This window comes from Ambystoma mexicanum, chromosome 2p, assembly GCF_040938575.1.
Source record: "Ambystoma mexicanum isolate Mex_15411 chromosome 2p, UKY_AmexF1_1, whole genome shotgun sequence".
Taxonomy (NCBI): Eukaryota; Metazoa; Chordata; class Amphibia; order Caudata; family Ambystomatidae; genus Ambystoma; species Ambystoma mexicanum.
This window is the reverse complement of record NC_090923.1, coordinates 1364860107-1365148464: the sequence shown is the minus strand read 5'-3', so window position 1 is coordinate 1365148464 and position 288358 is coordinate 1364860107.

Here is a 288358-nt window from a genome sequence, read left to right as displayed (position 1 = left end):
GTACTAGTTTGTGCGGCCTGACATGCTGCCAACACTATTGGTCTTGGTTCTCTATTGCTCTGTTTTTGTTGTTGTAGGTAAATTAATATATATATATATAGCATCAAAGGAGCAAGTGCATACCTTTTTATTCTCGTTTATATTTTCTGTGGGCAAAATGTGCATAATGATCTTCCCAACATGTTTGGTCAATAAGATGCTTTAACTGTTGAAGTTAGAGAAGTGTAAATTACCTCCTTAGGGGGTTTTGCCCGCATCCGTGATCCCAGCTGTGTCTAAGATTGGCCAGCCACTCTCACAATGATTGTTTGTGGTGCTTATGACAGAAATGGAATGCATTTAAAAGTATGAAATGTGTTTAAAATTAGGTGGTAACTAAGCCCAGAGCAGGGATCTGCAACATATTGCCTTGCAGATCTTACTTATCTTACTACAACTCCCATGATTCCTCACTGTAATCAATGCGTGTCATGGTGGAATTATGGTGGAAGGATTTTGCAGCCCACAAGATCTGCAGTTTAAAAATGTGTACTCCCCTGGAACCCTTTGTAAAGACTGGTAGGGGGGTCTGTACTTCTGCTCTCTATATGGTAGAGGAGAGGCACAGAGGACCCCAGCCAAGATTCTCTATTATTGGTAAACGTGGTCGAGCAATCAAGGCCTAGCTTCTCAAGAGGTGATGCAGGCTGGTTCTTAAGTACAGTGTGCCCCAAGCCCCCACAAAGGAATGTCCACACACTGTTTTGGTTAGAACACATTCTTTATATAATCAATATTCAAGGTTATGTACACTTATCACAATAACTCACTTTGTACTCAGGAAAATCAACAATGGCAAATATATACAATTCTAAAGTGGTACCACCCTTTGTATTAGATCTCATTAAAGTGCATCAACAATACTGTAACAATGTCACACAGATCAATAAAAGTGAAACCAGCAATAGAGAGGAAGGAAAGCAAGATGGTTGAAACAATAGGAGGAATACTGGCCCCTAACACTAGACACAGTTCTGTGTGGAAATCCCCCCACCTGGGCAACCTGTAAAATAAAGATATAACACAAGCCCAGACCATATATTGTTTTATAAGTCTTATTTACTTCTATAATGTTTTTACCCCCCCCCCAATGTACCTGGTGGAGTAGAGTTCTTCGAAGAGGCATCGACAGATCCTGCTTGAGTGACTCCCTTTAAAGCAGGAGCCACGGATCGTTGAGAGGCGTCGAGAGGCGTAGAGGAACTCGGCGTTCGGCGTCAGGGAATCGACAGTCCGACAGTGAACGGGGTAGAACAGCGTAGATGAGGCAGCAGCTTCGATCCGAGCGGTGCTCGTCGACAACGGAGCGTTGGCGTGCTGCAAGGAAGAGGCATGCGGGGCACCTCGGTGACAATAGTTCTGGACCGCAAAGAGTGTGAAGAACTGTGGCCTAGCAAGGGCGTCGAGTCGTTCGAGTCTTTGTGGTCTTCGGGTGGCAGGAAACCCACCGGCGGATTTCTCCTCGGCGCGTTGGTCGTCCTCGACTTTCTCCGGCAGGATGAAGCGGTCGACGATGCGGACGAGGGAGTCCTTCGATTCAAATGTTCTTAGGCAAGGAGCGGGCGGCTTCTGTCGTCGGTGGCACAGCGTCAAGTGGTCCCCACGGCTGGGCTCTCCACCCAAAAGCTACGACCACCAAGGATGCCATTGTTATTGCTGCTGTGGTGGCTGAAGCATTTAGAGTAACTTTGGAGCGACAATCACTGTTGCCCTTGATGAATGAACATGGAGCATACACCCGGTTGCGCCCCTTTTCAGGCAAAAAACTGGTGACCAAAGGAGAAGAGGGTTATGAAGTGTGGGTTGACCTCACTCAACTTACGCTACATGATTGTACAGTGTCAGATCAAGAAAAAAGGAGGCGTGTGATAGAGGCATTGCGAGGACCTGCACTACAGACGGTTCAGTCCCTGCGCACACTCATCCGACTTCCCTGCAAGTAATGGATGCACTGGAAGGAGCGTTCAGCACTACTGAACCCGGGGAAGATATGATGACGAGGTACCATGCCACCTCACCGAAACAGGGAGAGAAATTATCTGAATTCCTGGTGAGGATTGAACATATTTTGCACCTGGCACACCATAGAGGAGGAATATAGACTTCCCAATTGAATCAGTGTCATTTGAAGCAGATACTAAAAGGGGACAAAGACGCTAACACACCCATCCTCCAACTAAGACTGCGTGTAAAACTGGACACACCTCCATCTTATGAAGATCTACTTAGGTCATTAAGAGCTTTGGAAGAAGAAACTGGCAATGTCAATGCCCAGAGTCATCCTGTCCAAATCAAGATCCCAGCTCCCAACTATGCCGTCTCTCAGCAGAAACAGATTGACGAGCTGCAACAACTGGTGAGGTAAATACAGACCCAGCTACTACCCAGGGAAAATCTGAATGTAACTCAACAGCGAGGCGGAGACCTTTTTCACTCATCACGTGAAAGAGAACACCAAGTATTTAGACAAGCTGAAGAGCCTCGAGAATATGTTACACAATCATCAGCCACTTTACCACCATGGAGATTTTGCTATCGATGTAGGGATGACAGCAACTCAACTCGTCTGTGCGACCAAGACTATGCCCGAGTAGCTGCTCGATTTACTGCATTTAAACCAACTCCATCACGAGCATTGCCGGGAAACGCACAGGTCGTTGTAGCCGAGGAGCAGCTAGAACCTCGAGTACAGGAGTAAGCCCCAATGGCAATAACTCCCATATATCAATACAGGCACAAAATTCTGACATTCTTTATATAATCAATATTCAAGGTTATGTACACTTATCACAATAACTCACTTTGTACTCAGGAAAATCAACAATGGCAAATATATACAATTCTAAAGTGGTACCACCCTTTGTATTAGATCTCATTAAAGTGCATCAACAATACTGTAACAATGTCACACAGATCAATAAAAGTGAAACCAGCAATAGAGAGGAAGGAAAGCAAGATGGTTGAAACAATAGGAGGAATACTGGCCCCTAACACTAGACACAGTTCTGTGTGGAAATCCCCCCACCTGGGCAACCTGTAAAATAAAGATATAACACAAGCCCAGACCATATATTGTTTTATAAGTCTTATTTACTTCTATAATGTTTTTACCCCCCCCCCAATGTACCTGGTGGAGTAGAGTTCTTCGAAGAGGCATCGACAGATCCTGCTTGAGTGACTCCCTTTAAAGCAGGAGCCACGGATCGTTGAGAGGCGTCGAGAGGCGTAGAGGAACTCGGCGTTCGGCGTCAGGGAATCGACAGTCCGACAGTGAACGGGGTAGAACAGCGTAGATGAGGCAGCAGCTTCGATCCGAGCGGTGCTCGTCGACAACGGAGCGTTGGCGTGCTGCAAGGAAGAGGCATGCGGGGCACCTCGGTGACAATAGTTCTGGACCGCAAAGAGTGTGAAGAACTGTGGCCTAGCAAGGGCGTCGAGTCGTTCGAGTCTTTGTGGTCTTCGGGTGGCAGGAAACCCACCGGCGGATTTCTCCTCGGCGCGTTGGTCGTCCTCGACTTTCTCCGGCAGGATGAAGCGGTCGACGATGCGGACGAGGGAGTCCTTCGATTCAAATGTTCTTAGGCAAGGAGCGGGCGGCTTCTGTCGTCGGTGGCACAGCGTCAAGTGGTCCCCACGGCTGGGCTCTCCACCCAAAAGCTACGACCACCAAGGATGCCATTGTTATTGCTGCTGTGGTGGCTGAAGCATTTAGAGTAACTTTGGAGCGACAATCACTGTTGCCCTTGATGAATGAACATGGAGCATACACCCGGTTCCCATTGCCGGGAAACGCACAGGTCGTTGTAGCCGAGGAGCAGCTAGAACCTCGAGTACAGGAGTAAGCCCCAATGGCAATAACTCCCATATATCAATACAGGCACAAAATTCTGACGTACTACAAAGCACCAAATTACGGCTCAGGAGGGTGCCACTCCTGACCATCTTCATTTAGTCCATGAGCTCTGCAACTCCAAGAAAATGTCACCAGCGACATGCAACAGACTACGAACTCAGGCCAATTTATCAAGAACCATTCCTGAGGGCTTGATTGGGCCACCCATGACAATCCCAGTTGAGATTGAAGGGCGAAGGACTACAGCACTACTGGACAGTGGCTCCCAGATCAATATTGTTTATGAGCCCTATTATCGCAAACATACGTCAGAACCGCTGTAGGGGTTAAATCTGATGGGAGTCAGCGATGCCGCTTGCCGATATCTGGGGTACATCTGCGTAAAGATCCATCTAAATCAAGAGGTGGCTGGAGTAAGCACCACGTTGACCACCCCAGCATTAGTATGCACCACCAAGAACCAGTATCCAGAGGTAAACCTGGTCATGGGGACCAACTCTGCCCTGTTTGGTACCTTAGCCAGAAAGTGTATGGAGATGGCAGGTCCGCAGTTCGCACATTCTCTGATAATGCACCCAGCATGCCAAGAAAAGCATGGAGAACGTGGTGCACCCTGACAGTCCTGTGGGAGAAGTGAACACCACTAACCACAGTCAGCTTGACATACCACCTGGTCAGACAATCATGGTGCCGTGCCGGTGATGGATGCTCCTGAAGGTGAAGAACTGCCTGGAGGCCTGATGGAGAACCAAGATGTGCAGCTGTGCATCGACTACCGGCGGCTACACAGCAGAAATGTGCCAGATCAATATATCACCCCCCGAGTGGATGAGGCCCTGGAGTGTCTGGTTGGGAGCAATTGGTTTTCTGTCTTAGATCTCCAGAGTGGGTATTACCAGATTCCCATGTTACCAAAAGGAGAAGACAGCCTTCATCTGCCCGTTAGGATTTTACCAGTTTACCCGAATGCCACAGGGGATATCGGGAGCGCCAGCCACATTTTCAACGCTTGATGGAACGAACAGTGAGGAGACATGAACTTGAGGTGCTGGTTTATCTAAACATTGTGATCGTGTTTGGGAGGACCCTGGAAAAACATCACCAAATGTTGCTGAAGGTTTTGGATCATCTTCAACAGCAAGGGCTAAAAGTATCCCTAGAAAAATGCCAGTTTTGCCACACCAGTGTGAAGTATATTAGCCTTGTGGTGTGCGCTGAGGAAGTGAGTGTGGACCCCACCAAGATGGAAGCCATCAAGACTTGGCCCCACCCACAGAAGCGGGCGAGAGATGAGAAGTTTCCTGGGATTCTGCAATTATTACCAAAGGTTCGTGCCTGGCTTCAACAACATAGCCCGACTGATCACGGAATTGACTAAGGGTTATCGAGCCCCACAGAAGAAGACGGCTAGCCGGGGAAAGCAGTCCATGTCCCTGTATCATCCTAAAGAGGAATTTGTTCTGCCCTGGAGTGAGAAGTGTGAACAAGCCTTTGCCCAGTTAAAAAAAGAAAACTCTCACTGAAGCACCGGTACTGGCAAACACTGATCTGCACCTGCCCTATATCGTACATGTGAAGCCAGTTCTTATGGCTTGGGTGCCATACTCTATCAAGAGCAACAGGGAACTGTCAGGCACGTGGCATTCGCCAGCCGCCGGCTGAACCCCTCTGAATTGAATTACCCCACCCATAGGCTGGAGTTTTTGGCCCTTAAGTGGGCTGTGTCTGAGAAACTGTAAGACTACCTGTATGGGGCTACTTTCACAGTAAGAACAGACAACAACCCACTCACATACATCCTCAAGTACGCCAAATTGGATGAGCAACTGAAGAAAAAGAGGTATGATAATAAGGTCTGGTTCCCCAACCTGCAACCCGGGGATCGGGTGCTCATCAGGAATTTAGGGAAGAGAGGGCAAAACAAACTGGGCAATCGCTGGGACTCGCAGCCTTATCTGATTGGGCAACAGCTGACATGGTTGCCTGTGTTCAGGGCCACCGAGGGATGTGAAGACCCTCCACAGAAATCATCTCCTGCCCATATGGGTATGGTGTGGAAATGGATCCGACTGTTGCTGAAGTTCCTTTTTCCCCAAGTGAGAGGAGCACCAGAAGTCTTCAACAGGAGCCACTGCATGGAGAAATCCTACAACCCGCATGCCCATGTATTGTACCGTCTGTAGCCTCCAAGTCAAGAGAGAAGAGAGATGCCGAAGATATAGAGCTTCCAACCACTGAAGTAGCCCCAAGGCCCTCAGACATTTCGGCCAGTACCAAACACAAGGAAGGGGATGAAAGTGCTGAAGGTGTAGCCTTGGGCTACTGGTATGGAAGCGAGGATACAAATACTGGTCCCGCCGAACAATCTGGGATAAGGAGAGAAATATCAGGGTTTGGGGATGCCGATGCAAGGCTCCCAAATCCAAGAGGAAAACCTGCCAAGGCCAGACTCGGTGACTAGGGATGGACCACCCGCATCCATAGATCCTCAAGAAACAGCACCTGAGGATCAACGAGAGGTTTGGTGTCCTAAGGTTGTACGCCCCTGAGCTAGGTAAACAGCTACCAGTATCGAGGGGACGCTAGCCTGACAGAATCAATTATTTGTTTACCAAAAGTGAATGCATTTGTTTCCAGGTGAGCCCAATGATAGAATTGATTATTTACTGAATGTGAATGTGTTTGTTCTCAGGTGACCCCACTGACAGAATGGATTATTTATTTACCAACTGTGAAGGCGCTTGTTCTCAGGTGATCCCACTGATCTAATTGAGTATTTATTTACCACATGTGTAAGCACTTGTTCTCAGGCGACCCCACTGACACAATTGAGTATTTATCTACCACATGTGCAAGCACTTTATTTACCAAATGTGAATGTTTGTTCTCAGGTGATCCTACTGATCTAATTGAAATAGCAAATAACATTGCAAGGAAACAAATGCTAATTTTAAGGTCAAAGGTCATATTTCCTACCACCCCATGCCCTACTTGACGCATAGAAGACTAAGTACATGACAACACCTCATGTGTAAACGTTCTACATCGTAGCCAAACAAAAACGTTTAGTTGAATGATTTAGAGGTCAAAGGTCAAATCCCAAAGCATCTCAAACTTCTGTACCTTTTTATACGAAAGAATGTACCATGGGTTTGAGATGACACCACATGTGTCTCTATCGAACCCAGTTCCAAAGCAACAGCAAAACACGCATTGAGAATAATTGTTCTAGGGGTCAAAGGTCAATGATAATTTCCACTTGACTTATGTATCCAATAGATGTGATAGTACATACAAATACGTTATTGTTGGCTTCACCCTTTTCTAAAACTGTTCAAAAATTGTCAAAACATAACAAATACATCATATTTACAATCCTTTTTTCTGAAGTGAAAGGTCAAACAAAAAGGCCACTTTGACTATCTCCCCCATTGATGAGTAGCACATACCATGTCCATTACAGTGATACCCGACACATCTAAATCAAATGAATGGTTGCTGAGAAATTAAAAACACTTTGGAAGTGCTCGTTCTAAGGTCAAAGGTCAATTGTCATACCGCCTACACTCCACTTGATGCCTCCAAGTCAAAGTACCCAACATGACTGTTCCAATAACACCTCTTTTATATAAATGTGCTAAATGGTAGCAGAGCAACAACAAAAAAACACTTTTGGGTGGGAGATTTTAAGGTCAAAGGTCAAATAACAAAACCAGAGGCCCTTTCTGATCCATAAATTAAAAAGCACAAATCAAGACTTTCGAAAAGACACCTGATTTGTCAAAATCGGTACCACGGTTGTATAACAATTAACAAAAAAAGCACTTTGCACTTGATTATTGTGAGGTCAAAGGTCAAATGTCATAACCTCTCTACATATTAGACAATGGATTATGGAGAACATGTCATTAACTTTCAAAAGACACCGCAATTAAGACAAACAGATCTAGGGTTACAAAGATATGATGACAAAAACATTGAATGTAGTGCATTTTAAGGTCAAAGGTCAGATACAAAGACTCTGTGAGCCATTGGCTCACATACAGATATAACACGTTCGAAAATTGTCTGCTGACTAAACATACATAACAGAACAAACCATTTACTAGACTTTATTGAGTTCCAGTTCTGAAATAGAGATTCTTGCAGGGAAAACAGCAAGGGAAATAAACAATGTCAGCCATTTTGAAATGTATGTAAGACTACCCAGAACCTCTGAGAATATTTATTTTCCTTTGCATCATATTGCTACTAAGTAAAACCTGATTTCCCTAATGATGCTTCTAAATTATTGGTCTTTTCCTTTCACTTTTTTCATTATATTTGTGGATTGGAAAAAAAGTTCACATTTGACACTCATGGGATGCTAAGCCCCAAAAAATAAATAAATAAAATAAAACATGAAACTTCAGTTTTTTGTCTGAGCAGCAAACATAATATACTTGAAATTTGCCCATCTACCTACTGAAAAAAATTGTTTTCTGAAAGTGCTACCTTTGTCGTCAGTGATATATACTCTTTACAGTGATATGTGTCCACCATATTGAATCATGTCATGTGACCTCAGGGTGTGACACAAACGTGTGCTTTTTGGCTCATTTCTTAGAGAAAAATATACTGAAACAAAAAATGTATGGTTATCCTATAGTATTATCGATTTCTAGTGAGCTACAGCAATTTGAGATGAAACAGCTAAGAATCAGAGAAAATAGCATGACACTGAGGGTTTTCCAATGGGCACTAATAGGGTTAAATATTCGTCCTTTAGACATTTTTCTTGAACACAATCATACAAGTCTGCCAATCCTTGCACTAGGTCACTCTTCTTGTTTTGGTCATATCTGGCCTCCACAGGAAAGCCTTGCATGGACAGAATTTAGGAAGTAATTCTGGAATTACTGACGTCACCCGCCCGGATTCTGTCACTCTGGAGATATTGCAAGGATTGGTGAGGAGTTTCAACAATGACGTGCTCCCCCTGGATGAGTGGATGGTAATTTTTCAACACCCACGCCGTTGCCAGTAGTGCCATCTCGCAGTCATTTAATTTTTTCTTCACAAAGGACAAAGTCTTGCTCGCATACAAAATGACTTTTCTGACCTTGTGATGCTTTTGGTACAACACTGCTGTTAGGCAAGTATCAAAGAACCCCATCTCCAAGAAGAACTCCTTGTTCGTTATCGGGTAAGCCAAACAAGGAGCCTGGGAAAGGTTCCTTTCAGTAGTTTAATTGCCTCGGCTGGTTCCGGATCTCACTCCCACTTGACTATGGCCTTTAATAAATGGACCAAGTGTCGAGTGACCACTGCGTAGTCTTCAACTAACTTTTGACCATAATTAGTGAGTCCAAGGAGGCTTCTTAATTCTCGCAGAGTAGTAGGGTCTTTTAATTCTATAGAGGAGGAGCCAAGTACCCCCACTCCAACTGCCCCACCTACATTACCTGAAACGTATGAGCCAAAATATGTGACGTATACTGAACAGATGAACCAGCAAAGAGAAGAGCGCGGGCTCTGTGGAGTACCCATAAGAATACCTATAACTAAGATAATATGGGAGGTAAAGTACCCATTGAGGAAACATACTTGCATCCAAGACAATATGATGGCCATTTGAATGAGATTCCTGAAGAAGTAAAGAAACTAAATGACCAGGATGAATGGCGACGTCATACAAAGTTGAATCGACACCCATACTGGACCAGAGAGGCAGACGATTTATAGAGAACAAAGAAGTACCAAGGATAAGTGACATCTTGGGATCAAGATAAAGAAACTTATGCCACAAACCTGATGAAGATACTTAGTTAGTTTAAACGTGTACAGATGCAGGGAAACGCAAGCAGCAAAGCAATCATGAAGCTAGCCACATGCTTTTAAATAGATTAGACTGTGGCAAGGGCCAACATATACATATACACCTCTATAGATACATATGTACAAGTAAAGGATGGATGTTTCCACTATGTATAAAGCAGTACTGAACAACGCAAGAAGGCCTGACTTCAGTGTTGCAGTTAAGAAAAGCAATTGAATTAGAAAGAATTGAAGTTCAGCTAAGGAGTTCACTGAGCCAAGAAAGCCAAGGTCTTATCAAACTGGAGTTGGCTGACATTAGATACAATTAACGTGAAAGAACAGAAGCTCCTGTTCAGAGAGGTCAAGCAAAAACAAAAGAAGTCAGAAGACTATTGAAAATAAAATCAAATAGATGAAAAGACTCAATTTCATGGTGTCCAGACACGTGATGGAAGAAAGTTGGACGAATGAGAAGATCACACCTACGCACCGAAGCCAGACAGTGCCCATACTCCTTAAAAGTTCTCAGAGACCAGTACAAACACAAGGCCAACTTCAAAGCATTAATTGACACTGGACCATTGAGGTGATGATGGATGATATTTTTAATTGGTGGGAAGCTGGTGTTAAGACGAGCTCACCCGCACCTGGTTGTTCAGTCTGCGTGCTGCGCACCTAGGTGGAAAAGTACTGACAGGGGTTAGGAGCCAACCAATTGTAGGGGACCACACAGTCGGGGGTCCTATAGTTTGTGTAGCCAATGGGACGTCGTACATTTAGTGACGTTCATAGTGGCCATTTTTAAGGGAGGGCTTAGTTGCCCCACCTGATGTTAACTATCCTATTACCTCTCTCCGTTACTCCATTCAGATATATAACCTATGCTTAGTTATTCACTTAGAACCAATCCCACTTCCCAATACGTTTTTGTAGTTTGCCATGTAGGATGATGTTGGTAATGACGCAGGTCAACACGTCGATTATGACCAGTTAAGGGTATAAGAACCCAGCTTTTTTATGAAGTAGTTAGAGTCACAGTATCGAGCGATTGCTGATGTTCATTGTACTCCCTGTTTTAAGATACTTGATATTAAAACAAACAAACTTTTGCCAAACTATTTATGATATCTTGATTATTGATGCATGAATAAAATCTGCACCCCATCTATCTCTAGAGTACCGCTACTCATCTTAAAGGTCTGGAAGCCTCCAGTTCAATTCCAATAAGGCTTCCACCTTCTTTGCCTGGGGATTAAGACCCTCAGCAGCGATCTCGTACCCTAAGAAATTCACTCGTGTCTTACACAAAGGTGCCTTCTGAAAGTACAGTTTTGCTCTGGCTTTCTGCAACTGCGTTAGAACATTGCGAATCTCTGCTATATGTTTCTCCACAGTTGAGCTCTTGATCAGAACATCATCTACATAGGCCAGGTTTCCCCTTTCACCCAAGTCGGGTATGGCCAAAGATGTTGAACTAATTGCTGGAGTTGATGTATCCAAAGGGGTTTGTGTCCACGTGTACTGCTGCCCCCTGAAGATAAAGGCAAGCTTGTACTGGTCTTCTCTATTCACAGGTACTGTCCAGTAGCCATTGGTCAGGTCAATGGCGGTTTACACCTTTGACCTTTGGATCTTTGCCAGCCCCTAATCGATGTAGGGAAGTAGGCATCTTGACATGTGGACCCGTTTGTTCAACTCCCTCAGTTATGCACATGGTCTCCATTAGCCGTTTGGATTGAGGGTCCTTCAATCATCCTAAGCAGCCTCTGTGCAATGTACATTGGAGCAGCCGCTACGAAATTCACTGCTCCCTGACCTTTCTGGCCCTGATGAAAGTGGTTCATTTAGATTTTACCACTGAAACCGGTAGGCCTTTCCTTGGCCTAGGAATTACCAAAAAACTGGACATAAGGCTGAGGAATTACCCTTTGATAACCAACTTCAAAAGGGATTTTTTGTAATCTTCTTGATACCTCATACGTTGCTAGACGTAGAGAACAAATTGAAACTCTGTACTCTGTGCTAGTACAAATAGGGGTTTCCAAAAAATCCGAGGACAGCTCGGCCATTTGCTAGCGGCACTCCTGATTAGAGAGAGGAAGTCCCAACAGCGCTTTTTTACTCACTAGACTATATGACATAGGAAATAATAAAGATTTCCAACTTCCACTTTTCATAATAGTATACACATGTGGTAATATTTTCAACATGCGTTTTTAAATCTCACTCTAATCCTTCTTGCACCAACCCAAGAAAACCTCAGTGAATGGGGAATTCTTTCTCGCTATAGCATACCACCCTTGTGTGCATGATACATTAACACACAATTGGGTACATGCAGCTACAAGGACCTTAAAGAATCCAACCAAGGGCTAATTTATTAAAACCATTGTTTTTTATTATTTTTGTTTGATTGCATTTCCTGAGTTTTTGATATGTGTGAAAACACTGAATAGGGTATATCTCAGGTTCAGTACTCAACTCGGTCCAATTGATATCTGTATACTAACAAATATGAGAGCCATCTCAGGATCCGTGGGTGTGGTGGTTGAATGAGTAGAGGTGTGTCGCATGAGTCCACTGAAAAGATATCTTGGAATTCTAGGAAGACCTGTTTCTACTTTTGTCTTTGCTCCTCTCACAGGCATCAGCAAGATTGATCCGTTTCTCAACCACCTGCTTGAAACCAGGTAAGACCACTTGCTTGGCAATTTCAGCACTATCCTCCAGTTTGGTGGAGAGATCTCTTTTGATGGTGTTGACCTGGGCAGCAGAGTCTAGAGATTCGAGGTAGTAGTCCTTGACTCTGAACACTACCTCCTGCCTCCTGATGTCACAGGTCACTTCTTCCACCCTGTAGGGGCAGGAAGTGCACACCAAGAAATTCTCCCCATGCCTGGTAAAAACCTTTTCTGAAGGAATACCGTCACTGATGCCTAAACAGGCGGCTGGGATTGGTCCCATGATTTCAATACCTAAATCGATAGATTAATGTTGGGCATCAACCGCCATTCCAATAAAGGTATCTGCACCCAAAGTGATACTTCCAGGGTCGCTGTTATCCACCAGTATTCGAATAGTGTTGTGTTCTAGGTCTACTAGAGGTGTCAGATTTAAATACAAACTTGTTGTTGGAGATGGGGATTTAAATTAATATAGGTGTCCTGATGTTTGAGGGGAATGGTAAATTGTCACACCTGTCCGGGGATGGTGACCTCTTCTCGCACTTGAACTTCAACTGCATAAAGCCGCATTTGAGCTGACCGGAATGCTTTTTCGGTGTTCCCAAAGCCCATGGGGTTTCCCCTCAGTCAAGACCAGGCTTTATTATTAATTAGGTCCAAATTGATTGCAAATCTGTAGAAGTGGCATGGGAACAATTATCAGTCTCCCCATCTACATGCAAGAGAAACTGGGCCCTAGAAATCCCCTGCAACAAGAACAGAAGACCCAGCCATAGAACAAAGTTCACTGTCTTTATTAACAATTTAATGACAGGGATTGCAGCATGAACAATGCAACATTCTCCAAACACTCTCGCTGATCTTGAGCCTGTCGTCCAGTTTTGCTTCCACATGACGTCACCAAATGGGGTTACATCCAAAAACAAAACCTAACAGTGGAGGGATTGGTAAATTAGGTGAACTATATACATATTCTATAAGGGGCTAGTGCGAATTCTGGGCAAGCCATATATGGTGGCTCCTCCTGAGACCACCTCTACATGATGCAAATACAAAGTTACAGGTTAGTGGAAGGTGATTGGCCAGTGCAACATAGTGTAAGCTTAGCATGGAATGTGGTTAGGGATTGGGCAGAAAGGGTATTTTCACCCTTGGAGCTTTGTGGGAATGGTCTGATCTTTTAGGAGTTTCCTTAACAATACTTTGCTGATGAAGCTCATTCCATTATTTAGGCAAACTCTGGCGAGCACAGGTTCCTCCCTGTAATTTATCTGAATGAGGAAAAGCAAGTGTTTGCCCTTGTTTTAATGTCTGTCAGACTTTGAGCAGGTTCTTCCTTGTCTGGTTACAACAGACTCAAGGTTTCTTCTGATTTTGGACTTGTGTAACATTTTCGGGTGTTCCATTCCAGTGAAGATTTCCACTTAAAATTGAGAGGAAGATTGATTTTCAAGAATGGAGAAGGGTTCCCACCACCAGTTAGTTCTCCCACAGAGATGACAGTGATGTCTGCGACTTGGTTATTCTTGAAATGGAATTCTACTTTCTCAGAAAGTCGATCAATTAAATGACAGGTACCACTCATGCTTATATAACTGGTGCTCATTTTTAATCTTATAGGCCGGTTAGTCTGGGTCCAGAGAGCCTTGTTGACTCAGTCGATCAGAGATGATAACCTCCTCAGGAGATCATTCCCCAGTAAACAAGGTGTGCCCTCTGGAGTCACGACTATCACCGGATGTTTTAATGGATGTCGCCCAATTTTGATTTCCAGATCTGCTGTCCCCTTGACGGAAATGTCATTCCTGTCAACATTTTTGGAGCTGTCTGGTAAGTGGTATGAGGGGAATTTGGTGACCCTCCCCCGTCCTGAGTTTTGTTGGTCAAAGGCCTTTTTGGACAGGAGGGTGGCTTGGGATCCAGTGTCCACCAGAGCTGATAATTCACACTGACCCTGCACCTTGACCGGTGCATAGAATCAGCCTTCTTTTTCATCCAGGGTGCTAAGAAAGTGTGAGTTATTTGCCAGCCCCGTAGTCATTTTCTTGATATTGAACTCTGACACTGTGTTATCTTGGGTGATTTTCTTTGTCAGAGCTTGGGAATCTGTAGAGAAAATGTTGCAACTAACAATTGGCAGATTTGGAGAATTACCTTTCTCCAATGATTCTTTGCTGTCCACCTTTACCTAGAGGCAGTTCTCAGAACCTGTTAAGGGAGGACACCTCCATTTCTATTCTGTCTGGCCCACATGTTTGGGGTAGAATAATTCCTGGGTCAGTCTCCACACTTACTCTGTCCCACTCTAGGTCATTTGGGACCAACTTTTCTTTGGGAGGGATGCCCCCGTTTCTGAAAGCGAAGGTCTGCTTACCTGAGTCCTCCAGGGACTCTTCTCTTTCAAAGGGGATAATCTTGAGCTCCTCCACAAAGTGGGTTCTTCTTTGGCCTCTCCTACTTACCGTTTGCTCTTTGGGTTCTAACTTTCCAGGGGTAGAAGAGTCACTTTCAGGCTGAGAGGTTTCTAGGGGTTCTGTTTGGATGAGACAGGAAGCTTCCTCTAGGGCTTGGCATCTCCCCTCCACCTGGGCCCACTCCTCAGGAACCTGTGGTTTGTCAGGCGTTCCCTCCTGTCATCCCGCCCTCCCCCAATGCATCAGCCCTGGGTGTTGGGGAATTCTGGGGAGCAGGGTTAGGTTGAGAGTTGGACTGAGCCCTCAACATGCGCCCCAGATCGTCGGTCAGTTGCTGGACCTGTCGCTCCAGCTGCAAGACCTTTTCTGGGTATTTGGGAGGTCTCGAGTCACACCTTTGCTCGTCCCGAAAAGGGCAACTGTCCCTTCTCCTGGTGTAGCTAAAGAACTGAAAACTTCTGTCATAATTTTCAATCCTGAAACTCCCGTCTCCTGGGTTCAGGGATCTATATTCCTGGAATTGGGAAGAGAGAAGAGGATTCTTTTGGAAGCTCTGGTTTGGGGAGTATCTGGGGAAAGAATTCAGGTTGGGAGGTGGAGTGATACTTCTCTGCTGAGGGAGGTTTGGAGGGAAGCTTCCTCGGGCAGTACTTAACTGATTGCCCCCCCCCCCAGGCCAGGGGAGTGTATTCATACCCCAGGATGGGCTTAGTACCCTTGTAGCTAGGGCTTACATAGGTGGCATGGTCCTTCGCAGCAACATGTGTGTTAGATGGCTTAGGAGTTTTGGGGGAGCTTTTATTCTTAGGGGGCTTCTGGACCTCATAGATCCCGGTGGTTTGTTCAATTACTCAATCGAATGTGCTATGCTCATGAAAGTTGCGCACGAGCTGAGTAATTATGTATTTGGGGAGTGCATGGAAATTAGATTTACACACTCCCTACTATGTGTGTTCACTCACCAAGATGTCTGAGCAAATACATGCTTTAGCTCCTGCACAAACTCCCTAGGTGCCTGATCCTCCCCACATTGCAAATTATATGCAGCCTTTTGGGCCTCTTGTGGGTTCCTATGTGTGGAAAAATGTTTCAAAATGGCCAACTCATAGGTGGACCATTTACAATGATCCTGGTCCTCCAGCCCTGAAAAGAAACTGGAGTACTTGTGGGAGAATTTCCATTTGGCAAATGCAATGGAATTCACATCATTTCTGATCTGAAATGATACCATTATCTCCTTGTAAAGTTCCAGGTGCTCCCATACTGAATACTTGGCATTCTTGTGGTATGGGGTCAGGAAGCTCTGGCCTTGATCTGTTTTATTGGGTCTTTACCAAAACCCTTGCTCTGTTTCCCAGTCTTTCTTCCTCTGCATCAGAGTCCATTCACCTTCTGACTCAGAGCCGCTACTGGTACTCCATTCCCTGTCTTCTAGGAGCGCCTTATCTCTATGTGACTGGACGTATCCCCCAGAACCATGGCATCTGGCCTCATCTTGCCTGTGCCTTCATGAATTCTCAGGGTCATTTCCCCTGTAGTCACCTTTTGGCACAGGATAGAATACTGTTTCATCATCCCTCCTTCCAGGACGTCTGGGGAATTCCCCTCTTTCCCTGAATGTACAGAGGTTTTTAGAATGCCCTCCCTAGGCTGATGGTCTGAATTTTCTCCTTCAGCGGAGCGGGCAAGGTGGTCTCTTTGTACTCACATCTTCAGCCAATCTAACTCCCTGACTTTCTCATCATACAAGTTTTCATGGTCTGAAGCACTTACAGTATTCCTTTTAGTCTCCCAGGACACTCTGGTCTGGCCCCCTTCCCTTCTGTATGGTAGAGGTGAATACACATCAGGATCAGACAATGATTGACCCTCTGGATCATTTGGACTAACCCTGGGTAGGTCCAGCTGCCTCATGTTCCTCTCTTCTTTATCGGTGGCATGCATGAGGTCAGTTCCCATTTGTAACTGGGAGGATGGAAATGACTGGCCTGAGGTACCAGATGGGAGGGGCACCTCACCATGACCAGTGGGCCTTGTCCCATATCCTGATTGATCAGGCTGTCTCAATGCCTGTTTATATTTCCTAATTTCCTAATTTGATATTTCATTCTGTCCAGATTTCATTCAGAAAGCTGGCTTTTCAATTCTGATACCAAGGCTTGGTTAGTCTCAAGCACCCTGCTCTGAGCTACCAACCGATCATTTGTTTGCTGCACCTCATGCTAAAGTGATTAATTCTCCCTCTGTGAGCCTTGTATGCTACGTGCATATTCAAGGCGCTTTTCCCTCAGACTGACGACTTCTTTCTCCCGAGCATCTCTATCATGGGCTGCCTGAAATAGGTCAGCGTCTGTGCACCTCAAACACTCTAGAAGTTCTGTATTTTCTTCTTTCACTTTGGTGAGTTCCTGAAACCCAGGCTCAACCTTTTCTGTATCCATCTTCAATTGGTTAACTTTTTGTAACAGGGCACTATTGTCCTGCCGTAAGCTTTATTTTTCGTTCACCAGTTGCATTTTCTGTTGTTTTAAAACCTTTAAATCTTGGTGCAACTGGTCAAATTCATTCTGGGAGTCAACCCCTTTTATAATTAATTGGTTTTTTTCTTATTTCAGTTCCTTGATGATTTGCTTGGAAGCCACTATTTCACCCAGCAGTGCACTGCTATAGACAGTCTGATCATTCAATTTACCTTTAACATGGTTTACAGTTTCTGCACACTCCATATAGGTGTCTTGGGGTGCAGCAAACTCTGTTTCTTGCTCTGCACTGGCTTGCAAATGAGTTTAAACTCATGTCTCAGTTGTTCCATAAGACTTTCATGTTTCACCTCCAAAATGTCGCTCTGTTGCCATTTCTCTTTCATTTCTTCCCATGAGTGCTGAGCCTTTTTTTTCTGACCTCAGTTTGACTCAAGACTCTGGTCTGTTTTATTTGCAACCGCTCTTCAGCTAATTGCAAATATAAATGTAAATGGGCCGTGAGTTGAGCCATTTCAATCTGTTCCTCCCACGTAGTTTAGGTCATGCAAAATGTTATGTAATGTTATGTTACTTTGCATTTATATAGTGCCTTATGTACCATTGGTATGGTCTGAAAGCGCTGGTAGGTTGAACGCCCTTGGGAACCGCAGTTCAAGTTAGTAGAGAGATTAGAGAGAGTCAAAGGTGCATGTGAGCACCAGATATGCGTGCAGCTGGTGTGGCATTCGTGTAATAGCTGCTTCTTAGCGGTAGGTGTAGTGGTTGAGAGATCAGGAGTATGTGTTCGTTCTGGCAGGATTCATCCAGACTGATTGTGGCTGCGTTAGGCCTGAGGAGAACGCATGGCTGGGGGGTGTGTAGCCAGCAGTGTTTAGTTAGAGTGATGTGGAGTATGAGGCAGATGTTGGTATGAGAACAGCTATACCGAATGGTGTCATAGTATCTCTGTGTTCTAGTTGAATGGTGGTGTAAAGAAGAGAGTAAGCGTGATAATGTGATATGATGGGTTACATGCTCTTTCAGATGTTCCATGCATTCCAAACCATTCCAGGTAAGACGTGCAGTTCTATGCGCTCCAATTCGCTCCACGCACTCCAGTGGCTCCACGCACTACAGTCTGCTACATGCATTCCAGTCCACTCCACGCACTCCAGTCTGCTCCACGCACTCCAGTCCGCTCCACGTACTCCAGTCCGCTCCATGCACTCCAGTCCATTCCACTCATTCCAATCCACTACACGCGCTCCAATCTGTTCCACGCGCTCCAAACCGTTCCACGCACTCCAATCCGTTCCACACACTCCAATCCATTCCACGCACTCCACTACACCAGTACCTTCCACATACTTCATCCGTTCCATCCACATATTTCACCCGTTCCATCCACATATTTCACAGCTCCATCCACATACGTCACCTGTTCCATCCAAATACGTCACCCGATCCATCCACATATGTCATCCGATCCATCCACATACGTCATCCGTTCCATCCACATACGTCACCCGTTCCATCCACATACTTCACCCGTTTCATCCGCTCTACACACTCATCCGCTCTACACACTCATTCGCTCTACGCACTCATTCGCTCTAGGCACTCATCTGCTCTAGGCACTCATCCCCTCTACATGCTCTACGCACTCATCCGCTCTACGCACTCATCTGCTCTATGCACTCATTCGCTCTACGCACTCATCTGCTCTACGCACTCATCCGTTCTACGCACTCATCTGCTCTACGCACTCATCCGCCCTATGCATTCATCCGCCATACGCAGTCATCTGCCCTACGCAGTCGACTGCTCTATGCACTCTTCCGCTCTAGGTACTTGTCCGCTTTATGCCCTTTCACGCTCTACTCACTCACCCGCTCTACGCACTCGTCTGCTCCATACACTCGTCTGTTCTACACACTCCTCCACTCTATGCACTCCTCCACTCTGCGCACTCTTCCGCTCTGCACACTCTTCCGCTCTGCACACTCTTCCGCTCTGCGCACTCATCCGCTCTGCGCACTCTTCCGCTCTGCACACTCTTCCACTCCGTGCTTCATCCGCTCCCCGCACTCATCCGCTCCCCGCACTCATCCGCTCTAGGCACTCATCCACTCTATGCACTCGTTCTTTCCACGCACTCATCTGCTATAGGCTCTCATCTGCTCTACAAAGTCATTTGCTCATACCCCTCATCCGCTCTATACACTCATCCGCTCTATACACTCCTCCGATCTTTACACTCATCCGTTTGGCACATTCACCTGTTCTATGCACTCCTGTGTTCTACACACTCCTCTGCACTTACACACTCATCCACTCTATACACTCGTCCGCTCTACACACTCATCCGCTCTACTCTCATCCCCTCTGCACATTCACCTGCTCTATGCACTCCTGCGTTCTACACACTCCTCCGGACTTATGCACTCATCCGACATACACACTCGTCTGCTCTACACACTCATCGGCTCTACACCCCATCCGCTCAACACACTCATCCGCTCAACATACTCATACGTTCTATACACTCATCCGATCTACACACTCATCTGCTCAACGCATTCATTTGCTCAGCACACTCATCCGTTCCACGCACTTCATCAGTTCTAACGATTTCATCCGCTCCATTCACTTCGTTCAGTCATCATGCATTATCGATTTCAGGCCATGTCACTTGTCATACGCACTGGATCCGTTCTGTGCTCTCTATCTGTTTCATGCACTACACTCGTCTCATGTACTTGAATCGTCTATTCTGTACTTTCCCTTTATGCCCTGCACTCATACAGTCGGTGTCATCTGTCTATATACTCATCAGTCTCTTGTATTCATCTTTCCATCCTCTTCTCTTTATTCATTTCACCCATTTTGTTCAATTTGTCCATTGCACTCATTACATCCATTTCATTAATTTAAACCTCATTAGTGTTTTCGTGCAATTTATTCTTTTTTTCCACTTCACTGCTTTGATCTACTTTACTCATTCTATTCTGTTTGTCCTTTTAGTTTACATTAGCGGTTGTTAGTTGTCGATTTCTCACATGGATCTTGATGTTGTATTGTTATTTGTCTTATTGTTATTCAAGATCTAGTAGTTTGTTGGGTTGGTGTCATTGAGATGCTGTTATTCAGTTTGGGTTAGTTTGCGTACGGGTTGGTTTTAGGGGAAGAGCCAGGTTTTCAGTAGTTTGCGGAAAGACATTAGATCTTCAGTTAGGCGGATGTGGGGTGGGAGTGTGTTCCACAGCGTGGGGGCCAAGGCTGAGAATGATGATCGCTTAACCTGACTGAGTTTGTTTTAGGTATGACTAGGAGGCCGGCTGAGCTTGATCTTAGAGTACGTGGAGGGTGATAGGGTTTTAGCTTGTCTTGAAGATATTGAGGTCCGGTTTTATGCATTGCTTGATGAGAAATGCATAAGGTTTGGAAGGTCACACTTCAGGCCACTGGAAGCCAGTGCAGAGTTTTAAGGGCTGGGGAGATGTGGTCTCTCGGGCCGAGCACTAGTAGCAGTTTGGCTGTGGCGTTTTGTGCTCTTTGAAGTTTATTCAGTTGGTAAGCGTGGACTCCGAGGTAGAGAGGGTTAGCGTAGTCCAGTCTTGATATAACAATTGATTGGACCGCAGAGACTCTGTTGGGAAAAGAGAGATATGGAAAGATGCACCTAAGAGTTTTAAGGTGATAGTGGCAGGACTTTGAGACGTTGTTGACTTCGCACGAGAGTGTTAGTTCAGAGTCAAGGGTGCAATCAAGGTTTTTTACTGAGTTAGAGGGAGTCGGTGAGTTGCCCATGGAAGATGGCCAGGGTAGTGGGTGTGGAAGAAGTTCGGAATTGCCACATACCATGATTTCAGTTTTGGAGGGGTTTAACAAGAGGTGGCTTTGGGTCATCCAGAGCTCTATGTCGAGGAGGCAGGAGGCGAGGTCAGGTCAGCAGTTGGGTTTTGAGTTCAAGAGTTTTAGAATTAGTTGAGTGTCATCAGCATAGTTGTAACACAGGATGTTGTGTGAACGAATTATTGGTGGGAGGGTGATCAAGTAGAGATTGAACAGGAGGGCAGATAGGCATGCTCCTTGTGGAACTCCTGTGTCGACTGGTCCGGATTGGGAGGAATAGGTGGAGAGTAGCGTTATTTGGTACCTATCTTTGAGGAATTAAGCTATCCATTTGAGAGCGGTTCCACAAATTCCTAGGGAGTGGAGGTGGTCAAGGAGGATTGAGTGATTGATTGTGTCGAAGGCGGCAGATAGGTCATGAAGGATTAATGCAGTGCATCCCGCGGAGTCTGCTGTGATTTTAAGGTCATCCCAGATTGAGGTTAGGGTGGATTCAGTTCTGTGTCAGGCACTGAAACCTGATTGTGCGGGGTCTAGGAGATTGTTGGCTTCGACAAAGGCATTTAGTTGGGAGTAGGCAGTTCGGTCAATGAGTTTGGCAAGGAACCTGGTGTTTGAGATGGGGCGGTAGTTTTTGGGTTTGAGACGGTCGAGGGAAGGTTTTTTTTATTAGAGGTTTGACATGAACCGTTTTGAATGCGTCGGGAAAAATACCTGAGGAAAGGGAGTCATTTATGATGGATCTTGCGTGTTCTCCTGCACAGGTAGAAGCAAAAATTTCTTTGAGGGTTCTGGCGGGCAAGGGTCTAGCGGAGAGCCGGATGGTTTGCGGGCAGAGAGAAGTTTGAGAAATTGGTCGGTGATATTGGACTAAAGGAGTCGAATGTTGGTTGCGCAGTGGTCGCAGGCGGTGGGTTGGCCGGTATGTGGGAGTGTTGCCGGTGGATGTAAGAGAGCCAGTTTGGTGGTTAGCGCATTTGTTCTTTCGAGAGCTGTGGCGTAAAAGTGGAGGGAGCGTGAGTCCCACATTGATTTTGAGGGGGTCGGTACGGTGGTACTGCATGCCGGTTTGGTGAATTCGGTGATGAATTTGTGAAGTTCTTTGCTGGGGTTTTTGCAGTTTAGGATTCTGGAGTTGTAGTGGGCTTTTTTTACTTTCCAGATTTCAGCCTTGTACTGATGAAGGTGTCGGGCCAAGGTGGCTCTGCTCTCTTGGGTTTTGTCTTTCTGCCATTTGCATTCTAGGTATTTATATAGTTGTTTAGTGGTCTTCAAATCAGGTGTGAACCATCTAGGGAACAGGCCACGGCGGGCTAATGGTTTGCAAGAGGGTGTGAGCTGCATTAGTCAGGTGTTGAGCCATGAGTCAAATACGTCGGGGGTTAGTTGTTTATTGAGTTGGCAGATAGGTGGAGGAGACTGGAGGAGTGCGTCGGCTACGTCAGGAACGATTATTAGTTTTTTGCAGCATTTGCGTAGATTCGGAGGTTCAGGTTCGAGTACGGGAAGCGGGTCGGGTGAGCGAATGGTGAAAGAAACAATGAGGTGATCGGACCAGATGATAGGGGTGGGGGGGTTTAGATGTATCCGGTTGTGGGAGCTAAAGATGGTATCAAGAGTGTCCTTTATAGTGAGTTGGGTCGTTTATGTGGGATAGGAGGATTATCGCGTCTAGACCGTCAACCAGAGAGTGTGTAATAGGGTTGGTGGGAATGTCGAGCCATATGTTGAAATCTCTAAGAAGGGTGAGGTTGGGATGGTTTAGTTGAAGGGTGGCAAAAGAGTCACAGAGGTTGTTTGAGAATTGTATATTGTAGCCAGGGGGTCTGTAGATTATTAGGAAGCTCTGTGAGAATGACGGGGAGAGGGATAGTTTAACGAGGAGTGATTCGCAGGAAGGAATGGAAGGTTGATTGTCGATGATTGAGGCGTGGAAGTGAGACTTGAAGACAAATGCTATTCCCCCCTCCTCTAGAGGGACGGTTCAATGGGATGAGGGAGTAGTCGGGGGGAAGGCTTCATTGGCGATTGGGGCGAAGTCGTCAAAGAACCAAGTTTCGGTGATGAAAACCAGGTCTGGTTTGTCAAAAGCGAGGAGGTCAAAGATGCTGTGTCTGTTTTTTGCTACGGATCGGGCATTCAATAGGATGCAATTCACTTTGTTAGGTGAGGTTGGTGTCGGAGCTGCAGCGGAGAGGGGTGGGGGAGAGAGGGTGGAAACTGGAGAGGGAGAGGGGTGGGGTGGTTGATGATCGATGGGAAAAGTGGGCGAGCAGAAAAGTTGGCGGGTTTCGGGTGGGAGTGGATGGATGCGTGTGTTAGGGTGATTGGGTTTTGCACAGGGATTTGAAGGTGGGGTGTCGGCGGTTAGGAGTTTCAGTTGCGGTCGGTGAGAAATTGAGGGAGAAGGGTTTTAGGAAGGGTGAAGCAAGGGGGGATGGTGGTGATTGGGGGAATGAGGTGGTGGGTCGAGACAGGGGAGGTGATGAGTGCTGAGAGATTGACGGGGTACGTTTCCTCTTTAGTGTCTTTGTTGAGATTGGTGTGTGCGAGAGGGTAGCGGAAGACAGAGGGGGAGAGGTATGAGGCTTCTGTTCTTGGTAGGGCTAGGCGTGCGGTTTTTAGGGAGGAGAAGGGGTGTGGTCGGGGGGGATGATGGTGGGCGTTAGTGGGAAATGCGGGGGGGGTGCATGATTGCAGGGCAGGGTGTGTCCGGTATGATAGTGAGATGAGCGGGCATGATCAACGTTGGCTGGTTGGTGGTGGGGTTCGGGGGAGCAGTGGTCTTAGGGTGGTTGGCTCGCCATCGTGCCCCTCTGGCTTGGTGTTTGGAAAGGGGATGGGTAGGGGATGTGAAGGAGGGTGGGATGGTCTGGGAAGGGGTGGACGGGAGGCAAGGCTGACCAGAGAGTGGAAGCGGTCAACGGTGGTCTTTTTCGGCCAATCCGGGTGGATTGGGTGCACTCATGGTTAGTACGTGCTGTTAGGTGTAGTTTCAGTCGCAACTTACACTTTATGTTGGACTTTATAATTTCGGCTATATCACTGGGTGAGATTAGTCTTGGTTTCTGCTTTCCACTAAGAAGGGTGATATTATTCACTTATTCTAGGTTTTAGTGTACTAATTGTAACTAGGCTGCAGATATTAGGCCGTTTTGAAGTGTAGCTACACCTTCGGATATGTTGTTAGGCGGTCTATTTAGTTGCAACTACAACACAGTTACGCTGTTGGGTAGACTTTCTTCTAGCAAGCTGGAATACAGGTAAGCTATTAGGGAGAAATTGAATGCCACAGGTATGCTTTTAGGTGGACTTTTAAGTGCAATTTAGGAGGACTTTCTAATTGTAGTTCTAATTTCAATCGGGGCACGCTATTAGGCACACTTCTAGATCCAAGCAAAGGGCACAATTAGGCCCACTTCTAAATTTGAGTTTTGTACAGATAGGATATTAGGGATGCTTCTATATTGAACTAACAACTCAACGCTAATGGGCACACTTTTGCACAGAGAGGGATATTATGTACACAGAGAGGATATTAGGTACACTTCCATATTAGGTACGCAGATAGGGATATTATGTACACAGAGAGGATATTAGGTACATATCCATATTAGGTACGCAGAGAGGTATATTATGTACAGAGAGAGGATATTAGGTACACATCCAAGTTCAATTTGCACAGAGAAGGTATTAAGGACACTTCTGAATTCAACTAGGGCATGTTATTAGGCACACTTCTAAATTCGGGCAAGGTGCACTATTAGGTCTACTTCTAAATTTAGCTTTGCACAGAGAGGATATTAGGGACACTTCTAAATTCAATTTTGCACAGAGGGGATATTAGATTATTAGGCACACTTCTAAATTCTACATTACACAGAGAGGCTATTAGGTATACTTTTAAATTCAACTTTGCACAGAGCGGAAATTAGGCACTGTTCTAAATTCAACCAGGGTGGACTATTGGGCGCCCTTCTAAATACAACTTTGTACAGAGAAGCAATTAGGGAATACTAGTCAGTTGAACTAGGGCACACTATTAGGTACGCTTCTAACTTCAACTTTACACAGAGAAGATATTAGGTACAATTCTAAATTCACCAGGGCACGCTATTGGGCACACTTCTAAATGCAAGCAAGGTACGCTGTTGGTCACACTTCTAGATTCAACGAGGGCACGCTATTGGGCACACTTCTAAAAGCAACAATGCCCAGAGGGAATATTTAGGCAGACTTCTAAATTCCACTATACACATAGAGGCTATTAGGCATACTTCTAAATGCGGGCAATGTGCGCTATTAGGTCCACTTCTAAATTAAGTTTTACACAGAGATGATATTAGGCACACTTGTTCGTTCAACTAGGGCAGGCTATTTAGGCATAATTCTAACTTCAGCTTTACACAGAGAGGATATTGGGCACCATTCTAAATTCAACCATGGCACGATATTGGGCACACTTCTAAATTCACCTTTACACAGAGAGGATAATAGGTACAATTCTAGATTCAACCACGGCACGCTATTGGGCACACTTCCAAAAGCAACTTTGCACCGAGGGGATATTTAGGCACAATTCTAAATTCAACTTTGTACAGAGAGGCTATTAGGTACACTTTTAAATTCTACCAGGTCACCCAAGGCTAACCCTTTGTGTAACCTCTTACCTTCAAGCCAAATGTAAATTGCTTCTGATGTAATCTCTTGCATCATTTTAGCTTGCCAGCTCCCCTCATCCACCTCTGTCCACTCTCCATGAATGGACAGCTTGGCGAGGAGATGTCTCTTGGCATCAAACTATAAAAGTCATTTTTTTAAATGGATTTTTGCAATGTTTTTGTACTTCCTCTGCACAGGGGGAAAGATCACCTCAGAATGCCCAATCAAAATCAATTCAGACTTTTTTTTCACCTATTCGCCTCCCTGGAACTCAGGGGTCAAGTCCTCACAGCACTTTAACAAAGCAAAGATGAGATTCCCTTCACCTTAATGCAATTACATCAAAATGAATAGTCTGTCACAATGCACTTGTCATGAGCCAATAATAGCTTGCCAAATCCCAGAATGAGAACCCAATTTGTAACCATTTATTGAGAGGCCACCCTCAACACGGGGAGTTCCTCCCCGCCACAATCAAGGTGTCACACAACAAACTGTTTAATGTCAATTCTTTGTTCAGCCCTATTTCAGATTCATCTCATGCCACTTTGTTCCCTCCCCCTGTGTCACAAATGAGCCAAGACCCAGGCCGGTGTACAGGAATATATTTATATTTATTTGAATGATGGGAAATGAAGATCACACTAAAACTCCACACACCACCTTCCTTGTGGCTCACAATTAAACTTCTTTTTTCATTATTAAATCACACAAGTTGGTTGGGAAAAACACAATTCACCATACTTTACTTTGTACCGAGTCAATTCAAGAACTAATCAACACTGATCAATGCAAAAAATCAATTTAGATATGCAGTGCTGTGCCATTTCGATTTTCCTGCCTACTTAAAAAGGCTAGCAGTTTGGTTTACAAGGTTGGATACATGAGGACTCACTTTTACAAGCACTTCTCCCCCAGCCCCAAAACCCAAGCATCACTTACATACAGCACCCTTCTATTCAAAGGGCAGGTCTAGGGATTGGGGACAGGTTCAGAAGTTTGTTTTCAGCCCCTCCCCTACAACCTCCCCCCCCCCCGCCTTGGTCTGTGTTGGGGAAGCTGGACAGAAACATTGGGAAGAGTTGAGGATTTAGGAATTTGGGATTTTCAGACCCCCTTCACTTAAAGGCGTGTGTTGGGGAAGTTGGAGAGTAAAAATTGGGATGATTTTGGAATTTTATATTGTCCAACCCCCTTCACTTAAAGGCCTGTGTTGGGGAAGGTGACAGTTTAGGGATTTCAATTTAGGGATAAGGACACCCCTCTTCCTAAATGAAGTCAGAGTTAACAGGAAAAATAGGATTACCCAATTACATTACAGGCTATGGTTTATAGCGTACACTGAGAATGAGCTTTGTTAATTTCAAACGTTAACAAACATCACCCCTTTGTGTTTTGCTAAGGGGGAGTTAATTATATTAATATTCAGCCAAATAGGCTAAGGATCTACACAGTTTGGCCCCCCACCCCCGTTTACTATAAAGGCGAAGGATTTAAGGCAAGCAGATTCCCCCACCTTTTGGTTTCAAATGGCTCAATTCTACTTACTTTTAAAACCTCTGTTTAAAGTTCAGGAAAACCAGCTGTATTTCAGGACCCTCTTTGGGTACAGAGCAGGGGTCTGGTCACACCACTCTCAAGGATGGTGTATATCTCTTCACCATAGGGCCCAGTGAGTTGTAGGCTTCCTCAGCAATAGACAGCTTCAGCACTCTTCCAAGCTCCGCCCAGAGGCAATTTCAGCAATTTTCCTTTGGTGTTTCCTTACAGCTGTCAGTTGGTCATTTTAAGCAGCTCTCTCCTTTGACAGGATACAATGGAGCTTCCTTTTTGCATTGCTGGAATGCATAGGATTTGGACAAGAGAAAAGACACTGGATGTCGTTACTATATACTGAGCCAACAGCATTGGTCAACACGAATGGCATGTTTTTAGGTACATTTGAACTGATGTGGGACACTAGGCAAGGTTGCCCGCTGTCACCCTTGCTTTTTGTTTTGGCAATGGAACCCCTAGCAGCGAGGATAGGATCAGATGAGAGAATAAAGGGTCTACAGGGAAGCATTACAGAAAGTATGACTCTACGCTGATGATATGCTGCTTGTGACAAAGGATCTAGATTCGTCATTGCCGGCAATGATGGAACAAATAGAGACCTTCACTTCATTCTCAGGTTACAAGATCAACTGGTCAAAGTCTGAGGTGATGCCAGTGTCTGCGTCGTGGATAAGTACGCATTTTGCCAGGTTTGGTTTCAGTTGGTGCCAAGAAAAGATGAGATACCTTGGAGTGTGGTTGACGAAGCAGGTGGGATCTATGATGAACGAAAACATGAGGCATTTGATGGTGAACATGAAATTGGATCTGGCAAGGTGGTCGGAGTTGAACCTGTCACTTTGGGGGAAAGTCAATGTTATCAAGATGACCTTGGCACCTCAAATCAATTATTTACTAAGTATGTTGCCTCTTCGTGTGAAGAATTCAAGCTTTTTGGAGATTGAGAGACAGTTGCAGAGTTTTTTATGGGAGCAGAAACAACCACGCCTGAAACTATGGAAACTACAACTGCCATGTGAACGTTGGGGCTTGGGAGTTCTGGACTTTGAAGTGTAGCACCTGGCTTTTTCAGCGCATCGTTTGATACAATTTATGGAGGAAGCACCTGGTTTTTGGCCGTGTGCCAAGTATGAGCACGCCGCTGGTCCCTGAGGCTCTTTTGACAACTGATAGTGCCAAGGGCAATGCCCACTCGCCTGCAACAGGCTTTCGCAGGAGGGACTGGTGCATGCTAGAGGGAATGTTCCGAGAGGAGCCAGGCTTGTTCCCTAGAACATCGATCTGGCAGAACAAGAGGCTGCGGATCAACAGGAAGACCCTTTCCCGGCATCACTGGTTTGTGGGTGGGGTGCAATGGCTTGGAGACCTATTCAAGGATAATGATTGGCTCGAGGATTGGATTGAGGCATGCTAGAGGGAATGTTCCGAGAGGAGCCAGGCTTGTTCCCTAGAACATCGATCTGGCAGAACAAGAGGCTGCGGATCAACAGGAAGACCCTTTCCCGGCATCACTGGTTTGTGGGTGGGGTGCAATGGCTTGGAGACCTATTCAAGGATAATGATTGGCTCGAGGATTGGATTGAGGCTTTCGAAGATGATGGGCCTCCACGACTGTACATATGGGAAATACAGAAAATTGAGGACCGCCATAGGAAATGTTGTGGTGAGTCGAGACACTCGGAAGGAACAGATATTGAACTTTGGTGGGAATAGACATTTTGCATTAAACATGTACAAGCTGTTGATGCGCACGAAGAAATCAAATGGACAGTTACTCAGGGCATGGTCAGATGCAGGTCAGAGAACCTAACCTCGTTGAATCTGGGGGAGAGAGTGCAGCAAATTTGGATCCTGAACAATATTTACTGAACGCCAAGCAGGTTCAGTGCGAGGGGCATGATTGATTCTGACACCTGTTGGGGGTGTGGTCATAGATCAGGCTAATTTGAGCACATGATGTGGGAATGTTGTAGAGTATATGTGTTCTGGAGTGGAGTCACAGAGACAATGAACAATGGTCTAAGTACAGAACGAGATTTTGATTTTGTGACTATTATCCTGTGGGAGGATGGGCTTTTGGAGGAACTGACTTTCCTGCAAAAGTGTCTCTCTCTCTCTGCAAATAAGATTGTTTTGAGGGACTGGAAGGGTACAACCTTCCCAACGTTGGTAGCAGGAGTTGAGGACCTGCGGAAGATGCGCTGTTTGAGCGGGTCATCCTGCACAGGCAGAAGAAGAGTTGCCTGTACGAGGAGATTTGGGGTAGATTTCTGGATCTGACATAGACACGTGTTGATTTAAGTTTGTCTGATCCTTTTTCCTGCATTTTATAGGAATGGTAAATGTTCAAATAAAAATGGGAGTACAAAAATAAAATCTTTGCTGTCTCTGTACCATCCGATCATCTGTTGGGAAGAAAACCAGCTACCCTCATAGACTCTTCTAGGCTCTATGGACAGGCTACCCTCAAGTCTACTGAGCATCCTAGAACATCATCTAGGTGAGACAGACAGGCCATCATAGGATCTAGGTTAATAGGATTCTCAAAACTCCATAGACACGTTACCTTTATGGTCTTACTAAATATCTTCCACGTTCTATAATCGCTACCAACAGGGATCTATTAAATGCAATATCAAGGATAGCTACGTATAACCACTGTGCGTTATAATTTGTATTTGTATTTGTATTTATTGATTTATTAAGCACTTTACGCCAAAGCGCTGTACAATTGAACAACAAATTACATAAACAACCAATAACAGTAGAAGCAAATACATTATGAATCAGTCGACTAAACAATGAAAAGAGCAATTAACTGAGGGAGTTAGGTTGGGAGGGGAGAGGGAGTGGATGGGAGGGGAGTGGTGAAAAATGGTAGGAGGAGGGATGGGGAGGGTGAGAGGGGGGATAGTTAGGGAAAGAATAGGGAGGAGAGGGGGGAAGCAGGAGGGGGGGAGGTGATTCAGGGAGTAGAATGGAGGAGGAGAGATTTAAGGGAAGTGCGGAAGGAGGTGAAGGTGGGGGTAGAGCGGATGGCAAGAGGAAGGGAGTTCCAGTGTAGAGGTGCTAGGAGTTGGAAGGAGCGGAAGCGAGAGGAGGAACAGGGGGAGGGAGGTACAGTGAGAAGGAAGTGGTCAGCTGAACGAAGGGAATGGGAGGGAGAGTAGAAGGAGAGAAGGGAGGAGAGATAAGGGGGAGCGAGACCATGGAGAGATTTAAAGACAAGGCAGAGAAATTGAAATTTAAGTTGGGAGTGGAAAGGAAGCCGGCCAAGGGAAGAGAGAGAGGTAGAGATGGAGTCACGGGTGGTAAGTAGACAGAGGGTTCGAACCGCAGAGTGGTAGATGGATTTAAGAGGGGCAAGGTGAGAAGTAGGAAGCCCAAAGAGAAGGGAGGAGCAGTAAAAGAGGCGGGAGAAGATGAGGGAGGAGATTAAGAGTTTAGTAGCATGGAAGGTGAGAGAAGAACAGATTTTGTGGATATTGAAGAGGTGGTAGCGACAGGTGCGGGAAGTGAGGGAAATATGTTGAGAGAAGGAGAGAGATGAGTCAAATAGAACCCCTAAATTACGAGCTTGAAGAGAGATAGGAAGATTGGAGGGAGGAAAGTGAATGAATGGGGGAGTGGAGGGTAACGTAAGGATCTATAAGTGCAATGGAGGCTAACTTAAGGATCTATAAGTGCAATGGAGGGTTACCAACATATATCTTTGTGTGAAATGGGCCTGCTACCATTATAAGGCACAACACAAGATGTCCACTCCCAGATTCATCTACTGTCACCCACTGCCCACCCTCCGATCCATCCAACTAATACAGTTCTTCTAGGTACAATACAAGTGCCAGCCTTCAAAGTTCTTCAAGTGCATTAGGTGTGCTAAATATACTGATTATTTAGGTAACAACTTTAAAAAGTAGCGTTATGGTTTGACCCACGTTCATTCTATGGACATTGTGGTATTAGGGCATCTAGCATATTTACAAACATTTTAGTGAGGCTCTCCAGCTGACGCTTTAATGTTAAACGCTGCCATAATGCTCTCCTTAACGTCTGAAACAAGACACTTGAGTACTACTGGGAATATGAGTTGTCTCCTGTGCCCTCCTAACCTCCCAATCTCTCTTGTGCCATACACGTTCATAAACTTAACCAAGGCCTGACTTCTTGGCATTATTTATTTATGATATGGTTTGATCTGTTTCACCACTAACGTGTGTGCCCTTCGTTTAAAAATAAGCTACCTGTGACTCAAGTTTGTTGTCTTGCAAGTAGGCACAGTTGTTCATTGTGCAGCTGTGTGCAGGGACTTGTAGTTGGAAATGTCATCACAGTTTCAATTGCATAAATATTTATGAACACTGAAATGTGATACATAAGTAATTGTCAGTCCTTTGTTAACTGTGCAGCCCCAGGCGCTGTGTTATCATCTGTGTCCTGTCCTATTCACGACAGCTCTGAAGGTGAGCGAGATCCAGTTATCAACGGGACAGAATTGTTTTTGCAGGGGTGGCTAAAAACCATTAGCCCAATGGCTGTTGGACCCATGCTCATAAAGGTCTATCGGTAATGAGGCCAGAGTTGATTGTGAGGGTCAGATAGTCTCAGCACACATTTGAAAGGGTGACACTTATATGAGACGGGCCAGTTTTGATGAGTAGGCAGGAACCTGCCATTTAGGCGGTGAGGGAATAGAGCGCCTCCTGCTGGTGCACAGTAGCTACTGCTGGGGTGATCCATTCACCAGTCAAGGAGTGTACGATGGCCCACCTCTGAAGCTTGTGTGTAAAACGTTATCTGCGTACGTCGTTGGGAGAAGACTGGGTGGCTGTTGTCTGTCTCTTGTTAAGAGGCATGTACCTTTAAGGTGAACTGGTCATGGCATTGATTGAATACATAGGGGTCACACCCATGAAGACACAACCATGTCTGCTATGTCTTGTCTGATACTGCCTCTATTATCCATCAGCCACCTCGGGTGTCCGATCACACCCCAGCACTCCACAACACTGGCGACGAGGTGGGGACCTTGATTCCTGGAAGCGAGGTGGAGCCCACGAAGCCTGTTATTCCTTGTGTGGATGACTGTAAAATCATTGCTACTGAAGGGCAGCACAGGGTCTAAGGCTAAAGTGAGGTGGTGCAGCATTGAGAAGTGGGCGGACCACAACGCCCTGTACACCGGTGGTGCACGCCACACCCTGGAAACATACAGGGGGTGGTTTCCTGTTCTTGGCACACAGAGGAGGTGAGACCAGAAGAAGTTAAGATCTTCACTGAGGTTGCGTCTCCTGGTGGGTGTGCTTGTGCACTTTGTGCTGGTAATGAAAACATACAGCACAACATTTTAAAAATGATATTGTGAACTGAACACCACCTACAACATAGACACTGGGTTATGGCCCTGATATCTGTGACAATTCAACTGACAGCAAAACTCTAGTTTTAAATTTGGCACATGTCCATGTCGTGGAACTCTGACATTAGACCATTCCGAGAGTGAACATTGTGACACCCTGCTAATATTTGGACTTTGTGCTTTGAGCGCATTCAAAGAGACACCAAATGTATCGCCATTGGTTGGGCTATAGTCCTAAGTTGAAGTGATGGCAAATAATGAAGGAGGTGACGACACACTGGTGTTTGCAAAGTCATAGGTTGAGCGCCTAGAACGGTTGGAGGAAGTCCTAGAGAGAATAAAGTCAGTGGGTTTGACGCTGCACAAAGAAAAATTAGTACTCTGTCAAAGGAAGTTAGAGTTGTTTGGTTATATTTTTTAAGAAGAAGCATATCTGCTACCCCGAAGAAAGTACAAGATATTCTTGAGACCCCAGCTCACACAAAAGTGTCAGAAGTCAGAAGCTTTCTTGGAATAATCTTCTATTGTGGCAGATTGATCAAGAACCTAGTGACCATGTCGGAGACTCTCAGGAATTTGACAAAAAAAGAAACACCTTGGCAATGGACCGCATTTCAGCAGATAAAAAATGTTCTCACCTCGGATGTTACCATGGTGTTCTCCCACCTGGAGAGATGCTCGGAGCCGGTGGTCCATGCAAGTCCTTTTGGTCTGGGGGCGGTTCTGTTACAAGCAGACCCGAGAGGTTCATGAGGCTGGTGGCTTATGTGAGCAAGGCTTTATCTGCCAGGGAACAACGCTACTAAAAGATTGAATGGGAAGCATTGACGGGTCTGTCAGGGTGTCAGCATTACCACCTCTGCATATATGAAAGGCCCATTGCATTAGGATGTATTAATGAAGACAGGAATAGGAACGTGGAAAACAGAGATAACAATTTTGCTGGGGAACTCAGCTGAAACGACTCCAAAGGAAATAGAAGGAATGGAATCCATTGATTTAGGAGGGAAACAAGAGCCAGGACAGGAGGAGGAAAGGGTGGGGGGTGGAACAAGGAATAAACTTACTCGATGGGTAAGGAAGTGTCTGTTGTACAGGGTAGCAGATTGTTAAGAAGCGAAATGCGGACCACAGAGGAGTCTCTTTACTTCCTAGTCATACAGAAATTGGTTGTGTTAAGCAGCGTGCTGACATCAGACGATGCAGCAGCGACGTCTGCGCAGGAAGGGCAGGCGCCTGGCAGCTGGAGCCCCCGGCCCTACCCAGGCCAAATGAGGGGACAAAATGATGTGCCACAAAGTTGGGGGGACAAACACCCTTGCCCCCCCCTAAAATTATGCCCATGCCTGTACACTACATTTGCACCGTAAACTGCTCCTTGACCCGGATACTGACATGTTTTACAGTTTTTTTTATTTATTAACTACTGCCAAGGTTTCTGGCCTTCTGGACTTAAAGGAGTTTTATTTTTCTAGCTACTGTACCTTTTTTTAATAATGTATGCTGAAGTCACGTTTGCTTTGTTTTGTTATGTTGTGTTATGTTATGTTATTAGGGTTTGTGCCCACTAACACACCACTGCCATTTCATGGTCTCCCAAGAGTAGAAGTTGGTTTGGTTATTTTGGAGGAGAGGGAAAGGCAAGATTGTAGTGCTTTTGTGTTGAGATTGCAGACCGGAAGTACCCTCTGTCATGTATCACTTAACTTCTTTGAAGTGGAGATTGTGACCGCACACCCACCTGGCCAGTAAAGCAAGCATTGGAAGGCACACTTAGCATTCTGTTCAGCAGAGCATTGCCCTTCCAAGATGGCAACCAACTTATTTCGAGACAACCTTTCCAATATGGCGAACTTAAGGTCCCAGGTCAATGGATGAACGAGGGCGGGTTCCTTCATTAGTGGAACTGCCACCAGATTCCTTGCGTCTCAACACTCTGGCTAGTGTACCTGACGCTGTTTGTGTGTTCTGTTTTTCCTGCCTTCCCCTTCTGCTTGTTCTGCATGCTCCTTGCCTTGCTTGCTCTGGTGGTTTTGGTTTTCTTCCTGTGACTTCCTTGTCTCCTGGATGCTTCGTGTACAGGTGTCATTCGGCTACGCTCCTGAGGGTTCATCTGTCTACTGACCTCGTCCTCTGTCCTGCATTAGATAAACTGTGAGAGCAGTTGCCATTGAGTTGTGTTTGCATCTGCATGGGGCTTTTTTTCTCCTCTCCCTTGGCTTAACTTCCTGGGGCCCCTTGTCAGAAGGAGTTGTTATCTACTGGCACGGTGGCTTCAGAAGAGGGCAGACCAACTTGAAGGAAATGTAGACAGGATCGCTCACAGGCAAGACCTGCACTTGTAACCCTGACCTCTGTGTTTATGCAAGCTTTCTAAGTATGAGGTGTTGGAGGTATAAAAGGCTTATGGCCTCATCACGAGTTGGGCGGTATTCCGGCGGTATTACTGCCGGGATACCGCCAGGGCTAATAGCATTACCGCCAAACCCCCATTCCCCATTGGACCCAATGGGGAATTTTCAGCGCAACTACCGTTGGTGGTAATACTGTACGGTAATTGCACTGAAAATCGGCAAATTTCTGGCGCATTTACCCCAAGCTTACAATGCAGCCAAACCTGTGATTTGGCTGACTCTTAAATGCAGCAGAAATAGTGTTACTGCCGCATTTAAGGGTGAACGCCAAACTCTTGATGAGTCCGCTTGTGTCCAGAGTGTAGGGGGGCTGTGGGCCTGTAGCATTGGCATATGTTGGCCAGGGGCTGAGCATGTCAGTTGTAGTCAGGGGTGCAGTTTTGTGATGTTTGAGGTATAGGGAGCAGGTCTGCGTGCAAGTTGCTGGTTTGCATATGTGTGTGGTGAGTAAGGTGGACAGAAATACAGGATTAGTCAAAAGGTGTGGGGTGTTCATGAGGTTCATATAGGGCTTTCAAATTATTGGTCTTGCTGTCGTTTGCATTATGAGGAGAGAGTGAATTATTTCAATGTTTCAACACCCTTTTACCATCAAGGTGCCTCCATGGAGTGACTAAACTGAATAAACACACTCATTCATTCAGCACATACATACATACATTCATACAATTAAATGCTGCCTTCACATAAGTAGCCCAGGCCCATACTTGGCCTAGTTCCCAAACTGCTGCAACGCTGCAGACTTTACAAGCCCCCCCGCCCCCCACTCCGTCACCCCTGCTCTATCCTTGCTCTGACACTATGATTATACCTCTACATTCACCCAAGCGTTTTAGAATTTGGTTATAAAGTTACCACCCATTATGGGACCATTATGGGACAAGCAACACAGTCCAAAATTCCTGGCTCTGATCTCTCCTAATTCTTCAAGAGAAGAGGCCTCCAGGAGCGGACACAATACTGCATGTTAGGCCCCGCCACTGGTAAAGCAAAGCCTGTTTCCACATCCGCCTTGCACTTCTGCTCCCCCTTTTCGCTCCGAGACCACGGTTGCGTTTCAGTGATGGATGGGTACGAAAAGGTCATAACTCGAGAATCTTAAAACTGCAAAACGCTTCAGGCATTTCCCGGCTTTATCGAGCACCGTCTGTCATTTCGTTGTTATGGTGGCGCCATTTTCTCTGCAGCGCGAGCCATAACAAGGTGTCAAGTTTACGTGGATTTCCAGGAATGCATTTCCGCCTGCTTGCCTTGTAATGCCGTGAGCCTGAAAAGGTGTGCTACAATTTCCCAGCACAGAGGCACGAAATACTGTACAAAAAAATCCAGAAAGGCTTGCCACCCTGACCTAGACAACCAGAACCAGTTGCGCGAGGACCACCCTATAACTACTCTGGGGAGGAATAACCGCACCTTAAGAGGTCATGCTATGGCAGTCGTGAGTTTCAGGCTTCATAAAAGCACCTATGGCGCGACAAAGGGTCCATGGGGGAAGCGTGACCCCCTCCTCTCCTCCTCCGACACCCCTTGAAGCGGCGCCTGCAGCCACCGCATGGACATCCTGGGCTGTGATTCACTGCCTGGAGAGGTGATGACGTGTCTCTGAGGTGGGGGCCGCTGCCGCACACGTGCCGCGGGTACTCGTATGCAGTAAAGAAGCAGCCCCCAGAGCACGTGGCCTGCTCCAGTCCACCCACGCCACTATGTCACAGGGGAAGACCACGGAATGAAATAAAAAAAAGCAGGTGGTTGTTAGGTCAGGTTAAAAGGGAAGAGGTTAGTACAGTAGGTGAAGGCCAAGAGGAATAAGGAATGGGGAAAAGGTTCAGGGATGATGCCCTTTCTGACATCGAGAATGGATACTTAATGATCTTGGACGGTAGAGAACAGCAGAGGTCGAAGTGGGCGGGACCTAAAGGGTACGACGTTCCTCTACTTTTGGTACAATCAGCCATTGCTCCCTTACTTTTTGTCATGCTAAGGACTGTTCCTGGATAGGGTGACCAGATTTAAAAAGAAGAAAACTGTGACAGGGCAACTAACATAATAGTAGGACTAACTCAACTCTTGAAAGTGGCTGTCAAGACACTACACTTCAGTAGTGGTTGGGGGAGAAGGAGGTGTAAGTGCTACATATTATAATTAAGTTATCACAAACTACCACTATCTTAATTGGTAAACTGCAGTGGTTCTTCTGTCTGAGAGCCAGCTATGAAGAACTAGCCTGGACCACTGCAATGTTCGATGGAAAAATAATGTTGAGAAAGGGGGGCAGAGCACCCAATACCAGGATAGACCTGGCAAAACCGTGACGTCTGGTCGCCTCACTGTTCCAGGACTTCAGGTGAAGGGCACCTTTATTTTTTGAGGCCTCTTTACTGGGAATTCGTAGCTCGGGCCCGCTGAATCAGCGCTAACGTCACACCCAGTTGCCCTGCCTTTCGGGTGCCGGCTGGCTTCCTTTTATTTCTTTCAGTTGCCTGCTTTGGGCATAAAGCCCATTTCCAAGCCCCCTCATAGTCCTGCTCCTGCAGTCAGCAGCTCTTGCCTTCTGCATTTAAGCAACTGACTAATGTGAAATTGCTGTAGGCACCGCTGTGTGGACATGTAATGGGCGGAAGGGTGGTTTTAGACTGTGGCATGTTCCTTTAGAGGTGTCAATGGTGGGTGATTAGAAAGGGGAGCATGTATAAAGCTGCATGCTGTGGGGGACAGTCACTGAGAGTAATGGTGGCTGTTCAAGATGCATTGGGCCTCATTATGAGGTTGCCGGTACCATTGTTACCAGACCGGCAAACTACAAGTTCTTCTCGCAGGTGCCTTTTCGCCCGCCAGGTCTGGCCTGGCGGCCGGACCGGCACCCGCGAGCAGACCATGTTGGATGCACCGGCACCATTCCTGAATGGTGCCGGTGCATCTGGCATCCCCATTCCCATTGAGCCCCATGGGGCTCAATGGGAATGAGGAGCATATTTTTTTCCGGCGCCTGGGAATGGGCAATTACCAGGTCCGCCGGGGCTCTAATGCCCCGGTAATTGCCCATTCCCGGGGGCTGGAATATAAATGACTCCGGCGGCAGCCGTGCTGGTAAAACCGCTGGAGTCATGATGAGGCCCATTGTCTTTTAGTGTGTGTCTTTCAGTCTTTGTAGAGCAGTTGTAAAACACAGTGGTGGGGTGGAGTGGAGGAAAGACAGGTATAGGGTTTGCTTTGAGGGGGTGCGTTGGTGTTGGAGTTTGGGAGTGGATCGAGAGTCGGCAGGCCAGCAGGAAACATGGTTTCACTACGTTTTTAGTACTCTTCGACCCCTGGAGGGTGGTATAGAAATTTCATGTAGGAGAAAATGCGTCCTTTTATTAGAACATAACAGTGTGTTTGTTTTTGGGGCACACATTCCAGCGTTCGAAATTGAGGGGATCTGGGAGCTATTTAGCTCCTGCTTGTAGCCCAGGCAAGCCTGGTTAGCTTGGCACCATGAATATGTTCGTAAAAAGTAGAAGAATGGTAAACAGAAAAAAGTAGTGGAACACCGCTCCCGACCATTCCCGCTCACTTCGATCACTGGCACCAACAGCAACCAGGAGCTATTTTTGCCTCTGCAGGCCAACTGATGCTGAGCCAACACACCGATGTGAAGTTCATTCTGTGCATTTAGCACAATCTATAAATAAACATTAGGACACATATATAAGACCTTTAAAGCATATGGGGTCCCAAATAACAGACAGCAGGATATATTTGCATCTTATGTGGAAGTTACATTTTTGGAGCGCTATATACTAGCTCCTCGTTCCCCAACATTAGCTCCTATTCACTGGTTAATGCTGGCTACCCAGGAGCTGCTTTTAGCTCCTGCTTATCCATTTTGATCTCCGCATTCCCACAAAGGGCGGCATAAACTGTACTTGCAAAGGAGCAGCCGGCACAATCAAAGTTTGGCACAATTGTGAGAGCACCCCGCAATTACCTGGTTCCCATTTGGGCTGCTTTATGCCTAAAGAAAGTTGATGGAACCTGTTCACCAGGGGCACCTTTAGGCCCGGCAACCAGGGAGACCGACCGGGGCACCACATTAACCTGCCTGCCACACTAGCTCGTGGGAGTCTTTCAAGGACTCCCCCAAGCTGGCGTGGTGGTTGAAGGCGCAGCAGGCGCCATATTGCAATTAAATGCCCCTGATCTCCTGCTGGCGCTGGGTGCGCCAGATGGAGAGCGGGGTGCTTTTTATTACAATAAGGTGCGGCTGTCAAACCAGCATGGGGCAGCCTGGCAGCGCCATGCTGGTTTGACAGCCGCGCTCTATTGAAGTGACTAACTCCCCGCTCCAGTTAAGCACTTAATTAAGTAGAGTGCCGCTTCTGGTTTTGCGGCAGTGCTCTATTTAGCAGAGCAACACAAAATGTGACGCTCCCTTCCCCCCTCCAGGGACCCGGGAGAGCGGAGGGTGCCGGGGTGCCATAGATTGTTGACTGACCCGGGCGCTGTCACCCACAGCTTGTGCAAATGGCTGTAATTGAGTGTTACTGGGGTACTTGCATAGATGGCATAGTGCAAAACAATGGGGTCACCTTTCAAAATGAGGTGAGGTACCCACAAGGTTGCTTACACTCAGACCTATGTGGGCCCCTGAAAGGTGTGGCTCCCCCTTCAATGCTGGTGCTTCAGGGGTGCATGTTACACTCCACTAACTTGCGAGTCTTGGGATGGCAACTTGCAGAATCTCCCATGGATACGTAAAGGATTATATTCAGCAAATATAGTGCAAATTCAGATGAGGTTTTTTTTAACATGTTATTTGTAACTGTTACCTTTAGATTTGTTTTACTGCTTCTGTGCTATGTATTTTGAATGTGCTTTAATACTAGGGTGACTAGACTTAATGAGTTTGGGGAGACAAACCCAGGTTTTAACACCATGGGCCTCATTACGAGTATGGTGGTAAGGGGAAAAAGTGGTGGTAATTCCGTTACCACCACTTTTACCACTCTGCCGAATCAAGCGTTCCAGAAAATGTGCACTAATTCCGCCAGCGGAATTAGCACTGGTGAAAATACCGCTGAAACACAGCAGAAATTCCGCCGACACTAAATCCACCGGCGAAATAGCGCCAGTAATAAAAATGGTAATTCCACTGCATTACAATAGGAAATACTGCAAATACCACCAGAAATAGGGAGTAATTCCACCCAAAAATGGGTGCAGTTACCTCCACCTAACAGGTGGAGGTAGATGCATCCAGGTGAAGAAAATGAAGCCACAGGTGTACCCAACTGACCGAGAGAGGGTATGCAAGGGACACGCCTTCCCCAAACTCACTTCCAAGCCCATGGCAGTTGCCAACTCTGATATCCTGGGACGCCTACTACATATTGACCTACAGAGGATAGCACATCTGCAGCAACAAAGGAACCCACCAGGGACAAGGTGGAGTAGACGTGTGGGAAGGAGGGCGCCTATACCCAGAGTCAGACCACCGCCCTGGACACTGAGAGATGCACAGTTGATAACACTGTATCTTATCAACCGCCAAATCATTGCAGACATCCTCACCCTTATCCAGCCTGGTATTAACAGTACCATCAATATACAAACAGCCATACCACTGCTGCTGAAGCTGGTGTTAGTCCTGCACTTCTGTACCACAGGCACATATTAGCGCACCATTGGCATGCTGCATCGCATGTCACATCCAACATTTTCGAAAGTGCAGGGACAAGTGCTGGATGCACTACTGAAACATGTGCACTGGCACGTCTCTTTGCCCAGCACCCCTGCAGAGATGCATGCCACGAAGGCCAGATTTTACACTACTGCCCAGTTCCCCAATGAAATAGAAGCTCTGGACTGCATGCATGTGGCATTGGCGGCACCCCAGCTATCAGAGCATTTGTTTCGAAACAGGAAACAGTACCATTCCCTGAATGTGCAATATACATGTGACGCAGACCTCACAAAATTCTCCTAAAAACTGTTTCACTTACTTATAAATCCCTTAACAACGCTGCCCCGATCTATTTGATCGACAGATTTCATAGACAGTCCTCCCTGAAACCCACAAGAACAGCTTACAAAGATTGCCTTTCTGTCCCCAACTTCAAACGTTCCACAATAGGGGGCAACAGTTACCTGGTAAAGGCAGCTAAACGTTGGAACTCCTTACCGCCAACTCTCAGAATGAACATGCCCTATCAAAATTTCCGATCCAAGGCTGTTTTATGGCTGAAAATGTAGCCCTCAATCACTTCCTTGGCGCCAAGTTTGTCCTGCTCTTGCTATTTGCACACACTGTACCCACCTGTGCCTACTTGTATATATGTATATATTTCTGTTACACACTGTTACTGTGCTTTGTATATGTCATGGTTGTTGTACCTAAGCTTCGGAAATTCATGTAAAGGCTGCGCCCTGTTACCTTAGGGTCTTCTTGCGCATTACAAATAATAAAACAAACAAACAAACTGTGACCCACTGCTGCACCCATTTCCCAAGTTCAAGTCATGACGCCATGGCTCTATGGAGCAGCACCCTAGGTTGGGAAGAAAGTCCTTGTGTGTGTGATGCTGCAAAAACTGTGCATCAAGAGGAATGTACCATTGCCTGCTGAGGAGGATGTGGAGCAGGCAGACTCAGAGGAGGAGGATGACAAGACATGGGCTGGCGGACCAGCACAGCATGGCTGTGCAGATGGAAGGGATGGGGGCATGCACCGTCAAGAATTGATAGACATCTTTTTGTGACATGAAATCCCTACACTACACAATGTAACTAGATAAATCTCTGTAGTAATACCTATGACACGACCCAAAGACCACCAGATCCTGTGATGCAAATTCGATTTATTGAGTCTATGAAAGCCATGCCCTCCCGCCCACCTCAATCCTAACTTCCATGCCCTCCCACCACCCTCATTCCCTAACACTAATGCCCTCCCACCTCCCTCAATCCCCTACACCCATACCCTTCAACCCTCCTAAATCCCACTGACATCTTGGAGTCGGGAAATTATTTGCTATGCCATTTTTTGTCTTTGCCAGAAGGTGCCTTTGGTGTGTGAGTGGCAGTGCGCAAGGATCTCCCACATGGATTCTGTGCTTGTGATTCTTCTGTGGAGGTAATGGAGGCTGAGCTGACTGACTACAGGCCATTCATGTGTTGCATCGTGAGGAGAAGTGGCCTCTGCATAGTCTCCTAGCCAGATGACAGTGCCTCTGTAAGCTCCTGCATCCTCTGGCCTATCACAGTATTTGCCACTGTAGCCTCAGATAGGTGCTGGCACTGACGTGCCATTTCCCTGGCGCCTCTCCTTGTGGCCCTGTGCATGGCATCCAGCATTGCCTCCTCATGCTGCAGGTGGAGTTCTGTGAGCTCTTCCATCCCCTTCTGCTGCTGCCCCATTCCTGTGAGCCTCTCTCAGGTGCAGATAAGGCATCACTGGGCAGGGCAGCATGTGGCCGAACAGGTGCAGTGGTGGCTGTGACATCCCTCTCATACATCGTCACCATCTGAAGCATCATCACCATGGTTCCATATGTTTATAATGAATAAATAAATAACGAAAACATTTTCAGTGAAGGATAAATAACGAAAACATGTACAATTATTTTCTCTTTTTTAGTATGCACCCTGTTTCACTAGCTTTATTACACCCCTAACCCCTCCCACCCCTTTTAAACCCTTACCCCACTCCCATATATCATTTCAACCAAAACGTCGACATTGCGGTGACTGTCAGTTATCTGGAGTGCATGGGTAGCAGAAGAGGTGCTTGGGGTTGCAGGCTCTACTGCTGTGTTGATGAGCATGGCCTGTGGAGGTGTTGCATCACTGCCACTGATGCCCTCACCCTGGCTCTCATGTGTAACTGCAATGAGAGGAAAGACCTCGATTCAGTTATGTTGTATACTGTGGCAGATACATGCACAGAACACAGGGAATGGTCGGGGCCTTGGTCTATCTACATATGTGGGTTCCATGTAATAATGTCCCCTAAAAAATATCGGCATGCAAAAAAATAGCCGAAAAAAGGCTGTTTATTGTGGGGACATTATTACATGGAACATGTGGGGAACACCCCCGCACCCGCCAAACACTTTTTTTTTTAAGGGGAGTGGGGGACACCCCCGCTCACCCTGTCCCTATGTATATGGTCACCTATCTAATGTTGCCATGACCTTTTCCCAGCGACATTATATACAGCGACAATATATATAGGAATATGATTACCTGATACCCATTTGTGGGTCTCATGCCTGTCCTGTGCACTGGGGTGTGGATTACCTATGCACCATCAACATTACTTTGCTGGACTATGACTGATACAGGGTGCATGTGTGTTACTGTCCTGGTGTGAGGGCTAGGGTGTGTCCCCTGGGTTGTTGGTGGAGGTGGATACAGCTCTAGGACTACATTTCTGGAGGGTGTCTGTCCAGCCCTTTGGCCTGTCATACCTTTTTTGATGCCCTGTGGTGCTTGTGTTGGCTTATGTGTGGGGACCTGGTAATAACAATCATCTGACATGGTGCATATGGCATGGCCAGCGGTATTTCTGGGTTGCTGGTCATGACATTGCGTATTTCTGGCTGTCAAAGGGGCCTGAGGTGGCTAGTCTGTTGATGTCTACTGTCATCACATTTGTTTTCATTCTTTGCCACATGGTGCAACTTCCAGGTGTACACGTGGAATGGGTTATCAAACCTATTCCTTTGGTCAGAGGCGTTTCTGGGGAGGGGGAGGTGGGCTAAGGGAGCCACAGCCCCAGGTCTTTTGGTTGCAGCCCAGATCGAAGCTCAGGGGCTACAACCAAAAGGCTAGCTAGCACCGAGTAACGACAGTACCGACATTAGCGCAGCCCCAGATCTTTTTCAGACCTAGCAACTCCCCTGTCTTTGGAGTTGTTGACGATGAGTCTAATCAGATGACCTCTGCTATGAAGGGTAAACGCAGGTCTAGTTACAACTGCAACTGGTGTGCAGAGAGTGACGGTGACAATCTCTTATTGCTCCAATAATCATGAGAGAGGAAAAGGTGAAATAGGATGGGGAGAAGTGATGTGATTGAATATGGGATGCTATTGAGATTTATTTTGTTTTAATTTACAAAATAATTAAGATTTATACCACACATTGCTGCCATACTGTGCTCTGTGTGCAGCTCTGTTTCTATGTGCTGTGACAAGACCAAAGGGGCATTTATGCACAGAGGAGACTCCTGCGTGTCCATAGGGCTAGTATGCATTGGCCAGGAATGTGATATGTAAGTTGATTCTGATGTTTGAGGCCTGTTGGGAGAGTTAGCCTAGCACCCCAAAGTTTCTGAGATGAATCTATGCCGATGACACCCAATTGGTGTTTCGGCTGGATTCCCCATCAACTGCTAAGCTTAGAAATTGCCTCTCTGCTATCGGCAAGTGGATGGCCGCCAACTGGCTCAAATTAAATGGGGGAAAAACAGAAGTGCTGATAGTTGGCTCCCAGGCCAATGCCGGTGTTTGGAGTTCTCAGTTCTGGCCAGACTCCCTGGGTCCTTGTCCGGTGCCCAGTATGTCGGTAAACAATCTTGGTGTGAAGCTTTTGCCTAATGGCTCTAGAGAGGCCCAGGTTACAGCAGTTTGCAGTGGCGGGTTTAACAAACTAAGGGTCCAGAAAAAGATCCTTCCACTGCTCTCACCAACTAGGCACACAGAGCACCTCAGCAATAATGGGCTTGCTGGACTACTGTAATGGAATCGATCTGGGGCAGCCCAAGCGCCAGATACAGCGGCTACAAATACTTCAGAATGCGGCAGCCAGGTTGGCCATGAATACCATTAGGCTGACAACCTTCTGCAGATCTGCTGCAGCAACTTCACTGGCTGCCGGTTGCCGCCAGAGTCGAGTTTAAGACACTCTGTGTCACTCACTGGGCTCTCTACGAGGGGGGGTGAGCCGCCTGAAAAGCAACTGCAGAGAGGTTTGTTGAGGGCCCGGTGGACAACTTACAACATCCATCCGTGATATAGCCATTGCGACATCTCGGAAAAGGTACCCCTTAGGCAACATCTCACTTATTGTGCTCTTGAGGAAGGTACTTGAGAGGATATGTCTTGAGGTACACTTAAGAGGGCTGGTATGTCTGGCTGTGGACAGTGGTCTTTGGCTCGTCATGAATGAGAGTGGGAGAACATGGGGACCAGTGGAAGATATAGAGAGCATGCAGCACTGGGTACCAAGTAGACAGTGTGTGAGCATAAGGTCTGAGTGGATATTTCTAAGCTGCCAGAGTGCCTGCAGGCACTATAGGAACACATCAGCATCCTAAGAGGCCTAGGTGCTGCATCTAGGAGCCAGTCATGTCAATTCCAATGGGCATCGAATAGCAAGACACGGATGTGGGTCTAATGCTCGATTATTTTTGATCTAATTGATTTAGGTCGAATTTGTTTGGCCAAAGATTTTCAGATAGAAATCAGGGGGAGATGCTCACAACCACCCCATTACCCCTGTCCAGCCGCAACCTTACCCATATTGCCTAACCCCAACCCACCAGCTACTTTTTGATGGTTGGCCCAACAAAAATGGAACTAAATCAATTCGACAGTTGTTGGTCGAGCAATAGAGCCACTTCCCAAGGAACATGGTGGGGCACTAATTGCATTGGGAACCAGGGGGCCAAATCGCAGTTCGACACCCATGAGCAAAACCTCAAAAAGGAGACAATTGTTGTGGCACATAAACAAGCAAAATTGCAGTGGGACACATGGGCTTTAATCCCAGCAGGCAAATTCACAGTAAGGCACCTTGGAGCAGTAAGTTATGAGCTAGAAAGTAGAATGTTGAGCAGGTTTGCAAGGGTCATAAACAATCAAGCCATGTGTAGCAAGCGACAACATGACATAGCAACGGATGGTAAGGGCATGACCAGGCATGACAAAGCAATAGAAATCATAGCAAAGCATGCAAAGGCCAGCATGACAAAGCAGCCTCGACTCCCCACAATCCTACCTGCTGGACTCTGCAGATAGCTGCCTATTTGCTATCTCACTTTTCCTCTGTCAATATGTCTCTCTCTTTCTCTCTCTCTCTGTCGCTCAAATAAAATAGATATATTGGGCACCTTGTACAACGACAATCTGAGAATTGGCAGATGAGGGCAGGGGGCAGTCTGGTGACTCTACTCATTACCATGAACAGAGTTCTAAGGGTTAATGGAGCTAGAAACGTTAGGCTCAGAGAACAGGCTGTCTGCGAGTTGGCAGGCTGAGTGCCATCTCAAACCTCACTCTAACTAGCTCAGGTGCTGCACTCAGTGGGCCTTGCTGAAATTATGCCAATGAAAAATTAGCAGCGTTTGTCCGATGATCTAGGCAGGAGCCAGAATCCCTTGTTGTTTTGGATCTATGTGATTACTGCACCGCCTACAATGGCGACTACGAGAATGTCAACCTCCATTACGGCACAGCGCAGTGATCACATAGATAACTTGTCGTCCGCATCCCCCTACCCACTGTCACGACCCGGCCAGGTTGGAAATTGCCTTGGCGATTATCCGAGCGCTATTCGGCAAGTAAAAGTCCCTGAGACTACAACTCCCACAACGCCTGCTATCATAGCCGCGTGAAGTACGCGTGACGTTGCGATGATTTCATTGGTTGGGAACGATATATAACTCCCATCTACCCGGAGATCGAGTGCTCCTAAACTGTTGTTAGTTGTGAGCTCCCGGACCCGTTTCTTGAATCCTTGACTAACCAGCGCCTGAATTAACTTATTGCCTTCGCCTTGTCCGTACCTGCTTCCCGACGCCAGCCTCCCTCGATTGTTCCCCTTGGATATCCTGAACCCGGCTTACTCATTCTCGACCTCCTAATTCTAAATCCTTAAACTTTGGTGACCCGATACCTCGAACATCTCCGTAAGGAAATTAGCGTGAAGTGAACGCTCACTTCCCATTTCAATTTTCCTTTTACTTCTGTTGCTTCGAACTATATTTTGGGACGCTTTGCTGTTAACTTTTGGATTGCTATGAACCTTTATTTGGGACGCTTTGCTGTTTACCTTTTGGATTGCTTTGAACCTTTATTTGGGACGCTTTGCTGTTTACCTTTTGGATTGCTTTGAACCTTTATTTGGGACGCTCTGCTGTTTATACTTTGGATTGCCTTGAACCTACTTGGGACGCTCTGCGGTCTTCGCCCTGGTGATCCTAAGATACTGGCAAACTTCCACTCCTCCCTCCCTACAATTCGATACTAGTAGGTTACTGGTATATTATTTCTACGGTGCAGGTAAGAGTGGGGATTGGGGGTGGTGTTGGCTGTTTGTTATCCAACACTACTTGGCTGCATTTTTCTGAACAACTGTTTTCTTTGTTTTGTTCTTTGTCCCTCTAGCTCTGACGATTCTGCTCCGGCCTTTTCGCTCAAGCCCCCAACCTGTCAGGTTTATTTATCCCTGAAGGCTGAGCTCTTGGGAGGGAAGTCTTGGGCGCATCTCCATAAAAGCCCAGGATTACTTGAGAAAAAGGAAATACTGCATACAACCAGAAAACAACCTCTGGGTTGTGACAGATTTAGGAGCCTAACATAACGCCTATTGGTTATGGAAGCCGCATCTGACCCGATGGCAGCTCTCATGCAGGCTTTTTCTGCCTTGCGTACCGATATGGCATCTGCCCATGCGACCTTACATCAACGCATGGATGTATTACAGAGCTTTGTGCAGCCATTACCCCATGATGAGGAATTCGGGGATGGCGCTGCAGCGGCACCTCCTCCTGTATTTCCCCCAACTCCAGCTCCGGTGGTTCTTCCTGGGCCATTTCCTTTGGCCCCACCCGAACGCTTTTTGGGGGATCCCAAGGCGTATCGGACTTTCGTGAATCAATGTCGCCTTCACTTTCTTTGTCGTCCTTTGGCGTTTCCAGATGCTACCACTAAGGCGGCCTTCGTTCTCTCCCATTTAGGCGGCACTGCCGCAGCATGGGCTAATCCTTTGTTGGAAGCTAATGATCCGGCTCTTTATGACTTTGATCGGCTAATTCAATCCATGAACAGCGTTTTTGATATGCGATACAAAGCACAAACCACGGATTTAGAATTTTTAGCTATAAATCAAGGCAAAACGGATCTGTTGACCTACCTGGCCCGTTTCAATCAGTTGGCGGCTGAAACCACTTGGCCAGAACAAAAGAAAGCGGCTGTTTTCTACAAAGGTTTGTCGGAGGACCTAAAGGACGCCTTGTCAGTGGTGCCCGCCCTTCCACCTGGTTTTCCTGAGTTACTCGACCTGGTTCTCCAAGTTGATGCTCGGATTCGGCAAAGACGGGGCGAACGTCGGTACCCTGATATTCGTACCTCTTCCCGGTCAGATAGCACTACTACGATTCCTCAAGGCGAGGTTGAACCCATGCAAATTGGGGCCATCAGGGGTCCATTGTCTAAGGCTGAACGAGAGAAACGGGCACTGAATAACCTATGTTTCTATTGTGGCCAGTCAGGACATTATATACGGCTATGTCCTAAAAGACCAACTAAACCGGCGGGAAACGCCAGGACTCGTCCATAAACCGGGCCTTTAGGATGAGTCAAACGTACCCGGGCTCGGATGCATGTTTTCCATCTCCACATGTATATCTCACTATGTGCTTCAAGGCCCCTGGTGTCAATTCTTTTTCCAACCCGGTAATGATAGACTCAGGGGCTAGCGGGAATTATATGGATTCCAACCTGGCTAAACATTATGGGCTACCTATAATTTCCAAAATACGACCTGAAGACATACATGCTGTTGACGGTTCCCGTTTGGTATCCGGACAAGTCACGGAACAAACCACTGCACTACAAATGTCCACATTACAGGGTCATTCGGAATACGTCACCTTTGACCTCATTACGGCCCCCCAGTTTGGTATGATTCTGGGTCTATCCTGGTTGCAAACCCATAACCCTGTAATCAATTGGGCTAAACAAACCGTGCTGTTCTCTTCCTCTTTTTGCAGTCAGAAATGTCTAGGGACTCAAGAGGCAGCAGTCTTCTCCCCTTGCCTGGCCCTGGTGGCAAGTGTACCTTCCATCAGTGCTTTATCCTCTATCCCAGTCCCTGTACTTCCAGAGGAATACCGAGAGTACTCGGATGTCTTCGACAAAGGCTTATCAGAAAAACTGCCTCCACACCGAGACTATGACTGCCCCATTGACCTTATACCTGGGGCGGTCATCCTACATGGTCGTATCTACTCCCTTGCTCGAAAGGAAGAAGAACACTTGCGACATTACATAGACAAAGCATTACGCTTGGGACACATACGTCCATCCCGTTCACCAGCGGCCTCCCCGATATTCTTCGTACAAAAAAAAGAAGGAGATTTACGTCCATGTGTCGATTATCGTTCCCTTAATAACGTCACAATCAAGAACCAATATCCTCTACCGCTCATTACGGAGCTTCTTGATAAAATGACCTCCTCTACCATCTTCACCAAGTTGGACTTACGGGGAGCATACAATTTGGTGAGGATGCGTGAGGGGGATGAATGGAAAACAGCATTCAAAACTAAATTCGGGCTTTACGAATACTGTGTAATGCCCTTCGGGCTTTGCAACGCCCCAGCGACGTTCCAACACTTTGTCAACGACATTTTCAGGGACCTGTTGGACTGTTACGTCGTAATATATTTGGACGACATCCTGATATATTCAGATACCTTGTCCCAACACATACACCATGTACGCTCTGTTCTCCTCCGTCTGAGAGAACACTCCCTCTTTGCAAAACTGGAGAAGTGTGTGTTTCATGCATCGTCTGTGGAGTTTTTGGGTTTTCAAATATCACAAAAGGGAGTGCTTATGTGCACCTCCAAGGTCCGGGCAGTACTGGATTGGCCTGTCCCGACTTCAGTAAAAGCCCTTCAATCATTCTTGGGCTTTTCCAACTTTTACAGACGTTTCATCGCCTCCTTTTCTGAAATAGTTGCGCCACTAACTCGGTTGACCAGCCCGAACGTCCATTTCATTTGGGATGAACAGGCGCACTCTGCATTTCAGAAATTGAAGGAAGCCTTTACCACAGCTCCAGTCCTGCAGCACCCTGATCCGACCCTTCCATTTATCGTGGAAGCCGATGCCTCTGTAATTGCTGTGGGGGCTATCCTGTTGCAAATTTGTCCAGCCACCCACCAACTACATCCTGTGGCTTTCCATTCTCGGAAACTTACGCCAGCCGAACGTAACTATACAATCATGGAAAGAGAACTACTGGCGATTAAGGTAGCGTTTAATGAGTGGAGACATCATCTCTTAGGTGCTAAACATCCCATTACTGTATATACGGATCATCGGAATCTCCAGGCATTATCCCATATAAAATGCACCAATGCTAGGCAAATACGGTGGCATTTATTTTTCACCATGTTTAATTTCACAGTGACATATCGCCCCGGTCCACTACATGGAAAGGCGGATGCATTGTCGCGTATCGGTACAGATATGGTAACTACGAAACAGTCAACCCCTGTATTATCCTCAGGGACTGTGGTGTGTATTTGTTCGGTTTCTCCGTCCATCTTAGATGGATTAAGGACGTGGGCTAAGGATCATGCTCCTATTCTTAAGGAGCTGGGCGCTGAACTCATCACCGGTCTTCCATATGTTAATGGTTTGCTATACTTACCTGATAACCGTATTCGACGAAAAGCTCTTGAATGGTCCCATGATCTCCCGTTGGCAGCTCACCCTGGTCGGGCTAAAACTTATGATCTTCTCCACCGATGGTGCTGGTGGCCTGGTATGAAGAACGACACCGAACAATATGTCTCCAAGTGTGCAGTATGTACACAGTGCAAGAGGCAACCGGGCAAGCCCGTCGGTCTTCTAATGAGTATGCCGTTACCCCCATATCCATGGCATACGGTTACCCTTGATTTCGTGGTGGAGCTCCCTTGTATCGGGGGTATGTCCACCATTCTTGTGGTTGTCGATGTCTTTACCAAAATGGCACGATTTATACCGTGCTCGGGTATACCTACTGCCTCTATGTTAGCGACTCTGTTTTTTGACCATGTGGTACGATTTTTTGGGCTTCCTACGGTTCTAATTTCTGATCGGGGGTCTCAATTCACCTCACGCTTCTGGCGCTCCCTTACTTCATCTTTGGGTATCGATGCCCGCTTGTCTTCGGCCTACCATCCTCAAACGGATGGTCAGACTGAACGTACCAATGGTACTATGGAACAGTTTCTTCGCTGTCTGTGTCTGCAGCATCAGTCCAACTGGTTCTCGCTACTAGGTGCTGCAGAATTTGCCTATAACAATTCTATGCATTCCTCAATTGGTTGCTCTCCGTTTTATGCTTTATATGGTCTGCACCCAAGGACTCTCCCACCTGTCTTGCCCTCCTTAAAGCAGTTTCCCGCCGCTAATGCTGTAAAAGACTCCTTGCTTGCCATCCGTAAATCGGTGTTGTCCCATCTGCAAACGGCGCAACGTCGTACCAAAATGCAAGCTGACAAACGGCGCACACCCGCCCCTTCGTATTCTTGTGGGGAACGTGTATGGCTCTCTACAAAACATCTGGCCATTAAAGGAAAAAGGAAACTATTGCCATGTTACCTAGGTCCTTATAGGATTCTACGGTGTCTTAACCCTGTCACCGTTTGCCTAGGGATTCCATCTCATTGGCGGGTACACCCTGTATTCCATGTTTCCTTGCTTCGCCCTTTTGTACCTGGCACGAGATTACCTACTGCCCCCACCCCAGTAAACGTCCATGGTGAAGACGAGTATGAGGTGCGTGCAATCTTGGACACTCGCCTATGTCGTGGGATTCGCTCCTACCTGATCGACTGGAAAGGGTATGGTCCAGAGGACAGGTCCTGGGAACCGGCCTCTAATCTAAACGCTCCCCGTTTACTACGTGCCTTTTGGTCACACCGCTTGCGTAGTCTCAGGAGAAAGCGTTCTTTGTGGGGGGGTACTGTCACGACCCGGCCAGGTTGGAAATTGCCTTGGCGATTATCCGAGCGCTATTCGGCAAGTAAAAGTCCCTGAGACTACAACTCCCACAACGCCTGCTATCATAGCCGCGTGAAGTACGCGTGACGTTGCGATGATTTCATTGGTTGGGAACGATATATAACTCCCATCTACCCGGAGATCGAGTGCTCCTAAACTGTTGTTAGTTGTGAGCTCCCGGACCCGTTTCTTGAATCCTTGACTAACCAGCGCCTGAATTAACTTATTGCCTTCGCCTTGTCCGTACCTGCTTCCCGACGCCAGCCTCCCTCGATTGTTCCCCTTGGATATCCTGAACCCGGCTTACTCATTCTCGACCTCCTAATTCTAAATCCTTAAACTTTGGTGACCCGATACCTCGAACATCTCCGTAAGGAAATTAGCGTGAAGTGAACGCTCACTTCCCATTTCAATTTTCCTTTTACTTCTGTTGCTTCGAACTATATTTTGGGACGCTTTGCTGTTAACTTTTGGATTGCTATGAACCTTTATTTGGGACGCTTTGCTGTTTACCTTTTGGATTGCTTTGAACCTTTATTTGGGACGCTTTGCTGTTTACCTTTTGGATTGCTTTGAACCTTTATTTGGGACGCTCTGCTGTTTATACTTTGGATTGCCTTGAACCTACTTGGGACGCTCTGCGGTCTTCGCCCTGGTGATCCTAAGATACTGGCAAACTTCCACTCCTCCCTCCCTACAATTCGATACTAGTAGGTTACTGGTATATTATTTCTACGGTGCAGGTAAGAGTGGGGATTGGGGGTGGTGTTGGCTGTTTGTTATCCAACACTACTTGGCTGCATTTTTCTGAACAACTGTTTTCTTTGTTTTGTTCTTTGTCCCTCTAGCTCTGACGATTCTGCTCCGGCCTTTTCGCTCAAGCCCCCAACCTGTCAGGTTTATTTATCCCTGAAGGCTGAGCTCTTGGGAGGGAAGTCTTGGGCGCATCTCCATAAAAGCCCAGGATTACTTGAGAAAAAGGAAATACTGCATACAACCAGAAAACAACCTCTGGGTTGTGACAGATTTAGGAGCCTAACATAACGCCTATTGGTTATGGAAGCCGCATCTGACCCGATGGCAGCTCTCATGCAGGCTTTTTCTGCCTTGCGTACCGATATGGCATCTGCCCATGCGACCTTACATCAACGCATGGATGTATTACAGAGCTTTGTGCAGCCATTACCCCATGATGAGGAATTCGGGGATGGCGCTGCAGCGGCACCTCCTCCTGTATTTCCCCCAACTCCAGCTCCGGTGGTTCTTCCTGGGCCATTTCCTTTGGCCCCACCCGAACGCTTTTTGGGGGATCCCAAGGCGTATCGGACTTTCGTGAATCAATGTCGCCTTCACTTTCTTTGTCGTCCTTTGGCGTTTCCAGATGCTACCACTAAGGCGGCCTTCGTTCTCTCCCATTTAGGCGGCACTGCCGCAGCATGGGCTAATCCTTTGTTGGAAGCTAATGATCCGGCTCTTTATGACTTTGATCGGCTAATTCAATCCATGAACAGCGTTTTTGATATGCGATACAAAGCACAAACCACGGATTTAGAATTTTTAGCTATAAATCAAGGCAAAACGGATCTGTTGACCTACCTGGCCCGTTTCAATCAGTTGGCGGCTGAAACCACTTGGCCAGAACAAAAGAAAGCGGCTGTTTTCTACAAAGGTTTGTCGGAGGACCTAAAGGACGCCTTGTCAGTGGTGCCCGCCCTTCCACCTGGTTTTCCTGAGTTACTCGACCTGGTTCTCCAAGTTGATGCTCGGATTCGGCAAAGACGGGGCGAACGTCGGTACCCTGATATTCGTACCTCTTCCCGGTCAGATAGCACTACTACGATTCCTCAAGGCGAGGTTGAACCCATGCAAATTGGGGCCATCAGGGGTCCATTGTCTAAGGCTGAACGAGAGAAACGGGCACTGAATAACCTATGTTTCTATTGTGGCCAGTCAGGACATTATATACGGCTATGTCCTAAAAGACCAACTAAACCGGCGGGAAACGCCAGGACTCGTCCATAAACCGGGCCTTTAGGATGAGTCAAACGTACCCGGGCTCGGATGCATGTTTTCCATCTCCACATGTATATCTCACTATTTGCTTCAAGGCCCCTGGTGTCAATTCTTTTTCCAACCCGGTAATGATAGACTCAGGGGCTAGCGGGAATTATATGGATTCCAACCTGGCTAAACATTATGGGCTACCTATAATTTCCAAAATACGACCTGAAGACATACATGCTGTTGACGGTTCCCGTTTGGTATCCGGACAAGTCACGGAACAAACCACTGCACTACAAATGTCCACATTACAGGGTCATTCGGAATACATCACCTTTGACCTCATTACGGCCCCCCAGTTTGGTATGATTCTGGGTCTATCCTGGTTGCAAACCCATAACCCTGTAATCAATTGGGCTAAACAAACCGTGCTGTTCTCTTCCTCTTTTTGCAGTCAGAAATGTCTAGGGACTCAAGAGGCAGCAGTCTTCTCCCCTTGCCTGGCCCTGGTGGCAAGTGTACCTTCCATCAGTGCTTTATCCTCTATCCCAGTCCCTGTACTTCCAGAGGAATACCGAGAGTACTCGGATGTCTTCGACAAAGGCTTATCAGAAAAACTGCCTCCACACCGAGACTATGACTGCCCCATTGACCTTATACCTGGGGCGGTCATCCCACATGGTCGTATCTACTCCCTTGCTCGAAAGGAAGAAGAACACTTGCGACATTACATAGACAAAGCATTACGCTTGGGACACATATGTCCATCCCGTTCACCAGCGGCCTCCCCGATATTCTTCGTACAAAAAAAAGAAGGAGATTTACGTCCATGTGTCGATTATCGTTCCCTTAATAACGTCACAATCAAGAACCAATATCCTCTACCGCTCATTACGGAGCTTCTTGATAAAATGACCTCCTCTACCATCTTCACCAAGTTGGACTTACGGGGAGCATACAATTTGGTGAGGATGCGTGAGGGGGATGAATGGAAAACAGCATTCAAAACTAAATTCGGGCTTTACGAATACTGTGTAATGCCCTTCGGGCTTTGCAACGCCCCAGCGACGTTCCAACACTTTGTCAACGACATTTTCAGGGACCTGTTGGACTGTTACGTCGTAATATATTTGGACGACATCCTGATATATTCAGATACCTTGTCCCAACACATACACCATGTACGCTCTGTTCTCCTCCGTCTGAGAGAACACTCCCTCTTTGCAAAACTGGAGAAGTGTGTGTTTCATGCATCGTCTGTGGAGTTTTTGGGTTTTCAAATATCACAAAAGGGAGTGCTTATGTGCACCTCCAAGGTCCGGGCAGTACTGGATTGGCCTGTCCCGACTTCAGTAAAAGCCCTTCAATCATTCTTGGGCTTTTCCAACTTTTACAGACGTTTCATCGCCTCCTTTTCTGAAATAGTTGCGCCACTAACTCGGTTGACCAGCCCGAACGTCCATTTCATTTGGGATGAACAGGCGCACTCTGCATTTCAGAAATTGAAGGAAGCCTTTACCACAGCTCCAGTCCTGCAGCACCCTGATCCGACCCTTCCATTTATCGTGGAAGCCGATGCCTCTGCAATTGCTGTGGGGGCTATCCTGTTGCAAATTTGTCCAGCCACCCACCAACTACATCCTGTGGCTTTCCATTCTCGGAAACTTACGCCAGCCGAACGTAACTATACAATCATGGAAAGAGAACTACTGGCGATTAAGGTAGCGTTTAATGAGTGGAGACATCATCTCTTAGGTGCTAAACATCCCATTACTGTATATACGGATCATCGGAATCTCCAGGCATTATCCCATATAAAATGCACCAATGCTAGGCAAATACGGTGGCATTTATTTTTCACCATGTTTAATTTCACAGTGACATATCGCCCCGGTCCACTACATGGAAAGGCGGATGCATTGTCGCGTATCGGTACAGATATGGTAACTACGAAACAGTCAACCCCTGTATTATCCTCAGGGACTGTGGTGTGTATTTGTTCGGTTTCTCCGTCCATCTTAGATGGATTAAGGACGTGGGCTAAGGATCATGCTCCTATTCTTAAGGAGCTGGGCGCTGAACTCATCACCGGTCTTCCATATGTTAATGGTTTGCTATACTTACCTGATAACCGTATTCGACGAAAAGCTCTTGAATGGTCCCATGATCTCCCGTTGGCAGCTCACCCTGGTCGGGCTAAAACTTATGATCTTCTCCACCGATGGTGCTGGTGGCCTGGTATGAAGAACGACACCGAACAATATGTCTCCAAGTGTGCAGTATGTACACAGTGCAAGAGGCAACCGGGCAAGCCCGTCGGTCTTCTAATGAGTATGCCGTTACCCCCATATCCATGGCATACGGTTACCCTTGATTTCGTGGTGGAGCTCCCTTGTATCGGGGGTATGTCCACCATTCTTGTGGTTGTCGATGTCTTTACCAAAATGGCACGATTTATACCGTGCTCGGGTATACCTACTGCCTCTATGTTAGCGACTCTGTTTTTTGACCATGTGGTACGATTTTTTGGGCTTCCTACGGTTCTAATTTCTGATCGGGGGTCTCAATTCACCTCACGCTTCTGGCGCTCCCTTACTTCATCTTTGGGTATCGATGCCCGCTTGTCTTCGGCCTACCATCCTCAAACGGATGGTCAGACTGAACGTACCAATGGTACTATGGAACAGTTTCTTCGCTGTCTGTGTCTGCAGCATCAGTCCAACTGGTTCTCGCTACTAGGTGCTGCAGAATTTGCCTATAACAATTCTATGCATTCCTCAATTGGTTGCTCTCCGTTTTATGCTTTATATGGTCTGCACCCAAGGACTCTCCCACCTGTCTTGCCCTCCTTAAAGCAGTTTCCCGCCGCTAATGCTGTAAAAGACTCCTTGCTTGCCATCCGTAAATCGGTGTTGTCCCATCTGCAAACGGCGCAACGTCGTACCAAAATGCAAGCTGACAAACGGCGCACACCCGCCCCTTCGTATTCTTGTGGGGAACGTGTATGGCTCTCTACAAAACATCTGGCCATTAAAGGAAAAAGGAAACTATTGCCATGTTACCTAGGTCCTTATAGGATTCTACGGTGTCTTAACCCTGTCACCGTTTGCCTAGGGATTCCATCTCATTGGCGGGTACACCCGGTATTCCATGTTTCCTTGCTTCGCCCTTTTGTACCTGGCACGAGATTACCTACTGCCCCCACCCCAGTAAACGTCCATGGTGAAGACGAGTATGAGGTGCGTGCAATCTTGGACACTCGCCTATGTCGTGGGATTCGCTCCTACCTGATCGACTGGAAAGGGTATGGTCCAGAGGACAGGTCCTGGGAACCGGCCTCTAATCTAAACGCTCCCCGTTTACTACGTGCCTTTTGGTCACACCGCTTGCGTAGTCTCAGGAGAAAGCGTTCTTTGTGGGGGGGTACTGTCACGACCCGGCCAGGTTGGAAATTGCCTTGGCGATTATCCGAGCGCTATTCGGCAAGTAAAAGTCCCTGAGACTACAACTCCCACAACGCCTGCTATCATAGCCGCGTGAAGTACGCGTGACGTTGCGATGATTTCATTGGTTGGGAACGATATATAACTCCCATCTACCCGGAGATCGAGTGCTCCTAAACTGTTGTTAGTTGTGAGCTCCCGGACCCGTTTCTTGAATCCTTGACTAACCAGCGCCTGAATTAACTTATTGCCTTCGCCTTGTCCGTACCTGCTTCCCGACGCCAGCCTCCCTCGATTGTTCCCCTTGGATATCCTGAACCCGGCTTACTCATTCTCGACCTCCTAATTCTAAATCCTTAAACTTTGGTGACCCGATACCTCGAACATCTCCGTAAGGAAATTAGCGTGAAGTGAACGCTCACTTCCCATTTCAATTTTCCTTTTACTTCTGTTGCTTCGAACTATATTTTGGGACGCTTTGCTGTTAACTTTTGGATTGCTTTGAACCTTTATTTGGGACGCTTTGCTGTTTACCTTTTGGATTGCTTTGAACCTTTATTTGGGACGCTTTGCTGTTTACCTTTTGGATTGCTTTGAACCTTTATTTGGGACGCTCTGCTGTTTATACTTTGGATTGCCTTGAACCTACTTGGGACGCTCTGCGGTCTTCGCCCTGGTGATCCTAAGATACTGGCAAACTTCCACTCCTCCCTCCCTACAATTCGATACTAGTAGGTTACTGGTATATTATTTCTACGGTGCAGGTAAGAGTGGGGATTGGGGGTGGTGTTGGCTGTTTGTTATCCAACACTACTTGGCTGCATTTTTCTGAACAACTGTTTTCTTTGTTTTGTTCTTTGTCCCTCTAGCTCTGACGATTCTGCTCCGGCCTTTTCGCTCAAGCCCCCAACCTGTCAGGTTTATTTATCCCTGAAGGCTGAGCTCTTGGGAGGGAAGTCTTGGGCGCATCTCCATAAAAGCCCAGGATTACTTGAGCAAAAGGAAATACTGCATACAACCAGAAAACAACCTCTGGGTTGTGACAGATTTAGGAGCCTAACATAACGCCTATTGGTTATGGAAGCCGCATCTGACCCGATGGCAGCTCTCATGCAGGCTTTTTCTGCCTTGCGTACCGATATGGCATCTGCCCATGCGACCTTACATCAACGCATGGATGTATTACAGAGCTTTGTGCAGCCATTACCCCATGATGAGGAATTCGGGGATGGCGCTGCAGCGGCACCTCCTCCTGTATTTCCCCCAACTCCAGCTCCGGTGTTTCTTCCTGGGCCATTTCCTTTGGCCCCACCCGAACGCTTTTTGGGGGATCCCAAGGCGTATCGGACTTTCGTGAATCAATGTCGCCTTCACTTTCTTTGTCGTCCTTTGGCGTTTCCAGATGCTACCACTAAGGCGGCCTTCGTTCTCTCCCATTTAGGCGGCACTGCCGCAGCATGGGCTAATCCTTTGTTGGAAGCTAATGATCCGGCTCTTTATGACTTTGATCGGCTAATTCAATCCATGAACAGCGTTTTTGATATGCGATACAAAGCACAAACCACGGATTTAGAATTTTTAGCTATAAATCAAGGCAAAACGGATCTGTTGACCTACCTGGCCCGTTTCAATCAGTTGGCGGCTGAAACCACTTGGCCAGAACAAAAGAAAGCGGCTGTTTTCTACAAAGGTTTGTCGGAGGACCTAAAGGACGCCTTGTCAGTGGTGCCCGCCCTTCCACCTGGTTTTCCTGAGTTACTCGACCTGGTTCTCCAAGTTGATGCTCGGATTCGGCAAAGACGGGGCGAACGTCGGTACCCTGATATTCGTACCTCTTCCCGGTCAGATAGCACTACTACGATTCCTCAAGGCGAGGTTGAACCCATGCAAATTGGGGCCATCAGGGGTCCATTGTCTAAGGCTGAACGAGAGAAACGGGCACTGAATAACCTATGTTTCTATTGTGGCCAGTCAGGACATTATATACGGCTATGTCCTAAAAGACCAACTAAACCGGCGGGAAACGCCAGGACTCGTCCATAAACCGGGCCTTTAGGATGAGTCAAACGTACCCGGGCTCGGATGCATGTTTTCCATCTCCACATGTATATCTCACTATGTGCTTCAAGGCCCCTGGTGTCAATTCTTTTTCCAACCCGGTAATGATAGACTCAGGGGCTAGCGGGAATTATATGGATTCCAACCTGGCTAAACATTATGGGCTACCTATAATTTCCAAAATACGACCTGAAGACATACATGCTGTTGACGGTTCCCGTTTGGTATCCGGACAAGTCGCGGAACAAACCACTGCACTACAAATGTCCACATTACAGGGTCATTCGGAATACATCACCTTTGACCTCATTACGGCCCCCCAGTTTGGTATGATTCTGGGTCTATCCTGGTTGCAAACCCATAACCCTGTAATCAATTGGGCTAAACAAACCGTGCTGTTCTCTTCCTCTTTTTGCAGTCAGAAATGTCTAGGGACTCAAGAGGCAGCAGTCTTCTCCCCTTGCCTGGCCCTGGTGGCAAGTGTACCTTCCATCAGTGCTTTATCCTCTATCCCAGTCCCTGTACTTCCAGAGGAATACCGAGAGTACTCGGATGTCTTCGACAAAGGCTTATCAGAAAAACTGCCTCCACACCGAGACTATGACTGCCCCATTGACCTTATACCTGGGGCGGTCATCCCACATGGTCGTATCTACTCCCTTGCTCGAAAGGAAGAAGAACACTTGCGACATTACATAGACAAAGCATTACGCTTGGGACACATACGTCCATCCCGTTCACCAGCGGCCTCCCCGATATTCTTCGTACAAAAAAAAGAAGGAGATTTACGTCCATGTGTCGATTATCGTTCCCTTAATAACGTCACAATCAAGAACCAATATCCTCTACCGCTCATTACGGAGCTTCTTGATAAAATGACCTCCTCTACCATCTTCACCAAGTTGGACTTACGGGGAGCATACAATTTGGTGAGGATGCGTGAGGGGGATGAATGGAAAACAGCATTCAAAACTAAATTCGGGCTTTACGAATACTGTGTAATGCCCTTCGGGCTTTGCAACGCCCCAGCGACGTTCCAACACTTTGTCAACGACATTTTCAGGGACCTGTTGGACTGTTACGTCGTAATATATTTGGACGACATCCTGATATATTCAGATACCTTGTCCCAACACATACACCATGTACGCTCTGTTCTCCTCCGTCTGAGAGAACACTCCCTCTTTGCAAAACTGGAGAAGTGTGTGTTTCATGCATCGTCTGTGGAGTTTTTGGGTTTTCAAATATCACAAAAGGGAGTGCTTATGTGCACCTCCAAGGTCCGGGCAGTACTGGATTGGCCTGTCCCGACTTCAGTAAAAGCCCTTCAATCATTCTTGGGCTTTTCCAACTTTTACAGACGTTTCATCGCCTCCTTTTCTGAAATAGTTGCGCCACTAACTTGGTTGACCAGCCCGAACGTCCATTTCATTTGGGATGAACAGGCGCACTCTGCATTTCAGAAATTGAAGGAAGCCTTTACCACAGCTCCAGTCCTGCAGCACCCTGATCCGACCCTTCCATTTATCGTGGAAGCCGATGCCTCTGCAATTGCTGTGGGGGCTATCCTGTTGCAAATTTGTCCAGCCACCCACCAACTACATCCTGTGGCTTTCCATTCTCGGAAACTTACGCCAGCCGAACGTAACTATACAATCATGGAAAGAGAACTACTGGCGATTAAGGTAGCGTTTAATGAGTGGAGACATCATCTCTTAGGTGCTAAACATCCCATTACTGTATTTACGGATCATCGGAATCTCCAGGCATTATCCCATATAAAATGCACCAATGCTAGGCAAATACGGTGGCATTTATTTTTCGCCATGTTTAATTTCACAGTGACATATCGCCCCGGTCCACTACATGGAAAGGCGGATGCATTGTCGCGTATCGGTACAGATATGGTAACTACGAAACAGTCAACCCCTGTATTATCCTCAGGGACTGTGGTGTGTATTTGTTCGGTTTCTCCGTCCATCTTAGATGGATTAAGGACGTGGGCTAAGGATCATGCTCCTATTCTTAAGGAGCTGGGCGCTGAACTCATCACCGGTCTTCCATATGTTAATGGTTTGCTATACTTACCTGATAACCGTATTCGACGAAAAGCTCTTGAATGGTCCCATGATCTCCCGTTGGCAGCTCACCCTGGTCGGGCTAAAACTTATGATCTTCTCCACCGATGGTGCTGGTGGCCTGGTATGAAGAACGACACCGAACAATATGTCTCCAAGTGTGCAGTATGTACACAGTGCAAGAGGCAACCGGGCAAGCCCGTCGGTCTTCTAATGAGTATGCCGTTACCCCCATATCCATGGCATACGGTTACCCTTGATTTCGTGGTGGAGCTCCCTTGTATCGGGGGTATGTCCACCATTCTTGTGGTTGTCGATGTCTTTACCAAAATGGCACGATTTATACCGTGCTCGGGTATACCTACTGCCTCTATGTTAGCGACTCTGTTTTTTGACCATGTGGTACGATTTTTTGGGCTTCCTACGGTTCTAATTTCTGATCGGGGGTCTCAATTCACCTCACGCTTCTGGCGCTCCCTTACTTCATCTTTGGGTATCGATGCCCGCTTGTCTTCGGCCTACCATCCTCAAACGGATGGTCAGACTGAACGTACCAATGGTACTATGGAACAGTTTCTTCGCTGTCTGTGTCTGCAGCATCAGTCCAACTGGTTCTCGCTACTAGGTGCTGCAGAATTTGCCTATAACAATTCTATGCATTCCTCAATTGGTTGCTCTCCGTTTTATGCTTTATATGGTCTGCACCCAAGGACTCTCCCACCTGTCTTGCCCTCCTTAAAGCAGTTTCCCGCCGCTAATGCTGTAAAAGACTCCTTGCTTGCCATCCGTAAATCGGTGTTGTCCCATCTGCAAACGGCGCAACGTCGTACCAAAATGCAAGCTGACAAACGGCGCACACCCGCCCCTTCGTATTCTTGTGGGGAACGTGTATGGCTCTCTACAAAACATCTGGCCATTAAAGGAAAAAGGAAACTATTGCCATGTTACCTAGGTCCTTATAGGATTCTACGGTGTCTTAACCCTGTCACCGTTTGCCTAGGGATTCCATCTCATTGGCGGGTACACCCGGTATTCCATGTTTCCTTGCTTCGCCCTTTTGTACCTGGCACGAGATTACCTACTGCCCCCACCCCAGTAAACGTCCATGGTGAAGACGAGTATGAGGTGCGTGCAATCTTGGACACTCGCCTATGTCGTGGGATTCGCTCCTACCTGATCGACTGGAAAGGGTATGGTCCAGAGGACAAGTCCTGGGAACCGGCCTCTAATCTAAACGCTCCCCGTTTACTACGTGCCTTTTGGTCACACCGCTTGCGTAGTCTCAGGAGAAAGCGTTCTTTGTGGGGGGGTACTGTCACGACCCGGCCAGGTTGGAAATTGCCTTGGCGATTATCCGAGCGCTATTCGGCAAGTAAAAGTCCCTGAGACTACAACTCCCACAACGCCTGCTATCATAGCCGCGTGAAGTACGCGTGACGTTGCGATGATTTCATTGGTTGGGAACGATATATAACTCCCATCTACCCGGAGATCGAGTGCTCCTAAACTGTTGTTAGTTGTGAGCTCCCGGACCCGTTTCTTGAATCCTTGACTAACCAGCGCCTGAATTAACTTATTGCCTTCGCCTTGTCCGTACCTGCTTCCCGACGCCAGCCTCCCTCGATTGTTCCCCTTGGATATCCTGAACCCGGCTTACTCATTCTCGACCTCCTAATTCTAAACCCTTAAACTTTGGTGACCCGATACCTCGAACATCTCCGTAAGGAAATTAGCGTGAAGTGAACGCTCACTTCCCATTTCAATTTTCCTTTTACTTCTGTTGCTTCGAACTATATTTTGGGACGCTTTGCTGTTAACTTTTGGATTGCTTTGAACCTTTATTTGGGACGCTTTGCTGTTTACCTTTTGGATTGCTTTGAACCTTTATTTGGGACGCTTTGCTGTTTACCTTTTGGATTGCTTTGAACCTTTATTTGGGACGCTCTGCTGTTTATACTTTGGATTGCCTTGAACCTACTTGGGACGCTCTGCGGTCTTCGCCCTGGTGATCCTAAGATACTGGCAAACTTCCACTCCTCCCTCCCTACAATTCGATACTAGTAGGTTACTGGTATATTATTTCTACGGTGCAGGTAAGAGTGGGGATTGGGGGTGGTGTTGGCTGTTTGTTATCCAACACTACTTGGCTGCATTTTTCTGAACAACTGTTTTCTTTGTTTTGTTCTTTGTCCCTCTAGCTCTGACGATTCTGCTCCGGCCTTTTCGCTCAAGCCCCCAACCTGTCAGGTTTATTTATCCCTGAAGGCTGAGCTCTTGGGAGGGAAGTCTTGGGCGCATCTCCATAAAAGCCCAGGATTACTTGAGCAAAAGGAAATACTGCATACAACCAGAAAACAACCTCTGGGTTGTGACACCCGCTCCCCCCAATGCACTTAAATTCTCGGTGGCAAGTCTATCCCCTGTGGCGTCAGTTCCCACCCGCTTACGTGGGTCGGAGCTGACGCAGCAGGGTCCTTTATTTTTGTCCACTTTTTTCTTCCTAAACTTTGTCCCCCGCTCTCCATCTAATGGACACCCCCGGAACCGCTGACCCTCGTTACAGTGAATAAGGTGAGAGGAGGACAGCCCTGCAAACCCTGCTCGCCTCAGTCATTGTAATGGGGGTCGGGATGTTATGTCGCCGCAATCGCTGTGACACTTTAGTATGATTCCATTGTTTCTCCCAGAAGTTTAACCCAATGGGCCTCATTACGAGTATGGAGGCAGCCATGCCCTTAATAAGGGCATGGCTGCCTCCATACCGGATCCCAGTACTGGGTTCCTTTAGTGAGGAATAACCGGGTCATTCCGACATTGGAGGACCCGGTAATTCCTCTTTGAAGGAACCCATCCCCATTCCCATTTGAGCCCCCAGAATGCGGAGGTAGCTAATAACGGTGCTGTTAATAACGGCCCGTTATTAGCTCCCTGTTCCCCTTGCGGGACCCACTAAGGATGCCTGGTTTTACCAGGCGTGCTTACCGGGTCCCACAAAGGGAACCTCCTAATAAGGCGTCCCGTAATGAAGGGTGCCGGTCCCGTACCGGCACCCTTCATTACGGGAGCGCCTAGGTTATAATGAGGCCATATGTCTCCAAAAGGCCTCAATCCCATCTCCCATCTCCCACAATGCAAGCAGGAACAGGCCAAAAAAGAATCTTCATACTCTCTTTTCTCCCCCTCCTCATGGGAAGGTGGCAAGATATAAGGTGGAGTGTGGAGTTCCTCAAAGTGCTACACGACGCTGGGTGCACCAATCCCTTTGACCGAGGGTGCAGAGGTTGCAGTAAATGGAAGAGAAGCATGCTGGCAGCGAAAAGGTGCAGATCGTTGGGTGGAGGGGGCAGGGCTGGGACGGCTATCATATTATAGTGCAGTCTTGTATGTGCAGTATCTGTGGCCCCTTGTTAGGTACTGATATCTGGCAGATCCCACTGGAAATCTCTGTGGACAAGCTAAAGCATGGACAAGGGCTAAAGGGCCCAGGAAAGAGGATTCCATCATAAACGAGAGCAGGATTTGTTAGCGGAACAACAATGAATATGACTGCCTGCATCAAGTGTCAGAGTATAGCAGGAGCTGTGGCCGGCGGATCATCCATGTGTGCCATGGTTCAGGGGGTATTTTCCCTCTGCCTAGAGGTCCCCAGTTCTAGTTATCAAGCAGGTATGCAGTATTTATTTAATGCCATGAGGCTGTCCTTTTGGGCATTACCCTCTGCACAAGGTGTTAACTGGCCTCACAGAGGATGTCTTGACGTCAGGTAGGAACCCCCTCAGCCAAGGACAACAGCTACTTATACTACAAAAAGGAGAGGAAGGGTCTGGCTTCCTGCAATAAGGCAGTGCACTGATTGTACATTTTCAGGCGAGGCTCGGCCATAATGGGCTATGGGGCATCGACCCACCGGCCCCCTTGCCCATTCTGGAGGAGCCGAGGAGCCAGCCCAGTAAAACACTGAGCGCTCCGTCAGCTGCTTTTGCTTTTTCCAGCTGAGGGAGCGCTCCTGGGCTGGCGAAAGTGTCAAAGGGAAATACGGTTTCCCTTTGACAGTTCTGTTCCCCAGCAGTGCATGCTCAATGAGCTGTGCAAGGCGGGGGTGTTTTGCATTCCCAGCCTTGCATAGCCCATTGGAAATGCTGGATGGGGAACTGCATGTATGTATGTGTGAGGGGGTGCTCCTGCGCCTCCAAGCACATACAGACAGAGCAGGCTGGAGCGGGGCGTTTTATCTCCCACACTCAGGCCCCTGCGAATGTGCAGGAATCAGGAAGCTTTTGCTTCTGGATAGCTGTTCATGCTATGCAGGAGCTGGAGTGCTGGGAGGAAACTAGAGGACTTGCGCAGAAGGTACATTTATGTTAATTTATTATTTACATATGTATATGGATGCGTGCATGCTAGTGTTATGAGTGAGTGTATGATGATGGGTGCTTGTGTGAATGAGTGAGTGCATGCTGTGTGAATTTTGTGTGAATGTGTGTGGGTGTTTGTGCTTGTCCATGGAGCTGCCTTCGGTGAGTGGCGGAGGGGGTTGTACAACAACAGCATTTTAAAAATGCCTTTGTTGCACAATCCCCCTCTGCACAAGCCAAAATCAGCTCACCTTCCTAGGCACTGTGGGGCCCAGGGGATTGGGATGGTCTTTTATTTTACTAGACATATATAATAGACATCTGTAATAGAGCTCTAGTAAAAAAATACCAGCCTTACCCCATGCCCCCTCAGCGCTGCCTATACACACATAATCATGTTAATTGTGTGCGTGTTTGAGGCACTGTGGGACCCAGTGGGGACAGGCATGGTATTTATTTCCTGGTCATCTCTAATAGATGTCTAGTAAAAAATACCATGCCTGCCACCTGGGCCTCCTAGTGCCTCCCACACACACATAATCACATTGTGTGCGTCTGTGAGGCGGTGTAAGGCCCTTGGGACAGGCATGGCATTTGTTTTACTGGACATCTATGATCGAGGTCTAGTAAAAATACCATGCCTGCACCGGCAGCGCCTCACATGCACAAATAATCACATTGTTTGGGTGCATGTGTGAGGAGCTCGGGGACCAGAGGTCAGGCATGTCATTTTTTTTACTGGGCATATATGATAGATTCCCAGTAAAACAATGGCATGTCTGGGCCACCCAGCACCTCACACCCACACAATTGATTGTGTGCCTGTGAGGTGCTGGGGGCATCCACCAGGAAACAGGCATGGCATATCTTACCAGGCATACACGCCCAGTAAAAAGGGCATGGCTGTCTTATTGGATCCCAGTGCCTCACACCCACACATAATCACGGTCATTTACTGGGCATCTGTGAAAAAGCAAACATGATAAGTGTTATTACGTGGCTGGACTGGCATGTTGGTGAAGCTAGTCCAGCCATTTCATACTGTGGCATGACAATTTGTATTGGTAAAGCAAGCATGATAAGTGTTATTATGTAGCTAGACTGGCATGTTAATGAATCCAGTATGGCTATTTCTTATTGTTTTATGACATTTTGTATTGGGCATCTTTGATAAAGCAAGCATGATAAGTGTTATTATGTAGCTAGACTAGCATTGTGGTGCAGCCAGTTTGGATATATGTTCTCACTGCGGCATGCATTTTGGTAAAGCCAACAGGAGTATGTTGTGGGTGTACTGGCATATATTGGCAGAACCAGCATGGACATACTTTCTTATAGTATGTTTACTGGCATTATGTGCAAAGCAAACATGCATATGTTCTTATATGGGAATACTGATATGTATTGGTGCAGCCAGTATGAAAATGTATGGGCACAGCCAGCGTGAAAATGTGTTTATGCTTGCACATATCGTGGGCAAAAGCATCATGAAAATATGTTTGTAGAAATGCTCTTGTGTACATTGGTGACTTGCATCTATTGGATTTTTTTCATGAGTTACCCCACAAAACAAATTTCAAACTGTTTGCCTTTTTACCCAATTTTTCAAAAAGGTGTACTTTAAAATGCATAATTTTAACCCATTATTTTAAATAAAATTCTCAGAGGCGAGAATCCCACGAACCTCCCTTAATTGGTTTGGGCTCCATTGCTACACACGGTCGCTACGACATATTTGGGGAAAATATTTACACCCCTTCATTAAAACAATTCACCAGCCGCCACTGTACATTTTACCCAACTGTTTAAATGTTTACACAATTTGGTATGATTTCCATCTAGTGTCGGACATGTATTTGCAAAGTTTGAAACTAGCCTCAATATCTATGAAATGGCATATGTTTTGACCATGCAAACTCTTTTGATTGGCTGGCAAAATGATTGTAAATGTGGGATCAGTCCCTGTTGGGGCGCTAGTGACCACTCTCGATTAGTTCCAAAACCAGCCTACAAAATTAGTTCTGATTATCCTGGCAGCAAAACAAATACTACCCCCTCAAACTTCCCACAAAGTTTGTATATAACATTGAAAATTAAGAATTAAGCTTCGGGGAGTGTCTTGCGCTCTAGGTCAGTCCTTTCAATGCGAAGAATATTTCAAACAGACGTGGCATATGTCCAAATCATGTGAAATTTTGAATGATGTTTATTTTCCAAAAGAACAACAGCCGACACGTGTTTCGACCTCTGGTCGTTGTCAAGGCTGTATACATCATATCTAAGACATAACATTGGTGACAATGTACATGACAGTAAAACTATCATTAGATAGATTAGATTTGCTTCTGCTTTCTCTCCCCCTCTCCCTTGCTAAATCACTGAAACTGTACTGAATCAGCAACCGGGCCACTCACCAATCTCGGTCCTTGGCCCAGCCACTCTCCCCTGCACTGCCTTCCTTGCAACCCCTGCACTGCGGGACTGTCTCTGTATCCCTACAGTCCCCCTTCCCAGCACTTGTATGCACTTATCTTGCACTTGCCACCAGCTGGCCCTCATTATTTATCTTGTTCATCACTAACCCTGTACTGCACTTTCCCCTCTCCCTTCCCCCTTGCACTTTTCCCATCCCCCCTACCCATGCACTTGCGCGATCTGAATGACACCTGGCCTAGTAGGATCGTTGTCTGTCTCCCCTTGTTCCCCCTCCCTGCCTCGTCGGGCCTTGAAACACTTGTGTATAGGCGCGTTACAAATGCCATATCATATCATATCATATCATAGAGTTACACAAAAAAACATTAAAAAACATGAAAAAAGAAATAAGTCATACCATATTATATCATGTACCAGGTCAGGATTTGATGGTTGGAGTCAGAGAAGGATAAGAGTTCAATACCAAATGATAAAAAGAAAATATAAAGTTGCAATAAGCAAATTGGCAATTGTTGTCCTCCCATTGTATTCAATATGCACTGATACATAGGGCCTCATTCCGAGTACGGCGCTAAACAATGGCGCTATTAACGCCTTGGTTGACGCCGTACCCGGACCGGCAGCGCCTTGGTTGATGGCGGAATTACCGCCCCATTCTAAGGTTTGCGGGGCGGTAATTCCCCATTCACCAACGCTCTTCCCCATTCCCAAATGAGCCCCCATAGGGCTCAATGGGAATGGGGAAGATGCAAATAACGGTGACCGTTCATTACGGTCACCGTTATTGGCTTGGAGGCCCCTTTGCGCCCTCGACTTTAACACCTGCTCAAAGCAGGCGTTAAGGGCGAGGGCACACAGGGAACTCGGAGTATGGCGGTAAGGGATCACCGCCACCGGTCTCGTTACCGGTGGCCGCTATCCCTTACCGCCATACTCGGAATGAGGCCCATAGTCTTAAGAAATTCACCCTTGATACATAAACACCTAGCTTATGCAGGGTTTGTGAGATATTCCATCAGTCAGTGCCCGATATGCCAAAATATAACAGGGATTTAGAAATCTAAATTATATATCCTGTGTGTACTGAAATGATTAGAATGAAGCCTACTCACCCTGAGGTTAGATCCAATGTCATTAACGACTAGTAGTTATAATTCTCTCATGGGACCACTTGGACATCAAACGTAGTTCCAGAAGAAATGGTTATTGGTACTTCTACAGTGAATGAACATATATGTATCAATCTATGATGAGCTATTTGGTGGCATGGACTGTAAAGTGATAATACAATAATTGTCTTACCTTATTATGGAATGGCGGATTTACAAGCAAACTGAGTTTCAATGGACCATTTCTGGCATGAGTATCATTATGTGGCCTGTGAAAAATATGTACATTTTTGTATGGTCATATGATATAGTCCTTAGATTTGAATCAATACCCATAAAGGTGATTTTTACTCGTAATATGTGTGTGCACAATGCTCCATTTAGCAAGAATAGTACTGTGTCCTTTACAGTAATGTCTTGTTGGTGAGAAATGGATGAGTGAAAGATAACATTGAAAATAATAAATTGAAATGTGGCCCCATATATCCATGAACAGCACCTAGTTACCCCAAGGAGACCCATCGAGATAAAAAACTCAATTCAAATAATTGCATCACAAAATTCTATACCTTCTATTTGTGGGGATAAATCCCTGGTTCCGGTCTGTGGAGCAGTCCCTTTCCACTCCTTCAGCAATGCTTTTCGGCCGCGATCGCGGCAAAAGCGCCACACAAAATGGCGCCCATAACGTGATGACGTCACGCGTATGCGTAACGCGTGACGTCATCAATGTAAACATGATGACGTGCATTTCCAGCGCAATATATCTGTTATTGGCAACAAAGGATGTATATGTCAATATTAGTGAATGGTAAACATGATTCCCTTGGTGGCTTCCACTCCTTATGTAGTAAAAGGTTTACTATATTATAGGAGAAAAAGGACTTGTTCACGTGTAATGGGGTCAAACAGTTACGTTAGTCTGTATGTTACGTTATGGAAAAATACCCATGCGTGTCTAATATTGGGTTACTGAAGAATGGCACCGCACAACCACTTAAAGATGGTTTTGTCACTAACCTATATATGGTTAAAGAAACACATGCATTTCATGGTCACAATTCAAACCCACTTGGGTGCATCTTAAGAAACATATTAGTTTGCACTCCTGTTGCCTCGATTTGAGCAGAACATTGCCTCCTCTTTTGCCTAACTTAGCCTTCATTAGTCCAATGAAACAAATATCATTGCTATTATGCATTTGGTGACATTCTCGCCAATGAATGGCTAACGGTGATTTGGGGTCATTGTTTCTTAAACTAGACAAATGTTCCCTAATCCGAACTTTCAGTTGTCTAATTGTGCTACCTACATACAGCTTGCCACAGACACAAATAATAGCGTACACAACATTAGTTGTGTGACAATTGATAAATTGGTTGATTTTAACCATATTCCCATTCATGTCTGTGAAAGATTGACAATTGCTGTGAGCATACTGGCATTGATTGCAATTACCACATTTGAAAAACCCAACATTTTTCTTCAACCAATGTTCTCCTGAATTGTTAACTTTGGTTTCTAGAAAAGACAGACTAAGCTTTTGTTTTATTGTCTGAGCTTGTGTATAAGTGAACTTAGGTTTATCAGAAAGATAGGGAGTCAAATTATTGTCCAATTTCAATATATTCCAATGTTTATCTACCAAGCGATAAAGAGTGGATGAGTCTTTTGAGAACTGAGTAATAATTGCAATGTGTTGCGATACGTGTTTTGCACTAGAACGCTCAGAAAGTAAATCTGACTGTTTGTATTTTTGGTATTTATTCTCTGCTTTGTAAATGCATGTTAGTTTATATCCTCTGCTCAAGAACCTAGATCTCAAAACTCTAGTTTCTTCTTCATAATCAGAGTCCCTACTGCAATTCCTTGTGGCCCTGTAAAATTCACTGGAAGGAATATTGTCAATTGTAGAGCTTTGATGGCTACTTTGTGCCTGGAGTACAGAATTGACTTCTGTTGGTTTGCGAAAAGTCTTGGTTTGGATACTGCCTTGTTCAATGAAAATATGCAGGTCTAAAAAATCAATTGCATCTGCTTCTGCAGAGCCAACAAAATTGAGCCCAAAATCATTCATGTTGACAAACTGTACAAAATTATCAAATGACTCACAATCTCCTTTCCAAACAATGAGTATATCGTCTATGAAACGTCGCCAAGCAATCAGATTGTTCTTGTATTCAGTATTGCTGTATATATGAATATCCTCAAATTGTGCCATGAAAAGGTTTGCTAAAGAAGGCGCAAACTTTGCCTCCATGGCAACACCGTTGGCTTAAACTTTGCCCCCATGGCAACACCTTTGGCTTGTTCATTGAATATAAACGCATTGTTATCAAGTGTAAATTTCAAAAAACTTTTCAGTAAATTGACATGGTCTAAATATGATGCAGAAAAATCACGAAAGATGTAGTCAATGGTACGTATTGCTAAATCATGATCAATGCTAGTATAAAGAGCTGATACATCCAATGTTGCTAGCAAATAATCGGACTCCCATTGTAATGATTTCAAAAATTGTAAAACATGAGTGCTATCTCGTACATATGATTTCATCGTGATCACATGGGGTTTGAGAACTTCATCCAAATACTGTGAGAGCCCTTCTGTGGCCCACCCTATACCACTCATTATTGGGCTTACAGATGGGAAATCAATATAGTCTTTATGAATCTTAGGTAGAAAATACAGGGTGGGCATCACTGGTTCTGTGTTGATCAAAAATTGTTTTTCATCTTCTGTCAAGAAACCCTTTTCATACCAAAATGTAATAAGTTCTGAGAGCTCAGCAACTACTTTTTTAGTTCGGTTGGATTTAAGGGGGATGTAGCATCCAGGTGTGTTAAGATGTAACATGGCCATACTGATGTAATCCAAAGTATTCATTACCACAATATTGCCCCCCTTAGCTGCTTCTTTGACAGTCATTGATTTGTCTCTTTCTAGGTCATCTAAAGCTTTGAACTCTTCTAGACTTAAGTTGGAACTGATTTTCCTCCCTTTGTGAAAATGTTGGTCTAAATAGTCATGAATGTCTTTGGTCACAGCTCTGTGAAAAGTCTCAATAATATTGCCTGATCCAAACTGTGGTGTAAATTTCGATTTAGGCTTAAATTCTTTGATCTCTATATGTGCAGGTCTGGTGATCCCTCTAAAAAAAACAATGCAGATGTTGGAAGCAATACTGCACTGAGCAACGTATATTCTTCTAAAAAATGTTTATCGTTTACTAAACAGTTTCTCATGAATGTAAATCAAAATAGAATACAATAAAACATGAATACACTTTTAAAAGCGTGGAGTTAGTAAAGGTGTATTCTTTACATCATTGGGGCAGATTTAGATGGTCTATGCATACTATATCTAACAAGGTAGGCTTCTAGGGAAAACAGTATTCAGTCCTTCTGTGTTCCAGTTTCGGGTGCAAACAGATGCCATTTGTTGTACACAGGAGGTTCTTCCAATGCATTAACCTGAGGGGTGTGCAAGGAATGTCTCTGTTACCCGCTCTGGGATGTTATCTATGGGATAATGACGACACAATGTGTTTCATCCCTTCCTGGGGCGATTTGCACATCCAAGCAATCACCTATTTAAGTAAGTGGGGGCCTTCATCAGGACGGAAAATAAAATGTGTTCATGGAACTGGTTCGGTAATCTAACCCTTTCACTTATGGATATCTGTAATGACACAAGACAAACAGAGAAAAGAGAGGGGCGTTCCTGTGGAGATGGGCACACTTACTCATTTGAGACCTAGCGAGAGGTAACTACTGACCTGAAGATAATTACAACACATGGGGAAACGGTTCAGGTTGTGGTTCGATGCCATTCTCCTGGACATACATTCCTGAATGGATGCTATCCTAAATTCTGGTTTGTGCCTGTAAAAAGAGCACTCTGTCTCAGTGAGTAATCTTAAACATACTTCTATTATGCAGTCCAGGCCACTTCTCAGGTAGTTAATTACTGACCTTAGGCCACGTTTTTTCCGGCTGAAGGCAGGGGATGTGAGTTGAGTTCACTTTAAGATCCTATTTCCTTCTGATATTCTTCTGATATCTTGTAAAGAGAAAGCATCTTTGCCAGTGTTGTGTTATTGCATATACACGTTCTATTAGTGCCTTAGATTGTTAGCTAATTGTGGGAATTCCTCCCAACATACATGCTGGTATATATTAAAAACTCACTACCCCAGAATGCATTATGAGGCTCTTTATCTCAGTTTATTGTGCCTACGCATGCAGAGGACCCACCACCGCTATTATTGTGCATTATGTTAATGTTAAAGGACATTTGTACCGTGCACTGTCACCACCGGAGTGGTCCCCTGGTGCACTGGCGGCTCTGAAAGAGGAAGGGAGGGTGAGTTAGTGGGAAGAAGCAGGAAAAGTGCAAGAGAGCAGTGATGTGCTGTTGACGACCACAGCCCGGTTTGTCCGTTGGCTGGGCCTGGGGTGTTTGCAGCTGGTAGTCGTCGTGTACTGTTGTAGAGGTATATGTGTGTTTTTGTTTTGTTGTTGCAGTGTAGTGAAGTTTGTGCAGTTTGTTGTGCTGCAGGTTTGTGGTTGTGTTTGGTTTGGAGTTTGAGAGGTGTGTGCAGAGACGGAAATTGTTAATAGAATTGGTTAGTTGGCATCTCTATCCTGAATTGAGGCGTCGGGCTTGTGAAGTCTCTCCTGATGCTCCTCTGTCCTGATCTGTGCCCATCTTGCACTAAGCACCCTTTCACATCTGGCCACCACCTCACCCATTAAACACAAAAAGGGGTGCCTGATTAAAGTCCCTGGTCCTCCAGGCGTAATATAACAATAAATCTAATATTGGACCAACGGAACAGGGAATAGCTAATCACAACAATTATTTATTTATCAATATCAATAAATGTACTGTTTGTTGATTTCTAAAAACCTTTATTTCCATATCAAAATATAAAATCAAACATTTTATCAAAAACAACTATCTGCATCATACATTCATAATGATTCACTCCTACCACTCTTTCAACTTCCTACTTTGTTATCACAACACATAAGTCTTGTTGTCTCATGGCCACCTTCCTGGATGGCCTCCAATTACTTATTTTACACAGTGATCAACAAAAGTCCTCTATCAAATTCTGTGATGGTTCTGCCTGTGTGTTCTTAATCACACAGACTTATGTCAATGCTCACCCAGCCTCCATCACAACCCCTCCTGTCCTCCTAACCTGCACTTGTGGCCAGTGCACCTGCCTATGTCCACCACTCAGCTAGTGTGGTGATTGCCAGTGTCTCTGCAATCCAATTGATATTTGGTACATGGTAGCAACTGAGGTGGAATGAAGAGGGGATTGGCTGGGATAGTTGACTGTCTCAATGGGTGTCACCTATGTTTTAGTCCATCCTGTGGCACCTGTCTGGCATTGCGGGAGCTTCCTTGTCGTTTCTAGGGATGTTAGTGTCCATTCCAGTTCCGTCATCCTTTTCCCTGTTGTTTCGATTTTCAGGTTGAGTCTGTGGTCTTGAAGAGCCAGGTTTTTAGTAATTTCCTGAATTCGTGGTGATCTTCGGTGTTTCTGATCTCTTTTGGAATGTTGTTCGAGGTTTTTGCGGCTAAGTGGTAGAAGGAGGTGCCTCCAGGTTTTTTCTTAAGGTATGGTTTTAGTTCCAGGCGGATTTCGTTGCTGGATCGGAGGGGCCTCTTTGGTTTGTAGATTGTGATTTTCTTTTGTAGGAATTCTGCTCCTTGTCCACTGATTGCCCTGTGTGTTTTACACATGGTTTTGAAGGTGATGCAATGTTTTACTGGGAGCCATTGTAGTGTTTTTAGGGCAGGAGTGATGTGGTCTCTTCTGGTTAGTTTGAGGAGTAGTCTGGCTGCAGTATTTTGGATCAGTTGTAGTTTCTTCAGGAGGTATTCTGGTATTCCGAGGTAGAGGCTGTTTGCATAGTCGATTCTTGACATGATGAGGGTGACGATAGTGAGTGTTTTGTGCGTGAAGGAGAGGAAAGGTAGGATTATTTTTGCTGTGCGGAGGAGGAAAAAGCATTTCTTCACTTTTGCATTTATTTGGGGTTCTAAGGTTAGGGTATTGTCCATCAGGACTCCCAGGTTTTTTACTACCTTAGATGAAGTTGGTGCGGTTCCTAATTCCGTTGGCCACGGGATGGCGGTTTTGTTCTCTTGGTCTTTGGATATGATCATGATTTCTGTCTTTCCTGGGTTGATTTTCAGGTTGTTGGCATTCATCCAGTTGAGGATTTCTTTCAGACAGTCGATTAGAGCTGAATCATCCGCTTCGGAATCTCTGATTTGGTAGATGATTTGAGTGTCATCTGCGTAGTTGTAGCAAGTAATGTTGTATTTTTTGAAGATTTTGATGACCGTGATATGATTTGATATGTTAAAGAAACGGAATTAGTGGTCAGAAAATAGCTTCTGAGCTCCTTTGATGTGAATAAATTACTGTATAGCATCCAAACGAATTTACACCCATGACCTGACCAGTAATTAGTTGGACAAACAGAAATGTGTAGTTTTTTAATAGGAGTGCAAGCCATGTACACGTGCTGTACAGATTAGGTCTGTCTACGCCTGAGTTTCTAAATTGGTATGTTTAAAGACGACATGAAAGCACAGGGCGAATTGATCGCCAAATCTGTAAGTGCATATTGCATGATACCATTGTCATGCGGGCCATATGCAACAACAACAGCGTTTCCAGGAAAATCTATAACAAAGGATTAAAAGACACAATAGCCACATGGCAGGAGTTGCACTTCGAGAAACTCTGTGACGAAGCATGTGGGTCACTGTGTTCGTCTAGGGAGATGGAAAGACCGCACTGGGTCTGTAACATTATCGTTGCCACGGCGACAGGGCTTAATCCTTTGTCTCTATTGCTGAGAGTATGGTGCTTGAGGAAAGTGGCGGCCATTTTGTAGTTTCTTATCTGTATGCCTACTACCATACAGGGAAAAAAACAGGGAAATAGATAAATGGATCCCGGGTGGCCATGTGGTGTGCGCACTGTCCTTTGTCTATATTACTGAGAGTGTGGTGCTTGAGGATAGTGGCAGCCATCTTCTAGTGTTTTGTCCATATGACTATTGACAAACATGGAAATAGATTAATAGGTCCAGGGTCACCCTATGATGTGTGCACTACTAGGGCATGACTAAAATCACCCTTTGCATTGTTCTAAGTGTGTCTTTGTGAAGTGTAGTTAAAATATTCACTAAGGTGTTTGGTTATATGTGTACCATGATCACATAGCTCATTTTTTGGACAAAACACGTCAGCCATTCGGTTCCATCTGTTGTGTTTCAAAAACACGATATACTTCTTTGTTAACATTTTCAGTATAACACTTGATTATACATGCAAATCTCTTAGGTCATAGATGTTTAACATATTCTTTTGGTTATTGTGTTGTCTTTCAGGTCAATTTCAGTGTTTTAACAAAACATTGTCAATGTTGAGTGGACAAACTCCATCTAGCATAGTGTACATTGATCAGTTAACATTATTTTAAAAACAGAGGATCACTCACTATCCGAGGATCTCTTCATACATACCATTCTCATTGTTTAATAGACACACTCTCTTTAGTGTATGATTTGGACTGGCAGCATGAGTGAACTGAACACCTTTCTGGGCTGGCTCAAAAGCTGTGACACATTTTAATAATTTACCATGACATATGATCTACAGGCAGTTCCATTCTTAGACCTCATGGTGATGAAAACAAACAAAGGAACCATTGAGACAACACTGTTTCATAAACAAACAGACAAAAACACTCTCCTGCACTACACCAGCTATCACCCGTCGAGCCTCAGAACAAACCTTCCGTATTGACAATTCCTAAGAATCAGAAGGAACTGCTCACAAAAAGAAGACGTTATGAGACATGCAGGGATTTTGGGAGAAAGACTGAAGGAACAGGGTTATTTTAGGACAATAATAAAATCAGCCAGAAAAAGAGCATGCCATACCCCCAGAGAATCCTGTTTGGCAACCCGCCAACGAGTACAAGAAAAAAGAATAACTTGCGTGTCAACATACAGCCCGCTCAGCAACGTATTGAAAAAAGTTATCTTAAAGAACTGGAACATACTACAAATACCAGACTTCATTCCTCCAAAACCACATTTTGCATTTAAGAAGTCACAGAACCTCAAACAAATGCTGGTACATACATACGAACAGAAATAACTTGGACAGGGATCTATCTTGAATGCATGGGGACTTCCCCCAGTGGTAGGCCAGAATAAATACGGAAATTGCTCTGCTTGTTCTGTGACTTGCAACATGAAAACGGTGGACTTGTACGGACTGACGTGGCAATACAAAGAACTGTACGATTGCAGAACCAAATGGGCCATCTATGCAATCAAATGCCCCAAATTTGCTGTATATTGGCAAAACGAAAAGAGAAGTTCGCCAAAGAATCTGTGAGCACAGATCCTGTTTGAAAAACAAGGTCCCGGATAAACCAATGGTGGAACATTTCCAGGCCAAACAACACAAGTTTGATGAATTTGGATGGTTTTTAATTCAAACAATCCCACCTCTATCATGTGGGGTGACCGAGACATACGGTCACGGAAACTAGTACAACTTTGGATTCAATGCCTTAGCACAAGCATTAAATGGAGTCTGTTACTTCATCCATGACAGGGTGTTTTACCACCAGAACATATGATAGTGTGCTCTATCATCTGATTGAATGACACTAGATAACGCAGGATATATACACCTCCAGAAATGACACATAGTCAATTTATTTATTTGGGTATTGTATCGCACACCCAACCCAGGGGTATCTGGGCACATTCATAATATCAAACGGTTACAGCAGTACAGAGTGAGTTAACAATCATTGTTGCAAAAGTAAGTTGTCACAAGGAAGTTAAAGTATACAGAGGGAACAGGAGTAAAATAAATGATGCATAAATAAATGATGGACAGACCTAATCCGTACAGCCCGCGTACATGGCTTTCACTCTTATTAAAGAACTACATATTTCTGTTTGTCCGCCTAATTACTGTTCAGGTCGTGGGTGTAGGCTTGTTTGGATGCTAAACAGTAAATTACTCACATCAAGGAGCTCAGAAGCTCTTTTCTGACCGCTGATTCTGTTTCTTTAACATAATGCACAATAATAACGGAAGCAGGTCCTCTGTATGCGTAGGCAAAATAAACTGAGATAGAGAGCCTCATTACGCATTCTGGGTAGTGAGTTTTTAATTTATACCAGCGTGTTTGTTGGGATAAATTCCCACAATTAGATAACATTCTAAGGCACTGATAGAATGTGTCTATGCAATAACACAACACTGGTAAAGATGCTTTCTCTTTACAACATATCGGAAGAATATCAGAAGGAAATAGGATCTTAAAGTGAACTCAACTCACATCCCCTGCCTTCAGCCGGAAAAAAACGTGGCCTAAGGTCAGTAATTAACTACCTGAGAAGTGGCCTGGAGTGCATAATAGAAGTATTTTAAAGATCACTCACTGAGACAAAGTGCTCCTTTTTACAGGAGCAAAGCAGAATTTAGGATTGCATCCATTCAGGAATGTATGTCCAGGAGAATGGCATGGACCCACAACCTGAGCCGTTTCCCATGTGTTGGAATTGTGTTCAGGTCAGAAGTTACCTCTCGCTGGGTCTCAAATGAATAACTGCACCAATGTCCACAGGAACGTCCCTCACTTGTCTCTATTTGTTTGTCTTGAATCATTACAGATATCCATAAGTGAAAGGGTTAGATTACCGAACCAGTTCCATGAACACATTTTATTTTCTGTCCTGATGAAGGCCCCACTTACTTAATAGGTGACCGCTTGGATGTGCGAATCGTCCCAGGGAGGGCTGAAACAAGTTGTGTCGACATTATCCCATAGATAACATCCCAGAGTGGGTAACAGAGCCATTCCTTGCACACCCTGCAGGCTAATGTGTTGGAAGAGCCCCTTGTGTACAACACATTTCATCTGTTTGCACCCAAAACTGGAACACAGAAGGACTGAATACTGTTTTTCCCTAGAAGCATACCTTGTTAGATATACTATGTATAAACCATCTAAATCTGTCCCACTGATGTAAAGAACACACCTTTACTAACCCGGCACTTTTTAAGGTGTATTTATGTTTTATTGTATTCTGTTTTGATTTACATTCATGACAAACTGTTTAATAAACGATTAAATATTTTTAGAAGAATATACGTTGCTCAGTGCAGTATTGCTTCCAACATCTGCATTGTTTTTTGAGAGGGATCACCAGTCCTGGACAGAAGAGGGAGGGGTATCTGTATATTTTATTCTTTAGTCGGTCTACTGAAATACCCTGTTTTAAGTACCAGCCCCCTATAAAAAAAAAAATGAGGGATCGCCCTTTATATTTGTGAAGCAATAGGAGGGATTAAGGACACCCATGGGATTTTGGTAAAGAACAGTTCCAGTGTGGATTAAAGAAAGATGCAGTCACGCACAATTCTGGCTCCTTGTTTATTTCTTGAAGTGTGGTGTGCTTTTATTTTATGTATGATATATGCAGTCAAGAGCCTGTCTATTGGCTACATAACATTGCAGACGAAGAGGAAGGGCTCAGTACCATGTTCCTTAAACATTGTCCTTGATGCTATTATCTGGTGCCTGGCGAGGAGTACCCTTAAGCAGGCACTGTGGAGGAAAAACACAAAATGTTCTCCCCCCAGACACATTGGAAAGCAAGGTATGTTGGCAAACAAGGTTTGTTGTTTCATCAGTGGGGCTTACAGCACATGAAGTCTGTGCTGAAAATAAAAGCCAGAAAAACAGCTATCTGGCTATCTGGCCACCACATAGTTGCAACCACAGATATAAATATATATATATATATATATATATATATGTTCAACTACTGCTGATTACAAAACAGGAGGGTGATTGCACTCTTTGAAGTTCCAGTGATGCCAAACAGGAGTCGGAGTCCGAGTAACAACAAAGTGCCTTTATTGGTGCATCCAAAATAAGCCATCAGTGTATGGCGTTCCCATAGAAATTAAAACCAAATGTTTGGCAGCATAACGCGTTTCTCAACTAGCGCATCGCTTGTTCACATAAACTCACATTATAGTGCAGTGCTCGCCACACTATAGTTGAGTTTTGAGATAGAAAACCTGAAAAAAGAATTGCTAATAACTTTTGACTCGCATGATGGATTTGGCTGAAATTTGCAAACAAAAAAGTTTGTCATGATGGGTAAACCCATACAGTAATTGTTAAAATATTTGACAGAGAAGGGGGTGCCCCCTGCTCCTTAAAACCTTTATATTGGCCTTGGTGTTTTTTTACAGCAGAGAGTCTGAGTGCGGCTAATAACTTTTGACTAGCTGGATGGATTTTGATGTCATTTTCCCAAAAAAATGTTTGTCAAAGCCCCACCACTAAACTGAACATTTTGGGAACAATTTGTTAGAAAATGAAAAAGTTATTAACAAACCATAAAAATGCTTTTTTCAGCCTACTCGCATTAATTTTCTCATAGAGAAAAAGTGCAGTTTTTTAACAGCCGTAGAGTGAAAACCGCTGGACAGATTTGCACTAAACAAGAAACAATACGGGCACAAAACATTGCCTTAATATCCTTGAATGGTTTGGGGTAAACCCATCCAGTAGTTTTTAAAATATTCGACAGAGCAAGGGTGGCCATTGTGCCTTAAAACCTTTATATTGGTTTTGGTGGTTTGCAGCAGAGATGCTGAGAGGGGCTTATAAAGTTTGATTTCACAGATGTATTTGGATGATATTTGGATGATATTTTCTAAACCAGTGGTTTGTGAAGTCCCCCCCTCCAAACTGGACATTTTGAAAACAAATGGTAAAAAAATGAAAAAGTTAGTAATACAACATAAAAAACGATGTTTTCAGCCTACTCGCATTCATTTTCCCATAGAGAATAAGTGCAGTTTTTGAATAGCCTTAGTGTGAAAACCGCTTGGCAGATTTGGACCAAGTAAGAAACAATATGGGCACAACGACTTAATTTCCTTGACTGGTTTGCGGTAAATCCATCCAGTAGTTTTGAAAATATTCGACAGAGCACAGGGTGCCCCTTGCGCCTTAAAACCTTTACTTGATGCTTTCCAACAGAGATGCTGACAGAGGATAACAACTGTTGACTTGATGGATGAATTTGGATGGCATTTTCTCAACCAGCAGTTTGTGAAGCCCCTTCCCCAAACTGGAAATGTTGGGAACAATTCATAAAAACATGAAACAGTTATTGAAAAAACAAAAAACGCTGTTTTCATCCTACTCTCATTAATGTTCCGATAGAGAAAAGGTGCAGTTTTTGAACAGCTGTAGCATGAAAACCACTTAGTAGATTTGGACCAAATAAGAAACAATTTGGGCACAAAGCATTGACTTCATTTTCATGACTGGTTTGGGGTAGATCCACCTAGTAGTTATTCAAATATATGACAGAGAAAGTGTTCTGCCCCCCTTCTCCTTAAAACATTGATACATATCGGCTTTGATGCATTGCAGCAGAGAGTGTGAGAGGCTTTTCAGAAATTAAAAGCAGCCTTTTTTTGTGCTCAATGCAAGTGATTCCCCGAAGAAGCCGCAAATGAAAGAACTCAAAATACTATTTGTAGGAAGAAAAAGGATAGTGTAGAGGAGGAGCCAAGTACCCCTACTCCAACCACCCCACCCTCATTACCTGTCTGTTGGAAACCAGAGTATAAGACATACATGGAGCAGTTGAACAAACAAAGACCAGAGCGTGGACTCTGTGCAGTACCAATAAGAGTACCAATACCTAAGAAAATCTGGGAGGCAAGGTACCCATTGAGAAAACCGTACTTGCATTCAAGACAATATGATGGCCATTTAAATGAGATTCCTGAAGAAGCAGAGCAGATCAATGGCAAAGGTGAATGGTGACATCACACAGAAAGAGATGACGCACACAGAAGAGATGCAGAGACCAGAGAATGCAGATATTTTATAAGGCATCAAGAAAGTACCAAGGATAAGTTACATCTTGGGATCAAGGTGAAGAAGCTTATGCCACCAGAGCAGATGAAGATATTTAACTAGTTTATACATGTACAGATGCAAAAGAAATGCAAGCAGCAAAGTAATCTTAAAAGCTAGCCTCAAGCTTTATAATAACTAGATTGCGGTAAGCGCCAATATATATAGATGCATATGAACAAATAAAGGATGGATGTTTCCACTATGCATAATGAGCAGTGCTGAACATTAAGCAAGAAGGCCTCATTTCAGTGTGTCACAGTTAAAAAGCAAATTGAATTACAAATGAATCTCAGCAGAAGGAGTTTGATGAGCCAAGAAGCCCAGGTCTTATCAAACTGGAATTGGCTGACATGCGATACAAATCGTGTGAAAGAACAGAGACTCCTAATCGGAAGGCTTGAGGAAAACAAAAGACGTCAGAGGACTATTAGAAAATAATATTAAATACACTAAAAGGCTCGATTCCATGGTCTCTAGTCAGGTGGAAGAATGAAGTTGGCCGATCGAGGTGGTCACACCTACACACGAGGGCAGGATGTGCCCACACTCCCTAAATTTCTCAGAGCACAGTGCAACTCAAGGCCAATCTTCAAAGCACTAATTGACACTGGACCATTGAGGTGATGATGGATTGATACATTAATTGGTGGAAAGCTAGTGTTAGGACGAGCCCACCAGCACCTGGATGTTCAGTCTGCATGCTGCTAGACGTAGGTGGAAAAGTACTAATGGGGGTTAGATGCCAACCAATTGTAGAGGACCACGTAATTAAGGGTCCTATAGTTTGTGTAGCCAATGGAAGGTTGTGTATTTAGTGATGTTCACAGTGGGCATTTTGAGGGGAGGGCTTAGTTGCCCCACCTCATGTTAAGTACCCTATCACTTTCTTCCACTGTTCTAAACTGATGTGGAACTTATACCTAGATATTCACTTAGGGCCTATCACTCCCTCCAATAGGTTTTGTAGTTTGCCACGCAGGATGATGTGGGTAAGTGACACAGGTCGGCACATCACTGATGATAATTTTGCATGATATAACATCAGTTTTTACTAAAATAAGTTGAGTAAGAGGATCGAGCGAGTGCTGATGTTCGTTTTACTCCCTGTTTTAGATATTTGACATTAAAACAGACTCCCTTTTTCCAAAGTACCTGAGTCGTCTTGATTATTGATGTATGAATAAAATCTGCATCCCCATCCACCTCCAGGGTATTGCTGCTCATCTTACAGGGCTGGGCAACCCAGTTCACTTGGTATCTGAGAGATGATGGTTTATTAAAAAATCCATCGACTGTCGGCATACGTAAACTTTAAGTCTCAGCAATATCGCACAACCTTTGCCATTTGGCTGACAGGACGTGAAGCTCCCCGTAGATAGTGGTTAGTGTAATTGAAAAAATCCTTGCAAGGAGGGTGTGACGGGTCCCCTTAGTTTCCATAAGAATCCCCTCCCACGTCTATTAGAAGCGGATCGGACAACAGTTTGAATAGGCAGTAAACAGAGGCGTACGATCCTGAGGGTCAGAAGAAGAAAATATGCGAACGGTGAGTAGAAACTGAGGAGTATGGCAAAGTGATGCATGCATAGTAAAATAAAGGAACAGAGGGAGACAGGATAAACATAACATAAGAGTAAGAGTGTAATATATATATATACGGGGAATGAGATATAGACTTAAGTGTGGCTGAGAAATATAAATAAGTAATATCGTGTGAGAGGCCACGATAAAGAGGATACACCCATACCTAAGTTTTAAAGAAGGTTAGAAGAAATTTGAACCCAGAGTCCCATATTGGAACACATAGAAAATGGATCTGATTAAAGGCGGATCTGAAGGGGTTAATTTACACTTGGTATGAAGTATTTAAGACGGCAAAACCAGTTTTAAAGAGAAGATTGTAGGAGATTTATGTGACCTGTCAAGTTTGTCTGTTTGTTTTATGTGGTTTTGAAAAAATGATAATGTCATAGTTACAGAAAAACTGATGATAATTAGAGAAGCGTAAAGTTGAATTATTTTTAAATAAATTGTATTTGATGGTTGATTTTTAACTAGATTAAAATAAAACTGTGATTAACGGGATTGGAACTTGCAACTGTTGGTGCTCGCTCATATTGTGTTATTTTCTTGAAACATATCCTTTATTTGTGAAATAAAGCAACAGAGTGTCAAACAAGTTAAGAGTAGACGAATCGAGAATGGAGGATGTTACTCCATTAGTGCATCTCTGCAAGCAATTACCAAAACATGCACCTAAGCTTAGACAGTAAATTGCAGAATGGGTAAAAGGAACCGCAGATAAAATGTTTATGCCCTGGCCACAAGGAGGGTCACTATCAAAGGCAGTTTTGCAGCATATGATGACATATTTGCATGCAGCATATACTGAGACGAAGCTAGACAAGCACCTAGTGAGCTTAGACCTCTGGAAAATGTACCTGGAGGAGCGAGATGAGCCTCCACCTTTAGATTGGATACTTAATGTATGCAAAGGGGGGGTGAAGAGCCCTCTGCTCCACCAGCCCCATCTGAAATAGAAGACGAGAGTAAGAAAGATGATGGGCTATACCCATTAAGGGAATTTAAAACAGCAGCAGGATATAGTAATCCGACATATGAGTCACCTACGCAAATTAGTGACGAGGGTCCAGAGAAAAATACTGAGAAAGATGTCATCTCTAAAGTCCAGAGGGACAAGGAGAGACACGATAAGGAAAGAAGCGATCGAGCAAGCACATCTCTAGATATAGGAAGAGAAATAAAGAGATGGAAAGGAGAAAGAGATAAAACTGATGAGATAGCGCTCTTACAGAACGAATGGGTGGGAGGTCAGATTTTGCTTAGACTCGATGGTAAAGGCATTGAGGACATAACACAAAGGGAAGACAAACAAGATAAAAAAGACAAAGAAAGGGAAGCATGATTGAAAGACAAAGGAGTGAGAAGGAAAGATAGACAAAGACGGGGGCAGTTACATCAAGAAGAGCAGTCAAGAAAACAAGAGAGAGCAGAAGAGCAAAGAAAACAAGATAACAGACAGAGAGCGATCAATGAGCAGGAGAGGTTAGAACAAAAAAGAATAGAAGCGGAGGAACAGAAGTTAAGGGATAAGAGAATACAAAGACGAAGGGATGAGGAGATACGCAGGGCAAACGAGAGAAGGGATATGAAGAAAAAAGAGGAAGTGAGAGAGGAAGCAAGGAGACGTACAGAATTTGACGATGATATGGAATTTAAAAAAAGGCAGAGAGCATGCAATCTTGATTACTTGGGAAAGGAAGTAAGAAATCTTGAACCAGAAGTAGCATGGGAGCATATAGAGGAATTTGTTGCAGAATACGAGTCATTACCAAGCCCATCTAGAGCAAATCTAGAAGACAGGTTTGACTGAAAAGCATTGGGGAAGCGAGTGATAAAGTATACCATGAAATGAGAGCTCAGAAAGAGTAAAAGGGGAATGGAAAAAATGATCGACTTGAGAGCACTCAGCTGTATGACACAGGGGAAGCCTCATGTAGTGCGAGACATAAGGAGCTGTCTTTAGACAGACTGACTCTGAATAGAAATGAAGAAGAGAGAAGTTGCACGAGTTGGGCACAGGAAAGATCGGACGAAGACAGGGAAGCCTTCCATGGGGAAGAGAGAGATGATGCATGTGGTCCTGAGGGATGCGTTCCTATGGATAAGGAAGTAAGATGGACGGATTTAAATGTGCCTGTATCTAAGGCGTCAGAGCCATTGATACAGTCAGACCGACCTAGGGGGCAACCCCATGGTGAGAGGGGGGAGTCGCCACCTTATGTAAGCAGGTTAAGATCATTGCCAGGTAGACGGCAATGTGGTAATATTACCCCTGCAGTAGATAGACAAATGATGAGAGATGAGAATGAGTTTGGGGCATCACAGTTTCCCTTGTTAGAGAAAGGAGGGGACAGACCACAGTATATACTGTGGCCACAGGTGGACAAGGATAATTTAAGGTATTAACTCCAGAATTTACCTTCTGGCGCTGGGAAATGGATACACGAGTTAGAGAAAATGACTGGAGGAAACACACTGGCTATAGGGGACATGAAGAGTTTCTTAATCACCATACTTGGTGAAAGAGCTGATGACGTGTGGACAAGAGCAGGATATACTGGTCTGACTAAAGTCAACACTGCTCATGACGGAGCACCATTCAATAACTGTAGGGCGGCAATCTGGAAAGCGTTTAGAGTACTGTATCCGGACAAGTCTGATATGGGAGCTATAATGACAAAAAAGATACAGGACGGAGATGATCCGCTTGTTTACATTCAGAATTTTAAAGAGGCATGGAACCTGGAGACACGCGAGGCTTGGGGAAAATCTATACCTGTGTTTTATCATATATTGTGCCATGGGCTACCAGAACCTGTACAGAAGCAGCTCAAGAAGTTAGTGGGTATAGAAGCTAAACCGTGGTCAGAGATTCAGCTGACCATTGCGCATTACTGTAGACTATTGCAGGAAAAGAATCGCAAAAGAGAATATATCCGAAAAGGCGAGGAAGCAAAGTTAGTGCAGAAAAAACTGTCCAAATATGCCATTGAAGGGGCAATGTTGACCAGTGTAGACGGATCGAATTCACAGCAGATAGGGAAAATGCTGCAGGTGAATAATCAAAGGCAGTTCAATCAAAACAATAATAGATATGCTCCACGAAGGAAGAGGATTTTCAAGGAAGGGGTTGGCAAGGTAATCAAGAGAATTGGCAGAATAATCAGGGAAACTCTCAGAATAACCAAAGTGGGTTTCAAAATATGCAGAATGGTAACCAGAGTATGCAAAATGGGCAGGTTGGGAGACCACTGCCTATATGCTGAACTTGTGGAATGAAAGGGCACTTTACTTGCACTTGTAGAAGTCAAGGGATGGTGCAAAATGGGCAGTTTTTAAGAGGGGGGATGCCAAATCCACCTGCATATTCGCAGCAGAATGGAGATGAATTTGAACAGAATCAAACAATGCTGCAGCAAGTGCCGAGAGTGCAGCAAGGCTTGCAACCACAGCAGGTGGCAGTTAATCCGCCACAAGGACAGTCGCAGCAATCACCTATGCAGCTTCAGCAAAACACAAACACAGGTCAGTTAACTGCCAAAGGAGGGAATCCGTTCACAAGTAATGGGATGAGGCTGTAACCACAACAGCACAGCTCCCTGGGAGACCTGATGTGTTTCATAGTATCCATGATGCCAAACCCTCATGAGGAACCAAAGGTGGGCGTCAGTATAGGGGGCAAAGATTTTTCATTTTTAGTAGACACGGTGTCAAGGAGTTCCCCTCTTCTCACCTGATTTCGATCTTTGAGGGATTTCTTGATCGATGTCTTCTTGCGGACTGATCGAATCTTGAATAAGGCTGCACGAGTCTCTTCCGACTCCAGCGTGCCCAACTAGCACACAAGTCCAGGAATCAAGAAAGGAAGGAAAGGGACTAGGAATGGGGTACGCTGGAAGAAGCAAGGGAAACAATACCGCGAACTACTGAGCACACGTCTGGTCGCTACTTCGCAATAGCATTGAGACGCGCGGAGCCGCGGGAGGCATGGTCTATGAATAGAACACGCTACGTCCAAGGTGTAGAGCGAGTAAGGTGTTTCACAGTGGACGGCCATGTTGGAAGTACAAGGGAGTGTAAGCCCCGTTGAGACAAGGACCAGGAAGTCCAAAAGGGGCGTGTTCTGTAGTTCATGACACACGGATGCAACATGCTCATGTATACGAGAGGGAAAGTTTTCAATGTCTGGTAATGCCATGAATACTCAGGGGTTCACAGGAGATAAAAGCAGAGTTCCTTTCACTGAAGAATTACCAGTTTCTATAGGAGAATGTGACATGAAGGTGCCACTGCTATATTCGAGGCAAACACCTGTCAATAAATTGGGACGAGATTTAATGACTAAGTTCAATATGACAATCTCGTTCACTGATGAAGGTATAGTGTGTTCAACACCATGAATGCATTATTTAAACGTGTGCAAAATGATTATGGCATTTGTAGGACAACTAGCTATGAGAGCGATTCCATTAGAACCAGAGGTTTTCCAGTATGGAGTACGCATTCTTTAATCGTGGCTATCAGGCATAGCAATGAGAACTCCAGATACAAGACCAAGAATACCTATGCTCGAAGAAAAGGGATGAGTTTTTCCCTTCAAGATACACGCAGCCATAGCGCGAGGGGAAATGGTTTTGCTTGATGGACATGATGATGAAGGAAAACAATGGCGCACAGTAATTGCCATAGGGGAGGGTTACAGATTGACCAATGTCACTGATGAAGATCTATTTGGGGATCATCCATCTTATGACAAAATAATATTTGAGATGTGCATTACTTATTGGGTAAGAGTAATTAAAAGAGAAGTTCCTCAGAAAATGATGATAGCACAAAAACGTCCCGAGTATTTTGATGATGACTTGGCGAAAGTGCCAGTTTCATTATGGACCACCGGCCCCTATGGCGTAGGTCTACTAAAGGGGGAGCACGACAATACCCTATGTCCCAATAGGCAAGTGATGGTATTTTTAAGACGATTTCTGTCATAATGGATCAGGGCATCTTAGTGACATCAAAGTCAAACATGTAATACGTCGGTGTACCCTGTGAAAAAAAGTAAGGGGGGGTTGTGGCATCTAGTGCAAGACCATCGCCCGATAAACCAGATTGTAGAGGCCAAGTCCCCTCTAGTTCCTAACCCGTCTACGATCCTATGTAATATACCTGTTGAAGCATGATATTTCACTGTGATTGACTTGAAAAATGCATTTTTCTCAATTCCATTGCAAAAAGACTCACAGGATCTGACGTCATTTACGTTCAGACAAATGCGCTTGAAAAGCACTCGTTTACCACAAGGGTATTGAGTCTCCATCGATTTTCAACAGAGTCCTTCAGATGGACTTAAGCAATATTGCTTTAGAAAGCGTTGTGTAGCAATATGTAGGCAACCTTTTAGTTTGCAGCCCCTCAGAGGAAGAGTGCAGATGTGATTCTGTCCAGCTGATGATTATACTCGCTGACAAAGGATATAAAATTGACAAAGAAAAGTTACAATATTGTCAACAAGAAGTGTTGTACATAGGCCAATTGATTTCACATGAGGGAAAAAAGGTTACCCCTGAAAGAGCTGAGGCTATTTTCAAAACTGCAAAACCACACAAAATAAAACAAATGCAGAGAGATTTTTGGGATTATGTATTTAGGTTAGAGCATGGGTTTTTGACTACAGCTCGTATATAAGGCCTTTATTGCAGGCTCTAAAGAAAGCACAGGCAGCACAGGAAAAAATTGTGTGGACTGAGGAAATGGAAGAAGGGTTTGACGAATTGAAAAAAGCAATTTGTACGGCTCCAGTTTTAGGGATTCCTAATTATGCTGAGGAATTTTTTTTGTTCTCATATACAGATGGCACTGTTATGACAGCAGTCCTTACGCAGAGAACCACGCTGGGGTACAATCCCCTTGCATATTACAGTGGAATCTTAGACCCAGTAATGAGAGGTCATTTTCCATGTGAACAACGTTTAGCAGCCGCCGCATTCGCCATAGTGAAGGCTGCAAGCATAGTGATGGGATGCTCCATGACGTTATTTGTTGAGCACGCACTATTTGCCATTTTAGAAAAACCAAAGGGCACATTGACTTCTCAAAGTGCTTCTGCCTATGAGGTAGGCATATCAAACCCAGGGATCAAAATACTTTGATGTAAAATAGGGAATCCTGCCATGTTTGTAGCTGAGCCAATGACAGAAGGAGAGCCCGTACACAATTGAGCAAACTATGAAGAGTTCTGCGATGAACTCCCTAGAATAAAAGAGAATTCATTAGTAGGAGGAGAGAATGTTTTTATTGACAGTTCCTCAAGGATTGAACAAAATGATGGGCAAAGGTATACATGTGCCACTGTGGTAAAGCACACGGCAAATGGGGAATTTTCGCATGCTTATTAGTACTTGATTGCCGTCCCCTTATTCAGCACAGGCTGCAGAAGTATTGGCTTTGATACTCGCGATCGAGAATCACGCAGACCAGGAAGTAACAGTGTACAGCGACTTCGCCTATGTAACATCAACGGATAACACAGGGTAGGCACGCTGGAAAGGAGGGGCTACCTCCGAGCGGACGGCACGCCAGTGCAGCACACCGCCTTATTGAATAGGCTTATTAAGGCACTACAACTACCAGTAGGCATTGCAGTCATTAAATGCACAGCCCACACTAAAGGGGCAGATTATATCTCATATGGAAATCAAGCAGCAGAAGCTGAGGCCAAGAGCATAGCGAGGAACAGATAAAGAGATGATGAATGTTGAGACTTCTGATGTGAATGAAAAAATGATTGTTATGATGACTGTGTCTGAAGGATACAACCACTTGTCAAAAACACAGTTAGTGGAGGTCCAGGGGGAAGCCCCTCAAGAGGAAAAGAATTTGTGGCGGCACAGAGGGTGTTCTTTAAACCCCTCTGAAGCATTGTGGTGACAGGACAGCACAGGTAAACCTGTGATGCCTATAGCCATATTAAGGGTGGCGTTCAAACAGCTACACTACCCCATGCATACAATTAGGGAGAATCTCGCTGCAACTATTGCTGAGGATTGGTTTGTTCCAAATTTAATGGAGCATGTTGCATTTCTTATGGTGAACTTTATGGTGTGTCAACAATTCACGGCTGGGCATACACTGCGCACATTTAGGGGAGTCATTCCGAGACCTAATGGCCCTTTTCAGCACTTGCATATCAACTATGTCGACATGATACAAGTATGTAATGGATATAGATACCTGATCGTAGTGGTGAGTCCTTTCTCGAGATGGATACAGGCAGGTCCATGTACACACCTAGATTCCACTTGTGCAGCTAAATTTCTAGTGCAGGAAGTATTTCCTAGATGGGGAGTATGTGAAGTTATGAGGTCAGATAATGGTCCTCATTTTGTGAATCAGATATTTGAGCAGATCAGCTTGTTGCTTGGTACAAGGCACATGTTTTCTTCAGCTTATTATCCACAAGGAAATGGGATCTGTGAGAGGCTGAACAGCTTGCTTAAAGAAAGAATAGCCAAGTTGAAGCTTACCTTGAAGAAAGGGTGGTTGCATTGCCTACCACTGGCATTAGATGCTTTAAGGAACCAACCGGGTTCTGACCACCATCTCACACCCCACTAAATAGTGACGGGAGGCGAATGAGAACACCTCTAATGCTTCCATCCAGAGTTAGAAGTGAGGCTCAGTCAACTGCAGATTTGTTTGGAATGGAACTGCGTGACTATTTGAATTGTATGACTTCCAGTATTTCTGTCATTTCAGGACAGCTGCAGCCACACGGGTGTAGGACAGTGCAGAACACAGAACGCCATCTTCTGTCAAAGTGCAGGGCAGGCGTGCTTGGATTTTCCTCGGATACATTAAAATCTTAGCTGGAGAAACTCCTCTGCCCGCGCCCCTACACGGAGCAAGTACAAGCATCGGGGAAGAACCACAGCATGTTCAGACGAGAGCTATGACGAGGAAGAGGGATGCAGAAGCTGACAAGTAGAAAGACAAAGGGTTCATTGGATTGTGGCCTCGTTCGGGACACTGCTTTTAAGTCATTTATAAAAGGGTTAAGGGAAGCAAATTCGAACACTCTGTGCATATCAGTTGCAGGGTCAAGGGAAGATCTGTATTTGTGAAGCCACAGTAGCTTATTGACTTTGGACTGAGGCATGCTTAAGCCTTGATACCCAGACTCGTTTAACACTGGGTTCCTGGTTGGAGTTACCTACAGTGTTAGCCAGTGATGACCTTTCTAGGCACGTTCTTACTTATTTCAAGTTGGTATTGTGCTCTTTCCCCTCGTTGGTGGGGAGAACTACTCGCATTCCAGCTTTCTTACAAAATCCTAAGAATGACAAAGTTATAAGACAATTGCTTTTAGTCATCACTGAACAATTCTTGCAGCTACCTGAGTACAGTGAGGCGTTATGCTCACCTGGTTCCCACGGGGGCATCGATCGAAATTGGACTGCTACGGTCTCCACCAGCGTTATTCGTAGTGCTGAGACGGCTGACTGGACCGGCCCTCCTAGCTTCGTTTGCTTGATTCGTAAAAGGAGTTTCCTAAAAGCAGGAGAAGGGAATTAGCCACCCAGTGGATGTGAGGAAACACTCACTTAATTCGTTCCCTCTAAGCACCTCTGATATTCCCTTTTGCTCCCTCACCTTATTGTTTGTAATGATGAGCTCTCCATCCTGCACCGAACGCAGGGGTGCATAGAATTCCAGTTGCTTCACTGCTTCGAACATTTTGGTCGAGTTCCAGACGTGTTGGACTCCTTGGCAAGTGGCAAGGAGCCATAAGTATAAAGTCTAAAGAGTTCAATTGTCTGTTATTCAATTGTTTTCCCCATTTGTCTTGCAGCTTGAACCGAGAGGAGTTCACCTGAAGTGCTGTAGGTTGCGCGCAGGTAAGAGTCTGTATTACCCAGCACTGTCTGGTAAAAAATAAATAAAATGTCTTTAACAAGTGTCTTTTCCTCCCACAGGTGCAGCGTTAAAGATGTTGCATGCCGATGAAAGATGACTAGGGCAGTAACTCTGGTGAGTATAATATGGTTGTCTTGATTGTCTTTGTTGGCACCCGGCTCACCTTGTTATCCTTTGTCTCGCCCAGGTGCCACGGATGCAGCGACGAAATTATGGCAGCAGCGCTGGACCGTGGAGATGAAGAACGGTAAGTATGGCGGGGCGCTACTGCTAGCGATGCAATGCTTTTATTTCTGAAGTCTTTTTCCCAGTTCGGAAGTGCAGCGAGTTCGGGAACAGATGAAGATTAGAAGGTAAGTTCTTGTACTTATCTTCCTTTCTTCTAGGATGATGTCCAGGTTCGAGGCAGGCGTGGCAGAAGACAGGATGCTGCAGGCACGTGAGCGTTACACTGCTGAAATGCAGAATAACGCAAAGCGTGTGTTGCTGGTCGGGCGTGGTTTAAATAGCCTCAAAAAGTAGTCCCAGGTAAGAAGTCCCTAGAACCACATCCGAGTAAAAAATAGTCCCTGTAGTAAAATAGTCCCCTCCAAGCTTCACGTTGGCCTGGATTCAATTGCAGCATGGTCTGCCTGAGGTAAGTAATGACTATGAGCCTGGCGCCTTAGGCGCAAGGACTGATTTCTATTATGAGCCTGGTGCCTAAGGCTCCAGGACTGAACCCAGATAGCCCCTAGCCGAGGCTGCTGAGGTTTTAATAAACGTCTGGATGCCTGCTTCCGGGGCTGATGGGCTAGGTCCAGATGCCCGGGGTTAGGCATCATGACATGAGGAGAGTACAAATGCCCCTATCAACTGATGCAGCTCATAGACTAGTCAGTGTCGTGTTCTTTCGTCTGATTGAGGAGTACCCGCATCTTGTTGGAAGGCATTATCATTCAAGTGAGCATCTATTCTGAGCGAAATCACAGGTCAGTGTAGAAATGTTCCTTCGAAGGACAGATCGAAAGTTGCTGAGGAAAAAAGACTCTCGATTCATGCTGAAAAAATTCAACATGTCGTCTGGGCTCAAGCAGATTGGAGGCATAGATTGGGAGATAATCTATGTCATTGAGATCGTTTAGGCTTACTGAGGTCATTTTTCTTCATACTAAAGAGGCATTTACAGTTCGGCTGGTGAAAGACTGGTTCCAGAGACAAAGAGAAAGTTGTTTTTGTCATCCAGTAAGCAGACAACTGATCGAGGACGAGTTGTTGAGTCAAGGCAGCAGCTTCCAGAAGCAGTTGACATTTCTGATGAATTAAAGTGTGAGTTTTTTCTCCCTTAGGTAATCAAGATGGGGAGTCTCAGTAGCAATATAATATTACCGCATGAAGAGAGACGCTCACGTTGTCCACAAAGTAAATGTTGAAGGGTGACATATCTCTGTGTCATCTACACTTGCATTGTGTTCATACTCATACTGCTTTCATTGACTGTACGAAAGGCGTTCTAAATTGGCGCAAATGGAGCTAAGACTCCTGTCCATGCTCCTGAACAGAAGGAAAATGTGCGCGTGGCAACTACTAGGCAGCCTAGATTCTATGTAGTCATTCCTGTTCCAAGGAAGGATGGCAAATTGCCTGAGCTTCAGATGGATGTCACTAACAATCGTACACATGCAAAGAGTGTCTTAGAACTTATTTTTGGACACTAGAGACAGGCTTGGCAAAACAGGCATGACAAGGGTTTGTTGGAGGTTGAGCCTACACAAGTAATGCATGCAAATACACCTGGTCCAGTGACAAATGACCCAAAAGCAGTTTCAAAAAGAAGATCCCAGATGGAGATTATGCGAGACATTTTCATGCCTAAATGAGCTGCTGAGCAGATGAGACGTTCTGAACTTTCTCCAACTCAAGGAGCACATGTAGGCGTAGCCCGTCCACTGATAGATCTTCCTGTGATTAATCCAGTCAGAAGAAGCTATGTTAGTACACTTCATGATATGATTATAGCAGCTCACATGAAAAGAATGAGACCTAAAAGAAGCACACAGGAAGATAATTATGAATTAAATGATTACCTGTACAGCACGGCACACTTGGGAAATAACATATGGTACCAACACATGAAGGAAGTTAGGGCAACACATGAAGGAAGTTAGGGGAAGAACTTCAAAGGAGGAGTGCTTCGTATGTGAACTCCTACCATACATCATGGGGAAATCGAAAATCTTCATAGCTGCTGAAATAGATGTCCTGACTGCACATTGCATAGTGCATCTAGCATTCTGTAGTACAAGAGGCCAATTCATGGGCCAAACAGCCTCTCTCAAATGGGCAACTGAATGGACAGATCCAGAGGAAGATGACTATGTTCAAGATATAAAGACAAGAAACAACGCCAAGACGAGAAATCTCGTGATCAGATATGAGAAACCTGGAGTAAAAGGAACTGGAATCAGATGAGAAGTGAATAAACGACTGAAAGTTCCAGGAAAGTCTGCAGAACACATTCGTAGATAGAAGACCAGAGGCCAGATGCAGATTTGGGGGAACTGTCCTATCACCAGATGGCTAGAAAGAAGGTGTGGTGATCTGCAGAGACTGGGTAATAATGGCTCATTACCGGCCAACGATTGAACATGCACAAATGTTGTGTAAGCCGCCAGGCTACTGACATGGGTCAAAGACAGAGGAGGACCCTTGCAGATAGTGCGTTAGAGAATGCAAAGCTATGCTTCTGAAATAATGGAACAAGAAGAATGAGAGACAACCAGAAATGTGGTCGAATATTTGAAGCACTAGGCATGAACATTGGAAGAGCAGTTATCATGGAACATTATTGGGCTTGTGGATCCAAAGCATACATGAAGCTACCTAAAGACTGGGGAGGAATCTGCACACTGGTGAATGTCCATGTTCCAGCATTAGTGATTCCAAAGAGTGATCTGAATCTCGACAGTTTTCCAAAAGCAGATGCTCACCTGAGAAAGAAGAGATCAGTGGAGCTAATAAAGAGGATGAAGAGAAAGAACTATTTTTCAGCAAAGTCAATAGAAGCTTTTGACTCTATCCCATATGAACACAGACTGTTCAGCCAGACTTCTTCAGTCTTCATGATGATCTTCATGCCAAGAATCCAGGCTGAAGCAAATACCAAGTGGCTTCAGATAACCAGATGGGAATTGCTGCATACAATTAACACTACTATAAAGGGATTCAATGCAATCAGAGTAGAAATGAGAGCCATAAGACTGATGACTCTCCAGAACAGATACGTCTTGGACATGATCACAGCTATGGATGGAGGTGTTTGTGCAAAAATCAGAGAACCATGTTGCATATTCATACCTTCTCATGATGACGAGAATGGAACCTTGACAGAGGCCATAGACATGCTGATGAAACTCCATGGCTAAATGATCGACGAAGTAGAAGACATTGCTGATGACAGCTGGTTTGGATCACTCTTTTCTTGGGTTCCACAATGGATGGCAGACATGTTTAAGTTTCTTGGAGCCCTGATAGTGATGATATTGCTTGGATTTTGTGTGGTCAAGATAATAATCTCACAGTGCAAGAAGACAGCAAAGAAAGCCATAGGGATGAAGATTATGCTTGATGTTGAACCAGGATGGAAGCCCAAGGACTTGACAGATGACGAATTCGGGGACTTTGTGAATGCCAGTATCCATGCACCTGAGGGAACAAAGTTCCTGTACCCAAATAATCATAATAAATGTGTGGGAAGATGGATCTATTGCAGTCCTAGTGGACAGTGCATGCTCATGGCATGGAACAAGGATGAGCATGTGAAATCAGCAGGATGCCAGATATGGATCCCAAAGAAACATTCCTTCAGACAAGGATGTCTAGATGGGAAGGATGATGAAAAAGTGGTCAATGAATCGCCCAGAGGGGGGAGTGTAGAGGAGGAGCCAAGTACCCCTACTCCAACTGCCCCGCCCTTATTAACTGTCTGTTGTAAACCAGAGTATGAGACATACACGGAGCAGTTGAACAATCAAATAGCAGAGCGTGGACTCTGTGCAGTACCAATAAGAGACCCAATACCTAAGAAAATCTGGGAGGCAAGGTACCCATTGAGAAAACCGTGCCTGCATACAAGACAATATGATGGCCATTTAAATGAGATTCCTGAAGAAGCAGAGCAGATGAATGGCCAAGGGCAATGGTGACGTCACACAGAAAGAGATGACGCACACAGAAGAGATGCAGAGACCAGAGAATGCAGATATTCTATAAGGCATCAAGAAAGTACCAAGGATAAGTGACATCTTGTGATCAAGGTAAAGAAGCTCATGCCACTAGAACAGATGAAGATATTAAACTAGTTCATACATGTACAGATGCAAAAGAAACCCAAGCAGCAAAGTAATCTTAAAAGCTAGCCTCAAGCTTTATAGTAAATAGATAGCGGTAAGCGCCAATATATATAGATGCATATGAACAAGAAAAGGATGGATTTTTCCACTACGCATTATGAGCAGTGCTGAACATTAAGCAAGAAGGCCTCATTTCAGTGTGTCGCAGTTAAAAAGCAAATTGAATTACAAATGAATCTCAGCAGAAGGAGTTGGATGAGCCAAGAAGCCAAGGTCTTATCAAACTGGAATTGGCTGACATTCGATACAAATCGTGTGAAAGAACAGAGACTCCTGTTCAACAGGCTTGAGAAAAACAAAAGACGTCAGAGGACTATTAGAAAATAATATTAAATACACTAAAAGGCTCGATTCCATGGTCTCCAGTCACGCGGAAGAATGAAGTTGGCCGATCGAGGTGGTCACACGTACGCACGAGGGCAGGATGTGCCCACACTCCCTAAATTTCTCAGAGGACAGTACAAACTCAAGGCCAATCTTCAAAGCACTTATTGACACTGGACCATTGAGGTGATGATGGATTGATACATTCATTGGTGGGAGGCTCGTTTTAGGACAAGCTCACCAGTACCTGGATGTTCAGTCTGCATGCTGCTAGATGGAGGTGGAAAAGTACTGACGGGGGTTATAAGCCAGCCAATTGCAGAGGACTGCATAATTAAGGGTCCTATAGTTTGTGTAGCCAATGGAACGTTGTGTATTTAGTGACGTTCATAGTGGCCATTTTGAGGGGGGGCTTAGTTGCCCCACCTCATGTTAAGTACCCTATCACTTTCCTCCACTGTTCTATACTGATATGGAACTTATACCTAGATATTCACTTAGTGGTTATCAATATACCATTCGATATGTTTAAACAGTGGAAATGACAAGGAGAGAATCCAGGGCGTACTCACCGGCAGGAAAGAGGACTAGGAACCACTTGAGATCGGAAATCAGGAATAGCGAAGCTGATGTGGATTCTACTGATCCCCTCCCCCCCCCGTGGCAAAGCCCCAGGGACGGAGAGAGAGTCCAGGGAAACCCTCAGGGGGAAGAAAACCCTGCGTGTCAGTCGATCGTCTGCTTCTGAATTCTCGTGAAAGAGGAATTTCCAGGTAAGGTTATCCACTACCGTAGGCTACAAGGAAAGTAGACAGAACACAATAAGTAATGGTGATTGGTAGTGTTAGGACAAGTAAGATAAGGAGGTATTGGTAAACACCTTGTTGCGAACCGGGAGATAGAGGTAAGTGATACCGGAGTCTCTGTTTCTTGGGAACCTCGGAAGACAGCACTGAGATGGAAGAAGAGGGTTAATTAAGATCAACAAGAAGAGATGGAGAAAGGGATAATATAAACAAGGAGTACCTGTGGTAAGAATTGTCTGCCCGCTTAACGGTGGTTTAGACGGAAGTTCCGTGGATTTACGGAAGCGTAAGACTGTCTGCTAAAGAGGGGGAAACAACGTCAGGATGATGTCTAAAGTGGAAGGGGAATAAGGAACAGTCAGTCCGGCCTTTGTACCTCAGATGAGGCCGAAGAACGACCGTGATAGAGCTTCCGAGGCGGTCCGGATGTTTCCCTTTGAAGAGAGAGGATACGAACAGCGAGCGGGAGCGTAACGGTAAGTGTACTGCAGATTGTGTTTCTCCTGGAGAATAGCGGGAGCTGGTACTGAAGGAGGCAGGAAGATAAATTAGAAATACAGAATGTGGCAAGGACAGGTAAGAATAAACCCTAGATCCGAACTCACGTAGCGTTGGTAGATAGGAGTAGCAACGCGTCTGTTTGTTGTGATTCGAGGTTGATATGCTGTGCTCGACCGGGAGGGTGGAGCCGAGTCACCATGTTGGAGCCAGGCAGCTAGACCGCAGCTGACAGTAGCAGCCGCCATCTTGGGTGTGAAAATGGCCGCCGTACTTCTCCGGATCCAATGGTGCCACAAAGACCAGTGGTTTCTGAGAGGCGTGACACTTAGAGCCTATCACTCCCTCCAATAGGTTTTTTAGTTTGCCACGCAGGATGACGTGGGCAAGTGACGCAGGTCAGCATGTCACTGATAATGATTTTGCATTGTATAACCTCTGTTTTTACTAAAATAAGTTGAGTAAGAGGATCGAGTGAGTGCTGATGATCGTTGTACTCCCTGTTTTATATATTTGACATTAAAACAGACTCCCTTTTGCCGAAGTACCTGAGTCGTCTTGATTATTGATGTATGAATAAAATATGCATCCCTATCCATCTCCAGGGTATTGCTGCTCATCTTAAAGGGCTGGGCAACCCAGTTCAATGACATCACTTTGGAATGAACTCCCCCATGATGTTACAGAGTCTAATAACGTTCTGGACTTCAGAAAGAGACTCAAAACTCTTCTGTTTATGCATTCACTCCTAGAACACTGATTGCTATGAACCACAGTAATTAAATGGCCTGGCATAGGCGCTATATAAATAGCAATAGCAATCACATCAGGCTAGAGGTTGGGAGTGGGAAAGAAGACACCATGTGAAGTTGGGGATTTAGGGGTGGGTTGGGGAGCCAGTTACGAGTAGAACATTTTTGGTTTATCAGGGGAATATCGTAGGAATCTGATGAGATTACAGCGGCAGCGCCGCAAGACGTGCTCAGAATTTCTTTGCATCACACAAAGCAATGATAGGCGGTAATGGGAGAGGGTTAGGTAGTGAATAATCAATTGAGCGGAATGACGGGTCCTGGAAAAAAGAAGGTGGACAAATGTTTTATGCCTTTGAGGACGTTGTAGACTTTTCAATTCTGAGCAATTTTTACTGGAGGAATTCCTGTTATTGGAAATGATAACTGTGAAATTATCGCAGGAATAAGGAGTTAGAAAAAAAAGATTTAACACCTGTAGTGCCTATATCTACTGGCCAGGGCAGATACTGGTGTTTGGTAGCAAATGAATGGTTTGACATGGCCAGTGGGCTCGAAAGAAAGATGTTGGTGCAACGCACACAGTGGTCACAGCCAAAGGCCATAGCTAGTGAGACCTGGACTTGAAGGGAGTTGGGGGAGTATGGCAAGAGGAGGGGGCACTGGTGAGTGCCTGGGAGGGCAAAGGAAGAATTTTAGTTTTTTTGTGTTTTACAGATAACCGCGGTTAATTCCAGGCATTTTTGTATAACCAGGTTTATTTGCAGTAGATTACTAATATAACCACGGTTATGGGAAACATGTTTTTAAAAACAAGATATTAAAAAAATGACATTAATACTAAAATAAGTGCCATTTTACAGCTACAGTGTGGAGGGAGGTAATAGATGTGGAAAGAGGACACAGCCGAAGGCCATGGCTGGTGGGTCTGTTTGGGAACCCTATTGGAGCAATATGTAGCGTGGCCACAGCTGAAGGCAGGGGCCGCCTAGTGGGTCCAAAAGAAACATATTGGGGAGACATGTACAGTGGGCACGGCTGAAGGCCATGGCTAGGGGCCTGGTAGTGTTTTAAAATATAGAGTGGGCACGGCCAAAGTCCCATTCTAGTGGGTCCAATAGACATGCACAGTGCCCACGGCGAAAGGTCGTTGCCATCAAGTGGGTCCAAAAGAAATATATTGGAAAAACATGTACAGTGGACACGGTCGAAGGCTGTGGCCAGTGGCCATAGCCAAAGTCCATACCATGGCTAGTGGCCCGGTAGTGTTTTAAAACATACAGTGGGCACGGCCAAAGGCCCTGGCTAGTGGGCCCAGGAGACATGTATTGTGACCACGGCCAAAGCACATGGCCACCTAGTGGGTCCAAGAGAAACATATTGGAGGAACATGTACAGTGGACACAGCCAAAGGCCATGGCTAGTGGGCCCGGTAGTATTTTAAAATATACAGTGGACTCGGCCAAGGGTCCTGGCTAGTGGGCTCGAAAGACATGTATAGTGAAGGCTGATGCCACCTAGTGGGTCCAAAAGACACATATTGGGGGAACATGTACAGTGGACATGGCGAAAGGCCAGGTTAAGCTTGTCATGACTTCACACATCCGCTGAATTTCAAGGGTGTTGTTGCGTTAAATGTGTGCAACTTAACTGAACCTTAACTAAGGTTTTTTTCAGTGAATATACATTTGCCTGAGGAAGTCCATGAAATGGGCAGAACGCATGGCTTCTTTTTTGTGGGCAAGTGTTTTTCTATTTGCTTGATCGTGATTGTACAGACTTTTCTTCCGATCCCATGTTTTGGTATTGCAATTCAATGCAATGTATTGTTCACTAAAGCATGTAGCACTTTCCTATGAGTCCCTGGGCTCTCTTTTTGTCTCTGTTTTTGCTAGGGGGTGGTAGGGTTACTTCTGCATGTTTGCAATAGATATTTTGTTGATATATGCTGTAAGAGAACACTACCTCCTGCCACACCACACCACGTCAGTGCTACCAGTGACCAGCGGATATGCCTACCAAGAACTCTTTAACCAAAGAAAGAAATTGAACATACTACAATATTCCCTGCAACCACCTAAACCACTAAGCCATAACTGAAGACATCCATCATGTCTGAAGGGGAAAATCATCCAGAAGCCAGGGCATGCCCAGGAGAAGGTCCTCTCTCTCATAGCTCCTGAAACACAGTCACTACAAGCTCTGCCACCTTTTGACATGGCAGACACAAGCAATCTAGGCACTAGATGGCACAGATCGATAAAGTATTGTACAGTAGACATTGATGCCATTGGCACCCTGGATGACAAACGCATTAAAATCATACTAATGCTAACCACTGCCCCCTCAAGTGCATGCTATCATTTATGAACGACCAGAAGATGAAATGAACACATGTGACGACTTAATGTTAATTTTGATGTCAATGTTAAAGGTATTTGTACTGTGCACTGTCACCAACGGAATTGGTCCCCAGGCGCTCAGGCGGATCTGCAAACAAGAAGGCGGGGGGTGTTAATCGGGGGAAGAGTGAGTAGGAAAGTGAGAAAGGCGATGGCAGCTTCAGTTCGGTTTTCACTGTGCGCTGAGCTTGGGTGTGAATATCGGATCGATGTGAGTCTTCGTGTGCTGTTGGTTCGAGTTATGTGTTGCGGTGTGGTTAAGTGTGTGCTGTTTGCCATGCAAATGTGGCTGCGTGGATTTTAATTAACGCAGAAACGAAATTAATATTTCACACCACAAACAAATGTGGATTATAAAAGATTAATTTTCCATACAATCTATCAAGACAAAAGAGGGGGTTCAATGGGCAATTTTGTCATGAGACACAGCTCCCGAATGAAACATTGCGAATTCCATCCCTATTCCAACGATGAAGCCATAAAGTCACACATTGCAGCAGGCTGTGAATTCTCGAACTTTAGAAGTTATTACAAAAATCACACACTCTTGACGAAATCCTGATGATGGCCACATCAGCCACAGCCAATTAGAAATAATGGACAAAATCTCAATTACACTGCACACCTTCAACCCATATCCACAAAGCCTACTTGAGGACACCAACGGCGAGAACATGTTTCAGATCTGGATAGGCTAGGTATGCAATCAATGTGGCAGAGAAACCCAGTTCAAAGTGATTTGCAGAGCTGTACAACCTCCGCAAAGTGCACACAACGCCATGCAACTGACTCCACACACCACGACACATGCACAAGAAACGATAGACATCGCTCAAAGGAAGAATGAAACTAATCTACACAACAGCATTGTCAAATGTGTTTGGAGAACAGGAATACAATAAAATGCTGTGACTGCCAAAACTCAAAACAGCAGACTATGGGCCTCATCATGAGTTGGGTTGTATCTCGGTGGTAATTGTGCTGCGATACCACCCAATACAATTAGCGTTACTGCAACTAGGTCTGGTGCAATATGTGCTGGATCCCGAGTTGTGGTGGCACTGTTAGTCACCCTTTGTTATAATTCCATAGGAATCTGTAGTGTTTTTCAGCGCTATTACCGCCAGCGGTATTAGCGCCTGTGGAAATAGCGCCAAAAAAGGGCAGAAAGAATTTGTTCAAGTCCCAAAGAAAGTTTCTGTCAAACAAATACACGTGTGTTGCTATGCAACAGCCAAACCAGGCCATATGGCGTGAAAGACACCATGCCCCAAAAATGTCAGACATGATCCATTTACTCAACGGAAACAACTGTGTTTTTAAAACTGGACCTATACAAGGATTACCACCAAATCGAGTCGCGCCGAAAAGCTGCTACAATGCCACATTTGCTCCACACTTAGGACTATACTGTTATACGGCTCACATTCAGGGTCTCATTGACAGCTGAAATATTTACACAAAATAATGTGTAATACTCCACAATGATTGAACTACATTGATGGCATTTCAGTTTTTTGGCACAAACCAAGAACAACATGATGACTCACTACAGTGTGTTTGCATGCCGCTTGAAGCTGCCCACCTCACAATTAAATAAGAAGAAATGTGAAATCAACAAAAGACACTAAAATTATTTGGACACATATTGTCGGAAAAAGAACTTCAACCAGATCCTGACAAAAGTTTTGGCATTAACATCTGCAGCCAGGCCACAAAACCTATCAATGCTTCGATCTTTTCTGCGTATGACAAGCTACTGCACCCGTTATATAAAGGATTTTGCATCCATCAGTGCCCCTTTGAGATCCCTCACTAAACAAAACCAAGAATGTATGTAGGCACCTGAATGTCAAGAGGCATTTGACACCATTCTGCAAAGGATAGCAGCGTCCACGTGCATGTCCGGCTTTGACACAAACCTCTTCATAGAACTAACAGTAGATGTCAGTCCGGTTGGACTATGAGCTGTGCTGGCACAAAGAGACCCTTATCCGGAGCATACCAATCGCTTAATCTCATAAACAGGCCACAATCTGACTGACACAGAGCAGCAGACCTACTCTCGGGCTGAAAAGGAGACTCTGGCAGCTGTGTAGGCTTGTGGGCATTTTCACCTTGGAACGGATTTACGATAGTAATGGACCACCAAGACCTTCTCAAAATCTATCGCAACCCTAGGCACACATTTCACCAAGGATTGCACGATGGGGTTTGTGCTTACAAGATTACAAGTTCAAGATCACACACAAGCCCGGAAAGTATGAAAATCCTGCTGATGTTTGTTATCAAGAAACCCTCTCCCAACATCCAACACTGGCATTTCCAACAAAGACCACTATTTTAACTATGTGATCCAATATGCAAAACCAATGTGTATATCGCTTGATGACATCAGATGACATCAAACTCAAATCTAACTGGATGACACAGTTACTGAAATACTCGGATTCTGCCTACTATCAGGCACATGGAAACATGCCATGAGCATGGCAAAAGAAAGAAACATGGAAGACTCGATCAAACTGAAAAATTGCTGGTGAAAGATCACCTCTCACTACATGACTCAAAATCTACTTCTAAAGGAAAACAAGATCTTTATCCCTATTCCACTACAATAACATATTGTCGCAGTGGCGCACAAAGGCCATTGTGGAATCGTGTCCAGCAAAAGATCATTGCGACAGAAGCTGTGGTTCTCACAGATGTACACACTTGGAGAAGAAACATTGCAAAAGTGCCCCACCTGCCAAATCATAAGCCTGGTGCCACACCCAGAGTCTCTTCACATAGTACCATTACCCCAGGCAATATGGGATTAAATTGCAATCGATTTATTTTGGCCCACTAAAGTAAGGGTTATATGTACTGGTGGCCATTGATGAATACTCCTGATGCCCAGAAATCCAGGTAGCAGCATCCACAGCTGCCATTCACACTAATCCTGCATCAAAAAAGAGGACCTTAGCCTACAGCATCCCAAGAGTGATAAAGTGGGACAACGGTCTTCCATTCGAATGGTCACAATTTTGAACGTTTTTACTACTGCAACGATTCATCAGGTGTCGTCACTTCTCCCCAAGGGGGAGCCCTTTTCCATGAGGCTAGGGAGGTGCAGCCACTACCCATAGTCCTCCTTGGGGTGGTTTAATGCAGGAGGACCTCATGGGGAGGGACTCCCCTCCGGGGATAAGGACGATCACCTGGGGTACAGCCTATTGAATGTTGTTACTCCCCGACATTCCCTAGTCCTCCCTAATGTCCAGAATCACTACATTGAAAGCCAAACCTATTTATTCTTGTAACATAGGAGGCAAAAGTACTACCACGAGGAAGAACACAGGATCATTGACTGTGCTAACACCGGTACGGGGTTGCTCCAAGGAGGCATGAGGATTAAGGTGTTAGCATAGACAAAGGAAATGTACAGTCTGCATGGGTGGAACTGGATACAATGTATAAAAAGGAACAAAACCCTATCAGATGTAGCAAGCCCGGCTGCTGTGTCAAGTGCAGGCATCAGAAGAGGCAGGTGTAGCAGATCTCCACCACGGGAGATTCAAATCCTGCTGGCTGACCAGCGGGAAGGAAACGTGAAGAAAGCCAGTGAGCAGCTGTGGGAGTTCCCTGTTGGGTCTGCCGGTGCAGACCTGAGCACATGACCAAGCGGGAAGTGAGGTGAGCAGTGCAGTGAGATGCCATGCTGCAGGTCCCGAGAAGGAGAGAAGCTCGGAGAGCCATCAGAGCCAGTCCCAGGAAGCCCCATTGGCATGCCAAAGCCCCAGAGCAGGTAAGGGGAGGTACGGGAGATCCAGAGGGGATGCAGAAATGGGCAGGAGAGACACTCAAATAGCTGTCCCTCGACCGAGTGTGAGTGAATCCACTATTGGGCCTAGCCAGTGTCAGTCGTGCCTCCAATATCATCTTCTTTGTATCAGCGGCAGACAGAAACCCACTGACCACCAGGGGTTAGGGACCCCACCCTGAATACGAGCAGCGTCAAGGACCCTAATCAGAGCCCAAGAAGCATCAGTGGCAGAGATGCGACCACTGACCACCAAAGAAGGGTCTGGGACCCAAAAGCAAATGTCAAGAGAATAAGAGGAAATTTTCCTCACACAGTGTGAAAGAGAAAACCACTGACCACCAGAGAAGGGGCTGTGACCCCAACAATATTTGGGACTTTACTAAGAACAAACTAGAGTGGCAAATGCTAACGCAGACTGAAAGCAGTGAGAAACAACTGTGCCAAACAATCCCAGGAGAAGGGAATCATTCTCCTGGTACAGACCCAGGAGTTGTGTTAAAGACTCCAAGGGAAAGGAGTGATTTCCCTATGTCTAGTTGTAAACCGAACCAAAGCAACACCAGGAGAAGGGAGTCATCAGTCATTGAACCTCATTATACATTGGCCAGTCTGGAAATAAAGTGCCGGTATTAACGTGTACCAGCACTTTTCCAGACCGACTAACTATAAGTTTAAGCCAGTAGGGTGGAGGATTTACCTCCAGCTCTGAGCTTGGGGTATATTCGCCACCCGACCAGCATAACACTGCCGATATAACCGGCCCAGAAATACTGGTGCCGGTAATACCGACAAATTCCCCCATGGAGTCCCGGAATGGGGATTTACCGGCATTCCTGCCACTTGGAATCTGCCGATAATTCAAGCAGACCAAGTGGTGGAAACGGTATTACAGTTTCCTGGTATCCCGCCAGTAACACCGATGGGATACTGGCAAACATATAATGAGGCCCATTCTCCTGTTATAAACCCAGGAGGTGTGTTAAAGATGCCAGGGGAAGGGAGTAATTCTCCCTGGCTTTGTTGTGAACTGTACCAAGTAATACTAGGAGAAGGGAGGCATTGTCTTGGTTCCGGGCTGAGAATTGTGCTGGAGACACCAGGGGAAGGGAGTAATTCCCCCTGATTGTATTGAAAACTGTATAGATCCACACCAGGGGAAGGGAGCCACGCTTTTGGATGTGAAATTGCATAAAGACTGGGTGCAACCAGCAAGCCAGGGAAAGGGAGTTATTCCTCCTGACATTTCTGTTGTAAGAGAACACGTTTTTGGACACTGTTAAAGAAGCAGGAGAAGGGAGCCATTCTCATGAAGAAGGAACTCTTTTGGTTGTAGTGTGAGGGATAGAAATGGGTTGGGACACAAGACAGTGGCAATGAATTTGACAGACATTCTGACAAACCCTTTAGTTTTAGTTTTGAGGCAGGGAAACTCCTCCTGCAAGATGTGGATAGTGAGGACCTTTTCTATTTCCTAATAAAAGTCTATAACCAAAACCATATCATCTTTGTGTCTGCTCTCTTCTTCAACAGCCTTAAATATGGTGTAAGAAGTGGGATCTGACTCAACTAATATAAATTGGGGAGCCCTTAAATCCTCAAAACTGAGCAGTCAGGCCCCTCATGGCACTGTCGCTACTAATGAATCTATCACTTTTGATTTACACAGTAGTCAGGATATCTCTATAGAAGTAGGAGAACACCAATTGATCCCCACAGGACTAATTCTGACACCTACTAAGGATGCCTAGATCCGCTTAATGCCCAAATCCGGTTAAGCTTGTAAATATGACGTGGATGTAATGGCTGGAGTAATAGACCCAGACTACAGGGGTGAAATAAAGATATTAATGCAGCATAATGGGAAACACACTTACTATGTGAAAACCAGAGAGAACATCGCAGAGGGAGTTTTAGATGCAGTCCTCTTTCCCAAACCCATAGAGGTTCAGTAACAAGAGCTCACAAAAAGAGGTACTAAGGGTTTTGGAAGGGTTGATGAAGAAGCCCCTGTTACTGTAACCCCAGTAAGCCCCAGAACTACTGGGGAAGAGACAGAGATTCCTGACCTAGCTTTGGCTCAGTGAAATGATCCTAGCCTGGCAGAAGCCCTCTGAAAAATGGTGCCTGAAGAGGAAGGAAGGGCTAAGGATAGATTGTTTTGTTTCTAAAACAAGGCCCAACAATAGGGGAGACCTTACAGCAGAAGGGGTAACAAGAAGTCATAGGAGAATTGTCATTGAAATGGCTCATGTCCATCTGACTTCGGGACACTTGGAAACAGCAAAAACACAGGGGCAGATTATCAACAGATTTTACTGGTCAGGGGTTTACACTGACATTAACCATTTCATAGCTATGTGTCCCCTATGCCAGAAAACAGCTCCACAACCCCTCCACATACAACACTACACCCCGTCACTATAATAGAGGTACAACCCACTGTCCACAAGTCAATGTCGCCTTTCAAGCCTGACAGTCTCGTAGTCACACAAAAACAAGGGTCCCAGATAAAAACTAGTGATGGTGTTGAAGAAATAACAAGGAACTCATCATTCTTCAAAATGACTCCCAAAGCACCAAGAGTATCTAATGAACTTATCAGTGACCAAGACAAAGGATACTCGGGTGATACTGAACATACAGACATTGAAACCCTCAAGGACAATGAAGACGTCTTCAACATCACGGTCTCACCAAGTGGTAACAGAGAACGTTCAACGCGAACGAAATGAAGACTGTGCAGATGGATTGTAGCGATGGGGGAGGGTGGTTGTAGTGTCCTACGTATAGCCCGGTCCAGTCATTAGGAGGTGCAGGCTAAACCAGGACAGGAATTGATGTCAGGTCAGAGATAGAAGGAGAGTTAAGGACACTCTTGGGATTTTGGTAAAGGTTAGTAGGTTCGTTCTGGAGTGGATTGAAGAAACATTCAGTCACACACAATTTCAGCTTTGTGTTGATTTCACAAAGTGCAGGTTGCTTTTATTTTGTACATGGCGAACACTTTCCCTGTCTCCCAAAATATCTGAAACATAACACAGGACATCTTCATGCGTCAACCATTAAAGCCAAACACGTCACACCATAATGAAACTGACACAAAGACCAATAATTTGAAAGTGCTACGTAAACCTAAAGAACACCTCCACTTTTGACACTCAGTTTCTCTCCACCTTACTCACCACACATGTATGCAAACCAGCCCCTTGCACACAGCTTTCCAATAAAACTAGACCCTCTGCCATACTTCAGACATCTCATACTTACACCTCTGCCTGTGATGTAGCCAACACATGCCTACATCACAGGCACATGCCTCCCCTCTGGACACAAAGCTTTTGATGATTCCTGCACTTCACACCTAGAAAGCTTACAAGGCCTCGGAGCTTAGGGTACTTCCGATCTGCAACCTCATCACAAAAGCACTATATATAACCTTGTCTTCCCCTCTCCTTCCAAAACGAACCAAACTCACCCACTCTCGTGCAAATCCCCCAGGGGCCTGAAGACCATGCAAATTCCAGTGGTGTGTGGTGCAGATCCTAGTAACCAGTGGTCGAAGTGGGCGGGAGCGGTCGGGTGCGGTGCTCCTCTACTTCTTTTAATTACGTTTTACCGTTCCCATACTTTTATTTTTAAAAAGAAACCATTCCGGAACGGTTTCGTTTAAAATAAAAGTGTAGGAAAAAGTTGAAACTTGCACTTTCAGTGCTCTGCACAGGACGTTTCCTTAAAGAATAGGCACATGTGTTTTGGGTTTTTTATTGTGCATGGGAGGGGGCGTGGCGATGGGGTCTGGTGATGGGGTCTGTGGAGAGCAGTGCAGGCCAGTAGGGAACATAGTTCCACTACTTCTTTTCGTACACTTCGACCACTGCTACCATGGCTAGTGTTGCCATTTTCTGCTCAAACTTCCAGTGCTACGCAGACGACACTCAACTCATTTTCAGGCTGCCCTCGGCCACCTCCTCCACCTCTCTCATCACTGATTGCCTAACTGCCATCCAAGATTGGTGTGCCACCAACGATCTTTGTCTTAATGCCAGCAAGACAGAGATCCTCCTCATTGGCACACCATCACCTTCCTTTCCCCTCACTCTCTGGCCGGCCTCCCTTGGCCCTCCTCCTATCCCCACCTGCGAGGCCAAGAACCTTGGTGTCACCTTTGATTCCGCACTCTCCTTCTCTGCCCACATCGCTGATGTATCAAAAAAGTCAAACCTCCTCCTGCACCTCCTCAGAGGTATTCTTCCTTTCCTCTCATTCCCCCAGAAGCTCACTGTTTCCCAAGCTCGGGTTCTCTCTAAGCTGGACTATTGCAACAGCCTCTTTCTTAAAGGATAGTTCCGGGACTTTTTTTTTATTGTCCCTACGGGTCGGCCATGTGTTTGTAAGCATAAATCGGTAGATCGTAGGAAACTTTCCTATGGACCTTACCCGACTTTTCGCCCATTATCGCACTCGAAATCAGCCTCCATTTTGTGATAATCCTATCATTCCGCCGCATCGACCTGGCTCACCTGCCTTTGCGGCACTAAATCAAATCCCCCGCCCCTGAAACAGACTTTATCAAAACCGCCCTTTACAACTTATCCAGAACAGGACTGCGAGACTTGTCCTTGGCCTCAAGCCCTGGGATCGTATCTCTCCAGCTCTGAAATCCCTCCATTGGCTCCCTGTGGATGCAAGGATAAAATTCAAAACCCTCTGCATTGTCCACAAGGCTTTCTGGGGCCTGGGTCCAACATACCTTCAGCTATCCCTCCGCAAATACCTCCCATCTCGAGCACTCCGCTCCTCTCCCTCTAACTCCCTCAGGGTCAGTCGTTTCTCAAAGAAACAAGCTGGGGGTAGATCTCTGTCTTCGGCTGGGGCCTCCCTCTGGAACAGCCTCCCTGCCATTCGAAAACTTGAGGAGAACCATCTCCGATTCCGGAAGCACCTCAAAACCTTCCTCTTTGCTTCTGCCTTCTCCTCCGCTCTCCCCTGTTGATTCTGCTCTCCCTCGGCGCCATGCACCTGGCCACCCTCTGTCCTTCGGGCCCAGGTACCTGCTCATCTTGCCACCCTCATTGCTTCCGGGCCACCCCCTGCACTGGGGTCTGTATCTGTACCCATACAGCCCCCCCCCTTTTCTTCCTGCACTTTCAGACCTACACGGCCTGCTGCCATAAACCCAGCACTTGCCACTTGCTGGCTGCACTCCCATTGTTTGTTGCCTTTTTATTTATTATTTTATTATTATTTTTGTTTTTTTTCCTTCTCGCTCCGCACTCTCCTTTTGTTCCCCCTTCCATGCACTTCTCCCCCTTCTCCCTCTACCCTGCACTTTCACGTTCTCAATGTCACTGGGCCTAGTAAGATTGTTGTTTTTGTTCTCCCCTGTTCCCCTTCCCTTGCCTTGTCACGCTCTGAAACACTTGTGTATGAGCGTGATAGAAATAAAATATCAATCAATCAATCAACCTAACATAACATAGCTATGCAGTCCAGAGTCTTTCTATTTGCCACATAACACACTCTGTCGTCCATTAACGTGATGTCCCGTTCGCTTAATTCTGGCATGCCTCCTGTTTGAAAGCATCTGATTATGTCATAATGTTCTCGTGTATAATGAGCACCCCAACCACAACTCAATGGTCCTAAGCGGTTTTCTCCACTGGCTCAGATAGCCTGCGGCCCAGTTAAGGCTCTGCAAGAGAATGAGGAACTTAGTCCCAGGCCAGCATTGCTCACCGCATAAAGGCATAAAAAGGCAATCATGTTTTGTTAATCCACATTACCCGGGGCATTACAGCACATCACTCTAAAATGGAGGCTAGGTCTCCCTGGGGATTTCACTAAATCAGCTCTCTCCGACACAGCCTGGCTATTCTTCTGGATTAAGAGAGGCAGGCCACGCACATTTCTTCGCTTTTGTTTTGTGTTCCCTAAAACCGTGCCCCGTTGCCAGCTAATCAGCCTAATGTCACGGTGCTGCTAAGGATACCAGCAGTTTAGGAAAACAAAAACAAACGGCTAGAACGTTGGAAAGGTCTGGGGGTCGAGTGGCTGACATCACCGCGTAGAAGCGATCACGCTGAGTCAGCCCTCGAGTCATTGGAAAGAATTGACTGACTGGATTATTGTAAACGCACACGGGCAGCATTAGGCGTCGCGCCAGCCCCTTAGACTGTTATGCGGTTGCAAGTTTCTCCCAAAGAAAAACGCTTCAAAAAGAGGGAATTAACTGGATCCGCGAATTTTATCAGAACGCTAAATTAGTAGCAGATTATTGGTGCCCCCTGGTGGTGCAATGAGTGCGTTCAGGAGTACACCCTTGTGAACAAAGAAGCAAATGTCGCTTTATTTTAGGTAGATGTAGTGATTTTATGTAATGGGTTGATGAGCTGAGTATGCAAGGTCGTGGAATCCTGGATGTGCGAGTGGAGGTTCTAGAAGTGACAGAGAAGAAGGACTGGACTGGCAGGGTGTGGGTGGCCAGTGGTCTGTCGTAAATTACATGTATCTGGAACCAACAATAAACCTACCTGTACATTAAGTCTTAGACCTGGTGTCCTCTGTTATCCAGGAAGTGAGGAACCCACATCATTTAACTAGCAGCGAGGTGGTTTCCACAGCAGGAGGTGAAGAGGAGCAGTTGCTGTGCAGGTGGAGCAGCCAGAGGGACTGCCACTGCCGCCCAAGGAGCCTTCCACACCCACGAGCAAGTGCCAGAAGGCTAGCCTTCAAGGTACAGATAAGTGCAGTCTATGCCAGCCGGAAAGGCACACACAGACTCAGGTCTTACCTTATCGGGCTCCCAGCGTGCACTGCCTCTCGTGCGGCACTGCCCCTTTTATTACAAACTGTGCGCGACGGCAGAACGTTGCCATCGCGTCATGTGACCGCATAACGTTCCTCCTTTTTCATAAAAATGAAATAAACATGCTGGAAAGTTAGTCTGCGTAATCCTGACAGTCTTAAACACTGTAAAAATGGTAACATACCAAACTGGATCCGGCCCAATGTGGGCAACATTGGGTGACATATTCTGGACCTGGCCGTTTCGTGCCTAGTCACCCATTATATAGTCTCGAAATCATACAGGGCATCTTCCTCCTTCCCTGCTGGGATATCTCTTCCCGCCAGTGCTATGATCTTCCACCCTGCCTGAGAGAGGCATCTCGCCCTCCGCTCTACCTCCTGGTGTTGGTTCCACACCTGAGGTTTCCGTCAGGGGAACATCTTCCTCTCGTTCTCCTAGTCCCTTTTCACCAAATGATCGAAAAAAAACGGGAGTTTCGAGTTACTTTTCCCCTTCGATCAGCGGCAGTTACCATCAACCCTTTTACTTGAACCACACCCATGGGGCTGGACTCGTAGGTGAGGGATAGGTTCCCTTCTGGGTGTCGATTGCGCACCAACACAGTGTCCCCAATGGCAATGTCTGGAGGCATGAGATGCCTCCCGAGGTTTTCCGATTTTATTGGGTATCCTCCAATCTTCCGACCTTCTCTCATCATCAGTGATCTCCGTGGGTCGTCCTTCTATCTCTGGGATGAGTCCTCAGGGGCACTTCCTGAAGAGAGCCTCTGCTGGGGCCACACCTGTGGACCGGTGAGGCGTGGATCTGTATTTCCTCAGGAATTGGTACAGAGTTCTCCTTAGTTTGGGGCCCTGACCCTGCGCTATGCAGAATACTTTATTCAAAGTACTCATAAAGTGTTTGGCCTTTCCGTTGGCCCTGGGCCATTCTGGAGTAACTCTCTAGTGTGTGATACCACAATCTGCCATGAAGTCTGCAAAGTTCTCGCCCTGAAATGGCAGTCCATTGTCCGAACACATTATCCTTGGGAAGCTGTGAGTCACAAACATCTTTTCCTGGACCTGCACCACCTGGTCACATGATGTGGATTCAACCAGCTCGACCTCGGGATATCGAGACCACTGGTCTATCAGCACAGGGAAGTACATTCCCACCCGTGGACCCAAAGTCTGCGTGGACAACATCCCACAGATGGTCGCTGCGAGGCATGGACTCTATCCTCCAGTCTTTGTTGACTGGGGCGGTTGCTCAACACCAGATGCAGTTCGTGACAAACTCATCCACTTTCGCCTCTAGACCTGGGACCCAGACCTTCAGCCTTAGCCTCAAAATGGTCTTGGCCATTCCCTGATGGCCACAGTGTGCCAGCTCTATCACTCTGCTTACTAGTGCTTGGGGAAGTACCAGCTGGTGTCCTCGTAAAATCAATCCTTCTTCAGTTGACGACAGTTCGTGCCTCACCCTCCACAGCTGTTCCAGGTCTTTTTGTGAGCTTTGACTCCTGCGGTTGGGGTTGGACAGGACATTCTTCCAATCACCACTGGACATGGTTACTTTCACTACCTCAAAACACTTGTCACCGTTCAATGCATCTGCCATTTCCTGAATAGTGAGTGCAGTGGGTCTGGCGGCCTCTATGGCTAGGTGAATATGCTCCTCAACCACCACCTGTTCTGTGTCTTCTTGTCCTTACCCTCTCCTTGGGTGATGGGAGAGATAGTCCGCAGGTTTGTGTGCTCCAGGTCTGTATGTCAGCACCACCCTGTACTCCATTAGTGCCAGCATCAAGTGTTCGATTCTTGGGGGTGTCTTTGACTAGAACCCCACCCTGATGGGAAGTAACGGTTTGTGGTCAGTCACTACTGTAACAGGTTTGTCCAGTATGTATATATACGAAAATGGCGGCATCCCCATTGGACAGCCAGGGCCTCCCTTTCGATCTGGGAGTAGCGTTGTTCGGTGTTGGTTAGCGTTTTGCTGGCATATGCAATCGGTCTCATCTGACCCTGCGCATCCTGTTGCAACAGAACTGCTCCTAGCACGACCGGGCTGGCGTCAACAATGATCTCCGACCCTCTCCTAGGGTAGAATAATGCCATGGACTCCCTTCCTGTTAATGCCTGTTGATGGTATCAAAGGCATCTTGTTCTTTCGCGGTCCACTCCCACACTTTGTCCTTTCTCGTCAGCAGCTTGAGGGGCTAAAGTGACTACAATACGTCACCATTCCCAAGAAGCTCCTGATTTCAGACACATTCTCGGGAGGGCTTGCCTCCTGGATGTCACACATTTTCTGCGGGTCTGGGGAGATGCCGTTCTCATGGAATACAAAGCCAAAGAACTCTGTGCTGTTTTTCAGCAAGTTCTTCAGCAAGTCACACTTCTCACGGTGTAAAGTGAGTCCCAGGAGATGAATTCTTTCTAGCGCCTTTTCGAGTCTTGTCATGTGTTCAGCCTCTGACGTGGTATAGACCAAGATGTCATCGCTGAGATTGATGACCCCATCAAGACCTGCCAATGCTATGCATACAACGTTCTGGAATACTTACGTAAAGGTGGTAATGTACAGCAAATCTGGGTGGAGCTCAAGCTGATGGTACCCAGACCGCAAATCCAGCTTTGAAAACACTCTTGCCCCTTGTACTTCTCCTACTATTTCATAGAAAAAGGAAGAAAAGAGAAAGAAAAAAATTCTCCCTGTTTTCTTTTTCGAGAAAAAAGGGCACCTGTGGCCCTATTTGTGGGCTGTAGCCCTGTGAGTTCCAAAATGTCCCCAAACGGCGCATGAGCACTCCACGTGTGGAGCAGCTGCCGTTGGAAATACAAAATGGTGGTATCAGCCTTACCGCTATGATTGATGCACTTGACAGACATCGGAATAGGTTGCCATAGAAGAAATCAACACCAGAAAATCTTCCCCCTGCCCAGCTGCATCCTCGTCACCAATGTTGTGATCTGCATGGCCCCAGGCCCCCCTCATGCAGGCCTTGTCCCACCCTTCCCTGAAAGGAACACACAGACTCAGGTATTGCCTTATCGGGCTCCTGGCACGCACTGCCTCTCGTGCGGGACCGCCCCTTTTATTATAAACGGTGCGTGACAGCAGAAGGTTGCCATCGCGCCACGTGACCACATCACACTCACCTCATCATTGGGGAGGAGTAAATAATTTCGTTTTTGTTGGTGTGAGGCCTGTGTTTATCATTCCTGTTGTTTTTGTGTTGTGTGCATTTGCCTTATGTTAGGAGATTGGTCGCTTTAACTGGATGAGGTGGGTGAGGGTTTTTTCTCCCAGGGTCTATGTCATGGTATTCTTGGTAGTGGTGCAGGTAGTACAAAATCTGATTTTGGATAAGTGGGTGCTGAGCGGTCCACATTTATGGGGATGTATGACAATGTGGGTGCAGGGTGGGCTGTATCATATTGTTTTGGGAACATGTGAGTGTGGGGTGGTCTCTCCTGGAACATATAATTCGTGTCAGGGGATTTTGGAATCTCTCTTTGGACTGGTAGGTGCAGGGTTGTATGCACAGGAACTTCGCAGCATGTATTTTTCATGGGAGTTTGGACTTGAGGGTGTATTTTATTTGCACAGAAACTGTGGGACTGACATGTTATTATAATAATTGTGTTTTTGGGGTCTGTTACTAAGTTGCGTCATTGTCACATATGTAAGAAATGTTCTATGTATTTTTGTCGTTCTAGCGTAATCAGGTTTGTCTTCTCTTGTTGGTCTAGCTTTGGGTGAATGCCGGAAGAGTATTTTCGGGGTGCAGTCACAAGATGTTAATCTAATGTTATAATTGATTACGTTTGGGTGCGGCTGAAAGTCACACGGATCACAGGTTGTAGTTCATGTCTATTTGTCTTAAAAAATGTGTTAGGTTTGGATGCAGCTGTATGTCACACGGATCTCAGGCAGTGGGCCTGGAGGGCGAGGATCTCAGAGCGGGGGTTCAGGAGTTCCTTGGGGGAGATGGTGCTACCTGCGGTCCATGTGAATTAGTGGATTTGCTGAAGTCTTTCTTTCAGGGTTGCTCACGAGAACAGAACTGAGATAGCTGCACTGTCATTGCAGTTCTCACACCGCCTGAAGCCACGGAGTACTTGTTGTGAAGTGCCATTAGGAGGAAGTATGTTGAATTCAAGGGGCACAGCCATTGCTGTTCCCAGATATTAACAGAATGATGTAATGGTCGAGACAAGCCCTGCAAGTGGTTGGAAAAAACGAGTTGGGTTTGAGACATGGAGACCTCGGTCTTACACCTTGCCAAACTGATGGTTGTCCATGATGGCACAGTTCACAGTTTCTATCGTGAGGAGGATGCACATAACATTTTGTACCCTTTAGAGCAAAAGAGTCTTGACTTTTTTGGGGTGAGATGAGTTTTATGGGTTATCATTTCCCCTAGGTTCACAATTCTGCTTGCGATTCGGGAGTTAGGGGATCAGACATTATTGCAGAAAGTACTGATTGCTATGGTTTTGATTATTCCTCCTCCATCCAGCATTCTTCACTTCGGATTTGTGTGCTTTGTGATGGATACTTCCTCTTGGCAATTCAATTGGTGGTATTCATAAACTTTTTATAACTTGGTACATGGTTGTGGCTGGGAGGCGGTAGCTAACAGTTGTTGCTTTTTTAAAGTGATTTCTGTTTCATGGATCTATTTTTTGCTGTCTCTGACCAGAGTTGCAAACTGTTTTTGTATCATTCAATAAAAATATTTGGACAAAAAAAAGTCTACATAGTTTATGGTTGGATTGGGTGTAGCTCTATGTCACAGAAGTGGTTTATGTCTTTTTAGCTTTAAAAAGACATAGTCTATGGTTGGGTGTGTCTGTATGACACACAGATCACAGAGACCCTGTGGATGACTGTTTATCTATGGTGGTAGTTATGATAGGGTTAGTTCTGAGTGCAACTGTTGATGCAGGGAGCCCCATGGATGCAATGAGCATGCTCATAATTGCATGTTGCATGATTTATTCCTATGCTGATTAATGGTGAGAAGTAGCAATTTGTGGGTTACTTCATCATACCATGGTAATTGTGTGCTGGATGTACATGCTGCAGGTACGTGCCATAGTTGAATGGTTGTGTGACATGCATCTTGCATTTCCTCATGTTTTTGTTCCTGCTGTAATCCTTTAATTCAACTTATTTGGTGGCCTCTAGTGGTTTGAGATGTGGGGATTTTTGCGTTGTGTCTTATAGGTGGCGGGGTAGTGATTTGTTGGTCCATACGCTAGTCCTGTGACTACAGTTGTAGGTGTGTATGCTGAGTCGGGTCTTCTGTGGTGGTAGTGTTGGTTCTATGTGATTTTATCGAAACAATTACAGAGAGGGATGTTTCACCTAAAACAAAAACAGCAAAAAGAAAACAATCTTTTATTTCTATTAGGGGGGTCCCCCCAAGCCCACAGTTTCCCTATGAGTTTAAGCCCAGCACAACCCCCTCCCCACCCATTCTATCCCCCTTACCCTGCCCCCATGTATATTTTATTTAAAACTCGTTGTTTGTTTCGCTGTTTTCGTTTCATTGAAAAATCCCTCTCTGTAATTGTGTCAGCTGAAATCACTGGATACCGGTAGTGATGTGGTTCAATAAGCCTTTTTCTGTATTGTATGGTATAACAGAGGTAAGGTGTAATTATCTTATGTATTCGGTTGATGAGCTAAGTATGTAATCCTGGGTGTGTAAATGGAGATTCTAGGAGTGACAGTTAGTGGAGACAAAGGATTTGACAGGCAGGCTGCGGGTGTGGGAGGCCAGCGGTCTGTTGTACATTCATGTTATACTGTGAACTTAACCTTATGTATCTGGAACTAGCAAAAACCTACCCGTAGATTAAGGGGGTCATTAATGTTTTGCCAGGGCAGTCGAAGTGTTGGTGAAACTGACGGTAATTACGGCATTGGCACTTTTACCACACCAGCAGAACACGAGTTTGCTGGTGGGGGCACTGATTGACCTGCACCCAAGAGCTGGAGGAAAATCAGGCCCCCACCAGAAAATAAATGCCAGAATTACCAGCACAAGTATTACTGGTGCCAGTAATTATAATAATTATTTTACTGGCAATTCTGTCAATCCCCTCCATGGAGCCCTATGGGACTCCCGGCACCTGGAATATCCAGGCAATACCGGGATATCAGTCATTGTTAATGGTAGGTCAGTTTCCCAGTATTCTGCTGGCATTACCGGTAGAATACTGGGAAACTTGTAATGACCTCCACTGTATCCAGTAGCCCACATCATTTTTGTAGGTTTCCTTAAAACAAACTTTTATATTCCCAGTTTCTTATACCTCCTATGCCAGACAACAGCCTAAAATGTCCTATCCTATTTCTGGTTCTCCAATGTGAATGAACAGGGAGATCTCTTCCCATCAAGCTTTCTGGCATCTGTGAATTCATCTTGAGGCAAAGACAGGATCAAAAGAACAGGCACCTGGATGGTTTCCACAGCATTCTTCATTGGATGTAAGTTCAAGACACTTGTGAAAAAGCACACAGCACCATTTTGCCTTCGACCTCGTATGTAGGCTTATTTGGATGATGCAACACCCTCATGCAAATGACTACTTGGTCAAAGTATGCTTCTGATAGGTTCTCTTGGTCAAAGGAAAAGAAACTCACTTCTCTGTGATAGGGTGACTTATCTGGTGCACCCCAAGCCTACATTAGACATTGGCATACTTGGCATTAACACTTGCTGTCTGATGCATAGACTGATAGGCTATTTTAAACCCGGCTGAACACAATTACTACATTGTTCATCTTCTGCCAAGAACAATTTCATCACATCACTGTCAATCCCTTATCTGCTTCTCGAGGCCTTAGCAAATTTAGTTATATTCCCCTCGCATACACTATGAGTATGTGAGGTGAACGGAACTCCATGGACGAGGTTTCGGGATCATACCCGAAAATTGAAATTCAAACTATCTATCAAGGGTGGTTTAAATATTACTAAAATAGCAAGAATCTGTCCAGTTCTGAAGTTAATGGACACTTGAAAATGACCTAATATTTCCGAATTGGGCATTTTGACCAGTGAATAAAAGTAATAAAAGTACATTGGTTAGCTGGTGCACACAGCGTGGTGGCATTCATTTTTACTGAGTACAATAGGAGTGCAGTGGGATAACTTTTTGCCCGCACGTGCTGCGATAGATGGCAAGGACTACACAAAAAGTCATATTTCAACACAATAATCGTGTTGCACTAAGATCCCTTTAAACCATCCCACAACCACTTCTTCTAAGTTTAGTTAGACCTTATACCATGGAGAAATAAATATAAGCTCAATTATGATGCCAAGTAATGCAGCTGTTCTGTTAAAATTGGTAATTTCCCTTGCCTTATCTGACTCCATCATCAATCGTGTCTGCTTTTCCTGCCAAGTTGCAAGATTAACCTTCCAGACTTAATTATCTCACAGCGAGATGCTGCCAAAGACCATTTCTTATCAGCATGAGTCAGGATTTCCACCCCTGTCCTTAACACCAGCCGCCATTTTGTGCTTGGACATCCATTTTGAAATATATCTTGTGTGCCACTGTGCTACCCTTCAGGGAGCCATTAATTTTTTATTTGAGCATTTCTCACTTTGTATCTCTTTTTCATAATATATTTGTATATATTCATGATATATGTCTAATATCTAAAGCACCCTTCACTTCCTGGGTCAATTTAACCCAGATAGTGCAGCACCATGTGAACTTTTTACCTTTAATAAAAGGCGCTATGACCTTGATTTCTGCAATCATAGAACCATTCATCTGCCTATCATGTTATCTGTACTCTGTTGAGAGGGAGGGGTTGTGGGGGTCGCCACCCCTCTACACACACCCCTATGGTCGATATTCAACCACTGTTTAATATACAACCACTACACCCTGTGTCCACCCTCCCCATATACAGTCTACCTATGCATCCCTATCTCAGTCAGCCTCCTCAATGTAGTGTTCTATCTCAACATAGGAGGCATCACAAAAAAGACATTTCTAAAGAATCAACAGTGTCTTCAACCATATTGTATTTTCCTAATCTAAGACATATATGTACCTCTTTTCAGTTAAAAGAGTATTGCATATTTTTCGCTCTCCTTTAATTTTTGTATGCACGTATGCACGTATCCTCAAAGAATAACTTTGTTTTGCTCCTGTTTAGATCCCACCCCCATTACCTAATTAAACATAAAAATAACATGCACAACAAGTGATTTCAGCCACAATGAGAAGCGGGAGAGATCCTTCCTTGAGGGAACCCACAAGCCCATTTTTTCCTGTTTCATCCATGTGCAACATTTCACTGTTCATATACACTTTTTCCTTCCTCCCACCCCACAACACTTCCTTGTTTCCTCTCCTTCCCCCATATATATTTTAATTTCGTCCTTGTTTTGTTCGTCTTCCATCAGCACATCTTTCACCTGGTTGATCCTCTTTTCCTCATTCCGCGTCCAAGAAACTTCTTCATTCTTAGTGCATTTGTTTTTATTTGTCCTTTGGGCTGATTTGCAGCAAGTTCAAGGGCCCCTTCATACATAGGCCAGTCTTTTTGGATTCACTGTTTTTTGTGACCACAGAGGACTTGAACTCTCAATCTTATTTATTCACATAGAATAGTCAGGGGGGGCATTTGATTGTTTCTGAGGAACAGAAGGATGGCAGAGTCTCATAGAAAAATGTTGGTTGCAACTGGGCATCTGGCTGTGTCCCTCAAAACCCTTTTCATGATGGGTATTTCTCCCTGCTTGCAGGATCGGTTGCTGTTAATCACCTGCCGTACACGTACCTCCCGTCCATCTGTGATATAAAAGCTGAATGAGTTTCTTGAAAAGTAAGTGCATTTTTATCATCAGTACATTTCTACCTTCTAAAAATTATTTCTACTGCATTTTCTCTTTTTCTAATATACTAGGGTGGCTGCTTCCTTCTCCCTTTCAGCATATGTTAGTATCACTTATGCTCCATACATATTGGCTGATACCAGGGTTTGGCTAAGAGCTGAGTCCATAATGCATATACATATTTGGCTTTTCCTGGCATTGCCCTATTTATTCATGGGCTTTTTTTTATAGTGTACTTATATTCTGAATAGCAAAGGAAACATTTTCTCTGTTGTTGTCATTCTTCATACCACTTGACTTTATGCAGTCTCCTTCTTTATGAGAAAAATAATAAAAGACCAAATAAACAATTTAACAAATTCAAAGCATTATTTTTTAAAGGAGGTAGTCTTCAACAGCCGCTCCCTTTCTTCCTTCTTGCTGCATCTGTAGGCGATTTGGTTGCTTTCTCCCTGTAGAAACCAAAATAGAGGCAAAGTCATGAAATTTTGGTAAAGCGATCCGTTGTTTCCCTAATGCAGGCCTTTGTTCTTTTTTTCCAATCAGGATGTTTTCTGAGGTCGTCTCTTGGCATTCGCAGCCCACTAAAGTGTAGGCTTGGTTTTCTGAAAAATAAAAAAAATGGGTGCACTTTTAGTTGATCTGTTAGTAACAGGCCTGTTTGTTAGTTTCTTCTGCTATGCTGAACATTTTCTTTGTACTTTTGGCATGAGACTGCGGTCTCTTCTTTCCTTGCTGTAATTATAATTATCATTTTTCGTTGTGTTTCCTACACTAATCTTGCTTACCCGTGTTATTTGGAACCCAGCACTGATTCTATTAAGTGCATGTGAGTGTGGCACATAGGCATACATTGTTGTACCTATCCTTAAAGTTTCATGCATTTGCCAAATGCACATGTTTGGTATTTCCTTATCGCCAGAATTACAAAAAGGTTACTCCACCTTCTTTCCACCAAAAGTCTTCTTCATTCTCGTCATTAGATATGGCCATATTGGTATGTATGCTATTCTATGCTCACGCCTGTTTGCACCTTTCTTGGGAAAATGCTACCTATTAAAAAGAACTGTATCCCTTGCTACCTTTTCTTCTGTACTCACCTGGGTTTTCTTACTTGATCAATAAGGTTGTTCACACACTTACTGTGTCAACTGGTACTTACCTTTTCATTCTCTACTTATCCACTAGTACTTACCATTGTCATAATGTTTCTTCCCCTTATATTACTACACTGCAGTAAGGCCATATAGACATTCCTTCCGTGCTCCAAAAAATGACAATATTTTTCATCTGTAAAACATAAATTAACTTCTTTATATAAACATAAACAATGTTCTTATTACTTACTCTTGTATGTTCTTTTGTACAGTTCACCTAAAAATTCTCTTGTATTGCTTCATCAATCTTGGCCATCTAGATCTTTTTTGGCCTTTCATTAATCGCATTTTATCTGTATTAAATATTTTACACCGATTAATTTAAACAAGCACCATTCATTCTGTTCATTGTTTGAAAATCTGGATCTTATCCACACCTTCCTCCATCACCCTTGTCTCACAATGTTACTCTTTGTTCCTTTATTCGCACCTTCTGTCAACTTGTGTTTTTTGCTGCTTTAATATTCATTCATTCATTGTTTTGTATTTATTTATTTAGTTCACCACCTGGATTGACGTCAATCTTTTAGTTTTGAACTTCTTGCTTCAGTGCTTTTAGCTTTAACTGTTTATGATTATCTTACATTAATTAGTCTAATTAAAACACAAACCCTCAAATTTTACATATTGTAATCCCTCACATGTGTGTACTTAAGTTTTGTTCCCCTATTCCTTTCAATAGACCCATATCATAAGGGCCTATGGTCCACGGGACTTTTGGCATCTTCTCCATGTCTTCCTGAAATTATGCTGGGAGCTGCCGCATTATTACCATTTGCTGTGGGATTTCCCTCTTCCCTATTTTTATCCACTTATGTAATGTTCATAAAAAATGATATTTTGTCTGTAAAGTCTTCTCTAAACATGTCATCATCAATAATGTCAGTCAACCTAGACCCTTCCTCGGGAGCTGTCACTGTCCTCCATGGTGTACCCTCATCGTCCATTCCTTCGAGCATCACCGTTTCCCTTCATACCATGGATACTTCTTACTCGATTGGGATAATCTGTCCCCCCTCTCTGCCCGTAGGTATCTGCGGTCTGAACAAGAATTTGTCAGGTATTCTCACAGTCCTCCCACTAAGCCAGGTAGCCATGTTAATGGAATGCGAATCCCATAAAGAAAAACTCTGGCTCTACTGGTATACCTCGCATAGCCACTTGCCCTGTGAATGATAAATACTCCCACGTTTAAATAGTGTATTCCTGGAATAGAATACACTATTCCCTCGTCAGAAAATGAAATCATCATGTTAAGTTCTGTCATTAACTCCTGTCCCAGAATGTTAACTGGTGTATGTTGTAAATATTACAAAGGAACAGTCATGTCAAACTCTCCTATAGAGACTAGTAAGTCATCAGTAAAAGGAACTTGACTCGAAGCTTCAGAAAACCCCTTTGAGCATCTCATGGCAATTCCCATCATTGGACACTTTTGCATGAACATGTAGCCCTAGTGTCTACTAGAAAAGCAAAGGTGTTGCCTCCTATCGTCACATCAACCCTTGTTTCCTCTTGGGGGTCTGGTGTCATTGATAATTCTGAACACATCAAGCCGCCCTGTGTGAAACATCAGTACAGAACATCAAGTCGCCCTGTGAACTGTCCCCTATTATGGATGCATGCATACCCCCATACCTGTGAAAGGATTTCCTCCTACCACAGTGGTAACTCCTATTCTGGGTGTCAATACCTGTCCTGTGTTTGCATATTGCTGAGTCTGCATGGGGTCCTGTTGCAATTGCCCTTGTAGTGGATTCATTTGCACACGCTCTGGGTATTGTGCCTGTTGCAATCTCAGCGCTTGCGTCTGATACAATATCTAATCTTGGGTGAACCTTTCTCTTGTTTATTCTTGAGCCGCTAAATTCAGAATATCCCTATCTCTTCCATTCATGGTCTCCAAAAATTGAACTATTCTTATATCACATTTTAGCAAAACATAATGTTCCTAACTGATATTCCTAATGTAAATTGAAAGCATCCTATATGTGTGTGTGTGTGTGTTCTTATTGCAACATTGAAGTCCTTCTCTGACTACCAAATGTGTGTTTTTATGTGAATTAAGCCTGCGATCCATTGATTGTCTGTACTTCCACAAGATCATGGTTGTATGTGCATGTGTGTGTGCCAGCATGTGTGTGTGCATGTGTGTGTGTGTGTGTGTGTGTGTGTGTGCATATGTGTGCATGTGTGCATGCATGCATGTGTGTGTGTGTGCATATAGGTGTGTGCATTTGTGTGTGTGTGCATCTGTGCATGCATGTTTGATTTTGATTTTGATTTTGATTCATTTCTTACGTGCACCAAGCAAGCAATTGCATTCGGGCGCAGATGTTAACTATATGTTATATATAGCTGTGGGATGTAGGTTCACCATAGATACTTATGTTCATTTGAATAGGAATGTTTTTAATTCTTTTCTAAAGGTTGCCAGTGTAGTGCATGAGCGAATGCCCAAAGGCAGCTGATTCCACAACTTGGGTCCGAACACAGAGAACCTCCTGTCTCCTTTAGAGGTGTATTTTGTCCGGGGGATACATAGCAGGAGTTTATCTCCTGACCGGAGGTCTCTGGGAGGGTGTCAGAAAACGCCTCAGGTCTTGTGATACCCCTTCGGTTCTCTTGTCTTCGCGTAGCCAAAAGCGCCTGTCACGCTCGAACATCAGACAGGAGGCGGGCTTGCCTTATCCACACTCTACTCGCGGTAGACGTTTTCATCGGGAACGTAGTTCCCGACGCCTCACGTGGAAGTTGCCATGGAGGTTACGTCAGTGGGCGCGGCGTCTTCCACGTGACAGGAAACGTTCAGGGTCACGTGACCATCTTGTTGCCGGTAGTTCAGGTACTTAATGGCCCGGCGCCTACTTCTCGCTGCTTCTGATCCCTTATTGACAGCGGCTCTTCTAGTTTGAAAGTTTTGGTGGGTTTTTATTCTCGGATTACGTTTATTGGATTTGCTCACGGATTGCCCTTACCTGTTCTAGCATTTTGACCTCGGATTGTTTTTTGGTTATTCTTGCCTAGTGGTTTGGTTAAGTCGACTTTGGACCTTGAAGGTTGGGAGACCTCTTACCTTCTTCTTTCCTTCCTTCCTCTTCCCCTCCTATTCCTTCCCTGTCCTTTCCTCCAGGGTGCTGTAGGCGTCCTCGTGCCGGCGGGAATAGGCTAGGTGCTGGACTAGAGACTTCCTGAGCACCTTTTAGGCGTCCTCGTGCCGGCGGGAATAGGTTGTTGCTGGACTAGTGACTTCCGTGCTCCATTGGATTAATTGGTTCGTCGGACAGGCGGGGCTGATACCATCACACAGTCCGTACCGAAAAGGAGAAGGGGATCTGCTGCCAGAGACGACCACTTCCAGGGAAACCAGGGTAAGAAACCTAACTTTCATTACCATTCTCTACTCACTTACTATCTGGTACTGATTGTATTTTCTCTTCTTATGGTCTCCAGATTTCCCTGTATTGAGGACATTCTTACATGAAACACTTCTGGTTTAAAACCCGCTTTCTTCAGGTTAGTCTGTTAACTATTGATTTAAAGTTTATCCGGAAAGGGGTGTATTTGATTGTTAATCAGTGTAATATTCTGCAGTCGTTGAAAGGAACCTGGATTCTCCATCTATCGGGAAGTTTGCGGTCCGCTCAACTCTACCGATCCCAACGACTCTACACCATCTTCCGATCAATTAGTTTCTCAGCCTGTCCTTTCGTACTCCTGAGAATCACATTGGTAGGAAGAAATATATACTTCACGACGGGTCAACACGGAACCGTGCTTCAGGATATCTGACAGAATCAGAAGCCTTATCATGGATGCCGCGAATGACCCGTTGGCCGTTTTGGTTCAGTTGGTGGCCGACCTACGTGCCGATTTGACGGCGGCCCAGGCTGACACCCACCGGCGCATTGACGAAATGCAAGCTGGTATCAGGGAAGTGGTTACAGGCTCTCCGTCTTTGGCCTCCGCTTCCGCTTCAGGTCAGGCAGGGCCATCGGTCAGATCTGACTCCACGCATGTGTACATGGCCGCTCAGTTTCCGCTTGCTCCCCCAGAAAGATTCACTGGGGATCCTAAATCCTTTCGGACTTTCGTTAACCAATGCAGGTTGCATTTCTTGTGTCGGCCTACCTCTTTTCCTGATGCGACTACTAAAGCTGCCTTTGTCTTATCTAATCTCGGTGGTATGGCTGCTGTTTGGGCTAATCCTTTGTTGGAACAAGGCAGTCCGCTATTGTTCGACTGCGATGCATTGATCAATGCCATGACTAGGGTGTTTGATACTCGCTACAAGACTCAAGCCACGGATCTGGAATTGTTGAGTCTCCGTCAGGGGGATACTCCTTTGTTGTCGTATTTGGCTAAATTTAACCAGTTGGTTGCTGAAACTGGTTGGCCGGAAGATAAAAAGGCAGCCCTGTTCTATAAAGGATTATCAGATTCATTGAAAGATACTATAGCCACGGTTCCGGTGGTTCCAACGTCCTTTCCTGATTTCTTGGACCTAGTACTTCAGATTGATGCCCGACGCGCCGAAAGAAAAGGGGAGAAGAGAGTAGTTCCAGTCAATACTACCGTTTCCCCGATTCCTGTTTCTGGCGGTGACGAACCGATGCAAATCGGGGCAGTAAGGGGCCCGTTAACTTCGGAAGAAAGAGAACATCGCAGACGGAACAATCTGTGCTTTTATTGCGGTTCCGCGAGTCATCTACTCAGTGCATGCCCAAAGAGACCCCGCAAGTCGGGAAACGCCAAAGCCCGGTCGTAGAAGGAACCCCTACGCCGAGCTCTTCCATGCAGGGTTCCTTGTTGTCCACACCCTTTTATATTGACGCTATGTTAAGTTATGACCAGGTCACGCCTTGGAGTTCGCTAGCTGTTCTTGACTCTGGGGCAACTGGTAACTACATTGACGCCCAATATGTTCAGGAACGGGGTATTCCCTTATTGTCAAAGAGTGTTCCTGAGGTTGTCAATGCCGTTGACGGATCAACCCTTCTTTCCGGGCTTGTTACTGAACATACCGTTCCGTTATTGTTAACCATTGGTGTTGAGCATTCGGAAACCATCACATTCGACGTCATTATGGCACCGCAATATAAACTAATCCTGGGTTTACCGTGGCTCAAGCTTCATAATCCGGTCATCAACTGGGAGACCGGGGTTATCGCTTTCAGTTCTCAGCAATGTCTTCGATCATGCAATACAGTACAGGCTATGTATGAAGCGTCTGAAGCTCCTAGTCGGGCTTTGTTGGACGCTGTGGTTACCATTGGAGCAATTGTTAACACCGTATTGCCTGTCGAATACACAAGTTATCAGGATGTTTTTGACAAAGGGAAAGCGGAGATTCTGCCGCCTCATCGGCCCTACGATTGCCCAATTGTTCTCAAACCAGATGTTAAGACACCATCGGGACGAATTTATTCCCTTACCCAAAAGGAAGAAGTCGTCCTTAAGGAATATTTGGATAAAGCCCTTGAGTTAGGTTTCATTCGGCCTTCTCACTCTCCATTTGCTTCACCGCTATTCTTTGTACCCAAAAAGGAGGGTGACTTAAGACCTTGTATTGATTATCGGGAGCTCAATGCAGGTACTATCCGAAATCAGTACCCGATTCCGCTGATTTCTGTCTTACTGGATCAGTTAGGGTCTTCGGAATACTTCACCAAGTTGGATTTAAGGGGTGCTTACAACTTGGTCCGGATACGTCGAGGGGACGAGTGGAAAACCGCCTTCAAGACTCGATATGGCCTATTCGAGTACTTGGTGATGCCATTCGGGCTTTGCAATGCCCCGGCCACATTCCAGAACTTCATCAACGACGTTCTGCGGGACATGATCGACCGGTTTGTTATCGTCTATCTAGACGATATACTTATCTATTCTCCATCTATGGAAGATCATGTACGACATGTTGCAGAAGTCTTACAACGCTTGCGGGAGCATCACCTGTTTGTCAAGTTGGAAAAATGTGTATTCCATGCAAATCAGGTCGAATTCCTTGGTTATGATATCACCAACAAAGGAGTGCAGATGAGTAGCAGTAAGGTAAAAGCGGTCATAAACTGGCCTGTACCAACTTCAAGGAAAGAGTTGCAATCGTTTCTGGGGTTTTCTAACTTTTACAGGCGGTTCATTAGACAGTTCTCTTCTATTGCTGCACCCCTCACCGAATTGACCAGTAACAAGAAACCCTATCTATGGAACGATAAAGCCCAAATAGCCTTTGAGTCTTTAAAGGCTGCATTCACTACAGCTCCTGTTTTGCTGCATCCAAATGTCCAACGTCCCTTCGTCATCGAAGCTGATGCTTCGGATGTTGCGGTAGGAGCTATCCTATCCCAGACATGCGCTGATACCGGGGAATTACATCCAGTCGCTTATCATTCACGCAAGTTAACGCCCTATGAGCGCAATTATACCGTAACCGAACGGGAACTGTTGGCCGTTAGGGACGCATTTATGGTCTGGCGACATCATCTTCTTGGTACGGAAGTACCGGTCCAGGTCTTTACTGACCACAGAAACCTGTTGGCATTGCAGTCCTTGACGTGTACCACTGCGAGACATGCCCGCTGGCATGAGTTCTTTTCTATGTACAACTTTACGTTGACTTATCGCCCAGGTGTTCTTAATTCCAAGGCTGACGCTCTATCCAGAAGCTTGGGGAATGAGGTTTCACGTCCACAGGATGGGTCGTTGTTGTTACCAACACAAGTGGTTTGTAGTTGTGTTCTACAACCCACTTTGAAATCAACGCTTCAGACCTGGGTTGATAAAGAGCCCGCAGAATTGGCAGAATATAACATGGATATTTGGCATGGTCTTCCATATGTCCAGGGTCGTGTCTTTATGCCTAATCAGGATACCCGGTGTGCAGCTATTTCATTATGTCACGACGCCGCGATCGCAGCACACCCTGGTTCACAGAAGACCCTCGAACTCCTCAAACGCTGGTGTTGGTGGCCCTCTATGCGAAGAGACGTCTCGCAGTATATCTCGACCTGCGCCATCTGTGCCCAATGTAAATCCCATTCGGCGAAACCCATGGGGTTACTCCAGCCATTACCAGTACCGGCCAAACCATGGGCGATGATTACCATGGATTTTGTGGTGGAGTTGCCTTTGATCGACGGTTTTGATACTATATGGGTAGTGGTTGACAGCTTTTCAAAAATGTCTCTATTTGTTCCCTGCCAAGGGTTGCCATCAGCTACTAAGCTGGCGGAGCTGTTCTTGCGACATGTCTTCAGGGTTTTTGGATTACCGGAGATTGTGGTTTCGGACAGAGGGTCCCAGTTTACATCACGCTTCTGGAGACATCTTATGTCCTCATTAGGGGTGGATGAACGGTGTTCCACAGCATTCCATCCCCAGACTGATGGTCAAACAGAGCGGGTGAACGCTACTATGGAGCAGTATCTCAGGTGTCTCATCCTTCAACATCAGGAATCCTGGTTAGCCGTTCTTCCATTAGCGGAATTCGCCTATAATAATTCTAGCCATTCATCTACGGGAACATCGCCATTTTATGCCTTATATGGGCAACACCCACGCACCCTTCCTCTTGATTGGAAACTACCTGCGGATTGCCCGGCAGTTCAGTCCTGTATCAAGGACCTGTCTCTGGTCCGTGATAGGGTGCTGGAACATCTGGAACAAGCTCAAGAGCAGGCAAAGAAGTACGCGGATCGGAATCGCCGTCCTGCACCCACTTACGTTCCAGGTTCGCGGGTATGGTTGTCCACAAAGAATCTACGCATTCCAGGACGACGATGTTTGTTGCCTCGTTTTGTCGGTCCTTATGTGGTTAAGGAGGTCTTGAGTCCATTGGTAGTCAAGTTGGATTTGCCGTGCTCTTGGAGGGTACATCCGGTCTTTCATGTGTCCATGGTTAAGCCTTGTGTGGACAGTACCAGGGTAGTGGCTTCTCCGTCTCCGATACTGGTTCAAGGGGTAGAGGAGTATGAAGTCAATTCCATTCTTGATTCCAAGGTTTCCCGTGGTACCAGGTATTTCTTAGTGGATTGGAAGGGTTACGGTCCGGAAGATCGGACATGGGAACCAGAGCAGAATGTGCATGCCCCGTTGTTGGTATCCCGGTTTCTGGCCTCACGGGGGCATGGGGGTCCTTTGGGGGAGGATACTGTCAGAAAACGCCTCAGGTCTTGTGATACCCCTTCGGTTCTCTTGTCTTCGCGTAGCCAAAAGCGCCTGTCACGCTCGAACATCAGACAGGAGGCGGGCTTGCCTTATCCACACTCTACTCGCGGTAGACGTTTTCATCGGGAACGTAGTTCCCGACGCCTCACGTGGAAGTTGCCATGGAGGTTACGTCAGTGGGCGCGGCGTCTTCCACGTGACAGGAAACGTTCAGGGTCACGTGACCATCTTGTTGCCGGTAGTTCAGGTACTTAATGGCCCGGCGCCTACTTCTCGCTGCTTCTGATCCCTTATTGACAGCGGCTCTTCTAGTTTGAAAGTTTTGGTGGGTTTTTATTCTCGGATTACGTTTATTGGATTTGCTCACGGATTGCCCTTACCTGTTCTAGCATTTTGACCTCAGATTGTTTTTTGGTTATTCTTGCCTAGTGGTTTGGTTAAGTCGACTTTGGACCTTGAAGGTTGGGAGACCTCTTACCTTCTTCTTTCCTTCCTTCCTCTTCCCCTCCTATTCCTTCCCTGTCCTTTCCTCCAGGGTGCTGTAGGCGTCCTCGTGCCGGCGGGAATAGGCTAGGTGCTGGACTAGAGACTTCCTGAGCACCTTTTAGGCGTCCTCGTGCCGGCGGGAATAGGTTGTTGCTGGACTAGTGACTTCCGTGCTCCATTGGATTAATTGGTTCGTCGGACAGGCGGGGCTGATACCATCACACAGTCCGTACCGAAAAGGAGAAGGGGATCTGCTGCCAGAGACGACCACTTCCAGGGAAACCAGGGTAAGAAACCTAACTTTCATTACCATTCTCTACTCACTTACTATCTGGTACTGATTGTATTTTCTCTTCTTATGGTCTCCAGATTTCCCTGTATTGAGGACATTCTTACATGAAACACTTCTGGTTTAAAACCCGCTTTCTTCAGGTTAGTCTGTTAACTATTGATTTAAAGTTTATCCGGAAAGGGGTGTATTTGATTGTTAATCAGTGTAATATTCTGCAGTCGTTGAAAGGAACCTGGATTCTCCATCTATCGGGAAGTTTGCGGTCCGCTCAACTCTACCGATCCCAACGACTCTACACCATCTTCCGATCAATTAGTTTCTCAGCCTGTCCTTTCGTACTCCTGAGAATCACATTGGTAGGAAGAAATATATACTTCACGACGGGTCAACACGGAACCGTGCTTCAGGATATCTGACAGAGGGTAATATTGGTGGATTCTCGTGTTCAGGTATATGGGTGTGAGTTTATGGTAGCATTTATAAACTAAACACGCCACCTTGAATTTAATACGGTCCTCCACCATCAGCCAGTGGAATGCTTTCCGAGATGCAGAAACGTGATCCCTTTTGTAGTCTTGACATTTGTTTCATAGGAATCCCTGTCATAAGACTATTACAATAATCAAGATGGGCATTTACCAAGGCTCCCACCACCACTGGCTGATCTTGGGGAGTTAAAAAAGGAAGTACATTCCTAAGCAGGCGCAGGGCGTAGTAGACTGCTTTTTTTTGCCCCTACTTGTACTTATTCATGTGTGTGGATGTGTGTGTGGGTGTGGTTGCATGTGTATGTGCATGTGTGTGTGCATGTGTTTGTGCGCGTGTGTGTGTGTGTGAGTGTGCGTGCGTGCACATATGTGTGTGTGCATGTGCGGGTGTGTGTGCGCCTCTCCTTATAAGCATATCATGACAGGCACTCTGACCTAAATCAATTCCTCATGCATATTAATAATTCATATCATGCTTAATAATTGTGTCATGCCTTCCTTGTTTTACTTTGTCAGTGCTCAACCTACTTGTACTTATTCATAAATATTTTTCGTTTAACCAAATCCTGCAAAATCTAAATAATGCTCTCCTTATTCTTGAAAATCACATTAATCAGGGTGTGTGCTCCATAGAAAATACTATTTTGACCTAATGTCTTCTCAATACTACTGTTAAATATATCATGCTTTTCATCTATATTGTATGTAACCTTAGTTTTAGTGCGCTTCAGAGTACTCCTGCTCATTACTTACTGCTTCCTCATTCTAACAACGCATTTATGCATTAATGCATGCACTTTTAATATTGTTGCTAAAAAGGTGTTTTGTCTTATTTCTTCTTGCTATTCCCCATACATATTCTCTGTACTTACTTTAGTATCATTCATTATTGCATTTTTCAATTATTTTATGTAATTTGCACTCATCATTATTTTTTTATTCTTAGTGATACACTTCACAATCTGTGTGATATTAGACACATTCACTTTCATTTTTTCTCTCTTCTTCAAATGCCTTTATACTGTGCATTGGGGGAAATGCTGCCCCCCTCTTTAAGCCTGCCCAATCTGCTGTGGCCCTGGTGCTCATGCCTAAGTCTGCATGTATAACATCACCACGACTCTGCATTGTGTTATGGTGCATATCCCATGTCTCCTCTCTCTGTCCTTTACTACCAATATTCTCACTGTTCTGGTTACTTATAGCACTTCCCTGTGCTTTTATTTGCAATCTGTTCCTCTCCCCTGCTCTCCTTATGCTAACATACTTCCTTGCCTTCTGTTTTCAAAATGAAAATAAACTGTGTGCATCTGCTCTTCCCTTTGGTAGCTCACTGAAACCTTTTTAGCAACGCATTTTTCCCCTTTTCCTCATCTGCGTGATTGGCACATGCATGCCTTATGATCTATGTTCTTTCTAAATGTTCCCATTTATTACCATTAAGAAACAGCTATTTTGCTTAACATGAAATTAACAAATCATGGGCGATCTAGTGTGTGCTTAAAAATAATTAACATTCCCCTTTAAAACGGAAAGTGACTTGGGTGACTTTTAAACAGTGACCTAATGGAACCTTCTTAGTTCACATATGTGCAATAAATGGGAGCAGCTTCTATTGTAAGACAATAACTCACATATGGTTTATTTTGCAAAATCAACAATTCTTTTCAAAGTATATACCTTTGCTTAACTAAACAACCAGGGGTTTAATTATCCCACAATGTATTAATTCAATCCACTGTTTCTGTAGCACCTGGTTTCAATAAACATGCACAAATGTCATGTTAAAATTCTGTTTTAAAAAACGTACTCAATTGTCAATTTCCTCAGCTGAAGTTTGTCATACGGACCTACAGCTGAGGTTCCTGATTCTAAAACACAAGCATTACATGTGTATATCAAAGCAATCTTTAAAAAGCTCTGGTTTAAAACGATATTTCCATAAGGGTCAGAGTCAGCTCTGGTTCACATACAGCTTGGTACAAAAAATATATTAAAAATATACAAATTACCCACTACTTGTTCCAAGCAAACATATATACATCACCTTTGGCCCTACTGATTGTCACTTGTTTCAATGATATCTTCATCACTTTTTATGTATTTTCCTGTTTCAATGTTAAATACACATACATACATTTTCCCAAATTGCCCATGGCTTCGCTTAATGTTTCATAAAAAATATTGTCAACAGCATATTGCTGTTTCTCTGTGATGTTTTGACTTGCCAAGCTATCTCTTGTTTTCAAAATTCAGACAGACTTGACTTCCTGCAAATACTTAATCACTTCTTGGGTTTGTGTCAGCACAAGGAGCCTTGGCTAATCTTCAAAAGCACGCAGTTTGGAACGTAAATTTCACTATACATGTCAGTGTGTAGCTCTTTATCAGCTGCGCACTTTATAAAAAATGACAATTTTTCTGCCTTGTTGTATTTTTGAAACATGTCATGCACAAAATTACCTCTATTTATTGAAACAGAAAAGGAAACATTGAAAATGTCTCGTAACGTTTTTATTGACTTTTTTCTTTCTAACTATGCACTTTTTTCCCAGCCATGAAAATGCTTGCAGAGTCTCCTACATGTTTTTATATGTCCCTTCGTTTTAATGATTGTCTTGTTGGTTTTCTATCGTTGAAAGCATTCCAGTTTGCGAAAAAGCCTTCTTATTGTACATATGTACATTTTAACCCTTTACCTGATTTCACTCACTTGTTTTAAAGGTTGAAACAATGCCTTCAAACATCTCAAAAACAACAAATATAAGTGTGCTCCACAATTTCTTGCTCAAGCCTTTTACTTCTGTAATTATCTATGCATATCTCTGGATTGGTACCAACCACTTCCCTAAATAGATAGTATAACTTCTTGACTTTTTCTCAACTTTTGTTTTTACAATTCGCTGTCACTCTTCAACAACTTAATTCAACATAAATATATAAACGGACAGACAGACTAGTCGACTGTTCACATAAAAACCACGGTGATCACCCTCAGTCTCTGCACTTAATTAATACCCTGATCACAGGGTTTAGATTGTCTCTTTATGGACCTGTCCTACACATAGCTTAATTTACTCTGATTGGAGTGTGAGACAACCTCTTCTAGAACCCCTTTGGGTTAGGACTCTTGGGCATTACATCTCTCTCTCTTCACAAAAATCACCTGTTACTTTTAAAATGACCACAATCCCACTACAATATACATAAACATGTTATATTTTTATTTTGCCTCTGTCCCTCCTAATACATACCATAATTCACAGATGCCAAGTATGCCATGCTGACGGTCACAGGGAGACTCCCCTGAAAGCAATGAGAGCATACTGCAGATTTGTCACTTACCTTGCCATTTCCCCCAGGCATCTCCCCACATCCGTCAGCACATCAACATGAAGCCTCGGTCCTTGTCCCTGAATCTTTATGAAAGACTTTAGGGTCCCTTCTGGGGGTGCCAAGTGAACAGAGAGATCTCTTCCCCTCAAGCTTTCTGGCATCTGTGAATTCATCTTGAGGCAAAGACAGGAACAAAAGAACAGGTGCCCAGGTGGTTTCCACATCAGTCTTTATTGGATGTAAGTTCAAAATACTTCTGGAAAAGCACACAGCAACATGTTGCCTTCAACCTGCTAATATAGGCTTATTTGGATGATGCAACACCCGCATGCAAATGACTACTTAGTCAAAGTATGCTTCTGATAGGTTCTCTTAGTCAAAGGAAAAGAATCTCACTTCTCTGTGATACCGTGACTTATCTGGTGCACCCCAAGCCTACATTAGACATTGCATACTTGGGATTAACACTTTCTGTCTGACACATAGACTGATAGGCTATTTTAAACCCGGCTGAACACAATTACAACATTCTTCATCTTCTTCCAAGAACCATTTCATCACATCAATGTCAATTCCTTATCTGCTTCTCGAGGCCTTGCCAAGTTTAGTTAGACCTTATGACGTGGAGAAATAAACATAAGCTCAATTATTATGCCAAGTAATGCAGCTGCTCTGTTAAAATTGGTAATTTCCCTTGCCTTATCTGACTCCATCATCAATCTTGTCTGCTTTTCCTGCCAAGTTGCAAGATTGGCCTTCCAGACTTCATTATCTCACAGTGAGTTGCTGCCAAAGACCATTTCTTATCAGCATGAGTCAGGATTTACACCCTTGTCCTTAACAACAGCTGCCATTTTGTGCTTGGGGATCCATTTTGAGATATCTCTCAGTCTGCCACTGTGATACCCTTCGAGGGGCCATTAATATTTATTTAATCATTTCCCACTTTGTATCTCTTTTTCATAACATATTTGGATATATTCATGATACACGTCTAATATCTAAAGCACCCTTCACTTCCTGGGTCCTTTTAAAACCAGATATTGCAGCGCCATGTGCACTTTTTACCTTTAATAAAAGATTCTACAACCTTGATTTCTGCAATAATAGTACCATTGTTCTGCCTATTATATTATTTGTACTCAGTTGAGGGGTGGAGGGTTCAGCACCTCTCTACATGAACATCACATAACAAAGGCAAATACCTGCCTGTTGTATGGAGGCTGGGTCAGGAAGGCCATGGGTGGACAGGGTCAGGAGTGGCCGGTGGCACCCAGTGTGCACCAGCACAAACTGGATTTTGGCAATGGGTACCGTCTACGATTATGGGTGTGGGCTGGGTTGGAGGGGAATGCAGCGGCGTGAAAATCCCACATAAATGGAGGGCAGAGTAGGAGGTGAGCATCAGTTTCCGCCTCTCCTTGGAAGCTTGGAAGTCTGCACTGCCATGCTCCCACTGACTGGGCCCATGCCATCTCGAACGCCTTCCTGATTGAATTTATTTTTCACTGCTGCTGCTGAGCTTCCAGGGGACCGGCTGCCTGCTTCGCCCTCGGGTCGGGAACCCGTTTTCTCCAGGTTTTCAGTATGTGCTTCTTTCCAAAATGTGGAAGGTTATTTCTCATCCAGGCCTCATATACTTCTGGACAGTAATGCAATGCGTTGCCAGGGGTGTCATCTCCAGTGTAGGCCCGTAGTTGCTAGGTGTTTTTCAGAATCCTTTTCTGATTTCAGCTTCTGTAGGCATCATGGACCCCGGGAAGCTGGCTACTTTGATTTCCATGCTACAGGGGAAGATGTGGATATTGTCTTGGCCTCCCTGTCTCAGGGCATGCCACTGGCGGGGAGGGGGCAGGAATAGCACACAAGCAGGTGGGAGATCAGGACGAGGTCCCCCTGCCAGCATGACCACAGCAAAAGAATGTCGCACCCATAGCAGTATTTGCTTCACTCAAAAGTGAGTAGATAGACAGGGGTGGTAGCGACCACTATGGGCATTTAACTACAGGCAGGGTGTAGGGGGAATCAGGAAAGGCAGGAACGGTGCACGCAGGGAGTTTTAGTGCACCACAGGCTGGCATTATTGAGCAGGCTAACAGCGGGATGGTGGTGGCTTGCTGCTCACCTCATCCAGGGCTAGCTGGGGTGGCTCCTGTCCCCCAAGTGTCCGCCAGATTCTCTAACATGGGGTTTTGGGGGGCAGGTAGCATACTCCTGAATGGTGCCCCTTGGGGCTTGAATACTTGTCAAAGTGTTAGCTATGGTTGGGGGCACCCCTGCCTGCAACCTCGGGCGGTGTGGTAGGATGGCCATTTTTGCGCAATTTTGGGGGATGCTCAGGGGGGCCACAACACCGGGCTTGGGTTTCTCTGGTGGCGGGACCAATGGTTTGACCCCCATGCCCAGGCCTGGGTGAGGTTGTGGCAAGTCCTCAGGGGCAGACTCTTGCTGTTACGGCTGCAGGGGAGAACTATTTGGGGCAGATGCCCCCATCTTGAATGGGGTCTCTGCTGCAGGGCAGCTGGTGTTGACTGCACAGGGCCAGGTTCAGTTGGGGGGTTCTGTGGGACCAGGCACCACATTAAGCCAGGCAGTTATTTTTCCAGCGGGAACATACATGTCTGGTGTGAACCAGCATAGGAATTCAGCTGATTCTATTGGTGCCAAGATGCTGGGGCGTACAAGCGGGTCTGCATCTGCATCATCCGACAATCCATCTGGGGCGAGAAGGCAGGGGTCACTTCCGCACCCACTCAGGTAGCTGCATAAGGTATGCTCACGTGGTGCGTGTGACAGGACACAACAGAAAAGTATATTGACACTTTCTTCCTGCATGACTATAGGAGGGCAGAGGAGTGAAAGGATCAGAAAGGGGAAGGAAAGAAAACAATGTTATATAGACAAATATATTACCAATTGGGCAACAGGGTTTACAATGTTTTCTGTGATATTGCTCAAGCAGTTCCCTGAGCTTCACCAAAAGTTGCTATCATATAATCACTTGGTTTTGTCCATGTGCCATGAGTGTTCATTTGGAGCATGGCTGGTGTGTGATTAAAGGTTTAGAAGTGCTAAAGTGGGGAATACACAGACGGACTGGGATACTAGGGCAATAGACCTATGGGCTAGTTGCACATTCGGAATGGCCCATGCACGGTGGACGGGAAGGGGGCATTCTGGGCGTCAAATAAGGCATTCTGTGCAAGACCTGTCTGCAAATGTAAGCACAGCTGCACATTTTGTGTGATCTGGGGTCATTGGGCATTGTCCCTAAGAAGGAGTAAGGAAAATATAGGTTTAGTTTAGTTTATCTGGGCATATTCATACATGTTACAAGATCAAACAGGCAGTAAGGAGTACAACATAAAGGTTACATGCAGTAAAATGTACAGTTATACATCAGTCAGCAGTACGACACATCATATAATGATTACATCAGTAGACCGTAGAGAATGGGCAAAGTTACATATCTACAAATTACATATGTACATTGGATAGTAATTACATGCAATAGGCCTAACTGTTCATGCGACCAGATTACGGTCTTGTTCATGAATCCAGATTTTGCCCTTTCTCCGGAATAGGAGCAATGATGATTCCTCTCTCAGAGAGACTGGTAGTGCATTCCATTTCTTGGCCACGCGGACTCGGAAGCTAGCCCTTCCTGTGCGTTGTTGTTTAAATCGTGGGTGGAAGGGTGACGCAGTGCGATTGGGCTGATCTGGTGGGCCGTGTGGACGATTGTCGGGAAATAGTATTGGAGAGGTAGATGGAAGCTTTGTTAGCTAAACACTTATGGGTGAGGGACAGTGTTTTGAGATCAGTTCTTTGCTTAATATTAAGCCATTTGATTGTGTGTCTGGTTGCAGAAATATGTTGATTCCTGGGAATGTTTAAGGCTGCTCTGATAACATTATTTTGCATAACTTGCAATGTGTTGAGGTTATATTGAGAGGTGCCTAGATAAAGTTCATTGCAATAATCGAGCTTAGATAGCACTAGTGCTCTGGTTATTGTGATGCAGTTAGATGTTGTCAAGTAAGGGCAGCAAGCCGTGATAAGCTTACAGCTATGTGCTGTGGACGACACCAAGGCGTTTGTTTGTCTCTTTGGAGTGAGTGCGGAGTCAATGTATATTCCTAGTGTTTTCTCAGCGTTGGCAACTTTAATTAAGTTTCCACCAATGTTGAAAGAGGTAAATATTGCTCCCAATTTGTTCAGGTTGGCTGAGGACCCTAGGAGAAGCAGCTCTGTCTTCTCATTGTTAAGGCAGAGTCAGTGCTTCGCCATCCAGGCTTGTATAATGAGGTAAATGTTGTTGAGGGTCTTACTGTCTACAATGTGATCGCCAGTGATAGGGATGAGTATCTGGGTGTCATCCACGTAATTTGTGTATGTAACTCCCAGATAGTCAAGTTTATCAAGAAGGGGCTTGGTGAACACATTGTAGAGAGTAGGGGACACACATGACCCTTGAGGAACCCCACATGTAACAGGAGTAGGTATGGCAGAGGCTGAGGGTGTAAAGACCCTCATGGATCTGTTGTTAAGGAAGGCCTTTATCCAAGCATTTGCTTGGTTCGAGAAGTGTGCAGCAGTTTAGAGGTGTTTCCATAAGACATTATGGTCCACCAAGTCAAATGCCACTGATAGATCAAGTAAAAGAAGCAGGGCTAGTTTACCATTGGCTTTCAGTGTCTGGATTTGAGTCTTAAGATCGATGAGTGCTGTTTTTGTCCCATGTCTGGGTCGAAAACCAGATTGTCTCAGCCGTTGCAGGTTATTAGATTCAAGATGTCGCTCTATCTGCAGATAGGCTGCACAGATCAGTATTTTTAACAAGAACGGAGCCGTTGTTATAGGTCTGTAAGTTGAAGGGTTGTTCGGGTCTAGTGATGGTTTCTTTATCAAAGGGAGTACCCAAGCGTCTTTTAGGTTATTCAGTAATATACTAGATTTGAATGAAGCGTTGATGACGGAGGTAATTAAAGGGGCCAGTTCTTTTGCGGCCTCCTTGATGAGTAGGGTTGGACAAGTGTCTCCCTGACAATTGGAAGGTTTGAGTTTCAAAATGATATTTTCAACCTCTTTGATAGTGAGGGGAGAGAAGTTAAATTGAGGCAGGTCATTCCTAGTGAGTGGATGTGAGTCCAGGATGGAATCAGTGTCAGAGATAAGGTTTTTTGTTTCTATTTTATTTTGGAGCAAGGTTATTTTGTCTTGTAATGCCTTCTGTGTATTGGTGCACCAGTGGGTGTCTTTAATACAGGTACCGGGAGGTGGAGTAGGTGATTCCAGCACTTTCAGGATGTTGAATAGTTCCTTTGTACTGGACTTTGCCTTAGATATGCTATCGTTAAGGTAATCTTTTTTGGCTTGGACAATGGCTACCTTGCAGTTGAATGAGGCTGCAATGAAATAGTTCTTGTTAGCTGATGTTGGGATATTCTTCCATAATATTTCAGATGTTCTTTTCAATTTCCTAAGATTTTTTAGATGAGGAGTGTACTAGTTGTTGAGGTGAGCGCGAGTTTAGATTTGTGTAGTTTTAGGGGCGCTATTGTATTAACTGCCTTGTGTATTGTTTCATTATACAAATCCACTAATACTGATGGATCTGAGTGTGTTGATCCACAATCTATTGTTCCCAAAAGGTGCTTCAGTGAATGACACGATTGACGAGGACTTGTGTTCTGTGAGACACGCTTCTTTTGATGGGGCACTTGCATTATTGCAGCGGCTGGGTAAAGGGGCACTGTTGGCCCAATCTGACATTGAATCTGCTTTTTGATTGCTCTCGGTACACCCTGACGATTTGTTGGGTTTTTGGGTGGGAGGGGAGTTTTACTTTGACAAATGCATGCCTACGGGATGCTCTATCTTTTTCTCCTATTTTAAGACCTTCTGCACTTTATTGGAATGGGCAAGAAAGAGGGGATGTAAAGGAGCAAAGATGCTCCTATACATGGATGATTTCCCGTTGATGGATAGACACGGCACTGACCAGTGTGGTGAAGCGCTTCAGGCAATTCCGACGGTGGCAGAGGGGGAAGGGGTTCCCCTTCTGTGGAAAAAACAAAGGACCCCACTGCATCACTCAGTTTCCTTGGCATTCCGATTGATTCTGAGCTTGGGGTATGCCGTCTCCCGGAGGACACAGTGCCCGACTTTAGAGAGGTGATGGCCACCTGTTTAAGGGGTAAGAAGGTGGCATGAGGTTCAGCTTCCGAGTCTGGTAAAACAACTTAACTTCGCTCTATGGATAATCCCTATGGGGAGACCCTTCTCGCGAACAATCATAGGTGCCATGCCAGGGTTGACCAAAATGCACCATCACACTAGGTTATCCGGAGAACTCAAAAAAGATCTGGTGATTTTGGACACTTTCCTGGCTATTTTTAACAGGGTTCATTTGTAGCCAATGGAGGTGATGGACAGTGAACAATCTGGGGCTTTAAACTGATGCGGCTGGAATCATGGGCTTTGGAGCCATCCTGGGCAACAGGAGTGTGGTCAGTGGTGGCATTCCAGCTGGGTTGACCTCGGGCTGACAAAAAACATAACCTTCTTGGAACTGTTTCCGATTGTGGTGGCATCGACCATCTGGGGTAAGGAATTGAGGGACAGGGATGTGCTGTTTTGGTCTGATAGCATGCCTGTGATCTTTTATATTACTAGTCAGAAAGCCGCCTGCCCCATGGTGTGGAGGTTGCTGAAGCGTTTGTGTTGTTGTGTCTGTGCAGAAATGTGCGCTATCAGGCTAAACACGTACCTGGCATTCATAACAATGCAGCTGATGCTTTGTCCTGGTTCAAACTGCACCGATGGCAGACTCTATGATGACACCTTTTCCCGAATTACTCTGGGGGCTTGGAGCCCAGCAGTAGCCTCGCTGTTCGAGGGTTGTGTCCAGGAAGACTGAGACGGCCTATGAGAAGTCATTCAGGGAGTTCAAGGAATTTTGTGGGGCACGGGCCTGCTTGACATATTTCACAGGGATGCTTTAATTAAGTTTTTGGGTCACCTTCGAGCTCTTGAGGTGTCACGTGAGGTGTCCAGAACAAGGGTGGCTGCTATTGGGTTTTTTGTAGGTGTTGCTGTAAGGAAAGCACTGGGGGTTGGAGGAGGTTGAAAGGCCTACGTATGGACACCAGATGGTTCCATGTGCTAATGTCCCATTTACCCCATATATTGTCCCCATATATAATGTCGTCTATGTTGTTTCCCGGCTACTATATGTATGTAAACATTATATATTGAGACAATATTACCTGATACCCACCAGATGGCCTTTGAATCCTGGGAAACTGGATTCCATAGTTTGGGGGTTGGATGGAATATTCAGGGACGAGTTTGAGGTATCTCTGTACAGGGCTGCCTTTGCCACCGCTTTTTTGGGCGCCTTCAGAGTAGGGGAAATGGTGGGCTCCTCTATGACAGAATTGGCAGGGGATTATCCATGCGGCACCTCTCCTTTGAGGAGGGTTGACTGGGTGCACTTGGGGTTGAGGAGGTCAAAGACCGACCAGAAGGGGAAGGCTTCCAGGGTTACATTGACGCTCAACTGGATGGCCGAGGTATGGCCAGTAAGGTTACACCGGGTTTTTATGCTTTGCAGAGACAGCGGGGCCTTTTCATGCATAAGGATGGCTCTTCCTTCTCTAAGTTTCAGTTCTGGAGGATGTTTGAAAGGTCATTGATAGTCGTAGAGCCTAGAGATTTGGAGTTCGCCCCACATTCCTTCCGTGTTGGTGGGCTACTGTCATGAAACATATTCTTAAAGGAGAGATACATACAGTTAAGAGGGAAACACCACACTCCTCCTTTTTTTAATAACCAAACAACAAACATCAACCATATGAATAAACATTACAACCATAGGTGCATTCCAGTCCGCAGACACATTACATTACTGGAGGCAGGTGGTCCTCTCGGCAGCTGGCAATTCTATATCCCAGGATCAAACTCGTCAGCCCGTGGAACCTCGCTGCAATCCTCCCACGTTTGCTGGTGACACCCCTGAGCACTTCCCTGGGCTCACGATAAGAAGAACACATCTTCGTCCTCATCTTCTTCCCAGACAGAGTCTCCTCCTCCTGGTGACACCAGCTGAGCCATGAATGGTCTGGGTGGTCTTCTTCCCAATGCGTGTGAAGTGTCCTCCAATGTGGCGGTGGCAGATGCGACTGGTCCGGCCTGCAATGGGGCTAGACAGACTCTCACAAAATGGTCCTCTTTTCGGAACCTCCCACATGTGTGCCCTTACGCCAGACATTCATGTGTGTGTGTGTGGCAGGACCCAGAACACTACAGGGATGCTTATCCTGGCGACATTACACCTAATTACTGGGGTATCATGTCCCTGTTGTTAACATTGCACACAGTATCACACAAAACAATGGACATCTGTGGCTTACTTTATGCTAATGATTCTTCACACTATTATTGTGTACCCTCACCCTTCTCCTCATAGGAAGAACACCCTAACCCTTTGTTGTGTGATATAGCACTAGGTAGCAATGTGGCTCCGCCTAACTAAAGGGGATAGGAAAGAGAAACTCGCCCTTCTGTTACAATGAGTTAGTTTCTTTAAAAGAATTATCAGCTATAACTATACATAGCACAGATTCGCTAAAAAGTTGCAGTTTTGGACCACTACTCCTGTACTGCATTCCTTGTGTGGTCAGACAGTCTGTGTGTGTCTATGTGTCAAAATTACAGTTTATTTGCCCACCTTGGAGTATGTCTGTTCACCACAATGGTATTTGCCTTAAAACCACGTATCTTGTGAGACTTAAGATTACATACATCGTCTCACTATTGTGTGTATAGCATTCTTATTCCACCACAAAGACTTTTGTCGAGAAGAACCTTTTGCTATGTTTGTGGATTCTCCACGATGTTAACTCTATAAACCACACTACAGTATCCCAAATGAACTGTGGTGGTTTTTGTTCTTGTTGTTTTTCTGTGTGTGTCCCTTATTTTTATTCGGACATCTGGATTTATGGTTGACCGGTTTCAATGATCTATCTTTTCATGCATGATCTTATGCAGGACCTGTTAACTTCGTTCGGGTAGACTAAATCTGTTTGTCCAACAGATCTGGCACACTGTTCACACTGTATAGTTGTGGTTTTAATCCGTACTCAATGTTTGTGGATCCCGTCCACCGTCGGTGCACTTGATATTTTCACGTGTGCTGCTAATTGCACATATTCAGCGTGGAAAAGAGTTGAAAATTCGAATTTTAAATAAGGGGGACACACAGAAAAACGACCCGCTTGGTCTGTATCTGCATGCAGGAGCATTTGGTAATGCTCCAGATATTTGACAACACCCTGTTGTCATTTACACAGAATACACCGCCTTGGTGTTATCATCCATTTTAATGGTAAAGTAATCGCACACAGGGCTGGTTTTCTCCTTGGTGCTACTCATGCCAACAATGAGCGGTTCTGCTGCTCTGACCGAGGGGTAGGGTTTCTGCTGGGCACGTCTCCTAGCTGTTGCTTGTGGGCCTTTACATAAGTCAGAAGCTCGTACTGGTGACAAAAAAAAAATGTAAAGCAAAAGTCAAACTTAAGAGTACGTTTTTGGCGGGGCAGTACGAATGATGGCCCTGAAGCGATATTCGGGTTTCCTTCAAAAATGTTTTTAAAAAGGCATGTCAAAATATGTAAAAAAAGAAATATGAACAATGACAAAAAACGCGCTTGAAATTGCCAGGAGTTGAAGGAGCCATTATGTACATCCACTGACTGCTGCAAGCATAACATAGCAGTCTTTCATTTAATCAGGCATATGCACCGAGTGGTAACCTACCAGCTCAAGCTTCCCCTGAATAGTGAAACCCCCATAGTACTCACCAGGATTGTAGGCACTAGGCAGTGATCTGCATCAAGGTGGTGGAATGGCAAGTCGGTCTCAGGGATGAGCTTCCTTGGTTGGTGCTGCGTCTTTTCTGGGCTGTGGTATAATTAAAGTAAAGAAAAGCATTATGTTACTTATGCGTGAGAGGCTGAGTGCACCCTTATACTCCAATGCCAGACCCCAAGCACTGACCAGAGGCCAATGCTGTCCACGTCACACCCCACCTTGCAAATCAATCCCCTCTTTCATGGAAGTCCTCCTAAAACTCCCTGGGCCTCATTACGACTCTGGTGCTGGACCATGGTGCTAGGAGTCCGGCATGGTGGATGGCGGAATTACTGCCCCATTCCAAGGTGAGTAGGGCGGTAATTCCCCATTCACCATTTGCCCTTCCCCATTCCCATTTTTGCCCCATAGGGCATAATGGGGATGGGGAAGGCGCTAATTACGGCACCGTAAATTACGGTGCCGTAATTAGCACCAAGGTCGCTTAGCGCCTTGGACTTTAACGCCTGCAAAAAGCAGGCGTTAAAGTGTGAATCAGGCGTTAAGGGTTAACGGCGCTGACGGCGCCGTTAAACCCTTAACGCCTGACTTGTAATGAGGGCTCCTATCTGCATAAATATTATTGAGGCCAAGCAGGTGGCCCCAGATCCAAGTCTGGAACCAAAACCACCAAAAGCTAGCATGGACCAGTGTCAGAAAATGAGGCAATGTGGTGGACCTTTTTGATGAGTTTCTTCGCTATGCGGCTAATCATTTTGACAAGTGTTGTGGAATTAATAAAATGCACAATTTTTCTACTCATGAAATTTTCTCATACAAAAACCCCTTGGGTAGTACTAGTCAAACAGTGTCAGAAAATGAATGAACAGCCATTTGCAAAATCAGTGGGGAATTTTTTAGGGAGTGGGCAACAGGGCAAATGCCTGAATCAAAAATATAAAAAGCCCCACACTCTATACCCCCACCCACCTACCCCCACCCACTCTACTCCCATACTCTATACCCGCACCCACCTACCCCACCCTCCTACTCCCACACTCTATACCCACACCCAGCTACCCCAACCCACCCTACTCCCACACTCTCCACCACCACACATACCCCCGCCCAACCTCCAACATCCCTAGTGCCACTCCCCTCCCTAGCCCTGGTGGGTGAATGGGGGTAGCGCGGTAGTGAGCGTGGGAGAGGGGCTAGGGAATGTATGGTGGCTACAAGACACAAATGATCACGGTTCAAGGGTGCTGAAGGGGGCGGGCCGGTGGGGCCCATCAGCAAATTTAGAGGCCGCCGGGATGGACAAAATGCCCCGGCAGCCTTGTGAGTCTGGGGCCGCTCCTGCACAGTGGAGCGGCCGCCGATTTCTGGCAAGGATGTCTGGCCACTGGCTTTGCACCAGTGGCCCGACCGACATTATTAACATTTTGGTGAGGTTGTGGTAGTGCAGGGCACCCCAGCGGCCTCACCGCACTGAAGGCAGGGGTGGACTGGGAACCAAAAGAAAATCTCCAGACTTCACTATACGCCAGTCCACCCATTGCTGAAGGGGCGGGGTGGGCCTGAGCAGTTTTCGAGGCTGCTGGGTGGACAAAGTGCCCCGGCGGCCTTGTGAGTCTGGGGGCCGCTCCTGAGTCTGGGGGCCGCTCCTGCACAGTGGAGCGGCCCCCGATTTCAGGCAAGGATGTCGGACCACCGGCTTTGCACCGGTGGCCCGACCAACAAGAATGAGATTGCGGTGAGGCCGCGGGGGTGCAGTGCACCCCAGCGGCCTCACTGTGCTGAAGAGGCGGAGGGGGCCTTATTAAATTTCGAGGCCGCCGGGGTGGGCAAAGTGAGTATGGGGGCCACTCCTGCACAGTGGAGCCGCCCCCGATTTTTGACAAGGATGTTGGGCCACCGGCTTTGCACTGGTGGCCCAACCAACATGAATGAGATTGCGGTGAGGCCGCGGGGGTGCAGGGCACCTCAGCGGCCTCACCATGCTGAAGGGGCTTGGGGGGCCTTATTCATTTTATTTTTGTTTCCTTTTTCATCTAGTGGTAGGGCCAGTTAGTTTGATAGGTTAGGACGGATGACTGATATTTATGTCACTTGACCTCCTGACGAGCACCTTAGTTTAAGTTGGTAGGAAGAGAACTCTCTTTTAGCCGTGGAGCTAGAGGGGCGTTTTCCTTTCAATATATATAAAAGTAAAGTTGAATCATGACCTCTGGTCCGTGTCTTGCTTCAAGCCTCACCAATGCTCATCACAGGGTCTCAGCTGCTGGCAGGTCAGCTTGTAGTGGAGCCACTGCGTGTGGAACGCCATTGTGCATCCCTCCCTCCCAACCTCCCACAGGCTGGAACCACATGTCTCGCCCTACCGTGGGGCCCCTTTGCCTTATTCTCTGGGAGATGGTGCCATAGGTTGTTAGGTACTCAAGAGTTTAGCTGGTGTAAATGATAAGGTAACGATGGTGCATCCAGGGTATTTGGTGCTGTGATCACCACCTAGCTGCGTCACAGCGTGGGCAAGTATGTTTCACGGGTATGTGCAGACCGTCCCAAGAGGAGCAGCTGACAGAGTGGTATAGAGCTGATCAGGACACCAGCCAAAAGAAAGATAACACTCGCCTGCAGGAAATCACAGGCAGAAATGACTATTCTTCTGTGCTGCTGCAAGAAAGGGGGTGAGTCAGGAAGTATGCATGAACTCTGCACAACACCATCCACTTAAAGGTGGCCCAAACCTGAAGGAAACCCGGATCTACTTGCAGTCCCTGAAACCACCACCACCGCCCAGAGCTGCACTCCTTATCACAGGGCCCGTTGCCAGGTTGGTGTTTACATGTAGTAAGAAGTGGTGTGGGAATAGTCACAAACACAGCAATGCCAATGATGCAGGCTTTTGATGAGTGTGGATTGGAAGCACTCAGAGAAAGCCTGCTGGGTGTCAGTGTTGTTCTCTGTGGCGTGTGGCATTGGCAATTGGTTATGTGTTTTATCCTCATGGGGGAGAGCCCATGATCTATGCTCAGTCCATCCAATCCATCCACTGGCCTTGGATGGAGCTAATAATGTGAACTTTGGCATAGCTATGCCAAGGTTAATGTGGATTTAGTAGACACAAATGTGCTGTCTGCAAGGTGACCTGTGTATGTGTGAAGTGTATGGTGGTAGGAGACAGAGAGGTGAGATAATTGAGAGAAAGAGGGGATTTGTGAGTAGCAGGGCATCTGTTATGGAGTTTTGTACTAAAATGAATGTTTTGGTTAAGTTGCAGTCACAGACTATAAGGCACTGTATAGACAGTATACAGGGTACTGCCCTGAATAATAGTTATTATAACACAAAAGGGGGCAGAACACAACTGTGTGTAATTTTGTTCTGCCCCCTTTTTGTGTTATAATTGGTTAAATTGCAACATGTTGTAGACCCGCCAGTGACAGATTTATTGTGCTGTTCAATATCAGTGAAGGGTTTTTACATTTCCTGGTTTCATTTTAAGACAAGCACCGGGTACCACTGCCCAGACTGAGGGCCTGATTCTGCGCTTGTGTTAAAAGTAGTGAAAGAAGGAGACATTTTGTCCTCCAATAAAAGTTGTGGTATTGATGCCAGGCCGCCACATTATCACTTTTACAGAATATGGTGCTTTTAAGGAAAGCGTTCTTCCGTCATAGAAGAACACTTTCCTGTGTTTACATGCACCTCAGGATCAGGGCCTGAGTCTAATCTCCTGAGTTTCTAGAATGAGGCACATGGCATGTGCTGGTAAACTAACCCAAAAGGGTCCCATCCCGCTTTCTTCATGGATTGCAAGGTGGTTGCTCCTGTTATTTATTGTGGTGGGTCTGATGTATTTCGTGATATGTCCTAATGGTTCATCTTTGGGAGTGTGTCTTTTTGTTGGATTGCTTCTAATGGGCCTTTGGTATGGTTGTTGGTTGAGACTAGTCCAGCATGCTTGTAAATTCACGATACACAAAGCAACTTATTTTGGTAGTTGGCGGTAAGGGTGGTGGTGTCTCGGTTGAAGAGACAGCATTTACAGAAATATTTCCCTCTGACAGATCGGCAAAGTTCCTGAAAGTGAATGGTCAAAATGAAGGCAACCCAGGTAGTTCTTGGGCATCAACAGTAAACAAAGAGCTGCTTCCAAAGAAAGTCCCCTTCCTGGGTTTTGCAGAGTTTGGGCAGAGCTCTTGGCAGAGGAGGCAGCATTAGTGTAACACACAGCTTTTAATGGTAACAGCCCAACTCAATAATGTTTTTCTGGAGCAACACAAAGCACGCACTAGAGCCAGGTTCTGCAACCAGTAGGTCGTAAGCCACTGCTAGCTCTCCCGAAGCTTCCCAGTAGCTCCTCACATCGGACACCAAAATGAGCACTGTGTGTTTATTTTGCTGTCGGAAGTCCGTGGACATCTTCCCCTGCCCCCTCCTCTCTTCCTTCAAAGCAAACAGTCAAACGCTGTGTGCACAGTGAGTGGTGGGGCTGCTTCTGGGCTTGAAGGGCTTGGTGAAGTGTCCCATCACTGGCTTAACTATCAATAACAAAAGTAAATGGGAAATGGCTCTTGATATCGGCAACATACCGTGTCAGTGGGGGAAACTGCATCTCTCTCAGTGTCAATATTTGCAAGCAGTGGCATTATCACCCTGATATTTCAAGATGTCTGCATCCTAATAGTAGCAAGTTCATGATCTATTTTTGAGCAGTCTGTCAAGGATATATTTGACAAGTGGAATCATTAATTTGCCTTGAAAAAGACTGATGAGGTCGAAACACGTGTCGGCATAGTTTTTGTTTACAAAAGATCGTGGAAAAAACACTGACCCTCCAACCTACTTTTGTCAATCAATATTGTGACATTATTTACTTTGGTAATATCAGTGCATGTACATGGAACAATCTTGTTACTTGTTTTCTTAAACTAGGTAGAGGTAGAATAGAGTTCTATAGTCTGCAGCTGATAATTAACCCGATATATCATCTCAACAAACACCTTCGATCTAGCCACAGCGCCCTCATACCTGGTATCCCCAAACTCACTTACCTCATAAATGTTTGCAAGCAATCAATAAGCAGAATTGTCTACCCCATGTGTACGTCCTGGAGAATGCTGTGTCCCGCGCAGAGGCAACGTCTTGTCTTCCATCACAGAATAATCCTGCTCAGACTGGAGGAGCATTTTGGATGCAAAATCCACCATATTTTTCATCCCTTTTCTCTTCTGTGTCAAAGTGGGAGCTCCCCCATGTGCGCCGGCATGAACTGGGATGCAGGTGTCCAACATGAGAGCTGGGCGTCAGTAAAGTCTATGGCTACATATTCACACAAAGAATTCATTAGACAGCGGGCCCCTGGTGAATGAGGACTCCTGATCATGGGAGAATGTTTAGATAATGTATTATATGGTTTGTTGCATTGGTAGTTTGATTGACTAATAAGATTATAGCTGTCTAAAAAAATGTCTTCATCTTGTAAATCAGAACATAAGATTCTGGAAAGATGATGTATAAAATGTGTTCCTGAGGAAGGGGTGAATCCCGAAACATGTAGCGCTCTAATATTAACAACAACTTGTTTTATTAAAATAATGCTGTGTTTTTAAAAATCTTTTACTCTCATATTCTATATTAATATACTTCGTACACTATATTATTTTGACTATTTCAGTGCAGTGGTGTGGAGGGGATACGAGAATCCCTAAATCGTTGTTTTACTCTCCCCGCACCCTAAGTTTTGATAACATTAGATCTACTTATACAGATAAATAGATTGTGTTCATAGGTGTGCATACTCAGTTTGTATCTTTTCCTTTGATTATATCAGTCTTAACTATTAACATGGCACTGGGCCGCCTTCCATGCCATCATCTGTTATCCAGTCTCAGCCAGTGCAGATGGGGACCAGCTGTATGCAAATCAGGCTGGGTCTTGCCACCAATAGGAGCAACCCAGTGTGCACTGCTAGATCACAACCCTCCCTCCCCCCCCCCCCCACAGTGGTGAATAAGCAGCCCCAGAAGTGCTTGGGCCTTGTGGTCTAGCAGTCTGGCTGGTCTGCTCCCATTGGGAAACACGACCAAGACTGGTTTGCACACAGCGGCTTAGGAAGCTGCCCAGAGCAATGCAGGGTTTATGATTAATTCGAAACCTTCCATTCATTACTTTTTGGTTTAGTTTGTCACCCTTAGTAGGAGCGCGGTTGCTCAGATGTGGGTTACCGTGCTAGCTACAATTAGGGAACCAAGGAGCTCCTCGCCTATAAGGTCCAGAAATATTAAACATGGCTGTCTGTGTAACTGTGAGGAGTGGACATGGACTCATAGTTCTGAGTGGACCACCCTTGATGGTACCAGGACCAACATTGGTTTGCAAATGCCCGGTCCCTATCTGTGATGGCACTAACATGCTAAGAGAATTAAGGTGTGAACATTTTTCTAGAGCAGTGCCAGTGGTTATGATGAATGTAGGTCTTGCATCCATCATTTTTCAGATTTGGTGCCAACCAGAATATCATTTTCTTTTTAAACCTATGTCTATCCAGTATGTTGCCTAAAGGCATGCGCCCGTGATGTCATATCCTGTGATGTGACTACCTGTGATGTCAATTCTCAAGATATCACAAGTGTTTTAGGTTGCACCATATGCCCGGGATGCCCTGTGTGTACGTTGGCACCCCTGTGTCTAACGTAGTGTGAGACAGAAAGACTGCGCTGTGCTCAAGCTGTCTCATGTGCGACCATGCACGTTTCTGAGTTCTTCCATTAATTAGAGACAGTGGGGCATCGGGAGGGGAGCGAGTGACTGACCCTGACACCAGTGGAGTAACTCTGCTCAAACTGTTGGGCAGGACATGACAAGGAAAGGAAAGGGCCCCTGCTAAATGAGGGGGACAAGGGGGTGTGCCACGAAAGTTGGGGGAGGACAAACAGCCTTGTCCTCCCCTAAAATGACGCCCATGACACCAACCTATAGATTGATGGACACAGCAAAGGGTCATGTAGTGTCCAGTGCCGCTGAAAGGCGGTAACTAGGTTGGGTCAGAGAGAGTTGCCACGTCACTACAGACATGACGCAGGGCCCAATTCAGAGGTCTATGTCAAATCTTAAAAGTGTTCTTCCGTGGCGGAACAACATTTTTGCTAAAAGCACCATGTTCTGTGCGAGCAAGAACATGGTGTGTGATGACATCAAAGTCTGGGCTCTTGCAGGTCCAGTGGTGGAAATGGAAAAAATGTGGTGGGGGATCCCTCAAGGTCCGGGTGGAGGCGGAGTTTGGGGGCGGTGCCTGAGGAGGCGGGGTTGGGGAGGCAGGGCTGGCAGTAGACATGCGATCAAAGGAAATGTCCAAAATAATAGTTTAAAACAGCACAATTTCTCTATATATAAATTCCACTTAAAACCACTTCCATGGCACTGGGAATGAGTTACTTCATTGTGCTGTGCGGATAATAGTTTTGACCAGTGTTGCTGAGTAAATATTATTTAAGCATCCCATTTTATTTTTTTTAAAAAACTCCCCATTGGGTACTATTCAAACGGGGTGATTTCTGTTCGCCAGAAGCAACGTTTTATTTTACTTGAACCGCATCCGGACAGCTCCTGCAGCTCCCCTCTCAGAGCAGTTGAGTGGCTGCATCTTATGTCATTGTTCCAATGTTAATATGGCTATTTATGTATTCAGGGAATGTTTGTGGAAACCTGTATATTTATGTATTTATGCAAGGTTTGTCGGATACAAGCATCCGACAATCCTTGCATAACTAAATAAATAATCTGGGTCCATTGACCCGACAAACATTACATAAATAAATAAACGGTCGTGGCCGAGGACTGTAACTTCCACTGGTGATCCCTCGCACGGGGTCAGCAGTGGAAGTTACAGTTTCCTTGTCCTGCAGCTGTGACCTGGATCAAAGTCCTGCAGCTCATTGCCAGGCGGGCGTTTTTTTGTTTGTTTTTTTCAGGGTTTTTTTTCTCCATGTAAGTGCAGAGCATGGGTTTGGGGTTTGTGATGGCTGACTCTTGCCGGATCCTGAGATCCGGCTACACATCTGGCGCCGGATCAAGGATCCGACGAGAGCCAGCCGAATGACCAGCACTGTGCAGGACCCCGATTTACGGCTTGAGAACAGCCCTAGTGACCATCACTGATGTAGGGCAAACATTGAGAGAGCACTCTCCTGGCAAAGCCCTACTTTTGAATCAGAAAAAAAAGAAAGAACGTGCAATATGGCAAGGCTGCTCCATGTTTTCTGTTGTACTGAGAGAGTCCCCCATGACCTCATTCTGAGCTCTAGAGGAAAGTGGTGTGGAACCCTCCAGTTACCAGCCACACCATTCTGAGAGGGGGCAGAAGGACTGGAAGGGGGTTGGGGGTGGGGTGGCTGTCATGGTCTCCAGCTGCAGAAGCGGATTAAGGCTAGTGCTGTGGAAGCCCCACGCGCACCAGTGTCTGCCATAAAAATAAAAAAAATCTGCCACTTTTCTGATTTAGGAAAGCGTCCCTGAGCCTTCAGCAGTGCTGTCAATGCGGGAAATGCCTCGTGTATACAGGAAGAACCAGGACAGGAGATGTTAATGACACCTCACAGCTGCATTATGGGTACTCCTTTATTTAATATAAAAGTGGGGCTTTGCCAGGGAGGCTTCGCATTTCTGACAGTCACCAGGGCCGGTGTTAGGCAGTAAATTGGAGACATCGGAGAGTCGAGGCTTTGACGTCTGTCTGCCACATTATTTCCTACATAGAATATGGTTCTTTTCGCAAAAGTGCTGTTCCTCCAGGGAACAACACTTGTCTAGGCACAGCTGAATCGGCCACCTGGATCATTATTTATTTATTTATTCATTCATTTGTCGCTGTCACAGGGCCAGAAAGCGGTTACGGTAGTATAGACGGTGCATACATCAAAGACTCAGTGAATGATTTGGTCAATTAGAAAAGTGGCAGAATTTTAATGGAATGATTGCAGCATGGCTGGCGCACCCGCTGCCCACACAGCGCTAGCTTTCAACACAGTTTACGGCTCGAAAGCTAGCAGCCCCCCACCCCCTCCCCAGCCATTCCACTTAGCTCAGAATGGTGGTGCTGAACACTGGAAGGGGCATCTCAGCTTTCCACTCCAGTTTTTTCCACAGCTCAGAATCGGGCCCTCACTCTGTCCCAGTCTTTCCTTACTGGCCAGTCGGCCCCCATTAGCCTCTGGAGAAATTGACATGGTGCATTGTACAATATTATCTGTCTGACCCACAGCACCTTCCGGGCTACGCCACTGTTTTCAGATTGGCAGCCTCACAGCGCTGAGCATGTCTATAGCAGGGGCAGCATTCCTCTGGTCCCGGCCAGCTGCCTAAGAAGACACACCCAAGGCATGCGATTAACATGCATTCAGCCAAGCATTCTCGGGCTCACACTTCACCCACACCCCAACACATGCTTTGCCTGCCACCCCATGCGTTGCCTGCTTGCGGTGTTCACCTGCTGCCCAGCTCCGTGCTGGGCCCTCACTGTGTCCTGTCCCCACCCCGACCCTTGACTCCCGCAACTATGCTGCTTGTCTGTCTTTGTTTATCGGTGCGCTCCTAGGCCTACGGCCGCATAGTGCTCTACAATACAAGAATTAAAAATAAATAAATACTCTTCACACTGTCAAGTCATTTTTTCAGGGCAGCGACGACAAGGCCCGCAGTCTACACAAGATGACTGCATGGGCATGGAACCAAAAGTTGTACTCCATTAAAGTCAGCAGGGCCATCAGGCTCAACGAACAAGAGCAAGTCAGCTCTCCGAATGTGAGACTCTCAGATGATGAGCAAGACTTAGGGGTACCATTAAAGGCCTACATACATTTTCATTGAAGGCACAAGTAGGCCAGCGTGGCTCACTCACTGACAAAGATGACAGTAGCGGCAGAAGATTTACACTGTCCAATTACAAAATTTTGCCCAGGGCTTTAAGTGTGCCGGGGCTGACCAGGACACAGCCCTTGCAGTCTCCGAAAAAAAATGTCTTTGAAACGGGGCGATGCCAGGGCTTGCTAAAGTCCCCAGTAGCCCCAGATGATCAGGCAGATGAGTCTTTTTTCTAAAGCCTGAAGCTCTCAATTATGCGCGAGAGCTTCAGACTTTAGGAAAAAAAAGTCTTTCCTTCCATAATTGTGGTTAAGGTCCGCATTCCTTGTGGGGCTGGCGCCACAATTATGGCAGAAAAGACGAGGCTGCTAGAAGCCAATGCTTTTTTTGTAAAGCCTGAAGCTCTCGCCCATGTGCGAGAGTTTTAGGCTTTAGAAAAAAAGGCCTTGTCCTCACCTTTTCTCCCATAATGTTTGTGCTGAATGCCGCCAGACATCCCTTTAACTAAGAGATGCAGAGATCACCCCTCGCTGCATCTCTTAGGTAAAGGGATCCATGGCAGGGGTCAGTGCCACAATTAAGGAAGAAAAGGGGTGGTACCATGCCCCCCAAGGCACCCCTTTAGCTAAGAGATGCAGCGATTATCACCCTTGAACTCTGGGTGAGATGGTGATAATCGTTTCCAAGGGCTGACGGGTGGGAGTTGCCTACCTCCTGTTGGGCCACACACCCCTTTGTAGGCCACACCCCTTTAAAGAGCCCTGGCTCAATTTCCCACGCCACTTACATCACTGCATTTGCCTTCAGCTGGGATATCCAGCCTGCAAATGTCACCAGCAAAAATACATTGATCTGGTGTAGTTGTTTAAGGTTTTAAAATTCAAAAAGCGTATCACATTCTCAAGTAGGTTTTAGTAGTTTGCCACGTAGTGTGATGTCACATATGACAAGTTTTGACTATAAAAGTTGTGCTTTTTTATAAAGTGCGTTGAGAGAAATCGAGCGAACGTCTGTTGATGTCCGTTGCAACTCCCTGTTTTAGATAATTGCAAATAAAACAAAGTTTTGCCATTTTCGTGAGTCGGTTTGCTTATTGATGTTTTAGTAAATTCTGCATCCCCATCCATCTCTAAGTATTGCTGCCTCATCTTAAAGAGCCCTAGGTCTATGGGTTCACGTGGTAGCAGAGGATGGTTAAATTTCCATCGACCCAGTCGGCTTTTAATGGTCTAGGAAATATCGGATGTCCTCTGCCATTTAGCTGGAAGACCGCAAGGCTACCTGTGGATAGCGGCCAAAACAAGATCTTGCAAGACAAACAAAGCAGATGGGATGGGTCCCTCTTTCACGGAATTCCCCTTCCGGTTTCTACAGGCAGCTGAGCGGACCGAAGGCTGAGGTGGCCGGTTCAGGAGGAGACGATCCCGAAGGTCAGGAGCTCAAAAGCGAATGGTGAGTAGATTCAATAAAGTGGCAAAAATAATTGTGTATTAAGTGGAGAAAGTGATAATGGGGAGGAAGTAACTGAGGGTTGGTTGGGTATTTGAGTTAATGACGAAGAGAGTTGAGTAGAAGTAAAGATATATAGACGATAAGCGATCCATAAGATAAGTCCAGAATCCTACATCCAAGGACATCTAGAAGGAGTTGTTGTAAAATTCAAGTGGATATATATAGGCTACAAACAGATAGATCTGTTAAAGAAAACAATTCACACTCCGATCGGAGTAATTTTAGGGGCGAGAGGAGCCACAAAGAGCGTTGGCAGAGATATATGTTGGGCCGGCCAGTCTGTTTGTTTGTATATTGTATGTGTTGTGTGTGTTAAGGAAATGATGAAATGTCAAAGTGCGACAACTAATAGATTGTGGTAAAAGGTTGAGAATACATTATTTATTTAGTTGTGAAAGGTATTGACCAAACAGGTAGATTGAAGTAAAGTGAGACATAAGGGTTTGGAGCTGCGTCAATTTGTGCACGCTCATATTGTATTGTTTTCTGAAAAGTATATTTCTGTGTAAAATAACAGTAAGTATTGACAGTCGATTGTGACTTGTCATGATGGAGGATGTTACTCCACTCATGCACCTGTGCAAACAGCTGCCAAAACACGCACCCAAGCTTAAACAGTATAGTGCAGAATGGATTGAGGACTCGGCAGATAAAATGTTCATGCCATGGCCACTGTCAAAAGCAATTTTGCAACACATGGTCACATACTTGCAGGCTGCGTACATGGGAAAGAAGTTAGAAAAAAGGTTAGCTAGCCTAGAGCTTTGGAAAATATACCAGGAGGAACGGGAAGACCCGCCTCCTGAAGACTTGATGCTTAACCAGTGTAAAGGGGGGTGCTGAGCCTTCTGCTCCCCTCACCGCGCCTTAAGTGAATGGCGATAATACGAAAGACGAAGGAGTGTATCCATTGAGAGAGCTTAAAGCAGCGGCAGGATACAGTAAACTGACACATGAGCCGCCTAATTATAGTAATGACAAGAGTTCAGAAAAAACTCCAGAAAGGGATGTGATCTCTAAAGTCTTATGAGACAAAGAGAGAAGTGAACGACCAAGTATGTCCCTAGCTATAGAACGAGAAATTACGAGATGGAAAGGAGAAAAGGACAAAGCTGAAGAGATAGCGCTCATACTGAACAAATGGATGGGTGGTCAGATATTGCTAAACTTGAAGGGAAGAGCATCGAGGAAGTGCAGCAAGGGCATGATCAAGACGAGAAAGATAAAAAAAGACAGTGAACAAGATAACCAATTGAAAGAAGATGAGGCTAAAAGAAAGAGTAGAGTAAGACGAGAACAAATGTATCAGCAAGAGCAGTTAAGAAAGGAAGAAAGAGCGGATGAGCAAAGAAAATGTGACTATATGCACAGAGCAATTGAAGAACGAGAGGCTAGAGATGAAAAGACAAGAGGAAGAAGAGAAATTAAGAGACAAAAGAATACAAAGATGCAGGGATGACGAGGTGCGTAGGGCAAATGAAAGAAAGGAAGCAAAAAGACAGGGAGAAGAAAGGATTAGGGAGGAAGCAAAGAAATTAAGAGAATTTGATGAGGAAATGGAACGAAAAAGATGGCAGAGGACACGCGACATTGATCGCATTCAAAGAGAATTAATGGAACCAAATCCAGTGGTGGCATGGGAGGATATAGAGGAGTACCTCCCATCACAAGAACCTATGCCAGGACTATCTAGAGTAAATTTAGAGGAGTATTTTGAGATAGGAACTATCGAGACAGAATCGAAAAAGCTTATCAAAGGATGAGGGTAAAAGGTTAATCGAGAAATAAAAGAAAAGACGATCGATCTGAAAGTGCCCAGTCACGAGGCAAGGAGGGAGGCCTGTTCAGCCTCGAGCATAGAGCCCTGTCTTTGGACAGGCTAACTCTAAATAGAGATGAGAAGGAGGACTGTCATACAAGTTGGGGACAGGATATGCCAGAAGAAGAAAGGGAAACCTTCTGTGGGGACGAGGGAGCTAGTGCATGTGGTCCCGAGGAGCATTTTCAGACAGACAAAGAAGTGAGGTGGTCAGACTTGGATCTGCCTAAAGAAAGGACACCAGAGGCTATGGCGTGGCCAAAGCAACCTAAAAGGCAACCTGTTAGTGAAAGGGGGGACTCGCCACCATATGTGAACAGGCTGAGGTCATTACCACGAAGAAAGTGATCAGGAACCATTGTCCTTGCTATGAACAGGCAGACAATGGGACACGATTGCGATTTTGGGATTTCGCAGTTTCCCTTGTAAGAAAAAGGGGGGGCCAGACCACAGTATATCCCGTGGCCCCAGATGGATAAGGATAATCTAGGGTGTAAGCTCCCAAGTTTGACTTCGGGCACTGGCAAATGGATCTATGAATTAGAGAAAATGACAGGAGGAAACACATTAGCTATAGGGGACATTAAGGGTCTTCTAGCAGCTATTCTTGGGGAGAGGGCCGATGACATTTGGACGCTAGCAGGTTACCCAAGTGTCACAGCACAGAACACAGTGCACAATGGGGCGCTGTTTAATAATTGTAGAGCGGCAGTCTGGAAAGCGCTTAGAGAACAATATCCTTATACATCAGATATGGGTGTTATAATGGAACGTAAGATGCAGGAAGGCGAGGATCCACTTGCTTACATTCAGACTTTTCAAGAGCAGTGGTCTTTGGGAACTCGCGAGCCGTGGGGAAAATCGATGCCTGTATTCTATCATATTCTATGTCAGGGATTGCCAGGCCAGGTACAGAAACAGCTCAAGAAACTTGTGGGTATAGAGTAAAAGTCATGGCCATAAACACAGCTCACCATTATGCGTCATTGCTGATTGTTGCAGGGGAAAAAAGCGAAATAGAGAAAATGTTAGGAAGATCGAGGAAGCTAAGTTAGTTCAGAAAAGACTGTCAAAGTATGCTATAGAAGGGTCGATGCTGATTTATGGAGAAGGGCAAGCATCACAATAGAGGTATGCCGCAGATGAATAACCAACGGCAGTCGGATCAAGGAGGGAACACATTTATGCCGAGAGTCAGGGGAGGCTTCCACGGAAGAGGAGGCTTTCAGAATAATCAGGGAAATTTTCCGAATGACCAAGGTGGTTTTCAGAATATGCAAAATGATAATCAAAGCATTTAGGGGGGTCAAGTTAGGAGATTCCCTCCTGTGTGTTGGATATGTGGAATGACAGGACATATTGCACAAACATGTGAGAGCCAAGGGTATGTGCAGAATGGGCAATTCTCACGAGGGGACAGCTTACCCTCCAGCATATAGCCCACAAAGTATGGACAGGTTTGCCTAAGATCAGACAGTGTATCAAGCACAAGTGCCGCAAACACAGCAGGCTTAGCAACCAAAATGAGCACTATTGAATCCACCACAAGGACAGTCACAGCACGCACCCATGCAATTACAGCAGAGCGCAAACCCAGGACAGCTATTGACTCCTAGAGTAGGGGGTGTCACTGTCGTGGGAGGGAATCCTTTAACAGGTACAGGAATAAGTATGTACCCACAATAGGACAGCTCACAGGGTGACTTGATGTGTTCAGTATTATCGGTGAAGCTCAATCCTCAAGAGGAACCGAGGGTTGACGTTACTATAGGAGGCAAATACTTTTCTTTTTTGGTAGACACAGGGGCAACTCGCTCATGTATACGAGAGGGAAAATGTTCGTTATTGGGGAAATGCCATGAATGCTCAGGGGTTCTCTCGAGCTACAGGTGGAGTTCCTTTTACTGAAAAATTGCCAGTCCCTATAGGAGAATGTGATATGTCTGTCCCGTTGTTGTATTCGAGGCAGACACCAGTTAATATACTGAGCCGAGATTTAATGACGAAATTGAATATGACAGTTTCTTTCACTGATGAAGGCAAGCAAGGCAGTTTTCCATGTCTCGAGAGGCAGACAAGGGTATTTTGAAGACTATATCAGCCATGATGGATCAAGGCATTTTAGTGACGTCAGAGTCACCATGCAATACCATGGTGTATCCTATAAAAAAATCAAAAGGGGGGTTTTGGCGTTTAATTCAGGACATGAGGCCAATTAACCAGATTGTAGAGGCAGAGTTCCGAATCCGGTGACGATACTATGTAGCATCCCGGATGAGGCACGATATTTCACATTGATTGACTTGAAAAATGTGTTTTTCTCAAACCCGCTGCATAAAGATTCCCAAGATCTTATGTCATTTACGTTTCATCAGACTAAGCTGAAAAGTACACGTTTGCCCCAGGGGTACTATGAGTCACCATCGATTTTCAATAGGGTCCTGCAGATGGACCTAAGCAGTATTGATTTGACAAGAATGGTGCTGCAATATGTAGATGATATTTTGGTCTGTAGCACATCAGAAGAAGAGTGCAGACGAGACTCAATTCAGCCAATAATTATTTTAGCAGAAAAAGATTAAAAGGTGGACGAAGAGAAATTGCAGTATTGCCAAGAAGAGGTGTTGTACATAGGACAATTAATCTTGCATGAAGGAAAGAAGGTTACACCAGAAAAAGCTGAGGCATTTTTAAAACATCAAAACCGCACACGATAAAGCAAATGCAACAGTTTTTAGGACTATGTAATTATGTTAGAGTACAGGTATTTGATTACAGTTCATACACAAGGCCCTTGGTGCAGGCTCTGAAAAATGCACAGGTGAATCAGGAAAAAAATGAATGGACTGAGGAAATAGAGGAGGGGTTTGATGAACTAAAAAAGGCAATTTGCAGAGCTCCAGTTTTAGGAATTCCCAATTATTCTTTTTATTCTCACACATGAATGTAACATTAATGACAGCAGTACTCACACAGAGAACTACTTTGGGATTCAAACCTTTAGCATATTACAGTGGGATCTGGACCCAGTTATGAGGGGTCACTTCCCTTGTGAACAATCGTTGGCAGCAGCCGCATTCGCTATGGAGAAGTCTGCCAGCATAGTGATGGCGCGTTCCATGATGTTATTTGTTGAGCATGCTTTGTTTGCTGTTTTGGAGGAACCCATGGGTACACTGACATCTCAAAGAGCTTCTGCTTATGAGGTGGTTATATCAAATCCAGCTGTCCAAATCGTCAGGTATAAAATGGTGAACCCTGCCACGTTTTTAGCTGAACCACTGGAAGAGGATGAACAAGTGCATGATTGCTCAAATTATGAGGAGTTCTATGATGAGATCCTGAGAGTGAAGTAAAATGCTGTAGAAGCTGGGGAGATTCTCTTTATTGATGGTTCTTCAAAGATTGATCAAACTGATGGAGAAAAGCATTCAGGTTCAGCTGTGGTAAGATACAGAGCCAATGGGGAATTTGAAGTGGTGGCTAGTGCAAGACTACTGTTTCATTTTTCAGCACAGGATGCAGAATTGATGGTGCTTATTGTCGTGCTCGAGAAACACGCAGACGAGGAAGTAACAGTGTACAGTGACTCTGCCTACGTGACGCCGACCATGCACGCAGGGCTAGCAAGTTGGAAAAGCAGGGGCTACTTCAGAGCAGACGGCACTCCAGTGCAACATGCTGCATTATTGGCCAGATTTATTATAGCACTACAACTCCCAGTAGCCATCGCAATAGTCAAGTGTGCCGCGCACATTAAGTGAACAGACTTTATTTCATGTGGAAACCAAGCCACAGATGAAGAGGCCGAACGAGTTGCATATTCTTCTGATATTTATAATTTTGATGCGCCTGTTGTGAAAGAGAAAATGGTTGTGATGATGGTTGTGAATGAAAGCTTTAATCACTTATCACAAGCACAGTTAATGGAATTTCAAGGTGTAGCTCCATAGGAAGAGAAAGAGATGGAGCTCCATAGGATGAGAAAGATCTGTAGACATTCTTTATCCCCTTCCGATGTATTGTGGTGACAAGACAGCACCGATAAACCGGTGATACCCGTAGCCTTATTAAGGGTGGCGTTAGAACAGCTACACTACCCTGTGCATGTCACCAGAGAGAGCCTTGCAGCAACCATTGTGGAGGACTGGTTCATACCGAACCTGTTAGAACCTGTTGCTTTTTATTTAGTAAATTGCATTGCGTGTCAAAGGTTTAGTGCTGGACACATGCTGCGAACAGTCAGAGGAGTAATTCCTTCACCAAATGGTCCTTTTCAGCATTTACATATTGATTATGTTGATATGCTGCAGATCTGTAATGGATACAGATATCTGATAGTGGTAGTATTCCCCTTCTCAATGTGGATCAAGGCTGGTCCATGCACACACCCTGAAGCCACTTGCGCTGTGAAGTTTTTAGTCCGAGAAGTATTTCCTAGATGGGGAGTATGTGAGGTGCTGAGATCAGATAATGGCCGCCATTTTGTGAATGAGGTATTTGAACATATTAGCTTATTGCTTGGCATTAAACACAAGTTTTCCTCTGCTTATCACCCGCAAGCGAACGGCATATGTGAAAGACTCAACGGTCTACTCAAAGAGAGAGAATAGCTTACTTGAAATTAACACTGAAATTATATGTATTGAGAAATCAGCCCGGCTCTGACCACCACCTCACACCCCACAAACTAGTTACAGGGAGGCGAATGAGAATGCTTCTGACTCCTCCATCGAGCGCTAGAAGTGATGCCCAGACAACTGCGGAATTGTTAGGAGATGAGTTACGTGCATACTTAACATGTATGTTAACATGTATGACAGCTAGTATCTCTGTCATTTCAGATCAAGTCAAGCGAACAGGGTATCAGTCTCAGAACACAGATGAAGACCATACAGCAACCGGAGTTAAAGAACTATGTTTACCAAAACTGTTTGTTGGAGATAAGGATTTAATCAGAAATTTCACATGAAAGTGCCACGAGCCCCGTTTCAGCAGCCCTTTTGTTGTGGAGGACATTACTCCATCAGGAGTCAAGGTCCTGGGAAGACGAGCTTGGATGCACCAAGGAGATGTGGAAGTCTATGCTGGAGAAGCTGACATACCCCCAACCCATTTGGAAGCAAGTCAAGGAGAAGAAGTTCAGCACGTGCAGACTCGATCGATGACGAGGAAGAAGGATGCAGAGACTATCCAGTAGACAGATAAAAGTGTACATTTGGACTGTGGCTCCCCTGAGATATTCTTTGTAGCTACCAAGCAAGGAGTGAGCAGGTCACTGTTCTTGAGCCACAGGAGTTTGCTGAGATTGGACTGTGGAGTGCATAAGTAAACAAAATAATGCCAGATTTGGAGTTTGTGTTTGACGACTGGAAGAGGGAGCCGTTCCTCGACTCGCTTCTCACTGAATTTCTCTTTGGAGGTGCCTATGGTGTTAACCGATGTTGATATACACAGACTACATCTTGCTGTCTTCATATTTATACTCAGAGCTTACCCTGCTCTTGTTGGGAGGAGCACTGACATACGTGCCTTTATCCAGGATACTAAGAATGGGCAGACTATTAGATGTTTATTGGCATCAATATTAAGACAGGTCAGACTATTGCCTGAACATCTTTCTGGACACACAGATGGTCCTATCTAACGACGATGCCCACAAACTACTTGTTATGATCTTTTACAATTTACTTCAAGTTCCTCCTTATCTTGTTTGGCGAGACACCAAGACTTTTGTGTTTATGCAAGATCCTATAAATCATCTAGCAATCAGCCAGTTACTTGTGGAGATCATAGAGCAAATCCAACAACTACTGAAGCATCTAATGAGGTTGCCTGAATAAAATGAGTTTTTCCTTCCTTAAAAGTAATCACAGGCAAACATGTGGTCCATAGAGCATATTGCAGATCCAGAAATTGAGCAAGTTCAACGACGTGTGGAAAGACCTCGATGGTGGAGCCTCATGTATTGGTGCATAATATATGCCTGTTCTACATTTATCATTGTTTTTCTGATTTTGCTAATCGACACTGTGTGTTTCATTGGTCCCAAGAAAGCAGTGGCCCCTTTCATCCTTCTCACTCCAGTCACCTTGGCAGAACTAGACATTGTGAGAAAGCCAAGGCCTTATGTAATTGTCACTACTCGAGTAGCTCATGACAAGGCACCAATTTCTCTGCCAAGTGTCCCTAGAAATCCTTATGCAGGAAGGACTATTTTAGATATCCTTACTGAGCGCCATATACAGATTCTTAGAGAGAAACAAAGAAAGAGACCTAAGAGAAGTTCAAGAGAGGATGATTATGAATTGAATAATTATTTGGACAGTACGGCGCATCTGGGGAACAACATGTGGTATCAACACATGAAAGAGGTGCAAAAGAGAACTTCTGAGGAGGATTGCTATGTATGTGCACTCCTACCTTATGCTATGGGTAAGTGTAAAATATTCATAGCTATTGAAATAGATGTTCACACAGCTCATTGCCTTACTCACCTTGCACTCTGCCATACAATAGGTCAATTCTAGAGTCTAACGGCATCCTTGATATGGGTGACAGAATGGACAGCACTAGATGAAGATGATTATGTCCAAGATTTGAAGACAAGAGTGAGAGCACACTAAAAATCATGTGATAAGATATGAACATCCTGACATGACGGGAGCTGGAATTAGATGGGAAGTAAACAGAAGACTCAATTGTCAAGGGAAGACTGAAGAAGAAATTCAAAGCTACAAGGAAAGATGCCAGTTGCAGATCTGGGGAGCAGGGCTTACTCCAGACGGCTGGAAATAAGGTGTAGTAATATGCAGAGCTGTGGCAGTAAATGTTCATCACAAGCCAGCTATTGAACGAGCGGAAAAAGGAAGCAAACATCTACTGCAGAGGCTTGCAAAACTTCTGACATAGGTCGAAGATAAAGGAGGTCCCTTGCAGATAGTGCCTCTGGCTAGTGCAGAGCTATGTTTCAGAAACAATGGCACGAGAAAAGTTGGAGAAAATCAACAGTGCGAATGAATCTTTGATGTACCAGGAATGAAGGACGGGACAGTAGTGATAATGGATCACCATTGGGCCTGTGGATCCCGAGCTTACATGAAGCTGCCCAGAGATTGGGGAGGACTATGTTCTATAGTGATCGTTCATGTTTCAGCATTGGTGATTCCTAAAAGTGACTTGAACATTGGAGAGTTTTCAAAAGCAGACGCTCACCTGAGGAAGAAGAGATCTTCTGAGATCCTGAATCGAATGAAGAGGGAGAACCATTTGTCAGCCAAATTGATAGAAGCTTTTGATGCCATTCCATATGAACACTGATTGTTCAGTCAGAATTCAGCAGTATTCACGACAATCTTTATGCCCAGGATCCAGGTGATGACGAATGCCAAATTGTTACAGATAACCAGATGGGAGATTCTGCAGACGATCAGCATCACCATAAAGGGATTCAATGCAATCAGGAGGAACTGAGAGCCATAAGACTGATGACTCTTCAGAATAGATATGTCCTGGACATGATTACAGCTATGGATGAAGGTGTTTGTGCCAAAATCGGAGATTGCACATTCATACCTTCTCATGATGATGAGAATGGCACCTTGACAGAGGCCATAACGATGCTGACAAACCTACACGTCAAGATGTAAGACGAAGTGGAAGACATTGGTGATGACAGCTGGTTTGGGTCAATTTTCTCATGGGTTCCACAGTGGATGTCATACATTTTCAAGTTACATGGAGCCCTGTTGGTGATGAAGCAGTAGGAATGAAGATTGTGATTGATTTTGAATAAGGATTTGAACCTAAACAGCTGACAGATGAAGAAATCAGAGACTACGTAAAGGCCAGCATTCATGCACCTGAGGGAACGAAGTTCCTGTACCCACAGAACCACAAGAAGTATGTGAGAAGATGGATCTACTGCAGTCCCAATGGACAATGCATGCTTATGACCTGGAGTGTTGATGAGAATGTGAAATTAGCAGGATGCCTCAAATGAGTCATACAGATATGGGTCCCAAAGAAGCACTTCTTCAGGCGAGGATGTCTTGATATGAAGACTGATAAGAGGGTGGTTGATGAATCACCCAGAGGGGGTAGTGGAGTGGAGAAGTAAAGTAGCCCCACCAAAAGCTTTGCCCCCATGTTGCCTATATGTCGGGAACCGGAAATTGCGAAATGTGCAGTACCAGTGAGAATGCCTGTACCACAAAGAATTCTTGAAACAAGGAATCCACTGAGAAAACCCTATATGCATTCACGAAGATATGATGGCCTTCTGGATAATGTTCCGGAAGAACTGTGAGAGTGAGTGAAAAAGAAGACTGGTGATGTCATGCGGAGCAGAACTGACGCACCCAGAAAAAATGCACAAGGCAAAAGAATATAAACATTCTATAAGATCTGAAGAGGAGGTGTCGAAAATGAGCAGCATTTCAGGCTTGAGATGAAGATGCTCATGTTACGGAAATGCTGAAGAAAATGCAAAATCAGTTTCACTTGTACAGATGTAGCAACACAAGTAGACAAAGTGATCTTAAGGCTGGCTACGTAGTGAATAGTTTGCGGCAATGCGCCAATGTATATTCTTAGGAATGTATAGATTGTGGATGTTCCATGATGCACTTTAGCAAGGCTTGAAACCCCATCACTGGAAAGGGTTCTCAGTGTGGCGCAGTTGGAAAACAACTAATGGTGAATGATGAATTCAAGAAAGGCTTGGCTGGCCCAGCACCAAGAATGTGAGGCCACCGTGAGCCTGGTTGTCCATCCAGTAGTTACATGAACATGGGAAAGAAACAAACATCTGTTTGAGGTGGAATGGAAAAAAAACTGAAGGTGTCAAGAGTTCATCATTTAATAGTATTAAATGCAAAAAAGCGCTTGAAAAGGCAGTCTCCAGTCACATGGCCAGATCAAAATAGACATTGGGTCGAACTACACCGAAACCAAGAAGATACTCCCTTTTATTCTCAGGCACAGAGTGGTTCTGCAAGGCCAAGTTCAAAGCCTTAATTGACTGGCAGACTGCAAGATTGATGACCGATGCTGGGCTAATTGGGTGGGGAAGCATGACCATGCCGACCCTCCCTGCACCTGGAGTGGTAGCCTACATGCTGCTAGCGTGTAGAATATTACAGAAGGGTACAAGGGTGCCAAGCCAATTGTAGAGGGCCACATATTAAAGAGCCCTATAATTTGTGTAACCAATTGATCATCGTATATTTTGTGACGATGAAGATGACTTGTACTAGAAGAGGGCTTAGCTTTCCACCTGATGTTAGAGACCCAATCACTTCCCACGTCAGTGTGGAACGTATGCTTAGATGAAGTCTATCACATTCCAAGTAGGTTTTAGTAGTTTGCCACGTAGTGTGACATCACATATGACAAGTTTTGACTATAAAGGTTGTGTTTTTAATAAAGTGCATTGAGAGAAACCGAGCGAATGTCCGTTGATGTCCGGTGTAACTCCCCGTTTTAGATAATTGCAAATAAAACAGACAAAGTTTTGCCAACTTCCTGAGTCGGTTTGATTATTGATTTTTGAGTAAATTCTGCATCCTCATCTATTTCTAAGTATTGCTACCTCGTCCCAAAGGGCCCTAGGTCTATGGGTTCAATGTCTGTGATTATTGAACTGCAATTGAAAGGATCGGTCTTTGGCCAGCAAAGGCACATTTTAAGTGGCAAAGCCTTTAATTTGTCAATGCTGATGCCTCCTTAGAGAACATGTGCATTCGATCTGCTCCATCTTGCGGCTCCATTCTGTGGCAAAATCCTATATTAAGCAATGGCAGGAGGGATGAGCGGCTGCAGATCATCGTGCTACAGGTAAATTGGCCTCTAGATGGCAGAACAAAAAAGGGCATCTAGCGGGGAAGTTATGGGAGCTGACACCCTAAATGACCTCTTAAGGAAAGCTATTGTGCTTCTATTTCTCTGGGTAACAGGTGTAGGGGCCCATTTTAATTTAATTAAGGGTTGACAGGTGCTAACACCAGGCCTGCAAGAGATGCTCAACCAGGGGTGTACCTTCAGAGGGAATGTAAAGGGGTTTGCCGTCCACTCTCCCTCATGCCTACAATAATGTCCAGTGAAGAGCGTCTTGTCAGGTCTGAAGAAGTGTTTCAGGACCAGAGCTGATGGCTGGAAGGTTTAGAAATAATCTGAACCTATGGCATTGCTATGGACAACAGTCCAGTCCATTGTTCTTCGCCTGCCAAGCCATTACAGAAACGGGAAAAGTCATATGCAAATCAGGCTTAGTCCCACCCAAAAAGGGCAGTCCAGCTCAAACTGCTAGGTCACATCCCTTCTGCACGAGACCACATGCATCCCCAAACATGTTTCAGCTCGCCTCATCAGTGAGGAATAGCTTGGGTCTCTAGGCCCAGCAGGCATGTGACCCACGCCTGGACATACCCGTCCACTCAGGACAAGAGCTGCCACGATTGGGGCTCACCAAAGCTTCCTAGTGTCCTCTTATTAACAGTTTTGCTGTGTCTGCTTTTCATAGAGCTGTAATTTGTAGCCCCGTTGTTAAGTAAGAGCTGCCCATCAAGCAGCAATTACAAGGAAAAGGGCCATGGGGAAAAGTTAATCTCCAGTAAACCTTTCATGTGAAAAGTTTGAAACCTACAGGACAAGTTCTACTGTTCAGCTCTAAAAACGTGGGTGGGCCACAATCATTTTAAAGCCAAACGTCCACAACACCCCAGTGGTGGATTGTGGCACACATGTGATGAAAGAGTACACCAAACACTTTAAAAAAATGTATACAGCTTTTTTGCCTCTTTCAAAAGGAAAACGATGCACCTCGCGTTGGCATAATGCAAAAGAAACAGCCTCATTACGAGTCCAGCGATAGCCGTGCCGGAAAGATAGGCAGACTGTCTATGGACCCGAAATACCATTCCTCCTCCGTGATTTCCGGAATCACTGGGGCATTAAAACCCCGGTGACCCGGTAATTCCAGAAGCAGAATTCCGTAAATCCCATTTCCCATGGAGTCCCATAGGACTCCATGGTGATGGGGACAATGGAAACACTGGTTCCGTTTATGACGGAGCAAGTGTTTCCATTTCCGCCTGCAGGCGTGTGGTGTTACACACCTCCCGCCTGCAGAACTCGGAATCAGCCGGTCCGGAAACAACGGTGGCGGCGGATTTACTGCCACCGTTGTTTCTGGACCGGCAGGATAATTTTTAAACAGCAAAAAATGCAAGAGAGCCTTTCTCAGAATTCAGCCCCCCCGTGTCACAGGTTTACCCCTTCTCACCTGTCTATGTTGCCTGATGTCCTCCTTTGGTGGAGTCTTCTTTCGTATGGTTCGGGACTTAAATAAGCCCGCTCGGCCATCCTCGGCTTCCAGATTACGTTCAGCTTCGATGTCCAGGATCACGGGAAACTCCAGGAGTATTCAAGAAGGTGTTGGGGGCGCGCGGAAGCGGCACAGAGATTCCGCGAAGTAGAAAAGAGGGAAGAAGTCGAAAGAAGGGAATCCAGGGGTCAGGGGATAGCAAGTAGCACTAGAGAAAGTTCGGAACACACGTCCGATCACAGCTAGTAGCAGCGTTGAGACGCGCAGGGCCGCGGGGGTGTGGCTTCTTTATAGAGGACGCTGCGTAGAACATGAAGACTGGCGAGCAGCGTGCTGAGCTTGCCGCCATGTTGGTAGTATTATGGAGTGTAAGGCCCGACGTGACAGGGATGAGGAAGCCCAGAAGGGGCGAGTTTGATGGTTCATGACAGCATGCCTCCTCTGGAAACTCGTTCCACCGGGTTTGCCTGGGTGTATGAGATGGAACCTTCTGAGTAGCCTGGGGGTATTTAGATTTGAGATAGGTTCCCAAGTGCGTTCACTAGGGGGATATCCTTTCCACTCCACTAGGTACTGGAGTTTGCCACGTCTATATCTAGAATCGCAAATCCTGGAGACCTCATACTCCAGTTGGTCATTGATGATTACTGGTTTGGGCCGAAGGTTAGTTCGAGAGGTCTGAACATATGGCTTTATTAAGGACGTGTGAAAGACTGGGTGGATTTCTAGGAGTCTGGAAGCTTGAGTCAGTAGGCCACTGGGTTGATGATTTCCTTTATAAGGAATGGCCCATAATAAAGAGGAGCCAATTTATTTGGTCGCAAATGCTGTGGTAGTAGTTTCGAGGACAGCCAAACCTTATCCCCTATTGTGTAGGAGGGGCTTGGTCTTCGTTTGGAATCCGCATACAGTTTGGTCTGGGTCCTGGCCTTTTCTAATTGTTCTTTGGCTTCTATTTGAACATTAATGAGCATTTCAATCCAGGAATCAACAGTTGGAACTGGTGTAGGATGAAGAAGGATGGAGGGTAGAACCGAAGGGTGAAATCCTTGGCTACAGAAAAAAGGACTGGTCTTAATAGCAGAGTGGTCCGAATTATTATTGGCGAATTCCGCCACTGGTATTAAGAGGGACCAATCGTCCTGGAGCTTGGTAGCGAAGCAACGGAGGTATTGTTCCAAGGTTTGGTTTACGCACTCTGTGGCTCCGTTGGTTTGGGGATGATATCCTGAGGAAAGAGCACATTGGATTCCTAGTATTTGGCAAAGATGTTTCCAGAACTGAGAAATGTATTGGGGCCCTCTGTCTGATATGATCTTGGAAGGGAGTCCATGCAGTCGGAATATGTGTTCCAGGAAAATTCCAGCAAGTTCTGACAAGGATGGTAGTTTAAACAGAGGTGTAAAATGGGCCACATGGGTGAATAAATCAATGGTGACCATGATGGTTGTGTATCCCCTGGAAGGTGGTAATTCCACAATGAAGTCTGTTGCTATGAATTCCCAAGGCCTTGTTGGAAGTGGAGGTTGCTGCAATAAACCGGCTGGTCTCTTGTTGTCATGTTTGTTTTGATTACAGACAGAGCATGCCTGGATATACCTTTGTACATCAGTTTTCACTCCAGGCCACCAACATTGCCTTTGTATTAATCGGAGGGTATTGGTAATACCACGGTGCCCGGAGTAAAGAGTATCGTGACAGAGATTTATTATCCTTTGCTGTAGTTTTTGTGTTGGGATGACCAAGGCATTGTCTTTGAACAAGTATCCATCTTTGGTCTTCAGTTTCCACTGGTTCCTGTCCGAGATACCTTTCCAGAGTTTCGAGGATTGAGTCTGACTGCGGACTTCATCTAGGAGGCTGGTCGCCTGGGCTACAATTATTGTGTGGGGAAACATCTTGGGAAATGCTCCGTCATCAGGAGGTTCATAGTCAGGGTGCCGAGACAAGGCGTCAGCAATTACGTTTTGTGTTCCCGGAACATGGTGAATTTGGAACTGGTATTGAGCAAAGGAGAACGCCCAACGGGCCTGACGGCTGTTCCTGCATTCCAGGGCCAGTAACACTTGGAGATTTTTATGGTCCTTCCGAACCTGGACAGGATGTTTAGCTCCTAGAAGTAAATGACGCCACTCGGTGAAGGCTTGGCGGATGGCTAGAATTTCCTTTTCTAAGACTGAGTAATGAGTTTCACTGGAGGTCAATGTCCGTGAAAGATAGGCAATAGGATGTTCCAGCCCGTCATCTAGTTCCTGTTTCAGAACTGCTCCGATGGCATAGTTAGAGGCATCTGTTTCCACTAAGAATGGTCGATTTATATCAGGTTGAACCAGGATGGGGGCTTGTTTAAATTCTGTTTTTAAGCGTTGGAAAGCCTTCTCCTGGGCTGGGGTCCATCGATAGGGAGTATCTTTTTTCAACAAGGAGATGATCGGTTGAACAATCTCGGAGAAGGATGGTATAAACTTCGATAGAAATTGGCCAAGCCCAGGAAAGATTGGATCTGTTTTACGGAGGTCGGAGTTGGCCAGGATAGTATGGCTTTAACCTTGGATTGATCCATGCCTATGCCATCTGGGCTAAGGACAAATCCTAGATAGTGAACAGTGGAAACATGAAAAAGGCATTTCTCGGGTTTTACTAGAAGCTTGTGTTCGCGTAGCCGTTGTAACACTGATTTAACATGTTCTTCATGCTTGAGAGGATCCTTAGAGAATATCAAAATATCGTCCAAGTAGACGATGACGAAAAGAAATAGCGTATCCGAAAACACCCGGTCCATGAAGCATTGGAAGATTGCCGGAGCATTAGAGAGTCCAAAGGGCATGACCAAGTATTCGTAATGACCGAAGGGTGTTCTGAAGGCTGTCTTCCATTCGTCACCTTCTCTAATACGAATCAAGTGATAAGCACCCCTAAGATCCAATTTGGTGAATATTACGGCTCCTCTTACGGCTTCCAGGATATCCGAGATCAAGGGTAATGGATAACGATCCTTAAGGGTGCACTGATTAAGACCTCGATAATCAAGACAACGTCTGAGTTGCTTGGTGTCTTTTTTAGAAACAAAGAATAATGAAGCTCCAGCCGGAGACTTGGATGGGCGTATGGTGCCATTTCTTAGGTTAGTATCTAGGTATTCACGAAGGGCCTTTTTCTCTGGTTCAGACAGGATGAACATCCTTCCAAAGGGAATCACGGCTGAAGGTTCAGTCTCAATAGCACAGTCCTCAGGCCTATGGGGTGGCAGGGCTTGGACAATAGTAGAAGAGAAAACATCGGCGTATTCCTGGTAGGGTTTAGGAACCTGGATGATGTTGGAGACCATAAGAGGATCTTGCTGAGTTGTTGAATGTTCTTCTGATGTTGTCGGTGAAGGATCCTGGAGCAGACAATGGGACATACAAAATTCGGAACCTAAGAACAGGGAACCAGCTGTCCAATTGATGTATGGGTTGTGTTTTTGTAGCCAGGGCATTCCCAAAACCATTGGGTAATGGGCAGATTTTATGATGTCAAACTTTATCCTTTCTCGGTGATGTTTCATAGCAAGCTCAATTTCCTTAGTCTGAAGGGTTATGGGTCCAGAAGAAAGAGGTCTTCCATCAATTGCTTCTACAGGTTGCTGGACGTTCCGGGATTCGTAAGGAATATGGTGTTTAAGGACCCATTCCTGATCTATGAATATTCCCATGGCCCCACAGTCCACTAGTGCCAGAACGGGGTAGGATTCCTTCTCAGATGACGATAGAAAAGCCTGTAAAACTACTAGGGAGTTTTGTCCAGGAGAGTTCAAGGATGGTATAGATGTGGAGCCTGCATCTCTCTCCCGAAACTGAGCTCCATCTAGGATCAGGAGCTGGCGTTTCCCGAACGCCGTAGAGGGGCTAAGGGACATTCTCTGACTAAATGCTTGTCCGAGGCACAGTACATGCATAAGCCAGTATGGATCCTCCTCAGCCTTTCTTGGGGGGATATGGGTCCACGGAAGGCCCCTAGCTGCATGGGTTCGGGTTCATTTGTAGGAGCAGGAGAATCTTCGGATTTTGAAGGGCTTGCAAGAGGATTTTTTTGGATGGTTGACTTGGTCTTCCTTTTCTCTGACTTTCTTTCCTGGATTCGGAAATCAATTTGTAGAGCAAGATCCATAAGTGCCTGGTAAGAACTAGGACGTGCTACCCTGGCTAATTCATCCTTAACATCTTCATTTAGCCCTCTTCGAAAGAGGGTGAAGCAAGCTTCAGAAGGCCAACCCGCTTCTTTAGCCAATTGCTTGAATCGAGTTACGTAGGTGAGCATGTCCTGAGAGCCTTGCTGGAAATCGAGTAAGCGTTCTTGAGCACTAAAGACCTGTTCTGGGCGGTCAAACATAGTTTTTAGTGCTTGAATGAATCCATCATAATCATCCAAAAGAGAATCTCCGGTGTTAACTAATGGTGTGGCCCAGGCTAAGGCATTCCCGGAGAGGTGAGAAATAATAAAGCCCACTTTAGCCCTGGGGGTGGAAAAAGGTTTAAAGGTAAAGAATGGACCAAACAAGAATCCAGGAATCCTGAGAGGTTTTTTGCACAGCCGTCATATTTGTCAACAATGCCGCCCAATAGCACGCTGTCCTTAGAGGCAGAGTCGCGTGAGAGTACCAACTGTTTCAGCGCGGCGTTCTCCGCTTTCAAGTTCTGTACTTCGGTCGATAATTCTTGCATGCCACGCATAAGATCCTGGATGGCCGCCTCCATGTCTGTATCGACTTCGGTCAGGTGGCGTCTCAATCTGCCTTCTCACCTGTCTATGTTGCCTGATGTCCTCCTTTGGTGGAGTCTTCTTTCGCATGGTTCGGGACTTAAATAAGCCTGCTCGGCCGTCCTCGGCTTCCAGATTACGTTCAGCTTCGATGTCCAGGATCACGGGAAACTCCAGGAGTATTCAAGAAGGTGTTGGGGGCGCGCGGAAGCGGCACAGAGATTCCGGGAAGTAGAAAAGAGGGAAGAAGTCGAAAGAAGGGAATCCAGGGACCAGGGGATAGCAAGTAGCACTAGAGAAAGTTCGGAACACACGTCCGATCACAGCTAGTAGCAGCGTTGAGACGCGCAGGGCCACGGGGGTGTGGCTTCTTTATAGAGGACACTGCGTAGAACGTGAAGACTGGCGAGCAGCGTGCTGAGCTTGCCGCCATTTTGGTAGTATTATGGAGTGTAAGGCCCGACGTGACAGGGACCAGGAAGCCCAGAAGGGGCGAGTTTGATGGTTCATGACACCCCGCAGAGCAGACAGACACATCAAGCTGCCTAACGTCAGAGTGAGGAGCAGACCCACACCAGCCCCCCTTCCGTGCACTATGTCACATGCAGCCTCACAACTATAGCTCACAAGCGCTGGAATGAAAGGCAACAGCCAGGTCAGGATGTGCCACCCCCAAGTGACATGGGGTAGAGATTCTTTATATAGTTGCATTTATAAAGCACACAAAGCAGCCCAGAGGCATCATGGCGCTGAGTTAATGTCATGGGTTATCATGACATTAGGGTACAGGGGCGGGTGACCCACGGGTCCATGAACACTCGCCTGCCCTCTTTCAGAGAAGAGAGACGGCACTGTTTCGGGGAAGCACTGCTTGTTCAGCTTTCCCTTCCCTTCTCTTGCCCAGGCTGACTACTTGGGCAGCACTCTACTCTGTGGGGGTTGTCTGGTGGTCTTGTTCCTCCTCTGGCACTATAATAATAATAATTTAGCATTCATATAGCGCTATGAACCCTCAGGTATCTGAGCGCTGCTCATTTGGTGTATGAAAGGCTGAGTTTGGCCCTGCTAGGATTCGAACCTGCGTCAGCAGGCTCTGCACAGATGTCAAAGCGAGAGCTCTACTCGCTGTGTTATCGCACCCGCATCCCCAGTCCCTGGGGCCTTGCACTTACCAGGGTGGACTAGGAACCAAAGGAGGCCCTGGAAATCATTTTCAAAGTGGCCCCATAGTACACATTTTCAGCAAGGCCAACGCCTTTTCCTATGAGAACATTTGGAAATAACATAGGTTACCACCTAGAGAGGCCCAGGGTGCAGAGGCCTACTCTCGGCCAGTCCACACCTGGCACGTGGCTCTCCCTGGCTCTGTTGCTGTGGTTATATCGTTATCTGCTGTTGAATCTCTGACTGTGCAGTCGTGTTAGCCCTACGGGTATTTTTCTCTTCCCCATGACCTTGTTTGTGCCCTGGGTCTTGGGTTTACTTTGTTATTGCACTGGTGGGTTCCCGGATGTGTCCTGCCACTTATCTTTCTTCCGAACACTCACCTTTTGTTATGTTCTAGGGGGCCGCGTGTGTGCACTCCCAGGTCCCTGTCATGATTTGCCATGGTAACCTGCGAGTACCCTTGTGTTGGGGATGTCTTTCAATATCCCCTTCAAACAGTGGACTGCAAACCGTGGGGCTGGACCCCCTAGTGGGGCCCGGAGGATGGGGCTGGGGTGGGGCGCGAGGCTCTTTTAAAAGCAGGAAAAGTGAACTTTGAATACCTCTCTCTCCTTCTCTCTCTCTCTTTCTCTCTCTCCCCCGCCCCTCCCCCCCTCCCCCCCCACAGCGGAGCAGCCAAGCTTCACTCTGGGGAAGTGAGAAGTATGGCTGGTCGGTCCAAGGTGTGTACTAACGAGTAAATGTAAGAGGACACTGCACAGGTCTGCTGGAAAAATACACACCCTTTACTTTAGAATTACACATGCAACAGACCTAAGTTCAAACAAGTACTATAAAGTATGCACCAGGGTTAGACAGTAGCGAAACCAGTAATGGGCCTTAGGCAAGACCCTCCCCACTCCTCAAGCTAGTATCAGGATGAAACCCCCCTGGAAAGCCCTACATCTTGGCACGCTAAGGGAAGGGGAAGAAAGGGGGATCCTGAACACAGGTCACTCGCATGCACACAGTTACGGATCAAGGAGCCACCACACACAGATTCACCAATCTTCTCGCCTACCTCTGATCCAATGCCACACTGGACTATCCACCTACCAATTGTATATACAATGTTTGTTACCTCACTCCTTTTTTTATTGCGTTTTCACTCATAATATGAAGTTTGTAATTACCCTTTGCCTATAACAACGCTGTGATACCTCCGGGTCTGGGCGTATAACAAAGGTAATAAATAAATAAATAAAGAATAAAATCCCAACAGAGGAGCAATGGCTACAATGCAGTAAAAGGAATGAGGCCAAAAAAGCGGCTAAACCGAAGGGCAGGCTACACTAGTCAGTGACATCAACACAGGTAGGCCACACGGTAGTGGGCGATTACATGCCCCGTCCACTCTAGCGCCATGGCCCTACAGAACACAGTAGACATTTTCTTGGACAGTCACAATGTCATTCAAAGGCAGAGACGTCCGTGGCAGTGGCTTGCCCATCTAAACTAGATCTAACATCACTGTTTCCGGTTCAAAATACCCATCTGTTCCTGGAAATGAATGGGGCTCAAGGACGATCCAGGTAAAATGTATGTTGCGGTCCAGGTAAGTAGCAGTCAAAGTCATTTTAGGCCAGCTTTCAGATGTTCCAGAATGTCACAATGGAAGATAACGGGCAAAAGGAGGTGAATAACATTTACACCACACAGGTGCAGCAGACGGAGGAACCAGCTGCACCGGGTCCCAGAGGACACCCCCAAGATGAGTTCCAGTTCAGGGTTCAATAACCAAAAGCAGGAAGAGCGGGGTATAGAAGACACACACGCATCCGTCCCAGTCAATGAACTGCCATAGTGGCGGTGACCTCCAAGCCCCACTTCTCCCAGGCCCAAAGAACCCCATGATGAAGACTTAAAAAGAGCATATCAAGACCCCGCCACCTGGGGACAAGTCGTCAAGGTGCAGGTCACGGCAGATTCAGGCCAGCAGGGAAAAACAAGGATGTAAAGGGGTCATTTACAGGACTCAGGAACTCGACCCCTAAACCAACAAGAACCCAGACAGCCAAAAGGACCAGTAACCCGGATACCTGAGACCCCAAACCCTCTAAATGACTTTGCAGCAACGATGAGAACACCCCCAGTAGGACAGAGAAACCCATGCAAAGGCTAAGCGAGGCCAGGGGGCAGGAGGGGGTAGCCCCCCAGCAAGAGAATGCACCGACAATGAGGGCAATAGCATAAGGCAACCCAGGATGGCCCGAAACAGTGCTGAGGATAGGTAGCAGTGAACCATCTCTAGTCCGGGTCAGGAAAACTCGCCACCTGAAAGAGTTTGAACCAGAAGAGTTTTACAGGAAGGCAGCCCTACAAAGGTCAGGAAAATACCTCAGTAAAACAAAAGAGGTGATGGCTAGAAGGTTTTGAATTAGTCATAACCACTGGCATTGCTCTGGCCGGTTCCATGTCATTTCATCGTGGGATGTTTTTTCGCTGGGTTTTTTACAGCAGATTTTTTAATGAAAAAACTAATCGCATTTGTATTTCTTTCTTTTTGGTGGGATTCCCTCCCACCCCTCCCAAACCCCCATCCCCTTTAATTTTGGATATATTCCTGAACACCCACACCCCCAAATATATATTATTCTAACCCCCCCTAAAAATGCCGATATGTTTTTTTCATTAAAAAATACGCCGTAAAAAAAAAACAGCGAAAAAACATCCCACGATGAAAGGACGTCGTACCCTCTAGGCAACCCTCCAGACCATCTTTCTTCTCCTGCCAAGCCACTACAAAAGGGTAAAGACCACATGCAACTCAGGCTTGGTCCACCCAAAAAGGGGCAGTGCAGCCCAAAATGCTTGGTCAGGTTCCTTCTGACCACGACCACAAGTATCCCCAGACATGTTTGAGCCTCATTGGACACCACCAGTGAACAAGCAATGCAGCCTGCGAGGAGGATGTAGACGAAGCAAACAATGGACCAGTTGAGGGATGCTACACGCGGGAAGGTGCAGAGTAGGCAGGCACAAAAAGATCCAGGCGGCAGTCAGTATGGTCAGCCAGGGATCTTTAGGGGCAGCCCATGTATGCCAACAGCCTTTAGGAGTTCAGGGAAGGGGGTGACAAACATATGGGGCTTCCCACTGATATCCTCTTCCACACAAGGTCTGGCTGAACTAGCCCACCAATCACTGCTTAGGGCACCAACCAAAGATTTTGTTGGCCATCCAATCAGGCTAGTCTCAAGAACTGGCAAACACAATGTCCTACCATCGCAAGACGTAGATTGGGGATGTCTGGAGCTGCAAGCCAGTCTAAACTATCTTAACCCACAAACTGAGGATGCAAGGGAGGGTTGGGGTGAGCACATGTCGGTACACTGGCCATTCTAGGCCTGCCCCGTGGTGCCCAGAAACAAAGGAATGGAGAAAAAAATCAAATGGCTTGGTCCAGGACTTAGACAAATGTACCCTAATCGCCACCATATAGGGACATCAAGGTAGTAAAAATGGTTACACACATGGTGATCCAAAACTAAAACACTGCTTCCACCAGCCTACACCACAGCATGCTCTTAGGTTGGCAGTGCCATTCAGGGACCAAAATGGGGCGCTTAAAAAGTACTACTGTTCCTTTAGCCATAGGGCATCACAGGGCAGCACATCAGAAAAAGGGAGGATAGCTCAGGGGCAACACACACTGCTTGGAAGCAAGACAACATGGAGCAACACAGGATCGATCCCCGGTCTACCTTCAAAACCTCTGGGTATTAAGCATGTTATAAATAACCAATTATAAGTCCGCCTGTGCATACATGTAAAGTAAAACATGAAATGAAACCAGCAAAGATTGTTTGGTTCAGAAGAACCTCCCAAATGGAATCCTAAACCCTTGCACTTAATCCATCTCCCCTCCCAGTGCCCTTATCTGATCTGAATGTGGAATAACAGTGAAGATCAGCTCCCTCCCCCTTCCACTCGTGGCACCGTGAAGCGACTACATTCACAGACAGCGCCTTACAATCAACTACAAGTAAATACATAAATAAATAAATAAATAAGCATACAGCATGGGTAAAAGAATGCAAAGAATCAAACAAGTCAGGAAGAGCCCGTCAGGGCGGGATATGGAGTGAGGGGACCTGTACCTGCTCTACAGTAACCATAAGCACAGACGTATTTGCAACAAGGCCGACTAGACCCAGGCTTATGGCGGCAGATTGCCAGAGCAGTGACATTTTATATCAGTTTATTTTTCTTTCACTGGTTGTCCGTTTTTAAAGATAAAGCCAACTTTGTTGCTCGGAGTCAGGCTGATCCACAACACTGTGAGTAATTATTAGCTGTTAGCAGTCATTCCACTCTGACAGCTAAAGTTTTTGATGGGCAAACTTGAACATACGCTTGATATTTACAAAAGCTATATTGTTAGGGTGACTTGTTTAAAAAAAAGGAAGAAAGAAAAGAGTACCAAACGCAGCGTGCGTTAGCTATTTAGTGATTCAGTCATACAACTCTCACAGACATGCATGACAAATATAAAGCTCTTTGGTCATTCATATCTCCCCCCAAAATGCTCTTTAATACGCAAAAAAGCCAAAACCTCATTGCTTTTTTTCGTGCCACGTCACATTATCTTTAGAGTTCTTTCTAATCAATACACAAATACACTGTTAAGCAATCACTTTTATATTCAAAAACACGACATGCATTTTTTAAACCGTTGCAAAAATCCCTTCAGAAAAACAATAAGGTTATAAATGATGCATCATTTTACAGTATTAAATGCATGCCTATGCTTAAGTCAAGCACAGAGTTCCCACAGGTGGCACTAAAATGATCTTCGGAAGCAAGCACCAATTTCCCTCCACGGCCCCACATTTCAGAGATCGGTGGCCGCCCAAAAGGCGCCAGCATGAAATAGATCATAGAGAAGTTAAAATGGCGAAGAGTAAATCTGAATGCGCAAGAACATCACGAAACCTATGAAAGGATAACCAAAGCCGTAGAAGGGTGAGAACAAAAACTGTGTGCCAGAGGTAAACACTGTTTCACAGCCGTGAAGATACTGGTTCAGCCATCTTTCCAAAAGCTGCTCATTCCTAAGCAGGCAAATGGCATCCCTGCTGGGTTTATCATATGTCTTTGATGACATTCTGCTGCCTGCTCAGTGCTACCAGGAGAACCAACTGAAAAGTATGTCACACAATGTATAGCTGTGATGCTTATTAGTAATCTTTACATTGATTATATTTTAAATACAAGGTAGAACTTTTACTGTGAAACAGTACTTCAAACCACAGCAGGACATCTATATCTATTCCCACCCATCTCAAAATATTTCTATGTATTGTACAGTCCAACTCTATGGAATTAACAAACATTTTAAATGACCTTAAACGCAAGCTGGCCAGACCCATAGCCTAAACCATATCCACAAAGGTAATATTGTGCTGGAACGCCCGATCCATTGCTCAATTTTACTCTTGGAGTGTTGGGTAATTTGAACATTTGCACAAACAGCAATGATGTAAACAGTATATACCGCTATAAAAGGTGTCTGCATTGTGCAGCTACGAGGAATGCTGTTGCTTCCCACACGTGAATGTTCAGGGTTGCCCTTATCCATTACTCTATCGTGAGAATGCACAGCCAAAGAGTCCAAGAACCTTCAACTGTATTTACTCTACTGAGGTGTTTATGCCCAGGCAGAGTTTGCAAACTTCACTTGTGATTCTGCCATATGATAATGGCGCTCCAGCCAAGGGATTGGAGGTACATCGGCTGCAGCAGGTAACTTGCCGTATTTCCATGTTGCCCCCTGCTAACACCAGAGCTGTAGCCATGAGAACGGGTTCAGTTCTTTTAAATCAACAGTTTAAGATGCATCTGTACCACTTACATATATTTCATATGTAAACTTTACCATTTGACAAGACCGGATGTAGAAATTTGGTTATGGTGCATTAATATTACAGACCGGCCTAGGTGCTTCTCATGGAGTGAAAATAGGCAAGTTGTGAGAGAAAACAGATATTCACATTGAAACCAAAATTCCTTGTTCAAACCTGCTCTCGCTTGTGTCCAGTTGGCAGACCACTTATGTTCTTGTTGCTCCCTCTAAAAGTTTGTTTTTGGACCTAACCGAAAGTAGACAGTTAGCCGAAACAATTACCTCTAATGCATTCAACTGTAGAACACACTGCCTTCTCCAAATCTTGGGCAGCACAGATCTGAAAACACTCTTTCAACTACCATAACATAGACAATGACAGGCTTGAATTAATAGAGAGGAAGCAACCCGTTTCGAATGCCTGCAACCTTAAAAACATCTTTATCATGTAATGGAATCAAAATGGGGTACACAATGGGGGATGAAGGGGAGTAGTGTGGACAACGTGGATAGAGTTTGTTGAAGGGGTGGAATCTGGTGTAGGTGTAGAGTCTGGAAGAGGTGGAGTAAAGTTTGGGGGGCACATGCACTTATTTGGGCCAAGGGCAGCAGAAAGCTTAAATACGCCACTGACCAGAAGGAGTAAGTGGGTAGTGGTAGGAGAGTAGCTGGCAAGCGGACGACCTTTGCTTTTAGCCAATAGCATTTTGCAATTGATGATCTGAATACACTTACTAAGGGGAAGGTAAAACTGCAAATTCCAGAATGCAAAGCACCATTAAAAGAAATGACTGGACTTTATGGAGGTGCCAGACATGTCCCCTCTGTGGATTACTCAGGCTCTCCCATGCTAAGTGTGACGTACTCCACCACGGCTGGATTCCAGGTCCAGCTCCTCATTACCGTTGCAAGCCCGCCGCTTGTCCTGCATTCATAAAGGAAAAAATTAAACATCAACATGACATAAAAGAGCAAGTTCACGCAAGGCTAAAAAACAGGACCGGCAAAACATCCCAAATCAAAAATGGAACAACACTGCATCTCTCTTCTTGCATACTTTGGAGGCATGCTTGTAAAAGAAGGAGTTATGTTAGATGACAAAAGTGAACACTGCTAATCTTAAAGGCCATTAACCCTTTAAGTGCCATGGGTGTGTAGGAAATCCTTCAAGTCCTACAATGAATCCACCAGGCCCTCAAATTGCTAGTTTACCAATTTCATCAGGATCACATGATGGCTTGACCAAGGTATGTTGCCTACAGTATTTTTTACCCCAGTATACTTTCTTTGTTTTCCAATGAAAATGGAGGATTGGCTCTAGTAGATGGCAACTTGGGCAAAGTGTGCCTATCTCTGGGGTACAATGCCAGAATGTGTTCTGATAATAAACAGCCCCCCAGTCATTAATGTCTCTGCATGTCATTGATAGGTGTTATTATTATTTGTCATAATGGTCATTTTTTGTTGGCTTACATATGATGAAACGCCATGTCGGCTTATCGAGATTTAAACTTGCAGACTTGGTCCAGCAATCACATACATCTCTGCAGCAGGTCCGCAACCCACTGAGTTAAGGCACAATCCTTGTCTTTCATGTTAAGGTGTTGGTTGTTGGATATATACCTGAACTCTGCACACTAATGAACTTATAAAGGATATGTTACGTTATGTTGATATATACCGTGCACCACTGCCATTTGCATGGTCGTCAGGCGCTCATGTGGAAGTGTCTTTCTTTCAGCAAGTATGTCAAAGTCTCATATGTTTACTCATACTAACTCCATGGAGTTCACTGATTTTAGCATATGCATAGCTGATTCCCTTCCTTGCATAGGACAACGTACTGTTGCAAACAGCATAGATGCAATTTTGATCAATGTACTCTGCTTTGTTAGCTTGTTATAATTTAGCAGCTATGCATCCCATGTTGTGTTTGTTAAGCCTTTCAAAGTGAATCAAACTAATTTTGCCTAACCCGTTTCTAATCAGATGTCATATATTGTCAAGTTGATTTACTATTTCATTTTCTATTTATTTTATTGAATTTGTAACACGCCCAGACCCTTAGGTATCACGGCGAGGTTACAGACAGCTTAATAAGAACATACATTTAACGGGCTATTCTGGCGCAGTTGCAATAGAATATGCGGCAATGCAGTGGTACAGATACAGAAATATTAACAAAATGCATAAGAAGTAAGGTGCACAGTTATTTATAAAGGAAAAGAAATGGTACAAACAAGTACAACACTATTTACAGGTAGTATGGTGGCGGTTATTATTGGTATAGATTGAATAGCTAAGTCTTTAACACTTTTTTGAAACCCGGGAAGGTTTCCTCTTTTTTGATGGCGAGCGGTAGGGAGTACCAGTGTTTGGGGGCTAGATATTGGAAGCTGCTGCCCCCTGCTCTGGTATTTTTCTAACGGGGCATTGCTAAGAGTGAGTGGTTATTGGATCTTAGTGATCTAGTGATTTCTTTTTTGGAAATTGCTTGGTTAAGGTAGATGGTAGCATTTTTATGGAGGCATTTGAAGGCAATACACAGAGCTTTGAAGATGACTCTGGCTTTAATGGGTAACCAGTGGTGTTCTCTTTTAGTTTTGGAGATGTGGTGAGATTTTCTTATTCTAAGGGCAGTTCGTAGGGCTTTGTTTTGTATAAGTTGTAATTTATTGAGGTTCGAGTTGGATGTGCCAAGTAATAGTACATTACAGTAGTCAAGCCTGGATAAAATTAGGGCCCTGGCTAGAGTAATGCAATTGGTGGGGGTCAAGAATTGGCGGCTTAGTGCGATAAGTTTAGCGTTGTAGGAAGTGGAAGATGAGAGAGCGCTGATGTGTTTGGTCATTGAGAGATTAGCGTCCAGGTAGACTGCTAGAGTTTTTACATGTTCCGGTACCTGTATCATGGTACCATCTATGTTGATGGCAGAGTAGTCTGGATGAATTGTGCTTATTTTAGATTGGGGGCTCACGATGAGAATCTCTGTTTTCTCATCCTTAAGGCAGAGGCTGTTTAATGCCATCCAGTTTTGAATTATGGCATATATTTTATTAATAATCAGGGTGTCTTGGGTGTAGTTCCCTGAGAGTGGGATAAGGATCTAGGTGTCATCTGCAAAGTTGGTGTAGATGACACCCATGTCGTCTAGCGCTAAAAAGAGGAGCTTAGTATATGCGTTGTAGAGTGTTGGTGAGAGGCAAGAGCCTTGAGTTACGCCGATGGGGGCTGGTATGGGGTCTGCCGCTTCTTTGCCTATGGAGACTCTAGAGGTTAATTCTCCTAGAAAGGATTTAATCCACGTGGTAGCGTCGGGAGAGAAGTTAAAGTCACTAGCTAGGGTGGAGCAAAGTTTGTTATGATTCACGAGATCGAACACTGCAGATAAATCCAATAGGAGGAAGATACAGAGTTTACCTTTGTCTCTGATGGAGTCCATCTGGATTTTGAGGTCCAGGAGGGCTGTTTCCGTACTGTGATTGGGTCGGAAACCTGATTGTTTATTGCCAAGGAGTTGGTTCTGTTCCAGGTGAGCTTGGACTTGGTTGTAGGCTATTTTATCGAAGATTTTGAGTAGAAACGGGATTGTTGTTATTGGCCTGTAATTAGTGGGCACACCAGGATAAAGGCTGTTTTGTTTTAGAAGTGGTGTAACCCAGGCTTCCTTAATACTAGCTGGAACCAATTTGGCGTTAAAGGACGTGTTTACAAATTTAGTTATGATAGGTGTCAGTGTGAGGGCACATGATTTAACTACTTTCGCTGGGACAGAGTCTCCTTTGCAATTGGAGGCTTTAAGCTTCGATATGGTGTCAAGAACTAATTCTTGAGAGACTGGAGTGAAGTAGAAGATGGGGTTGGTGTTCTCATTGGAAGTTGGCGGGTGATTGACAGGAGCAGATTTCTCCGCTAGAAGTTGCTTTTTGGTTGTAATTTGATTTTGAAGTAGATCAATCTTGGCGTCCAAGAGCGTCTTGGATAGTGGTACACAACTCTTTGTTGGTGTGGGTGGAGTTTGTGGCTAGGGCTGGATTTTCTAATTCTGTTAGGATTGAAAATAATGATTTTGAGTTGGAGACAGCGTTGGTGATCCGTGTGTTATAGGCATTAGCTTTGTGGATGATAATAGCTGTTTTATAGGTTTTATTTGCCTCCTGGTAGGCTTTTTCAGTCTCTGTTGTTGGATGTTTTCTGAAGGTGTGTTCGAGGGCGCGTCTGGTCCTCCTAAGTGTGACACGATCTTCATTGAACCAAAAGCATGATCGTTTGTTGGAACGTTTAGTTTTGGTGATGAGAGGAGCTATGACATTGATGGTGGAGTTGAGGCAGTTGTGGTAGGCATCTGCTAGTAGGCAGGGGTTGTCGTTGGAAATAGATAACGTATCTAATGCTTTGGAGAGCAAGGGCGCTAGGATTCCAGTAATTTAAAATGATGTGGTTTTAAATTTTTGATATGACTTTTATTGAACAAAGAGTACAAGTTCAGATCTTTAACGACAACTATGCACAGCACATTATATATTGGTCCAAGACTGAAGATTTGTGAGAGGTAATTTAATATACTGCCCGAATTATAACTCTGTAACTATGACACCTGTGCTAAAAACCCAGCTTCTTCACTTGACAAAACAATGTGATCCGGGTCAAATCACTTTACATCACTCTGCCTTATTTTACTTAGGTGCCAAAACTGGAGTCAGATGAAGGTGACTATTTTAAGTATACACTACAGAAAAAGACTTGCTCATTGTATAGTATATTACAGTGTTGCTCTGTGTTTAATAATAATGTAGCATTACTCCCTGTGCTCAGGGGTGAGCTTGGGCAGTAAATGCCTGCTAGCTCAAGCCAAGGTAGGCCAGAGTGAGTGAGGGCCTTGGGGAGGGCTTAGGGCTGTTAATGCTCAAGCTCACACTGGAACACAAGGTGTAATACTATTAGCATCTGGTTTGCTTCACAAGGGGCTCATAGGGTTCCCTTTGGTTAAAAAAAGAAAAGATGTTCTCTTTGAAGGATGGGTAATCATGGTGCAGCACTCATTCATCATTGGGAACATCAGCCCAATTTAAGGGAAATATGTGACCCCCTAAACCAACCAGACCCGCCTTCCTCTTGCACGGACAGGTGAGGCCTGCTCTATGAGCCCTGGAATGACACCTCACCGTTCCGCATTGAACCTACGACAATACCCTCAATAAGCAATAAATCTCCCTTCCAGTAACCCAAATGGTTGAGCCCATTGCTAAATTCAATGCAATGTGCCCCAACCTACCGCCACAGGGCCACTGGCCTACCGGCCAGGGGCTCTCACCACTTTTCCTGAAGCAATACTTATGCTCGGCTCTTGAGACGGACTGTGGCCAGAAGCCCTGACCACCTTCCCATTGCACCCCGAAAACACCATCAGACCCAGATCCCCTCCCCGTCCTTAGACGGCCCTTCAATCATACATACATATACAAACTATTCACACCACTTTTCAGTCCCCCGTGGCAGAAGCCACCCGGGAACTCCTGGATGCTTCTCAGGATTGGGCCGACCACTGTACTCCTCTTCACTTCTGTGCAGCCTGCAGACGTTACGACCAACCAAAGTGGTACCCTTAGTTGCACTGATGGTCAATTCACTGATCATGATGCCCCTGGGTAATTCTGGGGTAATTCCCCCCATCATTGGGCCTACAACTGTGCCCCTGTCCGTGCCAGAGTCATTTATACTCTTCCTCCTGCAGTGACGGTCGCCACCCCCCACTCCACACACAATACCCAGTGGCTTGGCCGGAGTGCGGCAACCCCCCAGAGAATGAATCCTGGGTAATCAGTGTGCACGATGATCTGCAGTGCCATTACTGCTCCTTTGTGTGCCTTAATTTCAGCAGCAGTCACCTTGTAACTCCGGGTGTTGTGATCCTCCACATTTGCTCTACTTTCACCTGTAGCTGCGTGTGAGTGGTAGTAACTCCATTGCTATTGTACATCTCACAGTATGGCGGCCCTCTTCCCAGAACCTGAGTGTCTTCTAGGATCACCATAGCAACAAAGTCTCAAAGCTCCTGATTGGCTGGCCGTTCATTTCTATTGGCCTACTGGGGCACCGGCAGGCGAGTGAGCTGGCCCCCAGCATCAAGGCCCACAACTAGTCCGCTGTCTGGGTCTGTCCGGCGCTGGAAGGCGCCCCCCCCATGCTGCCGCACCTCTGATCCATCCATTCAGCACTGCTCACAAAATATACTGACTTCTTCCCTGCATCCAATACTATGAACAATGTGCCACCACCCTAACCTTGTAAGCACACTGGATCACCTGCCCTGGGCATAAATCCTCCACCTGAATGCCTATTGACTCTTGCCTCCCTTGGCCCGTAGCATCACTACTAACTGTTTACTGCTCCAACTTGCAATGGCTACTTACTGTACATCTAATGTGTACCCTGTTTATGGTGCCTACCTGTGTTTAACCCTTTCTAAAGCTGCACTGGTGCTCCTGGCAAAGTCAAATCTGGGTGTGCTTTTAAACTGTTGCTTTATCCTTTTTGTACTGTTTTAGTACTTTTTGGCAAAGTCAAATCTAGTTGTGCTTTTAAACTGCCGTGAACTCCATTTAGTGCTGTTGTAGTGCTTTTTGGCATAGTCAAATCAAGGTGTGCTTTTTGAATTAGCCAGTACCTCCGGCTACTAGGCCACGGGTTGGGTTGCATCGTGCCTTTGCAGCAGCTACTCCTGTCCCTCACTCCACTCTCTATGTTCCTCTATGGATATCTCCATCTCGACTATCTACTCTAATTGCTATTCTGTCACCTATCCTCTCTCTCTCACTTAGTCTGGAAGGGAAAAGTGCAATAAAGATCTCCACATGGCCAATCCTAGATTACATATCGCAGACACTTATGTCAGCACCACTTCCAGACAGAGTGTCACTGATATCCTCTTTTCTGCCCCCTCTCAAGACCTATCGACTCTGCATCTGATTTTCACGCTCTCACCTTCCTCCTCCTCTGCCATTAATGGTGGCACTGGATGGGACGTACTCTTGGCCGGCTTCTCATCCTCAAGGTGCATCATTAATGTTTATCACAATGGCACCATAATGGCTCAGGTTCCTTAACCCAATCTCCTCCTCTTTGACCAGCGCCTGCCGTCTCTCATGAACTTCCTTCCTGCTCCCCCTATCCCTTCTTCCTCTCTCTCTCAGCGCCTCCTTCACCACCTCCGATGGGTGTACCACCCCTGTGTACCCCTCCTCGGAAAATCTTTAAAGGTGGTGACCGGCTTCACTTAGCCACACTTAACGCTCATTCCGCTGTCAAACATTCTTCCGACATCTGCCTCCTCCTCCAAGACTTTGATCTCAATGTCCTTGCTCTCACTGAGACGTGGTTCAATGCCAGCTCAGTCACTGCTTTTGACTCCCTTTTCCCTGATGGCTACAAGATCATCTCAAACCCTCGTTCCAACCGCACTGGCGGTGGAGTAGCCTTGATCTTCCCTGAGTGAGTCCCTTCTTCCCACATACCCAGCCAGCCCTACTCCTCCTTTGAAAGTCTGTGTGCAAGCTTGCCACCTCTCCCACTTCCTCTCTGACCATTTCCATTATCTACAGGCCCCTGAGCCCCATTTCCTCTTTACTTTCAGAATGGGACGATCTCTCCTTTCTTCTGACTTCTACCTCTAAACTCCTCCTCTTGGGTGACTTCAACATCCACCTTGATTCTTCAATCGCAGCCTCCACTTTTTTCAGTGACCGCTGCACTTCTTTTGCCCCCTCTATTCTCCTCTCCGGCCCTACCCACTCAGCTACACACACTTTCAATGCCTTCATCCGTACTGATCTCTTGCTCTCTACCCCTCTCTCCACCCCGCTCTCCTGGTCTGACCACACCCTCTTTTCCTCCCACCTGTGACCTCTCAGCCCAGTAAACCGAACTCCCCCAGCCTCATTTGTGGACCTCTATCCAATGAAATGAGTGTCAGATGCTGGATTCACTTCCACCTTCATCCCCCCCACTTCCAACCACCGACTCAGCTATCGACTCTGCTCTTAACAACCTAAACCTTGCTACCACTAGCACTCTCGATATTCTTGCCCCTGTCATGAGGATCCACCTGAAACCTGCCACCAAGCTTAAGACTTGGTATGACTCTGATCCAGGGGCGTTGCTAGGGGGGGGCTAAGGGGGCTATAGCCCCTGATCTTTTGGTTGTAGCCCCGGATAGAATCTCAGGAGCTACAGCCAAAAGACTAGCTAGCCCCCAGTCCCAACAGTTCTGACATCAGCGTAGCCCCGGGTCTTTTCCACACCTAGCAACTCCCCTGCTCTGATCTAGCAGACGTGAAGCATAAATACAGAGCTGCAGGATGGAAGTGGCAGGCATCGAGCTAATCCTCTGATAAACTGGCCTATCGCCTTCTCCACAGGCAATATCGTCTCTCCATTCGCTCCAAGAAGAGGGCTCACATCCAGGCCTACATTGCTGAAGCTTCTAACAACACGGCTGAACTCTTTAATAGCTGCAGGGAACTAGCCAATCCATCTGCAGTCTCTACCTCACCTCTGACCTCCCAGGCCCTCTGCACTGCACTGGCTACCACGTCACTGCTAAAACTCAGGACATTCTGAGTTCGCTCTCCTCCTCCCTCCCTCTACCCCCATCCCCCTGTCACCCTCGGCCCCTCCTCCCCCATCCACTCTTTTCGCCTTCTCTCCCATCACATCGGATGAGGTCATTAGAGTTTTCCGCTCTATGAAAGTCTCCTCCAAACAGGTCTCCCCTTGTTCTTCCAGAACTAGTGTGTTGGCTGCCAGCACAACCATCAATCTGGATTCCGAGCATCCAAAGGAATGGAAACTGCTCTCCTGAACACCTGTGAAGAATTTCTTGCATCTCTTGATGCCAACTCACCTGCTGTTTTCATTCTATTCGATCTCTCTTCTGCTTTTGACACGGTTAACCACTCCATCCTCATAAAACGGCTCCATGATACCCATGGTATCTCGCAGGGGACACTGGACTGGCTGACCTCATTCCCAGGTTATCCTGGGTTCTTTGTACTCACCGCCCTCTATCTCCACTTGTGGCGTTCCCCAGGGCTCCATCCTTTCGCCTTGGCTCTTTAACATCTATCTCATCCCTCTTGCTCACCTTATCTCCACTTTCTCCTTGCACTTCCAGTGTTATGCAGATGACACCCACCTCTTTTTCAGATTACCACCTGCTTCTTTTCGGACTTACTCTGTCATTCCTGATTGCTTGCCCGCCATCCAGTCTTGGTGTACCAACAACGATCTCTGTCTCAATGCCAGCAAAACTGGGATTCTTCCTATAGGGACTCCAGTTCCCTCTTTTCACCCTTCACTATGGCAATCATCGATGGGCTCCCCCCCTCACCTTCCTCTGAAACCATAAACCTGGAAGTTATCTTTGACTCCTCTCTCCCCTTCATTCCTCAGATGTTGGAGCTTGCCAAAAAGGGCAATTTCCAACTGTACATCCTCAGGGGCACCCTCCCTTTCCTCACTTTTTCCGAGCACTGGCACGCTCCAGGATGGATTATTATAACAGCCTCTTCCTTAATCTACCTTCTTCTTCTCTCCGTGCTCCCCAGCTAATCCAGAATAGGGCTGCAAGACTTATCTTTGGCCTCAAACCAGAGACCACATCTCTCCCGCCCTAAAATCCCTCAACTGGCTCCTGGTTGCTGCAAGAATCAAATTCAACTCCCTCTGCATCATCCATAAGGATGTCTGGGGCCGGGGACCATGCTATCTGCCACTTGCTATCACCAAATACTCTCCTTCCAGATCCCTCTGATCCTCTGGCTCCAACTGTCTGCTTGTCAAGTGCTTCGCTAAGCAGAGAATGGGTGGCCTTTCCCTTTCTTCGTCTGGCTCCCTCCTCTGGAACAGCCTCCCCATCTCTCTCTGTCTAGAGCAGGATCTCGTCATGTTCTGCAAGCACCTCAAAACGTTCCTCTTCTCCTCCTCCTTCCCTCTCTCCCTCCTGTACTAAACACCTCAGTTGCTGTGATTGGTGGCCTGGGCCCTTATGTGTCCTTTCTGGATCCTGGCCTCTTGTCCTATCACCCGCCGCAAACCCCCTCAATCCCCGCTGCACTTGCCTTCGGGCACCACTTGGCCTGTGTTATGTCGCAGGGCTGCACTTATTATATGGGCTGGTGACCCCTTCTCCATCTAGTGGTCACTGCCTGGTACTTACCTGTTGCCTTTGCAACTGGCTCTCTGGCACTTCACCCCTCTGTGGAACCTCTAGCACTTACCCCCTTTCCCATCTCGCTCTCTGCACTTGCATGATCCAAAGGTTCACAAGGCCTAGTAGGACCGCTTCTATTTTTTGCTCATCTCTGTTATCATATTCCATTGTTTCGCTGCTCCATTGCTAGCTTCCCTTTGCCCTGTGGGCACTTTGAAACACAATTTCTTGATGTATGAGCACCTTACATATGACCAATAAAATAAATAAATAAACTAGAGATCCAAAAAACAAGACAGGTTAACACATCATATTCTAGACCCGCAAACACAACAACCAGACAGCTGCGAACCGCCGGGTAGTGCTAGCCCAACCCACTTGCGGGACCCATGCCAACCAATGGTGCGACCTGGAAGCCCACTTGCTACCCAATGGCGACCTCACCAGCCCCACACCAACCCTGGTGTGCCAGGAAACACACTGTACACTCCCACGCACCTAGGAGGTTAACCGCCGGGCATGCTTTACCCGTGCCAACCCACGGTGCATCCCAGAAGCCCACTCGCCATCAAATGGTGACCTCTCCAGCCCCACACCAGCCACCGGTGTGCCAGGCAACACCCTGTGTGCTCCCACGCACCAACAAGGTAACCGCCTGCCAGTGCTTTCCCTGCAAGCAACTGACACACCTCTCTTCCCATATGGGCACTGGCCAGTAGACGGTTGAAGCACCTACCCCACCACACCACTTGAGAAATGATAGCCGGGGAGCCTGCAGACCCTCTGCCTGTATCCAGCACCCGTGTGTCTTGATCTTCCGGCCCCCGCAGATCCGACCTGGCCAAAGCCTTCCAGCCCTCTGTTGAAAGTGGAACCCCTACACAAAATGGACCCTCAAATACCAACAAAAAAAGATGGGTCACATTTTCAGATACATCATCCAGTAACTCGGGTAATGAGGACCAGAATCAAAACTTGGGTGATCACCCTTTTCGAGGAAGGGGCGGCCGAAGAGGCTGCAAAAATGCTCCCCAAGGTCGGATGATACACAATATGCCCATGCAGAACACCCCCGGGCAGTGGATGATGCATCGGGACTTCCAGACACGGAATCAAGCTTACAGGTGGTGAATCAAACATTGCCTATTTTCAATCTTTCTTCTCGTATATTAACATCAGCAAAAACTTCAATCCTGAAATTGGGTTTATCTTTTGTTCCGACCCAGAACCCTAGTGCCATGTCTATAATAAGTGAAATAAAGGGTTTTTTACTTAAATTGAGACTGCTTTTCTTTTTTCACAATAATACGATCCATAGTAAGCCTAACATCTCAGGTCTCTCGAGACCCTCGACTTTCACTCCCAACTCCAGTGATCTCCCCTCTGAGGTGACATTTTTTGAAAAACTTGTCCTTAAAGAAATAGAACAACTAATTCGATATTCTAGGAACCAACAAGGACCAAATTTGAAACATTTTGAATTTCAGGCTATCCAGTCATTAGCCTCGGATCCGTCTATAATCATCAAGGCGGCCGATAAGGGCGGGGTAATAGTGGTTTGGGATGCTGGCAAATATGACAATGAAGTATTACGACTTCTGCAGACACCTGGCCATTATATGAAAATTGAAAAAGATCTTTCTGAGATGATTAAACTGAAGATATTTCAACTCACTGAGGAAGTTAGCCATGCAGGCTTCCTCTCTGAAAAGGAAGCCGAATTTATCAACTTTTCGTAAGACCGCTTGCCTCTTTTTTACATCATGCCTAAAGTGCACAAAGATATGGAGAACCCCCCGGAGTCCCATAGTCTCGGGTTGTGGTTCGCTACTTGAACCCATATCGAAATATATTGACTTTTTCATCAAACCCCTAGCAATGGCAACCCCCACTTTTCTCTTAGACTCAATAGATGTTATCAATTTGGTGGAATTTAAAACATTTGATTCTCGTACACAAATATTGGTCTCTCTTGATATTGTGGCGCTCTATACAAATATACCTCAAGATAGAGCCGTCTTGAGTCTAAAAACAATGCTAAATAGACGACCACTACCACACGCTGTCCCTACAGATTGTCTTTGTAGGGCAGCCGAATTGGTTCTAAAGAATAGCTTCTTTAAATTCAAGGAGGAATTTTTCCTACAATCCAAGGGCACGGCTATGGGTTGTACTTTTGCTCCCAACCTAGCCATCATTTTCATGGCCCTGCTTGAAGAAGAAAAAATCCTAGGGGCATTCAACCCTTTCAGAGATCAAATCAAGATATACCGACGATATATCGATGATATATTTATGATTTGGGAGGGATCCCAAACATCACTGGAGGTATTTGTAGAATGGCTCAATGGGATAGATGTAGATATTCATTTCACTTTTGAATACTCAGTCTCTAGAATTGCCTTTTTAGATCTATCCATTTTTGTTGAAGAGGGGTATTTACGCACAGAATTGCATAAGAAAACCTACAAAAAGCAACACTACACTAAAATATCAAAGTCAACATCCTGCAAGTTTGCTTCGCAACTTGCCTTACTGCATGTTTCTACGGCTACGCCACAATTTCACGGATATTACCAACTTTGTAAAACATGCAATTATTTTGGAAAAGAGACTTTTGGAACGTGGGTATCCAAAAAAATAAAAATAAAAATAAATTGATAAAACATTGGAGAAAGAGAGCTCGGTATGCCAATCGAGACCAGCTCCTATTACCTAAACGTGATATTGAAAAAAAGGAGGAGCTGGTGTGTGTCTCAACTTTCTGCCAACATAGCAATGCCATTAAAGGCATCATCTTAAAAAATTGGCGCATTCTTAATGCCTCTGGCATTAGTTTGCCCAAACCGTTGTTTGCTTTCAAAAAAAGCAAAAATTTTAAACAAAAGATGACTCGTGCAAGTAGAATGCCATTGAAAATTCCCACGATTCGAGACACTCACCTATATCCAGTGGTTGGTCATTATCCATGCTCTTCGTGCATTGCCTGTAAATTTTCAAAGAAAACCATTTCCTTTTATGCGCAAAAGAAAAATTGGGACCTCCGTACATTTACCACATGTAGGAGTAAAAATGTTATATATGCCATTCATTGTCCCTGTCAACTGTTGTATATTGGAAAAACTACTTGTGAGGTGAGCACCCGTATCAATGAACATCGCTCAAAAATTCAAATGCAGAACTTAAATGCGCCTATGGTAATTCACTTTGCAGAGATGGGACATAATGCAGAACAAATACAATGGTTCTGCATAGAAAAAGTGCATGCCCAAAATCAGACTCAAATGGTAAAAACTGTGGATTATAAAGAAAAACTTTGGATCTTTAATTTAAAAACATTAACACAAGGTCTAAATACTGTCGAGCCATGACACCACAACAATTAACATCAGCACATTGAGTGCTTTAATTTTTAGCATATCTGTCTCCGTTATAGGGGATTTCTTACATCTGCACAGCTGTGCAATAGTATGCCTTTTTGGATCAGAGTGAATGTGGGCCTTTATTTAATGCATTCCCTCATGTATGGTAGGGGTCTACGGAAGGCAACCATTTGAGTGGATGTTCACTTTCTTTACCTTCGTGCTGGAATTTATGGCATCATGCTGATGATACAATGCTGCCATGTCTCAGCGGTAATCGACGTATATAACAAGTCTTTGCCGGCCAAAATTAAGATAATTGGCGGGTTGAGTTTAATTTATAATTCAAAATTCATAAATTACCCTGATGTAATCCGTATCGAGAGACATGAGTCTTTCTTCATTTCGTAGTGTTTACTTATTTCTGCATATGATACTGGGTCTTTCCGACATCATGACCAAGTATAAGATCATGTGACACAAATCGTGATCACATGACCCAGGAGACGCTATATCAACCGAAAGCGAAAGCAACGCAGTGTTGCTGCACGCTCGCGTCCGCTCAAGCTCACTTGTCCCGAGATATCCAGTTGGCGGCGGCTATCTGAGCTCCCCTCTGCTGTTGACGAAAGGTAAGCACTTAGCGAAACTCGTTTATGCAATTATTTGTACCGAACCATCCTGTTGGGGCCTTTAGTCTACAGCCGCGGCAAAAATTAAATAATTAAAGACGATGTGTGGGTTTTTCTAAAAAATTTAAAAATCGTAATATTATACTGCTATGGGTTTTGGAGTCTTGACTCAACCCGTGGTGATGCAGAATATGTAGGAATCCACTCACCCCTTTTATTACGTATGTCAAAGAAAGACTGATGCTTGTCTGACTTTTCAGCATAAGTGATGTGGCCCTTTGCTGTTGTTTTAGGGATGTAAGACTCCTGTGTGTCCTAGTGCGAGTCGCTCGTAGCCTGCACTTTCATCCTTAGAGCATCATTACCAACTTGATACTTTGGGTAAGCCTGCGTGTCGGGATCTTTCATATTGGAGATGGGTTTGAAATGTAACTGTACTAAATTATGTCAACACTCCAGCAGGGTACTACCTTACTGTGAACCCAGCACACTGTCTGTGCAGGAACCAGTCTCTGGACACTGCTAATTAAAACCAACAGTTGTTCAAGCTATGATAAAAGGAGTGTTTGATTTTGCCTACTCCTTACTTACCATGCCAAGGTTAGTGCTCATTAATAATATTATTATTACTATTATTTGTCAACCCTGAGCCGGTATAGCAAGCCCGAACACACAGGAAGCTTTAGGTGTAGATTACGGCCTTTGGATATTCGATAACTATGTGGCATCAGGATCTTGAGCATGCTCTTGCAGTCCACAAAAGCAATTTGTACCTCTTTATTTATTAAACCGGAAAATTGAGAGAGTTATGCCTGTTTCATTCAAAATTGAACATATTTGGTTTCTGGTGCTGTTTCTGTCCATGACCTGAGTCCACTGTAGTTTAAGATATTAATTTATAGGTGTAGCACTTTTCCTGTCAGACGCCCACGGTTTTGCTTTAGAGATCTGTACTCTGGGTGACAGCAGGTTATTGTTTTTCATGTATTGTTTTTGTATACTGATTTATAATGTTATTAGTATTGTGCATTTGGTTTTAATTACACTAAATTTCCATTTAAAGATAAGGGATTCATAAGTTTATGTCTCCTCCTTTTAGAATGTAAAAAATGTTTATCTCCTGAAGAAGACGTCACTATAATGAAGTACAAACGTCGAAACCGGTAGAGAGAAACTTGGGATGAGGTCGTGGTTGAAGATTCTTTGGACCCATCTCAACTTGTTGGCCACTGTTATTATCTATTGTGGCTATATTGATTTCACATTCTTTCTATAAAACTATTTGATGAATTATATGCCATGATTTTTATAGATTTTAAATATTTTTATATTCATTGTTGTTTTGGTTGAGTGAATTGATGATTGATGGATGTTTGTGGACGAATGGGTGCATGTTTGAATAGTATGAATTGTCCTTTATAGATGTGTTCTTAAAAAGTTCTTTCCTACTATGTAATTCTTTGCAGTAAGTGCAGATTAAATCATGATTCAAGTCATATTAAAGATGTATCAGGTTTAATAAATTCCTTTGATACACACTTTCAAATTGTATCCTTTGGATGTTCCTTTTCGCAATCAACTGGTGTGCCAGGCAACACCCTGTGTGCTCCCGCGCACCTACGAGGTAACCGCCTGGCAGTGCTTTCCCCGCAAGCAACTGACACACCTCTCTTCCTGTATGGGCACTGCCCAGTAGACGGGTGAAGCACCTACCCCACCACACCACTTGAGAAATGATAGCCGGGGAGCCTGCAGACCCTCTGCTTGTATCCAGCGCCCGTGTGTCTTGTTCTCCCGGACCCCGCAGATCCGACTTGGCTAAAGCCTTCCAGCCCTCTGTTGAAAGTGGAACCCCCAAACAAAATGGCTGACCCCAGGACTGCCGACAGGAGGGGGCAAGCATCTATCAAAACAGGCCCCCATGAAGCCACAACAGAAATCCAGTCACTTAGCCTGGGCAAATGCCCTGCAGAAAGGTATGGCCCCTCCCCAGACACACCCCTTGAGAAACGATACCCGAAGAGCCCACGAACCTCGGCCTGCATCCAACGGCATCAGATCCCAATCTACTGGCCACCGCAGACCCTAACTGCCCGAAGCCCTCAAGCCCCCAACCACCCCCTCCCCCGCTCAAAGTGGGACCCCACCGAAAATGGATCCGCACAAGACTGCCACGGGGGGCTGTGTGGAAGCCACTGGAAATTAATTAGCTGGTTGTCAGGTGGGGACGGTGGTGGCAGGAGGCCAGGTCAGGCCTAATGGGGGTGGGTGGGATTTGCCCCTGAAGAGCTGCAATGCAGGAGGAGGCCAGGGGTTGTTTGCTGTGATGTATGTCCCTCAGCCATGAAAGAACAATGAAAAGAGCATTGGAGGGCCAATTAAACCTCTAAGTGAGGTGGCACTTTGTTGCTCTAACAGGCTTCCTACAACTATCTAGCAAGATCATGTGTTACTGTTTTTTAACTTCACTGTTCATTTTACTTACATTTCCGACCTCTCAGTTAGAAGGTGAAAACCCTTACAAATTACATTTAAAGTATATATTCTGCTGCTTTAACCACTTAAGCATAAGTGAAAAAATAAGGTTGGTAGTAAGAAAAGTGCCATGGCTGATTTGAAAACAATGGCATGGAAGACCAGAGTAATCCCGGTAGTTATGATTGATTCAGAGTTTACGTCCATCCTTTTTTGAGGTTTGGCTTTTGGGTGTAAGCCACAACTTCTTTGGAACACAGATATGATGGAGATGGGATGTGAGGATGGACACACATGATATGGGCGTGTTTGGTCATTTATCCATCCATGAACTACATATGATCATCTTAATCCCTATGGCATTCTCATCAATGACCAGTTCCACCCTGAAAAACATACCTTCTTGGGAATTCTTTGAGCTAGCTCTATTACAAATTAACATCAAACTTTGTGCTTTATAGGGTCTTCTAGAGTTCTATCTAAGCATTCTTTTGAGTGTATGATCATCTAACTGCTTCTGTGAATAAACTTCTGGTGTAATGCAAAATGTGGCCTTCAGCTGATTGATTTCTAAGCAATGTGTGTGTCCTTGCATCTGTCCCTTGCACTGAAGTACTGCCTAAAACATGAAGTTGCAAAGCCAACAATTCTGGCTTGTGCATTTGTATTAGATAGGCATTAACCAGCAGTGGTGGCTCATCCATAACAGGTGACGGGGCACCCACCCGCCACCGTCGCTGATTATGGACAAGCTTAAGCCAGCCCAATGAAAGTGATCCCAAGTGCCTTTAGGCTGGCTTCAACTGTGGAAGGGAAAATTAGGTTTCCCTGTGACAGTTTACGTTCCCCAGCACACATGCCCAATATGCCATGCAGGGCAGGAGTGTTTTGCTTCCCCAGCATTGCTCAGCCTATTGGGGATACAGGCTGGGAAAAGGCAGGCCTAAATGTGCCTAAGCAGTGCTCACATGGCGCCCGCACATTTGGGCCTCCCTGGTTGGTGTTCTGGAGGCTCTCCAGTTCCACCATGCATCCCTCCAGGCACCAGGAAGATCTTTCAGCTTCCTGGTTCCTGTTTGTCCTGCGCGGGATCCAGAGGAACATCATGCAAGGCGGCATACGGACAGGGGCTGAAGGTATGGAAATAATGCTTTAGTTTATGTGTGACTGTCAGTTTGCATGTATGTATGTATGTATGTATGTATGTATGTATGCATGTATGCGTCTATGCTAGTGTTTGTATCGGTAAATGTGTGCAAGTGAATGCGAGAGTGTCTGTTGTATGTGTGCCTGAGTGAGTGAATGCAAGGAGTGAATGAATATATATGAATTAGTGTGTTAATGAAAGAAATTCACGAACGAACGGAGCGACTGCAGTTTATTTATACCACTGCCTCTGCTGCTCATATTAACCTCCGCAGCATTCAGAAAATGCATTCTTTTCTTAGTAATCACTCTTTCTTTTCGTAGTAATCGCTCTACAAAAACTCTAATCTGCATTCTCTGGCTCAGCAAACGTACTACTGCTCAAGCCGACTCAATGGCCTTCCTATCCACTCTTCCCTACGTCTAGACAGTTCTTCAACATTGCCGCCGGCACTCTCTACAACCTACCCAGATCGTCCCCCACTTATGCCTACCGACAACATACGGGTTGGCTCTTCATGCACAACTGCTCTCTTTTTTTTTAAATTATTTTTATTACAGTTTTATATGCAAAACAGCAACAAAAACATAGCAACCTCCATCTCGCCATCTCTAACACTCTCGACATTCTTGTCCCTGTCATGAGGATCCACCTGAAAACACGCCACCAAGCGTAACACTTGGTATGACTCTGATCTAGCAGACCTGAAGAGCAAATGCAGAGCTGCAGGATGGAAGTAGCAGACCACAGGCTCATCCTCTGACAAACTGGCCAGTCACCTTCTCCAAAGGCAATATCGTCTCACCATTCGCTTTAAGAAAAGGGCCCACATCCAGGCCCATGTCTCTGGAGCATCCAACAACACGGCTGAACTCTTCAAAATCTGCAAGGAACTAGCCAATCCTTCTGCAGTCTTCCCTCTAAGGCACTCTGCACTGCACAGGCCACCCACGTCACTGCAAAAACTCAGGAAATCCTGAGCACTCTTTCTTCCTCCCCTTCCCCCCCCCCGACCCATCCCCCTGCAATCCCTGGCCTCCCATCCTCCCTCAGCCTTTCTCTCCTCCTACTCTCCTATCACATCGGACGAGGTCGCTAGGGTTGTTTGCTCGATGAAGGTCTCCTCCAAAGAGGTCTCCCCTGTTCTTCCAGAACTATTAAGGACAACATCGGCTCCCTTGCCCTTGCTGATTTATACAATCACCCTCTTGCCCCTCTTCCCTCAAGCACTCTCTTGTGCAGCCCCTCCTGAAAAAGCCTTCTGCCGACCCCTCATGTCCGGCTAACTACTGCCCCATCTCTATCACTCCCTTCCTTGGGAAACTCCAGGAGAAGTTGGTCTTCCCAGCATACTGAGCTCGTTGGTTGCCTACATGACCATCAATCTGAACTCTGAGCATCCAGAGGCACGGAACCTGCTCTCCTGAACAGCCCTGAAGAACTGCTCACATCTCCTGGCACTAACTTCCCCACTGTTCTCATTCTTCTTTTTCTTTCCTCTACATTTGATATGGTCAACCACTCCATCCTCATAAAACGGCTCCATTATACACTTGGTATCTCGGAGTGGGCACTGGACTGACTGACCTCCTTCCTCTCTGACCGTCCCTCCCAGGTCATCCTGGGCTCTTTCTCCTCTCCTACCTCTATCTCCACCTGTGGCATTCCCCAGAGATCTAACCTCTCACCCTTGCTCTTTAACATCTATCTTGCTCATCTTATTTCCACTTTCTCAGCTCACTTCCAGTGTCACGCAGATGACAAACTTCCCTCTGATGCTCTCCCTACTTCCCCTACCATTCCCGACAGCCTACCAGGTATCGAGTCCTAGTGTGCCTCCAATAATCTCTGCCTCAATGCCAGCAAGACTGAGATCCTTCCTTTTGGGACTCCCACTCCAACTTTCCTCCCTTCACTCTGGCCACCCTCTATGGGCTCTCCCCCTTCTCCCGCATCTGAAGCCAGAAACCTTGGAGTCATCTTTGACTCCACTCTCTCTTTCCTCCCTCACATCTTGGACCTTGCCAAGAAGTCCCATTTTCAACTCCACCTCCTCAGAGGTATCCTTCCTTTCCTCACTTTCCCCCAGAAGCTCAATGTCTCCAGAGCTCTGGTACTCCCTAGGCTGGACTACTGCAACAGCCTCTTCCTTAATCTACCCTCTTCCTCTCTCCGTTCCCTCCAAAATGTCCAGAACAGGACTGCGAGACTTATCCTTGGACTCAAGCCCAGGGACCATATCTCTCCTACCCTAAAATCCCTCCACTAGTTCCTGGTTGCTGCAGGGATCAAATTCAAATCTCTATGCATCCTCCATAAGGCTGTTTGGGGCCAAGGGCCAATCCGTCTACAACTTGCTCTCACCAAATACTTTCCTTCCAGATCTTTACGCTCCTCCGGCTCCAACTCCCTGCATGTGAGGCACTTTTCTGAGCAGTGAGCTGGTGACCGATCTCTCTGCTCGGCTAGATACCTCCTCTGGAACAGCCTCCCCCTTCCTCTCTGTCTTGAGCTGGATCTCCTCAAATACCAGAAGCTCCTCAAAATGTTCCTCTTCACCTCCTCCTTCCCCCTCTCACTCCCATGCTAATACCCCACAGTCACTGAGATTGGTGGCCTGAGCCCTTATGTGTCCTTCTTGGTTCTGGCCTTCAGCCCAATTGGCCTCAGCCTTCCGCCCCATCCGAGCACTTGCCTTTGGGCACCCACTGGCTTCTCACAGGCCTGTACTTATTATTGGCAGGTGATCACTCTGTACCAAGCGATCTCTGCCAGGCACTTACTGTTGCACACAACTGACTCCTTGGCACTTCCCATGTACCCCCGTCCCTGTCCCTGCCCTCTATCCTGGCACTTGCATGTTCTGAATGCTCACAAGGCCTAGTAGGGCCGCCCCTTTCCCATTCACCTTTTTATTCTATTTGCCTTTATTCCCATGTTCCCTCCCCTTTGCCCTGTGCCTTACAAATGCACAATAAATAAATAAAATACTACGTGATAAACCCCCCTTTGCATGCAAATATTTCACAGGTTATTATTCGGTCCTGGAGAATCTCTGTATGACCAAAAAATACTCAGTGGGGGGAACAAATAGTGTCAGTCGTCCATCTAGCAGATAGCTCCACATACAGGTCTAAGAGCATATGTGTAACCACAACCATTTTCTGTGAGCTCAAACCCTTACATTATCCGATAATATATGTTGATATCCTTCACTAGCTACTTAAGCTTAATTCCAGAGCCCAGAGATGAAAACAGAGTCCTGCAAATCCACTCAGCAGCTCAATGTTACAGCCAGGAGCGTAGCCAGGACTGTCTAACAAGTGTGGCCTGAAGGTAATGTAGGTGCGCTCACCGCAGTGACATTAAAATCTGTAAATGCCCACACAGCACTGCTGAGTGGGCTTTTACAGGTTTTGGGTGGCCTTGCCCGCTCAGGTCATACCCTGTCTATGCCTCTGATTACATCGATACAACAGTTACTGCTTTTACTTGTCCATTCTATGCACCTCTTCCCCAATACAGAGGCCGCTCAAGATCTGTAGTATCATGCCCGTAGAATGCAGTGACACAATAGGATTCACAAATGAGATGACCGGAGGGGACGAAGAGAGAGAAGGACCGTTGGAGACAGTGAGAACAGAGCAAGCGTTAATATCCCTGTATTCTCCATATTTATACTTATGTTTATGCAATTAATAAATACCCTCAATAACTAGTAACTTGTACCATTCTCTGTGTTGGCAACACTACAAGTGGCGATGAGGAAACTCTGTTTCTGTCACCCTCACCTGTGTCTCTGCAGGAGCGATGGACGAGCCTCCCTTGACCCAGAGTCTTCACTTCCCCTGTTTCAATCGGAGGAATACCTGTTAAATACAAGGTGTTCCCTCAGACCTGAATTCACCCGATTCCCCTGGGCCCTTCCCTTCTCTTTACTGTGTGCTGTGATGTCCCCCCTATGGGCTTACCTTGATCTTTAGTATGGTGTGCACTCCATCCTGCATTCGCAGGGGTGTGATTCACTCATGTGATTGGTGCCAATGTCTGTAGGCTGAGTTCAGATGCCAAACGCTGTTTTATGCCTTCACAGTGAGGCCGAGTGTTCTAGGCGCCAGTTTCTTCACTGGCTAGAAAGTCCTTCCCACAAGTCAACGATGCGTGGAGAAATGTGAGTGTCCAAAATTGTCCATATTGTCTTAGTTTGCCGGTAATTTTGGGGCGAGTAGCGCTGTGTGTACAAGCTAGCTGCTGGTAGATGTGCGCAGCGCCTTTAATTTGAGTGCACCTGGTAATGTCTCTCCCTTTCCTTTGCAGGAGAAATTATGTGGTATTAGCGCCTCGAGTCCAGGTTCAGCGCAACTGGAGACTTGGTGGTTAGGTAAGTTTGCACTGCGGCTTTTGGTAAGTATGCACCGCGTAGAGAGAGAGAGAGCGCAGTGAAATTAGTGTCCGCATTATTGGGGCGAGCGCAATGAATAATGTCTCTTTTTTCTTTTACAGGGGTTTGTGTGCTCGTACAACTGACCTGGATTCCAGCGTCGCCGGAAGATTCGGTGAGTATGCGCAGTGTTACTGATGTGCGTGTGTTAACGCAGTTCTTCTTTGTTCTTACAGGTGCCGGTGTAGAAGTCCCCTCTTAACTGGAGAGAGCGGCGGAGTGGAGCAAGAACAGAGGTTCTTCCGGAGCAGGTAAACTGAAGCAGAATGATCCAGAGCAGGTAAGCAGAAGCAGGATGATCCGGAGCAGGTAAGCAGAAGCTGGCTGATCCAGAGCACAGCAAGTGTGTTGCTGATACAGCTCACAGTAAGCAACACGAAGCACTGGAAGAATCTTGGCTGTGGCTTATATAGCCAGCCACACCCAAACACTAGAGAGCTCATGAATTATCATGCACTTCCTGTTTGGCAACAGGAAGTGGTAACTAGGAAGTTACTACAAACACTAGGAAGGAATGAAAGGAGGGATTTGTTATGGGTTCTTTGTGTGCTTATGCCAGGCCTGCCAAGCCTCCACCCAGCTTTCCCCAACTACCTGCCTGATACCCATGACAGTTTTGGTGACCATGTAAATCGTCTAGCAGGTTCTGTACCCGGTAGCCAGCAGTGCAGGGAAGCCGATGGGAAGCACCCTACAAGATGAGCACTGCAAGCACAGTGACTGCGGAAGGCTGCACCTCATTTTCGGCAATCCCGAAGCTTCTGAAGGTGAAGGGGAAAACGACCCTACAACATGAGGAATAGAATACAATAGAATAGAATAGACATTTATAGTGTGCATATCCAAGGATCCAAGCAAAAAATGCATCTGGGTGCAGTTGGTAGCAGACATTACTGAAAGAGATGAGTTTTGAGTTTTTTCCTAAACACCTCCAGAGATTCTATTCTCCTTAAATCAAATGGGAGTTTATTCCAAAGCTGTGGAGCCATACATAAGAAACATCTGTTCTCATAAGTGACTGATTTGGAAAATGGGACCATTAGGAGGTGTCCCTCTGATGACCCCAGAGATCGACCTGGTTGGTAAGGGACGTGTTTGGCTGAAAGATAAGCTGGTGCCAAGATATGAATGCATTTTAAAACAAGATGCATAGTTTTAAACAAGATTCATTGCTGCACTGGAAGCCAATGAATACTCCTACGATAGTGGGAAATAGATGCTTTCTTGGACAGTGAGAAAATAAGTCTTACTGCAGAGTTTTGGGCAACCTGCAGCCGCTGAACCTGGTATTTAGGAATACCCAGCAGAATGGAGTTGCAATAATCGAGCCTCGAATTTACAATTGCTGCAACCATGGAGCATAGATCAATATCCAAAATTAGAGGTATTAGAGGTTTCAACAGTTTAAGTAAGTTGATAATAAACTGTTTTAATAGTCTGATTAATCTGTCCATTGCAATTCATATTTGCCTGCCAGATGCAGCTGAGATTCTTGACTTTTTGGGAGTAGTTTGTCTGGACATTAAAGAGAGATGAACAGGGAATTGGCATAAGGTTTCCTAGTCCATTTTGTGGACCAAATTCAATCATCTCTGTTTTGGACGGATTTAACTGCAACTTGTTCTCCAACATGCAGGTTATGATTACCTCAGCACATCGTAAAACGCGGGCAGTTGCGTCCACAGTACATTTTAGCAGAAAATAAATGTGTGTGTTATCCGCATAAGAATGATATTGTAAGTTAACTTGTGAGAAGAGATTCGGTAGTGGGCGGATGTACACATTAAAAAGCAAAGGGAACAAAGATGATCCATGGGGTACTCCACATTCAACTGGCATCAAGGCAGACAAAAATTGGCCCAATTTAACCTGCTGTTTTCGATCCGTCATAATGGATGAAACCATCCCAGAGCCTCCTCAGATACAAAAGCGACTGTAGAGTCTGGAAAGAAAGATATTAAAGTCAACAGTATCAAAGGCTGCTGATAGGTCCAGCATAACAAGCATGCTGATATCACCCTCATCGGCAGCCCTCAAAATGTCATCCCATACTGCTACAACAGCTGACTCTGCCCTGCGTCCTGGTCTGAACCCTGACTGGTATACGTTCAAGATGCCATGCACTTCTACAAAACTCTGAAGCTGCATTGTCACTATCTTCTCCAGGACTTTTGCAGGCCAAAGAAGGCCGGCAATTGGACAATTGTTGCACAGAGACTTATGGTCCAAAGATGGGTTTTTTAGGAGTGGAGTAAGATCTGACTTTTTTAAATCAGGTGGAACACTTCCTTGGCTCGTTGAGGCACTAACTGGTAAGTGGACAATCTCACTTATGGCTGGTAAGTGAGGGTCACTCATGTGATGAGCGGCTGTTTTGAAGGGCCAGGCTCATTTAGATTACACCAGCATGCTGAATATGCCTCAATAGGACCTCCTCCTCGTCTCAGTAAAAAAAAATGTTTTTCCTGCTGTTTAGCCTGTTTTCTGTCATTCTCTCTACTCAAGTTCATCATTCTACCATCATACATTATTCAAGCAACATTCATACACAGTTTTCATGTTACAGCACTATCAATAATGCAGTTAGTAGGATTGTGCAACTTTAGTGTAACTTTTACCACTTCTACCCAAAGGGGAGCAGGAGATTTACCCATGCATAGTGTGCCACCACCAACAATGTTTCTGCCTGAAGTTGCCAAACCCATCTTACCATGGAAAATATGGCTGAAAGCATTAGAACATTATGCCAATGTAGTGTGTGGCAAAAATAATAGCGTGAAGAGGAAGAAATCCTAATTTCTACATTGTTTGGGCGCAGCAGGCCAGAAACAATTGGAAGACCTGCCTGAATTACCTGCGGATGAAAGTGGGGATATAAACGAATATGAGAAGTCTACATAGAAAATTAGCAAACACTATGAGAAAACGCTAAGCACTATTCTAGAATGATATACATTTGGGAAACGAATACAGGAGGAGGCAGAAAGTGTGGGACAATACATTACAGCTCTGCGAAAGCTAGCCAGGACATGCACATTCAATCAACAATTGGATGATATAGAGATTAATGTATGTTAGAATGCAGCAGCAGTAAAGTACATGAAAAACTATGGGCGGAGGATGACCCGCCTCTGGAGACAGTGCTACGTATGGCCTAAGATATAGAACATATCGACAAACTTGTAATGACATTAGAAGGCATAATAAAAGAAGTCATGATTAAGACTACCCCTGGTAGTACACCACAACCACCCAGTGGGGAAACAATTGCAGTAGTGGCAAATCAGAGTGCAAGAAGGCGATGGAACAGTGACAACAGGGAAACCAGATATAACAGAGCAAACAGAGATACAATGAATAGAGACAACAGAAGGGGTTCTACTACGGAAGTCCAACAAGGGTGAGGTGAAACAAAGAGGAAGGAGGCAACATGTATCAAGAACACGCTACAGATGTCCCTTTGGGCTAATAGTCCGATCTGTCCTGCTCTCAGGGTAATTTGCAGAAATTGCAATGGAAGGGGGCATCTGGCTAGGTGCTGTAGGAATACAAATACATTTACAAATTGGATAGGGAAGGAAGACAGTGACGAAGATGAAGAATGTGTTTCAGCGGTTGGGAGTGAAGAAGGAGATCTAGTTAGCCCAAAGACTATCATTCATGTCAATGGTGCGCCGGTGATGATGATGGTGGATTCGGGAGCCAAATATACAGTCATTTCAGAGGTAAAATGGAAACAAATTGGACCCAAGTATTTATATGAAATAGACATCAATCCAAGAGCTTATGGTGGAGTGAAAATTGACCTGATTGGCTGGTTCAAAGCAACTTTGTGTTTCAAGGAAAGACAGTCTGAAGGATGTGTATATGTCTCAAAGAAAGGGCCATCTCCTCTCCTGAGCTGGACACATCAAAGGTTGCTAAAGGTATGCTGGATCCGAATGCAGTGGAGTCAGTGTTTTTGATTGAGAGTCCAGAAAAAAGTAAACAAATGTTAGGTAGAAACCTGTGCAGTTCCCTCTGGGACCACTGCAAAAGATTTAAGACTACAGGTGTTTGGCAGTAAACCCACTTGGTAGCAGTCTGTACCACACAGATTCACTTGGTAGCTGTGGCTGAGCAGTCAGACTTCCCTCAAGAAGAGTTAGGCAGTATACAGAGTATTCACAATAGGTAAAAAGTACACAGTAGAACAAGCAAACACAGACCAGAGCTTGGTGTTAAAGAGATATAATTATTTATTTAAAAATGCATCTAATAAAACACACTGGCACTAATATCAAGCAGTTCAAAAACACGGTTACTAAAAGATATACACTCCCTTCAATGATTAGTTAGACAAGTCTTAAGTAAAGCAACACTTATTTTCAGACAGTGGTGAGCGCTTAACGAAGATGGCACTCTAATCAATCGGTTTAAAAGGGAGAGAAAGGCAGAGCAAAGATAGAAACAGATCCCAACACTTTCGGAAGAACACAGTAGGAGAAGAAGGCAGGTTAAAACCATAAAGTCAAAGTTAACAAGGCCAGACCCACTTTAAGAGGCTCCGGTCGAAATGTGTCTAAGTTCACACGGTTCAAAGTGCCCAAAAGTCTGGCAATAAGTTCAGAAAGAGTTGGACCAAAAAGAAAGGGACCAGTTAGATGGTCAAGGCGGCCAGCACGGTCCAGAAGGTTAAGGGATTATTATTACCTTGTAGCAATCTTTAGAAAGGGAGGCCTAGCGGACACGGTACCTTAAAATGGTGAGAATACTCCAGCGGGGGCAGTTGTTCCTGGCAGCGGGTGCAAGTCGGTGCTTCGTCTGGGGGAAGAGAGGATCTCGTCGGGGAGGAAAGCAGGAGTCCGTTGCACTGCCAGGGAAGAAACCAGCCGCGGAGTTCTCAATTAAAAGGAGCGGTCCTTTTATTTGCGGTCCAGTGGTAAGTGGCTATCCGGTTGCCGGGGTGCTTGGCTCGGGCAATTCAACCACAAGACGTCCTGGGATGCGAGAAAAAGAAGGTAAACTGGTTGTGCCCACCAGTCAGGGGAAGAAGACTCTCCAGCCGGGAGATCTTCTCTGTCGTTGGGAAGTGGTGAGTCGGTTCAGCAGGACTCCACCGTTGGTGTCATCGTAGCAGGTCAGATTTTCAGGTCCTGTGGCGACTTCTGAAGTTCCAGTCCCAAAAGCCCTGCTTTTATGCAGCACACCCCCATTCACTCAGCCTAGCTGTCAATCAAACATGCTAAGTGGTGAGCCGGCCGGCTCACCACTTGGGCCAATAACACCAGAGTGTGACTTGAGTTACCAAGGTAACTCAGTCCAGGGTGCCTAAACCCCATCCCACACCCCCTGTGGTACCCAGACAGAGTGGCACCACTTTTGGAGGCTTCTGTGGAGAAGCCCGCCAAAAAGTGGAACAAAGGGCTCGACCTTCGGTTTGAAGTTACAGAGGCGAACACAAACGCCATTTTAAAACCGAGTTCTGGCAGAAAATACCAACCAGTGAATTAATATTAAATAAATAAACCGGCGGTATGTTCGAGGCTATAAGAATTAAATAATTAAAGTTGGTAGCCTCGAACAATGGGAAAATCCCATAGAGATATATTCGCGGTCGAATATAAAAAGTAGTATCCACTGCCACCAGCCAAAACTCGATCAGGGGGGACGGAGACGTGCCCCCTCGAACAACAGACCCCAGGGCAATCGAATTGCCCCGACCAGTACGTCCACAATATGATGTTTTGTACTGGTTTCTGTTCACAATTTGGAACTAGCAAAGCCAATGGTGACTTTACATGCCCTGGGAGACAGTAGTCAGTCCCAGGGTATGGAGTCTATGTTGGGGGGTCACTGTGACACCCCGGTGTTACTGCACGGAGGGTGCTGTGTAACACACATAAGAAAAACATGAGACCCTATGGAGTAAAAGACCCCATACCCCATAAAACACATTAACATTCAAAGGAACACCATAAATCATGTCCAAGAATGAGAGAACAAGAGTCTCATTCTTGGCAGGAGAAAAAAAACAAACTCCAGAAATCCAGCAAAGCTGCTGGGGCACTCACTAGGTTAGGAAATTCAGCCTAAACAGAGAATTCTCTCTAACAAGAAATAATACAAAATCTGAGGTATTTAAAGACGAAATTGGTTGTTTAAAGGGTTCACACATTGTATAATGCTTAAACAAGACTGGAAACCATTAGCACAGAAACTACACAGTATTCCAATATCAATGAGAGATGAAGTAAAGTTGGAGTTGAAGAAGCTGGAAGAACAGGGAATCATAGAGAGCATTGATACATCCGAATGGGCATCACCTCTAGTTGTAGTAGGGTAGATCTCAAGAAAGGTTAGAGTCTACGTTGACCTAAGAGAACTTAATAAATGCGTGATCCCTGAAAAGCATTCTTTACCAAATAAACAGGAATTGATTTCTACTAGGGGTCCGGCTAGAGTTTTTTCAACACTTGATCTCACTTCAGCTCACTATCAAGTTAAGTTACATAAGGAATCCAGGCATCTCACTGCTTTTATTATGCCGGAAGGATTGTTTCAATATCACAGGATGCCGTTTGGCCTTGTATCTGTGGCTTCTGTGTTTCCGAAGATCATGCATAGAATATTTGATGGAGACAAGGGTATCATTTTCTTTCACAATGATGGGCCTCATTATAAGTTTACCGGCACCCTTGTTTACGGAACGGCAAACTACAAGTCTGCCTGCCGTGGCCACTGTGCCCGACAGGTCTGACCCTGCAGGGCGCAGCGGTCACGGTAGGCAGACTCTTCATGGGAGCACCAGCACCATTATTAATGGTGTTGGTGCTCCTGTGTTCCTAATCCCATCCCGTAGAGTCCTATGTGACTCTATGGGAATGGGGATTAGCAACTTGCAATGAGCCAGTGGCACAGGGAGGTCAGGCGCTGGTAAATTATTAAGGGTCTGGTGGCAAACTGCCGGTAGCACCAGCAGGGTTACCGGCAGACCCGTAATGAGGCCCAATGTTTTGGTGTATGCTAAGAACAAGCAGGAACATGACAGAAGACTGGAAAATGTTTTCAAGAGGCTGAATGATGTAGGAATGACTCTCAGTAGAGAGAAATCAAAAATCAACAGGAAGGAAATTGAATACTTCTGGCATGTGATCCCTAAGGAAGGGATTTCACCTACAAAAGATTTGATTGTTGCAATAGAACCGATGGTTACACCTAATTGCAAGGAACAGGTCAAGACATTTTAAGGTAGAATACTATTTAAAGTTTATTTTGGAATTTGCTGATCACACAGTTGTCTTGGTAGAAATGATGAAAATGAATAAGAAATTTGCATGGGATGACAGCTGCAAAAATGAATTTAAATACATAAAAATGACATTAGCAGCAGTGCCAGCCTTGCAAAATTACAAGAGAGGAAGACGTACAGTGATTACGATGGATGCAAGCAATGTTGGCTTGAGAGCAGTTTTAATGCAATTGATGAAGCAAATGTTTGTAATAGCGTTCGCATCTTGATTGCTGAAGGGTCAGTATAAGGCATATCCAACCATACACAAGGAAGCTCTGGCCATCAGATGGGCTATAGACAAATTCAGGAGCTTTGTCTGGGGGACCAAATCTGAGTTGCATACTGATCACAAACCTCTGGTGAAGTGTTTTCTACAAAGAGCTTGGACAAAGTGTCTGGTAAAATTAGAAGATGGGTGTCTAGATTGCAGGAATTTGATTTAACAGTGACGTACATCTCTGGAGTGAGGAACTCCACTGCAGACAGTCTATCTCGGATGACAACAAATGTAGAGGCTAAAGATGATGATGAAGATCGAGATGTGATATGTGAAATATAAGAACCTTTAATTTCAAAGCAGGAATAGAGTGAAGAAATGGCAAGAGATAATAATATGAAGATCATCATAATAAATGTAATAGTGGGTGGATTGATTAAAGAGGCTGTGCAAAGGTTAGGGATGAAAGGTATTTGGAACATTAGAGATGAACTGTGTGTTCAGAATGGCATTCTTATGAGAGGAGATAAGCTGGTGCCACCAGAAGGGAATACGAGAGAAGGGGATGCATCTTGGACATGAAGGACATCAGGGAATAGTGAAGACTGAGTGCAGAACAAGGAACAGCTATTGGTGACCGGGGTGTGACACTCGTCAGGAATTGTATCCTTTTTATGAACAGTGACAAAGTGTGTGTGAGTGAGAAATGTCCAATGGCTCTCACCGATATACCAAGGAAGACCATTGGAGAAATTAGCAATTGATGTGATTGGGTTGATATGGAGTGGTGGATGTCAGACGTATTGTATTGTAGTTGTGGATGTGTTGACTAGATGGGCGGAGCTAATGATGACTCCACATGTTACGACCAGAAGAATAATTGAGTTTCTGAAGGAAGTGTGTGGGCATGAGGATTATCCCGATGTGATTTTGACTGACAATGTGTCACGACCCTCGCCAAAAACCCCTCTGGCAAACCCATTGGCCAGGTGGAGTCAGGACTCGGGCCTCTAGAACCTGGCATCCTTTTCCAAAACCCTCTTGGGGCCACTACTGGCGCCTATGGCGCCATGCTCATACCCCATGAAAAACATGCGCTTGGGAATTATTTAATGTGTTATCAGCCAACATGGAGGCTTCCACATAGCTTGGTTCCAAAGAACCAAGCTATGCGGTCTAGTGTTTTGGGTGTGGCAGCCTAGGGTCTACTTTACCTGGACTATTTTGTTGAGGCTATTTAAACCACACCCGAGCAAGACAACACGCTTCGCGTTACTTTGCAGCTTGCAACGTGACGCTCACTGTGTCCAGCTATTCCCTCGAACCTCGGAGAAGCAGAACCTGCAAGGAGACAAAAGGAACATCATTAGCAGAAGCATCTTACCTGCAGTCTTCATCTTTAGCCACTCGCAACTACTGATAACAGCTTCCTCGAATCTGCACGCTTCCCGGACAGAACGACCTGAAAGAGGAAGATAGAGGCAACATTAAAGAAAGCAGTAGAGACATTTGCAAGTTACGAACTGCTCAAAAGGCTTACCTGGCTGGTCGCCTCTCGGATGGCACCACTCCGGACATTCCACTCGCGCTGAAGAACACTGTGAGCTACAAGAAAGGAAAACACAGGTTAGCAAAGGTAAGACTTCGCAGTGCTGTGCATAGCGCTTACTTACTGCATCATAGCGCTCTTAATGCGCCATCATTTACCAGCAGGGCTCAACCAAGCCAGTTTGCCGCGCTGAAGCTCCGCATACCTAAGGGAGAAAAAAGAGAAATTTTTAAACAAAGAAAGGCATGCAGGATAGCAACAAAACTAAAGAACAGCAATAAGACCTACCTGAACAATATCAAACGGGCCGGTGTCAGTGAAGTAACTGGACCGCACACGCCCATGAAAGACAACGCGCCCCTGCAAAGAAGGCAGGACGGAGAGCACGCCTAACTCTACCACAAGGTGAGGAGAGGGTCCCAGAGGGGCTGAAATCATACGGGGTGGAGGGAGGATACTTACCCCGGTCGGTCAGCCTTGAACAAAGTCCTCCTGTATTTTCAGCCAGAACCTTCCCCGCAGACCACATCTGGGCAAAGCTAAGAAGCATACCAGCGAATAACCCGGCTGGGTGGCACCGCTGTGGATACCAGGTGAGCGTAACAGAACGCGAAGCCTACCATAACACATCTACCTGGGCGCCATGGAGACATCAGAAATGGACCAATTGGCCCAATTACTTGGAGAGCTTCGTGCTGAAGTTCATTCTGCCCGACAAGAGACTAATGCCCTCCGGAGAGACCTATTAGTGACTAAAGAATGCACTGAAGAGATTAACAGGCATTACTTGCAATCGCAGGCAGGACAGACGCCTCTACCTGGAAGCAATCCAACGATGCAAAACTCCACCATACCGACCACTCCGGTACAGATCACGTTACCTGGAACAGTTCCCCTGGCACCACCAGAAAGGTTCTCAGGCGACCCATGGAAATATGCGGCATTCATCAATCAGTGTCGCCTTCATTTTCTTTGTAGGTCTGGAGCATTTCCAAACGATCAGGCTCAGGTAGCTTTTGTCTTATCATACCTGAGTGGTAGTGCAGCAGATTGGTCGGTGCCGTTGGTAACCCATGACGATCCTCTGTTACATGACTTTGGGGGGTTCCAGAGAGAAATGGAAAAACGTTTTGCTCGCCATACCCAGGAACAAGCAGTAGACAATGAACTCTTGTCCCTCCGACAGGGGAATCAGGACTTGTTAACGTACATTGCTACCTTCAACAGACTGGTTGCCGAAGCTAGGTGGCCAGAAAACAAAAGAACCACGTTATTCCATCGAGGCTTACGAGGCGAATTAAAGGACGTCTTAGTCCAGGTGGTTGATCCACCCAGAGACTGTGCAGAATTCATAAATCTGGTCGTGCAGTTAGACCACTGGTTGCAGGACTAAAAGGCAGACCGGTCTAAGACGGACCCTCGGACCGTGTATGTTCGACCAAGGGAAAACGCACCCCGTGTACCTGAAAATGCTGTAGAAGCCATTAACAAAACAAGAGCGGGACAAAAGAAGACAACAACAGCTTTGTTTGTATTGTGGGAAACCAGGACATTTCCTGAAGGACTGTCCAGTAACACCCCCAAGAAGAACAGTCGGAGCCACAGAGAAGGATGAAGCTAAGGAATCGGAAAACTACCAAGCTCGACAAGCGTAGAGGTCAGTTTGTCAAGTAAGAAGAAAGAGTTGCTGACCTCGCACTTTGCAATACCAGTGATCTTAATTAACCAACAGTCGTCAAGAATGCATGCCGTTGAAGCATACATCGCTAGCGGAGCAGTTGGAAATTATATTGATCAAGAACTGGCAGCAGAGATGGGGCTTCCTTTGTGTTCTAAGCCAACTATGGACAAGGTAACCACCGTGGATGGGACAGAAATCGCTTCCGGACCAGTAACCCAGTGCACAGCCAGGGTAACCTTGCTGTGCCAGGACGGACATCGGGAGTCTATTTCATTTGATCTTATCAAGGCACCTCAGTTCAGGCTAATACTAGGGATGCCATGGTTGGTTGCTCACAACCCTTTGATAGACTGGCAGGCACGAAAATTAACCTTCCCCGGTGACTGCTCCCCTGCCTGCTATTACCAAGAGGAGAAACCTGACGTCTGTATCCCGATGACTCCCGGAGCAACAGTATCAACCCTGGGAGCAACTAATACCTTGCCCAGTGAATACCATGATTTCCAGGATGTTTTTTCCGAAAGGACCAAGCCAATACATTGCCGCCGCACAGGCCCTATGACTGTCAGATCGACCTTGTTCCTGGTGCACAAATCCCTTGCGGCAGGATCTAAGCTCTCACAGAACCAGAAAACCTTCATTTGAAATCCTATTTAGACCAGTACCTTGCAAACGGATTTATCCGTCCTTCGAAGTCCCCCGCAGCCAGTCCTTTGTTCTTCGTACCGAAAAAGGAAGGAGACTTGAGAACCTGTATTGACTACCACGCATTGAACCAGATCACCGTGAAGAACCGCTACCCCTTGCCACTTATCCCTGAGATGCTAGACCAAGTTAAAGATGCCCAGATTTATACCAAATTGGACCTTCGAGGAGCGTACCACCTGGTCCGAGTCAGAAAAGGAGATGAATGGAAAACCACCTTCCGTACTAAGTACGGCTAGTTTGAATATCAAGTCATGCCCTTCGGGTTATGCAACGCTCCTGCAGCTTTCCAATATTTCATGAATGACGTCTTAAGGGAGTTAATTGATGTGTGCGCCTTAGTGTACATAGACGACATCTTAGTATACTCAGCCTCGAAACAAGATCATGTCAGGCACGTTCGTTCAATCCTCACCAAGCTCCGTCAACATCACTTGTTTGCAAAGCTTGAAAAATGCTTTTTTCACGTCACCGAAGTAGAGTTTCTTGGTTTTATCCTTACTCCAGGAGGCATCAGAATGGACGTGCACAAGGTAGATGCCATTCTGAAATGGCCTTCACCGACGTCTCTGAAAGGGGTACAAAGCATGCTGGGCTTTGCAAACATCTACCGCCGGTTCATCCCAGACTTCTCTCAGGTTGTGCACCCAATCACAGTACTATTACCAAAAAACAATAAAAAGTTTACTTGGACCGCAGAAGCAAAAGAAGCCTTTCAGGAACTTAAACAAAGATTTACCTCTGCTCCAATCCTGCGACATCCTCGTCCAGACCTCCCTTATGTCGTTGAAACTGATGCGTCCAGTCTCGCAATGGGAGCTGTCCTTTAACAGAGAGACCCGGAAACCGGCCAGCTACATCCTGTGACCTTCTGGTCGAAAAAGTTCTCACCTCCAGAGATTAATTATGCCATCACGGACAAGGAACTCCTGGCTATCAAATCTGCCTTTAAAGCCTGGAGGCACTACCTTCTGGGGGCCAGACATACCATTACAGTCATCACAGACCCCTGAAACCTGCAATATCTCAAATCTCAAAACAGCCAAGGTCCAGTCCTCGCGCCAATTACGGTGGGCCCTTTTATTCGCTGAATATGATTATGTAATCACATTTCGACCAGGAGTCAGAAATGGAAAGGCAGATGCCTTATCTCGCATGGGCATAGATGAAATGGTATATGCAACCCCAGATCTAGTACCTATTATACCTGAAGACAAACTCTTGGGTATCACGACAGCCTTAACACAAGCAGAACAACGGAAAGAAATCCAATGGACAATGAGTCCTGATGCCTTCCTCGCAGGGCAAACTCAAGGAGAACAATATACCACCAAGGACCATCAACCCTTTTTTAGGGATCGCCTATATGTACCCAAGAAGGAATTACAACAGCATATTATTTCAAACTATCACGATTCACTGATCGAAGAGCATCCTGGGATCGGCAAAACCCTAGCTAAGGTGAAAGAGAACTTTTGGTGGCCTACCTGGCGTAAGGACATCATTCAGTATATTCAGTCCTGCGGTGTCTGCGCATAAAATAAATCTCAGAAACAAAAACCATCTGGTCTCCTACAACCATTGGACATTCCTCCAGTTCCATGGCACACTCTTTCCCTTGACTTCATCACTGATCTACCTCCAAGTCAAGGGTTCAACACCATCCTTGTAGTTGTGGACTTATTCTCGAAGATGGCCCATTTTATTCCTCTCAAAGGCCTCCCAGACTTTAGCAAAAGTGTTCCTGGAAGGCGTGGTTAAGCTACATGGCTTCCCTTCGGTTCTGGTCTCTGATCGAGGCAGCCAGTTTGTCTCAAACTTCTGGAAAAAATGTTGTGCAATGGCGCAGATTGACATTCGGCTATCTACCAGTCACCATCCCCAAATGGACGGCCAAACCGAGAGAACCAATCAGACACTCGAGCAATATTTAAGGTGCATGTTGCACCACGAACAAAGGAATTGGAAAGACCTACTATGGATAGCCAAATATGCATATAACAATTCTTTGCATTCAAGCATGGGACAAACGCCCTTCTATACCCTTTATGGCAGACATCCACGTACCTCTGAACTAGACCTTCCAGCCAGCTTGGAAATGCCAGCGGTAAAGACTCTACACCCAACCATTACTCAGGCTTTCAAAAGGGCAAAGGAACAACTTATTCATGCCAAAGAAAAACCAAAGAGATTTGCCGACCAACACCGGAAAAAGGCCCCTGATTATCAAGTAGGAGACAAAGTTTGGTTAGCCGCCAAATTTGTACCCATCAAGGGAACCCGGACCTTTCATCCAGATTCTTAGGACCCTATACCATTAAGGCAATTATAAACCCAGTAGCCGTGAAACTGGATTTACCACCTAATCTACAAATCCACCCGGTATTTCATGTGTCCCTCCTGAAACCAATGCAACCCGGCACACGGATTGGGACACCACCTAAACCCATACTTGTTGACGGAGAACCAGAATTCGAAGTCAAAGATATCTTGGACTCTAAATACTCTAGGACCAAGCTATATTATCTCGTCGATTGGAAAGGATTTGGACCACAAGATAGATCCTGGGAGCCCAGTCAGAATATCCACGCACCACGTCTAATCAGAAAATTCCATCGGAACTTCCCAACCAAACCTGGGCCAGACAGAAGGAACACCATGGGGGGGAGTGCTGTCACGATTCTCGCCCAAAACCCCCACTGGCAAACCCATTGACCAGGTGGAGTCAGGACTCGGGCCTCTAGAACCTGGCATCCTTTTCCAAAACCCTCTTGAGGCCACTCCTGGCGCCTATGGCGCCAGGCTCATACACCATGAAAAACATGTGCTTGGGAATTAACTAATGTGTTATCAGCCAACATGGAGGCTTCCACATAGCTTGGTTCCAAAGAAACAAGCTATGCAGTCTAGTGTTTTGGGTGTGGCAGCCTAGGCACTACTTTACCTGGACTATATTGTTGGCGCTATTTAAACCACACCCGAGCAAGACAACACGCTTCGCGTTACTTTGCAGCTTGCAACCTGACGCTCACCCTGTGCAGCTATTCCCTCAAACCTCGGAGAAGCAGAACCTGCAAGGAGACAAAAGGAACATCATTAGCAGCAGCATCTTACCTGCAGTCTTCATCTTTAGCCACTCGCAGCTACTGAGAACAGCTTCCTCGAATCTGCATGTCTCCCGGACAGAACGACCTGAAAGAGGAAGATAGAGGCAACATTAAAGAAAGCAGTAGAGACATTTGCAAGTTACAAACTGCTCAAAAGGCTTACCTGGCTGGTCGCCTCTCGGCTGGCACCACTCCGGACATTCCACTCATGCTGAAGAACACTGTGACCTACAAGGAAGGAAAACACAGGTTGGCAAAGGCAAGACTTCGCAGCGCTGCGCATAGCACTTACTTACTGCATCATAGCGCTCTTAATGCGCCATCATTTGCCAGCGGGGCTCAACCAAACCAGTTTGCCGCGCTGAAGCTCTGCATACCTAAGGGAGAAAAAAGAGACATTTTTAAACAAAGAAAGGCATGCAGGATAGCAACAAAACTAAAGAACAGCAATAAGACCTACCTGCACAATATCAAACGGGCCGGTGTCAGTGAAGTAACTGGACCGCACACGCCCATGAAAGACAACACGGCCCTGCAAAGAAGGCAGGACGGAGAGCACGCCTAACTCTACCACAAGGTGAGGAGAGGGTCCCAGAGGGGCTGAAATCATACGGGGTGGAGGGAGGATACTTACCCCGGTCGGTCAGCCTTGAACAAAGTCCTCCTGTATTTTCAGCCAGAACCTTCCCCGCAGACCACATCTGGGCAAAGCTGAGAAGCATACCAGCGAGTAACCTGGCTGGGTGGCGTCCCTGTGGATACCAGGTGAGCGTAACACAATGGTTCTCAGTTCAAGTCAAAGGAAATGGGACAATACCTCAAGGAGAGAGCCATTGTTCACAAAACCAGTGCCATTTACCATCCCCAAGCTAATGGGATAGTGGAGAGGTATAACAGAGTGATCAAAGAAGCCATTGGAGGGGCGTGGTCAAATGGGAGAGATTGGAAGGAGGCTGCGAAGAGGACTGTTGTGGCGCGTAGATTCACGCTGCACAGCACAACTGCAGTTTCTCCTTTTGAACGTAGCCGAGGGAGGAAAGCCAGCACCAAATTGTTTCTCAGTTGGATGAGTGAAATGACCGGTATGAAAGTGTTGTTAGATAATGTGATGGGCAACATTAGAAAGAGACAGATAATAGATGTTTCGAGAAATCCAATTTCCCGCAAGTAGGAGGTTGGGTCAGGATAAAGTTACTAGCAGTGCTAAGGGAAGATGTATGTCAGTGGTCTAGACCAATTGAGGTAATAGATGTTTTCAAACATGCTGTGAGGACGAACAATGGAAGAGTGTGGAACTTGGAGAGAGTGATGGTGTTTGAGAGTCGAGGCATGATGAAGTCATGAGTGGAAGAAAAACGGTGAAGGGGAACAAAAGAGACACTTGTGGATTTTCTTTGCCAGATTGGTCAGCTACTTAAATGGCAACATCAAGGTGTGGAAAGGGTTACCGAAAACCAAAATATCTGGACGACTATGCCCAGTGGTGAAATCTCAGATTAGAGCTTGTGTGAAGGAAGGGGGATGTGTAGTATTGTAAAGACTGGAGGGGGGTGTCTGTACTTCTGCTCTCTATATGATAGAGGAGAGGCACAGAAGACCCCAGCCAAGATTCTCTATCATGGTAGCAATGGACGAGCAATCAAGGCCTAGTTTCTCGGGAGGTGATGCGGGCTGGTTCTTAAGTACAGTGTAGTCCCCAAGCCCCCACAAAGGAATGTCCACACACTATTACTGAAAACACTGTCTTTATATAATAAATATTCAAAGGTTATGTACACTATCACAATAACTCACTTTGTGCTCAGGAAAATCAACAATGGTAAATATCTACAATTCTAAAGTGGTACCACCAATATTATTAGATCTCATTAAAGTGCATCCATAGCAATATAAAAATGTCACACAGATCAATAAAGAGGAAACCATCCAATAGAGAGAGGAGGGAAAGCAAGATGGTTGACACAATTGGCAGAATACTGGCCCCGTTACCTAGACACAGTTCTGTTTGGAGATCCCCCCACCTGGGCAACCTGTAAAATAAGACGTATAGCACCAGCCCAGTCCGTATATTGTTCAATAGTCTTATTCCCTCCTATAATGTTTTTACCCCCCAATGTACCTGGTGGAGTAGTGTTCTTCAAAGAGGCGTCGAAAGATCCTTCTTGAGTGACCCCCTTTAAAGCAGGAGTCACGGATCGTCACGAGGCATCGAGGAAGGTGAACTTGGCGTTCGGCGTCGGGGAATCGACGACCGTTCTTGAGTGCCCTCCCTTTAAAGCAGGAGTCACGGGTCGTCGAACGTCCGACGGTGAACAGGGTAGAACGGCGTCGATGAGGCAGCAGCTTCGATCCGAGCGGTGCTCTTCGACGACGGAGCGTTGGCGTCCTGCAAGGAAGAGGCATGCGGTGCACCTCGGTGACGATAGTTCTGGACTGCAAAGAGTGTAAAGAACTGTGGCCCAGCAAGGGCGTCGAGTCGTTGAAGTCTTTGTGGTCGTGAGGTGGTGGCAAACCCACCGGCGGATTCTCCTCGGCGCGTTGGTCGTCCTCAACTTTCTCCGGCAGGATAAAGTGGTTGACGACGCGGACAAGGGAGTCCTTCGATTCAATGTTCTTAGGCAAAGGAGTGGGTGGCTCCAGTCGTCGGCGGCACGGCGTCAAGTGGTCCCCGCGTCTGGGCAACACAACTTCGATGGGCCTCCAGCGGTTACACAAACCTGCGAACCCTGGTCGATGGCAATAGACTTCGACAGCGGCGAAGTCCGTGTGCTTTGCTTCGTTCTCCTCAGCGGTCCCGTCTCGGGTCGGCAGCCTTTCGAGGGTCTAACTTCCAAGGAGCTTCAGCAAAGGTTAGCGGTGCTCGATGGTCCCTCGGAGCACGGGAAGAGGGCGCCTTACCAGGTCCTCTCTCAGATCAGTCCTTGACGAATTCGGCAGCTTTCAGATCAGGTCGAAGCAAATGCAACAGCAAGTCTTCATCTTCCAGCTGGGCTTCGAGGATCAGCAGTTCCAGTTTCTCTTCAAGTGAAGACACAGCTTCTGAAGGCTTCTGAACAATTTCCAGTGGTGAGAGGTCCCCAGATATACTATTCTGTCTCTCATCCACACTGCTGGGTCACACTCAGCAGCCAATCATACAGAAGGGCATTCATGCAGTCAGTCAGCCAATCAGGCACACAGTGCATTCAGGCCATCCGCCTCCCTCTCAGACACTCATACAAGGAATGTGGCTCGGGACGAGTACCCAGCCATTCAACACTACACACTGCATTCAGGCCAGTTTCGGGCAGGGCTGTCTCAGTCTTTGTCTCTCATACCAGAAACCAGACAGCCACAACAAGAAGTGCATTTTGTTCACACACTCCATTCACCCAGGTCCCACCCACAGGGCGTACCCACAACATACAGTCACTGGGAAGGCTCCAGTCAGTCTGGACTGGACTTCACAACAACACCATATATGGAACTTCCACCCAACAGCCAGTCAGGGGGAAGGGACAGAATCGGGGCTTCCCAGGACTTTGGGAAAACAAGGTAACAGGCAATAGAAAGCAAGAGGCCATCTTGTTTCCTATCAGGAATCAACTGATTCCAATGGCAGGGCCTGGGGATCCCAAAATGGAGGATACTCAGCGCACCTGTCAAAGTCAGCATGGAGCTGCCACCAGCCTATGCCCTGCTCTGTGGGCCACCCACAGGTGCCCAAAAACATACACTAGGGGCACAGGGTTGTACCCCCACCCAAGGGTGCCATAAGGGTATCCCATGGGTCTGTACACCAAACAAAAAACAGGAAGAGCTGCACTGCCAGGAGTCCCACATGGACTCCTGGGCAGAAAATAATAAAGAACACAAATAAAAAAAAAAGGACTACAGGACAAGGACAGGGAGGCCCTGTCCCTCCAATGCATTTCCAGCATCACAAGTATCCTGCCTGCAGAATGCAGTGACAGAATAGGATTCTTGAATGAGGTGACCGGATGGAACGAGGAGAGAGAAGGACCGTTTGAGATGGAAAGAGCAGAGCGAGCATTCATATCCCCTTATTCTCAATATTTATACTTATGTAATTAATTAATACCCTCAATAACTAGTAACGTGTACCAGTCTCTGTGTTGGCAACCCTAGAAGATCCTAGCGGAGGTGTTAAAGTACCCAAAACCCTTCTCACAACCCAATCTATTTCCATCCAGCTCTTGTAAAATGAATGGCCTAAACAATGACACAAAAATATTTAAATGTAACTATGCTATTTCCTTATTGGAATATTATCAACCCACTCTATTCAAATTATACTAGGGACAGTACGTCCTCATCTTTTGCCTCCATCAGTTCCAGCTTTCAATGAATTCAACAACTCTTCTGTCTTCTCTACATCCCAGAAAATGTTTCTTTTCCCTTCCAGGTGACTCTGATTTTGTCAGGGCGAAGCATACAAAATCTCACCCCCGGGGCCAGAAATGATTTTTTGAGTGTGTTCAGCTTTCTACTCTTCTTTTCTGTCACAGGTGCCGGATCAGTTAAAAACAGGATTTTATGTTGCTTGTATTCCAGTTTTTCTTTTGAAAATGCCTCTTTTATTATCCTCTATTTAGCCCTAACCTCTGACAGTTGAATAATTAGAGTTGGGCCCACTTCTGATCCAAGGAATGTGCCTGAGACCTGCATCTTCATACTATAGCATGTGCCCATTTGTCCACCTCTATGCTAAGGAACTCTGTGTTCCAATTGGATGCAAATGTGAGTGGGTTGTCACCCTCCACCCCTGACGGTGGGCCAATGACTCTAATCTGTCCTGCCCGCAACACATTTTCCAAGTAGTCCACTCTACTTTCCAGAGCCTTATTTCCTTTGATGACTGCCTCCAGTTCCTTCCCCATCTGTTTCAGTATCGGCATTGTCTAAGCGCATTGCTGAGCATGTTTTTTTGTTCACGCATAGGTGTCTATACCCCAACTCAGCCTCTTTCTAATTAAGCTTCTCAAAATGATTCTCTAAATGAGGGTAACACAGGATCTTTTGATGGAGAGGAGAATCTGGAAGATACTTTGTCAGGCTGCTTGGTCACAGAGCCGCGAGGTGCGGAAAAAGTCCTGTACGACCACTTTGTCACTTTTTATATTCTTCCCATATGCCATTATATAAATGATTTTTAATAAACCTCAGTGTACTCCATTCAATAATTATTTCTTGTAGGGTGGAAGATTCTGCATTAGTAGGAAGTGAGGAAGCGAGGGATCTACCTCCTAAAGTAACCTTACAGCTCCCATTATCACTGGGCCCATCTTTACTTTCTTGACAGTTCTTGCTCTGGCGAAACGTCTTTAATGTTGCCCACACCCAAAATGGTTGCTCATACTCTTATTTCTCCATTGCCATGCTCACTGGGTGAGTTGCCCATTGTACAGGCGATACTGTGAAAGGACTAGCACAGTGTTCTCTCCCTTAATAGCTTGTAATGGCTGACGCTGCCGAGAAAGATGGCGTGGTACACACTTCTCTTCTGGTGGTGAGTCCCACATAGCGGGGACAGCACATCAGCTCACCAACCTGAGCTCTGCCGGTAAGTGCTTCGAAACTGTCTCTGTGATGAGCGAATTCCCATCAGTGTCAGTGCCCGGCTTCACATCTCCCCTCCTTCTTTCCCGCTAAGGCCTGAGCGTATCAGCAAGGAGGAAAGTAACCGCCCCTCCCTGTGGTTGGTTCCATTCTCAGTGCTCACCACATCTGGTCTATGGAGCCTCCAGAGATGTTTCCTCTACTTCAACCGGAAATCTCCTCCACATCACCATCAGAGTCGACCCCACACTCCTACAACTCAGAAAATTCAAGACCCACCTCTTCAAGGAGTCTCTCCTCCGCAACACTTAGGCCATCACATTGCCTCCTGCAACTCCTGACTCGCTAGATGCCGTCCCTGTACAGCTGTACTCCTCCTCTGTGCCCATCTGTATACCTCTGTATATATACTGAGCCGACTGACTACTTTTGTAAATGTTTGTATATATCTTTGTTCTATGTATATATATTATGTAATATGTAACTGCCTTCTGTAACTTTTCACTGTAACCTTTCCAAACATACGCCCTGATGCCCTTGGGCAGGCTGTGCAATATAAATAAATAAATACAAATACAAATAAATATACTGCCCCCTGCTGTATACCTGTTCCGTTGTTACCTCTGAAAAGCACTCCATTGTGTATCTGTACTGTTGTACACCTCTGTGAAGTGCTCGGTTGCTTCTCAAAGCTAGGTCTGCACTCAATAAATACAATAATAATAATAATAACCGGGACTCCACTCCTGGTTATCGGTCCAAGGAGATGGATTGTACAATCTGCAAGGCTGACATTTGAGGTAGAGGGACCTTTCTTGGCTGCCAGCTGTGCCCGCCAACCACACTCTTGTCAAGTTCCTTCTCATTGTCGACAAGGCTAGCAATGGTCTTGCTCCTCAGTGCCTGTCTGATTGTATCTCAGTTTACTCACCATCTCGTTTCCTCCGATCCTCCTCTGGACTCAACCTCACTGTCCATGCACTTCCTGTCCTTCCTCTGGCTTCCGCTATTTCTCAAAACTCGCCCTGCTCACTAGAACTAGTGCGATAACTCACAATGTGGGGGATCCCATGCGAGCCGTGCTGAGCCCCCAAGCCCAGCAACAAAGCGTGGGCCACGCCACATTCTGGGCAGGCCTGTATCACCACTTATGCTCAATGTGCATGGTGATACTGGCATATATTGGCAGAGCTAGCGTGTACATGTTTTCTTAAATTATCATTGCTGGCATAATGTGCAAAGCTAATATGAGTATGTCTGATCAATGAATTGTGGTAGATACTGATCTATCTCTAGTATGGAACTTTCATCAGGAGACAAAGTTAGATCATCATATATATTCTTTACACATATTAAATGTATAGGTAAAGCATCCATCATTCAATCTCTTCTTTGTAGGTTTGATTCAATCAATAGTAATAAGAAGAGATAGAAGGAACTGAAACATTTTGAGACAGAAACGATGAACATAAGTTGTGCATCTGAGGAATAAAAGAGAAAAACTATTGCTTAGAAATATAAGCAGCAGTAATCAAAACAACATTGTACTGCCATTAGGTTGTTTTTGGCAATTTTACAGAATAAATATGAAGTGTTATTAACGGTGTATATAAGAGTAAAGCACAGATATAGAAATGTTTTTTAAAGTAAAAAAAAATATTTCGTTCTGTTTAATATAATTCATTTATTTTATTTTTCATTTTATGTGTTTTAGTTCGTAGAACTTTTCACCTTCAATATCAAAATGTACATATATTTAAATAAATATAAATACATTCAAGTAATGTAGCATACAAAGACATACAACATCTAAAATACACATGTGATAAAACATAGCAGCAATAAAACAAGAGCACGAATTAAGATATGAGTATCAATCACTATGCATCAGCTAAAACCTCAATAGCCTTTTCATTTATTAAACATTCCACCTTTAGCCATACACGGTAAAGTGCTATATGCAAGGATTTATTGGAGGTGTTCAGGCAGTAGCCCCAAAATGCATCATACTTGATGCTTTCGTAATTACCCACAAAGGATTACAATAAGGTCATATAGAGCGGACCATTTGATTGACATTCCGTTAAAACATGGCGTGCAGTCTCCACTTTACCCTTGACTTTACAAATACAACACATTCTATCCACTATCTCAGTTGCATGGAAAACGCCTACATTTGATAGAGCAGGTCATTTGTTCAGCCTTAACTGTAAAATGATCTTGCGTAAAGCGGGCGAGGGGTATAGCATAGGGTAACCTTTGGGGTACTTTATAGAGATGTGTTAAGACTTTAAATTCTTTATAACTACTCAGTTGTTCCATGTGAGCCTAGTTTTGAACACAGTTCCACCTCTCCAATTTCAACACAAATTCTTTGGGTAATGTGTAATAATCAGCTCCCCAATGAGGTTTCCAATCTATGATCTTAAATGTCGAATATATCAACTGCGTGTATTTATCACTGGTTCCTGTATTGGCTCCTAGTCATTTCAACAACGGGCAAGTAGGTCCGGTCAAAAGGAGACATCTCCTTCTTAATGCAAGAGAGGGTAAACAGGTAAATCCCAACTCAGGTCTTATTGCTTCAGTTGAAGTGCTTGGGCCCAAGCCCAATATCTGCTGCCAAAATGTTCCTTCAATTATCTTTATCCATCTAAAATCACACATACTGAAGGCCTCCAGCCTGTATAGAATAACAGCACAAAGGAATATTTTATATGGTAATATCACGCCTATTAAACTATATCCTGTGTAATCTTCACTGAATTTTGCTATCATTGTAGTTATTGCCACAGCTTTTCTAGGTTTCGCAGTAATGACAGCCATATAGTCAGTCACCTTTTGTGTAGAGCTCAATGCCAAGATATTTAAATTTAGTGACTTATTTGATGTAATTCTCCTCAATCAAGACTTTAGGAATAATGATTTCCTCATGTGCAAAATGCATCAATTTTGTTTTATCGAAGTTTATTCGTAGCCAATTACATTGGCATACCTCTGCAATTCATGCAATGATCTTTTAATCCCTGCAAATGTCTGGTCATACAGGACCAGATCCTCTGCATATGTGATACAGTGAGCACTTACTCCCTGTATCTTTGGGGGGCAATAGTGTACCTTCCCCAATATCATCAGGGCGTCTGCCATATAAATGTTGAACAGAAGGGGAGCCAGCACGCAGCCCTGCTTAACCCCAATAAAGGTTTTGATTGGGCGCGTGATGGCTCCCCTGCTGTCCAGTCTTACTGGCACTGAGGTGTTCTCGTAAAAGCCACGTACTGCTCTCAAGATACCATCCGGGCAACCATTTCTTGCCATTTTGGCCCATTTTGTATCTATGAAAATGGTATCAAACGCTGCACTAAAATCAACCATTGCTACCTGCAGGTGTGGAGAGGCCTTAACCTTAGTGTGCTGAATTAGGTCGTCCATGAGTCTAATACAGTGTGTCGTGCTTGAACCCAGTCTAAATCCCATTTGGAACTTATTGAGTACATTAATGGAAGGCAGTCACTTGGTGAGCTCGCCTAATACCAGAGATGCAAACATTTTTCCTGATATATTTAACCATGCAAGAAGCCTGTAATTCGAGGTTTCAGGAGGTTTACACTTTTTATAGATCAGGACTAAAAGTCACTTGCACCATGATTCTGGGATAAATCCACAGCTACACACTTTTGAAAATAGCACCCATAATAATTTTGTCCAATGTCCGGGGGACTGCTTTAGTACTACCTTGGCAAGCCCATTGGGTCCTGGTGTGCTATTTCACTATTTTCTTTTTTGGTATTCACGAGGTCAAAGTGCAAGTCAAAGCTTCGTCTGATGCATTCTATCTCTTTTACAGGATAATCCTTTCTAAGAAACAGGGTCGGATTGGCCGCTCGGCCTTTCGGCCGTGGCTGGGCCGAAATCGACCCTGGGGAGTTGGGGCCAGTTTCTGGCCACTCCTAGGCTGGTTTGGGGAAAAATAAATGTGAAAAATGTGGGGGGGGGGACACCTGCAACGTGCACTATGGATCTATACACACAGCTATTAATGATACATATGGTGATCCATTCTTTTATGAAATGTATATCACATCAGTGAAATCATAACCATATTTTTCATAGTGTACTTAGGGACATTGCTATTTGATGCCACTTCCTGTTTTGTCAAGGTGTGAAAGGTCGTGTTTCATCGCTTCCCGGGATGTCACTTTGGGGTGGGATCAAATGACATCACTTGCTGTGATGTCATGAGAGGCCAAGGGTCGTGAGGCGATGGGTGGGCCACTTATTTGAGACGAGGGGAGGGCCACTCTTTTTTGGGTGACTGGGCCTATTTCTTGTTCCAGTCCGACCCTGCTAAGAAAGGTATTACTAATATAGGTTACCCAATCGTTCCCACCAATGATGCATGTCGCTAGTTTTTATTTATTGGATTTTACGCTACTTAACAGTTTCCACATTTTTCCTGTGTCTTTAGTTATGGATAAAGCGATTAATTCTTGCCACTGACCAATCCTACCAGAACATTTCCGCCATTTCATCCAAGTATATCTATTTTCTTACCACTCGTATTATCTTGTGATCATAATAGGGATCTTTTTTTATGTTATGTACTTCTTGTCGCATTGCTCTCTTTGCACCCCTAACTTGTGCACCATACTGGTGAGTAGTCCTTTTTCCATCAGTAAATTCAAAGGTAGCTTTACGGATAACAATGCCAGACATGGGGCCTCATTACGAGGTTGGTGGTAAGGGATTACCGGCACCGGTAAGGACACTGGTGCCAGTAATCCCTTACCAACCTATTCCAAGGTCCCTTAAGGGACTTCAGAGCTAATAACGGTACTGCAAATTGCGGTACCGTTATTAGCTCCATCCCCATTCCCACTGAGCCCTATGGGGGCTCGAATGGGAATGGGGAATGGTTCCCGGAATGGGGATTCACCGGGTCCTCCAAGGTTGGAATGACCCGGTAAGTCCCTATTTCGGGAACCCGGACCCGGAAGGCGGTAAGGGGGCAGCCATGGTGCTAACAGCACCATGGCTACCTCCTACCGCGTAATGAGGCCCATGATCTTTTTTATCCAGGCTTCAATCTCATCTGGAGTAAGACCTTTTTAATATCCCAGTTTTAGTTCATTACTTGATATGATGTACCGTGTGTACCTTGTGATGTATCTTCGGGCAGCTTCAATGCTCTTCGTTGTCCAAGCAAGCCTATTACCTCCAGGGTTTACCATCAAGTCACCTATCCCTGTATATGTAATAGGTGTAGTCTTGATTTCTGCAAGCGTTTAATGCAGTGTGATCATTAAAATCGTTTTTTTTTAACAGATCATTTCCTAATGCTGCTACCATTCTTCCAAGTTGTTTTCCTGGTGTAATCACCCTTTACCCTGCCATTTAAAATCTGGCAGACCCAATTTGCGAGTAAATCACACCAAAGGGTGCCTTCTCAGTAGTTTGTGTTTGTTTCATTTTACACACACTAGAGACAAATCTTATTTCCATGATCTCCTGTTGACATCTACATTGAGTATTAAAGTCTACAGCACTACTGTCCGATATATTAGCACTCCTGAGTATCTCTAAGGTAATTTCCATAATGTTCTCTGTATACAAGCACCCTGGTGGGTCACAGATGTTAATTATGGTAATACTTGATTCCGTATTAGGAAAGCTGACTTTATGGCAAGCACAAATGGATCCTCAGGGTTAATATCGATCTTTATCGCAGTGATGTCGTTTCTTATGCCGATAACCAGACCCCCATTGGGCCACCCCTTTTCCGTTTTTAGCCAAAGTTTGAAATAGTTGAAAACCATCCATGTGGACCTCATTCAAAAGCCACCTTTCCTGCAGTAAAAATATATCTTTTTCCAACAACCGAGAACCTGTTTCTGTAGGTCCTAATCAAATCCGCTGTTTTATTAGTGCTACAACGGACTCTACTGTATTGATGGTTGAACACATCGAACCCATAGAGAGTACCAAAGTCCTTGGAATCTAGGATACGCAGAGGAAGTATATGTCTCAGGATCCTAAAAAAGTCTGGTCTATTAGTGTGGGTTCTGCCTGGTGTCGCGCCTTGTGACACTTTCTTAATAGTAAAGATGGGACCCAAGTTTTTATCTGCGGCAGGCTGTTCGATCTTATTACTGACGAGGGTGCAGGATCAGTTATTGGTGTTATCTCTGCTACTTCATCCCTCTTATTTTGGATATTGATACTTTCAGACACAGACACAGTATTTCTATTAAACTTGTCTGTGAATCTTCTTTCGCTTCTTTGACCCGTTTGCCATTAAGTACCCAACTAGTCAAAATTCCTTTCGAGCTAAGAGTTTTCTTCTTTTTTTTATTTGCCTTATGTTACCCCATATGTAACTGTGGCAGTTCCTCAGGTATATTGTTGGTCACTTTAGTGATTTGATTTAGGCGCTTGCTTGTTTTGATTTTTGCAATTTATATTTTGTTTCCTCCATTGTTTCAGTTATTTCCTCCAACGTCTAGAGAGGTAAATAGACAGATCTTCGCCTGTCACTATGCTTGGATCTTCCTCTATAACGACTGCTTCCAATGGGGCTGTCTCCAGGTTGGTTTCGTTCCACCTGAGCTAATTGTGCGTGAGAAGCCTGCAGCGCCACCTCTGCAATAATCTCATCCAGATCCTCATCCTCGTTGACGGGTACCGGATTATTGGCCGTAGTATGAGTTGTCTCCTCCAAGATGTTCCTACACAGCTTGAGTAAAACTTTCATGGCATATTGTATAGATGCGAGCTGTGCTTGTATTTCCATTTGAGTTTCCTGTACTTTAGCTGTCTCTAGGGTCTCATTTGAGCAGCAAAACATCACGCATAAATTGGGAGAGGCCGAGAGAGACACCTACTGCCAATAGGTGTCGTTTGCACACTTGCGTGATGATCAGTAGTTTTGTAACCACTAACGTTGTTACTGCTTCTCGTTAAATCTGGAGTCACGCCACTTGGATGTATCTCATTTCCTAGAGTTTTCTTTAATGCGTAACATAGCTCCAACAATAAATTGGTATTTTCAAAAGCAACCAGAGAGGGGTCAGAGTTAATTTCTACATTATTGCTATCTAAGAACCATTTGGACTGATCTGTATGTACTTCTACTTGGACCACTGCTTGTAATGTTATGTAATGGGTTATTTATAACGCGCTTAATACCCAGAGGTTTGTAAGAGCAAACCCGGGGATCGAACCTGTGTTGCATCACGTCGTCATGTTTCAAGACGAGCGCGTTGCCCCTGAGTGCTTTTTCTGCGTGCACCGTCTCAACTGGGAAGTAAGCAGTAATTCTCTGAGAATCGTTCCTTTGGGGTGCTTTTTTACAAGGGGAACTTGTTACAGGCTGTTTTAATCGCTGCCCTTCTTAGATGCCTTACTTGTCCTGCAATGTATGTTATTCCGTAGGTTCCAGTTATTTTGTCTTGTTCTTACTTTACCAACCATGCTTTGTGTTTTCTTTTGCAATAACGCTTTCAGGTGCTTTCAGGGGCAATTTAACGTATGAACCAGCAATGAAAATTGTATTCAGGTGTCAATATACGTCGCCAAATCAAGCAGTGGTGTATGAGTGACAGCCCGCAATACAGCTAGCGTGCGCAGTATCAGCAATAGAGATATGGCAGCGATCAGGTCGCTAAAAACAAGAACTTCAAATGGCGAATTGATAACAAACTGATTGAAGAAGTCAAAGAAATTCGCTATTTAGGAATACTAATGAACACCTCGATACGTGAGTGGAGCTGGGTTCGAGACTTGTTCCATCGGACCCGAATGCTTGCCTTACAAGGTGCGAGATTACATACTCTATATGGAAAATTCTCTGTAACACCGCTCCGCAAGTTCTATCTTCAAAAAGTGTTCCCTACAATAACCTTTGGGGCAGAAGCCGGCTGGAATATAGACCAAAAGATCTGGTCTAAATTGGAAGGCCTATTTTGGCGCCTAGTCTTGAGACTAGCAAAATATCTCTCAATGACCATAATACGTCACAAACTGGCCCTAGAAAATCTCTGTGGAACAGTGCTATGGAAATCCTTGTCATTGCTACGTAAGATGGAAATATTGAATCCTGAACCAGCCTATAAAATATTGAGATCGGAAGGATTACATCAGCATAAAGGCCTACTTTTAAGATGGTCAGACAAAGTAAAAGCCATCATGCATAATGCTAACATCTCAATGGACACACTGATAAAACGCCCACAAATCGTGAGAATAAAGTTAAAAGAGTGGTTATGGATAGACAATTTGGACAAGTATGAAAAGATGCCGACAGCCTTAGATCTAGGTCCGACTAAGAACAAAGTGGATAAAATGCCAACATACCTGTGCCAATTCCCTTCGAGATATCATAGAGACAAATTCCTTAGACTAAGAATGAACTACCTTAAGACAAATAAAATGATGGTGATGAGAAAAATGAAGCCTGTCACCAATGAAGCTTGTCGGAATTGTAAAATCCATGTACAATCACTAAAACATCTGATAACTGAATGTGTGGCTATAAGTGAACTGAGATCTATCCATTTGAGCAAATTTAAGCCTGTAAACAACATGATGGAAGATCTGTGGATTTGGATACTGAGTAGAAGCTCGGTACACCTAACTTGCTCAGTGATACATTTTCTAGATAAAGTCTTAAACTGAAAGGACAAGAATGTAACTGCAAACGCAAAGTGGGACTAATGAATTGATGAAGAGTTGTAATAAAAGTTTGTAAAAAAACTAGATGTTACAAATAAAAATTTTTTAAAAAATGCAGATTTAGCCTCCATCTTGCAGGGATAGCATTACTCCACGGTGGACCAGAGGCAGTTCTCACGTGAGCGAGGATAGTAACAATTTCAATAAATAAATAAACAGTCACATTAAGCCTTCAGGAGACTATTATAAAACGCTATTTTCTCTCGGAGTAAATATAGTTTACCAATTTTAGCGTTGGGTCCGAAATAGGTGATTTTCAAGAAGACGTGAACAAATTCCATTCAAGGAAACCCCACACCACGTGCTCACACAGAGATTCTAATTCCGGGTCAAGTCAGTGGCGAATTACGATTGGCAGCGATCCGCTCGGGGGTCTGGCCTGCTAGGGAATCTGCAGCGCGCAGGTCCTAGTAAGCAAGCTCGGCACGCATGCCAGTACCCCAAAAACCCCTCCAAACACCACCAGGCACATCTGCAGCACCCCGAAAACCCCTCCAAACGCCACCAGGCACGTCTTCAGCACTATAATAAAATAGCCCCGATGTATTTATGATCAAAGTTACTGTGGTATCTGTGATGACGAACATTGAGATAGGTGTAGTTTTATTAATTAATGGCATACAGAATATATCACGTGCATTATGGGTCTTGTTTAGAAATTATGATGGTCGTTTAGACAGTGCTGGAAATGGAAATGGTTTACTGTGGGATCCCACTAGTGACCAGGGGGGCGGTGGGACGATTGTTCTGACCCACCAATCAAGATTTGCCTCTTGGAAGATGAATCATGAACATTTGGTAAATAACCCAACAGAAGACAGTTTCCTATAGGGTTTCTGGTGAAGTATAAAAGGTGCACCCCTTTTAAAACTAAAAAACCCTATTTAAATGTTTTCCTGCAGAGTGCAGCCCTAACAAGCAATCTCACACGCATCCTGATCAGACGTTCAAGTAGTCTTGAGCTGAGTGTCTTGCCCCTGGTCCTAATAACCTGGGTTTGAATTCAGGTTCCTGCACCCTTTAAAGCAATCCAACAGACCAAACCAATTGATGGGTGCAAAATGGATTTTTCTGGATCCAGGCAGATATTTTTTGCCGGATCACAGATCTGTCAAAATCCGTCCCAATGCCAGCACAGTGTTTAGGCTCCTCCTTTCTCACCCAATGAAAATGAGACACCCATTATTACAAACCTAGCCCACCCAGATGAAAATCCCTGGAACCGTGCCTGTGCCACGCCCTGATCCATTTTCTTCCACGGGGGAGCTCATCCCAGAAAACAAGGGAGGTGGAAGAGGGAGGCTGGTTGCCCCATATTTCCATCTTTGATTTGGGTAAAAGGGGTGAGTTAGCAAAATAGGATGTGGCGGACAGTAAATCGAGTATAATTATTCTTTTTTAGGGTAGGGAAGGACATGTTGCTGCATTAGGGAATAGGGTGGTGACAGCACCTAAAATGTTCTTGTGTTCGTTACTGCTTTCCGCAAAGCCATGAAAACAGCACTTTTCGCCTGATGCGCGCCACACTCATCACCTGTAATTGCTGAATGCAACTCCTGGTAATCTATAAATGTTATATAAGCTGTACCCCTAATGTATTATTGTACAACATCTAAATGCATTACCCACCTGTAACTGTTCCCCCTGTAACTAAGCTCCCCGCAAGTAACAGCGCCTCGATGCCCAAGGGCTATACAAATATAAATAAATAAATAAATAAATAAATAAATAAATATATAGAGTTGGAGGGAAGCACACAAGTATGGAACAGGGCAGAATGCCAGGTATTCTGTTTGAGGTGCAAGCGTTGTTACATTGGCTGAAGTCCCCCGCTGCCTCCACTCTCCACCCTGTGCTTTGCTGGAAATGGAATGCAGTGTGGGGTGGGTTTGGGGCACACACCATGAAATTAGTGATGGGAATCTTAACTTCAAGGAAGGTGTATTCCACTTCAAGGTTTTGAGTGATATCTTGTGGGGTGCGCAAGCGGAGCTTGGAGAGTGCCACGCAGAATTCGGGGTAGGAGGCATGAAAGGATGGGGTGGTGCATATCAGAAACATCCCGCCACCGTAGGGCAACACAAAGGAAGTATGACTGCACGGCAGTCACACTAAGATATCGTTTGTATCCCATTTAAGTCTGCAATAAAGTGCCACCACCAGAGGCGTTGCTAGGGGCATGGGGCTATTGTTCCCGGGTCCTTTGGTTGTAGCTGTGGATAGAAGCTCAAGGCCTACAACCAAAAGGCTAGCCTTCCCCCAGTCCCGACAGTGCCGACATTAGCATAGCCCCAGATCTTTTCCAGACCTAGCAACACCCCTGAGACCAATCAATAGTACTGGCTAAACCACTATAGCCATGCTCTCCATGTTAGGGCAATTGAGAACAACACGGCCCATTGGGCAGATACCAATTGCATTCAACCGTAATGTGCCGCCTCTCTATTTTTAACCTGGTGCTTCCAGTTAATTTAATGCAGCTGTGCTTGCTCAAAACCTGTTCCTGTACAGTTGTTCCTTCATGGGCACTTGATACCAAAGAGGCCACACTGCGGTTGGCGGCACAGACTCCGGTCTCCATGCATGGGAACGCAGCCTCGCTCTGTCCAGGCTCCCAAACACCCAAGAAGAACTTGGTAGGAATCAGTACTTTTAAAAATACCCATTAAGTATCAGGGCATGCACATGTTAAAATCAAAATGAAAGAGAAGCAGACCAGAAAATCTAGTTCTTCTCACCCGGGCATGGTTCCCGCCCTAGCCTGGGCCTACTACGCTTCGGAGGTAGATATGGCGCATCCCAATTGGAACATGTAGCACTAATTGTGCATAGCCAGAGGGCTTAGAAGTCCACAAGAGGACACGAAGCACTATATTGATTAATGACAGTGAAGCAATGTTCACAGTAGAGATATGTATTGTGATGCTGTGTTATTGAGATTTATACCGCGCACCACTGCCATTTTCATGGTCTCCAGGCGATCTGAAAATCGATCTGAAAAGCAAGGCAGAATAAGGAGGGTTAGTTAGTAGGATGGAGAGGGATAGCGCAAGAGAACTTCTTGCTGTGCTGTTGGTAGCTTCAGTTTGGAAAAACCGGTCACTGCGGGTGGGTTGGCTTGTAGGTGGCATGATATGTTATTTATAGGTTTCTAAGCGCGGACCCGGGGATCGAACCTGTGTTGCCCTCTGTCGTCTTACTTCCAAGGCGAGCACGTGGGATTGTTTTGTGTGTCTATGGAGTAATGCTGGCGATCTATTGTGTTGGATTGAGTGAGAGTACAGTGGGTGGGGGTACTGTTTGCTGTGTGATTTCCGGTTTCTGCTGTGGTAGGGGTATGTAGAGGGTATGTCTGTGTTGTAAATGGCGTTTGAGCTGTGAGTTTGCAGGAAAGTTGACGGTTTTTAGTTGGGTTAGTGGTGAGGGAGGTGTGTGCGTTCTTGTAAATTGCATTATTGCGATTGGGCTGAATTCCTTATGTTGTGGTTGTTGTGCTGCTACTGAAAGAAGGTTTGCTACCTGACCCTTTTAAAATACGATCAGAGATACCCAGGGGTGTCATGGTGTCAAATTTCAGGCAGTTAGCATGCTTTGTTTTTGTATGACAGGGCAAAAACTGCCCAAAAACTCATTAAAAACATTTTGCTCCAGGCACCTTAATTTAGGTGAGCACAGTCTTAAATGCTGAACAGCATCGAAGTGCTCAGGTTTCCCAGTTCCCTATTTGAGAGCCATCTGCCCCCTTTTTATTGGAATTCTGGGAATTGCAGTCCTAATGTAACAGACAAAACTACAATTCCCAGAATTCCCAGAATCACACATGGTACTGGCAAACTTGAGGTCTCTGTACCATGAGTTCAGTAGGGCTGAAAGGAGCAGCTCCTGGCTGAGCAACACATTGTGGGTAGAAGAAAGCAGTTTGCCGGTGCTGTACTGAGGGGGTCAGACCGGATGCCCCCTGCTCCTATTGAGAAGGGCGCGTGCCAGCTGTTGCCACCCTCAGCAATGCCTGGCATCCTGAGCACGTGGGGCGCGAACGGTAAAGGGCGTGTCCGGAATGTTGGGTTCTCTGCAAGTGAACCTGCCTTTCATGAAATGGCGCGAGCTTTTTACAACTGTACCAAAATGACGTTTTAATAACTGTAAAAAAAACTAAAATGCAGTGCATTAAGAACAGGATTGTTACCGAGCCGTGGACAAATGCACAACTAGAAGCGGACACAGAGAAAAAAAATAATAAGAAAAACCAACATTTCAAGTATCTCAATAAAAAAGGCGACATGCAAGAATCCCCTCCTACAATATTCATGATTGCTCCGCCCCCGTCATCCCTCATCTTCCTGGCATGCAATTTGATGCTGCGAAGTCACGTTTTACAAAACACGATGAAGTAAATGAAACACACCCCAGTGTCTCCCCAAGAAATGGCTCCGTTTGTAGCGTTTGACTAACAAGCTATGTACCGACCTATCACAATATCACACAAAATAGCCTCCCACAAGCCCCATATACATAGCTCCCAACTCACACGCTTTTGGCCGGTCACCCGTCTTGTAAACAGCGGACTCACCCGCCAAAGCTCATGCACGCCCATTCATTTCAATGGGCCTCTCACCCGCCAAAAGTAAAATCGGGTGTTTTCACCCGCTTTTGCGACATAAATGGTTGAGAGCTATGCATATACTCTCAAATAGCCCCAAGCAGACATATTGCCTAGCCTGCATGGTACCTCATATGCCCTCACACCACCAAAAACTATCCTTCACATAGCTCACAAAATACCCATTCATAGCACCCAACATGCCCTCACGTAATAACTGCCTATCGACTCCCACAGACCTCCAGTCTCTTCCTCTCTCTCCCTCATGCTCCGCCCTTTCTAACAGTTTTTTTTATTTTTTCAGTTTATTGAGCATTTGTTAGGAGCTTTATACAACTGAATAGTGTTTCAAAGCGCTGCAAGGCTAAATGGGAAGGGAACAAGGGAAAAAAAACAATGGCAAAAACAGTAAAATACAGTCAGGGTCCTATGAGGCCTTGTGGCATTCGGGAGTGCAAGTGCAGGAGATATGGAGGGGGGCCAGAGGAGTGGGTGTGCTGGTGGAGGGCCCGGGAGGCAAGTGCTAAGGGGGGCCAAGGGGAGAACCCTAGGCCAAGTGCTTGTGCCGGCGACTCCGGAGAGTAGGATGCAGAGCCGCCGAGCATGACCCACAAGGGCAGTGCAGTGGGGGCGAGGGGTGCTGGTATAGATTGGGAAGAAAGGCCTGGAATCCTGTGTGATTCATGAAGATTAGACCACCAGTCACAGTGGCAGTGGGGTTATTAGCAGGGACGGGAAAGAGGGAAGGAGGTAGAGAACAGCAGAGTTTTGAGCAGTTTTTCGGAACGTGAGGAGATCCAGCTCAAGTCTGAGAGGGGCAGGGAGCCTGTTCCAAAGGGAGGCACCAGCCGAGGAGATAGACCGGCCCCCCACTCTCTGCTTGGAGAAGCCTTTGACAGTGAATTAGTTGGAATTAGAGGAGTGTAGGGCTCTAGCAGGGGAGTATTTGGGGAGGGAAAGTTGGAGATAGTGTGGTCGCAGGCCCCAAAAGGCCTTGTGGATGATGCAGAGGGTCTTGAATTTGATCCTCGCGGCCACCGGGAGCCAGTGGAGAGATTTTAGGGCTGGAGAGCTAGGCCAAGGATAATTCGTGCAGCCCTACTCTGGATTAGCTGGAGGAGGCGTAGGGAGGAAAGAGGGAGATTGAGAAAGAGGCTGTTGCAGTAGTCCAACCTGGAGAGGAGCAGACCTCTGGAGATATTGAGCTTCTGGGGGAAGGTGAGGAAAGGAAAAATGCTTCTGAGGAGGTGGAGCTGAAAGTGGGACTTCTTAGTAAGGTCCATGATGTGAGAGATAAAGGAGAGAACAGAGTCAAAGATGACCCCATGGTTTGGCCTTGTCGGATGGTAGGGGCTAGAGGGCCCAAAGAGGGTGGCCAGAGGTTATGAGGAAGAGAGGGCGCAGGTGTCCCAATCAGAATGATCTTCGTCTTACTGGCATTAAGGCAGAGATTGTTGGCTGCACACCATGCCTGAATGGCGGACAGTCAGGGAGGAGGAAGAGGAGGTAGTAGAGGGGAGTTTGAAGGAAAGTTTTGTCATCGGCTTAACACTGGAAATGAGGAAAGAACGAAAACATCAGGTGAGCAAGAGGGGCAAGATAGATATTGAAGAGCCATGGCGATAGGATAGAACCCTGGGGGACGCCACAGGTAGAGAGAGAGGTGGTGGAAGAGAAAGGGCCCAACTGCAGCTGGGAAGGGCGGTGAGAAAAGAGGTCAGCCAATCCAGTGCCCGGTCAGCGATGCCGAGGGTGTCAGAGAGTCATTTTATTAGGATGGAATAGTTGACCGTATCAAAGGCAGAGGAGAGATCAAGGAGAATGAGAACAACGGGAGAGTTGGACTCAAGATTTGCAAGCATGGTTTCACAAGTGTTCAGGAGAGCAGTTTTCGTGCCTCTTGATGCCCGGAATCCAGATTGATGGTCATGAAGGCAACCAACAAGATCAGGGGGAGTTGGGGGAGGAACAACTTCTCCAAGAGTTTACCCAGGAAGGGGTGGTGGAAATAGGGTGATAGTTAGCCAGGCAGGAGGGGGCAGCAGGTGGCTTTTTTAGGAGAGGGCGTACCAGGGAGTGCTTGAGGGATAGAGGGAAAGAGCCAGTGGCGAAGGAGTGGTTAGGGGAGATGAGATGTTGTCCTTGATGGTTCTGGAGGAGCAGGGGAGCACCTGTTTGGAGGAGACCTTCATAGAGCGGACCACTTTAGAGACCTCATCCGGTGCTATGGGCAGGAGGGAGGAGAGTGAGGTGGGTGAATGGAGAGGAGGCATGTCCCTCCCCCATGCTTTGATGAAGCCTTACGGTGGCCTAGCTCCTCGCTCACTTTGTTGCTTCTCTTTGCATGGTAGGAGCCGGTCTGGGCCTCTGCTATTAGTCCTCAAGGGAGGGGCTCTCCACAGCAGCAAATTTAGTCCCAAAATCGGAAACAGCCAAGCAGGAAAGCTCTCAGGTGCAGGCTCCTTTTGTCACTTCTGATATGATATGATATGATATGGCATTTGTAACGCGCCTATACACAAGTGTTCCAAGGCGCGACGAGGCAGGGAGGGGGGAACAAGGGGAAGACAGACAAGGATCCCTTTAGGCCAGGTGTCATTTAGATCACGCAAGTGCAGGGGTAGGGGGAAGGGAAAAAGTGCAAGGGGAAGGGGAGGGGGAAGTGCAGTACAAGGTAGGTAGAATACAACAAATAAATAGGGCCAGCTGGTGGCAAGTGCAAGGTAAGTGCAGGCAAGTGCTGGGAAGGGGGGGCTGTAGGGATACAGAGACAGTCCCGCAGTGCAGGGGTTGCCAGGGAGGCAGTGCAAGTGGAGAGTGGCTGGGCCCAGGACCGAGGTCGGTGTGAGTGGCCCAGTTGCAGATTCAGTGCAGTTTCAGTGAAGAATTTAGCAGGGGAGAGGGAGAGAGAAAGCAAAAGCAGAGGAAGGTTTTGAGGTGCTTCCGGAACCGGAGCTGGTTCTCCTCAAACTTTTTCTGCTGTACAGGCACAGATGCCAACTTTTCACTGTGGGCTTGAGGGTCACTTGTGCTTTGTGTGCCAGTCCCATAGACCGAACTTCAAAATGTGCATAGTTTGCACAACTCCACCCTCTCACTAAAAGGACAAAATGCGTGGTGAACCCACCGCATTGAGTATAATTTCATTAGAATTAGAAACAAACGCTTTTTACTTTTATTTACCTTTTTATCATAGTGTATATAAGTATAATTGCAAGGCACCTAAATCGTTTTTTTGGAGATGAGGCAGCAAGGCTATACTTTTATTTTATATTCACAACAGAAAGGGGTACTGGTACATCAAGGGTTGGCCCATGTGAGGTATAAATGAATTAGAGCCATTCACCCGGTCCAAGCCTATATAACCCAAATGGGTTATGAATGCTACATACAATTGTATATATCTAAACAGTCTTCCAAAAGAAACATAAAAGATTGTTGAAATTGAAACAACATTTTATATCAAAAAGTTGTGTATATGGTAAAACCCAACATATGGCAACGTATGTGGTCACTAATACAATTTACACATTCAAAAATTTTGTATGAAGTCCTTCAAAACATGGATAAAGAACAATACATGAAAGAAAAACATACAACAAATCTAAACATTAACAAAAAGTTGTTTGTCACATTAGTGCTCTATTTGGGACACAACAGGAAATAAAGTTGATTTGGGAATCAATTACAATGTTTGTGACCGTATTCTTGCTGAAAATTCAAAAATTAAGTGAGTAACAAATATTATTTTGAACGCATGGGGGGGAAAGAAACCAAAGTAGGGAAAGAAGGAGCTTCAGAAAGAAGTATCCTTGCCAATCGGTGGACAGTGCCACATAAAGACTGAGGTCCAAACTGAGTGAAATGTTCCGTAAGGGACCTCCAATCCCCTCTGTGCGGCAATGCATTTCGGCGGAAAGAAATCAGTGGAAAGTTACTCTTCACATTTTAGGAAAGTACTCCGCCTTCATCAGGGCAGTAGATAGCAGGACCCTCTAAAGCATGGGTGCACAACATACGGCCCGCGGGCCAGTTGCGGCCCGCCATGCTCTTTTGTCCGGCCCGCGAGGCACAAAGACTTTCCTAATGGAGGGCGGCCCGCGGCCGCCCTCCATTAGGAAAGTCTTTGTTGTCTTCCGGGCCGGACAAAACACTGGCCGTCATTGGCTCAGCACACATGCACCACGTTGCTCCTACGAGCCACGTAGTGTGTGTGTGCTGACCCAATGGAGGGCCAGCACTACGGCTGGCGTGGTCCATAAGGCTTGATGCCGGAAGGCATTTCAGCCTTGGACCACGCCAGCCGTAGTACGATTCCAGCTTTCCTGCTTACCTGCCGCTTACCTGCCTTCCAGCACGTCTCCGGTAAGTGGTCTGTTTGCGTTTGTGTGTCGGGTCTGTTTTACTTTATGTTTGTGTGTGTATGTTGCGATGGGGGGTGGGGGGGTGTCGGATGTGTATGAATGTTTTGATTTGAATGTATTTTGTGTGTGTTGAGATGCGGGGGGGGGGTGTCGGATGTGTATGAATGTTGGAATTTGAATGCATTTTATGTGTATGTTGAGATGCGGGGGTGGGGGGGTGTCGGATGTGTATGAATGTTGGAATTTGAATGCATTTTATGTGTATGTTGAGATGCGGGGGTGGGGGGGTGTCGGATGTGTATGAATGTTGGAATTTGAATGCATTTTATGTGTATGTTGAGATGCGGGGGTGGGGGGGTGTCGGATGTGTATGAATGTTGGAATTTGAATGCATTTTATGTGTATGTTGAGATGCGGGGGTGGAGGGGTGTCGGATGTGTATGAATGTTTTGATTTGAATGTATTTTGTGTGTGTGTTGAGATGCGGGGGTGGGTGTCGGATGTGTAGGAATGTTGGAATTTGAATTCCATTTGTGTGTATGTTGAGATGCGGGGGTGGGGGGGTGTCGGATGTGTATGAATGTTGGAATTTGAATGCATTTTATGTGTATGTTGAGATGCGGGGGTGGGGGGGGTGTCGGATGTGTATGAATGTTTTGATTTGAATGTATTTTGTGTGTGTGTTGAGATGCGGGGGTGGGTGTCGGATGTGTAGGAATGTTGGAATTTGAATTCCATTTATGTGTATGTTGAGATGCGGGGGTGGGGGGGTGTCGGATGTGTATGAATGTTGGAATTTGAATGCATTTTATGTGTATGTTGAGATGCGGGGGTGGGGGGGTGTCGGATGTGTATGAATGTTTTGATTTGAATGTATTTTGTGTGTGTTGAGATGCGGGGGGGGTGTCGGATGTGTATGAATGTTGGAATTTGAATGCATTTTATGTGTATGTTGAGATGCGGGGGTGGGGGGGGTGTCGGATTTTTATGAATGTTGGAATTTGAATGTATTTTATGTGTATGTTGAGATGCGGGGTGGGGGGGTGTCGGATGTGTATGAATGTTGGAATTTGAATGCATTTTATGTGTATGTTGAGATGCGGGGTGGGGGGGTGTCGGATGTGTAGGAATGTTGGAATTTGAATGTATTTTATGTGTATGTTGAGATGCGGGGGTGGGGGGGTGTCGGATGTGTATGAATGTTTTGATTTGAATGTATTTTGTGTGTGTTGAGATGCGGGGGTGGGTGTCGGATGTGTAGGAATGTTGGAATTTGAATGCATTTTATGTGTATGTTGAGATGCGGGGGTGGGGGGGGTGTCGGATGTGTATGAATGTTTTGATTTGAATGTATTTTGTGTGTATGTTGAGATGCGGAGGTGGGGGGTGTGTCTGATGTGTGTGAATGTTTGTATTTGAATGTATTTTGTGTGTATGTTGAGATGCGGGGGTGGGGGTGGGTGTCGGATGTGTATGTATGTTTTGATTTGAATGTTTTTTGTGTGCTGAGTTGGGGGGGTGGGGGTTCGGGTCTGTATGGGTGCATGTTTGTGTGTGTGCTGAGTTGGGGTTGGGGGGGTTCGGGTCTGTGTGTGCTGATTTGGGGGGTGGGGGTTCAGGTCTGTATGGGTGCATGTGTGTGTGCTGAGTTGGGGGGTGGGGGGTTCGGGTCTGTATGGGTGCATGTGTGTGTGCTGAGTTGGGGGGTGGGGGTCCGGGTCTGTAAGGGTGCATGTGTGTGTGCTGAGTTGGGGGGTGGGGGGTTCGGGTCTGTAAGGGTGCATGTGTGTGTGCTGAGTTGGGGGGTGGGGGGTTCGGGTCTGTACGGGTGCATGTTTGTGTGCTGAGTTGGGGGGGTGGGGGGTTCGAGTCTGTATGGGTGCATGTGTGTGTGCTGAGTTGGGGGGTGGGGGGTTCGGGTCTGTATGGGTGCATGTGTGTGTGCTGAGTTGGGGGTGGGGGTTCGGGTCTGTAAGGGTGCATGTGTGTGTGCTGAGTTGGGGGGTGGGGGGTTCGGGTCTGTAAGGGTGCATGTGTGTGTGCTGAGTTGGTGGGTGGGGGGGTTCGGGTCTGTATGGGTGCATGCTTGAGAATGTGTGTGCTGCGTTGGGGGCGGGGGGTTCGGGTCTGTATGGGTTCATGCTTGAGAATGTGTGTGCTGCATTGGGGGCGGGGGTTCGGGTCTGTATGGGTGCATGCTTGAGAGTGTGTTTGGGGTATAGTGTTTGGTTGGGGGTGAGGGGGCCATGGGGCATAGTGTTTGGTTTGGGTGAGGGGGCCCATGGGGCATAGTGTTTGGTTGGGGGTGAGGGGGCCCATGGGGCATAGTGTTTGGTTGGGGGTGAGGGGGCCATGGGGCATAGTGTTTGGTTGGGGATGGGAGCCATGGGGCATAGTGTTTGGTTGGGGGTGAGGGGCGTGAGGGGGCCATGGGGCATAGTGTTTGGTTGGGGTGAGGGACAGGGGGCATAGTGTTTGGTTGGGGGTGAGGGACAGGGGGCATAGTGTTTGGTTGGGGGTGGGGGCCATGGGGCATAGTGTTTGGTTGGGGTGGGGGTCATGGGGCATAGTGTTTGGTTGGGGGTAAGGGGCCCAATGGGCATAGTGTTTGGTTGGGGGTGAGGGGGCCCATGGGGCATAGTGTTTGGTTGGGGGTGAGGGGGCCCATGGGGCATAGTGTTTGGTTGGGGTTGAGGGGGCCATGGGGCATAGTGTTTGGTTGGGGATGGGAGCCATGGGGCATAGTGTTTGGTTGGGGGTGAGGGGACCATGGGGCATAGTGTTTGGTTGGGGATGGGAGCCATGGGGCATAGTGTTGCACTCCAAGAGTGAACTCAATAATAAAGCTAAAACAGGCACAGTTAGGAGATGTACATCCTTTGCTTTTTTGAGGAAACCTGACTCAACGAAGGCCATACTCCTCTTGGGTAACCCAAACAGCAAACTATAGCAGTCCAAAATAACGGAATGTCCAATCAAGGGTCAATAAAATATATATAATTTAATTAAATAGACGATATACAATAACTAAATCGAAATAAATGATAGCAATGGAAAATGTGTAGTACAAAATGTAAGTTTGAAATGCAATAAAAATCGTTACCCCTCAAAAACATCTTTTTCCATGTGTTTAATACAAATTGGGGGTTGAAAAAGCCTCCTGACATGTCCCGCCTACCGCCCCGCCCACTTTTACTTTTCGGCCCACTATAGCCCTCATGTAAGGTACTTTCGGCCCTCTGTCAAAATCAGTTCTGCACCCCTGCTCTAAAGCGTATTGGAGAATGGAACCACTGGCGGTGGGGCAATTACGGATGTGTGTGGAATATCCACTTGTTCGCATGTGTTAATTGGAGCATAAGCTCAGAAAACTCGTGTAGCACAGCTGTCCTCATCATCATATAAAAAGGCTGCCTGGAACCTGCATTGCGTCCTCTCAAGATCAAAGTAGGGAAATTAAGCCGCTTGGGCAAATAGTGGGATGTCTGTATCCGGTTTAGTCTCAGCTATAGGTAGTAAGATAATCAAAGCTGCCTATCCCAACTGAGGCGTCACAATAGGTAATGCTGTAGGTTAGGAGAATGAAGCTCCGTAGCCTGTGGCTTACATCTGGGATACAGGAACGGAGTGTCCACTGTGTTCGTCGCTCGCTGTGATCTGGCAGATCACAGCGAGGGATGAACACAGTGGACATTCTGTTATCCTCCGTTATCCTGCTATCTACTGCCCTGATGAAGGCAGAGTACTTTCCTAAAATGTGAAGAGTAACTTTCCACTGATTTCTTTCTGCCGAAACGCATTGCCGCTTAGAGGGTATTGGAGGTCCCTTACGATACATTTCACTCAGTTTGGACCTCAGTCTTTATTTGGCACTGTCCACCGATTGGCAAGGATACTTCTTTCTGAAGCTCCTTCTTTCCCTACTTTGGTTTCTCTTCCCCCCATGCGTTCAAAACAATATTTGTTACTCACTTAATTTTTGAATTTTCAGCAAGAATACGGTCACAAACATTGTAATTGATTTCCAAATCAACTTTATTTCCTGTTGTGGCCCAGACAGAGCACTAATGTGACAAACAACAACTTTTTGTTAATGTTTAGATTTGTTTTATGTTTTTCTTTCAATTATTGTTCTTTATCCATGTTTTGAAGGACTTCATACTAAATTTTTGAATCTGTAAATTGTATTTGTGGCACATACGTTCCCATATGTTGGGTTTTACCATGTACACAACTTTTTGATGTAAAATTTTGTTTCAATTTCAACAATCTTTTATGTTGCTTTTGGAAGAATGTTTAGATATATACAATTGTATTTAGCATTCATAACCCATGTGGGTTATATAGGCTTGGACCGGGTGAATGGTTCTAATTCATTTATACCTCACATGGGCCAACCCTTCATGTACCAGTACCCTTTTCTGTTGTGAATATTAGTTACCTTGGCCCCCCACTGGTACGTTACCCCCGGGGCAGACCACTGCCGCGATACAGTGGCACTCTTCTTTGTAATACATATACTTTTATTTTAGCCTGGGCTGCAAAATCTGCAAACATTAAGAGGTTACAGGAGGTCAAAGGTCTGTGACTTTTGGGCAGAAGCAGCCTTTGTAGATCGAAGACTTCCTTTGCACCTACAAGAATGATCACTTTACCAATGTGATGTCCTTGTATCGCTGCCTGCTCCTGGGTTTCCCCAACACTTCTGCGGCTTCAAAGGTTTTGTGCTTCATTGCGGGTCAAACCCGGGAGTCACGGTGGGTCAGTTGACAGCTGTGGAGAGGCAGAGGCATGTTCCATTCTGAGTCAGACAGGGTTCACTGCTGGCCTAGAACGTTCTCTCCCTATGCAGGAATGTTCCAAGTAGCTTCCGTCCAAAGCTTGCATCGCCCTTTAACCACTCTGTGTATCACAGTCCCACTTGTTATGGGGAGTAGGGGGCTGGTCATGGACATCGCACCAGCCTCCTATGGTACTAGGGGGCACCAGTACCACGGAGGCCCAGTGCCTCAGAGAATTGATGGGTAGGGGCTGGTCATGGACATCGAACCAGCCCCCACCCCCTGAGGTGCTATGGGACACCAGCTCCTATGAGGCCCGTGCCTTTGGGGTGGCAGGTTGAGACCTACCAGCACATGCGGACCCTGGATGCATTCTTGGCAAGGGGGCCCCATGGCAACATGGCCTGCAGGCCCTGCTTGTACAGGGTGGGCCTGCAGGCCTTAATGAGAGACGGACTCAAGTCATTCCGTTTCAGAGTCTGCAGCGGTTCTGATCTACATGCCTGCAGTGTTCCCTTTTATTATCTTGGGCCATGACCCAGTCATGGCCCATCTTAAAAGGGCAATACACGTAGTTAGGGACACATCCCCTTAAAGGGGCAACACACTTGGGAGGGTTACTCCACAACACCAATCAACCTTGCTTCCTTCCAGCCCCCCAGCAACCAGGAAGTGACTCACCATGTATGAGCATTTCCTAATTTCATTTGAACAGCTTTGTATTGACTTACACACCTGTTTATCTCTACCCGTACACAAGGAGAAGCACAGAATTTACAATTGCATTCTTCAAATTAGCTTTTGATGCCACAACAGGTATTTCAGTGACAGGGACCTTGGTGACACCCTGTGTAACACTGAGTTTACATCATAGCTCTCAACCCTTTGTGTCACCAAAGCTTTGTTTTGTTTTTTGGTGCTGCGGATGAGAGCCCATTGAAGTGAATGGGCGCATAGAGGGCTTGGCGGGTGAGTCAGCTGATTGCAAGGTGGGTGACACCTGCCAAAAGCGTGTGAGTCGAGAGCTATGGATTTACATGTAGGTATGGTTGGAGTATGTATAGGGTTGGGATAGCCGCCATTTGTTATAGTAGCGATATTCTACCTCACCAGTGCCCTTTCCTGTGCACCCTCTTGCCACATCTGCATTCTGCAAAGGTTTGCGTTTACTGAATTTGTTCAACATACTTTCCATTAATTAATGAGATGCATGTGCATGTGCTTTGTTAATCCATTCACGTGCGTGTGCAGTGACGCATGCAGGGCGCGCAGCGTCACAGGGAAGGAACACAAGAGGAGGGGCAAGCGAAGGGCACGGCCATCAAGCCACGATTCTGAGTGGGCTCAGCAGGGTGGCAGCGCCAGTCAGCAGAAGAAACAACACAGACACCTCCCTTTTTGGAAATATATGCCACGTTTAACATTAACGACACTAAAGAATCAACACACCACAGTATAAACGTGACCCTAAAAAGACTCCGTAATCATAACCGATACACATTTATTTATTTATTTTTATTTTATTTATTTATTTCCATTTATAAAGCGCACAACTGCCCTAGGACATCGTGGCGCTGTTACATCATATTCACTTGGGTGCAGGCAAAAGCAGAGTACAGTTCCCGTTCAGGGTCATAACGTATTAGGCGATAAGAGGGTCATACATAATAGGCGATAGACAGTTCATTGGTTACAGTGGAAAAACAGTTATTTGAATAATATGGTTTTCACATCAATTCATATATACATATTTACAGTGGTTCCTCCTCGTGACAGGTGGTCCAGGTGCAACCGCGAACTCCGCCCCATGAGCGTTGTACAGCAGTGAGGTCCCCCTTACGTTGCTGCGGACCATGCCCTATGTTGAGGGGTGTTCCCAGGAGGCACCCTTCCCTTGTCTTACATCTTCTGCCTCCTGCCCCCCCCCCCCGATCTCCTTTTGGGCACCTCCCCATCAGACCCCCGCCGGACTGAAGCCACCCAGTAAGAGGCAGACCGTGCCCTTGCTACCGCACCTAACCGGCCTCAGGGTCCCCCCGAGAGGGGTAAATCACTGACCACATGGTCCACCCCCACCTGTCACAAGACCTTCGACCAACCAGTCGGGGGTACTCCCCCTGCTCGTGTTGCACGTATCACTGCCATAAACTTCTCAAATAGTAGGTCTGTTCCTTGAGCTGCCAAATGAACGCCATTGTGATGCAAATTATCTGTCCCTCTCACCAGTCCATTGGCTACTACCTGCATCCGCTCCCTGCCACCTATAAACTAGCCCCCCGAAACACCCCAGAGAGCCCACTACCCGCAGAGAAAGCTGCCAACACCTCCCTTCTCCTTAGATATTCCAGGAAGTCTGTTGAGCCCCGGGCCGTAATCCAAGCCTAATCTTGTCCCTGGCACACAGCCTACAGCCCGCAGGAGTGCTAAAGTGCAGCAGAGGCAGGCCCTCTCCTGGCAACACCCCTCACAAGGCGAACAGCACTGGCAACATGAAAGCACCGAACAACTGCAGACACTGAGAGCAGCAGCGGGTTCTCCAGCGGCGGCTGGCAGAGTAGAGTCCAGAGGGTCCAGTGGATCTCGGTGGCGCCGGCAGGGTCACTCACGAGCAAACCTGCCTACATTCCAGAACGAAAAACCCGGAGATCTGCCCCGCCCACATGTTCGCTTGAACACGCCCACATGTTCACAATATATTTTACTTTGTACTATATGTGTTTTATAAACTCCCAGCGCAAAACATAGTAAAGAATCCATCATAAATATATATGTTCATGAACTAAGTGCATTATTAACGTGATGAAGCATTCTTCAGAACACACGCCACAATAGCTTTTATTTTCTTAATCCACATGCGGTATAAGTGTTCCCCATAGCGGAGGCCATAATGTGTGCCCTTCATTACAGTTAACTCGTTTTGAAGGCAAACATGAGCACATTTCAGGAGGGACAGCAAAGAAACGTTTGCTCCCGTCAGATGTGCTGAAGGGCACAGTTACTTGCTGGTATCACGTGGCAGGAAAGGGATCAAAGCACACAAATCTAGTGGAGATGCAGGAATTGCTGGAAAACCCAGAGATCCCACGCTCTTCCCCGGAGACCAGGAGGGGAGCTTCAAAACCCAGAGTCTCCGGGCTAAACCCAGAGGTTAGGCAGGTATGGTCATGAAGTGAGAGTGGAAGAGCTGCTGCTCTTTCTCACCACTCTGACCCCTTTTAACAGCTTCTTTTTCCTGAATAGCCGAGGCCCTCTGCTGTTCAGACATTGCTCTGACTGGGGGCTCGTCTCCAACCCCTCCCCTCCCCCAGCTAGTTCCGGCAGCTGCCTGTTTCCCCAGCCTTCCTGGCGCTGCCCACCCTGCTGCCCCGCCACTGGGGCAGGGGACCCGCCACTAGAAGCAACCGGGCAGAAACAGCACCCCTAAATACTGGCGCGTGCCTGTGCCTATTATCATAAGATGCAAATAGAGGAATGAAGATAGTACAAAACGTCATTGGAGCACGTCTTTATAGAGGGTATGAAATCCAAAGTACAACAATGAAAACGAGAGACGGGATACAGAAGTGCAACCACAACAGGCGAAATAAACGCGAGCAACAGAATAAGCAGACTAACTGGCTCAAACACCGACAGTCCTTTGTAAGCTATAGGAAAGATTTGAATGCAAAGGAATAGAACTGAGGCTTATACTACGCTATTATGATAGGAAACAAGGAGTTAGTGAGCCAGTAGATGGCTACCTTATAGCTTTGAGAGAACTGGCGAAGGATTGCCATTTGGGGGAAACAAGTAAACACCATGTTGAGAGACTCACTAGTGGTTGGGTGCAGAAAGATGCAGGAGAAATTGCTGCAATGCAAGACTCCAACATTAGATGAAGTACTAATATGTCAGGGTTCCCTTGGACTCCTCATGTTCATGTCATAGAGTGGGTGCAAACATGAGGAGACATTCCCGGTTCCCCAGGAGATTCAGCAATTCACGTAATAATGAGGGAGTTACTTTTGTGTCCTCAGAATCCTTGTTCATCCAAAAGGAACGCCATGGGTTGCCCTGGAAACGCTGACACCTGTTGCATACCGGCAGGCGCGTTGTGCGTGCGGTCAGCTGATTGGTATATTAGCCCCGCCCCCGCTGCACGGCGCTGCTTCTGAATTTGTCATTTCTAAGCTGTGTATTTTGGTACCTTGTTCCCCTGTTCCTCGTTCCGCTGTTCTACCCTTGGAGTTACCTTGCCTTGTCCTTTTGTCATTGTTCATTGATCTCTGTTCACGACTCGGAACGTCTCAGGACTGCAACCGCTTAGCCCTTCAAGTCTTGCCTGCCCGCTGCAAACTCGGAACCTTATTTGGACTGCCTTCGTCTTAACTTTCAAGTCTTGCCTGCCCGCTGCAAACTCGGAACGTTATTTGGACTGCCTTCGTCTTATCTTTCAAGTCTTACCTGCCCGCTGCAAACCCGGAACGTTATTTGGACTGCCTTTGTCTTATCCTTCAAGTCTTCGCTGCCCGCTGCAAACCCGGAACGCTAATTGGGCTGCCTTTGTCTTATCCTTCAAGTCTTACCTGCCCGCTGCAAAGCCGGAACGTTATTTGGACTGCCATTGTCTCATCCTCCACGTCTTACCTGCATACCGCCAAGCCGGAATCTTCCCTGGACTGCATTTATCTCATTCTTCCACATCTTACCTACTGGCTACTAAACCGGAGGACTCTAAAGAACTTTAAAAGACCTCAGCGCATCAGCGCTTGGATCAAACTTAGGCGTCCTCGTGCCGGCGGGAATAGGAATTAAGACTTTGTGTTCCCAGAACTACCAGGCAACTACAGCAGTCTTCTCTTCAGAATTACATCAGAACTCAACCAATCTCTTGGTAATCTGCCACTACCTGGTCCCTTCTTGTTTTGCTACCGTGTATTGATAGTCATAGTAATAGCTACATCTCTTGTTTCAGGGTGCTCACCTATCTAGCTTGGAACTTATCAGTCCCATCCACCATTCTTGCTTGTGAGTATGAGCTCACATCTTGCCTAAGTATTTCATTGTACTGAACCATACATATTAATACTTGGTTACTTTTTCTTGCAGCCAGCTGACTAGGTACCAGGGTGTACCAAATATTTTCCGGCAATACTCACCTCAATCTGTCCTTTTGTACTCTTGAGGGGTATATTGTCAGAAAGACTCAATTGCATCACGACGTGTCAAGCCACCACTGCGGCATTTAGTTCTTGGGCCCTGACATAATGATAGGACACAGTGTGGAAGAAAGCAGGCTACGCAAGCAAAAGAAACAGAAAATGATTAAAAAGAAGCAATGTAACTAAATGAGGTGCAATGGAAAACAACCAAGACGGTTATAGGTCAAAGGATCGACTGCAAAGGGTCGATGACAAAAGGTTTGAGTCAATAGTCTCGAAAACAAAAGGTTCGAAAAAAAAAGAAAAACTATATATATATTTCTTTTTTTGGGGGGGTCCCCTCCTAGCCCCTGTTTTTGTGGTAAAACCACTTTTTTTACCTACATCGAAACCCAAAAATAAATATATAAATTAAAAAGAAATTCGAACCTTTGGTTTTCGACCCTATTGACTCTCACCTTTTGTAATCGATCCTTTGACTGGACACCACCAAGACAAATGAGACAGATAATCAAGCAAAGAAAGAATCGAATCAATGTAAAGAGCCCATATACCAGAGAGAATTCTACACATGTGGAATGCGCAGGCATGCAACGAATGACAGAAAATGTCCAGCTCTGGGGGAAGAGTGCGCGAAATGCCAGAAAAAAAGGCCACTTTGCAAGAGTGTGCAAGAGCGTAACAGGAAAATGAGTTCAAAGAGAGAACAGTGAAAGCGAAGAGTCAAGGAAGAATCTGTACAAAGACCAGAGGCATTGCTGGGGAGGTGCTGCTGGGAGGTGGGGGGCTATAGCCCTGGGTCTTTTGGTTGTAGTCCCAGATAGAAGCCGAGGGGCTGCAACCAAAAGGCTAGCTAGCCCTGTGTCCCGACTTTAGCGTAGCCCCAGATCTTTTACAAACCCAGCAGCACCCCGGCCAGAACGCATAATAAGCATACAAACAGTCAAGAGAAAATGCAGCAAAGAGAAGCTGTATTGTGAAGTACTGGTAGAAGACAAACCAATGCGAATGATGGCTGATTCGGGGTCAGATCTCACAATCGTATCAGAAGAAAAATATGAAAAAATGTGGACGTAAAAAGAAAGAAAACTAAAGCAAACCAGAGCTAAACCGGGAGCATCCGGAGCCAAGGACATCAAAATAATTTGGTATTTTTATATTTTTTATTTTTGTTGTGTAGATATAATCTTGTAAAGACCTTTACACACTTCCGTCCTTTATCTAATGCCAGCTAACAGAACTTACAATTTACAATAATTTAAAAAACGAGGATAGCATCTCCTAACAGAAAAACGAATTCAGTAACTCAAACATTACATCTGTAAAATTCACAAAATAAAACATCAAATTAAAAACATTACCATTTAAAAATTGCACCCACAGTAATTGCAAATCAGAAGTTGTATCATTATCATGGTATTTCCTGGGGTAGATCCCCCTTATCTTGTCCAAACTTGAACAATCTATTATCAAATGGTGTGCGGATTCCAGTACCTGCTCAACACATAAACGCCAAACTCTGTCTCCCCTAGGGATACCCATACGACCACCTAACATTTCCATTGAGGGCATGGTATTAAATGTAGGCCCTGATTCATGGAATTATTTGCTTGTAAAACAGGGATTTGCGTCCCATTCTGCCCGCACTTCCCTGTTTGACTAATGAGGATGAGCGGGCAGAATGGCACACAAATCACTGTTTACAGGCAAATAATTCCGTGAATCAAGGCCTTAATGTCTACATATTCCCTTACGATGTTTCCGTACGGGTATGCCTTGAGATATTTTGCCGGGGGCTACAAACCTCAATATAGCAAAAAAACAGACATACAATTTGAAGGCAGGAAAACAAGGGAGAGATTATATGTCATGGATGTGGGAGAAAAACTGTTAGGATGGCGACATCAAGCACAACTGGAAATCGAACTACACCCACCTGGCAAAGAACAAGTCATGGCAGTGTCCAATATAGGAAATCGAAATGTGCTAGAAAAATATGCTGCAGTGTTCGAAGATTCGATAGGAACACTCAGAAGATACATGCACAACATCAAACGTAAGGATGGTGCCGCACCAGTCAAACAGGAAGTAAGGCCAGTGCCAGTTGATGCAAGAGAAGGACTACAAACTCTGTTAAACTGGCTTTTCATAGAAAAGATAATGGAAACAGTAGAAGCCACTAAGTGACTGAACCTGACAGTAATCACGCGGAAGAGCGGATCTGATAGGTTGAGAATGTGCATGGAACTCAGAGTACTTAATTAACAACTGGGTGACAACTTTCTGCTACCAAACCTAATGGAGACGATGTAATCATGGATCTGGGTGACATACCCACAAACATTTTGTTCACAGGCAGACTGCCCCCAGTGAAACTGCTAAGGCCTCCGTTTTGACCCTTCATTGAAAACGGGGGCCCGAGCAATTTTTGTCCCCCCCGTCAATTGTTAAGGATACGGGGAACAGCCCTCCCTGCAACCCCCAAGGCTGCAGATAACGAATATGGGGAGCGGGGGACACCCCCGCAACCCCTGCTCCTCATGTTCGGTATTTTTGGATCTAAACTGTTCGAAAAAATGTGAACTAATGGAAGTGACCGAATTCAGTCAAATCTACCATGCGTTAAAAAAAATTCAAACAATTTGCCTAACATCTTAATCACTGCCAGGAGCAGCAAAGTTTTCGGAACTAGACATAACATCAAGTGAATCTGTCCCCCAAATCGAAACAACGAACAACATTTGTAGCACCACATGGCACATGTCAATTCACACACATGCCCTTTGGGCTGTGCTCTGCTGCATCAGTTTTCCAGAGAATAAAGATGGAAACTCTCCAAGAAAGAAAAAACGTCACTTATTTCCAGGACCCTGATAAACAGGGCCATGGTAGGAGAACAAGATAGTACATTAGAGAAAAGACTCAAGAAAGAGAAAGAGTGTGGATTTTCCTTAATGAAATAAAAATGTGAGTTGAACAAAGACCAATTAGACTTCCTAGGATACAGAGTGTCAGCAGCCAGGATGGAACCAAAGGAAAGCCTTGTCCGGGGAATCGAGTTAGCCCCTGAGCAACAAAACAAAGAGCAGACAGTTAAAATCCTTAATGGAAATGCCAGAGTACTGCGCCAAATTCGTGAGTGACTGTTCCAACAAAACAGAATGCCTGAGGAAGTTCTTAAGAAAAGAACAACAATATGAATGGACAGAACAGGGCCAGAATGCATTCGAGTAAAGAAAGACATTACAGAAGCTCCCACTCTAAAACCTTCTAATGCTGCCAATGAGAAAATATTAGCGGTCGAAGCTAGAGCATACAGAATTGGAGCAGTGCTAATGCAAACCACAGAAAGTGAAACCTATAAAGTAGCTTTTGCCTCCAAAATGCTGACAAGGACAGAGGAACACTACTGGGTAACGGAGAAGGGAAGGTCAGCAACATGGGCAGATAACCATTTCAGGACTTACATGTAGGGAAGAAGATTTAGGCTGTGGGTCGATTGCAAGCCACTTGGGAGCATATTGGGCCCAGGAAAACACAAAGTCAACCCCCAAGTTTAGCCAGGTTGGTGTGCAAGATGCAGGATTACAATTTTAAAATAGATCACATGCCAGGACGACAACATCGTCAAGCCGATTGCCTGTTCAGATTACCGGACGTCAAAGAAGAGAACGAAACAGTATCGGCACAGTGGGACAGCAACGTTGACAGACCGCGCAGAATAATTAAGTCATAACATCGGAAGAATGGAAAAACAAACTGAGTAAATATGAAATTCTGCAGAAAACAATAGAATACATAAGAAAGGTCTGGCCAGGAGAGAGCACTAACACCCAGTCTGCAAGGTTACTGGAAAGTGCAGTCCAAAGAATAAGTACTCGACAGGATCCTATTGAGAGGAGGCATGCTGATTCTCTCCATTCTCAAAGCTCAATAATGTGGATAGGCCACAAGGAATATACGTGATCTACACTCGCAAAGAGGAGGATACGCAAACAGTGTTGGTGGCCTCAGATGGACACTGAGACAGAAAGAATATTAATACATTGAAACATTTGCAGAGAAGGAGAAAAAGATTAATAACAAGAACTGTGGTGCTAATGTACGTAGAGTGGCCGAAAGATGTATAGACTCAACTAGAGGTCATCATTATAAGTGCATTGGAGCATCTGCACATTGATTAACGGTACGCCACACTCTCAGTGGGCTACGCATTGAAGTGGTCGGAAGTACACTTCATGTCCGAGATCACAAACAGATGTACGATGCAATGCTTTGAAGAGATATTCAGGAGAGAAGGATATCCTTGTGTTTAGTAACTGACAATGGAGTCCTGCTCATGTCGGAAGAAATAAAAGGTTCTTAAGCAAATAATTACATCCGACATAGAAAATCCTCTCTGTACCACCACCATGGTAATGGACAAGTGGAAAGAATGAACTGATAAGTGAAAGCCATCATACAAGCAGCCTTTTGAGAATGTTTAGAATGCAAATAGGTGTGTAAAAGCATGGCAAAACACAGAATGACACGACACCCAACAGTGTCACCAGAGTATCACCGCTCTTCATGATGAGAAGAAGCCTAACAAACCACTGATCATTTCCTCAGTGTGTAATTCGAGGCAAAAATAGAAAATAGAGCATAAATAAACCTAAAGGATTCAGAAGTTTGGGTGAAAATAACCCAGGTAAGAAGGAAAGAAATTCATGATGCAAGAAAGTCAGTGAAAAGGCATGACATACAGAGAGGCGACTGGCTCAAAATATGTAAACCTCACAAAAACAGACAATGGGCCTCATTCCAAGTATGCCAGTTAAATTCTGGTGTTTCCATGATGCCGTTGCTGCCGTTTCAGGCAACCTAAAGAGTCGGAACTAACGGGCAATCACGGTTTGTCGCCCATGCACATTCCGGCATGCCGGAAACAGTGACACCGGCATAACGGAAACACAGTAGAAAACGGCAGAACTCGCCAGCACCATCACCCAGAGTGCTTGTACTCTTATTTCCGGCATGACCATGCCGGATGCAGTGGCACTGGAAACAGCAGCACTGTAACTACCGTGACCGGAAACACTCTGACCGGAAATAAAGAGATCGCCAGAACAGGAAACCGGTCAGCGGCCATCATTAAAATCACAATCCACTCCAATCCTCAGGTTCCAGGAGCCACCCACTCATCCCGACTCCTGAAACACATCCCTGACTATGGCATCTCGGATCCCTGAGACTTGGCAGCGTAAGCCGCGCTTCACAGAATCGGAGCTCCACATGCTCATAGACACCATAGTAGAGCATGCAGTGTAGCTGACTCCTACGGACCTGCGCTGCAGAAGCCAGCAGAGGAAGTAGGAGATCTGGGAGGAAGTGGCACACAAGGTGTCAGTGGTGGGGACAACCCCACGCACAGTCAAAGACTGCCACAAGCGGTCGGATTACCTATGTCTGAGCATGAAGAACTTCGTTTCTGCCTACCACAGCCAATGCATGGCTACAATTGGTGGACCCTCCTCACCATTCTGGTTCCTGCCCTGGGAAGAGTAGTGCAGCAGCATGCTGCACATTGAGGGCATATAAGGAGTGGCCACTGCTGAGGCCGGACCCAGGACAGCCGTTGAGGGTGGTGAGTACACAAAGCCCCAACATAAACAACACACGTGACTGCCAGCCAGCCACCCCCCCTTGCCACTGTGCATTGGGCATCCAACATGCACGATATCGCCACTGCCTGTAATCTGCACACCCATACCCGGTGCAGCAGCCCTGTAAGCTTCCTGTGGCAATGCACAACACCACACCTAACCCATTCACAAGTACCACCCCCGTTGGCGTGCCATGGCCAGGTGCAATGTGCACTGAGCAGCCACCCATCGCCATGTCCCCCCCAAAGGTGGCCTGATGGACCATGGCAAGTCAAGTGGGGACGCACTCCTGCCATACACACATGACCAAGTGCACTGGGTTGCGGCCCAACCCAGTGCACAACACCACCCCACATCTCTGCTGGTACACATGGGCCAACAAAATAGACCTGCCAGCCCAACAGAAAACCACCCTGCCCACCCTGCCCTCTCCACCGTACCACCACAGCACTGAAATGGCAATTGCACAGTCCCCACACCCCTAAACACAGCCAGCAGTAGTGCTGTCTCCCCTCCCCACCATGTCAAAATGGTGCCAATGAAGTCACATGCTCTGTCCCTCACGCCAGCCCACTTCCCAACCACATGACAAGCCACCTCACTGTGTCACCTGCACACTGTGTCACACCCACACACACTGCAGGCACACTCACACACACCTGAATAGACACCCAGCGCACTCATGTGGACATACACCCAGCCCCCCTGACAACGATTGGTGCATGCAATCCATGATGAACACTGCACTGCCAAGTGAAAATGTATGTCCCCCAGACACAGTCACAAAGCACCCTGGCATTGCGTACTGCATGTGTTCCTGCCATGCCACAACTGGCAGCACAACACAATGCCAGCTCACACCTGCACCCACACATGGCCATCCTCCCGTGCAATGGCAAGGGCATGGACCTTCGATGTCCCCTCAAGTCCTACCACAAACCCCCCATTCACATAGTGGATCTGTAACTGAGTCAGCCATCAACATGTGCCCTGCCCCTTCCGTCCCACTCCCCCAAAATCCCCCTTCAACACTACCACCTTCACATCCCAAAACCCCACTCCTGGACGGACCTGCATGCCACCGTCCCCAGCAAATCCTATGTCACCACGCCAGTAGTCCCAGTAGAGCTGTGTTGCTTGTGCCAACATCCCACAACTTGCAGCTGGGGCCCTGCAACACATGCATGTGTGTGCCATGTACCATGGCATGTCCCCAAACATCACGCACACGATCACCATATTGCATGTATCACTGCATTTGAAAGCCACAGAGGTCCCTAACATCATGCCTTTCTTCCACCCTCGGGCACATCATCCGACAGTGACGGAGACTGACCAGGTACCTCAATGGGCACCAGACGTGCAAGGCAGGCAACTCCACGCACCACCCAGGACATGGCAGCACCCGCTGTGGCTGTAACTGCTGCAGCGCCACCGTCCAGGCAGCACCCACTGTGGCTGTAACTGCTGCCACTGCCACCATCCAGGCAGCACCTGCAACCCCTGACATGGTACATGCAGCTACAAGGGTGTCCGCAGCAGGACAGCCACTCCCCCCTCCTCCACCAGCCTCAACCAAATGCGCCTGACTCCACAGACAAAATGCTGCTCAGGATGCTGGTGAGTCCACGGGGGACACCACAGACCACAACCCACATGATCAGCCAGACCTCAGCCCCATTAACCTGCACAGCCCCCCACACCCACCCTACCCCAGTGTCACGGACATGGATGGCCGTTTACGCCGTATGGAGGAACAGCACGAGCAGTTGACAAGCCTGGTGCAGCAGCACCTGGAGGACTCATGCCTAATGCGGGAGTAGGAGGCTCTGCTGCGCACATGCCTAGCTAATCCGGGAGACTGTGCAGGTCACTGGGCGCCGCAGTGCACATGCCCTGGGACATGCAACTTCAGCCATTGCACACCTTGCTAGGAGGGTCCGTGAGGGGAACAGTGCCATTTTGGTCATGGCTGAGTCCCTGTCAATGTCCCTGCAGGTGGCCCTGGATCAAGGTGCCATTGACTAGTCCTGCACACCTTCAACCAGCACCACACTCACTGCAGAGCAGCCCAAGGTTCCGTTCCATGCTTGTGTCTGCAACAAAGCACACAGACGGGCCAGGTGGCAAGAGGTCACGTAAATAGGCCCTGGACTCGCGTATGGCATGGGTGTGCCTAGGTGTCATGCCTGCGCCATGGGCGCATACAGTTGCGATCAATATGGACCTTATTTCCCATTTGCGAGACTTTGGTGCTTTTCTATTTTTCCCAACAAACTACACTTACCACAATGCACTTGACTATAACCATCTATTCCTGGCCATTCCCATTTGTCATCTTCGGAACTGCAATCCCCAGAAGCCCTAGGGATCTGCTCTGCTTCCACCAACTCAGGAACAGAGAGGGAGGTGGCCGATTGTCTGCAGGTGTGCTGATCCAGGTGGACCAATTAGCCCACCTGCTAATTAGCCTACCTCTGTGCTGGGCAGGGCGGTATAAAAGCTGCTGCCTGCAGGGGCGCAGTCTCTTGCATTAAGAGTCTTTTCGGCACCTTCTTGCTTCGAGCTACGGCTCTTGTATGTGGTTCCTCCTTACTCCGGCTTTGGATCCAGTGCCCTGCTGGGCTCTCTGCTTTGCAGCCGATCACGTTCTGCTGCTTTCCAGCCTCCTCCAGTGCCCTGCCGGGCTCTCTACATTGCAGCCGATCACGCTCTGCTGCTTTCCAGCCTCCGCCTTTGCTCTTCCGGGCTTCTGCCTTGCAGCCGATCACGTTCAGCTGCTACCTTCCGCCATTGTCTTCCAGGCTCCTGCCTTGCAGCCGATCACGCTCGGCTGCTTGCTACATACAGCCTTTATCTGCCGGGTTCTCAGCCTAGCAGCCCTCTACAGTCCTCTGAAGCCTTCTACAGTCAGCGGCACTGCCCCCGAGGGCTCACTCCTTGCTGCCCGGCCCTTCTGGGCTCCTTGCCGTGCAGTCTGCTTTACTCCGCTGCCCTAAGCCCAGGGCTTTAAGTGGGCCGGGGCCTGCCAGGGCCGGGCCCCGGCAGTCTCCAAAAAGTGGGACTGAGCCGGGGCCCTGCCGGGGCCCCCCCTTCCACTGCACGCAACATTGGCGGATGCAGTATCCCGTCGCGGCGGCAGCCGCGAAGGGAGATGCGCCTGCCATGAAGTCAGGCGATCTGACAGAAGTGGCAGCCAACCACAGCGATGCTGTGCCTGGCTGCCACTTCTGTAAGTCATAGTAACTGCCTCTGGTGACCTCTCGCGCGAGGGGTCACCAGAGGCAGTTACTGTCCCTTTGTTTCCCCAGGTCGCCGAGGCGTCTTTAACCCTCGGCGAACCTGGGGATTCCTCGACATTTTTCGAGGTTTATGAAAGATGGCTTGAAAAGTACACAATTCAAGCCACCTTTTATAAAGCTTTGCCGACGGACAATTTTGTCCGTAGTCAAAGCTTTATAAAAGATGGCTTGAATTGTGTACTTTCAAAGCCATCTTTTATAAAACCGAAATGTTTAAAAAAAAAATGGCCTGAAAAGTAGGCAAACCGTAAGGTATGCACACACACATATATATGTGTGCGTACCTTACTATGGTTTGTGTACTTTGCAAGCCATCTTTTCTAAACATAGAAATGCATATTTCTATGTTTAGAAAAGATGGCTTGCAAAGTACACAAACCATAGTAAGGTACGCACACAGATATATAACATGCATATATATGTGTGTGCATACCTTACGATTTGCGTACGTTTTAGGCCACGCCCCCCACAAGCCACGCCCCCAAATGAGGCCCCCCTCGATTTCTTACCCCACTTAAAGCCCTGCCTAAGCCCTTTCCCTCTGGGCTTCCTACCTTACAGCCCTGCTGCTGTGGGCTTGCTCATTGCTTTCATGCTCCTCTGAGCTCTCAACCTTGTTCCCTACCGTCCTCTGCTATCCAATCCTGTTATACAACTTTCCCTTCATTTCCTTCTGCTAGTTTGCTATCGACTTCCTTTTCCTGGATTTGTCTGTTAGTATCTTCTCTTGTACTGTTTGTAGACCCTTTTGTACAGAGCTTGTCTGTTGGTTTCCGTCAGGCAACCTCTGCCCCTTCCCTTGTCTCATTTCTACGTTACAGACACCCATAGCTGTTGTTCCAAGCCATGAGCCATTTGTTATAGCAAACTGTGCAGAAGGCTAGAGTTTTCCTAAGGTCCGTGGAATACTCTTTTCCTATATCTGCATACACCCCTAGAGGGAATCCATTCTGTTGTACTTTATTCCTTGCTACACTTGTTTACTCTTCGTTCTCATTGCTTTCAGCTGTGTGTGTACTTATCTGTCCACCTTACTTCGGCACAACTACCCAAAACCCTTCCTGAGTGTCCTGTGCCACTCTTTACACTAGGACTTTGTTATTCACATTGTTGCACAAGTTGGTTTGGGGGTGTGGGAAGGGTAGTTGGGAAGGGAGTGTGAGAAAGGGTAGTTGGGGGTAGCTGGGGAGGGATTTGGGGAGGGGCAATGGGGGAGGGGGTGTTGATCCACCCGTTCTATTGTACCTATACCTTTCTAATACATTGGGTGTTGCATAGCAAATCATGACTGGACATTCTTTTTGCGGAAGCGTGCTTTATTCCCTGTGCAGTGTTACATGTGGTGTATGGGCTAGGCCACGTACTTGTGCTCTGTGCCTAGAAGTAGTTGGTGATGAGTTGATGGCGTGCTTCACGTCTTTCCATGTCATCCCTGCAATGGGGCAAGGGCATCTCACTGTCACTGCCATCGTCCCCCTCTGCTGGAGGCATGTCCATGCTGGGGCAGGGGAATATTGCACCTGAGCACATGTTATGTAACATGGCACAACCCAGAACGATCTTTTCAACTTTCACGGGACTGTACATCAATGCCATATATCTACTTAGGCAGAAGAACCTTCCCTTTAGGAGTCCAAAGGTCTGTTCTATGGTGCACCTCATATAGATGTGCATGCCTGACAGGTATCATTAGTCCTGGCATCAGGGGGTATCCGGAGTCACCTGCATGGGAGGGACACAAGGGGGCACAGTCATTGGGCTGGTAGAGGAAATGCAGCCATGTGTGGATGTGGGTGTGTGTCATATGGGATTGCTGCAGGACGTAACGAATGGCACAGATGATCCTGTTTTATGGATTTACTATTGCTGGGATGAGGGGGTTGCCCGTGCATTCCATGCCCCATGTGACCCCCACGTTGCCCATTACCCTTATGCTGACACATGCATCTCCATCATTTTAAATGCACGCCATGTTTGATTGGTTTCGCATGATGAACATGGGTCATCTCTCCCATTTGTAGTTCTGTGGTCCTTCATTGTTCAGATTCCTGTGACATGCATATGGGTTTGTGTGCTTGTGACAGGCAAATCACCTAGCTTCATGCTCTGGGACCCACTGCTGATTGGGAGGGTGCTCTGATTTGTCTGACATTGCCGTGACGCAGGCGGTGGGGGATGTGCACAGTGTGGACATGCTGCGGTAGGTGGCATGGTAGTGAGGCATTCTGGTACCTGTAGTGCATGTGATGTGACTGTCCATCTGTGCACAAATTGTGATGATGTGGTCATCCATTTATACATGCCCCACATGCCAAATATGACTTGCCGCTCATGCATGCTGTCTGTGTACATGCTGTTGTCTAACGCACATGTACTGATGACAGTGGACAATGGACAACCCTCCCCTTTGCACAGTGCACATGCTATGTTTAGATACTTTCACTCACCCAACAGCCAGGTTCGCTCTAAGTTGTATCGTGCCATGAACCCTGGGAGCGTGGTGCTACGCAGCACCATGGAGTCAAGCATGGATCCTGGAAACTGTGCACTGCATTATGTTATTATGAGGTCTGCAACCCACACAATCTGGACATTCAGCGAGTGGAACATTTTCCTGTTGTGGTAAACTACCTCATTGGCATGTCTGGCCACTAGCTCACTATGCATGCAGTCCAGCGCAGGTAGTACTTTAGGCATGCCTGCCAGGGCATAAAAACGTACTTTGGTGGCATTGACCTGGGCCGGTGTGCTGGGGAGGGAAATGTGCTCAGCCACGTGATGCAGGAGGGCATCGAGGACCTGCACTAGCACAGTGAAGAAACCGGGCTGGGAAATCCCGTGCAGCTCTCCCACAGTGTGTTGATAGGTACCAGTGGCCAGAAAATGCAGCACAGATACAACCTTCAGCAAACAGGGGCGTGGTGGTGTAGGTTCCAATTAGGTTCCTGATGTCGTTCTGGATTAGGTTGAATATGCTGGTGATGGTCTCCCTGTCCAGGGAATACAGGGTGTGTATCTGTGTATCAGTCAGGGTCCAGGGTGTGGCCCTGATCGGGGTATGGGTGGTTGCCTGTGGGGGGCTACCTGCTGCATATTGTGCATCTGCATGGCCATCATCCTCCTCCTGTGCTTCCTCTGCCTGTCAGCCTCTTCCAAATCCTGTTCATAAAGGTAGATCCCTACATTGTTGGAAGGTGTGCGAGTGTGATCCTTTTGAACATTCACAGTGCTCGTGGTGTGCAGATGGCCTGATTATGGCCACCTGTGGCCTGTTGCTGCACACCTGAGACTGCTTTACGCCTGCTCTGCGATGCCGGTGTTTCTGGCGCGACAATCACAGTGGCACCAGCATTTTGATGCCAGTGTTTCTGTGTCGACGGCAGTCGGAATGATGCCGTAAAGCTGTCATGCCGGTGTTTCCATCCCGGCCTTCGGCGGCTGCCAGTCGTGGTGTTCATGGTGCTGCCGCCAATAGTAGCACCGCAGCTCATGTGAGTGGCAACGTAGTTTCTGCAATCGTGGGTTGTACTGTGCCAATCCGGAAACCGTTCCGGTAATAACTGTTGCTGACAAGGTATTTCCGGACCGGCATACTTGGAATGAGGCCCAATGTCTTTATAGAGTGCTCTCATACACGTTTGGAGGGTTGAGGATCAATATATCCACACATCTGATGGAGGCAAATGCAATTTAAATAGCTTGGCATTGTACAGTAGAGAATACCCCAGGAAGGACTGGGCAAAGACAGAGGAGAGAGAACGAACGAGAAAAGAACACTCCAACAGTAGAACGAGTAATGGAGATCAGAGTGACATGTGGCAGAGCCAAGATGCGCAAGAACTGGACCAATCCCTAGAAGGAGAGAGAGAGCGATGCAAGAACAGAAGTGTCTCCAGGAAACTAAGAATAGGCGGCAGCAGCCCCCAGAGAACACACATAGCAAGGAGACTGCCAGTTATCAACTGAATATTCTTCATTGCAATAGGGGATAATGTAGTGATGTGGGCAGGGCGCACTGCAGCACGGGTAAGGAATGCAGAGCGGGGGCATGCCAAAAATACTACCCGTCAGCCGTGATTCAAAGGGAGCAGAGCGACTGAGAAGGAGCTGCTTCACGGCACCCCTCAACCCCTGCACATAAAATCATGAAAAAATGCCAGTACAAAACTTAGTTGGGGCACTTCTTTATCTAGGTTATGTGATCCACAGGGCTACATTGTCTTTGTAATTCGGTAACTGCCCCCGAGGGGCACTCTTCACACAATAGCACAGTTCAGCAGAGGTCCATCAGGGGCTCTCTGGCATCACCAAGGTAGGTCCTGGCAGATGAGAGATTTAAAAACCACAAGAATCAGGGACGCCTAAGAGACTTAACCCTTGGATTTCAGAGACATAAGAAGTCTTTATTCGATCTCACATAATATACGTTTCACCATCTCAACTACAGCAGCTAAACCACGGATCAGCAAACTTTGGCTCTTCAGCCCCCATCGAACATACACAGCCTAGTTAATAGTGAGGGATCATGGGAGTCATAGTCCAAAACATCTGGAGAGTCGCAAATTGGAGACCCCGACAAACAATATTGCTGACATGCAATGCTCCGCAGGTTAGCCACGCCATGCTGGCGCGGCCACCTTCTTGCCGGGCCCCCTCCTCCATTTTCTGAATGGAACATTCTTAAATCCCTGCTCTGGTGCATATATCGCGTATCTTTGGTAGAGTATTTGAAAAATGTCCACCTCAACTTATAACTGACAAGAGAGCGCAGTGAAGCCTCGGCCGAGATCCATGTGTAATCTGAAGGATACATGTTGGAGCGCCAGCGGGTCCAGATAAGAGGGGCACTTTCGATTTGGTTGATAATCGCACCTGTTATCAGTTTCTTGAAGCAACTGGCATTGTAAAGTGCACTTTATGAGGGTTCTATGTCATTTCATCGATGCCTGACATTTCGATGGGTGTTTTTCTGAGTATTTTTTACTGAAAAAACCCATCGAAATTGATTTTTATTTTTGGGGGTTCCCCTCCAAATCCTCATCCCCTATTATTTTTACCTATTCCCGACCACTCCCACCCCATATATATACTTTTCTACCTCCCCCCTAAAAATGTCGATGAGTATTTTCGGTAAAATGTACTCGGAAAAAAACCCATCGAAATTTCACCCATTGAAGAAAGTACGCTGTACCCTTTATGAGTTTAGCAGTTACTACATAGATACTGTGGGTAGGTAAGGCCTGGTGGGCTCATCCAGTCTATTACCCCCGCCTCCCCCCGCCTGCTAGAATGCTGTAGAGACCAGTCCATCCCTCGCAATGGCGTGCTTGCAAGGTGAATCCCATTGACGCACCAGGTTACCCCCACATCATGCTCCACGATGGATAGAATATGGAGATTTCGGAGCACTCCAGAACTTTTTTCCCAGCTGCTGTACCTGAGGGAGCCATAAGGCTTTCTGGGTAACAAATACTTTTTATGCACGTGATGTTTCCAGCAATGCACTACTTCTGGGTAGTACTTTAATTAATGGCTGCAGCAGACGTAGCAAGCAATGGTGGCGTAGCCTATAATGGGGGCACCTTCTTGGCACAGACGACACGGTAGCCTCCTGTAGGAAAGGAAAACCTGTTTACTTAGTTGCAGATTACAGATAACAGGTTACAGTCCACGAGACAGGCACAAAAGGGACACATGCCCCGGACACCCTCACTCTGAGCAAGTCTCACGTCAACTGTCATTCGCAGAACACTCAGCAGAGAACATTCACTCAACATTCTACATCCAGAGCAGAATAGAAGGGAAAGGCAATTCACAGCATATCTCTCTCCTTTAAGGGAACAAGAAAAACGCCAATAGAGACCTACACACACTGAAGCAACCTAAGACATGTATATCTCTCGTATCTGTCATTGTATGTTCCCGGAGGATAGCTCAGTGGAAACAAGGTGACAGGAAGCAACAGAGGTTCGATTCCTGGGTCTGGGCTTAGGAGCGCGTTAAAAATAAGCGCTTTAAAAATGCAAATAAATAAATAAAAATACATTTTCCACCAAACCACTGTGATTGAAAACCTCACCAGGAATCAAATTTAGGAGGGGCACAGAGGGGGCCAAACACAAAAGTAGGGGGGCCACAGACAAAAGTAGGGGGGCCGCCTATGAAAGGGAATGTTTGACGTCAAAAGCGCTCCTGCAGAGAGGCTTTCGTGCACACCAACTACCCACACCCCACTACACCTCTCCTCCCATCAGAATGCAGGCACAAAACCATTCAGTGACTAATGGCCCGTCGTTTTGTGTGCTACATTCTGATTAGAGGGGCAGGTCTTAGCTGCAGAGGGAACTGAACTGTTTTGATTGTTGTGCCTATGAGTCAAGCCAAGTGCTTATGAAGACTTATGACAGCCTCCGTTCACTATCTATTTCCGCACAACGGTGCACTATCCTGTTGTTCAGCTCCTGTGTTGTGTTGCGTTGACAGTGCAGACAGCAGCCCAGATGAGGTCGGGGGGCTCAGGATTTCAAGGGGGGGGCACAGGAACCCCACCACCCCACCTAGCAATGCCACTGCCGCTCTGCACCAAATCCCCCGACCGTTCTCTCATGCAGAAAAACAGCAGGACAAATCAACTCAAACACTGCCATCCCTCTGTGCTACAAAGAAGAGGGATGCCACACTTCAGAATTAAAAAGAGACCAAACTCTCAACGCACATCAGTTTCCAGCCGAACCATGCTCATCAATATCACTCAAGCATCAAGTATACAGCTGAGGACTTGACAACCAACCACCAATGGAGTCCGAAACCCCAAACAATACACGGGTGTCTAACACTTCCAAATCCTGGCATGGTGAGCCACACCCAGACAGGTGCCAGGTGTCCAGCACCCCTTAAACAATGGCACGGTGTACCACACCCCAGAAATCTGCCAGGTGTAACACCACAGAAAAAGGCACGGGTGAGCCCCACCCCTCCAATTTAGCCGGGTGTCCACCACCCCAACAAAGGTGCGAGTGGTGAACCCCTCTCCAACATTGTGCTGGGTGACACACTCCAGTAATGACACGGGTGACCCACCACCCCAAAATGGGCTGCATGTCCAACACCCCAGAAGAACCAATGGTGTGCTCCAACCACGATGAACACACCACGAATCACTTGCTGTGCATTGGAGCACCGGTCTAACTTTGTCTCCACACCAATGAGCAGCTCCATCATCTCAACAAGCAATCAGCAGAATTTGAAATGCATGGTAATTGGAGGCAACCCTGGCACTTGACAAGTCCATGCCCCAACTCTAATGTTTGCCATTGTTGACTGATCCTGCAGAGAAGAACACAGCAAAAATGCATCTGATACACATTCTATTGTTTAAACTATCCTAGCCGGGGGTCACGGCATGCATCCAAGGCACCCAACAATACATCCATTCAGAAGCCTTGCATCACATTTAACCTCATGATGCAAGATTTCCACATAGGTGACAACAGCCCACGCAAATGCTGACTACCAAGACCTACGCAGCCATCAGTTATGCCCTAAAACACCTTCACTTGGCAGCCAGTGCTAGCACCACTCTTGTAGCCCTGTATTGCTCAATCTTCACCCTTAACATATGAGAACTTCAATGTCAAGTAACACACTTGCACCAACACACCTTAAAGATACACATCGTCCATATTTCCCAGGTGCCTCTTATGACACATTGTTCAGCATGGCAGTCCTGCACTCCAAACGACTCCATGTTCCAAACACTTGCATGCGTCCGTAAGAGAATGCACGTCCCAACCTTCTTAGTGCAGACCAAACCCCAATCCAAGCCGCATGGACCTCACTTGAGCGAAAGGAGCATCTCACGAGTAGGCACTGCATCCCGAACCAACGATCCATATGTCAAGATCCATGTTCCTCTTCACAGGAGAGACACAGCAAACGACCACCCTTACACATACTGGCGTGCATGCACTTCCGCTAAAAATGTCACCACGGGACGTGACACATGACTTGAGTTCATAAACTCGCCCATTGGTCACAAGCACTCCAATCTTCGACGTTCTCCCAAGTCATAATTTCCCTCAGGCCATGGAGCAGTTCGGAGCTCCCTCTGTCAGCTCCTTAAACCACGAGCAGGTCTGCCACCCCTCCTTGTGCTGCCGTGGTGGCGCCTCCCAGATCCTTGGGCCCTCCAATGGCACAGCCTCCCAAAAGCAACCAGGTAAGGCAACACAATTTCCGATATGCAGCTCCCTTTATAATGCTCCCAATACTTCTGCAATCCTAACAGCGCTGACAATGGTGCAGCTCCTGTGCCCATCCTCCTGGTTCTGTCAGCAGGGCTGTCCGCTCACGCACCATGGATAAGCAAAGAGGACAGGCCAGGGGAAATCCCACGCCCAAAAACCGAAGAGCCCAAATATTTGACAAAGACCTGTTTTATTTAAGAAAACCCATATAAAACAGGGACAGCTGCAGCCATTAAGCCAATCTACGAGCTCTCGAGTAACTCCAAGCTTGACAGTGACTTAAAAATGAGTATGACATCAAAATTGCTATTTCAGCCTAGAAAACCTAAGGTGGGAAAGGATTAGTTCTAGGAATCAACCAGATATACATTCCATAGGGGTTAGTACATTCATTGGCTTCACTCTGTCTGGTGGTTACGCCTGAGACCACCTACTAAAATCATACAATCAAAAGCATGTCATCACAAAGAGGTATATTTGCCCATTGTAGCATTGATAGATGAGGGTTAAAGGTCGGTAGGGATTGTTCAGTGGTGTCTTTCTTAGTCTTGGCACTTTGGAAGGTTACCGGCACATGAGCAACTAAACGGGTTGGTGAGAACGGCACCAGGGTGCTACTTGTCCCATTTAGATGACCATTTCTGATTCTCCAGGCCACAAGCCAGGACGTTTAGCTTTCAACCCTGCATTACCTTGTATCTTTTGCCCCAAGAACTGGATGGGAATTAAGGTCTCAGCCTGTCTGTCCCTGAATCTGAATAGGAATTATCTTCCAACTGTAGGTCACATGTGTGCAGACCGTATTTTGAATTATTTTGCTCAGTATTTATGAGGGTTTTAGCCCGTATTAAAGCAGGTGTCCTACCTTCCTCGGCCTCTAGAGACTTGCTCAAACTATTTTACGTCTCAATATTAAGCCTTGGTTAGTGGGAACCTGACCTTCCAGCATTATTTGTTTCTTTGCTTAATCTAAGAGAACTGTGTCGTACACCTGGGAACTGTTATCGTCTGTCTCTTTGGGTGCTGATTCAAATCTTTCTTTACCTAGTTACCTTGGCAAAACATATGCGCTTATTGTGTTAGCTGCTCAGGTTTGGCATTTCTGCTGACTTACCGAAGCAGGTACCCCTGCAGTTTCAAGGCTTCTCAATGTCTCCCATTTGCCTGAACATGGCTGCCCCACGCATCTTGTTTTACATGACCACTCATTTTAGTTGCATTCTGCATTAAGCAAGCTTTAAGTGTATTCTTGTGTGTCTTGCATTTCAGCGTTTATAGAGTATGTTTTCTAACCTATTGGATGCAAGCATATTCTTCATGTCTATGTGCAATTTGGCTTATTGTTCGTGTATCTTCATGGCGGATGCGTATCTGCTTTGTGTCTAATGCATCTATGTGTGTCCCTGTTCAGCAGTGACGTCATTTGCTTTCATCACCTTTGATATGATATAATATTTATAACGCGCTTAATACCCAGAGGTTTCTAAGCGCGTACCCGGGGATCGAACCTGTGTTGCTCCGTGTCGTCTTGCTTCCAAGCCAAGGTCTTTGCCGCTGAGCTATCCTCCCAAGCCTTTGTCACAGCATGTTCATATCCTCCATAACTTGCAGATTTATCTCATTTGCAATCCCTCCACGGTAATGTTGTCTCAACAAGTACCGTCTCTCACAACTGCGGTACGGTGGTGGGGAGGAGTCAGATACCATATGTGATGCGCACCTTTCGTTTCTGTAGGATCGAGACAGGGGAGGGGCCAACATGATGAATGACACATTAATTTGCCTCTCTTCAGCCTCCGGCATGCCATAGCCCTCCTGGCCCTCGTGACACTGGGGCAGTGGACATTTCAACCAGCGCCACACTGAGCGCCCTTGTGACCTTATCAGCAGCGCACTATGCCACCATGGCAACAGGTCACAGTCAACCAAGAGGCTGGTGCTTCACTTTGGATTGGCTGCCCCTTGCAGGGCCGGAAGGCAGCTTAGTCAACTCAGCTGCCCCTTTCAGCTATGGCAGGCACTTAACTCCACTCAGCTGCCCCTTGCAGCCACAGCTGGCACATCATCAAATTTAGCTGCCCCTTGCAGCCCACAAGGTTCTTCGGCTCGTCTCCAAAGTTATGGGATCACCTTCTTGGCACAGATGACACAGTAACCCTGTGTAGGAAAGGAAAACCAGTTTACTTAGTTGCAGGTACAGATAGCAGGTTACATTCCACGAGACAGGTACAAATGAGACACATGAACCAGCCACCCTCTCTCTCAGCAAGTCTCACTTCAACTGTCATTCTCAGAACACTCAGCAGAGAACATTCACTCAACATTCTACATCCAGAGCAGAATGGAAGGGAAAGGCAATTCACAACGTAGCCCTTTCCTCACAGCCTCCAGCTCTTTTAAGTGTTATGGCCGGCTGTTTAATGAGCAAATCTGTATGTTATGCATATCAAAAAAATGCATACCTTTGTCAAAAGGAGACTACAACTAAAATGGTTTATCTCACTGGCTCTTCGGGGGGTAGCTAAGTTTTGAACTTAGTGAGACCTTTGGGGCAATTTTACGGAAATCTCAAGTTCTCCAATGTCTGGTGTGAAATAATTACCCATTCATGGCTTTACTGCTCATGAAAAAGAAAACAAGGTACCTTAAAGAGAGAGAGAGAGAGAGTGTATATATATATATATATATATGTGTGTCGGGGCAAAGTCTGAGTTTGTTGGCATTGAGAGTGACTTAATGCAGAACAAATGATATGACAGGATTTGATTGGGATGCTCGCAGTGTTAAAGGGGGGCTGCATTGGCATAGATTATTGTTTTACTTGGGCACTCACAGCATGACATAGGTTTTACAGTGGCAATACACGCATTCATTATTGAGACCGGGTGCATTTTTTTCTTTGGAATACAACCAACAGGAAAGGGGGATAGACCTCATTGTTGAGACAGGCCTCGTGAGTTTTCTTTGGGGACAACTGATGTCAAGATGTGTTGCAAAATGCTCCTGTGTAGTAGTGGGGACTAGGCATCGTTGGAGTGTTTCGGGTGTTGCCTTTCAGAGCAGAGTTAAATTACATGGATTGTTACCTGATTTTTCTGAAAGCTGTGCTGCTAAATGTATGATTTCACTGTTATTTTGAAAGATTTCTAAGGGGAAGAACGGCACAAAACCTTACTGGATTGGTTCATATTGGCTAGCTTAGGCAAAGTCAGGGGAAACGTTTACACCCCTCGCTATTACAAATTCACCAGCTACCAATGCCTTAAACTATATTGGTATTGTTGCGGTGGGACATGGAAGCTCAAGTAAACGCCTGGTTAAGTCTTGCTGCCTTTTTTGACCCCACATTGGATACTCCCCATTTGCTAGGAGGGGGGAAATGTATCCAAGGCTGGTGCACTCTCCAGATGAACGTGTGTTGGGAGTATGCCAAGCTCGCCAGTGTAAGTGCTCTGCTTTGCCGCGCCGCGCCGCATTGATTACTGTTACTGGATGCTCCCTCTTTACTCTTCAGAAAGGTGGCTCCAAGCATTTCCGACTTTTCTGTGAAGAACATCCTGTGTTTTACTCCTGACCAGGGCATCTTCTAGACACTATTGTGCCCACAGCCAAACAGCAGAATACACCCACACGTTGCTCCCATGCTGCTGCGCCCCACTGTTCTCCCTCCCCAACAGCATTAACCCTTTGCAATTTAAATAATGCATGATTTCTTTATTAATTTTGTCATTTGTAAAACGCACCCATCCCGGAGGCATCCAGGCGCTGATCAAGTTCATGATTGACTTGTAATTAAAAGTAACAAGTAGACAACAACAAAATAGACAATGTTACAAAAAGGAATTCATTTTCATTGTTCAATTTGTATGTTAATGATTGTCTAGATGAGGGTACTCGCCTTGATGTTGCTGCTGCAAATCCATTTATTGGAATCTATTTTTGCAACATGTTCATTCTCAATTGAAAGTGCACAGCAAGAGCCAAATGCTCTGTCTCCGGCTAGTGAATGCACCACTCATTCACTCCAGGGTAAGAATGGAAGAGGGGTGTGGAAGAAAGTAAAGGAGTTAGGCGGTGTGGACTAAGGGGGCAGTCCCATGGTATATTAAGTAAGGTTAGGGTACAATGAGGCAGTTCCTGGGTATATTAAGCAAGGTTAGGTTACAATGAGGAGGTTCCTGGCTATATTAAGTAAGGTTAGGTTACAATGAGGCAGTTCCTGGGTATATTAAGTAAGGTCAGGTTGCAATGAGGCAGTTCCTGGGTATATTAAGTAAGGTCAGGTTACAATGAGGCAGTTCCTAGGTATATTAAATACGGTCAGGTTACAATGAGGCAGTTCCTGGGTATATTAAGTAAGGTTAGGGTACAATGAGGCAGTTCCTGGGTATATTAAGCAAGGTTAGGTTACAATGAGGAAGTTCCTGGCTATATTAAGTAAGGTTAGGTTACAATGAGGCAGTTCCTGGGTATATTAAGTAAGGTTAGGTTACAATGAGGCAGTTCCTGGGTATATTAAGTAAGGTTAGGTTACAATGAGGCAGTTCCTGGGTATATTAAGTAAGGTTAGGTTACAATGAGGCAGTTCCTGGGTATATTAAGTAAGGTCAGGTTGCAATGAGGCAGTTCCTGGGTATATTAAGTAAGGTCAGGTTACAATGAGGCAGTTCCTAGGTATATTAAATACGGTCAGGTTACAATGAGGCAGTTCCTGGGTATATTAAGTAAGGTTAGGTTAGTTCCTGGGTATATTAGGTAAGGTTAGGTTACAATGAGGAGTTCCTGGGTATATGAAGTAAGGTTAGGTTACGAGGGTGGTGCCCAAAGGTGCCTTGAATTTATTTTAAACGCTATAGAAGAAGACAAGTAAAAGTAAGTAGGCTATGAGGTGAATCGGTCATCCTGCCACATAATGTGAGTCCCCAGAGAAATAGAACAATGTCCTTCAAATAGTGCGAGTGCATGAGCATTTAATGGCAAAACCTTGCATATGACGCGAGTACCCGAGTACAGGATGCCAATATCTATAAAATGGCATGAGTGCTTAAGCAGAGCAGATGATGTTAACAGCGTGCTTATGGTGTGAGTACCTATGCATGTAATGCTAACATTTGGCAAATGGTTGTACACCAGGTGACTAGCTCATGTAAAGGGCTTGTTTTAGGAATAGGGTGATGCCATGCGACACGGTTCTAAAAGCCAGCTCAGGCCTTCTGGCCCATCATTCTTCCAAGGTCGATAAATTGACAACCATGAGTGCGTAAAAATAACACTGATTATTACAGCGCTTAGAAGCAGTCTATCTACATGAAGCTCTATCTAAATCCACAAACTCTTATAATATAATGCAAGTATAAGGCCAACTTATTGAAATAGTAGTCAATTGAATGAGTTGCTGTTGTCTGTGGCAAAAGTTAACAATTTGTGTGAGTACCTTGCAATCATGCAAGTACCTTACTGTATTACAACAGTAAGGGCTCGAGTCCTATAAAAAGGTGGGGGGGGGACTATGATGTATGCAGTGGAGAGTGACGTCACAAGCAGTGAACCTAAACTGAAACACATTTGCATATTTCATTTTAAGATGGTTTTCCCAACTCAGGAAAGTCCACAGGACAATCAAGCATTTCCCAAGAGAGCATGATTTCTTAAAAGATTGCTTGGTAAATAGAAAAGCTGCCCGTCTTTTATATCTTAAAATGTGTAAGAAAACGTGTCCTGTACTGCAGAAAGTCCATATGAGCGTATCAGAACCCTGTGCTTAAAGATGTGGGTCATTTTTCGGTTAAGGTTCTTGCCTCACAGCTGCGTGACCCGGTTTCGAATCCCAGACACAGTGCTGTGTTATCAAGTGAAAATTAAAAATGCATTCATTGAAAACACACAGGGGGGTGGGGAGCTCGGCATCCGCCCACATGCTCTCTCGACTTGAACCCTGATGTGATCTCAATACTTAAAGTGGCAACCAGGGCTGGACTGCCCCACCGTGACACTGGGACATCCCCCGGCAGGCCTCTGGCCATAGGGCCTCTTTGGCGCTCAAGGATACTCATGCAGCACATCACGTGATTGCGCCTCTGCCTGGGTGGTTTGGCTTAAATTAGCTGCCTGCAGTCCCGACTGCCACCACCGACAGAGGCAGGCGCTGTGTTTTTTTTCTTCTTCCCAGCAGTGTTGGGCCCGCCCTGCGCATGAGGGCCTCCTGGGCTGGCTTGGGCACCGGAACCGCACATGCCCTGCACAGTGCAGACATTGCCAGCTAGGTCAGCAGTGCAGGCTGCAGCAGCCAGCCCGGGCTGCGTCACTTAAGGCCTTTGGCTGGCAACTTTGATGTCGACTAATGTAAGCTGAACAACGATATCATTATATCTATGAAGGAAGTTAAGGAACTTTTGCTATGAATGATTTCCTATTGGAAGGTCACCTGGGTGCACCGTGCTGCGAAGGGCGCATGAAGACTTCCACACACCCACATGCTGCCAAGCAAACGTACTGGGTGTCAGGGTGGCCAGACGTGCCGGGACCATCCCGCAAATTCCATCAGCGATTTTCAATGCCATGCCACCTTTGTACTGACTAATACACGTGAGTTCTTACACTTCTCATCCATCTCACTTAATCACAGGGGATCAAGCTCGGTCTGGCCTTTAGGGCAATAGGGCCATGGCCGAATCAAAAACATAAAATGCCGCTGTCGGCCAGGTTTTTTGGTCAAAGTGGGCAACTTTCGTGTCCGAATTTGTGCCAGTTTGATGAGTTAATTCACTCTGCGGCTAGTAGTTTTGACCAGTGTTGCTCAATACATATTCTTTAAAATGCACAATTTGCATCACACGTTATTAAAAAAAAAATCCCCCCTTGATTACTATTCAAACCGAGTTACAAAAGGAATGAATAGCCATTTGTAACTGTGTGGTGCTTTTTCATTGGTGCGGGAGACACTTTTATGGCCCAGTCCGACGCTGCAGGGGATCGACCAGTGCACAGATGTGCCTCGGTCCTACAGCTCTAGTACTGGGACACAGAGCCTGGCCTGGGGATGCCTCCCAATTATCCTGACCTACTGCACCCCTCGCTGTTCCAGAACTGGCAACCATGGTGCGCAATCTGCAGGCTGACTCGCACACTGGTGACTAGTCGGTCTAGATCCAAAACTGCTCTGCGGTACACCAACCTCAGTCAGGGGAGGGCACACTATTACAGGCCAGGGTTGCACAGGGACACAATCCTGAAATGTAGAATATGCGGCTGCAGCTCCCCTAGCAGAGTGCTGCCAATGCACCACCTCTGCTATTCGCGCACTACGGACTATAATCCGTGGGATTTTTCAGCAGCAGGCATGGTGAAAAATGGTATTTGGTTGAGCAAAAGTGCCTGCCTTCACACCTGACGTGAAGAACGGGACAGTAGAGGTAACGCTAAAGAAGTTGTGGCATTTTAAATGTGCCTTTTGTCATACAGTAAATGTGTTTGTGGCAGAAACATACTCGCCTTGTTACAAAATTCCGTTATGGTCATAGTCCATATATGTGCCAGCTGATGAGGTTTGTTTGGCGTGTGCTTACAAATGCCATTATACTTTTAAAACAACAGTAGCATCTGGGTCCACAAAATGCTCATTGCCATTCAGACGAGCCATGTGCAAATAATAGAAGCCCAAAATACACGTTTACCGGAGTCATGTAATATGTTCACCGTATGCTCCAACCTTCCCTGCCGAGCTATACTGTAAAACAGCACGCCATTTACCTAATATCCGCTCCCTGTGCAGTGGTCCCACAGTCCCATCCCTTGTGCTGAAACATTCCCTCTGTTCTGTAACATTCTCAGTGGGGTAGTGTGCTCTCCCAGTGCTGTAATATTCTCACTGTCTGCTGCACAATCCACTTCCCGCTGTAACATTGCCCTCTTCTGCTGTCTGGAATGGTCGCTCGTTGTGGTGTGCACTTCTCTTCCTGCACTGTAATGCCCCACCCTTATATCATTGCGGTGTGATTTCCCTAAACCCCTGCACTACATCTCTCATTGTTCAGCTAACGTAACACATGCCATGTCCATTCCCCACTCCACACACACCTCTGACCCCCCCTTAACCTCCGGACCCCGATGATCATTTCTTATTTGCCCGGTTGATTCATCGGTGCCTGTCTGTGCAGTTGTGTTACCCTTGCGCTGAGCGCCCCACCCCACAACTTTTGCATGTTGTGTAATCCTCCAGCCCACCACTGCTCGATGGTTCCCCTGGGGTGTAATACCTCACCCCATGCTGTAATATTCCTTCCACATACGCAAAATCGCCTTCCATATTATGTAATCTCTTATCCCTGCATAATGCCAGCCCCGTGCTGTAGCATGACCTACCCATGATGTAATCTGTATTTGTGCCATAATCATCCAACTATGTGCTGTAATATTTCACCCTCTGCTTTAACAATCACATTTGCCATCACACACCCTCATGCCGTGGGATTCCTGTGCTGTAATATTCACTCCACGGTCTCTTATCCTCATCTCTGTGCTGTATTTGTATTCGTTTGGGCTATTAGATGGCTCTAGCACCACCTATACACCCAAACTATTGCATTAAAGTACAGATAGGGAGACATGGCATTTGAGGGGGTACCCAGCTTCTAGGTGTTCTTTGGTTATTTGCCCACCCATGCTAATCCATATGGCCATTCCAATTCAGTTCCTGCCCATCCCCGCCCAAAACACTGCCTCTGGGGAACTCTTTGACTTCGCTTTATTCAAGCTTTACCATCAAACATTGCACTCAAAGTGCCTGACAGTGTTTTTTTCAAAACAGTCTTCTGACAGTTTATGACTTAATTGGAGCTTTAATGGTGCTACTGGTGGAATAAAAATGTCAACCAGGACTGCCTTCAGCCACTCCATGTGTAAGCACTATGCGCGTCCTTCACTGAAGTTCTGTTATAAACAAGCATTGGCAAAGCCAACAGTTTAAGCTTGTGTATCAATATTAGGCACTCACCAGGCAGTGTTATTATATGTCCAGATACGCTCACCACTTTTCAGATACTACTATCAATGGACAGTTAATACCATTACGGCAGTGCCTGGCAAATGCCATTCCCGTGCCTACACAAAATCCAAAACTGGTGGCATTACCAATGCTCATTTAAGAATGTCTTTTATCTGAGTGCCCCTCGCAGCACGGGAATAGGATTAAATGATTTAGGGATGCATGTTGTGTGGGCACCTTTAATACTGGATGAATTTGTTTTTCTCCTCTGAAAAATGTGGAACGTCCCAGTTCCCACTATCATTGAAGATTTACTTTGAGAGATCATGAACTTCTTTAAAACATGACTTTTTAATCTGTATATGTTTAAAACATGCTTTAAATGCACTCATTTTGACTAATTGTATTCAACATTTTCTCGGTGGATACTCCTAATACCCTCATAGAAGGTTTGGGCTCACACGCTTTGCTCGCTCGTTCATTGAAATATGGGGCCACTTCGAAAAAAACTTTCCAGGGCCACTTTTGGTTCCCAGTCCAGTCCCGGTAGCAACTAAGAAAACACTTTCAATACACACAAGCCAAAACAGTTTTCTTAATGGCCCTTTTCTACCTTTACAAATACAAGTTGTTCACAATATCTTACATGCACACACAAACACACAGGAAATTGCTCCTGGGCCCATTTAACATCAAACAATGCCACGTATCCCCTTAAGCACATTCCCCTTAGCCTTTAGAGTCTAAAGGCTAAAGTTTAGACCTCTGTCATTTTGTCCAACTCCTGGTCCCTTTGCCTTAAACTTGAAGAGTAACAACATTGCTTTATTTCACTACTTACTCATTTATTGTCTCCCATTAAACACCATAGGTTGGCCATGTGACTCACTGCCATCAGGAAACTTGTTTTCCAGGCTTGGGCTTTAATATAACAAACCAAAACATTCTGGGATTTATATCCTTTTTTGGTTTCAATTGGACGATCACACCAGAAAACAATGAATTTCAAATGAAACCCCAGAAGTGTTCAGGGTTTACCCCCTAAAACAACCTACGCAAGAAAATTAGCCTAGTCCTCTACCACAAACCTATAAATCAATGCTAATGTGTCACTTCCAATTTGTTAGGCCTTTCTTTGGCCATTCATTTCCACCTTCCTCCGCTGCCCCTATAATCTCCTATTCTGGCAGGTAGTCTCTGTCGCCCCTTTAAGCCAGCAACAAAAACAAAAGACCTTTTTAGTACACCCTAGGCCCCTAACCTGCCATTCTGGCATGTCGAATGATGTGCCATGTCCCTATGTAGCAATTATCACTGTGTCCAAAGTTGTGGGCCAGTTTTGTTTTCGACCTCTGTCCATAGGTCGCCGTTATTAATTATTGTCAAAAAGCAAATCCCATCTCTCTTATGCTAAGTGAGGAATGTAACAGGATGTCCCTGCTGTCCCCCTGGCCCATTTGTACCCAGACCGTGCTTGGTTCGCCCGGCCCTAGAAAAGGCCTTGTTCCTTTCCTTTACAGCATGCAATGCCAGATTCCTCCTGCTTCTGGGCTGTACTCAAGATATGATGGTACTCAATGTGTCAACCCGACGTCCCAGTTTGAACTTGGGAACTTTAAACTGGCCCCATCCTTTAGGCGACTGCTTAACTCGCTGAGTAAGCTATCTCACTGATACCCCCTCTCTAACCCACTTGACTTTCCTTCAGCAGCACCGTGACCTGTGACGAGGCTCGGCAAGTTCTCTCGTGCGCTCCAAGAGCAAGCATGCCCCGCCTCCCACTTAGGTTGTATTTGCAATTACGTGCGTGGTGCAGCTCAACAAACAGTAAGACGTGGGGGGAGGGTGGGCAGCGCCTGCAGAAAATATCACAATCGTTCACCCGTGTAGCCCTGCGAGCGTTTACACTGACAATAACAGACGAGGAATAAGCTGGAGCGACGGCTCGCAGCAGTGACTTCACGCGGCGCTGCTGAGGGCGTTCATTCTGGGTGCTCTGCGTAGGCCGCCATTAAGGGCGCCAGCCCTCACCTGCGAATAGTGCTCGAGCCCTGTGCGTCGCGACGAGTGACTCACGCTGGGCGAGGCTGCCCTCCCTGACAATGGCATACGTACGGATTATTATCTTTTTGTAACTAGGAAGAGGCCTTAAATCGCATTGAGAGAATTACCGCAAGAACCCTGGGAGCGGATGGCGCTCGTGTTGAAGCCTGTGTGGTTTCGGCTGGGGCAGCTCAGTGCATCAATGAATGCGCCTGGGGTTTGCTGCCTTTTTGGGTTGGATCATTTGGGCGACTTCTGTAGGTAACTCCTGAATGATTCTTGCTTGTGTTCTTCCTAAGTACAGACGGACTGTCACCCCCACCTGATGCGCCCCTTGCCCACATAACCCATTGAGCTGGGCACCTCCACCCCCAGGCAATTTTTTAAGTGAAAAAAAGGAGTGCAGGTACTCACAAATCTAGGCTTTAAGTGGGTTGGAGCTACGCCCCGGTATGGTCCGAAAATTGCTTTTTGCGCCAGTGCTGTGCCCGGTCTCCTCCACGATCCATTTCTATTAATCTTTCTCTTTCTGGCCATTTGCATATTTCTCTATTGTCTCCCTGTATATCTGTGTTTCACTCCTGGTGCCTCACTGTCTATATTGGTTGCTTTCTACTTGTCTTCCTCCCTACCCCGTCCTCCCCCTATCACCGCTGCAATCGTGTTTTTACTCCCTCTTTCACTCTCTGTGCAAGCCTCTTTTTTCCAAGCTTGGGCCTTAGGCGAATCCGTACAAATAACCTAATACAAAAAAAAAGAATGAGAAATAAACTAATTTATTTGACCGAACATAATAGGTATTTTTGTATATGTATGGTAAATAATAGGTGGGGGTTGGTTAACGGTATACGTTAGGGTGAGGGGGAAAGTAATTTTCTTTTTCCGGTCAAAGAAACTGCGTAATTTCTCAATTTGTTTTTTTCCCTCCGAAATTATCAGAGATATTGGGCCTTGGGGGAATGGCAAATTGATATATTGAAGCCAGTGATTCCAAGCAAAAGCTCATTTTTAGGTGGTACCCTTAAATCATTCACTTGAAATGCTATTCTGTCAGTCTCTGCAGCCATTTCCCAAAAGACATTCATCATTCGCAGACTGATTTTGCCCTGTTTTGATACCAGTACTATGATGTGCAAAAGTTGGCTGGAGGAGGATCAGAAAGACAGCTAATACTATGATCTCTAGGTGAATGAGGGTGCCCGAAGAGAAAAGCCACTCAAACACTCACAATCCCAATTGAAACCTGCTGAGGGACACAAGGCGGCTGCATCAATGAAACAATAAGCAGATAGGTATATCCTTTAGCTTCAAGCCTGACCCTCCTAATCAGTTGTTCTGCAGATTTTACTGAGGGCATCATATTAAGTATACCTACTCATTGGTGTGTGTGTGTGGGTGGTAGAGGAGTCATTTTCTTTCCTCTGCTATTTTTAGAGAAAGGACCTGCCATGGATCTGTGTGACCACTGCACTGCCAAAAATGTTAGCTTTCAAAATGCTGACTGTCATTACGGCGTGGCACAATTTTTGTTAAACAGCACACTGAGCAGTTGCCACATTTGAAATTGCCTTTTACGAGGGGGAGATCCCACAGCGTGGTCCGCCTTGTCTTTTCTTTTGTTTTGTCTTTGTATGTGTGCACTAAGTGATCTTTTAGATTTCTATTGCGTTTGAATGCAAATCTGGGTCTTTCTGGTTTAAAGGCATCTGTGTTCAATTTGTCGCAGTGGCTGAGAATGCTCTTCTTGATACAGTTGCTAAAGGACGTGAAGGTGGTTACGCATGTCAGCCTTGTTTGCATTTCTTTGGCTCTTGGGGTGAGGCACTGTTCTCTGTCAGTGTGTTTAGCTATTCTGCAAGCTTGACATATAACGTGACCGGGGTATCCTCGTTCTTTGAGACGTATGCTGAGATCGCTGCTCGTGGAGTCATATTCCCATCTAGAACCACCTGGGACCCAATTTTCTGACCAGTGCAGGTAACATTTTGTAAACTACCATTGCCATCAATGTTCATTGGAATTCATTACATCCCAACCAACTCGGGTTTCCAACTTGTTTCAGAGACTGTCGGTCCATTTCATGGACTGACCCATTCGCCAGTGACTTACCCAGAATCTGGCTCCTATCAAACAACGCTTGCCATGACGCTCCAACTACCCTAGGTAGGTCCCTTTTTTCGCGGTGTCTCCCTTTGAACACTCCTTGTTTTTAAATCTTACTTTATAACACTCCATCCCTTGTGTCACCATTTTCAGGTGCCTGGCACTTAACAAGCACTCCTGTGCTCTAAAGTTCCCCAGTCCTGAAGACAGTCCGGTGCATCCACCAGCAGGTTCCACACTTTCAACCGCTGGCCGCCCCATCTACTCACAGTACTAGAAACACTTGAACTCCGTGTGTGTCGACAATTTTTACATACTGCCACAACACTAGCAGTACATGTAATTACAGTCACCATTGATGTACTAACCCCCCTATATGCATAATCATTGCATATTTTGTGTATAAAATGTTTTTCTGTGCCAAGGATGGCATATGTTGCTGTTTTAAAAAAAAAATCTACTCTTGAAAATTTAATAAATCACAACTTTTTATGTTTGAAAAAGAATCTAACTTTTTTGTGTTCGTGTTAAGAGCTAATCGATATGTGCTAATTTAGCTCCACTGCTTTTCTAAAAAGATTCCTACCACAGCGTCAATGACTAGGGTAGCTGTTGACTCCACTCTTTTTTCAAAACTACCTAGTTGATGGACAAATGTCCCCCTGTCCACGTTCCCTTCTTTCCCGTTCTCATCTTACTGTGAACATTAGTTCAAAAGCAGTACATGCCCTTGTTAAGGAGAATTCTAACATATGGCTAATTTCTCTCACCTGTTGAGTCCCTCAGCAGCTTTGCTGGATTTCTGGAGTTTATTTTTTCCACCCGGTAAGAGTGTGAGCCCTTTTCCCACTTTTACATGCGTTTTGCCATGTGTATTTCTACTTTTTGTGTGATCTTGGGCTCTTAAGCTACATCAATCCATGAGCCCCACTTTTTGTGTGTGTTACACAGCACCTTCAGTGCAGTGACACAGGGTTGTCTTTGAGACTTCCCACTGACTCCATTTTTCTGGAGCTGACTACTGTCCCCCAGAAACCTCTAAAGTTGCCATTAACTTTATATAGTCACTTTAAACTAGAGACCCAGTACACCCCATCTTACATGGAGTATTGGAAAGGGTTAATTCCTACCCCTTTTTGTCTGTGCCTCTTGGGTCTTTGTTTTGCTCTCTTAACATTTAGACTTGGCTGGTGGCAGTGGTATCTACCCTAACTTTTCTACCGTGATTATACTATATAAACGTGGTACTGTTTTAGGCTATTGTATTAGCCTCAAACCCGCTTGACCAAATACTTTTTATTTTGCGCTCGGGTGGGGTGTAGTCGCCATTTCCTTTTGTTAAAATCCTTCTTGTGTTTTACTTTTCACTCCAAACCAGGTTTGCCTTCTTTGTTCGCCGTTCTTTGGCGGGTTTCTGTCCAGAAGCCCTCCTTTGGCGTCTGAGTGTCTATGTGGGCTGAAGGTGAGCGAGGGGGTTTAGTCACCCCCCCCGCACATGGTCTCCTCGGAGACCCAAGTCACACTTTGTGTCGTATGGCTGAGGTGGTTGTCCGGGCCGTACAACCCCCCCTGCTGAGTGATTGACAGCCAGGCTGTGTGAATGGGGATTATGGCATAAAAGGCAGGACTCTTGGTCTGGAAGTCAGAGTCGCCACTGGAACTGCAAGAACCGAAGAGAAGCGGAGAAAAAGATGGCTGCTGCAACTCCCGAGTCCCAGTGAAGCCCTGCTGCAGACCTGAGCTATCTACCCTTCAACGACAGAGAAGATCCAGTACGGAGTCTTCTTCCCTTGAGCCTAGTGGGATCAACCAGCTCACCCTCAACAGCCAGAGAATCCTCTTCTTGGCCGAAATCGCTGCACGCAGCTGTAGTGGTCTCCGGATAGCCATCTGAAGAGCCTCTCCTGTTTTAAAGGAGTGCACCTTTTATTCACCATTGCTTTGCTGCTGCTGGCTTCATCCCTGGGTAGTGCAGATAGCTCCAGACGTCCTCCTTCTTGTCCCCACGAATGAAGCTCCAGGAACCGTGAGTCTGCAGGAACTACCAGGAACAACTGCAGTGGCACCAGCTTTCTTCATCGAATAAGGTACTATGTCCGACTTTGAGGAATTGGGGAGAACCCTTCTTCCTCACCAAAGGCTTGTCCCTTTCTTCCTTCCCTCTTATAACTTTTGCTTCCCTAGGTGACAATATCTAAGTACTCCTGGCAATCTCTAATCATGAACTGTTCTAACCGTGTGATCCTCGGCAACAGGACTCCTGTTACATTTGACACTGGCGCAGGCCTAGTGACTTTTATCTACCTTTTAGAGAGTGTCCTCCGATTCAACTTGCCTTGACAAAAGTATTGCCTATGATTTGTATCCCTAATTCCCTTGTGTTAATTCATGTGCTAAATGTGTTTGACTTTGGTTACATTTCTTCCCGCGGGTACGCTTTTCTTTTGTCAGACCGAACTATCATTACTGTCAAAAAGTGATCGCGTATGAACCCCCGGTAACGTCTTTGTTTCCCAAAACCGGTCTGTCAAATCCCATGTACTTACCTTGAATTGTCCTGCACAAGGGGGATTGGTTGTGTGTAGTATATTTGAAGTGTGGTATTATTTTAATAGAAGTGAAGTGTTTTGTGAACAGATGGATTAAAAGAAAATGTACTTATATTTTTTAACCAGAAACCTTGAGTCAGTGTTTGCTTGAGTCACAGTAATTGTAGTCCTTTGTGTAATATCTACTACTGCTCATTTGCTCTTGAGATAAGTCTGGCTGCTCAACCATTGCTACCACATTACTGTGTAGTACAGGCAAGTACCAAAAGTGAAATTGTATTACCACTTGTAGTCTTAATTGTGTGCAGTGGTCCCTAAGGGCACTGCTTATGATTCTGCCTAACAGCCTTCCTACACATGGTCACATCCATCATGTAAATCCACAGAGGAGTTGCAAGGGGGGCCGAGCGGGCTATAGCCCCAGGTCTTTTGGATGTAGCCCCTGATAGAAGCCCAGGGGCTACAACCAAAACGCTAGCTATCCCTGAGTCCAGACAGTGCCAACATTAGCGTAACACAGATCTTTTCCAGACCTAGCAACACTCCTGTAAATCCGTATTCTGTCTCGAAATGGTACGTTCTTCATTTTTGGCTTCGTAGTAAATCGATTGTTCTGGGGAATCTCGTTTACAGCTCTGGGCAATTAAAGCCTAGTGGTGTATTTTACTGTTATTCATGATTCAACTAACTTTGCTTCAACCCTAGCCAATTTTGAGTCATCTAACATTCAATGCAGTTAAACATTTACTAAATATGTGCTAAATTAGTTGCCCGTTTCTGATCCAAGCAGAAGATCAAAGGAGTGTCATCTGCGTAGTTCTGGAATGTAGCCTCCAGGTTGGCCAGAAGATCATGCAAGGGCATCATGTAAATGCTAAATATGATCGGGGACAAGCATGAACCATGAGAGACCCCAAATTCCACTAGTTTCGAACTTGATGTATAAGGGCCCACCTTAACGCGACATATGCGCTGTGATAAAAACGATGCAAGCCATTTCACTGGCGGGTCCGATGCCCCAACAACCTGCTGACACAATATTGAAAGATCAATGTCCCACGTGTCCCCGATACATTATGTGTAAAAGGGAGTCCTTAATATCTAAGAGGGCGGTTTCAGTAACCCAACGTGGGTGGAAACCCGATTGCAGATCCCCTAACAGTTGGAAAGATTCCAGATGATCTTGAAGTTGGGGTGAGGCAGAGGGATCTGATATATTTACAAAAAAGGTGAGTTTGAGATTGGACGGTAATTGGCACAGTCTAGGATTGCCAAAGATGGATTCTTCAAAATAGGCTTCAGCCAAGCCTGTTTAAGCTTGATGGGCACCAAACCCTCATTAAAGGATGAGGAAATGAGACTTCAGAGTAGGGGACTGAGAGAGGCTGAACAGTCTTTAATAGTTAAAGCTGGACAGGGGTCCCCAGGACAATTTGGCGGTTTGAGTAATAAAAGGATGTTCTCAATATCTAGCTCGGAGACTGGGTGAAATTTAAAAGGAGGGAGGTCATTGATTTGTATATATTTGACAGTGTGAGCAGTCGTTTCTGGTTGATTATAGGAGTCTTGCATAGTGCAAATATACTCTGGATTTTATAGGGCTATGTCGGGGAAGTAATCATCAGTAATGGAAGAGACACCGCGTTTTTCTTTGAATGAGCTGCAGATTCTATGGAGTAGGCATAGAAGTGTTTCTAAACCTCTACAATATCTGATTTGTATACAATTCTGGCTTGTTTAAGGATTGTACTACTACTCCACCTGTGCTGCAAGCATCTAGAGTTTTTTTTTTTAGGGCAGCCAGTTCAGAAGAGAACCATTTCCAACCCAAATGTTTGGTCTTAAAGGAATGGTTCGGTAAAAATGTTTTATTGCCCCTACGGGTCAGCCATGTGTTTTTTAAGCCTGTCGCTCGATTTTAGAAAAATGTTCTATGGACCTTACGCGAGTTTTAGTCCATTATACGCATGCGAAAACAGGCATCAGGGAGCTGCTATTTTGTGATAATCCTATCATTTCCCCCATCGCCCTGGCTGACCTGCTTTTGCGGCACTAAATCATATCCCCCGCCCCTGAGCCTGTCATCAGCAGACGCATACCGCCCATTTCACAACGCCAAAGCACGTCTCGTCTCAACATTCTGCTGCTGCTGTGAAAACTCGGGATGTGTGGCGTACATTTCGGAAGGCGAGCCACGACCGCAATGCATCACCGAGCTGCCAGACTTCAGGGCAGCCTGCCTCACATGGTCCATGTTGAGGATAATGATGGTGCTTATGCACGAACTTCGCGCAACTGTTCGTCCTCGTAATCCGAGTAACGAGTAAGTATACTCTGCTTGTCATGCCACTCCTATTTCATGGTCTTCTACTATATTCAAAATTACATATACATATCATTGTAACGCATGAAAGTTGTTCAATAGTGTGCAGTGTCTAGATAGCATTTGTCCGAGCAGAATGCCATTAGTAACAAGAATTGTCATTGACAACAAACGTTTATTAAACTTATCTTGTTCATTTAAAAACAGTTTGTATCATTCTTTTTCACAGGTGGTACCGGCTGGTGGCCTATCGTTCCTTTACATGGTGGCTTCACGGGAGGCTTGGACACCCCGTTCGAATAGTAATACCCGCCTGTGCCGTTCGTGCCATAAGAGAAACGTTCCCGAGTGACAGCGGTCAGTGCAGGGGATTTTCTCTCGCTGTGCTGCAACCTGACCTGTACAATGTGTAAAGTCTTGTATTTTTGTGCCATCAAAATAAGATAAAAAATAAAACACCACATATATTTTAACAACGGTTGTTTCGATTTTTTTAAATGAATCAAGTGTGTCTCCATTCAAGGATGGACGTCAGACATCTGTGCTCCGAATGGGTGAAGGTCAGGTCGCTGTGAAGCAGGGTGGTCACTATCTAAGCTGACATAATATATTCTCAATAATGCATGCACTAAATAACACTTGTTCAAAGTCTTTCAGTCGGTTATGTCTCTATAAAAGTCACACATATATCTATACTATCAATCAACATTGGATTATACAGGCCTTAGGTTAAGGGTCTTGACCACTATAATACACTGTTTGAAGTGTGGGTCTGTGCTCACAAGAATCTCCGGTATGTGGCATTTGTTATTGATAGGCAACGATATACTGCAGTAGGGGTCTAATGTTAGTTGGGGATCTGCTAGGTGGGCATCGTGGCGCGGTCAGTGGTCTGGCACATGAAGAGAATACCTCGCAGGGACACAGGGTCAGAATGGCAGTAAGTTTCCACTGGCGAGGGTGCGTGGGCAAGGACACGTTTGTGGAGATGAATGAGCTATGTGCTTAGTTCAGGCTGGTTCACATGCAGGACAGTGATCTCAGAGGAAGAGTGATGCGTTACATTTATTAGCTGTTGCAAATACCTCTGGAGTTTTCCAGTCAGAGTGGGAACGAGGTTGGGGGCCATGTGCTCTGCACAGTGAGGCCTGGTCACCAAGATGGAGTGGAAAGGGGGTACACAAATGGATGCCCTGTGTCCTGCTCAGTGCTCCCATCTACGCGAATGTCAACCAAAATTAACATCACATAAGGGCAATGGGCGAACCCACTACTGGAGGCACTTGGTCCGAGTTTCTACTGAGAAGTAAAGAATGAGAGGGGCCTGATGGCCCCTTGCTCCCACACACTTTCCTGTATGCCC